This window comes from Mercenaria mercenaria, chromosome 17, assembly GCF_021730395.1.
Source record: "Mercenaria mercenaria strain notata chromosome 17, MADL_Memer_1, whole genome shotgun sequence".
Lineage (NCBI taxonomy): Eukaryota > Metazoa > Mollusca > Bivalvia > Venerida > Veneridae > Mercenaria > Mercenaria mercenaria.
This window is the reverse complement of record NC_069377.1, coordinates 4,426,405-4,684,891: the sequence shown is the minus strand read 5'-3', so window position 1 is coordinate 4,684,891 and position 258,487 is coordinate 4,426,405. Positions and strand designations below refer to the sequence as shown.

The 258,487-nt window shown below is 35.3% G+C and overlaps 8 protein-coding genes, 3 long non-coding RNA genes and 1 pseudogene across 20 annotated transcripts; 7 read left to right on the top strand and 5 right to left on the bottom strand.

The window, feature by feature from the left end:
* Positions 1-3,063: 3,063 nt before the first annotated feature.
* On the top strand, positions 3,064-5,867 carry LOC128550192 (acetylcholine receptor subunit alpha-like). The gene is made up of 2 exons (XM_053528680.1): positions 3,064-4,346; positions 5,822-5,867. The coding sequence occupies exons 1-2, from the start codon at positions 3,064-3,066 to the stop codon at positions 5,865-5,867; spliced, it is 1,329 nt and encodes a 442-aa protein (XP_053384655.1).
* An 8,816-nt stretch (positions 5,868-14,683) lies between these two features.
* Positions 14,684-20,237, top strand: LOC123536134 (uncharacterized). The gene is made up of 3 exons (XR_008368150.1): positions 14,684-14,790; positions 18,847-18,977; positions 20,050-20,237. It is a non-coding gene; the product is annotated as an uncharacterized LOC123536134 (long non-coding RNA).
* A 33,255-nt stretch (positions 20,238-53,492) lies between these two features.
* On the top strand, positions 53,493-61,773 carry LOC123537130 (lim and transglutaminase domain protein ltd-1-like). Of its 2 annotated transcripts, XM_053528850.1 has the most exons (10): positions 53,493-53,639; positions 54,225-54,295; positions 55,427-55,625; positions 56,812-57,096; positions 57,526-57,761; positions 58,187-59,327; positions 59,600-59,789; positions 60,375-60,652; positions 61,013-61,207; positions 61,469-61,773. In XM_053528850.1, the coding sequence occupies exons 3-10, from the start codon at positions 55,485-55,487 to the stop codon at positions 61,502-61,504; spliced, it is 2,502 nt and encodes an 833-aa protein (XP_053384825.1). In that variant the 5' UTR covers positions 53,493-53,639; positions 54,225-54,295; positions 55,427-55,484; the 3' UTR covers positions 61,505-61,773. The 2 variants fall into 2 exon arrangements, with proteins under 2 accessions (XP_053384825.1, XP_053384826.1); XM_053528851.1 differs by lacking the exon at positions 54,225-54,295 and having other exon boundaries at positions 53,524-53,639.
* Positions 61,774-63,603: 1,830 nt separating this feature from the next.
* On the top strand, positions 63,604-75,225 carry LOC123535993 (lim and transglutaminase domain protein ltd-1-like). Of its 2 annotated transcripts, none has more exons than XM_053528849.1 (9): positions 63,604-63,843; positions 65,957-66,069; positions 66,659-66,991; positions 69,155-69,390; positions 69,644-70,787; positions 71,373-71,562; positions 72,376-72,653; positions 73,915-74,109; positions 74,677-75,225. In XM_053528849.1, the coding sequence occupies exons 2-9, from the start codon at positions 66,013-66,015 to the stop codon at positions 74,710-74,712; spliced, it is 2,469 nt and encodes an 822-aa protein (XP_053384824.1). In that variant the 5' UTR covers positions 63,604-63,843; positions 65,957-66,012; the 3' UTR covers positions 74,713-75,225. The 2 variants fall into 2 exon arrangements, with proteins under 2 accessions (XP_053384824.1, XP_053384822.1); XM_053528847.1 differs by having other exon boundaries at positions 63,606-63,832.
* Positions 75,226-79,428: 4,203 nt separating this feature from the next.
* On the top strand, positions 79,429-92,137 carry LOC128550236 (lim and transglutaminase domain protein ltd-1-like). The gene is made up of 9 exons (XM_053528846.1): positions 79,429-79,665; positions 81,116-81,193; positions 81,489-81,836; positions 83,935-84,170; positions 84,435-85,572; positions 87,124-87,313; positions 88,181-88,458; positions 89,361-89,555; positions 90,414-92,137. Exons 2-9 carry the CDS (start codon positions 81,137-81,139, stop codon positions 90,447-90,449), a joined length of 2,478 nt encoding a protein of 825 aa, XP_053384821.1. The 5' UTR covers positions 79,429-79,665; positions 81,116-81,136; the 3' UTR covers positions 90,450-92,137.
* Positions 92,138-93,787: 1,650 nt separating this feature from the next.
* Positions 93,788-113,523, top strand: LOC123536729 (lim and transglutaminase domain protein ltd-1-like). The gene is made up of 9 exons (XM_045320110.2): positions 93,788-93,969; positions 100,475-100,552; positions 101,750-102,037; positions 108,271-108,506; positions 108,787-109,921; positions 110,522-110,711; positions 111,312-111,589; positions 112,146-112,340; positions 112,711-113,523. Exons 2-9 carry the CDS (start codon positions 100,496-100,498, stop codon positions 112,744-112,746), a joined length of 2,415 nt encoding a protein of 804 aa, XP_045176045.2. The 5' UTR covers positions 93,788-93,969; positions 100,475-100,495; the 3' UTR covers positions 112,747-113,523.
* Positions 102,996-107,388, bottom strand: LOC128550235 (uncharacterized). The gene is made up of 4 exons (XR_008368172.1): positions 106,965-107,388; positions 106,379-106,506; positions 105,706-105,775; positions 102,996-105,099 (listed from the first exon to the last, which is right to left on the bottom strand). It is a non-coding gene; the product is annotated as an uncharacterized LOC128550235 (long non-coding RNA).
* Positions 113,524-129,347: 15,824 nt separating the features above from the next.
* Positions 129,348-192,979, bottom strand: LOC123536137 (uncharacterized). 6 transcript variants are annotated; one of them, XM_053528840.1, is made up of 6 exons: positions 192,871-192,979; positions 172,019-172,152; positions 163,823-163,935; positions 162,456-163,233; positions 161,530-161,651; positions 129,348-143,469 (listed from the first exon to the last, which is right to left on the bottom strand). In XM_053528840.1, the coding sequence occupies exon 6, from the start codon at positions 143,451-143,453 to the stop codon at positions 137,490-137,492; it is 5,964 nt and encodes a 1,987-aa protein (XP_053384815.1). In that variant the 5' UTR covers positions 143,454-143,469; positions 161,530-161,651; positions 162,456-163,233; positions 163,823-163,935; positions 172,019-172,152; positions 192,871-192,979; the 3' UTR covers positions 129,348-137,489. The 6 variants fall into 6 exon arrangements, with proteins under 6 accessions (XP_053384815.1, XP_053384816.1, XP_053384817.1 ...); XM_053528841.1 differs by lacking the exon at positions 172,019-172,152 and having other exon boundaries at positions 192,871-192,943; XM_053528842.1 differs by lacking the exons at positions 172,019-172,152; positions 192,871-192,979 and adding an exon at positions 165,302-165,956.
* On the top strand, positions 172,194-175,290 carry LOC128550234 (uncharacterized). Its single transcript, XR_008368171.1, has 4 exons — positions 172,194-172,926; positions 173,616-173,685; positions 174,082-174,186; positions 174,659-175,290. It is a non-coding gene; the product is annotated as an uncharacterized LOC128550234 (long non-coding RNA).
* An 8,454-nt stretch (positions 192,980-201,433) lies between the features above and the next one.
* On the bottom strand, positions 201,434-202,828 carry LOC128550191 (acetylcholine receptor subunit alpha-like; annotated as a pseudogene).
* Positions 202,829-215,588: 12,760 nt separating this feature from the next.
* LOC123536196 (RNA-binding protein 1-like) lies at positions 215,589-250,793 on the bottom strand. 3 transcript variants are annotated; one of them, XM_045319159.2, is made up of 6 exons: positions 250,743-250,793; positions 237,866-238,094; positions 236,833-236,964; positions 227,582-227,662; positions 223,591-223,746; positions 215,589-220,986 (listed from the first exon to the last, which is right to left on the bottom strand). In XM_045319159.2, the coding sequence occupies exons 2-5, from the start codon at positions 238,072-238,074 to the stop codon at positions 223,620-223,622; spliced, it is 549 nt and encodes a 182-aa protein (XP_045175094.1). In that variant the 5' UTR covers positions 238,075-238,094; positions 250,743-250,793; the 3' UTR covers positions 215,589-220,986; positions 223,591-223,619. The 3 variants fall into 3 exon arrangements, with proteins under 3 accessions (XP_045175094.1, XP_045175095.1, XP_045175093.1); XM_045319160.2 differs by having other exon boundaries at positions 250,651-250,743; XM_045319158.2 differs by lacking the exon at positions 250,743-250,793 and having other exon boundaries at positions 237,866-238,090.
* Positions 250,794-255,521: 4,728 nt separating this feature from the next.
* LOC123536856 (uncharacterized) lies at positions 255,522-258,420 on the bottom strand. Its single transcript, XM_045320334.2, has 2 exons — positions 258,123-258,420; positions 255,522-257,526 (listed from the first exon to the last, which is right to left on the bottom strand). The coding sequence occupies exons 1-2, from the start codon at positions 258,389-258,391 to the stop codon at positions 256,653-256,655; spliced, it is 1,143 nt and encodes a 380-aa protein (XP_045176269.2). The 5' UTR covers positions 258,392-258,420; the 3' UTR covers positions 255,522-256,652.
* Between the last annotated feature and the right edge of the window lie 67 nt (positions 258,421-258,487).

Here is a 258,487-nt window from a genome sequence, read left to right as displayed (position 1 = left end):
CTCTATCGGCCCTTTAATATGGCCAAAGACCCCCGTTTAAAACAAATGGGAAAAGATCTAATAATAATGCCACAGACAATGTTTGATGAAGATTTATCAAAAGGAGTCGTTTAAACGTATTTGTATTTAAAACCTTTATGGCTCCTACAAGGGACTGAGTGTCCCTATTTAAACAAAATTGGGAGAAGACGTTATAATGATACTATTATCAAACTTCGATGAAGATCCATAAAACAGTTCGTGAGAAGATGTAGTTCGCAGTTTGAAATTCCAGCTCTAGCGGCCACTAAAAGGACCCGAATTACACAGATAACATGACTCTTTTTACAGTTTCACAATGTTATACCCCTTGCTTCGACTTAGCAATGTTTGGTTAAGTTACTGCAGTAGACCCGATTATTAGAATGAATAGAAACGTCACAGACATAGGCGTAGGAGCAGGGGGGTCTGCCCCCGACCCCAAATTTTGAGAGTGGGGGCCAGATATCCTTTACCCCCACCCCTAACTTTTGAGCCAAAACTGATTTTTTTTCAGAAATAAAATTAGATAAATGAAAAAAAGACAATCTAGGACAGCATTTAGATGTAATGATCAGGATTTGGTGAATAAGAGGAAGAAGATTTCTTTTATTGTAAAAAAAAAATCAGAGAAAATATGGAAAGGTTTAGCTTGCTTTCTATAAAGTTATGCCCCTTCATTCCACTTAGAAGTTTCGTTAGCGCGAATCGTTGCTTCCTCTCACAGCTATTGTTATTCAGTAGATATTATTTTGATTATTTTGCACTTTGCCAATTTGTGGGGATTCCAATAAGTTAACAATATGTTAGATATTGGCCAAACACGCGAGAAATTACATACATTTACTTTCAGAAATATATAAGATATCGCTAGAATATCGGGTGTTCCGTCAGAATATTTGTTAAGCGTAGTTAGCGGTATCCTGCCTTTCGTCCATCGTCTTCTGCATATTTTCCCTGGTCACCGATAGAATGGTCAATCATAACAAGTTTAAAGTATTTTCTTAAAAGATGGTACTAACTATGTATTTATATGATGACGCAGGTAAGTAATTTCAGACTTGTTAACTGATAAGCTATTTTTGGCAAAAATGTCCATAGAATTGCCTCTAGTTGTATGACTTTTGTAAACCAAAGCGTGTCAAAAAATCAATCATTAATGATACTTTACGTGTGCTAAAAATTGACCCTGTCAGAGCACGATTACTGTTTATTCAATATTTCAACGGTGGATTTGTCATACCTAACGCCTACAGGTCTCAAAGACTCATTCCTTTGTTAATTAGAAAATGATAAATCCCATACAGTGATTTGTAGTTGAATTAAATCATAGTTTGGTGTTCAAATGCGACAAAATTAAATCATGAGGGCGTAGCGGAATGAAATAATAATACGTATCTGCACGGGCAACATTCATCATTGCCATTTCCATAATTGAACCCCTGGCTGTTCCGTAAAATTCATGATGTCAAACTTTGTTCTGACCGTTATATTTTGATCAGCTGCATAATTATTTTGTGTCTCCCTCTGAAAACTTAAACATCTCACAATCACTGATCAGTGCAATGCGTCCGGCCCGTCTCGGTATTATAATATGGTTTTGTTTGAAAACAACGAAAAGTGCCGAAGCCTTCGAGTACCATGTTGTTGTTTTTTAACCTTGTTGCCTGTGCAACAAGCAATTTGCAAGCTAAGAATCAGCTTACCTAGTGCAATTAGTCCAAACAGACTCTTCCTTAAAGAAAGGTGTTTGCCATTGATGATATGCCTCGGTTTATGTACTACACTGTGTGTTTCGGCATGGATTACAGTCACAAGTCGTTGAAAGTTAAATTAAAGTCTTAATCAGACTTTATCTGTGAATGAAAATATCTTGAAAGCAAGATTCCTGTCACAATGAATATAACTGTTTTCATTCATTTTGTCCAGGGGTTTATTTTCTTTGAGTGTCTATATGTACCATTTTCTTGTTTTTCAAGTGAATGCGGATACTTTTCAAAATCGTTAGAGTCAAAGATCTCTTAATCACGGTTATGCTGAACAGTAGCTAGCATTATAAACGAACCACTTACTTACTTTCACAAAAAAGTAACATTGTATGTGAAATTAAGCCACAGTCAACAGAAAGGGTAGTTTTAACAGTCTTCAGTGGTATAAGGCATTATATCGAAGTATGAATTATAATCATATGACCGCTTTCGGTCAACCAAATTTATTGTAACAAATAAAGTTAGAATTGTATTTAAATAAACCAAAAGTTTTCCTTATTCTTTTCACTGTATAACAAAATCTGTAAGGATATCCTTCAGAAATACAAAATGCAACAAAGCAAAATAATACACGGTTTGATTGAGTCTGTTCATGAGAGGTAATGGAAAGTGCAACATCTCTCACACCCCTGGCATTGGATTAAGCGGAACTCTATTAGTACACAGGTATTGAATGGACTCCATGATCCCAAAGGACAAGAAAATATACACTGAATCCAAGTACCGGGAGAATTTTTACAGCCACGATACAGCTTTTAAACGAGAATGATATAAATGTCAGAGACAACTTCTACTTTTCATGTGGTTTAGTTACCTTTAGTATGACTGGTGTTAGCGAATAATAGAATACACAATGTTATATACTGCAGAATCGTGTTTAAATTGATTTTAATATGATGAAGTGGTTATACGCTATTTCCTGACCTCGCTACAAGTGAACGTTACTAAAAAGCACTAGTTGTCATATTAGAATTGATTTTGAAATATTGCCAGGAAGATGCGTATCATTTATGCAAATAACCTTAACGGGTAAAAAGGATCGTCGCAAATTAAAGGTAAGATCATCCCGAAAGTTAAACAATTGATGCAAACAATTTGATTAAAGGCTGACGAGGAATCATATGATCAGTGTAATTAAAACAAAATAGAAAAAATCAATGTGGTTTAACTGGGCAAAGCAATAAAAAGCATGCGGACTTTGAGAAATATTCATTTAAATCTGTCGCAGTATCATTCACTGTGATTGAAAAGTATGTATAAATGAGCATTTATGAGAATGGAATTAAATCTTAAAGTAAATGCTTTCTTTGCTATACTGTTTATCTTTTCATATGTTGAACAGAACAATTGTGCGTCAATAAATGACACAAATATTTTACTGCGTGACCTTTTGGAAGTTTACAATAAAAATGTGAGGCCAGTGGCAAATCAGCAAAACGCTGTCCATGTAAATACTACCCTCTTAATTGTTTCTATACAAGAACTTGATGAGATTCGTGGAATATTTTCAGTCATGGGAGTTTTTACGATGGTATGGCACGATGCAAACATGGTTTGGAATCCTGAAACATATGGTGGGGTAGAGAATGTGATGACGTCATATAAAGAAGTTTGGGTACCTGAACTTATTCTCGTAAACCCTGCAGCAGAAGCAGATACTCTTGGCAAGAAATGGCAAAGAGTTTCTTTTCATCACACCGGATATGCGTCATGGTGGCCCGGGAACCTGATTAAAAGTACTTGTGCTTTGGATGTGTCTCGTTACCCATTTGATACCCAAGAATGCATCATATCGTTTTCTGCTTGGGGATACTTTGCTGAGCAGGTAAAAATTAATCCCGCAAGGGATCGAGTCGATTTAAGCTATTACACTGAAAGTTCAACGTGGAAACTTGCTAAATCGGAAGCAAAAGTCTTACCCGGAGGGATGCAAATAAATTTCCATGTCTATCTCGAGAGAAAAGCCGGTTTTGTGGTTGTTAATATAGTTCTTCCCCTTACCTTCCTAAGCTTGCTAAACGCATTCGTGTTTCTACTTTTACCAGAATCTGGAGAGAGAATTTCTTACTGTATCACCGTTTTGTTATCTATAACCGTATTCTTGACAATTGTGAGTGAGACCCTCCCAAAGAGCTCTGAACCAGTACCAATTATCTCGTACAAACTGATGTTTGACATGGTGATCAGCTCCGTTATTACTCTGGTTACAATATTAAACCTGCGATTATACAACAGAAAGGAAAGAGAAAATGTTCCGCACTGGTTGCAATCCATGTATCGATTCCTAGCGCGTAAGCGATCCAAGTCCAAAGTTAGTCCTATCAAAGACAAGGGTAAAGGAAAGAAAAGCGAAATAAATCAGTCCAATGCCGGAAATGGAAATACATGTATGAAACGGAAAGAACTAGAAAAAGAGGATTCAAAACACACATCAGACGTGCATATCTCTAGAAAACAGCCGCTTGCGTTGACTGACTTGGAAGAGGTTCCAAATGAAAGAATTGACAAACAGCTGGTTACAATGACTTCAGAAGCGGACGAAAATGGCGATACCCAGATGTGCGTTAATTGGAAAAATATCAGTAACATGGTAGACGGGATCGCTTTTATATTTTTCATTTTTCTTTCAATTTTCAGTTTTGTATTTTTTAAGATTATAACATTTAAATAATGATATAATAAACAAGATTGAAGCACTTTTGATATAAGTGGTCTCATCTGATACACTGTTATGATCATGCAAGTGGTACACTTTGCATTTATTTATTATTTTCCAACATTTCTTTATTGAATGTGCTCAATGTGGTCATTTTGATAAAACTTTAACAAGTTATTTGAAAACTGCTGAAACATGTATACAATTCAAGACGATAGTGTTATATTGAAATTGCCTATATGCTGATAAACAAGCGCTTTTGGCAAAAATACCAGTACTAGTACTAGTACTAAACGTGATTTAGGGTTTAAGATAAAGACAAAAAACCTTAGCAATGATATTGCTAAAAGGTCATCATACAACGTGTGACTTCTATACGATACAAAAATAGAGACGGTAAATTCATTTGAAAACTTTGGAATCACACTCTATAAAATTGTTACCGGTATAGAACTCCAAAAACATTGCTCAACATGCATCATTTACATTGTGTAATTCAAAAAAAGTATATAGAAGGATAGATTTACTTGTGTTGCAGAAATTAAAGCTATTTGATACACTATATGCATCTATTTTAAATCTTGGAGCAAAAAACACTGGATTTTCATATTGCAAAAGATGTAGAATTCATACATTCATAATTTATTATAGTTATATTTCACTTTAACAATTTCACAAATGCTTTGCGCCGTACATGCATGTGAAACAGGGAGCTTTACATTTGAAATACAAAGGAGGATGAAAATGTTAAGATACTGGATGGAAATAGCTGACAACACCCAGGTCGCCTAGCTCGACAAAAAATGTAAAATTTTACAGGTTTGGGTTGATTGGTGGTGTATTTTATACTCAGACAGGATGCTGATTTTAAACTGAAATTCTAATGACAATAACTTGGCATATCAACTTAAACAGTTCTAAGATTCTCATGGAATCTCTCATGTGTGGATTAGTCAAGATTTCTTAGATATTCCATGGAGAATTCTTAAGCAAATACTTTCTGAGACTTGAAACGAAACTGGTATTCTGTGGCAGAATTATTTTTTAAACTTTAAAACCATTCATAATTACTCTAATTTCTTCAACTTCCAGTAAAAACCATGAAAGGATATAAAGAAATTTTTACATTTTGGAATGAAATATTGAGAAATGCATAGTATGTTTACTGTGGGTTTTAGTATCTCTCTTTAGAAATGCATTAGCAGTATATATTCAGTCATGTAAAGGTTAACTATTGTACAAATTTTGTGAATACTTACAACTCTTCAACTAAAATATTCTTTTATTGACTTCCAACGTACTTTTAACGAGTACATTGTTTCTTTTAAAAATATCCATGTACCCTTTTTGCTCCATAATATGTTTGTATATGTTATAGGCAGTGTACTTACATGTTACATATATTGTACTACTCCTTGCAGTAAATTTTTGAATTGAAAAACAGCTGTACATAGATAACTATTATGATGTGAATTGTATGCTTCTCATACTATGGTGGAATAAAAGATCTATCTATCTATCTATCTATCTATCTATGTTTTTTCACAGAATCCAAGCATGCATTACCGGGAGAGAAAAAAACATGTATTAACAAGGCAATTGGCGTTCTGTAATACATAATTTTTATTTCTTAAATGCTGTGCCAGGGCCGAATTCTTATTCTTGCGCCGCTTACTGTTTAATCTCTTTCGAAGTTGTCGGAAAAGTTCGTCGATAACCGCATGTAACTTATGTGATTGCTTATTTTTAGGAATTATATCAATGATTTTTGAAAATATCAATCGGTATGTTTTATTTAATATCTCATAAAATTCATGTAAATTATTGAAAGCAGGTCAACACTTGACAACAGTTCGTACTCAAAGTAACTCGTATGTTAATTATCATTTTTGACATTTTGTTCTTGTTTACCGTATTTTTTTATTTATATGAAAAACTATTGTTAATGTCATGTTTGTTATAACGAGAAATGAAAGCGATCGTTTCAAAACCTTGAATGCTTGTTTTTTGGTGGTGTTGCTGATTTGTGCGCCCCGTTTATGGATCGATATTTAAAACATTTTGACCATTTCTAAGAACAAAACACTGAACCGGAATCGTACAGTCATCTCCTGTGAAAACAATGCATTCAGTCATCGTGTCATGTTTTATGCAGGAAATAGCGACAACACATTTGCACGTTTGTTTTGTGTAGTACCATCTGCAGAAGTACTTTAGATATGTAACGTTTTTCTGTTATCATCAAATCACGGTTTTACGTAAAATGTAATTCATGCATTTTCATCTTGTTCTCAAACCGCTAAGTTGCATTTCGTTAAGGGGACGCATATTGCTATATTCACAGTTCATACAGAAATGCGGAAGGGGTGCATATTCAAGAAATCGATGGTGGGAAAATAAAAAACATATTCCTAAACTGATATAATACTGATGGACACCTGTAATATTCAGTACTTTGTGGATAAGGATGCAGTACTATGAATGTAATAGGAAAACAGAGGTCTTTTTGAAAGTACATTCAACACAAAATATTAAGCTTTTGTATAAGGAAAAAACAGGTTTTTTACAATAACAGTGTTCCAAATAATGTTGAAGGGATGAAATTTTCTTTCTAACACACCGGGTTTGCTTAAACATGTAAAAATTTAACGCCACGTCATTTCAGCTCGGGATGGACGCCATATTTCTCATTGATAAAAAATGCATATAAACAAAAAAATCTGAGTGGTATTAGCATTGCAAGGGCATAACATGACATTCTACAGAATGAATACCTTAGAACAGTTATCTAAGATGCTACACAGGTCAGGCGGGTTAAATGCATAATGTCGATCACTTGAAATTCATCTTGAAAAGGTGGCTAATTTTAGTTTATTTACATGGTTTTTAATTTTCCCACGACTTCTCGGCGATTCACTGCAAATGTATTACTGCGCCGGACGAAAGGTAACTCTAATAAACAACGGGAGACAACTTAGGTGTCAGCACGTGTACGATTTTTAAAAAAAGCATGTCGCTGATTATAATTTCTTATCAAATAATGAATCCTATTCAGATATTCGTCTTTAATATTAGAACATTATTAATTTGTGTGGACATTTATCAAAAAATATTACTTACAGTGGACTACTTTGCGCATCAAACTGGTTTCCGCTTCAGTTGTGAGGCACTTCCGTTATACTTTTTGACAACAATAACAAAACACAAAATGAATCAATAAAGTCACTTATAAACCGATTGCTACTTAAATCAGTGTAAGTATAGTTGTTGTTACAACATTATACATGTTCGTTACGTTATAAGATATAGTTTATCTTGAACTGCATAATCCATTAATTACGTTTACATGATATTGCATTTACAACTTATTTGACCCCGTTTTTTTACGTGAATGACAGCATTCTCGTGCAACTCGTGCAAACAGAGTTATGAAAAGTATGGTGGAGAATTCAAGGACAAATTATAAATGACATTAAAGTGAGGATAACTGTATATTCGTCAGGTTTTGATCATTGACATTCCTGCTGTGTATTAGTAAGTTTTGTGAACAAGATTAGAATGTTACTTTTGCACATATACACATTGATTGGACCTCTCAACCAAATTCCATACCTTATTTTAGGCATTTTTAAGACAATACATTTTCAAAAGTTTGTTGAATGTGTTTTGATATTTAAGTGCATTGTAGTTCATGAATACCAAGTTAAAAATTAATAATGGCAACATTTCTAGGCCCTTATTGTAAGCCACTAGACTTCTGTAACGATAAATGTTTAATGTATTAAGGGGAATATACTCTTTAAGTTTTGGAATGTGGCATTCCTTGACCACCGTATCTTTTCTTATGCACTACTTTGTAAACAAACTAAATAATGCGTTTTAGCTTACATATGCGAAATGAAAAGCAAGACAGTGAACTTATTTCACATTCTTTCTTTAAATTAGAATCTGTAGGAGATTGATAAATGTTTGGACAAGGTGAAGCACTATTATTTTCGCACAAAAAGTATTAATTGTTGACTTTGAATGTACACAATAAGTGTTATGTAATTCAACAATAACTTTCTTGTTTCAGTTTTTCTCATTTTTGTTTTAGTGAGCAATCCTTTTTGTACTCATAACAGTTGAAACTGTATCCAATTCATAATTTCAAAGTATGCGTCCCCTTAAACAGCTGGGTGAAATATAAAGATATATGTTCTATTCTGCTCTGTTGTTCTTTTTTCCAATGACACAGTTATAAACGTTATGACTTCATATTCCTGGACAGAATTGTCCACTGTTGATATATAAAATGCTGCAAATTAACACCGTGTAAGTTAAAGAGAGCCTTGAGAAATTCAACGCTTTTTTGTTGTTGTTTTTATTAACTATAACCATAAATGGAAGCAAGAAGTCCTTACCTCATTCAATTTAAGTCTAGAATGTGCAGGTAATTTTTTATGTTTCGAAAAACATGATTAATTTGCCCATAAAGCGGCCTCTAAAGGAAGGACATTTTAATTATATTAATGATATTTACTATATGCTCTTTTTAAGTGATGTTGATACTTTCAAATAAGATTGGAAATATGAAGATGTTCAGTAAGAATAAATATTTTAACATCAAATTGATTTAGGAAAATTGATGTATTCTGTTATAACTACTAACATATTAATAACTTAACAGAAATATTTGACATTAACCATTGAAAATAGTTTTCCTACTTGGAATCGGGCTATTTCCAAGAAGGACACTCTTCTATGATATGCCAATTCAAATATGAACTTTAAAAATCTTCCTGTCAGAAATCATTGGACCTGTTTCAAAATAATTTCACAGGTATTTTCCTTGCGTAACCCAATACAAAAACTGTTTAGGCAATCTGTGAAACATAGCTGAGAGATCCATATATTTAATTTAACATTTCTAAATTTTTCGATTCGTTAACTTTGATGGTCAGAAGAATATCATGAATTTAATCTGTTTCAATTGTTTGAACATCTCTGTGACAAGATCAGAATTGTTTGATGGGAAAATGCATTTTTTTACATAGCTTTTCATATATATCTGTCCACAAGTACATGACAGTAACACTGGCTATTAAGGGTGAACCATTCCTAGGGTGATCTTTCAGCAATGGCATAGGTTTAGTAGAATGAATAATGATAGAATAAATTACAAATATTTTAAAGCTTGTGAAAATAAAAGTAGTAATAATTGTAAAACCTGGCAATATGATTTTCACAAACGTTTACATAAGGTAAATTTACTAGGTTTTTATAAGGATTGTGATCATTTGTCTTCTAAATATTTCTGTGATAAGGCTGAAAATGCATTAATGTCAGAATATAAGACTGACTAGTATAATTCTTTGAATAATGATAGAGAAACAAGTGGTAGAGGTGAAGTTTTAACTGGAACCTTATATGGGGATGTTTATACGTAAGAAACATAAAATTGCTTATGCGAAATTTCGATGTGTTGTGGTCCCACTTCGTAATGACACGGGGCGGTACGAAAATCTTCCATTTGAAAATAAATGTCCATTTTGTACATCATCAGTAGAAAATGAAGCACATGTTATGTTGTATTGTGATACTTACTCAACTTTTAATTACGCTGTAGAAGTTGAACCAAATTTTAAACAGATGATGAGAAAATGGTGTTTTTATTCTTCAACAATGATATGGTAAAATGTATCTATAGCCAACACCTGTAACTTGGTGCTATTAGGATAACATAAAGCATGGACCCCGCGAACGAAAAGGAAAATTGTCCTGCGTATAAATGTCGTCATGTGTGTACATTTTTGTACATTTATAAAAAACGGCAACATCACTGTCTTTCTAAAGATAAACAAGAGGCCCAAATAGTCCTCTCCTGAGATGGACCGCAACCTTTAAATTTTGCTTCTGGGCAACTTTTATTGGTAAACACCATTGAAACAATTCATTACAAGTTATTCTTATTATTCTGTTTTTTTTTTCTTTTTACCTAAGGTATAAATTAATTATACGTAGAAAGCCATACCTAAAATAAGTCCATTTTGTAGGGTGCGGTCAGGATAAATTGGACATTTTCAGTTATAAATAAGATAATTTAATATCTTATCAAATTTTAGTGACAAATATGTAGGTTTACCACTCATTTGTCGTATCCATAAAAATACCGAAATTATTTTTTATAAATTCACGATTAAGAAAATAAAAGTCCATTTCGTGAAAATTTGACAGAGCGCAACTGCAATAAATTGTAATACTTGGAATACATTTCAGCTAAATACATTATTAAAAGTGACAAAATGGATGTTTACCTCTAATCTATCGTATCTGTATAAGTAAATACAGATATCTTTGAAATTAAAGTCTCGTCTAAGAAAATAAAAGTCCATTTCGTCGTGAAAGTTTAGTAAAAAATATCCATTTCATAGGGCGCTTATAATTGCATTAAATTGTAACATTTCCATTATAGATTAGTTAGTAAATATATTATAAGAATAAAGTGACCAACATTTAGATTTGTCTCATATTTTTCATATATATTTAAGAAAATACCCATATCATTGAGATTAAAGACACAGCTTAGAAAATAAGAATCCATTTCTAGGAATTTTGGCAAGAAAATATCCATTTCGTGGGTGCGGTTGCAACAAATTTTCATATTCCGGTTATAAATAAGATGAATATATTGCCGAAAGTGACCATCATGTATCTTTATCTCTTGTTTATCATATCTATTTAAGAAATTACCGATATCATTGAAATTAGTACCACAAGTAAGAAAATAAAAGTCCATTTCGAAAACGCAAAGTCCTTTTCGCGAAATGGACTCCATCTATGGAACACTTTGCCAGAAACAGGTCCCGAGGCCCATTCTTTGGCATCGTTTAACAATGGGCTGTCCAACCAGACCCTCTAATGGGACTCCGTCCCAGCTACAAAGTATCTCCAAACGAGGGACATGAGCTATATATGTCGGCGGGGCTCCGCGCCATGGTACCGCCACGAAAGTAGAATTGGTCATGTCCTGATGGTGTGAAAAATAGCCAGGTAAACACTTTTACACTTTTTTCTATTTCTTACTTTTTTCTATTTCTTACTTTTTTCATCAGTTTCTCTTTATGTACATTTTTCTTATTCCTGCGCATCGTCATTGAAGTGTCAAGTCTGACAGTATCATGTAACAATGTAGATGTAGATTTCGCACTCTATCCCTACCCCTGGCCCTGTCATGGGATTGACAGATCGTTCTGCTCTGACACTCAACACACGATAGTTGATAGGAACAAAGAATTGTTTGTCTTTGTCGTCTTTATCATGTGAATGTTTTGTCTGCACAAGGATTTATTTGGAACAGAACGCATATGTTCTAAACATCCCGGAACACTATCCTATTATAACATTCTTTCATTGTCTCAGTAGTCAAAGGAATATTAAGGTATAATAGTACTAAATTAAAGAATGTGTCACTTTATGTACCAGGGGCATGTACCAGACACTTTATGTACCAGCACTTTATGTACCACTTTGGACACCTTATGTACCACATATATGATATATAGTGGATGATCATTTTTGTATTAATTTGATGAAAATGTTACATTTTATGTTACTTGAAATGTTTTTTACTAAATTTAAAAGTTAATTTTCATAATTAATAAGGTAAAATTTAACTCTTTCCCATAGAAATGTTAACAACATTCTATGGACTGTTTGATATTTGTCTTTGTTTTTTTTTGAGCTGATTAAATCAAAGTTGTTTTCACAGGTAATATTCACTTATTCACAGTGCTACACTATGAGATACAATTACTATATAATATATAGGTGGTATACTAAGTGTCAAAGTGGTACATAAATTAAAGTGTCTGGTACATAAAGTGACTGGTACATAATTAAGGTGTCGCACCCAAATTAAATGTGCAATCAAGCAGCACTCCCAGGCTATCAGATAATGGCGGAAAGACAAAAAGCCTCAATTTTGTCCCTGTTAAAGTTGTATTTTCATGTTTTATGTAAGCTAGTTCCTGTTTTTATTAGCCCACCATCATGATGATGGTGGGCTATTAAAATCACTCTGCGTCCGTGGTCCGTCCGTCCGTCATTCCGTCCGTCCGTCCGTCCGTTAACAATTTCTCGTTATCGCATCTCCTCAGAAACTACTGGGGGGATTTTGACCAAACTTTGTCAGAATGATGTATTGGTACCCTAGTTGTGTCCCCCTGAAAATCAGACTGGTTCAACAATTTATGAGTGAGTTATGGCCCTTTGTTTATTTCTATAATTTATATAGATTTATATAGGGAAAAACTTTGAAAACCTTCTTGTCCAAAACCACAGAGCCTAGTGCTTTGATATTTGGTATGAGCATCATCTAGTGGTCCTCTACCAAGATGATTCAAATTATTTCTCTGGGGTCAAATATGGCCCCGCCCTGGGGGTCACATGGTTTATATAGACTTATATAGGGAAAAACTTTGAATAACCTCTTGTTCAAAACCACAGGGCCTAGGGCTTTGATATTTTGTATGTGACATCATCTAGTGGTCTTCAACTAAGATTGTTCAAATTATACCCCTAGGATCAAATATGGCCCGCCCTGGGGGTCATATGGTTTACATAGACTTATATAGGGAAAAACTTTGAAAATCTTCTTGTCCAAACCACAAAGCCTAGGGCTTTGATACTTGTAATGTAGCATCATCTAGTGGTTCTCTACCAAGTTTGTTCAAATTATCCTCCTAGGGTTAAATATGGCCCCGCCCCGGGGGTCACATGGTTCATATAGACTTATATAGGGAAAAGCTTTTAAAATGTTCTTGTCAGTAACTACAACATTCAAACTTGGACCACATGTATATTTTTGAGTGGCAATATGAACCTTGACATGAGTTGACCTTGATTTTGACCTAGTGACCTACTTTCACATTTCTGTAGCTACAGCCTTCAAATTTGGACCACATGCATAATTTTGTGCACTGGAAAAAACTTTGACCTTTATTTTGACCTAGTGACCTACTTTCACATTTTTGAAGGTACAGGCATCAAATTTGGACCATATGCATAGTTTCCTGTTTCAAAATGAAATTTGACATTGATTTTGACCTAGTGACCTACTTTCACATTTCTCAAGCTACAGCCTTCAAATTTGGACTACATGCATAGTTTTGTGTACCGAAAAAAACTTTGACCTTGACATTGACCTAGTGACCTACTTTCACATTTTTGAAGGTACAGGCTTCAAATTTGGACCACATGCATAGTTTTGTATTCTGAAATAAAATTTGACCTTGATTTTGACCTAGTGACCTAGTTTTACATTTCTCAAGCTACAGCCTTCAAATTTGGACCACTTGCATAGTTTTGTGTACTGAAATGACCTTTGACCTTTACATTGACCTAGTGACCTACTTTCACATTTTTGAAGGTACAGGCTTCAAATTTGGACCACATGCATAGCTTTGTATTCCGAAATAAAATTTGACCTTGATTTTGACCTAGTGACCTACTTTTACATTTTTCAAGCTACAGCCTTCAGATTAGGACCACATGCATAGTTTTGTGTACCGAAACAAACTTTGACCTTTACATTGACCTAGTGACCTACTTTCACATTTTTGAAGGTACAGGCTTCAAATTTGGACCACATGCATAGTTTTGTATTCCGAAGTAAAATTTGACCTTGATTTTGACCTAGTGACCTACTTTTACATTTCTCAAGCTACAGCCTTCAAATTTGGACCACTTGCATAGATTTGTGTTGTGTACGGAAATGAAATTTGACCTTAAGCTAGTCAGTAAGTCTTGAAATTTGGAACACTCAAAAATGTCACATTGGTGGGCGCCAAGATCACTCTATGATCTCTTGTTTCATTGTGGACCTATACTTGACGTTTTGGTAGCATTTTCAAGGAGATTTTTTTTCTTTTGCATTTATAGAAATGTAAAAAAAAACTTATTACTCATGTGTTCATACCCACATTTTAGCTGTCAGTTTGGAAGATATTCCATAGTTTTGACCTATACGTCAGACAAAAAATATCTCTTAAAAGATACACAACCCCTACATTTCTTGGTGTGTGTGTGTGTGTGTGTGTGTGTTTTTGTATAGGTCAATTAAAAACAAAAGGCTAGTAATTCTTTTTTTTTTAAATGGACCTGGCTATGTGTTAAGCTCTCAGAAGACGGTTAATTTTATATAGCACAAAACAGCAAATTTATTTACTACTGCATAACCTATCTATCGATTTAACCGGAAGTATAAATCAATATGGATGCCGTCTCGCTGTTTTTTGGACTGTAGATTCGTTACAAACAATTGTAAGCTGGAGCAATGATATAAATATTTATATCTTCTTCCCAGTTGTAAGCAAGCCTATTTATCATATTCCTTATAACCGAGTCAATGTAGATATATGTGTTCATCTATTACACAGTGTTTATTCCAGGAATTTTGATGTTAAGGGTTTCTTTCTTTATGCCCCCGGTGTTGCCGCCCAGTGATAGTCGGAAATCGACGGTTGGGTGAAAGATGTAGATGTAGATGTAGATGTTTTCCCTTGACTTTTGAAAATGAGGGTCAATTTGTGATCCCTAGTGTTTCACATCTGGGGGTCATTTCCAAATTTCAGCTGCCAAACGAAGTGATAAAAATCAGGAACATGTCCGCTATCCAGAATGAAATCGCCGAGGGTAACTGAAATATTTTGCTCGTAGAGACTTGTACTGGTTTCAGACCAGTTTCCGATAAAAAATGAGGGTTTTCATTATATTTATTTTTAAATACAAATTGTTTACAAAAGTAATCTACAAATCATTAAACCCTAGTCTTTACTCTTTGCAAGGATGTAAACAATACCGGCCTTATCTGCGCATGCGTCCAAAACAGGGGCTCCGAAAGGGCAGTCTAATTAACGTTAATTGGTTTATCTACAGTACCAGTTTCCGATAAATGGATTTTTAAGCAGCTTTAAAATTGATTTGACTGAAAACCTTTTATAATTTTGATTTTAAATTATGTAATTAACCTATACTACTTTTTCCCATAAATCGTACAGAGTGTGGCTATCTTCCGTTCCGTTACGTACGGTACCGTACAGCACCTTACAATCATATTATGCAACACTTCAGACAAGCACCTTTCACATCGTGTACTTGTCTAGCTTGTAAACAGTAGTTTATTTGATTACTGTATACATTGTACCCCACTGTATATGGGAGTTTTATATTGATTTTAAGTCCTTAAGCTGTGTTATATAGATTTTAAAAAAGTAATAAAAAAAGATAAAAGTTCAAGTGGAGGCTGGGATTCGAACCCACGACCTCTTACACCTGAAGCGAGCGCTTTACCTTGTAACTAAATACCTATGTGATACATTAGCAATATAATTTCCTTAATATTTTATCTAATTATAAAGGGAGAGTAATTCTACAACGGAGTGCAAATCATAAGCTCAGGATTTACCTCCCTGGAATAGGACAAACATGGGTTTGTCTTCCGCGCATGCGTGTCATGTGAAATCCCTCAGATGTAAACAAAACAGAAAGTTGATTGCTTAATAAAGAAGGTAGAATTTCTCTGTAAACACTTGTCATTGATGAACGAAATTTCGCTCGATGCTTGCTTGTGAAACAGCCTTTCAAATCATATAATATTCCCTTTATGAAGGGTTACATGAAAGGAGAAATTACAAGAATTCGGATACTGGTACTGTTCGGGTACTGATCCGATACCAGTACAGGCTGGTAACATTGCCCGATCGGGCTTTCGACATAAAAACTAATATTTCTTGACAAATAATGAAGATATTTCTTTCAAACTTGGTCCGTTTATTAAGCATAACATATGATGCATATTAAGATAGAAATAATTTTGTTGCCTTCAGTTTTGTTAGAATTACTTCCCTTTTTCAGATTTTTATGATGCATAATTTTTGAAGTCCAAAATAATTATGTTTTAATGCAATTTTTGAAACAGAAAAGGGTTCAATGGCTTTCTATTGCTCCAAACTTGTGCGCCATTCCTTTATTCTATATATTTAAGGTTAATACTTTGTTTCTAGAGCAGATATATATATATGAACAATATTTTTAAAACGAACATTTTTCTATAATGTTGTTAGTGAAAGCACAGTAAAATGCATACATCGAGAAAGCCATTGAACCCTTGTTTTTGTTTTATACTTAGCATTAGAACATTTTTTTTGGACTTCAAAAATTATGCGTCATAAAAATCTGAAAAGAGGAAATAATTCTACTAAAACTGAAGGCAACCAAGTTATTTTTATTTTAATTTGTATCATATGACATGTTTAATAAATGGACCAAAATTGATAGAAATATGTTCATTTATTTTCAAAAAATATTAGTTTTTATGTCGAAAGCCCGATCGGACAATGTTACCAGCCTGTTGTACTGTGTATTTCAAAGCAATTGATGGGGTCAGTTTAGTATTTATGGAAGGCTTTCTGGGCTTTTTTCCCCTATAAATCTACCTCCTGTAAAAGGAGGTAATCCCAATGGAAAAATGTATGTTTTTTTCCCGAAGTTGAATTTAAAATTCCCAAATGATTATACCTGTTAGGGTTTTTGCTGTTTTAAAATAGTTTTGCTAATTTGTATGTATATTTAGGTAAATTATAATACTGTTGAACAATTACTGAAATGCAATTCACTAATATTTCACACAAAAACACATTTATGTAGATTTTGGTAATTTGCAAATTGTCCCAATTAAGACAATTTCCGAGAGCATTTTCCCAATTCCACCGGTGTCGGTGGCATTCCCAAATTGATGAAAAAAAGGCCTGGCTTTAAATGTTTCGAAGGTGCGATCATGCAGGTAGCAGCTGCAAGTGTATAAACTCCAATTTTGGAATGTTCTATAAGTTTGCCGAGTAGCTTCCCATAGCATTACGCTCGCATAGTTCACCTTTTCATGATACTGTGACCAGATTTTTGGTCATCAATTTTTTTTTCATTTGACTAACATATGAAAAGTATATTTGCGTGAAAAAAAGGGATTTTTTATTTTTAATTGAACAAAAAATATACACTGGACCCGTGCCTGTGCTTCGAAGAAGGAGGGTACGCAGTAGAGTGAATGTGGTTAAGCCCGAACAGGGGGATAATTCTGAACACATTTTTCCAACAACATTTTTGTATTCTTGAAAGGCACCAATCTAATCCAAGACGTCAAATGAGTGATATCATCACATTCCGTACCAAATTGCAACAAATGCCAACTTTTGTGGCACATATTTTTGTCAAAATAACTGACCAGACTTTATATGAAAGCTTGCAGGAAAGTTGTTCTTACCTGTTTTTGTATTTCGGTGTAAGTAATATGCAAGGATCTGAAAGTATTGGTTTTTATAGCTGACAATGTTTTGATAGAATGCTTACTTCACGAGTATCCCATGGGAAAGGAGTTAACTGCATTTCTCATTATGGAAAACATTGAAAGATTAAATAGGCCGTTCGGAATTAGACACACTTGTTAATTAATGTGTGGCTAATTCCAAACAATCAATTGAGTAACAGTTTATCCAAAATAAGTATAGCATTATATTATATTTCAAGCATACAACTAGAGCTAGATTATTTATCAATAAATAAATAAATAAGTGTAGAACTACTACTTTGTAAATAAAAACAAGTTCAACTTGCTTTCATTCATGTTGGCATGCTAAATGCTTGTTTTGAACATCTGCAATATGATCCGCTCTGTTAGAGGAGGTGGGGACTCATGTGAGAAGCAATAGTAAGAGCTTGTCAAGAGCTGCAAGAGAATTTTGGTACCCTGCATGATAAGTTCCACATAACTGCTATGCATGTGAAAAAATGAATATGTTCCAATTGTGGGAGCAGATTTCACCCTAAATGTGTGGCAGATGAGTTATTGGATGTTACAGACGAACTTCCATTTGAATGCAACTACACAGACATTTTAAACAGTTATAACACTGCACACTGCATTATGTATAAGAATGTTTACAGAATCAACTTTTCAGACATTTAAACATGTAGGAAGTTGTCAAAATGTTGTGTTGTGCTTCTGCAAATTAGGTTTAGATACAGATACTCTGAAATACGAGTTATATGTTTTGTTTTATGAAGTTCCTTAGTTAAAAATGCAAGTAATACAGTAAAGAATGTCTATCTTTATCATTGTAAACAAACAAACAATCTATTATTAAAAAGTTGGGACTCTGTTGTTCGGAATTACCGCCACTGTTCGGGAATACACGTCCAATTATAGGTAACATCTTGTATACACTATACTGACAATATCTGTATACTTATATAGTTCGGAATTATACACGCTAAATCAGTTGGAATCATTATAACCAAGTTATTTTAAAATGGCAATATAAGTGGGTATTTCCCAACATTAAGCATCCGCTCTATATTATTTTGCAGATGTTGGTTAGCAAGTCGGGTAGTACATCAATCGGTTTTCCGCTGATTACTCAAGAGCGCTTGGGCCTAGAATAATTAAAGTTGATAGGGAGGATGGTCATGACCAGCAGATGACCTCTATTGATTTTGAGGTAGGTAGTCAAAGGTCACGGCCACAGTGACCTGGAACAGTTAAACTGTTTCTGGATGATAACTCAAGAACGTTTTGTCCTAGAATCATGAAACTTAATACTGTAGCCCAGAAAATGACCCCTATTGACTTTGAGGTCTGTAGGTCAAAGGTCAAGGCCACAGTGACCTGGAACAGTTAAACCATTTCCAGACGATAACTTGAGAGAATGCTTGGGCCTAGGATCACAAAACTTAGTAGGGAGGTTGATCATGACCAGCAGATGACCCCTATTGATTTTTAAGATCAGTAGGTCAATTGTCAAGGTCACAATGACCCAGTACAATTAAACCATTTCCAGACGATAACTTGAGAACACTAGAACACTTGGGCCTAGGATCATGAATTTTAATAGGGTTGTTGATTATAACCAGCAGATGGCTCCTATAGATTATAGGTCAGTAGGTCAAAGTTCAAGGTCACTGACCCAGAATGGTAGTTATGGTTAAACAGTGACTGGTAAATGACCCATAATTATTGATTTGAGGTCAGTACTTTAAACATTCAGTGCACAATGACCAAATAATTTCTGTTCCTTGTGCATTTACTGGATGCATCAAGGGGGGCATTTCGTGTTCTATGAGCTCTTGTTAATCTTAAAAAGGAAGTATTAAACATACGATGTTTCTCATTACAGATCTGGTGCACCTTTACTGTGCATGCATGGAATGATTATCGATTGGAGCGCACGGCAAAATTACGCATTTTTTTGCACGCATTTAGTGTATCATATGCATAATATACTGACTAAAGGTTATGGTTAGTATCACCATGGTTACAAAATATATACCGGTACATTTAAGATATTTTTCATTCAAATTGCTTGAATCCGGTATATACCGGAGTCTGTAATATATCACAGGCGCACCAGATCTGTTTTTAGTCACAGCCTTAAACATAAGGTAAATCAAGGGGAACAATCCAGAAAAAGTAGGCTATACTGGTATGACAAAAAAAGAAATTCTTTGTTTCATATAAAATTCAGCTGCTAAAGATCAATTTATATACAGTGTCTGACTTTCACTCTGTTGTAGGCCAAGTTCCCCAAGATAACCATACATTTGCTCCAAGAAAATGAAAAGAAAAAGAGGTGTTCAATAGTATGCACTATGCAATGAAGTGCAAGTCAATAGTTACTGAAGTCAGGTACCCTCATATTGCCGCATTTCAGAAAGTGGTTCGCAATAAACACCCTACTTTCGTTTTCAAGTAAACAGTTTGAAAATAGGTGAATATACAAATATAAGCATGAAAAGTCTCTCATTTTATGTAAAATTCATTCCACAAGTGAAATAATCTCCAAGTCCCCTACCTCAAAGGTCAAAGTCACACTTCAAGTTAATTGAGAGTAAATTGTCTGTGCCGTATATTATTTTTATCAAGCCCGCTTTTGTCCGGACCATAACTTTGACATGCATGAACCAATCTTGTTTATATTTGGCAGGAGTGTTTACCGCAATGAGAAGGCATGTCATGCACAAACCCCATGTTCCTATCTCAAAGGTCAAGGTCACAGTTTGGGGTTAAAGGTCAAATTGAAGCTTGTCCGGAGCACTTCTTCTTCATGCGTGGTGGGATTTTGATGTAACTTTGCCTGTATGTTCACCTTTATGAGACAGTCATGCACAAGAACCAGATCCTTAGGTCTAAGGTCAAGGTCACACTTAGAGGCCAAAGGTCAGATAGAAGAAGTACACCGTCTGGAGAATGTCTTTCATAAGGGGATTTTGATGTAACTTGACACATGTTCAACACCATGAGGCAACCTTGTTTTTAGCTCGACTATACGAAGAATATGGAGAGTTGTTCTACTCAGCCTGGCGTCGCCGTCCATCTGCGTCCCCACCTTGGTTAATATTTTATTACACTTTCTCTTTTTTATACGCCAGTTTGAAAAACTGGACGTATCATGGGAACACCACTGATGGGCAGTTGGGCGAGCTGGTGGTGTCCACAGACTTTGTCCCGAGCATATCTTCTTCATGCATGGAGGGATTTTGATGAAACTTGACACAATTGTTCACCATCATGAGACAGGGTGTCCTGCGCAAGAACCAGGTCCGTAGGTCTAAGATGATCAAGGTCACACTTAAAGGTTAAAGGTCAAATTCAAGAATGACTTTGTCCGGAGCATATCTTCTTCATGCTTGGAGGGATTTTGATGTAACTTGGCAAAATTGTTCACCATCATGAGATGGAGTGTCATGCGAAAGAACCAGGGAGGTCAAAGGATACAAGAATAAAAACTTTGTCCAGAGCATTTCTTCTTCATGCATGGAGGGATTTTGAAATAACTTGGCACAAATGTTCACCACCACAAGATGGAGTGTCATGTGCAAGAACCAGGTCTCTAGGTCTAAGGTCAAGGTCACACTAGGAGGCTAAAGGTCAGATACAAGAATGCCTGGAGGGATTTTTATGTAACATGGCACAATTGTGCACCATCATGAGACAATTGTGCACCATCATGAGACTGAGTGTCATGCGCAGGTCCCTTCTTTAGAATTACTTCCCTTTGTTGTTACTATAAATAGCTTATATTGTAACTTTTTCATTACTAGTCGCAGGGAAAAATCGAGACCACTTTTCTGTAGTAGAACATGCACGTTACAGTTTTGAGGTGTATTTTGACCTACCGTATTTTGGTGTGTATAGGTCGCACTTTTTCTTGTCAAAATAACCCAACTAAAGTTAGTTTTTTTAGAAATCATGCATTACAGTAAGATGTAAGATACATTTAAGAGCAAGATGTGATGAATGTGACGCCTGGCTACACTACTCGTGCCTGTCGAACCATGAAAAGATCGATGTTGATCTTAGTATTTTGACAAAGTCCAAATGGCTCTTTCTGAGATGTAGGGAGGAGTAATTTTACTGCACACAAAAGAAGTGTCGGAAACATTAGTGAGTTATTCACGGCCGTTGTTTGAATCATTAATACTTTAACATTGTGTTTTTAGCTCACCTGTCACAAAGTGACAAGGTGAGCTTTTGTGATCACGCCGTGTCCGTCGTCCGTCCGTGCGTGCGTGCGTCAGTCCGTAAACTTTTGCTTGTGACCACTCTAGAGGTCACATTTTTCATGGGATCTTTATGAAAGTTGGTCAGAATGTTCACCTTGATGATATCTAGGTCAAGTTCGAAAGTGGGTCACGTGCCATCAAAAACTAGGTCAGTAGGTCTAAAAATAGAAAAACCTTGTGACCTCTCTAGAGGCCAAATATTTCATAAGATCTTCATGAAAATTGGTCAGAACGTTCACCTTGATGATATCTAGGTCAAGTTCGAAACTGGGTCACGTGCCTTCAAAAACTAGGTCAGTAGGTCAAATAATAGAAAAACCTTGTGACCTCTCTAAAGGCCATATTTTTCATGGGATCTGTATGAAAGTTGGTCTGAATGTTCATCTTGATGATATCTAGGTCAAGTTCGAAACTGGGTCACGTGCGGTCAAAAACTAGGTCAGTAGGTCTAAAAATAGAAAAACCTTGTGACCTCTCTAGAGGCCATATATTTCATGAGATCTTCATGAAAATTGGTCAGAATTTTCATCTTGATGATATCTAGGTCAAGTTCGAAAGTGGATCACGTGCCTTCAAAAACTAGGTCAGTAGGTCAAATAATAGAAAAACCTTGTGACCTCTCTAGAGGCCATATATTTCATTAGATCTTCATGAAGATTTGTCAGAATGTTCACCTTGATGATATCTAGATCAAGTTCGAAAGTGGGTCACGTGCCTTCAAAAACTAGGTCAGTAGGTCAAATAATAGAAAAACCTTGTGACCTCTCTAAAGGCCATATTTTTCATGGGATCTGTATGAAAGTTGGTCTGAATGTTCATCTTGATGATATCTAGGTCAAGTTCAAAAGTGGGTCACGTGCCTTCAAAAACTAGGTCAGTAGGTCAAATAATAGAAAAACCTTGTGACCTCTCTAAAGGCCATATTTTTCATGGGATCTGTATGAAAGTTGGTCTGAATGTTCACCTTGATGATGTCTAGGTCAAGTTCGAAACAGGGTCATGTGCGGTCAAAAACTAGGTCAGTAGGTCTAAAAATAGAAAAACCTTGAGACCTCTCTAGAGGCCATTCTTGTGAATGGATCTCCATAAAAATTGGTCAGAATTTTCATCTTGATGATATCTAGGTCAAGTTCGAAAGTGGGTCACGTGTATCAAAAAGTAGGTCAGTAGGTCAAATAATGAAAAAATGTTGTGACCTCTCTAGAGGCCATATTTTTCATGGGGTCTGTATGAAAATTGGTCTGAATGTTTATCTTGATGATATATAGGTCAAGTTTGAAACTGGATCAACTGCGATCAAAAACTAGGTCAGTAGGTCTTGAAATAGAAAAACCTTGTGACCTCTCTAGAGGCCATATTTTTCATGAGATCTTCATGAAAATTAGTGAGAATGTTTACCTTGATGATATCTAGGTAAAGTTCAAAACAGGGTCACATACCTTTGAAAACTAGGTCAGTAGGTCAAATAATAGAAAAAGCCTTGTGACCTCTCTAGAGACCATATTTTTCAATGGATCTTCATGAAAATTGGTCAGAATTTTTATCTTGATAATATCTAGGTCAAGTTCAAAACTGGGTCACATGAGCTTAAGAACTAGATCACTATGTCAAATAATAGAAAAAATGACGTCATACTCAAAACTGGGTCATGTGGGAAGAGGTGAGCGATTCAGGACCATCATGGTCCTCTTGTTTATCTTGATGGTATCTAGGTCACATGTGCTGAAAAACTAGGTCACTATGTCAAATAAAAGAAATAACGACGTCATACTCAGTTCAACACTGGCTCATGTGGGGATAGGTGAGCGATTCAGGACCATCATGGTCCTCTTGTTATATAACATTATTATACGTTTTTAAGCTTTGTTCTAATAGTGACTCCATTTTTGTAAGGCAAATATACACATAGAAGCACATACTAAATTTTATCCTCATTTTTTTGTTTTTCACTCAATAAATGAGTAATGTTCTAAATATTATATTCGCATATGCTTGTTTGTTCATTTTTAGCCTGCTGAATTCTTTTTTCGCCCTTAGTTTAATAGATATAACATACCGCCAGCATAGGTTCCCTTCAGGGCGAATTTTCACCTTTTCACGTATGCCGTGTCGATAGCTCACGAGACGACTAAGTCAAGTGATGACGCACATCAACAATATGTTTCGATAATAGGAGGATAACTTTATGTTTTTGTATAGGCAAATCGAAATAATAATTTTTTCTTGTTTCTTAAAAAGATGATATATGTACAAAATACGGCGAGCATAGGTTCCACCACTCTACATTACCGCGACCTATACACACCAAGATACGGTACCTCTATCTAGTAAGGAGTTTTGTGTGAACTTAGATTTTTTTTCTAGATTAACTTCCCTTAGTTGTTATTATAAATAACTTAAATTGTAAGTTTTCTTTAGCTCACCTGAGCAGGAAATGCTCAAAGGTGAGCTTTAGTGATCGCCCTGTGTCCGTCGTCCATCTGTCGTCAACAATTTGACTGTTAACACTCTAGAGGTCACATTTTTCGCCCAGTCTTAATGAAACTTGGTCAGAATGTTACCCTCAATAAAATCTTGGACGAGTTCGATATTGGGTCATCTGGGGTCAAAAACTAGGTCACCAGGTCAAATCAAAGGAAAAGCTTGTTAACACTGTAGAGGTCACAATTTGGCCCAATCTTAATGAAACATGGTCAGAATGTTACCCTCAGTAAAATCTTGGACGAATTTGATATTGGGTCATCTGGGGTTAAAAACTAGGTCACCAGGTCAAATCAAAGGAAAAGCTTGTTAACACTCTAGAGGTCACATTTTTGGCCCAATCTTAATGAAACTTGGTCAGAATATTACCCTTAATAAAATCTTGGACGAGTTCGATATTAGGTCATCTGGGGTCAAAAACTAGGTCACCAGGTCAAATCAAAGGAAAAGCTTGTTAACACTTTAGAGGTCACAATTATGGCCCTATCTTAATGAAACTTGATCAGAGTGTTATCCTCAATAAAGTCTTGGACGAGTTCGATATTGGATCATCTGGGGTCAAAAACTAGGTCACCAGGTCAAATCAAAGGAAAAGCTTGTTAACACTGTAGAGGCCGCATTATGACCATATCTTAATGAAACTTGGTCAAAATGTTAATCTTGATGATCTATAGCTCAAGTTCAAATCTGGGTTAGGTGGGGTCACAAACTAGGTCACCAGGTCAAATCAAAGGGAAAGCTTAACACTCTAGAGGCCATATTTATGACTGTATCTTCATGAAACTTAGTCAGATTGTTAAACTTGATGATCTTTAGGACAAGTTCGCATCTGGGTCATGTCGGGTCAAAAACTAGGTCACCAGGTCAAATCAAAGGAAAAGCTAGTTAACACTATTTATGACCATATCTTAATGAAACTTGGTCAGAATGTTAATCTTGATAATCTTTAGGTCAAGTTTAAATCTGAGTCAGGTGGGGTCAAAAACTAGGTCACAAGGTCATATGAAAGGAAAAGCTTGTTAACACTAGAGGCCACATTTGTGACTGTATCTTCATGAAACTTAGTCAGAATGTTAAACTTGATGATCTTTAGGTCAAGTTCGAATCTGGTTATGTCGGGTCAAAAACTAGGCCACAGGGTCAAATCAAAGGAATGGCTAGTTAATATCTTAATGAAACTTGGTCAGAATGTTTATCTTGATGATCTTTAGGTCAATAGGTCAGGTGAGCGATACAGGGCCTTCATGGCCCTCTTGTTTTTAGCTTACCTGTCACAAAGTGACAAGGTGAGCTTTTGTGATCGCACAGCGTCTGTGCGTAAACTTTTGCTTGTGACCACTCTAGAGGTCACACTTTTCATGGGGTCTTTATGAAAATTGGTCAGAATGTTCACCTTGATGATATCTACGTCAAGTTCGAAACTGGGTCATGTGCCATCAAAAACTAGGACAGCAGGTCAAATAATAGAAAAACCTTGTGACCTCTCTAGAGGCCATATTTTTCATGGGATCTGTATGAAAGTTGGTCTGATTGTTCATCTTGATGATATCTAGGTCGAATGTGAAACTGGGTCACGTGCGGTCAAAAACTAGGTCAGTAGGTCTAAAAATAGAAAAACTTTGTGACCTCTCTAGAGGCCTTACTTGTGAAAGGATCTTCATAAAAATTGGTCAGAATGTTCACCTTAATGATATCTAAGTCAAGTTTGAAAGTGGGTCAAGTGCCATCAATAACTAGGTCAGTAGGTTTAATAATAAAAAAACCTTGTGACCTCTCTAGAGGCCATATTTTTCATGGGATCTGTATGAAAGTTGGTCCGAATGGTCATCTTGATGATATCTAGGTCATGTCAACTGGGTCAACTGCGGTCAAAAACTAGGTCAGTAGGTCTAAAAATAGAAAAACCTTGTGACCTCTCTAGAGGCCATACTTTTGAATGGATCTTCATGAAAATTGGTCAGAATGTTTACCTTGATGATATCTAGGTCAAGTTCGAAACTGGGTCACATGCCTTCAATAACTAGGTCAGTAGGTCAAATAATGAAAAAACCTTGTGACCTCTCTAGAGGCCATATTTTTCAAGGGATCTGTATGAAATTTGGTCTGAATGTTCATCTTGATGATATCTAGGTTAAGTTTGAAACTGTGTCAACTGTGGTCAAAAACTAGGTCGGTAGGTCTAAAAAAGAAAAACCTTGTGACCTCTCTAGAGGCCATACTTTCAAATGGATCGTCATGAAAATTGGTCAGAATGTTCACCTTGATGATATCAAGGTCAAGATTGAAACTGGATCACGTGCCATCAATAACTAGGTCAGTAGATCAAATAATAAAAAAACTTTGTGACCTCTCTAGAGGCCATATTTTTCATGGGATATGTATGAAAGTTGGCCTGATTGTTCATCTTGATGATATCTAGGTCAATTTTGAAACTGGGTCAACTGCGGTCAAAAACAAGGTCAGTAGGTCTAAAAATAAAAAAAACCTTGTGACTTCTCTAGAGGCCATACTTTTGAATGGATCTTCATGAAAATTGGTCAGAATGTTCACCTTGATGATATCTAGGTCAGATTCTAAACTGGGTCATGTGCCATCAATAACTAGGTCAGTAGGTCAAATAATGAAAAACCTTGTGACCTCTCTAGAGGCCATATTTTTCAAGGATTTTCAAAAAAAATTTGGTCAAAAAAATTTTTTATCTTGAATATCTAGGTGGGTTCAAAACTGGGTCATGAGCTAAAAAAACTAGGTCCATGTCAAAAATAGAAAAAAGACGTCTACCGTTTCAAACGGGTCATGGGGGAAGGTGACGTTTCAGGACCATCTGGTCCTCTTTTTTTATAATTTTAAAACCCCAAGCCCATTTCCGGTGTTACAACTAGTTTTACTTTCAAATTTCAGGCGTTTTTTAAGGGTAATTCCCTGTTAAGGTTTTTTTTTGTGGACTTAGAAAAAAAAATTAAAATAATTACTAAGCAACCACAAAATAAAATTTCCCTTTTTGCAAATACGGGTGTGTAAAGAATTTTTGCTGTGACGGGGTTATTGTGAATTCGGCACTCTTGATCTCCTTAACTCAGTAGTTTCTTGATGGATTGTTTTAAAACTTAAAATTTAGTTATTCCTCACCCACCTATATGTGGCACGGGGGCCATCTCTACCCATATTTCATAAATATCTCCCCGTTTACTTAGAATTTAGGTTAAAATTTTGATGCACTTTCTTTTACCAGTTATTCCAAAAAAGGGATTTGACTCAAACTGACTGTAGTTTTCCATATCGTTCATTGAAAAGGCCCATAACTCTGGTCCCAAATATTTAATGATTCCTCCCCCCCACCCCTTTTTACTTAGTTTCAGGTAAAGTTTTTGATGCACTTTCCTATACTCGTTTTACTAGCGGATTTGACAGACTAAAGTGTAGTTCAGCATCATCATCACATCAAAAGACCCCGGGGTCGTAACTCTTGCACCAATTTTTCTGAATAATTCCCCTTTTTTATTTAAAATTTTTCGGGTTTAAATTTTTTGAACCCCTTTCACTCTATCTCTGTTATTACTAAATGGATTTGATTAAAAACTCTTGCCAATTTTTTTGATTATCCCCCTTCTTGCTTAAAAATTTTATTACATATGTTTTGAAACTTTATCTTTACCTTCTTATTTACCTCTTTAAAAAAGGGGACGTTTTGGGAACCCCCCTGGGGGTGGATGGGCTTTCGGGCGGGTTCTCCACAGATTTTTCCGGAGATTTCTACATTGGGGGGAAAAATTTTTGATGAAATTGGGCCCACATTTGTACACATCATGAGGGGTGTCATGCGCAAAACCCGGGTCCCTAGTCTAAGGTCAAGGTCACATTTAGAGTTTAAAGGTAAATTCGAATGATTTGCCCGGAGCATATCTTTTTCATGATGGAGGGTTTTTTTTTGTGAAATTTGGCCCAAATTTGTTCATCATCATAGCGGAGTGTCATGCGAAAAAACCAGGTCCCTGGGTTTAAAGGTCAAGGTCACCTTGAGGGTAAAAGGGAAAAAGAATGAAAAATTCAAGAATGACTTTGTCCGGAGCAACTTCTTCAGCTGGAAATTTTTTGTTAAAAGCTTGGACGTTGTTCCCCATAAAGAGGGAGTTCATGCCAAGAACCAGGTCCCTGGGTCAAGGTCAAGGTACACTTAGAGGTCAAAGGGGTACAAGAATGAAAACTTTGCCCGGAGTTCTTCTTCATGCATGAAAGGCTTTGATGTGTTGGACAGTTGTCACCATCTGGACGGGGGCCATGCGCAAAAACCAGGTCCCTGGGGATAGGTCAAGGTCACACTTGGGTCAAGGATCAAAATGAAAATTTTTTTGTCAAATTTTTCTTCTTCATGATTGGGGTTTTTTGAACAATTTGGCACAAATGTTCCAAGCATGAGACAGATGTCATGGCAAGAACCAGGTCCCTTGGTTAAGGTCAGGGTCCACTTAGGGCAAGGCAGATAAAGATGACTTTGCCCGGACATTTTCTTCATGCATGGGGGATTTTGTGAAAATTGGCACAGTGTCCCAGATGAGACAAGTGTCAGCACGGGTCCCTTCTTTTAAATTTACTCCCCTTACGGGCCGATTCCATGAGAATTGGGTTCCCATGGCAACCAAAGGGAAAAACCCAAAAACCAAAAATTTAAAAAATTTCTTGCCGAACCCCGGTAGAGCCTTGATATTTGGCTTGTATCTCATTAATTTTAAATTTTATAAAAAAATGTTAAATTTTTCCCCCTGGGTAAAAGAGGCCCCGCCCCAGGGGTCCCAATTTTTACATAGATTAAATTTAGGAAACAATTTTTAAAAATCTTTTCGTCTGATATTAAGCCCTAGCCTTTGATATTTGGTATTAGCATTGCCTTGTGTTTCTTACCAAGATTGTTCAATTATTACCCGGGGGTGAAAAGGGGCCCTCGCCCTGGGGGCATTTGTTATACGATTTATTTTGAAAAAATACTTCAAAAATTATCAGATAAAATTTTCTAGACGTTTTTTTAATTTACCTGTTTACCCAAGTGTTACTTGTCACCTTTTGTCCCTTCCCTACTGACCTACTTTTTGTTTTATAAAAAAACACCCTTAAAATTTGGATGACAGACAGTTTTGATATTTTTAAAAACTGACTTTCAATTCCAAATGTGCCCTACTTTTAAAATTTTAGCTCTTTTTCTTTTAAAATTGGGCTCATTTACTTAGGTGAGCGATTTAGTATCACTGACCCTCTTGTTATTATTGGTTTTTGGGAAAAATGAGCAACTTTTCTGTGTACCCCTCAGTTTTCCAAAAGCCATTGGTTGATACTTCCTTTTTTTAGGTGTATTTTGATATTTTGTACCTGGAAAGGATTTTTTTGTGGACTAAAATTTTTTTTTGCCCCACTTTAAGGGTGGGGGGGCATATAGATTTCCCCTTGCCGTCCGTCTTCTCGCCCGAGAATGTTGTTCGCGCCTAGTCCAAAAGTATTTGAGGTAGGTCTCAAAATTACGGGATTTTGGTCAGCATGTGTATTGTGCACCTGGGGTTTGCTTCCCGGGTTTTTTCAGGGCATGTAAGGGTTGGCCCCGACTTTGTAAAATTGGTCATTATGTGTTGTGTTTCACTTACTCCAAAAATATTTGAGTAAGTCACAAAAATTTTCGGGAATGTTTGGTCAGTGTGTATTGGCCCTGGGTTTTGCGTTCGGATTAAAACCCGCCGTAGGAGTTTGGCCCCCCGATTTGTAAAAAATTTTTATTTTAAAAGTTTTTGTCGCGCATAGCTCCAAAAGTATTTGACCCGAGTCACCAAAGTTTTCAGAAATGTTTGGGCAGCATTGCAGTTGTGCACCTGGGGGTTTTGCGTTTCAATTCATTCAGTCAGTAGGAGTTTTGGGGCCTGACAAAAGGTTTTAAAAGCATATTTTATTTAAGTAAGATAGTTATGTTTCCATTTTTAAAAAAAATCCCAGGGATTGCCATTAATGCATAAAACGATTTTCATCTTTGTATACATGATACAGAGTCCAGGCTTAATTCTATGTTATCTTAATTAAATGATGTACCCTAACTTTGGTTTTCAAACGTGCGAATACCTAAAATGCGAGTTTCACTACCCGGTTTTAAATGGTTGCCCTTCTAAAGAAAAAATTTCTTGGGGTTTTTTCAAGCTTAACTGAATTTTTCCCCCTTTTAAAGGGGCTTACCCTTGGGGTGCAGGTGTTCAAAACTGTAAAGCTGAGCGTAAAAATTTCATCCCTACCACATCCTACAAAGTGGTGGGAAATGTGGGTAGGGTGTTGGAAAATTTGTTTGGCTATATTGTAAAAACATTTTTAAGCTAATTGATTCCCGGGCTTTTTTCAGGTCTTTTGCATTTATTTTTTTTGTTGTATTTTTTTTTGTTGCAGAGAAATAGGTTCAACATGTTTGCACCGTGCAAGGAAAGAGGGTTTTGCATATCGATCTAATATGGCTCTGACTTTGTCGTTTTTTCAAGGTGGGGGGCTGCCAGCGTTTTTTCTCTTTGCAAAATATTTTTAAAACACTTAAGGCCTGTGTGAAGCTTTAAAACCCCCACCTGTCCTGTTGTGTCTGTGTTGGGTCTCCAGTTGAACCCGCAGAACCATTAAAAAGGGAAAAACCTCAAAAAGAATATAATTTTAATGAAACAACAACAAAATAAAAGATGCAAACGAACGAAATTTAAAAAGAAAGCCAGTTTTAACAGGAAGGGCCCCTTCCTGGAAAAACTGGTACAGGCAGCAAAAAAAAAACCAGTCCAAATGGGGAAAAAACGTTGGGGAGTAGAATTTAAATCAATTAAAAGCTCTTTTAAAGGAAACCCAAAACCCCCCTTTATGAAAACACAAACACGGTTTAAAAAGTTTTTGCAAAATCAAATGATCAAGAGAAACATTTTTGTAATAAACATGCGATTTAGAAGAAAATTCAGATACCTTTTCAACAAAATATGTGAAGAACAAAAAATTTTCAAACATACATTCTGGGCAGGGTTTAGTGAGAGTTTGACTATGGAAATGTTTTTTGAAAAAGGGTGACAAAGACATAACGGATATTGATGATTAAATGATAAACAGTGCATTTTATAATTCAGATAGTAAAATAAATAGTAAAAAATTTAGATGTGCTTTTTATAAGCATCACCAAACTCATTATTGGGTTGTCTGGGGAAACGAAAGCGGGAAAGGTATTTGGATGAACAAGATGCAGTTACTAGTATTTCACCACCTGTCCGATCGCAGTTCCTGGTTAACACCCAAGTTCTGAAAGTTCCCCAAAAAAGATAACAAAAAAACATTTTAACTGATGTGGAAGAAATGCAACCAAAGGGTTTTTGTGTTAGAACAAGAAATTTGAGAAAAAAAATAACTGACCAAGATCCCTTTTACATCAGATTTTCCCTTTTAGAGAACCTACCATTGAAAATGTTTAAAAAAAAAACAAACAAACGTGTTGAGTGCTTTTTTTGAAGAGATGAAACAAAAGCGATATAAAATGACTACAATAAAGCAGAGTGCTGAAACAGTTTCTAAAAATATTGAAAAAGCCAGTATTGTGTGACCAATGAAATGACAGTAACTCCCTTAAATCTGGGTTGAATGTCTCTGACGCAAAGCAGGGTTTAAGGTTTGTGTGCTGGAATTTAAAATATTACATTTAAGTTCTGGATCCGTCCAGTTCTATCTTGCATATTAAGTGTGAAGAAACGGAAATTGGGCCAAACAGACGACTCTTGTCAAAAAAACACAGGAAAGAAAGTGAGTTTAAAAGTGAGGTTCAGTTTTGATGAAAGGGAAAAAAAAAAACTTTCCCTTTTGAAAGGGTTTGTTGTAAAATTTTTGAGAAAAGTATAAAGAAAGAATTTCAAAAAAGATGAACAACCAAAGAGGCATCAGACTAAAGATGTAACAATGAAAAGAAGTCGAAAAAAAAAATGATGTGGTGGCAGAAAAAGCCTCGAGTATTGTCACTTACAATGAAAAAGAAAAATTAGCCTTTACTGAATGCAGTGTAAGATATTGGCTTTAGAATGTCGTTTCCCACATTTTTGGTTTGATGAAAAACAAGTGTAGAAGAATTTCAGGGGTTTTCTGAAATCAATTAGAGTTAAGAAAAGAAAAAGCAGTCGTTACCACTTAACAAGAGCTTCTGAATATTTCAGTGCAATTAAACGTCTTCTGTTCTGTCGAACGATTATTTGCTTCATTCGTGAAAAAAAGAATAGTGAAAATTTTTCCTTAGCAACAGAAATAAATTTTTTTTGAGTGAAAATTTGACATTCATAAAAGCATTGGTTTGGAAGGGCAAAAAGAACCATATATGGGAATAAGCCAACATGACATTGCCAGTAAAGAAACAATTACACAGTCAATTTCAAATGTTCAAAGAAAAGGTAACAAATTTAAATATCACAGTGCTGAAATACATAATGACAGTTTGAATGATGAAGACCCACGTAGATGTACTAGAGGAAACACCTTTAGTGAAGATGATAAGTCGGATGTATATCGTAGTAATGAAATCAAGATTAAGGTAGATACTACATCTGCAAGTTGTAGTGAAGAAAGTGAAAATGATGAAACATGCTCTCATAAAGGCTCTGTTGTGGAAGATTTATTAAAAGAAAGCACTACAGATGAGACAGCGAATTGATTAAAGACTGTAAATATTGCCAGAAATGTGACACACATTTCAGAACAATGAGTTGTTACATTAATCATTTGATATTATTCCATCATCCTGCTTATACCAGAAAAGACTTGACATGGTGTCCATGCTGTTCTCGCGAATTGTATAGTAGTTACTTTAACAGCCGGCTAAAAAGACACTTAATTTTTGTGCACCAACTTGATGAAATGAAATGCCTTAGATGTGAACTGAAATTTGATACATACATCGAATTGCGCAAACATGTAATGTTTGCGAGCAAAGTTTCGAAAACCTGCACCTGAAAGGGTACAGTGCAAAAATGTAAAGTTTTTCATGTTTACAAACCGTCAAAAAACTCAGGCGATGTGTTCAGAGACATTGTCCAGACACTACCAGATGACGAAGAAGTAGATGTATTAAAGAAAAGAATGAAAAGCTGAAAGAAGTGTAGCAAGACATAATCAGAGTGTTAATATTCAGTGCAAACTCTGTAAGTCTGAGTTTAAAAATAGAAAGTGTGCTTTGAATCATGCAATCAGTGCTCACATGAAAGACACTTTGAAGACCAAATGCAGTCTTTTCAGTAAAAAAATTTCCACACGTCATGTATGCTGTCTATGCAACACAAGGCACAAGATTAAATTGTCACGAACGAAAAGGAATGTGCGAAAAATTTTTGTCGAAAAAAGAAAAAGTTCTTCAGAAGAGTTAAACTCAGTTGATAAGATGGTACTGGCCATGATTCGAAATGGTCTGATTAAGTACTTTGGTTATAAGAATGCAGAACAAGTTCTTTGTAGAAGGCAAGGAAGTCATTTATGTAAGGAATGTACATTCATGTTGGAGCATTCTATGTGCTTTAAATCATATGTTGTTACTCATTTCAGCCGTGTCTGTATTGACAATGCAACAAAAATCTCAATTTTTTTCTAGAAAAGAAATGAAGTGTAAGAAATGTCCCAACAACAATCATTTTTTCACAGTATCTGACTTAGATAGACTTAAGCATTGTTTGGCCTCGGAATCTGATTATAGAACTGAATATGCAGAATATGATGACAGTACTGATTGTGCAGAATCGATGGCAGTATGATTGTGAGACGAATCATCCAAAGAAGATCAGTCATCCCTGCATGTAACGATCTTTGGTCACCAAGAAACTACAAGAAATATTAGTCTGTGACACATGGAAAATTTCATATGAATATGACTGTAAACAAATGTTAATGTTGTTGCTGCAAAAAAAAAAGAAGAAATAACCAAAGACAGGGGAATACCGAGTAGCATATGTAAATGGAAACTTTGTATGTCGCTTATGCCATTCAAAATACAGTCAATATTCTTGCTGTAAAAGCCATGTGTTTACGCAACATTCAATTTTTTTCACTTATCCTCTTGGCTCAGAAGTGTTTACATGCCCAGAATGTATGTTGAATTTTTATTCTTTACATCTCCTTGATATTCATCTTGAACAACATCATAACATTTATAAATTCACATGCATAAAATGTGACAAAAAAATTCAATACAAAACTATGAGTATCGTAGACATGTTAAGCATGGCAAAAGTTATTACAGACAAACTTTAAGAAAAAGTGTCTTGTAAAGAGTGTGACTCATTCACAGTTGTACAGTGCAAATGGGGAGGAGGAAGTGATTACTTCTTTTCATCTGAAAAGGGAAACTGTCCTCAAGAATGTACGAACAGACCCAACAGTATCCGTTGGCGACAGTAAACTTGGCTTTGAAATATCAGGCCTTTCAAAACAAGGAAGAGATAGTTACTCAGACATTGCCTTTGATGGTCAACAGTTTGTTTGTTTAGTATGTCTGAAACAGTTTGAGGAATTAAGATGTTGTTTCACACATGTTGTAATGTCGCACTACCAAATCGCTGAACTAATATGCAATATCTGTCGGGAAAAACCTGCCGTCTAAATTGAACACAATTCTCCCCTTGAAGAAAAATCCGGACTTGACGCTCACTACTGCCGTTTCTGCTACACAGGATTTGAAGATATCGTTTTACGAGTAATCACATGGAACGTTGCCAAGTCAGACAAACAAAGTACAAATGTACCAATAATGTCATTGAGAATCTGTGTCTCAAATGTTACAGTGTCCATATACACATGTCAGAAGGTGATATAACTTCATCATGTGATGAATGCGAATTAGGGTTTTCAGGTATTGAATGTGCTAAGAATCACTTTTATCAGAATCATTTTCCAAAATGGGCCATTCTAGCTTCTACTGTAAATGTATTCAGGTGTCTATGTGGAAAAGAAGTTTTAACAAAATCTGAATTGAATTTGCATATGAAAAATGACCACAGTTTAAAACAAGACGGAATAGATCAAGGTGAAACAGTATTATCAGGTAGTGATGAAAAATCAGGAAAATTTTGTCAGTGATATTTATTTCAAAAAGGGAAAGGAAAACAAATGTATAGAATGTGACAAGTTCATATCATAGCCTGAATATTGGACAAATAAAGAAGAGGAAAAAGAGGAAAGGAATGGCATCATGTAGAACTTGTCAGAAACAATTTTTTAGTCCTACATGTTTGCAGAACCATGTACTTACTGCTCATACAAGTATATTCCAGCCACGACAATGTGTTGGATGTGACCTTCACTTTGCAGGGTCGGAGATTCTTAAACGGCATCAAAATGTAGACCTTACACAACACAAAGGGAATGTGCAAGTAAATGATACGGTTGTTTCCAAAACTTGTCGCAGAAATGCTGCCCTTATAGAATGCAATGAATGTGAGGAAATACATCAACATCAGTTCTTGACAGAAGAAAAGCACATTAAGACAGCAAAATCTCCAAAAGCGATCAGAGAGGAAAGGAATAAAAATGAAGACGATCAGAGGGATTTACATAAATGCCTTTTTAAGTCTTGCCGTTCTGTTTTTACGAGTCGGGAAGACTTGAAAGCGCATCGTACGTCTTTCCATGGAAAGATCAAAGACAAAAAAGGAGCCTTATGTGAGATATGCAATCAGGAAACTGACAAAAGCATGTTTTACTCAGAACATTTAGAGCAAATGCATTGCAACTTTACATTAGTTGAAGGGGAATTGCTGGGTGATTTAAAAGGAAGTTTTCATGTGTTTATTGTGAAAAGACCTTTCATTTGCCCTTTGGGTGTCCAGATTTCCCCTTCGCTCAAAGCATTTTGAAAAACAGCTTGTTGCCCGGAAACATTACAAGCCTGAGCTAGAGGGAACCTTAGTAAAAGGATTCGCACCCTCCATTGTCCAATTTGTTTGAAAATTGATAACAGTCATGTTCCGAGACATATGAAAAGAACCCACTTTGATGGTATTTTAGGAAAAGAAAAGCCAAAGGTAGCCATTTGTGACATTTGCGGTAAGGGTTTTCAGAATACGATGCAGATGAAAGACCATAAAGCTTCCCATGCTGGCATTCGAAAATATAAATGTACAATTTGTGAAAAGTCTTTCGTATTTTTTTTCAATCTAAGAACACATTCTCTCGTGCATAAAGAGAAAAGGGAAAAGTGCTCAGTATGCGGGATGAAATTTACATTACCCCATCATGTTAGAGCTCATATTCAAAGAAAACACCCAAATCATGTATAAATGACGTACTTGTGTATATTTCAATAGATCTCTGTGTTGCATATGAGATTATCAGCCACTATGTAATTGATTGATGATGCATTTATGTCCCTTATTTGTTTTCTCAGCATGCTATACACTACAGGTCCAAGAAATGAATTTTAGAGAAACTATATTTTTAGCTCACCTGTCACATAGTGACAAGGTGAGCTTTTGTGATCACCCTTCGTCCGTCGTCAGTCCGTCCGTCCGTGCGTCAACTATTTCTTGTCTGCACGATAGTTGTTTTATTTATGATTTTATTTTAACCAAACTTGCACACAACTTGTATCACTATAAGTTCACGGTTCCTTTCTTGAACTGGCCAGATCCCATTATGGGTTCCAGAGTTATGGCCCCTGAAAGGGCCAAAATTAGCTATTTTGACCTTGTCTGCACAATAGCAGCTTAATTTATGATTTGATTTTTACCAAACTGGCACACAACTTTTATCACCATAAGATCTTGGTTCCTTTCTTTAACCGGCGAGATTCCTTTATGGGTTCCAGAGTTAAGGCCCCTGAAAGGGCCAGAGTTAGCTATTTTGACCTTGTCTGCACAATAGCAGCTTCATTTATGATTTTATTTTAACCAAACTTGCACACAACTTGTATCACCATAAGATCTTGGTTCCTCTCTTGAACTGGCGAGATTCCGTTATGGGTTCCAGAGTTATGGCCCCTGAAAGGGCCAGAGTTAGCTATTTTGACCTTGTCTGCACAATAGCAGCTTCATTTATGATTTGAATTTAATCAGACTTGCACAAAACTTGTGTCACCATAAGATCTCAGTTCTTTTCTTGAACCGGCCAGATCCCATAATGGGTTCCAGAGTTATGGCCCCTGAAAGGGCCAAAATTAGCTATTTTGACCTTGTCTGCACAATAGCAGCTTCATTTATGAATTGATTTTAACCAAACTTGCACACAACTTGTATCACCACACAATCTTGCTTCCTTTTTTGAGCTGGCCAGATTCCGTCATGGGTTCCAGAGTTATGGACCCTTAAAGGTCCAAAACTGGCTGTTTTGGCTTTTGCAGCCATATAGAGACTTCATTTATGGTTTTATTTGACACAAACTTCCAAAATGTCTTCAACAACAATAAATCTTGGATTCCATGACAAATCAGATCCAATCGTAGGTTCCAGAGTTATTTTATATCTGATTACCTCCCCTGATTGTAATCAGAATGGATTTATATCAGTAAGTACTTATAGGACTTATTTGAAATTTCATTATTGTTATTAGTTTGAATGAGACAATCAGGGCAGATAACTATGGACTGATTTTATGTCAAATTACCTCCCTTTATTTCAAATTAAAATGGTTATATCTCTGTAACTAGTGAAGAAACTGATCTGAAATTTCATTTATGTCAACAGATTTATTTGGCAGATCCTTCTTTTGTTCACTTACAATATTTTTTTTAATTACTTCCCTTTTTTGTTACTATAAATAGCTTATTTTTAGTAACTTTTTGAAAACCTGAGTTATTAGATTGGGGTATGTTGTTGGTCGGGCGGGCGTGCGGGCGGGCGGATGGGCGGGCGGCGTCAAACTGGTGTTTCCGGTCAATAACTTGTTTTGGTAAAGATATTTGAATAAAACTTGGTATGTATGTAGCTTATATCAAGACAAAGGCTGGGATTGATATTGGGGTTTCTGGGGTCAAGGTCAAGGTAACTGTTAATTAAAATAGAAAAACTGTTTCCGGTCAATAACTTAACTTAGGAATGAGCTATCATGATGAAACTTGGTGTATAGAAAACTTATATTAAGTTGTAGCTTGGGATTGATTTTGGGGTTTCAGGGATCAAGGTCAAGGTCATTGTTACTAAAATAGGGTTAGGGTTAGGGTTGTGCTTTAAAGTGGTGTACTGTGATTCAGTATACTTTTTTATTCTTATGAAAAGTGTTGAAAACCTGGTTTCGTGGCATTGCCGCGTTTCTTGTTTATTATTGGCCGTAGGGAAAAACCGAGACCACTTTTCTGTGGTACAACGTGGATGGTACTTCCAATTTTTAGGTGTATTACTTTTTGACATATCTGTATCTTTTAAGAATTTTTTTTTCTTTTTAATTAAATTTCTTCCCATTGTTGTTCCTGTCCTTTGGAGTTAGATATTTTTTCTGAGGACCTTCTTGTCCTCAAGTGCAATGATAACAGGTGAGCGATATAGGGCCATCATGGCCCTGGCATTGCCGCGTTTCTTGTTTATTATTGGCCGTAGGGAAAAACCGAGACCACTTTTCTGTGGTACAACATGGATGGTACTTCCAATTTTTAGGTGTATTAATTTTTGACATATCTATATCTTGTAAGAATTTTTTTTCTTTTTAATTAAATTTCTTCCCTTTGTTGTTCCTGTCCTTTGGATTTAGATATTTTTTCTGAGGACCTTCTTGTCCTCAAGTGCAATGATAACAGGTGAGCGATATAGGGCCATCATGGCCCTCTTGTGTACATTTTTGTTTTTGAAGGTATAGATAAGAATTTTGTTTAATTTCTTCATTAGCACCACTTTGTTTCATGTCTCAGGAGGTCTGTCTTTGCTAGCATGATATTGTTCTACACTCAATTTAGTACTTTGAAACTGACAATAACATCATTGCCACTGAATATTGTTGAGATAAATTATTCTTTAGAAAATATGCATTTTTACCATATCTATACTGAAATGATTTAATAACAAGCCTAGGCAATGGTAAGAACATTTTTTCATGAACCCAGTTTCAGTTTGTTGCACAGAACTAATTGTCATTTTCTGGTAGTGGTCTGCAGCTGTGGCCATATTGAAATTTTCAAATTTGTTTTTAAAAAATCAGTTAAAATTTAAAAGGTTTACCATACCAGTAATGTTGAATGTGTATTCAATGACATCAATATTTTCTAAAATTTAGGACAGATAGATTGCAAATTATTGTGTGCAGTCTGATAGAATCATTTTACCTAATGAAAATAATTGGAATTTCCTGTTCTTAGGTAGCTTTAATGGCTAAGTAAACCTCTATTGTGTGTCCTTGTCAGTACAGTTTTAACACAGTTACCCTCAAAAATGATTACACAATAATATAAAAATAACTAATTTGAGGAAGATAATACTACTTTGTCAGGGACATGTTCAAAGTGTTTTAAAGATAGTGTGGATTAAAGTACTTTAAGATCTTTCAAATTATTAATGTTTATATTTTGACAGCACTTTATTCCTATTAAAGAAAATAAATATACATCAGCTCTTCAGAATTCAACATTAGTCAACCTAATACAAACCTATGAACATTTAAATACTACTTTTGCACTTGAAATTCAGTATCATTAAATATGTTGGTTTCATTGTAAGAGTGAAATTTATTTTATGCTTACTGATGAATCAGTGCCATATATTACCTTAAAATAGAGTTAAGGGAACTTTCTTGGTGATTTTCTGTTTAAGAGGACATTTTCTTCTTGACATTCACAACAGGATATGTTAAAAACATTTATCCAACCATCACTTTACTAAATTTCTAAAATGGACTGGTCTATCATTCAAATTGGGCAATACCATTTATCATTGTAAGGGGTGTTAACAAAAAATTTACTGACTGAATAGCCAGCAGTGCCACTTGCCATCAGCAGTCTAAAGGTTAATAGTTGTTGATAAAAAACAGTTATTACAGCATTATAATTTTGACACAGTGTACTACAGCAAAACATTTGATAAAAAGTTATATTTTTAGCTCGACTATTCATAGAATAGTAGAGCTATTGGACTCGCCCATGCGTCGGCGTCCGCGTCGGCGTCCGCGTAGGCGTCCGCGTCCCGATTTGGTTAAGTTTTTGTATGTAAGCTGGTATCTCAGCAACCACTTGTGGGAATGGATTGAAACTTCACACACTTATTCACTGTGATAAACTGACTTACACTGCACAGGTTCCATAACTCTATTTTGCTTTTTTACAAAATTATGCCCCTTTTTCGACTTAGAATTTTTTGGTTAAGGTTTTGTATGTAAGCTGGTATCTCAGTACTCACTAATTGGAATGGATTGAAACTTCACACACTTGTTCACTGTCATGATCTGACATACACAAAGCAGGTTCCATAACTCTATTTTGCTTTTTTACAAAATTATGCCTCTTTTTCGACTTAGAATTTTTTGGTTAAAGTTTTGTATGTAAGCTGGTATCTCAGTATCCACTAATGGGAAAGGATTGAAACTTCACACACTTGTTCACTGTCATGATATGACATGCAGTGCAAAGGGTCAATAACTCAACTTTGCATTTTACAAAATTATGCCCCTTTTTAAACTTAGGAGTTTGGGTTAAATTCTTATATGTAAGCTGGTATCTCAGTACCCACTATTGGGAATGGATTGAAACTTCACACACTTGTCCACTGTCATGAGCTGATAAGCACTGTGCAGGTTCCATAACCCAATTTTGCTTTTTTTAAATTATGCCCTTTTTCCGACTTTCGTATTCATTCAGTCGACAAGGCTGTTGCATAGTCGAGCGTTGCTGTCCTCCGACAGCTCTTGTTTTGCATTTGGCAATTAAACTAGAGATATTAATAAATACATTTATATCATTTCAGTGTAAAATGCAAACTATAACAGAAGGCAACTGTTACAATAATGATACAGTTACATTATATTTGTTATTCAGCAAGCAGTATACAATACAATACAATTCAGCACAGTACATTTCAGCATCAGTTATTCTATTATACAGTTTATAGGCACATAAGAAATACTGCTGAGCAAATGGAAAGAATAATATTCAGATATATGTAGATATTATCAGAAGCACAATGAAATTTAGTAAATGAAAATGGTTACAATTTGTAAATACAGTATCAGGGTCGCAATGGAACCAAAAAGAGTGGATAATTAGTTACAATTTTTTTCAGTAATATCATTCAATTTTATTTTATCAGAGATACCAGCTAGCTGGAACAAATGTGACAGCAACAAGTTATACAAGTTAGGTAGTTACCAAGTCAAATGTTATTTTCAACAGATATTATCAGAACTAAGAGATTAAGCGGGGAAAAAATAGTTACAATTTGTATAATAATAACTGTTGTTCTTGCAGTACAGAAGGGACTGAAAAAGTGGCAAAGGTTACATAGTTATCAAACCACTAAATTTATATTTGAGCCGTGCCATGAGAAAACCAACATAGTGGGTTTGCGACCAGCATGGATCCAGACCAGCCTGCGCATCCGCGCAGTCTGGTCAGGCTCAATGCTGTTCGCTTTTAAAGCCTATTGAAATTGGAAAAACTGTTAGCGAACAGCATGGATCCTGACCAGACTGCGCGGATGCGCAGGCTGGTCTGGATCCATGCTGGTCGCACACCCACTATGTTGGTTTTCCCATGGCACGGCTCATTTGTTAATTTATATACTGTAATTGCATTTGCTGAATATGTATTGGTCAGGTTAACTTCTATTTTTTATTAGCTCACCTGAGCACGAAGTGCTCAAAGGTGAGCTTTAGTGATCACCCTGTGTCCGGCGTCCGTCGTCGTCCGTCGTCCGTCCGTCCGTCCGTCCGTCCGTCCGTCGTCAACAATTTGACTGTTAACACTCTAGAGGTCACATTTTTGACCCAATCTTAATGAAACTTGGTCAGAATGTTACCCTCAATAAAATCTTGGACGAGTTCGATATTGGGTCATCTGGGATCAAAAACTAGGTCATCAGGTCAAATCAAAGGAAAAGCTTGTTAACACTCTAGAGGTCACATTTTTGGCCCAATCTTAATGAAACTTGGTCAGAATGTTACCCTCAATAAAATCTTGGATGAGTTCGATATTAAGTCATCTGGGGTCAAAAACTAGGTCATCAGGTCAAATCAAAGGAAAAGCTTGTTAACACTCTAGAGGTCACAATTTTGGCCCAATCTTAATGAAACTTGGTCAGGATGTTACCCTCAATAAAATCTTGGACGAGTTCGATATTGGGTCATCTGGGGTCAAAAACTAGGTCACCAGGTCAAATCAAAGAAAAAGCTTGTTAACACTCTAGAGGTCACATTTTTGGCCCAATCTTAATGAAACTTGGTCAGAATGTTACCCTTAATAAAATCTTGGACGATTTCGATATTTGGTTATCTGGGATCATAAACTAGGTCACCAGGTCAAATCAAAGGAAAAGCTTGTTAACACTGTTGAAGCCGCATTTATGACTGTATCTTCATGAAACTTGGTCAGATTGTTAATATTGATGATCTTAAGGTCCAGTTTGAATCTGGGTCATGTAGGCTAAAAAACTAGGTCACCAAGCCAAATCAAATGAAAAGCTAGTTTACACTAGAGGCCACATTTATGACCATACCTTAATGAAACTTGGTCAAATCTTGATGATCTATAGCTCAAGTTCAAATCTGGGTTAGGTGGGGTCAAAAACTAGGTCACTAGGTCATATCAAAGGAAAAGCTTGTTAACACTCTAGAGGCCACATTTATGACTATATCTTCATGAAACTTAGTCAGAATGTTAAACTTGATGATCTTTAGGGCAATTTTGAATCTGGGTCATGTCGGGTCAAAAACTAGGTCACCGGGTCAAATCAAAGGAAAAGCTAATTAACACTGTAGAGGCCACGTTTATGACCATATCTTAATGAAACTTGGTCAGAATGTTAATCTTGATAATCTTTAGGTCAAGTTAAAATCTGGGTCAGATGGAGTCAAAAACTAGGTCACTAGGTCATATCAAAGGAAAAGCTTGTTAACACTCTAGAGGCCACATTTTTGACTATATCTTCATGAAACTTAGTCAGAATGTTAAACTTGATGGTCTTTAGGTCAAGTTCGAATCTGGGTCATGTCGGGTCAAAAAACTAGGTCACGGGGGTCAAATAAAAGGAATAGTTAGTTAACACTTCAGAGGTCACATTTATGACCATATCTTAATGAAACTTGGTCAGAATGTTAATCTTGATGATCTATAGGTCAAGTTTAAATCTGGGTCAGGTGTGTTAAAAAACTAGGTCACTAGGTCAAATCAAAGGAAAAGCTTGTTAAGACTCTAGAGGCCAGATTTATGACTGTATCTTCATGAAACTTAATCAGAATGTTAATCTTGATGATCTTTAGGTCAAGTTCGAATCTGGGTCATGTGGGGGCAAAAACTAGGTCACCGGGTCAAATCAAAGGAAAAGCTAGTTAACACTTTAGAGGCTACATTTATGACCATATCTTAATGAAACTTGGTCAGAATGTTGATCTTGATGATCTTTAGGTCAATAGGTCAGGTGAGCGATACAGGGCCTTCATGGCCCTCTTGTATTATTATATTATATTATAATTATAAACTTTCAGTTGACTCCTAAAAAAATGAACAGTTTCATTTTTTTTTTAAACATCTACAACCAAGGGTGTTGTTACACTATAAAATGTGTTAACTTTACCAAATTTAACTGTATTGTTATTTTCACATATCAAGGGTTGAACAGAAAACTGTAGTAACTCACTTTCTTTTTGAAAAAAATGACTTCCCTCTTTATTGTTTTTTATAAGAACACAAAATTATATTAAAATTAAATTTTATTTAATTTAGAAAATTACTGTTAACACTCTAGAGGTCACATTTATGACCATATCTTAATGAAACTTGATAATGTTTATCTTGGTGATCTTTAAGTAAAGTTCAAATCTGGGTAAGGTGGGGTCAAAAACTAGGTCACTTGGTGAAATCAAAGGAAAACCTTGTTAACACCTAGAGGCTACATTTATGGCTTTATTTTCATGAAACTTAGTCAGAATGTTAATCATGATGATTTTTAGGGCAAGTTCAATTCTGGGTCATGTAGGGTCAAAAACTAGGTCACCGGGTCAAATCAAATTTAGTTAGCACTTTAGAGGCCACATTTATGACCATATCTTCATGAAATTTGGTTGGAATGTTCATCTTGATGATCTTTAGGTGAAGTTTAAATCTGGATCATTTGGGACCAAAAACTAGGTCACCAGGTCAAATCAAAGGAAAAGCTAGTTAACTCTGTATAAGGCTCTTTTAAGACCATATCTTAATGAAACTTGGTCAGAATGTTAATGTTGATGATCTTTAGGTCAGGTTTAAATCTGGGTCAGGTGGGGTAAAAAACTAGGTCACCAGTTCAAATCAAAGGAAAGGCTTGTTAACACTCTAGAGGCCACATTTATGACTGTATCTTCATGAAACTTGGTCAGAATGTTAACCTTGATAATCTTTAGGTCAAAATCGAATCTGGGTCAGATGGGTTCAAAAACTGTATCTTAATGAAACTTGGTCAGAATGTTAATCCTGATAATATTTAGGTCAATAGGTCAGGTGAGCGATACAGGGCCTTCATGGCCCTCTTGTTTATCTTTTTAATATAATGTAGGATATTGCTTGATTTATGAGTTTTTATAATACAGTGTATATAGGATAGAACTTCTTGTCTGAATTTTTATAATATGTAGGTCAGTTGTTTGAATTTTTAGCTCGACTATTCGAATTCACACAAATGTTAAAGTTTGCATACCACCCCAAATATTTTCAAAGTCCATTGAGATATTGCTTTCATATTTTGCATACTTGTTTACCATCATGACCCTCATTCTGTAAACAGGATCAGACAACTCTATCAAGCATTTTGACTAAAGAATGGCCCCTTTTCGACTTAGAATATGCTTATTGTAATGTTAAAGTTTGCGTACCACCCCCAATATTTTCAAAGTCCATTAAGATATTGCTTTCATATTTCGCATACTTGTTTACCATCATGACCACAGTCTGTAAACAGGAGCAGACAACTCTATCAAGCATTTTGTCTGAATTATGGCCCCTTTTCGACTTAGAATATGCTTATTGTAATGTTGAAGTTTTACTCATTGCTTATGTTATACTATCAAGCACTGAGAATAGTCGAGCGCGCTGTCAACTGACAGCTCTTGTTATAAAATACAGGATTGAGCCTACTGTCTGAATTTTTATAATGTATAGGATAGAGCTTACTGTCTGAATTTTTATAGACCTTACTGTCTAAATTTTTTACGCTTGTCTGAACCAAGGGTTCAGGGTTAGCTATTAGTATAGGCACATGGTCCGTTGTAAGTTGTCAGTTTTCAACGTTTTTACTTATATAATAAACATCTTCACTGAAACTACTGGTCAGAATTACATCAAACTGACAAATGGGCAAGATACATCTCAAGTTTGTAAAAATGAGGATACTTGACCCGTTTTAGGGACCGCTGGAGATAAAAATAGAAACACCTTTGTAGGACTTCTTCTTAAGCTTGGTTTGTAACATTGTAAGGTTTTCTCTCCAATTTGTTCAGTAAGGTGCACTTGGCCCATGTAAGAGGCCAGCATAGCTAAAAAAGAAATGCCAAAAATGACTTCTCATGAACCGCATGATTGCTCTTCATCAAACATGTTCTGTAGCATCATATATCATTGTAAGGTCCTCTCCCAATTTTAAGCTCACCTATCACAAAGTGACAAGGTGAGCTTTTGTGATCGCGTGGCATGCGTCCGTCCGTAAACTTTTGCTTGTGACCATTCTAGAGGTCACATTTTTCATGGGATCTTTATGAAAGTTGGTCAGAATGTTTATCTTGATGATATCTAGGTCAAGTTCGAAACTGGGTCACGTGCGGTCGAAAACTAGGTCAGTAGGTCTAAAAATAGAAAAACCTTGTGACCTCTCTTAGAGGCCATACTTTTCAATGGATCTTCATGAAAATTAGTCAGAATATTTACCTTGATGATATCTAGTTCAGGTTCGAAACTGGGTCACGTGCCATCAAAAACTAGGTCAGTAGGTAAAATAATAGGAAAACCTTGTGACCTCTCAAGAGGTCATATTTTTCATGGGATCTGTATGAAAGTTGGTGTAAATGTTCATCTTAATGATATCTAGGTCAAGTTCGAAACTGGGTCAACTGCGGTCAAAAACTAGGATTAGTAGGTCTAAAAGTTGAAAAACCTTGTGACCTCTCTAGAGGCCGTACTTTTCAATGGATCTTCATAAAAATTGGTCAGAATGTTCACCTTGATGATATCTAGGTCAAGTTCGAAACTGGATCACGTGCCGTCAAAAACTAGGTCAGTAGGTCAAATAATAGAAAAACCTTGTGACCTCTCTAGTGGCCATATTTTTCACGGGATCTGTATAAAAGTTGGTCTGAATGTTCATCTTGATGATATCTAGGTCAAGTTCGAAACTGGGCCAACTGCAAAAACTAGGTCAGTAGGTCTAAAAATAGAGAAATCTTTTGACCACTCTAGAGGCCATATTTTTCAATGGATCTTCATGAAAATTTGTCTGAATGTTCACCTTGATGATATCTAGATAAAGTTTGAAACTGGGTCACGTGTGATCAAAACTAGGTCAGTAGGTATAAAAATAGAAAAACCTTGTGACCTCTCTTGAGGCCATACTCTTCATGAGATCTTCATGAAAATTGGTGAGAATGTTCACCTTGATAATATCTAGGTCAAGTTCAAAACTGGGTTATGTGCCTTCAAAAACTAGGTCATTAAGCCAGATAATAGAAAAACCTTGTGACCTCTCTAGAAGCCATATTTATCAATGGATCTTCATGAAAATTGGGTCATGTGGAGACAGGTGAGCGATTCAGGACCATTATGGTCCTCTTGTTTTTTCAAAAGGGGTCTCTTTGTCCCATTTAAGGGCCGCTAGAGCTGAAAATAAAAATACCTGTAAAATAAATGAGTTCTTTCCCTGAACCATATATTGAAATCGCTTCTGCTCATGAACTGATTGATCGATTTTCATCAAATTTGGTCTGTAGCATCATTATAAGATTAAGGTTATAAATTGATTATTAAGGGTAAGGTATATATCATCCCTCAAATTTGTCAACAGCACCTAGAGCAACAATCTACTTTGAAAAATATTGTTTAGAGAAAAAAATCCAAGTTTAGGAATTCTGTAAGAATTTGACTCGTCTCTACATCAAATACAGTTTCATAAGGCCAATGGTCTTGGTTTAATTCTGAGATCGAGGCTGTACTATAGTATAGTTAGCCTCTTGTCAAAGATGCCTGGATTTCGCGACAAGAGAAATCTACTTGCTATGCAGTCACGAAGTCACCGTATTGTATGAAGTCACAGGTTACCTACTGTTTGTATTAACTTTGAAAGTAAATGACGAACTGTTGTACTACTGTTAACTGTAAATCTCATCAACCATTCATAAATGTTTCAGTATCAGTCAATAATACATTTACAAAAAACAAGAGATAATGTTACGAAAGCCAGTTGATGGTTACATCTTCATCCATAGTCCATTCTTGGTTATATCACAGCCCATATTTCACAATTCCGAATTATCCGTGAACGCCCTGGAAAACTGAATTGTGCTTAGACTAAAGCTACTGTTACTTTCAATGATTTTGACTGAATTGTGGCCCATTTTAACTTAAAAATCCTGGTAAAGTTTTTCGTACCAGTTCATATTTTGTGTAAACTGTTTGACATATGGTTTTGAAACTTTTATCACTTTAATCACTAACAGTCTGTGTCTATAGGAATGAGCACATAAATCTATCAGGTATTTTGGCTTAATTATAGCCTTTTTGGACTTGCAAATTGGTTCAGTTTTTGTAAAAGTCAATGTTTTGTAAAAACTATTTGACATGTGGCTTTGAAACTTTGAAAATTTGTTCATCGTCATGCACTCCATCTGCAGCCAAGGGTATGCAACTATAGCAAGGATATTTGGCTGAATTTGGACTTGGAAATCATTTCAGTTTTTCGTACAAGTCCATATTTTGTCTAAAATGTTTTACATATGGCTTTGCAGGGGTCAAATTTAGCAACATTTTCTACTATCTAAAAGTAGCTAGTGTACTTTTGTTCACTAGGTAAAATGAAAAACTACCAGCTAATGTTAAACAATAATATTTAATTGCTTTATTAATATTTTACTGGCCAAAACTTACTGATTAATCTCTGTAAGTAGCCAGTCACAAAAAAATAAATCTATTAGCTTAAAATAGTTAGTGCCATTTTCATCCACTTACAAACTAAAGTCAAAGCCTTCCATGTTAACTTGATGCAAGCTGCAATCATGCATTATATCAGAGTTTTGTTGAACAATAAAATATCATTTATAAACATAAAATGATAGCATTCTTTTCATGAAGAAAAATGTGCACCTGCAGAACAAACTTTATTAAAGCTCTAAAGACATTTGCTTGGTATATTATTGACTAGCGAAAATTAGCTAGTACATTTTAAAGCCACTAGCTATTCTCAAATTTCAGTAGCATTTAGCTTGTATGCCTGTCTAAATTTGAACCCTGCTTTGAGACTGACCACTTGTTTACCATCATTGTCTCCATATGCAGGCAAACTGCATAACTTAGACATACATTTTGGATCAGTAATGGCCCTTTTTCAACATAGAAATTAATTAAGTTTCGTTTAATATTCCATATTTTGTCTAAACTGTTCGATATATGGCTTTGAAACTTTTAACACTTGCTTTCCATCATGGTTTTATGTGTAGGCAAGAGTACACATCTGTTCTACTCGCATTGTTTTTTTAGCTAGACCATTTAAAAGTAACTACGAACCCATACTTACATCAATTCTTCGAATAGTCGAGTGCGCTGTCAACAGACAGCTCTGGTTTTGTTTCTCTTTCCTTCTTTGGTTTGACAGTTTGGTGGTTTTTTGTTGTCATTTCTCTGATAATATTTATTTTACTAAATAGTTATTTGGTCATTTTGATTTGTTATTTAATGTTTATACTATAAATACATGTTATGAAAATAAACACACCTGGCATCCCCAGACATTGTCAATCTACTGTTTGTTTTCTGTTCAGTTCAGTAGAAAGACCTAGACTTGGATCTAGCAACTGACATATTTGGTGTGACACAAATTAACCAAGAAGGAGCTTGAAATGGACTATAGGCAAATACAAAATTATAATTCATATTGCATATAAATTTGTTTATGTTTGAGTGGTGGGTGAGCTTTAACTTAAACACAATGTATATGTATAAGTTTTGTTTGTTTGTTTGTTTTGGGTTTAACGCCGTTTTTCAACAGTATATCAGTTATGTAACGGCGGGCAGTTAACCTAACCAGTGTTCCTGGATTCTGTACCAGTACAAACCTGTTCTCCGCAAGTAATTACCAACTTCCCCACATGAATCAGAGGTGGAGGACTAATGATTTCAGACACAATGTCGTTTATCAAATAGTCACGGAGAACACGCCCCGCCCGAGGATCGAACTCGCGACCCCGCGATATGTATAAGTAGTCGGTCTATCGGCTTCTGTTCTGTCCAGTTGAATTAGATCCAGATGTAAATACTAGTAATAAGAATCTTTCACTGGTTGAAGGTGTAGATGGAAATATCTGGCTCGAGGGTAACTGCGTTAATGAGGCTCTGCTAAGTCGAGATCACACTAGGAAATATAGCTTAAATTTATGTACGCTTCATATCTTCGTAACCACTGGAAAGAGTTTCATAAAACTGGCATTACTTGTTAATCTTATCAAGACGATACGTAGAACCCAGGTTATTATGTCAGAGGTCAGGGTCATACTGCAAAGATCAGCTTATAGCTTGAATTTGTGTCCATCCCATTTCTCTTACAATTTTGTGTACTGGACTTTACAGTTTTTATCCAGTTTAAATAAAACCTTGTATGCATCATCCACATGAAGTGAATATGCACATAATGATTCAGGACTGTTCGTCTTATTTTGGACTTTTAATATCACAACTACATTTGAAGTCTGTATATTCAACTGTGTACCTATAGTTGCTTTTCAGTTCAAATAAAAGCTGATACTAATCATCACCATGTCATATTTGTCTGGAATTGTTATGCCCACCCCTTTTGAATGAAGAAGGAAAGAGGTATATTGTTTTGCATCAGTTTGTCGTCAGTCCGTAGACCAATCGGTTTCTGTATGATAACTCGAGAGCACTTGGGTCTAGGATCATGAAACTGGATAGGGAGGTTGGCGATGACCAGCAGATGATCCATTATGATTTTTAGAACAGTAGATCAAAGGTCAATGTCACAGTGACCTCGAACAATTAAACAGTTTCTGGATGATAACTTAAGAACGCTTGGGCTTAGGATCACAAAAGAAAATAGGTATGTTGATCATGACCAGCAGATGACTCCTATAGATTTTGAGATCAGTAGGTCAAAGGTCAATGTCACAGTGACCTGGAACAGTAAAACAGATTTCGGACGATTACTTGAATTACGGAAACGGAATAGGGAGGTTGATGAAGGGGGTATATTGTTTTGCTGATGTCGTTGGTCTGCCTTCCGGTCAGCCGGCCCGATAACTAAAAAATTTTGGGCCTAATTTTGAGATATGTAGGTCAAAGGTCAAGGTCACAATGACCCGGAACAGTTAAAAGGTTTCTGGACGATAACTTAAGAACGCTTGGGTCTAGGATTACAAAACTTAATGGGGAGGTTGATCATGACCAGCTGATGACCCTATCGATTTTGAGATCGATCAGTAGGGCAGAGGTCATGGTCACAGTGACCCGGAACAGTAGATACCTTTTTTGCCAAATAACTTGGAGAATGCTTTGGTGTTAGATCACATTTGATACGAAGGTCTCTTATGACCGGTAAATGACCCATAATTAGCGATTTCAGGACAGTACGTCAAACGCCCAAGTGCACAGTGACCAAATAATTTCTTTTGCTTGTGCGGTTACTGAATGCATCAAGGGTGGTGGTGGGGGGGGGGGGGGGGGGGGGGGGGGTGAGAAAGAGAGAATTTCGTGTTCTACGAGCTCTCGTTTAGTTATGTGTACCCATCTTTGGATTTTACTGCTACAGTTTCCATCTAATTTAAATGAAACTTGGAAACATATAGACTTAAATGTTTGTTTATTGTTCGATGAGTTATATTCCTTTTTCGCGCACCTGAATCTTATTCAGGGTGAGCTATTAGTATTGCCTTTGTCCATTGTCGTGCGTCAAAACTTTTACTTAACATCTTCTCTGATACTACTTGACAGATTTACACAAAACTTAGTAGCGTCCTGGCAAGGACCTCTATGAAGTTTCTTCAGATGATTCACATTGGCGCCTTTAAGGGGCCGCAAGAGCTGAAAAAATAGAAAAAAAAGAACAACCTTTAAACGACTTTTCTCATGAACCACATGGTAGATCTTCATCAAACTTGGTCTGTATGATCATTATGAGTCATGTTCTAAGTAGTCCCTTTTAGGGCCGCTAGAGCTAAAAATAGACATACTTTTAAACAACTTCCCATGAACCGCTAGATGGATCTTCATCTAACTTGGTCTGTAACTTCATCATACTAGTCTTCTATCAAATGTTTACAATTGGGATTAGTTGGCACATTTCAGTGGCCGTTAGAGCTAGAGAAACAAATACCTTTTAATGATGGATATTTATCAAACTTGGTCAGTAGCATCATCATAAGGTCCTCACTCAGATGTATTCAACTGGGGGCACTTGGCCCCTTTTAGGAGCCGCTAAAGCTATGAAAGGCATAAACCCTATAAATGACTTCTTCTCGGGAACTGCTGGATGGATCATCATCACACCAGGTCTAAGGTCTTAGGACTCTGGACAATAATGTCAAAATTTTGTTAAGCGCAATGCACGCTCTTTTGATACATTTAATTTATGGCTTTTGGTTTTATTTTTGTTAGGTTTTAAAATACACCGATCTAATTGTTTAATTAAGAAATATTTGAATGAGATGGCATCTTTCTAACTTTAAATTGTAGAAAACGACCCCAGGTGACCCATCGTTAATTGTTTCAAACACGGTCGAGCACATGAGTACACAGCAAGCAAGGTGGATTCCTCATATAAAAATTCTGCATCCAAAGCGGTTTCGAACCCATACAGGTGAGGAGCAAATGATGCGGTGTCAGAGACATTTACAACTTGGCCACAGAGGGACCCAATATAGTGGCATTTGGACTTAAATTTTATATAATAAAAATTTATTGAAATAAAACACCTTTATAAGAATACATGACATACGTACTGAATAATGACATGCCGGTCAATAATCAAAACTATCAACCATAGGTCTTTTGGACCTTTGGCATTAGCTTTGACTTCAGGTAGTAAGTGTCTCAGAAATTAAATTTCACAGTTTTATTTTCTTTAACTTATTATAAAACACCACCAAAAACAAACAAAAAAAAAATAGACCGGTCGTATAGCACAATCTATGGACCGGCGATTTACAAACGAACTTCCTCGAACCCGGATAATTCGTACACCACCATTCGCTCGGACCCATCCCTGTATAGGGTATTTTATTCGATGGCCCGAACTACCGATGATTCGGACAAGTTTTGCTGGTCCTGTCGAGTTCGCGCGAACGTGGTTTGACTGTATACAATTTTAAGTTATATGAGCCGCGCCATGAGAAAACCAACGTAGTGGCTTTGCAACCAGCATGGATCCAGACCAGCCTGCGCAAGAACCATGCTGTTCGATTTCAAAGCTTATTGCAATTGGAGAAACCGTTAACGAACAGCATGGATCCTGACCAGACTGCGCGCATGCGCAGGCTGATCTGGATCCATGCTGGTCGCAAACGCACTATGTTGGATTTCTCGTGGTGCGGCTCATATACACTATGTTAAGTGAATCCTTTTACATTAATCAATACGTCAGAAATGATATACCACAAAAGATAAAGCCATGCACAAACAAAATAAATTTGAAGACATTTAATAGCACTTTTGTGTATGTTTTCTTCACGCATAGACACATAAGAATTTTACATTTTTAAACAGCCGTGAAATAGCTATAAATTGGAATTGTTTGTTTTCCAGGGTAAGTTTGTTAAATTTGCCCGCGATAATAAAATCTGAACATTTTGATAACAGTGTTATTATAATAATGATAATGTTAGTTGCTTATATTTCTATGCAAATATTTGTAAATCAAACAAATCAACTGTTTTACAATGATACCTGAGAAAAAAACCTTTTAAAACGTGTTTGATCATACAACATTCATTTAGTACAGTTACATTCAGATGAAAGCACAAGTACAAAGAAACAGTTGGTCTGAAGAAAGCATAGCATGTCTTATTTGTAATTTTAACTGTTTATGGGATTTATTTGATAAATCTTTAAACTGCTTTGGATTTTATATAATAAATAAATCTTAAATAAGGATTGAGTCTCAAAAGAGTAAATGTAAAGTTTAAAATCAGATTGAAAAAAAAATCGTTCCATTCTATTGGACTTAATTCAATACTTCCCTTTTGTGAATTGATATTCAATCCCGGGTATTTTGTTCCAAACGTTTGCCGAAAATCTTTTTACTAGTGCAATTGACAATTTCTAATTTAAGAACAATTCTTTGAAGTAAGCAAATCTTATTTTTTGAAAATGTGCCTTTTAATTTTTGTAGTTTTGAAATGGGTAAATAGCAGAGAAGCAAGTAACAGAAAATGAGAATAATTCTACTGTAGCTGTGTAAACGTAAGCAGTTTATCTCTGTACATAATGTATTTTAGAATATTTTCTATTTGTTTGCAAAATTTTCAAATTTTAAATTTATATGACGCGATGGAATTTCATTGTGTCAAATTAACATTTAGCCCGCTGGCGGCAAGTGATTCTGCCTTTGCGACCAGCGCAGACCAAGATCAGCCTGCACATCCCTTCGAATACTCTAGTAATAAATGGTACTGCCCAATTTGAATGATGGACAAGTTCATTATAGAAATTCAGCAGGCTACATCTTTCTTCTGAGGTCGTAAAAATATTATCAGTTTGTAATGATGTAAATAGAATCAACAGATGAAAAAAAGAAAGATACTTCAGTTATGGAATCAGTAATAAACGAGAGTCTTTTGCGAACAAGAACATTAAATCCTTTGAAACAGTATATTGAATAGAGGATATTTGTTTGTCAATTTAGTTAAAATTCGAAATCTATTTCAGCACCAAGTGCAATAATTTTCAGGAATGAAAGATATTCGAAGTTTGCCCACGTTATCATTTCTTACTACTGAACAAGCAAACTCCCGTTATCATTTCTTACTACTGAACAAGCAAACTCCAACACAGTGTTACTTCCCCTTATCGGTACAGTAGATGATTGACAATATTCCTGCGCGGAGGTTGCTGAACAAGTATATTTCATAGTTTCGCTGTAAAAATATATTTCAATAGGTCGCTCTAAATTTCCAATACTATTCCCATCACCCTCCGTCCCCGCCAACTGTTATCCAATATTTTTCAGCATTAGACTAGGTGACGATCATAATACAGCTAGGTTTTGTTACATTTTCAGCGTGTTTTAAAAAATTTACCTTTTTTACCATCAATCTCTTTCAAATTCAAGATTTAATTTGAAATAAAAGAGATTGATGATAAAAAAGCGCATTTTAAAACTTGGCGGAATTGTGACAAAATTATGATCGTCGCCCACGCTCGGTAAGTGTTATAAGGCTAACAGTTGGCAAGGACGGTGGTGGGGGGTGTCCTGACCCCAAGTGTCTATGTAGTTCACTGCAAAGAATGCAGTACACGTGAAATAACCATTCTCTTTCATGATTCTGTACAAAATATGCAGCATGTTTAGACACATTTTAACTTTCTTCGTAGGAAAGAACAACGCAGATCAAGTCAAGTTCGATTATGAAACGCCGGTGAGCCTTCAAACATGGGATGTTTTAGCTCTAAAATCCCGGTACGGGCATCAACACCCAAACCGCTACCGCCACCTACACCCCCACGTAGAGAAACAACTGAAGATTTCAAGTCTACACATGTAAACATACAGATAGACACACGGACAGATGAGGTAAAAATAAAGAATAACACTGCTTAAAATATAACTATATCAAATTTAAGAGATATTTTCATAAGTTTCGCAATGCAACTACATGTACATGTACTTGTAAAGTATCTTGGAAAACTGTTTTTTTTTTTCAGTTTATTTGAATAACTGACCGTTATTCATAACTATCGAATTTTCTAACATCCCACTTGTTTTTATCTCTACTAAATATTGATATATTTGAATGAAAATTAGACACAATTTGTAATGATAATTTATTAAAATAAAACATAACATCCATAATAATTAGACGTAATTTTATTGAGCTGTATATAACTGTTACAGTAAGGTTGAATTAAAATCAAAAGTCAAATCATAAAATCCAAATGACAGTAGGATCTGTTGAACGTATCAAATTCAATTTGTAATATGTATACACATTTTACAGCTCCGTTTACTTGCAATGGAACATATTTTAAATAATAACATGTAACTTTTATATCCGGTATGTGACGTCATCAGTGACACCATATTACTAAATGATGTGGCGTTAAAAGTGCCTGTACGCTAACGTTTTACTCAGCCTTCATAAGTGAAAATGAATATGCAAGAAAAGATAATAAGCCTTGCTTCGAGATATTTGCGCTTGTGTTTTTGCGGATTAATATTGCGCTACTTAAGTCACGAAAAATATCTCCTGCAGAACCCGTGCATATTTTTGACCTGCAACGTTACTGTACACTTGCAGAATGGTAACCGCTATACGGAAAAGGGTATCTGTTAGCCCTAAGTGTAAAATTGGCCGCAAAACTATTGAATCCCACAAATGGCACTACTTGCCACATAGCAGCAAGAACCAATTTTATTTTAGGGTTGCATTATTTTAATTGTGACGATTAAATAAATTCACGTACATCTGCTATCATAGTTATATATATATACTTGATGGATTGTTACTGCGTTCAATTTTCATGTCAATATTTGACAGAGGTTACGACAGAAATATAATGTAGAGTTAGAAAAGTTGTTTAGGCGAGCATGACACTGTGTCATCAACAGCAATCGATTAAATATACCAATGAATTTAGCTTTTTGTTTGTGGTAAGATACCAAAGGTCCACACAAAGTGAGAATGCTCAAGACTGTAAGTACATCAGCCGAAGAAGAAATGATATATGCTTATTCAGTCTTTGGTACGTTCCCATTTTAGAACAAAATACCAGAGAGGGTTCAAGGCTACCCAAATCCAACGCCCTCGAGCCATTCTAACGGAAATATTCCTCGAAGGCACCATTGGTTTAAAGATGACAAGTTTAACAACGCAAGTGATGACGCGGATTTATTTACGACAGAAATTGCAGTTGATGACGACGATATAGATTTGGATACAATGTCAGATGAGATACCTGAGCCTGTGAAACCAAAACGCATTCGTCCTGCATCAGGTGTTAAACCGGTTCTTTCATATGACGAAATAGACGGTCATGCAAAACAGGTAACAGTATCAGTTTTCGAAACTTCTATTCGTCATGCAATTGTCATTTTGTTTCCAGGCATTATTTTGAATACTGGATCAATACTACAGGTTCATGAGTTCCTAAACCAGCAATTGTCAAAAGTCTGAGTTCGAAATGGGAAATTGTGTTTATTTTTCTCACGTAACCATAGACGGTTTCTGTATGACACTTCGCATGAACATACCTCTTGCAGCATCGAACGACTAATACTTGCAATATTTGTTTTATATTACATTACTTTTATAAATTGTATGTTATTTCTAGGCAGTAGTTTGGCATGTAAAGTATCGCAAATACTATAAACTTTGATTAGGGTACAAAATATACAAATGTACATAAAGTAATATATTAAAGAGAGTATATAGGGAAATCACTGAGCTATATTAAATCAGTATGTAATTTTGAAGGCTGATGCACATTTACTGGACTCATTTCAAGACCTAGTAGAATATCTAACGGAACCTTTGAGCTCAGATAAGTACCCAAAGACCAAAACAGCAAGGGCCATTGTTGTGTGGCTGAGCCAACAGAAACTGGAAGGTGTAAGTTACGGAGAAAAGAATCTTGATACACCACGTGGTCTACTTCAGTACATCAAGGAGGACAGAATGACATATACAACTTGCTATACCATACTATGCAGGTAGGATAAGACATGTCACATAATTAACATGACCTGCTTATAAATATACCATAAGAGGTATCCGCTTTTATCAGATTTTAAGTACATTTCAAAGAAGAAAACTGACCTATTCATTTTATTACACCATGCCATGTAAGCCTTATACAGTTTGTTGATAGTTAAATGTATGACATTAACCCGATTTTTTAAGTCAATACACATTTGGCAATTGCGGACATACTGAATACATAATGTTACTGCATCACTGTTAAAACTTGAAGTGCTTGTTCCAAGGTAACGGGACATGCTAACGAGGAACATGAAAGACTCAAACACATGTTCCGAAGGGTAGTATATATACATATTTAAATATGTGTGCTCCACAATATTTCTAAACACAAAAGTATAAACTTCACATATATTAAAAATTATCAATCGTGTTACAGAAAGGCTGGTTTACAATGTGTGACTATTAAAGGACATGTAAAAGCAGCATCATACGAACCAGGTGATGAATCTGTACCTTCGTCATCTTGGTGTGCTGTTTACGTCGAGTATGGATGGCAAATAGTGCATCCTTTTTGGGTTTGTCGAGCACTTTTTGGTCACAATCTTGGCGGATGGATTAAAGTTGAAAAAGACGGTAAATCAATGAGAAAATCGGAAAAGGCTTCATCCGGTGTTGAAAGAAATACCTTCACGGAACGTTATTTTATGCCGAACCCCGAAGAATTTATCTACGAATGTTGTGCTTCAGAAAAAGAATGGCAGCTTGTACATCCGCGGTCAGTTGTATCTTCAGTACAAGAGTTCGTACAGAAGGCTTATCTTTTCCCGCCATTCTTCGGCGTTGGATTTAAACTAGTCAGTGATCCAAAATGCGTATTGAATAGCAAAGACGGTTTTTGTAAGATTGAAATGAAGGCTAGGACAGCAAATGCGCACATGGTTGTACTAAAATATGAACTGTTCAAGAAGGAGCAGGAAGCTGATTCGTATACCACTCCAAACAAAGACGAAGATGTGGCGAGGATGGTATTCAATTCCAGAGCAGGCGAAATGTTTACATTTGATATTAGGTTTCCTAAAACTGGCATCTATAAATTGGTTATATACGGAGGTCCGCACAAATCTGCATCTCTTCGTCTGTGTGAATTCAAACTGGTCTGTGACAAAGAGATGGTAGGCCGTAACTTATTGCCTCTTGAAGGCGCAGATATCGGATGGGGTCCAGGACCCGTCTCTGTAGAAGCTGGTCTTCTCATGCCCTCAAAACCCAGTGGCCTAATCCCTGTCAACGAGAAGGAAAAGAAAACTGAAGTAAAATTTCAGTTACGTGATATGGGAGATAAATATTCCGCTGTTGTACATGGAGAAGTCGGTGGTCGTAGAAAACAACTTGAAGATGACAATGTAGTAGATATAAAGAAAAACAAACAGTTACATCAGATTATCATTATAGTGAAGATTCCCGATAAAGGTGAATATGGACTCTCCATTCAACACATGGCAGCAAAGTCACGAGACAAGCAAGGAACAAATGTTTGCAATTACCTCATTTCAACAATTGCACACAAACCAGAACACGTAAGTTTGATAAACAATGATTTAGATATTTTAAAGATTCGTATTGGCAAATAAATTTATGAAATTGAAAAATGGCTGAAACGAATCAATAAATGTAAATATTTGGGTTTAACACACTCCAAAACAATATGTAAGTTTTTGTTTGCAAAATCAAACTGTAAACTTCTGTACGAGTAGACATATCAACACATAAACATTGGTTATTAATATAATTATACTAAATGCACACTTAATATCTCGAGCTGTGTCTATAATTATATTTGTACATTAAGGCCAATGTAAGAAATGCAAAGAAGAAACTAAGTGACGCAGTTGCAGAGAATGTTGAACCTAGAAGATGGAAGCAGCAGATAAGTGAAATACAAAGTTGTATAGAGAGATGCAAGAAGGAAAAGGTATCTGATACTGATGATGAAATTATTGCTGCCAATGCCATGGTATGGTTTCTGACATGTAAAGACAGTAAGTAAAGTGATTTCCCGTGATTTAGGAATGCCATTCAGAAAAAATACGTTATTTCTATAACGTGTGTACATTCCTTTTCTTTATTCAAATGTGTCTAGTGGATTGTTATTTACAGTTTTTCATTAAAAAATATTGCTTGTCCTCGTTACTAAAGTTTAAAAGAAATAGCAAAATTGCAATGTTTAAAATTATAAAAAGTCTTCTCTGGCAAGATTACAAAAAACGCAGTGATTCTCAAATTACATAATATCGTATATTTGAAGTTTATAACGACTTGCTTAGTTCTTTTTGCTTCCTCAAAGTCTGTTTGTGACATAGTTACAACTAAACTTTTTTTTGGTTTCCTTATATATGACTTAACTGAGACACACCCAGTAATGCATAGCTTACTAATGCGTTTTAAATGAACATTAAGCATGTGTCCAAATAGCGAATTTCCATTACCAAATGGTCATAAAAGCCTTGTTTTTAATTTTGCACATAGACTTGTATTATAGATAATAGTGGCAATCATCTTATAAAAGATTCTTTATGACCCTTTAAGTGCATCTGTACATCTTTTTCAAAAATGCATTGTTACAGAACTACGTGACTGTGTGCTACGAAGAAATCTACACGTGATTAGAAAGACATTGCAGATAGTTAGTTTGTATAAAAACCAAGACGCATTGACCAAAGAAATAAAGGAAGTCAAAGAATTAGAAGAAGACATTGTGGCATTGAGAGGTTTTGCAAGACAAGTGCCAAAATTAGAAGAAGCAAATAAAGAAATTGTCGCATTAAAACATGCTCCGGATGAAGTTCATAACACGTTCAAAGCACTTTTAGTATTATTAGGCGACTCAGAGAACAGTTTGGGGGTAAACTTATTTGAACTTTAAAAATAATTTCTTTACGTCAATGAAAATGATTTAGTTCCAGGAAAAAATCATGTAAATACAACTTGCACCCACAAAATCTTATAGAACAGGGAATGCGTTTTCCACTTAAGTTTGTAAATAAGACATAAAACTAACTGAATAATGAATATCTAAGTAACTGTAAAACCTTGTAGGTACTATTACTGAGTTAACAAAAGGAAAATTGTCTTCCACTTTAAATGTATGATGTATAAGGTGTTTATGCATAATTTATTAGCTCAAAATTTCATGTATACATTCGAGTGCGGCAAACAAATACATCTCTTTAGAGTATCATTGTCAATAAAATTTTCATTCAAGGAATGGTCTGATATACAAGCCCGTATGAAGTCCTCGACACACACAGTTGAAACGTCTATCCTTGGGAAAATGGGACGTATACAGAGGCAGGAAATAAATCAAGATCGACTGGAAAAAGCGGTTAGAATTCTCCACAGATATACAGAAGACCAAGTTCGAAAAGTGAATGGTGATGCGCATAGTTTTTATTCGTGGGTACGTAGTAATATTACAACGGTAAAATATTTCAAATGAAAAGCCAATTGAGCATAAATAATGAAAGGAATAATTTATTATTAATAATATTATTTGAGTAATGTGTCCCGATAATCATTCGACAGCGTAACGCAAATGACGTGTTATTTATAGTCGGACTTTAAATATTGTCTAAAAACAAAGCTGGGTTCATTGTCTCTCAGAATAAAACAACCAGTTCTTCCTTTACCTTAAAATTACACATATTTAATATATTTTCAGATTGAAAATGTTATAAATGTACATGACGGAAAGTAATGTTGGCCGTGTGCTCAGAGGACAATCTTCCAGATGATTTATTTAAAGAAAAGAAAATGACTTAAATTTCGACAGTGCTTTGACTGAAATGTGCGAGTGGGAAATGATTGACGGCTGAAATCATTTAGCAATATTTGTTTTTTTTATGTTTTTTGAGGCAAGTACTGCCATGTTTCTTCAAACATTATAACCACTATTTACAAATGTCCGTTGAATCGAACGATGAGTTACTTTGATAGATAAAATTAGAAAGGATATTCATATCTGTCTCCAATGAAGAAATGTAATAATAATGAAACTTTACTTACTTTTCTTTGTATGTTTGCATTAAAAAATCTGCATTTTATGTCTCCTCGTTAACGTTGATCTCTTTTAAAAGTTAATACAGTGAATTTACACAATAGTTTAACTCACATACATAATATTTATAACACTATTATCGCAAAATGAACTGCATTTCATTTTTCAAAGGTCTGTATATATTTATTTTTAAATGATGTTTAACATTTATTTGCGCAGCCGACTAAAAAGACAGATGCCATTTCCAAAATATTCAGTAAATAAACTGTCGAGATAAGACGAGAAGAGAGACAGATGTATCCCTTACAAACATATTCAATCAATAAACTGTCATGATAAGACGAGAAGAGAGGCAGATGTATCCCTTACCAAAATATTCAGTCAGTATACTGTCTTGATAAGACGGGAAGAGAGACAGATGTATCCCTTACCAAAATATTCAGTCAGTATACTGTCTTGATAAGACGGGAACAGAGGCAGATGTATCCCTTACAAAAACATTCAGTCAGTATACTGTCTTGATGAGACGGGAACAGAGACAGCTGTATCCCTTACCAAAACATTCAGTCAGTATACTGTCTTGATGAGACGGGAACAGAGACAGATGTATCCCTTACCAAAAGATTCAGTCAGTATACTGTCTTGATAAGACGGGAAGAGAGACAGATGTATCGCTTACCAAAATATTCAGTCAGTATACTGTCTTGATAAGACGGGAACAGAGACAGATGTATCCCTTACCAAAATATTCAATTACTATATCTTCCTGATTGGACGGAATTCAAGAATTTGCTCTTATTGCCCTCAGCCAATATGATGTTTGTGATCATGTGTAACATCCATTTTAAGAACTGAGTTATTTTAAAGTTTATAAAAATACCCGTACAGATCTGAAGTAAACATGACAAAAGTCAGTCAGTTTAAGTGTCTCTAATCTCAAAGATAAAGTAATAGTAAACAGAAAAAGTAACATGATATAGTAAGTAAAGAGGAAATTGTAATACGATATGGTGAAATGGAACAAATGTTTTCATTAAATTTAAAGCAAGCCTTTTAAATAATTTTAAGGCTATTGACAATGTACAAAAGAGAGGTTGTTCATTTAATATTAGTGCTAGAGATATCAACTCTGCCAAGAAATGTACCCAAAATACAAATACTGTTAACTTGATTTAATGGGCCAAAAACGTCACATCAGTTATCAGTCATATGAAGAACCTCAGGTGTATCTCCGGTCACTATATCAAGAACGGGCTGGCACCTGGGTAGAACCACTGGCATTCCGTAAGACAGCTGGATGGCTTCTTCACATGAGTGAATTCTACATCCGATGCGAGGTTTCAAACCTGCTTTTGTGAAGAGCAAGATTGTGATTTCATGTCTACAAGCTTTACTACTCAGTCTCAGAGACCCAGAAGTGCAAAACAAAAACACAAGGTAACAAATACAAATAACAAGACAAGAGAAACACATGAAGGAACGTGGCCTGTGAAAGACAGATGTGTCCCTTACAAAAAGAGATAGCAACAAGACCTAGCTCTGTCAATAAATAATTGCACACTGAAAAGTCTTTTACTTTACGTATGCGGAAGTTTAGTCTTCTTTCTGGCGCAGTAAAGTGATTTTCATTGCGTTTGTGCCAGACTGTTCTAAATGAACTATTATTGTACTTCGTTTATTGAGTGCCGAACAATAGCTTTCGTTCAGCTGGTGCTTTTTTTCAAAGTAGGTGTGAAGAAAGTTTGGGTTCATTTGAACTTAACATTTGCAGGTAAGTGTCGATGAATATGGTTCATTTGTCTTCAAATATATCAGAAAAAATATCTAAACGCATTAATGAATTTCAAACTTCCTCCTAAATAAAGATATCTACCGCCATACTACGTTGTACCTTTGTCAAACCTATTTCATAGATTTTTGCTGAAGTTTTAAATACACTTTTATATTCATTACATTGGAGAATGCATGTAAAAAGTGGATATAGTTTCACAGGAACTGTGTAGAAAGATAACATCTATAAAGGTAGAGGTAGGTAAAAGGTAAGCTTTATTTAAAATCGCATATGATCAACAGACAACATGAGCTACAAAGCTATTGTGCGACCAACAAACATGATACTTGCAACATCCAGGTAAAAATCTTGAAATTGTGTGTGTGTCAAGCAATTGAGCTACCCGGACCACGTCTTTGGTATGGCGCGGCTGAGAATCGAAAAGTCAATGTGAGTTAAGGAAGATGCGAATAGTAGTTACTAGAATTGCGCTTGTCCGTTTTATTTAAGCTACCAGTTTATAAACAAGATGGCGGCATAGTGGCGGTAAACCTGTCTGACTACAGTGATTCTTACCCCGCTCATCCATCTAGAAATAACTAATGATTACTAACATTGGGATAAGAGTTCCATGTACGGATACTTTACATATGACACGTTACAGGGGCATAGCTAGTAAATTACCATGAGGGCTCCGGAGGCATGCTCCCTCCGTGATTATTTTGCTACGTGGAAAGTCTGCGGTGCTTTCTGAAGGAATTTCCACTATATTCTTTTATAATTTGAACTTTTAAATACAAGTAGATTTTAGAAAATGTACTTACAGAAAAAAATATTGCTGTATCATCATTACATATACGAACCTTTCCGAAAGCTGAAAATATAAAGTTCATCCGGATGTTTTCCTTATTTCATTAGTATTCAATCGTGAAACATCGGGTATTTCAGTATTCTCCTGTTAATACAATAATATTAAGTAAAATACAAGTCAACGGGACAGAAGGAAGCTGCCATTTTACAGTCATGTGACTGAAAGTAGTCCAATATGGCGCCTTATTATGTCAGCGGTCTATTGCGTAACGTAAAGGCCGAGGTGATCAGATTGCATTAGTATTGTGACGTAGATATTCATGAATAAAACTACCTTTTTACGTATCCCTGAAAATGTTTATCTTCGAGAAATTTCACTTACACTTGTTAAAGTCGTAAGTGTACTATTCCGTACTGACGTACCGGTATGTTAAGAACATTATTATTTTGCCGTGACAATCAATGTTTTTTTTTTTTTCGATTAGATTCATAGACTTTATGATTTATTAAGAATGCCAGACAACAATGAGCTGAACTATAGGAATTGTTTGAGAAAAATAATTTCATTCGGAATAGGATATATATCAAATGTAATCTATCTTTCGTCCTGGTGGTTTCTAAATGAAAACCGAGTCTGCAATTTTCCTGTTTGCCTTGTTATCGGTGCTTCCGAGGGATCTGCTTTCAAGATTTTTTTGGGGGCATCCTTACATTTAGCTACAACCGATTGGCTGAAAATACTATCGTGGTGTTACTCCAGATGTAAACGAAATTTGTCCAGCGATGTTAAATGTATATTTAAAGCAGTTGGAAAGTAAGAAGGATTAAGAACATTATCAGTCAGAGATTTTAGTCATAGTGATCTTCTGAAAGAAGTTAAAGTTAATGGAAAACATTATACGTAAATGACAAAATGAGGTAAAATTAAATAGCAATCTTAATATTAATGAAATCGTTAAAATAGTACTTTATACTGTACAATATGTCACCTTTGTAAGGATATAAGGTCTGTCATTACTCAGTTAAGATCTGGTACTCTGCCAAATGAAATTGAAATTGGTCGCTAAATTAAGTCGTAGCCCGTGCAAATAGACTTTGCTAGCAATGTAGTGCACAAGCTGTTGAAAAAGGTAGGTACATTTCATTTATCACTGTCAAAGAATTGACGCTCTGTTCATCGGAATAGATACTTCAGATTTACCAGAAAATGATAAAGTTAAATCACTTTCAAACAGACAGAAATGTTGTTAACGTTGGGAAGTTATAATAGACGCTTTGAAGCTTGGAACCATCGAAATCATTTGTCAAAACATGTAATGTTCTCATTTTTTTTTTATTATCATACACCATGTTACTAGTATATTAACTTGCTTTTACTGTCAATTGTATAATGCATGATTTCACTATAATAAAATGCATGTTGAAATCGAATGACTGATAAGCCAAATTAGGCTGGTTATTTATCTGATCTCATTGTTAAATCAAGTTATACCGTATCTGTTTATTTTGTGCATGTCACTATAATAAATAGTAATAATTTAATAAAGCAGCATTAAGTACTCTATTTACAGGTTTGATGGTTAGGGAATATTTTTCACGATTGTGCTGCTTCGGTTAAGCGTTAATTATGGGGATATGCTTGCCTGTGCAGAGAAATTTTGAGACAGAGTCAGATGTTGACGAGGTAGGATATTTTCTACTTTGTATCAGTTATTTCGTTTATTTTTGTTGTTGGTACAGACATATATAATTATAGGTCGTCATCATTCCAGCTTCAGTGGTGGAGGAAAGTCCCAGGTGTCCCTCCGTTCATTATTCCATCAAGTGCGGACACCTGGGTGGAACCACTGACCTTCCGCAAGTCAGCTGGATGGCCTCCTCACATGAAGAATTCAACGCCCCAAGTGAGACACGAACCAACATTGGTGTAGGACAGCGATTTTAACCACTCGGCCAAGGATGCCCCTATTGATGAACGTTTAATTTTGTAAAATTATGAGTCATCTCCCATACGACAGATCTCTGTAAGATGTCTCTTTTTATCTTTTATGAGTTTAAGTAGAAATTTTAACCACGTTTTCTTTATTTTAATATTTATGTAAACATGATAATTACCTCTTATACAAGTTATACAAATTATATTAGAATAACCACATATTTCTGAGTTCGATCACAGGGAAATAGTTCGGTTGTAGGAAAATATGAAAATAGTATATTTTCTGTACGGATTTTGCATATTCCTGTACACATGTATAAATAACATAATATTTCAGGTTGTAATACCGGACACGGAGTTTGGGTACCCGGAGCCCGTGCCTCCTGATCCATTACACGGTAGTTTAGCGCGAACACAGCATTGCTTCACGAACGAAAGGTTTAACAATGCCACCGACGACGTAGACTTATTCAAGAAATTTTTTGTTGATACTGATGACATATCGTTAGATTTGAATACAATGTCGGAGGAATACATAGATGATGCTTATCAAAGTCGCCCTCATACTAATGAAAGTAGAAAATCTTCCAGTAAAAGAAGCCGTCCTCAAACTGCTGCAAGTATGAAATTCGAACTTTCCTTTCATGCAATCGACGATCACGCAAAGAAGGTAACTCTCAATTTTAGATTTGTTATCATTCATAATGTAGAATCAGTTTGACAGGGTTTCAGAAAAGTCAGAGAAGCATTTGGTAGGGAAGGTTAGATACATTTTGGGAGCAGAGCGGTTTCTGGTACCATGTCTTTCTCTTGATTAATGTAATATGTTATATTATTACAACAAATAAGACAATACATGATATTTCGTTTTGTCAATAAATTTCCTAATATTCGGTATGGATAAAGGCTTTAAGCTTTGGCTGAAGAATATGCTGTATCTATTAAGGTGAAATGGACACCATGATTCCAAATTGCCAAAATCTTGTCCTTAAAATAATTTCGTCCGTAGTTTTATTATACTATCCGTCCCTAACAATTTATGTCTCATCCATAAACTTTTGAACTATTGTAGAGTCGCACACTCTTTAAAGCATAATTACTGTAAAAGCAGAATTTTTCGCGAGGGTTTAATTTTCGCGAGGCCCTACATCTCGCGAAAGTTAATCCTAGGTAAGTATTAACCATCAATATAATTCAAATTCATGTAGGGTACTATTTTTACAATTTCGTGAATATTAAAGCTCACGAATGTTCTCAAAATTTCAAATTCGTGAAATTTTGACCCAGCGAAAATATGTCCTTTTTCAGTAATTCAAACAATTATTCTACAAGAATATCCTTCAGAAGAGCAGAACTCAACAAAGTCAATAACAGTTCGTTTTGAGTCTCTCAAACCAAGTACAATGTACCAGCTTTAAGGCCGATAACGACTGCTGTAGCCCTTACATCCAATGAACAATTTTTCTGTATGTGCAAATTGTATTAACAGTGACTTTGAAATTGCTGTTTATAGTATGGTAATTATAGTGGTTTGCACAGCAGGTAGGGTAGTCTCCTCTCCGACAGAATAGTAGGATATATCAAAGGGTTCTTAATTATTATAAGGAAACAAAAGTTTAAGTTTACTCTGTATTGGATATAATTTACATAATTTAATGTCATTGCCAAATGTGTGGTATATTCCTTCAAATGTTGTTTATAACTTGTTTAGTACGAATTAATGTCTTTAACTTGTTTAAGCCTAATAAAACCGAAAGATCGTACAAAAGATGAGATGAAAGGAAATTATAATTTGATAAAAGAAGTGCTGTATTATATTTAAAAAAATATAAAATCAAAACTTCTATTCTTTGATATGTACAAGTGCTGACACAATATCATGATTGTCAGCATTTCCTTGATCATCGGAACAGTGCTGCGATGGTGGCTGACCCTTGCAGCTGCAAAGAAGTCAGAATTTTCTTGATCAACTGTCAAGAACTGTAAATCAAACGCAATTGTTCTAAAACACATACCACACGACGAAATCAATTCCGTTCCGTTTGTTTGAATACGCATGAATCTAATATTTCTCCTTTGAGATAGCGCTTTTAAATAGTTATAGGCTTTGCAAGGAAAACAAATATTAAACAAAGTTTTGTCGCGTACAAGAGTCTTGTGCATACCTCCTAGGATGACGTCATTCGCCTTTTTATTTTTTATAATTCATTCAAGCAGACATATTTCAAAGAGTTTTCAGTCAAATTGTGCCTACATAAGTTTTACTTTTGTCTTGTTGGCGACCTCTGGAGTTTCCACTTGTAAGTTTGGTTGAGTTTGCACTTAGACGGAAGTGGAAATTCTAGTCTGGTCGAGGAGAACTCAACATTTGCACATATAACATACAATTTAGAGGCGCCTTTTAGTATTTGACTATAGCTACTTAATCTTCTTTGCGACGATTTGAAAGTAGTTGTGTTACTGTTCCATAGTAGATCGAATTTGTCAATCATTACTCAACTGAACTACCGTTGAAAAAAAGACAGGTTCCAATTCATAACCATGCTGGTGAATGACGGTCTGAATTGAGATAAACTAAGTACTTTAAGATAAATTTACTAACGTGGCGCAGGTAAGTATTTGTAGATTTGACCTATGATGATAATGGGAGGCCTTAAAGAAGGGCCAATTAGAAACACGGCCCTTCGTTAAATAATTTACCTTGTTGTTGTTTATAATATATCAGTGATTTTTTTTTCACACATGACTATACAATCTATTTTTGTGAAGATTTTTTAAATCAGTTAAGGTACGGCACGCCAAATGGTATAATCATTATTGTTTATTTTTCAAGGCTGACAAACAGTTACTGAACTCCTTCGAAAAGCTTTTTAAGTACCTTATGGAACCTTTAACCTCGGACATATTTCGGAAGACTAAAACGGCGAGGGCCATTGTTGTATGGCTAAGCCAACAGAAACTTGAACAAAACAGCTACGGCAAAAGGAACACTGATGCACCACGTGGTCTTCTTCAGTATGTGAAGGAGGGTAAAATGTCCTACGCAACGTGCTATGCTATACTATGCAGGTTCGGTCGAACATATTTGTACTCTTACATTGACACTGCTATAAACTGAAATTCATTACCCAACTACGATTTGGCTAACTCAGCATTTCGATATTGGCTTTTAATATTGAAGGGTTGGATTCTAATCTTTTTATATATAGACGTAACTGTTAACGTTATATTTCTTGTTGAAATAATGAAAACACACATAATGTTTTATCGCATATCGATGCGTATAGATACTAATACAGTTCTGCTTCCTCACCGCTTTCAGAAAAGCTGGTTTACAGTGTGCAATTGTACGAGGACATGTAAAAGCTGCTGGGTATGAGCCTGGGGACGAGGAGTTGCCGGTCGGGTCTTGGAACGCAGTCTATGTAGAATCTGGATGGCAAATTATTCATGCCCTTTGGATATGTAGGGCGGTGTTTGGCCACAATACCGGTGGATGGATAAAAGTTGAGCAGGATGGCAAGACAATGTCCAAAAAGGAAAAGGCATCTGCCGGCATAGAACAAAATACTTTCCAGGAACAATTCTTCATGCCCAATCCGGAGGAATTTATATACCATTGTTGTGCTTCTAAAGCAGAATGGCAGCTAGTGTCACCTCATTCTGTCGTAAGTACAAAGGAAGAGTTTGTAAATAAGGCTTTCCAGCATCTGCCGTTTTTTGATATTGGCTTTAAACTAACCAGTGAACCGAGATGCTATCTAGAAAGCAAGAATGGATTCTGTAAAATAGAACTGAAAGCAAAACCAGCAAATGCCCATATGATTGTACTTAAATATGAACTATTCAAGAAGGAGTTGGATGACGACTCAAATAAGACTTCAAAAACAGATGAGGAGGTTGATATTGCGAGGATGGTTTTCAATTCGAGGGCAGGTGAAACATTTATTTTTGATATCAGGTTTCCAAAGACTGGGATCTATAAACTGGTCATTAACGGAGGGCCTCATAAATCCGCCTCCCTACGTTTATGTGAATTCAAACTCGTCTGTAACCAAGAGATGGTTGATCGTAACCTATTGCCTCTTGACTGTGGCAAAATTGGATGGGGTCCTGGACCCGTCGCTGTTGAAGCTGGACTTCTGATGCCCTCGAAACCAAGTGGTCTTATACCTGTGAACGAAAAGGAGAAGAAGACTGACGTTAAATTCCAGGTAAGAGACATGAACGAGAGCTACACCGCCGTTGTACACGGAGAAGTTGGCGGTCGCAGAAAACAACTAGATGATACGGCAGTAGATGTACAAAAGAATGAACAGTCACGTCAACTTGTTGTATCTGTCACCATTCCTGATAAAGGGGAATATGGACTTTCTATACAACATCTAACAGGACAGAAGTTAAACAACGAATGGGAAAACGTTTGCCACTACCTTGTGTCAACTCTAGCGTACACACCCGAACGTGTAAGTGTAAAATTGATTGAATGCTTGATCTTTAAAATATGCAGAAAGTACATACTAGTATGTTAATTCGTTTGTTTTTCACGTTATTATCTTAAATTGTGCATGCTAAGCATGTCTATTTTTCGTCTCATTTTGCCTACTTATCACCTGACTCTAGTCATTAAATATTATGTTGAATAGTTTCAGAAATTTCTTTGGATTATAGTAGTTTGTAAAAATGGGATGATGAGGCTAATTCGAATCGAAATCTTGGATTTTTTCGTAAATGACTTCTGTGATATTTGTTTAAAACATTGAGTGGCAGCTAACGACAGGGCAGGTTATTCTTCTGGAAATCATACAAAATTTAAATTGTAACAAAGAAACTGTGTTTGAACTTAGTAATTCCATATAAGAAATCGTGAAAACTGCTTATACTAAGATATTCTGAAAAAAATCAAACCATTCGATATATGTTTGAAAAAGTCTTTTATTTCGCCTCAGACAATTGTAAAATGTACGAGACAGAAATTTCAGTCAAATTTGAAAAATGCGAAACCGAGACCGAAAGAATAGTAGAAGCCTCTGGTCTTCATGTCGTTTCAGGCAAATGTGAAGAATGCAAAACAGAAGTTGAAAGAAGTGACTGAGGCACCTGTCGAACCGCAACGATTAAAGGAACGGATAAAGGATATACAGTTCTGCATTCAGAGATGCAAGAAAGAAAAGGTGCAAGACTCAGATTATGAGATCATCAATGCTAATGAGATGGTCTTGTTTCTAATCTGTAAGGACAGTGAGTATAAAGACTGCGATTCGTAACAAAATTAAAATTCACCAGTGGTGTTTACTGTCTTATCCTATCTTTATTTAGTAATAGTGTATTACAAGGGAAAGAAAACGTCTTAAGACAATCTTATCGATGTCAACGACAAAATCAGTGTACATGTATATAGTTCATGTAATTTTTTATAATGCGGAATATAGTAAAATCATAATTATATTGGAAAACTCTTCTAAAATTTATTATAACAGATAATAGGATTTATTTATCTAATCAATTATAGATTTTAAACACACTTATTTTGCTATGATTTATTTTCATGATAAACTCAAGGGAATTATGGATATCTTTTAATTTTAACATTCACTATAATTTTTGTATTGAAAGAAGAAGGCGTCAATTTTCATATAAACAACACAAAATTCTTTTATAGTTGGACATAAATTTTTTAAAAGGAATAGTTTATCACACCCGAAATATATTTTTTTTTCTCGCGGAAAAGATCAAAATTAAATTGACACCACTATATGGTTATCCATTAGATTTATCAGTTTTATACAATAGAAGGTAGAGTTGTATTTTTGAGTGCTCTGTCTATTTCTTTTAAACAAACTGCAGTGAAATTGTAAACATAAGAATTAAATACTATATTTTCGTGTTTATACGGGTATAAAGCATATTTTGCGATTCTTACAAATAGTCCAATTAGCAAGAAGTTTCAATGTGGTTTATTGCCATATAGACGCACAAAAGTAACTGTTAATTTTTATTAAAGCCATTGCAAAATGACCCTTAGCATACTTTCTAATATTGCATATTTTACAGAATTACGAGATTGCGCTTTACGGAGAAACCTGCATGTGATTCGAAGGACGTTACAGATTGTTAGCCTGTACAAAAATAGAGATGCTTTGACAGTGGAAATCGAAAAGGTCAAAGGAATAGAAGATGAAATCGTAGCACTGAACGGTTTCGCCAGACAAGTGCCAAAGTTAGAGGAAGCAAACAAAGAAATCGTAGCATTAAAAAACGCTCCTGATGAAGTTCATAACACATTAAAAGCACTTCTTGTATTGTTAGGAGAATCAGAGTATTATTTGGAGGTATTGTTTTATTTGATATCATTGGGAACATTTGTTTTCAATAAATACCGCTTAAGCCAGTAATAGAGGGCTTGAGGGGTGTTGTACATTCCATTACCTCTCATAAACAGATTCGGTCAAGCCAATGCTGTTATTGTATTGCTTGGCTGCGACTTATGCTTCCAAAGTATCTTTTCAGAGACTTTATTGTATATCACCACAGGAGCCTTTGAATGCCGTGTGGTGGCTGTAGAAAGTTCCAAGTACTTGGAATCGGCGTTTTACATGTTCTGGTCTTTTGGGAGCATGAAATAATAGAATACCGATTAAGCCCTTTCTTGTGGACTTTTTATTGCCTCTCATGCACAGACTCAATAAAATTGAGTCTACTCTGTGTTGATTGGTTGCGTTCTAAATAATCGTTCCACAGATGTCATTTTTATTTACCTATAATTTTATTAACATCTCCTATTGAAATTTTAAAAACATTTAGACTGCATTATAAATTGTTCTTAACACGACTATTCCCAACGGAATTGCTTTGTGTTTATATTCGTAATGCAATTACATTTGTATATTAATTCCAAAAATCATCTTTCAATCGTTTTTGTTAAATGTTATTTTGAAGTCTGTCGAATATGGTTTTCTTCACAGGTTTTGTTTTCAAGTATTGTTTGGTTTACTCATTTTATTTATTGGGTTAGTTACAATTAATTTGAAATGTTCATTGATTCCAATTAATGCTGTTTTGATGTTTTACATATCTTAAATTTTAAATATTTTTTCTAAATGTTTTAGAGTGTTTTAAATTAAGAAAAGAAGGAAAACTTAAAACGTAGCGTAAAAGGGTTCGATATGTGTACATTAAATTTACGTATGTGTGCAAAGTACGTTTAATTACACATACATCAATGTATTTTTCCAAGTGGCCCAATAGTACTTAATGTCAAAGTAATGTATAATTTTAAACTATACGAAATGCAAGTTTGCATTGCATTTAAAGCCCTGCTCCCGTCCTACCTTTTAACCTTGAATTGTCACTGAAAAAGCATGAAAATCCTGACTATGAACAGTGACGCCTATCAAAATAGAGTCTATTTTACATAAATTCTATATGAAATACTTGTGGTTTTGCATGCTAAAGTGTGGCATGTGGCCGTTAACTGTTACCTATTGTATTCACGGGTTGCATACACACAATAGAATTTGAATAGCAGCGGAGCAGGGCTTTAAATTATTAAATTGATCAATAAAGTCATTCCGACGTATACATTTGTTGAAGGACTGGGCGACTATACAGTCTCGGATGAAAGCTTCAACACATACAAATGAAACGTATGTGCTAGGCATGATGAAACGCATACAAAAACAGGAAATTGATCAAGATCGGCTTCAAAGAGCGCTTGAAATATTGCATGAATATGATGAAAAGCAAGTTAGAACAGTAAATAGTGACGCTCACAGCTTCTACCTTTGGGTAAGTGATGTATACATTGTTTGTCTATAAGCCTGTTTGACATTTTGAACCATATTTTCAACGCTCACAGATTGTATTCCATACATAGTGTGCTCTACTTATTGAACAAAGTTGAAATCCATATTCAAGGGTAAAAGAAAACAAGGATAAATATAAAAAATGCAGCTTGTCCAAATTGCAACCCACAGCAAAGCAATCATTGACATCAACAACTACTCACCGAAGCAAACACACAAACGCCCGCACCCACGTACCATAGTACGTATACGCGCATGCAAACAGAGCAAAATTTACAGACAACTAGTACTAAACGAACAATGTAAGGAACACTGTTGAAATAACCTCTTAGCCGTGGGAAGGCCAGTGGTCAAAACCGTCGAGAAGATATATAAAGCCTATGTACATTGACGATTGAAATAGATAGGTTTAAAAGAATTTTGTTAGAATGTAACGAAACTGTAATGTTTTAGTCAAAGTAAAGCTGACTAATTTATAAGAAAGATATTTAGAATGCAATTTCACTAAAACAATTTTCTGTACTTTATAATATCATGTATACATTTTCAGATTGAAAATATTATAAATGTGCATGAAGGGAATTGACGCCAATCGTAAGGAAACATATCAAGTCCAAGACATATGCGACTCCTGAGCAGACGCAGAAAACCTTGCTTGGTTGCTTTCTATACTTCCAGTAGATCTTCCTACAAATTATATTATCATAACATGTTTCACGAAGTTACTGGAAATTATAGATATGTACACAACTTTGCTGAGCTTGTTACTACTGTAACTTTGATAACATCGTACTTGCAAGGCACTAATTTCAAAACAGTGTTTAAGTAATGTTGACTGAGAGCTTACAAAGAATCACATCAGATGTACTTCTTGATTATTAATCTTGTATGTTGTAATGTGTTATTATATTTTTGAGTCATTGGCATCCATGTTTACTTCAAAGTTCAGAGTTACTTTGCCAATTTTAAAGACATGTTTGGGTTTATGAGAATATTGTAATGTGTGCTTGTTCGAAGATATTCTGCTTTTTGTATGAAAACTGTTTTTAGAAGTTGTTTGCTTTCTTATGATCAGAGAAAAAAAAGACAAGTTGAGATAGATTCTTTTCATTATTTTTGGTATGTGTTTGATGTGTCGAAATATGTAGTTTGATCAGTGTTTGGGATTCCATTCAAATTTACTTTAAAAGTATTATACACTGATTTACGTTAATTGATATGCGAACAATACCTTTACGTTTACCGTTAAGAATTGTCGTAGGGGTCTCCGTGGCCGAGTGGTTAAAGTCGCTGACTTCAAATAACCTGCCCCTAAACGATGTGGGTTCGAGCCTCACTCGGGGCCTTGAATTCTTCATGTAAGGAAGCTATCCAGCTGGCTTACGGAATGTCGTTGGTTCTACCCAGGTGCCCGTTCGTGATGAAATAATGCACGGAGGTTCACCTGGGGTCTTCATCCACCATCAAAGCTGAAAAGTCGCCATATGACCTAAAATTGTGTCGGTGCGACGTTAAACCAAACAAATAAATAAGAATTATCGTCATTGTGCTGTGAATAGTCAAATAACTTGCCAAAAACAAAACACATTTGATGAAATAAAATGCTACACTCTCAGTAAGTGTTCTTTTTTTCATATGCAGATAAATGTTTGCCTCGAACAGAGAATGGATCATTGAATTGATGTTGACAAAGACGTCTGAAAACAATTCCTTACGTTTTAGGAAGTATCTATCTTGAAAATATTATCTTAGTCAATAAGATATGGTAGAAAACTATCAAAGGCGTTAGTCACGCTATCGAAATTTGATATCATATATGAAAAAGAATTTAGCTGTACTTTATATTTAAATTTGCACATTAAGGTATTGATTGGTGTATCAATTTTTATATCTGATATCAATTACTAATGAAGTTTTGATGTTAAAATGGAGCCATGTCCCTTTAAAGAGCTCTCCCACAATTTTTAGGCGTAAAATATTTTCATTCAAAATCCATAACATGTGAGCACTCTGAAAGTAACTAGTGGTACAGACATGTTGACTTATGAGCTTTACAAAATATCCTTATAAATGAACAGATATATTGTGCATAAGGTAGTAAACAGCCGTTGTAACGCTTTTGAAATTTACTTGTGTCTTTCATTTGTTACCAATATCTAGAACTAACTCACCCACCAATCATTATTCTGTGACATGTTTACATTCTATGCCAGACTAAATGAAAATGAACGTGTTGAAAATTTTCACCCTCACTTTTGGCGTGTAGCTTTAAACCGGAAGTCACTAATAACAGTTGTAATATAGACGAAATTTAGCCTCACTTAATATCATAGTCATGACATACTAGTATTATTTTGAATAAATTGCATGTAGATTTTTTATTTTATTTTAAATGTTTGAATACATTACAAGATGTTTTATAAATGTAATTTTGATGTTCTTTTGAAGGCATGCTCCTTAAATGGCTACACTTTACCCTATATGACTTAAACTATTCATGCGTACGTATTAAAAGGTTCTTGAACTAATCAATTACCTGTGAAAGATACTTTCTCCAGTTTTGTAGTACAGATAATGGAGGGAATGTGGACACCGGGACAGCTTTCTTCAAAATCCACAAGTTTACCTCGGATTGCTTTTACAAGTGCGTTGCTAAGATTCAAAAGTACAGATCAGCCTTCTTTCAACCACAAACGAGGTGGTGCATAACTGAGCATGTGTATGTCATTAGAATATTTTGCAACTAACTCTCTTATTTGCCCGGGACCGTCTTTTATAGGCATTCACTATATCATATTTCGAAAATAATATTACACTAGCACCCGAGCCAGGAAGAGCTTTTTCCTAATTTCTTGATGAATGAAACTGTTCCAGGGGACACAGTAACATTGGATACATTGTGGATTGCTTTAATGAAACATTCATTGTCTTGTCTAACGACCTGAAGCAAAACATCTTTGTGTAGCATCAAATTTTCATACAGAGGGCTTGTGAAGCACCTAGTAATCTTTGTTTGGCTCCGGCACCATGACACAATAACCTTGATGTAATCAAACTATTAGGACGGGTTTTTGGTAAAACAAATATCACCTACTTCCTCAAAGAGATATTTGGTCTATTATCAAAATGTCTGCCGATAATATGGCTGCTAGACAACGTTAGTTAGTCAGTGTTTAACAAGTTAGCGTCTTTGAGTTCAAATGTAAGCTATCACAAGCTGTAGACCAGGCAGAATAGGATTGTTTACTATTTTCTAAATGCCCAATGTGTAAACGGCAACATGTTAGCCTGCATTAACACTGAACTCGATATTTTGGTTGCTTAACATCGTGTGCTAGAAAACCTCAATAGTGTTACGGCAACACATGCACCTTTTCAATGTATTAGTATATAGGAAGAAAACTCTTTTCGTTTTAGTATTAAAATAGTGGTTTTTGAGTCGGCTAAAGGCTGAAAGCCTTTTGACGAGTCCTTGCTATCCAACGATTCTCTAAATGGACCAAATAACACAGTGAAGGGATGTAGTTCCATTAGATTTCTCAAACTTCAAACAGTTCACTGCATGAATGAAGTTAAGTTGTGTCAATTCCCTTTGCTATGACCAATATACGATGTAATCTGTCATATTTATGACTTGTAATTGTGCAATTCTCGAATGTAACTCATTAAGCATAAATGTGCATTTTAAGAATTGCGCAGGCTTACAAAGCTTGGGTAACATTGAGCGAAAGACAAAAAATAGTTCCAGCAGGGCTCCAGATAAGATGCGTATTAGCGTAAATTACGTATAGAAATAATGCAAATACGCATGTCTAATAATTTCTAAGCGTATAAAAACGTATATAAAATTACAGAAACGCACACAATGCTTTTTTAAAAACAAAATCTGAATCGTCTGGATGCGTTAGGTAACATAGCCGATCAGCCTTAATTCTCCCACATTGAACGTAAACACGCATCGTATGATTTCTATAAACTTTGCGTTGGTTGAATTTTGCAGTCAGTAAACGGATAAATTATCGGAAGAAGAAGCTCTTACTGGTTTGTTTAGTTACTACTGATATTAAAAATGATTTTAGTTCTTATTTTTCGAGAAATAAACAAATCGGCGAAACATTAAATTGTATTTTCTTGTAGTTTTTGAAATCGAAAGTAGATCGTCTATGTTTGGCGAAACGAAACAACTTTTTTATGAAAAGATTTAAATAAGAGGTAATTTAACCGTAAACTTCAATGTCAGATACTGCCAATTGCTGCTAAATATCTTCGTATCATCACAATTTGTAAAATATATTGTTCAAACTGGAGAAAAGTGTAATCGTATCCGGATATAATATTTTGGGTAAATATCGAGCTGTGTTATGAAATTTTAAGAAAAAAAAACTAAAAACAAACTGAAACTGGTAGACTATACTGTCAGTACATCAATCATTAGCTGACTCAGGCCATTCAGGCCTTTGATTAACTTTTTATGGGGGATCCATATGGGCACCAAAACTGGACAAGCGTCTATCACACAAAAGATATCTGGCCGAGATGTTTATTCTGTGAAAGGAATCAGAACTTTTGATCTGGGCGAAATTTACAAGAAAAAAAAATGTCTTTCTTTTTTATTCAGTAACCATAATTTTCACTTATAAATGCATCTGTGAAAGTTTAACCGAAAGTATGGAAAGCGAAGCATAGATGGTGGACAGACTAGCATACAATAATACCATATTCGACAACTCTTGTTAGTAAACAATAATTTTACCTTTTACATATTTTAGTGGTCCGAATCACTCGGTTAACAATTCTAAATTAATATCTTTAACAGTAAAACAACCATATGTTGTGAGTAAAATGAAAATAAAGCCAGCATTGTAAGAAATATCTTTTTTTTTAAAATCTGCATTAAATTTCATAGCGTGAATGACGCTCAGAATAGTACTAATGGAAGAGAACCTGTGCTATGTGCACTACGTTGATAATCATATTAAATCAAAGTTGTGCATTTGGCAAAGACTATTTTCAAAATATTATTTTGAAAGCAGTCTTTGCCAAATGCACAACTTTGATTTAAATCACAATTGTTACTGACGAAAGAAATCATAGTCCACTAACCTAACTGAAAACACATTTTCGTGACTTTGATCATATTAGTTTGATTAAAAGGTGAACGGAAAGATGTCCCAAAACGATATTTTTGCGGCAGCTTGAAGATTTTCATTGAAATTGTGCCAAACACTATTGAAGTTAGAATAACTGTACTTACCAATGAATAGATCAGGCTTATTTGTCCTCTACACTATCAGAAAGGAGGTCTACAATTTGTTGGTTATCAATTTATGAATTTCAAACAACCTTTTTTTAAATGTAGTACCTTTTTCATAATATGCACTGTCTTCAACAAGCTCAGGTTTAGATGTCCTTCAACAAAGATATCTGCGCTTAAAATGTTTTTATAATTACGCTACTTTAAGAAAGTGTGGAATGCAAAAAAGAAAGAGAAAAAAATGTTTATAGGATTTATCTAATTTTAGAAGAAACTTTTCGAAAGGTAAGGAGTATTTCTTTAACTATAGTTTCGCTTTTTATCATCAATATATATCTCTTCATAACCCTTTAAGATTATGAGCGGAAACTCACATACTAGTAGTACGTGCTTTATGTATAAAAATAGACAACTGTCCGAAATTTCAGTGAAAATGTTCGAGTAGAAAGTAACAACCAACGAGCTATTTACTCAAAACGGACAATTACGTGTCATTACAAGATGTTAAACGAAAACAATGCGAAACATAATTGAAATGGGAAAGGAATGAAACATGGAAAGGACAATTTCGACAAGGAAAGGGTTTGTTTTGCTGAAATATTACGTATCAAGAAAATCAATATTGAGTAATTATTTTTGAAAATGTAGTTTCTCCGAAAAATTTCTATCAATAACGAAGCAAACTTTCTCAACGTTGTTTTATATGGTGGCATATTTTGGCCAACCACATATCCAGTTATTTATCTCGAAATTTTTCATAAAAATGTCACTTACTCAGTTATTACCTGGCAAGTGACAAAACTGCTTGTTATCCACTTAAGTATCTTGACATGACAAAACTGCCTGTTAGTGCCTACTACTGCCATCCACGTATTCACTTACGTTAACTAGGTATCTTGATTTTTGTCAGTCAGTTATGATTGACAATATCCCGTTATCGTCCCCTGTCATTACGGAATAAAGGTGGTAGTAGAGGATAAGGTGGATATACACTTATTTATTCTGGCACAGGGTAAGAAACTGAATGTGAAGCCAGACCGAGACTCGAACCCGGGGCCTCGGAATATTGTTCCGGCAATCTACCGACTGAGCTACCCGACCGCCCACGTGTCTTCTCTCCGTTTCAACATTCAAGTTCTATACAGTGACATATTTCCCACCATTTTGAAATTTGTCCTCTAATTTCAGCGGGTAATTTATAAATCAGTCAAATACAGGCGTCACAGACTAACCAATGTTATGCTGTCACGACCCCACGTTAGGCGCCAAATGTCACAGGATGAGAAAAATGTGCAGCCAGACCGGGACTCAAACCAGTGGCCTCGGAATACCGTTCTCCAATTGCTCTACCGACTGAGCTACTCGGCCGCCTCTACATTTTCTCCCCGTTTCCATTTGATATACCGTGACAATTCCGTATAGGGGACGAAAAGTTTAACTGATAAACGCCAATTTTGGTACGAGTATTAACTGGATACCATGAAAACTTTCACAATAGAACCCTTTATTTATGTGAATATGTGGATGGCAGAAGTGGGCGCTAACAGGCAGTTTTGTCCTGTTAACTTAATTATCTGTATAACACACAATTTTGCCACTTGCCAGATACTAACTGGATATGTGACATTTTTAGAGAAAAATGTCTACATAAATAAGTGGATATGTGGTAGGCAGAGATATGCCACCATAGTTTTACTATATTTGCTAGGCTGGTTATTACGATATATCTTTACAGCATTGTGGTTACACGTTAATTATGGGAATTTTCCATTCTGTCCAAGGCCAAGTGGAGAAAGATGAAAGCGGTGGCGAGGTATAGTATTACCTTTATAATATATATACAGACTATACAGCATGTGTAGAACTAATTTTGCAAGGCTTGTTTAAATTATGCCTTGAACAACATTGGTTTGTAAAATTAATAATTAAATAATGGCTTAACATCCGCATTTTTTCAATTCGTTCCCAGATTTGCTACACATGTGCACATGTACACCTTTCGAATATTTTTCCAAAATCAAAGGAAGAAAGTCCACACGGATAACATTCATGCCTGTATCTGTCGATTCAATATTCCTGTGTAAAATAATTAATAAAAAACATTTCAGACCAAAATACAAGAAATGGAGGAATTTCAGATCGAAATACAAGAAAGGGAGGAATTTCAGATCGAAATACAAGAAAGGGAGGAAGGATATCCGGAACCGAAACCTCCAGGTCCATTACATAGAAGTTTAGCACGTACGCAGTATTGTTTTAAAGATGACAAATTCAACAACGCTAGAGACGAAGATGACTTATTCAAGAACTTTGACGTTGATGATGCTTACATTACATTGGATTTAAACACAATGTCAGATGAATTTACCGACGAGCTAAAACCAGGTCATTCTCAGACTGCTGCAAGTATAGAATCAACTCTATCATTTCATGCGATTGACGATCATGCTAAGAAGGTAATCCTAGCTTTTGTATTTGTTTTATGGCCCAGGTTTCATATAGTAAAAAAGCACTGACAGATAGAAGTAAAACACTGTGTACTGAACATTTATTGAATCTTTTGAGCAATTCAGGGTGTGTAGCTTGTTTCCTTATGTTTATCAGATATGTATGTTCACCTGTAACTTACCAGATACCGACTGGACGACAAAAAGTGTAAAAAGTAACCAGTCTATGAAAGATATATATTGTGGTTTTAAGTAAATGGAAGATTTTCTAGCTCGGATTAATAAAAGCTTATTTATACGACACGTATTTGCAGTTTATGTATGCCCCTATCCGGTGTCAAGAGATAGGGTTCGAAACTCAGATATCAGTGCTAAGTTCCAACTCCTTAGAAAAAGAAAGATTTATCTGAGAAAAAGCCCTTTTAGATCTCCATAGTCCGCCCCCTTAGCTCAGTAGGGAGAGCGTTGGTCTACGAATCGTGGGGTCGTGAGTTCGATCACCGGGCAGGGCGTGTGTTCTCCGTGACGGTTTGATAAAAGACATTGTGTCTGCAATCATTCTGCCTCCATCTCTGATTCATGTGGGGAAATTGGCAGTTACTTGCGGAGAACAGGTTTGTACTGGTACAGAACCAGGAACACAGGTTAGGTTAACTGCCGGCCGTTACATGAATGAAATACTGTTGGAAAACGGCGTTTAACCCAAAACAAACAAAAGCACAGACTAAGCAAGACGCCTTGAATCAAGCTTTAATAAGTTGCAGTATTAAATCTTGATCAGCTTAGGAAAAGTGCTACTGCAATAAGGTTAAATAAATTGGAAGCTCAGATTACTGGAGTAGATATAAACAATACAAAAAACAAGCAAAAAACCCCAAAAAAACACACAAAAAAAAACAACAACAAAAAAAAAAAAACAAAAAAACAAAAAAAAAAAAAAAAAAACACAACATATTCTCTAGATGGAATCGCTGAAGACAGTCGTTATAAACAAAAAATGTTTCACATTTATATCCTATTTAGAAAATGCAATGATAGAGGTGCGAAAGTAAAATTAAAGAAGACATTTTTAACATTCAGTTAATGTTGGTTTTTATTTCGAAGGCACTGTCAATATACCCGCTTAGCTCAAAAGGGACAGCGAAGATCTACATATGGCGGGGCCATGTGTACAATCACTGGGCGGGGCGTATGTTTCACCGTCACAATTTGATAAATGGCGTCATGTCTGAAATCATTCGTCCTCCACCTCTGATTTATTTGGGGAAGTTGGCAGTTACATGCGGTCATGTTTGAACTGGCTCTGAATCCAGGAACACTGGTTAGATTAACTGCCTGCAGTTACATGACTGAAATACTATCGAAAAATGAAATGGAATAAAACCCAAAACAAACAGACAAAACAAACAAGCTCGTACGAAACTATTCCATATTACAATGAAGTTTTTTTTTTAAATCATGAAAGACATATCCGTCCACAAGGCAACCGGCCTTCACATATATATCATGAAAACTACATATACAGTAAGAAGACTATGATTCCATTCGTGCAGTACCTGTGAGCCGTAGCGGCACTAGCACTTACGTTTCAGACCTCGTCATAGGGCTTCAGCAAGTTACCTTCAGCAGTTACTGAGGATTTATCCTCACAGTGTTCAAGAGTGGGAACAAATATATAGCATCTAATTACAGAATATTCCCGTTTACATACAGAATTCTTGAATACGTCAAATATTGTGATGTCATCTCTCATCGACATCGACATGATATGATTTGTGATACACAGCATGGCTTGGGTGAACAGAAATCCTACGATTTTGAATTTAAGGTGGACTGTGAAGAAAACTTCCTGTTATTTCTGGGGAGTTTGCAAAGAACAGACCTATCAAAACCTATGTTAAAGAACTTTTAACATTTCTAAAGATCACTAATTAGGTAAAACACTAGGCGATGAATAGAGAGGTTGCAATTTTGTTCCCTCGGCTAGAACGTCTTTCTTCGTGACGTTTGACATACTGAACTTCCTTCTAAATTATAAATATTTATAGCGCACAAATGATCGGTCATACCATTGTTCGAGTATACTTTTTTATTTTTTATTTTTAAGGCTGACCAACACCTACTGGGTTCCTTTCAAGAGCTTCTTGAGTATCTTACAAAACCTTTAAAGTTAGACATGTTTCGGAAGACTAAAACAGCAAGGGCCATTGTTGTATGGCTGAGCCAACAGGAACTGCAAGGGAAAAACTATGGGAAAAAGAACCTTGATACTCCACAAGGTCTCCTTCAGTATCTTAAGGAGGAAAAAATGTCCTACGCTACATGCTATGCTTTACTATGCAGGTAATTTCGAAAATACTTGTAATCTTGTATATAAATATAAAAGATTCTGTATTCTGAAATTTCATCGTAGATCGAATGCTGAAGTTTTAGATAAGATACTGAACAAGAAGAAATTTGGCAGAACAAAACCTGCTTTAATATAAGGGATTTGTTGCAAAATGAAAATGTAGATTCTTTTTGTGATACACGGTTGTTTCATTTTTTTTCGAGCGAAGTACAGCTTAATCAAGCATGTATGTACCTGAAATTTGTTCTGTGTTTCAGAAAAGCTGGTTTACAGTGTGCAATTGTACGAGGCCATGTAAAAGCTGCTAGTTATAACCCTGGGGACGAGAATTTACCACTATCGTCTTGGAATGCGGTCTATGTAGAATCTGGTTGGCAAATTGTGCATGCCCACTGGGTATGTAGAGCGGTGTTTGGACACAATATTGGTGGATGGATAAAAGTTGAGCAAGATGGCCAGACAATGACTAAAAAGGAAAAGGCATTTTCCGGCATAGAACTAAATGTTTTCCAGGAGCAGTTCTTCATGCCAAATCCTGAGGAATTTATCTACATGTGTTGTGCTTCTAAAACAGAATGGCAGCTAGTGCCCCAAGGTTCTGTCGTGCCTTCACTTGAAGAATTTATAAAGAAGGCGTATTTGCATCTTCCATTCTTTGATATCGGCTTTAAACTGACCAGTGAACAAACATGCGTTCTAAACAGCAAAAATGGTTTCTGTAAGATAGAAATGAAAGCAAGAACTGCAAATGCTGACTTAATTGTTCTTAAATATGAACTGTTTAAAAGGGATATGAATGCCGATTCATATGACACTTCAACAAAAGTGGAGGATGTTGCAAGGATGGTATTCAATTCAAGAGCACGCGAAATATTCATTTTTGATATTAGGTTTCCAGAGACTGGCATCTATAAACTTGTAATTTCTGGTGGTCCCCATAAATCCCAAAGTCTTCGTTTATGTAAATTCAAACTCGTCTGCAATCAAGAGATGGTCGGCCGTAACCTGTTGCCTTTGGACTGTGGCAAAGTAGGGTGGGGTCCTGGGCCGGTCTCTGTAGAAGCTGGTCTTCTGATGCCTTCAAAACCTAGTGGGCTTATACCTGTGAACGAAAAAGAGAAGAAGACTGACGTTAAATTCAAAGTGCGAGACATAAATGAGAACTATACCGCCGTTGTACATGGTGAAGTTGGTGGTCGCAGAAGACAACTAGATGATACGGCAGTAAATGTACAGAAAATTGCACATTCACAACAGCTTGTTGTAGCTGTCTCTATCCCTGATAAAGGTGAATACGGACTGTCAATACAACATATGACTACAATGAAGACAAACAACGAATGGGAAAATGTTTGCAATTACCTTATTTCGACACTGGCGTATACACCCGAACGTGTAAGTTTAATACTTACTTAAACGGTTTTTTGGGGCCCACGTGGCCGAGTGCTTAAGGTCGCTTACTTCAAATTACCCTCACTTGCCCCTTATCGATGTGGGTTCGAGCCTTAATCGGGGCGTTGAATTCTTCATATGAGGAAGCCATCCAGCGGGCTTACGGAAGGTCGGTGGTTCTACCCAGGTGCCCGCTCGTGATGAAATAATACACGGAGGGGCACCTGGGGTCTTCCTCCACCATCAAAGCTGGAAAATCGCCATATGACCTAAAATGTGTCGGTGCGACGTTAAACCCAACCAAAAATAAACAACAAAAAAACAACAAAACAACAACCCCCCCCCCCCACACACACACACAAAAAAACCCCGATTTTTGAATTTGATACAGTAACAGTTGATAATATTCTCCATTAAAATGTTTCCTTTTTTACATACGTCTGTTTATGTCTTATTGCCATCTTACTTCAGTCTCAATGGAATATATTAGGTGTACAATCGTCACGACATTTGTATATTAAACCAGATGGTATTAAGAATTGGAAGATTTGAACTGGTTGAATGGATTGCATTTTAGAACACATTTGTAGTTTTGCTGACTTTTAAAGCTCAAAGCTTATCTGTGCTACACTGCATTATTTAAAACTTTACTATTAGGTTATTTAACATTGTTCTGTACAATAGGGAGATATATTTGGACAAGTACCCAGCTGAGAAAACCATATTGGACGAGCCGCTAGGATGCTGACCGCCCGTCCATTGTCATTCATAATCTTCTCCATTTTGTTTCTTAACCGTTAAATAAAAACTGCTGAGGTAGCTATTCAGACAGTCAGGGCTGATACCAATTTCTAGGTTTCATCCGGAACGGTTTCTTTAAGCGACTTTTCAAATATTCCAACATCTGATGATCCCTTTTACTGTATTTTTAAGTTTTTTGATTACGAACGAACGTTTTAATATCTAAATCAGAAAGCATTGTTATCCCCTGAATCGTTCTTGTGTGTTGTAAACAAAAAAACTCAAATTAAATCCAGATTTCAAGACGCATAATCAAACTCTGTACATAGAGCGCCTTCTTCATCCGATTTACATTCGGAACATTTTCACGCGTTTCGGGCTTTATCGTATGTTTAACATGGGACTGTTGAACCGTCCAAATACAGAAAATACAGGATTTTTTGTACGCACGTGCGTCCAAATACAGAAAATACAGGATTTTTGTACGAACGTGCATCCAAATACCGTAATATATTGTACGGTCACGTGTTGCAAATGAACGTTCGTGATTGGATAGATAAAATAGGTATAGAATAGATATTGATAATAAGATCGCAACCAGACTATCCCTGCATGACCTGAAAATTTGTTACCGTTGTTTTTCATACGACAATATTTAAATTGAGAAAGATTGTGCTTCTTGGAATCATAAAATTTGATCTACACTGTAACAAAAACACTGTTTATACTTCATTCGTTGAGGAAACTTGCGAAAGTTTAAATATTAATATATCTCTGAAATGCACTTAATTTGATCTATACATTTTGATTCAGGCAAATGTAAGAAATGCTAAACAGAAGCTTAAAGAAGTAGTTGAAGCGCCTGTCGAACCAAGACGATGGAAAGAACAGATAAAAGACATACAAAGTTGTATTCAAAAATGCAAGAAAGAAAAGGTGGCCGACTCAGATGATGAGATCATCTCTGCTAATGCAATGGTCTGGTTTCTATTCTGCAAGGACAGTAAGTAATATCAGGCTGAGGATTTTTACAATATTGAAATTATATTTATTTATATTCTAATAAAGTATTCATGCTTAATGGCAGCTCTTATGCAATTTTAATTTTAATTTACGCATAATATTTCTTCCTAAAAAATAATCTCTGTTGAAAAAATACTGGTAAAATTAATATTAAGGAATATTCTAAAATGGCTTTTATTATTACAGATATTTAGATTTGTTCATTCAAATCACTCGAACATTTTTAAACACTTATTTCGCTGTAATTCATGTCATGATAGATTCAAGGGAATTGTGGATTTTTTAGTATTTACATTCACTTTATATTTTGTATTTTAAAACACCGTTTACTTTCATACAAGCGTAGAGATATCAAGGATGGCCCTTTCCATGATATTGCACGCGCAATCTGACGTCATTTACAAACAGCATTTGGACGCCGACCACCCGCCGCCCGCCACATGTGTTCACATAAGACGCCCCGCTCTTACATAGACGGGCGTATAAAAAATAAAATAAAATAAACAAAATGGTGTCGTTCGAAATATTCATTCAAAACTGAACATCAAAATTTTAAAAAGAGTAAATTATATTAATATTTCTCACGCTAAAGATTAAAATTGAATCGACACAAGTATATGGCTTTCCATTAGACTTATCAATATTTTATAAATGAAAGTGGGCGGACTTTTTTGGCTGTGCTGAAATTTAGTTTGATCCTCCTGTACCCATAAAAAACAAACTATAAAAGTTGAAAGTCATGTTTGTGTGTCTACCCGTATAAACGCACACAAATAACTTTTTATTTTTAATTAAATTCATTGCAAAATAATCTTTAGCATACTCTCTAATATTGTATATTTTACAGAATTACGAGATTGCGCTTTACGAAGAAACCTGCACGTGATTCAAAAGACGTTACAGATTGTTAGCCTGTACAAAAACAGAGATGCGTTGACAATGGAAATCAAAAAGGTCAAAGAAATAGCAGATGAAATTGTAGCATTAAATGGTTTCTCCAGACAAGTACCAAAATTAGAGGAAGCAAACAAAGAAATTGTAGCATTGAAACACGCTCCTGATGAAGTTCATAACACATTAAAAGCACTTCTGGTATTATTAGGAGAGTCAGAGCATTATTTGAAGGTATTGTTTTACTTTATATCATTTGGAGCATTCGTTTTCAATTAACTGAATAACATTGCTATTGTATTGCTTTGTTGCTTCAAAATGATCTTTTCAGAGATTTCATTGACTATCACATTCTACAGTCTTTCAATGCCGTATGGCGGCAGTAGAAAGTTTCTCCGTACTTGGATTCAGCATTTGAAATGTTCTGGTCTTTTGATAACATTAAGGACATCCATTTGCAATATATAATAGAATACCGATGAAAAACCCACCGTCCACGCGGTCGTTAGGGGTGTTGCACATTTCATTACATCTCATGCACAGATGCAATAAAACTGAGTCTGCTGCTGTGTTCAATGGATGCGTTCTAAGTAATATTTTCACCGATTGCATTATCAATTTATTCATGATTAAAACGAGATTTAATTTGGAATTTTGAAAGCACTAAAGTTTTTGATTACATAATTGATCGTTTCTTTTGCTTCTATCAAAAGTATTCACAACAGAAGTGCTTTGTATTTATATCTTTGGTATCAATTCACAACTCTTAAGAGACGTTCTTTTCAGGTATTTTTGGTTTTCTTATACTGGGTTTGTTACAACTAGTTTTGAAACGTTTAGTTTTGGATGTTTAACATATTTTTTATTTGAAGTTATATAGCAAGTCAGAGATAAAATATTTAAATGTTTTATTAATGTTTTAGACTATTTTAGATTTAAATGAAGAAGACCAAACTAACATGAAGAATGTCAAGATTTGTTATGTGTACGTACATGAAGTATACATGTATATCTGTGTGTCCTAATTATAATTTATGTAAAGTAATGTATAAATTCAAGTTATACTAAATGCAAGATTGAATTGCAATAAAATATTAAATTGAACAATAACGTTAATTCGTACACATTTGTTGAAGGACTGGGCGACTATACAGTCTCGGATGAAAGCTTCAACACATACAAATGAAACATCTGTGCTAGGCATGATGACACACATTAAAAAGCAGGAAATGGATCAAGAGCGGCTTCAAAGAGCGTTTGAAATTTTGCATAGATATGATGAAAAGCAAGTTAGAAAAGTTAATAGTGACGCTCACTGCTTCTACCTTTGGGTAAGTGATGTATATAATGTCTAAAAGGTTATCGTTTTTTGCTTGTTTGCCACTTTGCCATTTAGCTTGAGCAGTGTTCCGGGTATCAAGTACGGACATAATGGCAACATTCTAACATGAATCAAAGCAACTGAAGGAGTAATGCCTTTATAATACATATGTCTTTTACACTGTCATGAAACATATTCACAGCGTCTGATAATTGTATTCCATTTATTGTGTTCTCTGCGTATTGAACCAAGTTAGAAGATAGATGGAAGTTATGACCAAGTTTGATTACAGGGTAAAGAAAACAGTGATAAATATCAAATAGCACAGCTTCTCTACATCAATGCAGTGACCGACATCCACAGCTACTCACCAAAGCAAACACACAAACACACAAACACACGCACTCACGCAAGAAAGCACGCATGAACGCAGGACAAAATTATTTACAGAAAACGAGTATTGAACGAATAATTCAAGGAACACTGTGGTACACCGCCTTGAAAAAAGCCAGTGGGAGTGACGAAACACCGCCTTTGAAAGGCCAGTTGCAAAACACCGCCTTGAAAAAGCCAATAGCAAAACACCGCCTTGAAGAAGCCAGTGTCAAAACACCGCCTTGGAAAAGCAACTGGCAAAACACCGCCTTAAAATAGCCATGGCAAAACACCATCGAGGAACTATATATCGTCTACATACATTGACGATTGAAATAGATAGGTTTAAAAGTTTTTTGTTAGAATGTAACGAAGCTATAATGTTTTAGACAGAATTAAGCTGACCAATTTATAAGAAAGAAATTTAGAATGCAATTTCACTTTTATTGGAAACAACTTACCTTACTGTATTATATAATGTATATATTTTCAGATTGAAAATATTATAAATGTGCATGAAGGGAACTGACGTCATTCATATGGAAACATACCATATTCAAGACATATATGACTCCTGGACAGACTCGGTCAAATCTGGTCTGCCATTAATTTTCTTGGTAACTTCCAGAGGATCATTCTACAGAAAATATTATCATAAAATCTTTCATGAAGTAACTTGAAATTGTCAATATGTACACAGCTTTACTTAGCTAGTAACCGGTATTACTCAAGTTTGATAACTTCGTATTACCACGGCAGCAATTGAAATAGAGTTTAAGTGTATTTGACTGAGGACTTCCAAAGAATCGCGTCGGGTGTACTTATTGATCATTAATTTTGTAATCTTGTATGTTGTATTGTTGTAATTTGTATGAGTCAATGGCATGAGTCGAGCATAAAACTACTCAGTTCAGAGTTACTTTGCCAATTTTAAAAGAATTATTTGTGTTTGTGAGAATATTGTAACGTATGCTTATTTGAATATTTTCTGCATTCTGCTTTTTGTATGAAAAATATTTTTACTTCGTGGGTTTCTTTATATTATGATAAGAGACAAGACAAGTTGAGATAGAGTCCATTTATTATTTTTCTGTAAATGTTTGAGGCGTCAAAATCTTCATATTTTCGATAAGTGTTTGGGATATCCAAATTACATTCAAAATTTACATTAAAACCTGTGCGAAATTTTACAGCTGTTTACTCTTGTAGATTTATATAACTACAGCTGTAGGTCGAATTATGCAAATGAGATACAGCTGTAAAAATGTTGCAGCTGTAAAAATGAAAATGTTACAGCTGTAAAAATGAAAAAGTGAAGGATGTTAATATGCCTAAAAGTTACAGCCGTAGAAATATAACAGGCGTTGAAAAAGAGAACATTATTTTAAGGGACGAAATCAGATAACAAAAGTTTTAGGATGAATTGCAATTCTCTAGAAAGGGTAGCAATTACTACATAAATGGCAAAATAAATGATCTAGTAAGTAAAGAACAATATGAAATATGTTTCTAGCATAGCAATTGCAAAGGTAAAGGGTAGGATACAAGGTAGAAACTATGCATCATTTATTGTTTATAAAAGTTTCTATGTCATGGAAACATATAACAATTTTTGAATTATTTCCATTTAACTTATCGGTTTCAAATAAAGAGTAAATTGTTAAGGCATGTGCTTACACATGTCCTTTTACAGCTGTATTAGATAACTAAACATTTGCACTGACTCCATTATGGCTAAAATTCCAATATTTTTGATGATGTTGTGTCTCTGTGAATTTCAGTTATATCCCACCAAAACGAATTAAAGATGACTGACAGTACTCGTGTTTCCCTCTAAAAAAGATACAGCTGTAATTTTGAGACATGACCATTTTACAGCTGTAACTTTCAACTAAATTGTTTACTGCTGTATTTTTGAGACCTGCTATTACTTTATTAATTTTACACCTGCAAATTTCAACAGTATTTCTGGTTTTATTCCCCACTTACAGGTCCATTACATCTGTAATTTCTAAAGACAGGTGTTTTACAGACGTTTTACAGCTGTAAAACAGGTCCTATTTCATACAGGAAGTTTTATTTATTAATTTACGTTAAATGAAATTAGAGCAATACCTTTACGTTTGCCGTTAAAGAATTGTTGTTATTGTGCTGCGAATAGTAAAATAACTTGCCTAAAACACAACACATCTGATAAAATAGATTGGTAAACGCTCAGTTGGTGTTCTGTTTTCATATGCAGATTTAACATTTGTCGTCAAGGTTAGCTGCGAAATTCAGCTAACCTTGTTGCAGCGAACATACCGCAAACAAGTCGCCTTCATTTTATTACCATTATGAACAGAGTCAAACCGAGTCTGCCACTATAATTTTTGGTTGCATTCTATGCTTCCAATGAATTTTAACATATTTCATTAACTATCGCTATAGCAATCCTTAAGTGCCGTGTGGCGGCTGTAAAAAGTCTCCCTGCACTTGGATTCAGTGTTGGTATATTTTCTGGTCCTTTGGGATCATGGAGTTCGTTCAGTGGATGGGTAATATCTAGAGTTCCGCTTAAGCCGTTAATAGTGGGCGTGAGAGGTGTTGCTCGTTTCATTACCTCTCATGAACAGACTCAATCAAACCAAGCCTGCTGTTAGTCTTCTTGGTTACATTCTATGCTTCTAAAGGATCTTTTTACAGACTTTATTGAATAGCTTGTGACCATGTTGCTGTGAACATACCGCAAACAACTTAATCCAAATATCCTGCGTTGCTAACACTACTGGAAAAACTCGCCTATCAAGCTTATTCAAGTTACCATTAATTTTGCAACTAAAGAACTGTTTTTATTTCGTTTAAAGCAGTATGCCTCCAGATCGTTCGACAACAAAAAAAAAATATTTTTTAGCTATCTTGAAATAAATGCTATATTTCTTAAGAAGGCTTTAAAACTTAATTACTGACAAACGTTATGTTACGGAAACACTTGAGAATTTGCTGTTTTTACTACTTTTTACGATGAAAATTGAAAAGCGTTTGTCACGCTTTTACTCCAGGTAAACTGTCTCGATTATAAATATCTATATTTTGGACTCATTATTCACTACTTCAGCTATAGCGCTATTGGTTAAGACGACGGGTAAATGTCTTTATTGCCGCGGCGGTTCGGGGTTCGGTTCCCGACGCTGTCATCTTCTTTTCTTGATTTGGAACTTTTAAAATATGTTAGAAACAAAAAATCATATTCTAATGTTCATAATATGATCAAACTTCAATTTGAAAGAAAGATTATTTTTTAGCCAAATCTGGAGGCATGCTGCTTTAAATGTCCCTTGAACAATGTTTATCTTGAAAATCCATACCTGAAATAGCCATCAGACATGCTTGTTATAAGAAGTGAGAGTAAAATAATGCATAGGATTTTTATAATTGAAAATACATACATGTTTTACAAACAATTTATACAATTAAAGACATGTGTTGCTATACAAGGTTAATTAATGGCGGTTGAATGAGGAAATGAGAAAAAGACGTTTAATGAGGAAATTCTCATCAGGAACACTATCTGATGAAAGTACAATGAAATTAATAAAAAGAAGTTGTTAACGTTATAAACTCCTGTACAAACAAAGAAATGATCCTTTACATTTCCAACTTCCGTGATCTGGTTTTTACAGGTATGTCCTGAAGAAACGTCTTTTAACTTTTTGCGGCAGTTTGGGGATTTTCATTGAAACTTTGCCATACACTATCGAATATAGTATAACTGTGCTTAACGATTAATGGATCAGGACTGTTCGTCCTCTAAAATATCAGAAAAGAGATCTACATTATGTTGCATATCCATTTATGAATTTTAAACTACCTTTTTGAACGTATAACCTAATCGATAATATTTGCTGGCTTCAACAAGCCTAGTTTAAACGTCTTTAAACAAAGGTTTTTGCGCCAACAACGTTTTGTTCACTACGATGCTTTCAGAAAGTGTGAAATGCAGGGGAATACAGGGAAAACGAGAAAAAGTTCATAGGATTTATATAATTGTATAAGGAACTTTTCGAAAGGTAAATGATATTTCTTTAAATATAGTTTTGCTTGTCATCACCAATATATACCTCAACATTACATTTTAAACTTATGGATGGATACTCACACACATACTTTAATGTATAAAATAGATAACACAATTTCTAAAAAAAATGTTAGAGTAGAAAGTAATAACCAACAAGATGTTTACTCAAAACAGACAATTAACTTACATTAAATGATGTTTAATACGAAAAAAATGCAAAACATAACTGAAATGGAAAACGAATGAAAAATAGAAAGAAAAGTTTCGACAACGAAATGGTTTGTTTTCAATTGCCGAAATGTTCCATAACTAAAATATCAATATTTAGTTATCATTTTTAGTTTAAACAATATTTATTTTCATTATAAATTATACACAAAGTCAAACAGTTTTATATAGCAATTAATAATAACATGAACATAGCTTTCTAGTCTAAGGATATGTAAACAAGCCTGTAGAGGCTTATATTAATACAGCTCCTTGAAAGTTTGTCTTGCGATGTTTAGTGTACGACTACTTAAGCAAACATATTTTGGAGAGTAGAGAAGAAATAAAATATATATATATCTATATAAAAAAAATAAAATAATAGACCATCAAAGAAGAGGGGACAAAAGAATTGTAGGATCACATTAATACTTCAAAGATATTGAATGCTGAGTGCTACTCGTCTTCAGAAGACAACATACAAGTAAGTTATTGAGTTCGTGGATCAGACTACGATGTGAATCGCCCAGTAGCGAGGATGTATTTCTGTACTGTTGAAAAGACAAGAGCATTTTGATCAGTAGAAAGATTTTCCGACCCATATATCAAGTTTTGGTATGTTACAGGACAAGGCAAAGTTGAAAAGAATCTTTGTCTTTGAGCAGAATATTTTTGACATGCGAGAAGAAAGTGATTTACAGTTTCGATTTCACCACAAGAGCAATAGGGTGATTCAGTAATTGATTTTCGAAAAAGGTCATGATTTAAAGAACTACATCTTAGCCGTAGTCTTGTGTGAAGTACTTGTTCATTTCTTGTACCATGATAATAGTAAGAGTGGGGTTTTTGGCAGTTTGTGTTGAGTTTGTTTTTGAAAGCAGACAGAGATGGGGCTAGTTTTGTTGATTCAGGAAGAGAATTCCAGTCACGTATAACAGAAGGTAAAAAGGAGTCTTTATACAACTGAGTACGTGTATTAATTTGAGGGGTATTATTGATGTTACGGAGATTATATCTTGATTGTGTTTTACCTGGAATGAGTTGAGATAAGTAATCTGGGGCGATATTGTGATTCATTTTGTAAAAGGTTGTCAGTTTATGTTTTTTTCTTCTGTCGGCTAATTTTTCCCATTTGAGTTCAATATAAAGTTTTTCTATATTACATAATTTTGTTGCACCCGTTACAATTCTCGCTGCCTCAATTTGTACGGATTCAATATTTCTTTTTTCTTCTATGGTACAATTGTCCCAGACAGGGTCACTGTATTCTAGGAGAGGTCGGATAAAGGATATGTATAACTGTTCAAGAGACTTTCTGTTTAGTATAAATTTCAAAGATCTTAATATTCCTAATCTTTGTTATGCTTTAGATGTGGTTGCTGTGATATGTGACTGCCATTTCCCGTTATTGTCAAAAGTAATGCCAAGGTGTTTATGATGTTTGACAGCTTTGATTGGAATGTTGTTCATTTTTAAGACTGGGTGATTTACTTTGTTCTTTTTTCTTGAGATTAGGAGCGTTTCAGTTTTGAAAGGATTGAAATCTGCGAGCCATTTGTTCGCCCAGTTGTGAATCCTATCTAAGTCTGTATTTAGAGTATGAGCTGCAGTAAATGGATGGTCTACGATTACATAAAGACTTGTGTCATCTGCAAAGAGTCTGATGTTTGAGTTTACTTCATTGACTATGTCATTGATGTATATAACAAATAAAAGGGGGCCTAAGATAGAACCTTGTGGCACTCCAGCGGGAACTGTTTGCCATTCAGCATAAGCGTTGTTAATGACAACACGTTGTTTTCTGTCAGAGAGATAAGACTTAAACCAAGTAAGAAGTGTACCTCGGATACCAATAGAAGATAGTTTCTGTATGAGCCCCTTATGCCAGACACGGTCAAAAGCCTTAGATATATCGCAAAACACGACCCTTATTTCTTTTCCTTCGTCTAAGGCTTTGCAGAAATCATTGTATATGTAGAGAAGTTGATTTGTGGTAGAATCACCTTTGATGAATCCAGATTGAAGTGGTATCAAAAGCTTGTTTGACATAAGGAAGTTGTATAAATACTTACGGATACATCTTTCCATAATTTTTCCAAGACATGAGAGGAGAGAAATAGGTCTGTAATTACTAGAATTTGATGGATCGGATTTTTTAAATACTGGGGTTACATTAGCCTTTTTCCAACCTGTTGGGACATAGGAATTGGACAGAAGTCGATTAAAATATTCAGATAGTGGAGAACACAACTCGTCCATTGCTTCCTTCAACAGTCGAGGGCTAATCAAGTCTGGGCCGGAGGCTTTAGAAGGATCAGTGTTTGATATGGCATCTGCTTCATCCTGAGGAAGTATATTAATGCGAGTAAGGACGGATTCTGCTGTGAAGTGTAAGTTTGGTAGTTCTGTTTGTATCATTAATGGAGGACTGTTTGCTGAAGAAGACATTCAGAAAGTTTGCTTTTTCTAGGTTAGTATTGGCTATAGTGTCACCATTTATCAATGTTGGAATTGTTTGATTAGATTTTTCAAGTTTGAGAACAGTTTTAGCTAATTTAAACCAATTTTTTGAAGTAAGTGCATTTGTATTTATTTTCTCAATTATAGAATTTTGGTATTGGGCTTTTGCCTTTTTAATTTCTTTTATTACTTCGTTTCTCATTCGGCGGAATTTTTCCCAATGATAGTCGGTATTTCGCGATTTTGCTGTATTGTGAATTCGGTTTCTTCGACGGATAAGTTTTCGAATATTAGAGTTAAACCAGGGAACATCGTTAGGACGAATCGTAACGGTCTTGTTTGGAATTGAAATTTTAGCTGCTTCGTTGATGGTGGTTGTTATTTTAGATGCTACTAAATCAAGATCTTCAAGAGACAGAATTTCTTCCCAATTTGTCGAGCCAAGAGTGGGTGTCATAATCTCCTTGATCGTACTTCCATATGTGTCTTTTATAACACTGCGTTATTGGTTTTCTCATTTTCAAGACAAGGACTATTGGGCAGTGATATCTAGTTAGATCAGGGATAAACGGATCAGTTACAAAACTGGTTAGAACACTGTTTTGGTTTTTAATGATAAAAATGTCAATTAGAGTACTGGAACTTTCTGTAAAATGGGTAAGTTCGTCAATAGTTTGAATAAAGTTGTATGAACTAATCAGGTTGTTCATTTTATTTGAGTTGGGACCTTTCATATTATAATTGAAATCGCCTGCAATTATGATGTTTTGAATATTTGTATTGTGTGCTCTATCGATGCTCTCTTCTATTAAAGACCAATAGTGATTATTTGCATCGGTAGAACCTGCCAAGTAGTAAAGACTTATTTTGGTAGACGTATTCAACCCATAGTGCCTCAAGACCTGGTAAGGAAAGGTCATCTCTTATTTTTCCATGTATATTATCACGAAGATAAATACAAACACCACCGCCAAGTCTTCCAACTCGATCGCATCGGAAAGGCAGGTTGAAATTAGATATCTTGAGAGATTCGTCTTTAACATCATGTGCCAACCAGGTTTCAGAGAAGAAAAGAATGTCATATTGTTGTGCCTCTGCTTCAAGAATATCTAGTTTTGGCCGGAGACTTTGAATGTTCACATGCATAATACTTAGACCACTATACAGGATATTTATAGATTCAGAATCAGTATCACTGCAAACCGATGATTCGTCGGACATTTGAAGGACCTGGGTTAGGATGCACGTCTCCAGATAATAGTAATGAAACAGCAGGGACAAATGAGACAAACCTATAGCAATGTGCAGGAAACAAGTATAATTTGGCTATGCAGCAAGTAGATCCAGTCGGAGAAAGAAGATTCATCCTCGCTACGCACCTCACTGTCTCCAATTTAAGACTTACGTAATATGTTCACTAAGGGTCATAAGGAGAACAGAGACAGAGCGGCACCACGAAACCCATCGCAGACCAGGACACGAACAAGATTTATAGAATTTTCGGGACATGATTCTGAAATCAGCAACAATCAGCATTCTTCTAGTGGTCTTATTAAGGGGAAAGGATAGATGAAAACAAAAACAAAAATGGAGAAAAAAGAATAAAGCGGTAGGATCCATAAAGGACGGATTTAACAATGGTACATATTTCTAGAAGCATAAGTAGGAATTCTAGATATTCCGTATGAAAGATCCGGTTCATTAAAGTATTCAAATAGTTATTGGACAGAGTCATGGTTCTTGGCCTATATTGACAATGAATGATGATAAACAAGTGTACATAGTTTCAAAACTGTACCTCTTGTAGCTTTTGAGAAAAGGATGACCTAAACAAAAACAAAAAAAATAACATAAATCACAGAATTTTCTAATCACTAAAAGGGTCATAATTCTGACAAGATGCATATCAGAATCATGATCCATGGCCCACACAGTCAAATAACGATAATGAATAAGTGTGGAAAGTTTCAAAGCTGTCCTACTAACAGCTTTTCAGAAAAAGTGGACTTAAACAAATTTTTACCTAGCAAATCATATTTTCTAAGTTCAAAAAGGGCCGTAATCTTGAAAAAATGCATGTCATAATTGTGGTTCTTGGCCTAATACAGTCAGCTAACTATACTAAACAAGTGCAAAATTTCAAAGCTATACTTATAGTTTTTGATAAAAGGTGGTCCCAAACAAAAATACCAACCAGTAAACTCAAATTTTCTAAGCACAATGATCAAGTGACAATAATACCTCGTATATTTTTTTCATAAAATCTGATATGCAAAAATTACGATTATATACGAAAAATATTGATACATTAAAAACAGTTTGGGCAATAATTTAGCGACGAGAATGTCCACATACGAGAAGAAGAGAGTTGCAAAACATACTTTAAGGAGCTTCAGACATTTACATATATGTACATATAGTAAGGTAAACATTTGAATTGTTTAACATTTGTTTTAAAAGAACGTTCAAAAAGCAGAGCGGCTGGCGCCGGCGACGCATCGTAAACAGAATGTTTAATTTAGCGGCGAAAATGTCCACAAACGAGAAAAAGAGAGTTGCAAAACATACTGTAAGGAGCTTCAGACATTCACATATAAGTGCAGATAACAAGGTAAACATTTGAATTGTTTAACATCTGCTTTAAGGAATGGTTAAAAAAGCATAGCGAACGGCGCCGGCGACGCATCGTAAATAGAATGTACAACAATCATGCACACACTAGATTGTAATCAATTAACAAAAGCTGTGCGTAAGACAGCGCGCTCCACTCTTCGACAATTTGAAAATAGACTGAATATACGTCATAATAAGAGACCTCTGCTTTCAAAGGAATATACCACAAGGGGCATAATTCTGTCAAGAGCAGATACCAAAAATGCAGATGATGATGGTAAAGAAATATTTTGAATTTCAAGTCATTATCTTATATAGCACCAAAGTTTTGTCCAGAAAACGAAAATTGTCAACAACAAAAAATGTACGAAAGGAGCAAAGGAGTATAATTAAAATTTGGTCAAAAATACAAAATAGTGTTATAAGGATTGTTACCTCTCATGCAGATGGTGATGATAAAGATACATTTCAAGATTCAAGTCTTTATCTTATATTGTAATAAAGTTATATCCAGAAAGCTAAGATTTCCAAAAAAACTTAAAGTATGAAAGGGTTTTAATTCTGTCAATAATACAATAGGAGTTATGGGGATTATAACCACATATGTAGATGACAACTGTAAAGAAATATTTTTATTTTCAAGTCATTATCTTTTAAAATACCAAAGATATGTCTATAAACGAAGGATTCGAAAAAAAAAATTACATGAAAATAATCCCAAGTGTAACAACTTTGTGACCTTGACTTGGGTATAATGGGCCCAGACCCTGCACATACTTTCTCTGTATACTGGACAATGTTTATGTGAACTTACAGTAAGATATAAACAATAGTAACAAAGATATGACAGAAAAACAAAGGTTGCCGGAGAACTTTTACGTTAGAAATAACCAATGTATAACACAGCCCCTGCACATACTTTGTTCGTATGCTGGACAGTGTTTATATGAATTTACAGTAAGATATAAGCAATACTCAAAACAGCAAAGGTTGCTTTAAAATAACTAAGTATACTAGTAACACCTTGATGACCTTGACCGAATAGTGGAGCTTGATATATAAATATATAATTTTATATTTATCATTTTATATTATACAGTTATCATTTTTGAAAATGTTGTAGTTTCTCCGATAAATTTCTAGTGACAACGAAGCAAACTTTCTTAATGATGTTGTACTAAAGTTTCAGGTTTTATTATTATGGTATATTTTTATAGCTTTGTGGTTAGTCGTTAATCATGGGAGGTTCCAATTCTGTGCAAAACACATCAAGGATAAGTGAAAGTGATGACGAGGTACGAAATCATCTTTATCAAAGATTTTGAAATTGTGTAATTTACGGAATCCTATTCGTGCCACTTTAATTCTCAACTCACCAACACGCGACAATACGATAGTTATCGCATTGTCCAAAAAGATATATACATGCAAGATTTAACAACCCTCGCGAGGTTTTTTAGTCGATAATTATCGTCTTGATTTTCGCATGTCTTTCTTAATTCCACTTGAATAATGATATATAGTTGCGAGAATGAGTAAACCCTCGCATTGTCGCATTGTCTCCTGGTGTTAGTGGTTATTTCTCGTTTTAGCACCGTGGATGCATATTTCTGTTACATCGTTAAAAAAGGGAAATAGCATTTGCATGGACAGTCATTAGAAATCTTTTACGGTGTATTGATACATAATACCCTGGAAGAATTATAGCAATCAATTGTCCCGAAATTTTATCTCAACCGACAGTTTTAGTTTAATCATATTTTATTGTAATCATCACACAAGACATTATGGTAATGTACATCAAGACAATATTATACAGATACATATGTAAATATATATACAACAGCAAACTATCATTATACAAGACATATATATTACTACTGTACATTAGGAAGTATTCAGTAACTTTGCGAATGTGTGATAATACAAAAGGGTTGGACCACAAGTTTTGCCAACATTAGAAATCGGTCCGTCCGTCCCGTCAACCGACAGTGCGACAAGCGAGGTTTTACATTCTCGCAACTATGTATCATTAAGTGGAATTTCAACAATTATGAAAGACATGCGAAAATTAAGAACATCGACTCAAAAACCTCGCGAGGATTGTTAAATCTCGAATGTATATAATATTTATGTTTTAGACAAGGCGACACTGCGATAGTTATTGCATTGTCGCGTGTTGGCAAGGTGAGCAGTAAACTGGCACGAACAAGATTCTGTAGAATTTCGATAATTCAGAATGTGAAGAAATAATGCCGCAAGGCTTACTTAAATTGTCTCTCGTTCAACTTTGGCATTTAAGATTTATTAGTCGCTTAACGCCCAAAATGTTTCAACAGGAACTTTGCCAATCGTTTCTAAATTTACACACGTGTGTACCTATTGTATATTGTTTCCAAATCAAAGGAAGAAAGTCCACACAGGCAACTATCATGATGGTCTCTGTCTATTCGATATTCCTTTGTTCATTAATAAATAACAAAATATTTCAGATCGAAATACAAGAAGCGGAGGAAGGATATCTGGAACCGAAGCCTCCTGGTCCATTACATAGAAGTTTAGCACGTACGCAGAATTGTTTTAAAGATGACAAATTCAACAGCGCTAGAGACAACGTTGACTTCTTCAAGAACTTTATCGTTGATGATGTTAACATCAAGTTGGATTTAGACACAATGCCAGGTGAATTTACTGACGGGCTGAAACCAAGTCAGTCTCATACTGCTACAAGTATAGAATCAACTCTTTCATTTCATGCGATTGACGATCATGCAAGGAAGGTAATCCCAGCTTTAATGTTTCTTATAATGACCTGTTGATGGGATTTCAAAAAGTCACTGAACATTTACCGAATCTTTTGACAAATTCGAGTGTTTCCGTATGATATCCAGATATGTACGTTAAGTTGTAACTTACCGAATACTGACTGGAGTGGGGCCTCCGTGGCCGAGTGGTTAAGGTCGCTGACTTCAAATCACTTGCCCCTCATCGATGTGATTCGAGCCTCACTCGGGGCGTTGAATTCTTCATGTGAGAAAGCCATCCAGCTGGCTTACGGAAGGTCGGTGGTTCCACCGAGGTGCCCGCTAGTGATGAAATTATGCATGGAGGGGCACCTGGGGTCTCCCTCCACCATCAAAGCTGGAAAGTTGCTATGTGTCGGTGCGACGTTAAACCCAACAAAATAAAAAATAAGTTAATAAATTGTTAAATCTTCACCACATCTATTCACGGACGGCTGCTCTATCGAATTATCTGAACAAACGCCAGGAAACTTCAAAAATGGGGAAAAGTGAGTGATACCGTTAAACCAAGATAAGAGTGAATATATTCATCAGAAATCCCTAGAAGCTCTAACTGATCATGTTATCATATAATATTTCCTTTAATAAAACTGCAAAATGCTGAGATGTAAACATTTCGTCAGATCTCTCATGGAAGAAATACATGCATATCACTTGTTGCAACGCTGTACATAAAATTTTGGCTATTGTAAGAAGAAACACAAATAGTAGGCATTGTACCTAATTTAAAGAATATTTAAAAAATGGAATAAAAAAGTAAATATTGTCATATATGAAGTCATTGCATTATACAACAACTTTTATTTTCAATGTTCTGTCATCAGGAATGGAATAATGTTTAAAAGATGATCATCAACAAATAGTCCTACTTGTGTAAAGGGAAGGTAACTGTGCAACTAAATATTGGTTACTTAAGACAGTTCTTGTTATCTCCCTTATCAATTTGCATATAAAGTGTCAGAATTGACCCTAAATTGACCTATGGTCTGTTTCATGTAGCAATCAAAGAAAACACTGATGTTCTTAAATATTTATTTAATTCTGTTTATATGAAATATAATGATTTATATAATGTTTTATGAAAATAGTACAAGTATGTTAATGAAAGTGATAAGTATGTGGTATTGCACTTAGCTGACAATAAAAAATATGAATTATATAATAATGGGCATTTTCATGAGATAAAGAATATAGATACAATTCATTAAAAACATAAAATCATCAAAAATAAGCCAACCAATTTCTAGGAAAAGGCAACTTCATAATAACAGAACAAAATCAAAAAATACTGGAAAAGAGGTCATATGTTGCCTTATAGTACTACTTCTTAATGTTTGAATAATGCCAGCTCAAATCAAAATACAACATTTTTGGAAACTTTAATAAAAGTTTTATGAAGGCTGCTAAGACCAGTAGCCTGTAATGTGATATAAAATCTGAAATACAAAACTTTTGACTAGAACAGTGGTGACATCACTTTAGTGTTTCTAAAGTAACCATGCCACTATCAAAGTTGAAAGGGAACTTAAGGAAATTAACCTACAAAGTTTCGTGAAAACTAGTCAATAATATATTGTCCAGACAAACAAATCGGGACAGGCACAGGCACACCATTTGGACATGAACAACAAAGTCTTCATTTCCGTAAACTGGCACAACAAAAAGTAATGACAATTATATAAAATACTGAAAATATACTTATGACAAGTACAAAACGGCCATCATTTCTGAGTCATAGAACTTTCTGATCTTTTGATGCTTAATGAGGTAACATGTTACACAAAATATTGCTATGGTAAGAAAAGGGCAATAATTATGAAAAAGCCAAATACATTTATGGAACTAGTGCATTTAATGTCAAATTATTACAGTTTGTAATTGTAAGAACATTTTTCATTAACAAAGTGGAAGGTGTTTAGGTATTTTTATGACAAAATATGTCTCCCACCTATGTATACCTTTAGCTATAGAATGGCAGCTATTTTGTGCAGCAAAATGGAAAGTGTCGGTGATATGCAAAAATATACTTGGTACTGATCACTCTTGTGCAGTTTCATCAAAATCTGTTAAGTAGTTTTGACCTGTGAAAGCCGACAAGATTTTTCTATTGTTAGCTCTGGCTGTAATTTAGTGCATTGAAACGAAACATGCAAGCGATATGCACAACACTATGATTGGTACTGATCAGTCCTGTGAAGTTTCATCAGAATCTGGCCAGCAGCTTGTCCTCTTAAAGCCAGACAGGCTTAATGCGGACAGACGAGAAGGCATAAACAATACCTCTCCCCACCTTTAGATGAGACATAATTCCGAGATAAAACCTTACATACAACACTTTACAAAATAGGGATGCTATAAAATGGATGTGCAATACCTCTACCTATTCTTCAGTGAAACTAAAAAGGACAAAACACAAGTAATATGGAGGAGTTATGGGCCATCCCACGTACGATAAACGAATGTTTTAAGACTGAAGAAAATGATTTGACTAGTTCAAAAATTTGCATTAGTGTTTTAGTTCAATATTAACTTTGTCATACTAAAATGATATTGCAATTATAATGACAAATCACTTTTTAGATTTATGAAGGAGAAAAACAATCTATGCCAACTTTAAACTTACAACTTTTAAAGTGAAAGTTATCAAACGTTTTACTGTGGTATTGCATGAAATTAAATTTTGTCACCATACAAAATTAATAATTAATAATTTTAATAATACTGATCACTATGATCTTCAGTTTGATTTGTGAACATACTGTGCTATAAACTGAAACTAAACAGTACTGATACACTGCAAGACACAGCATTTTAAAAATTGTAACAGTGTACTGTTTACATATTCTCCAAGTTTCTGAATCACATTTAAATGCACGGCTGGACAGGACTTGTTACTCTCTACATGTGTGTCCTACAATAACAGCAAATATGTAACAAAATTGATTCAGAAGGCTCCTCTATACTAAACTGTGTAAGCTGCAGACACTGATCTTGAACAATAGCTGAGCGGTGACACTGAAGATTTCACAGGTATATATCTGAAGAAAGAAATGCATAATGTACTTACTCTGTATTCGAGGTGTCTGTAGCTCTTTGATATTCAAAATATGTATATTTCTGATTATAAGGTAGAATGAAAGTGTTACTGGATTAATAAAACTTCAACATATTTTATGCATAAAATCCATTTTAGTAGAATATACCAAGAGGCCAATAGTTACCCTAAGTCACTCACTTGACCTTACTATTTGACCTAAAATATATGTATGACACACTTTGTATTTTGGAATATTATGATGGCAGGCTATATTTTATTCTGTATCTTAAATACTTTGAAAATAACACACCTTATACTTGACATTTCATAATTTATATCTTTATTTTTAGGCTTCTAACAACAGAATTGTGTTTACCTATTTTAAATAATTAATTTCAGGAGAAAATTGTAAGATATTTGGAAAGTTACATTCATAAGTCTGTAATTATTTGGTATGTATAATTTCTTTTTGTAAGTGTAAAGTTTATGCATCATACTTGACCCTTGGACTCATGTGAAACAAACTTTACACAAGCCTCTTGAAGTGATATGTACCAAAGCAAGAACTGAATTACATTGTAACGCTTTGAATATTGTAAACAGTTACCTGAAGGTATCAATATCTGTGTTTAATTATGTCGTACAGATCAACACTGACATTCTCATCATATGATACACTGAAATAAATAAACAACCTTCTACAAATTTTGTACTTCCATTACTGAAAAATACAGAGTTTACATTAAATTAGGATTCTAATCCATTGAAAACATCAAGTGACAGATATAAAGAAAACACTGCATTAAAAAGATATTTAAACAAAATGTTTATTGTTATAGTGTGTTTAAAAGCTTTGAAACATGGTTAGTGGCTGACAATAGTAGTTCTTTTATCTCTGTATCATATGAAAAGCTAAGAGTTAAGAAGTCTGAATAGATATCTTTACCTAAGTAAAAATTTCTTGATTCAAAATGGTTGGCTGTACCATCCTTCATGAAACTTCATAAAATCATTTTAATTACATTTACAATGTGTATCTGTTAAATGTTAAGGGGAATGTAATTCTAATAACAGGCATTATATTACCCTTGACATGGTAAACTTGTTAAAGACTATCATTTGTACATCATTCGAATGTATATATATATCAACTGTCAATTGTTTATAATTGTTAATTAGATGTCACTGACTTGTTTACTCTCAATATCATAAAGAGAGATAAAACTACATGTAAATTGCAAAACTTTGTATGAGATATCCTTCCATCCTGTATAAATTACCTTTAAAAAGAAATTACATAGAAGTATCATCCCACTGTTTTGACTGCCCTTGCTCTATCTAACTTTTAACTTTTCGGCAGCCACTTTAACAACTGTTTAATGTGTCATCTGTTCACTTGTACTTCTGTCTGAAATGAGGTAATTATAATATTTCAATAATTTATAATGAAATACTATGTTATTCGTTTCCTACAATTTACAACAGTTTATTTTGAAAATTCATTTGATCTCAATTACATTCTGTTCCGACTACAGCTTAAGTACATAGAACAGACTATAAGCTATTATAAGGTCAAAGGTCACTCTAAAAAGAAAAATCGGTAAACATAACCTCAGTTAATCACAGATGCTTTAAATAAGCTGTCATTTCACACAATAATTTGCTATACGATTATGTATCTACAAACAAAAAACAAGAAAAAACAAATTAATAGAAAGAACATTTTTGGGCAATTTAAAAAGCGACAATGAAAGTGAAAGTAGAAAGTCAATATTTTCTTATCGGGTTTTCTTTCACAATTTCCATTTAAAGCGTAACAGTTTACTTTCATACTGTATTTGAATAATCCATAAATATTATAATTACCGTTTAAATGCATGAAAAATCCTCATGGTACCCGTAAACTTATAATTTGTTGATAACCTGGTTAGCTCTATATGCAGTACTGATGTTATTGGTGGTAGTACAGTATCATATACCTATGTTAAACCTAACCCTAACCTCTAGTCAGTGTATTGTACGCTCAGTGTACTACCTATAGTCATATTCGATACTGCATATATGATTAACGTGATAACCTCTCAGTTTTCGGCCGTTTTCACGTGAAAATACGAAACCGGTGTTGACATAAATGTTCTACTTCCGGCGGTATTCGATTGCGTAAATCGGCTCTAGTACTATGTCTACAAATAGGCCACCAAAAGTTAAGGAGATGTTTTACAAGCCGCCGATTCGATCATTTCTACTATTTGCGATCAAAGCACTGGTCTGTATGCTTAGATCAATAAGGAAATTGCAGACCTACGGATTGCGGAGTCAAAAGTTTTCTTTTAACACGAGCGTATGTTCTCTTTGACGATGATATCATTCGTCCTAAGTCTCTAGTTAACGTGGAGGGGTTGAAAGGTACTTGTGGAACACAGGTTAGTACTGCTATAGAATCCAGAAACACGTTACATACTGTTGCAAACAGCGATTTAACCCAAATAAACTAGCTTCACACAAACTACCATCACAGAAACAAGACAAAAAATACTACAAAATAAGTTACTGACGAAAACAACCCGACTGGCTATGACATATACGCTGAAAATTATCATAGGAATCTTTGCAACAGCGTCGTCAAAATGACAATGTCATTATGTTACACTGCATGATTCACCATTACAGTACCTGCCGAGCCATTGCAGTATCTGTCGAGGTTTACTTCGCCAAACCAACATCTGTCTATCGAGGACCACAAAATGAGAAACCTCATTCCACTCGCCTGGATCATGTTACATAGTGTATCCTGTCCTATCAGTGTCATGATATTGTTGCGCATTATTTTTAATCATTTATGAAAATTGAATTTCAATTAAAGGTGGTCTGTGAAGAAATCATCTTGTAATTTCTGGTAAGTTGGCAAATTAGCAAAAGCAGACCCGTCAAAACCTATGTAAAAGAAATTACAACATTTCGAAAGCCCACGAATTAGGTAAATACAAGGAGATGAAAATACAAATTTGATCCTTCAGCTATAACAGCTTTCTCCGTGACGATTTGACGAACTGAACTACCTTCGAAACAATAAGTATTTATAGCTCACAAACTTTCCCTTATACCATTTTTTACATAGCATATTTAACATGTTTGCTTACGAATGCATACATGGGATTATATTAATTTCAAGGCTGACGAACACCTATTGGATTCCTTTCAAGAGCTTATTGGGTATCTTACAGAACCTTTACACTTAGACATGTTTCGGAAAACTAAAACAGCAAGGGCCATTGTTGTCTGGCTGAGCCAACAAGAACTGGAATGGAACAGCTATGGAGAAAAAAACCTTGATACACCACGTGGTCTGCTTCAGTACCTAAAGGAGGAAAAGATGTCCTACACAACGTGCTACACTATACTATGCAGGCAAGTTTTAATTTTTTGATTTTGTTTCAAATTATATTATAAACTAATATTTCAGTACAAATCGAAAGCTGGAGTATTGGACAAGATGTTTTAATATTGGAGGCCAATAAAATTCAGCGGACAGAAACCTGCCTAAATATTAATGGAATTAGTGCAAATCAATATGTAGATTTCCTTTTTTCTTTTTGAAAACTGTTGCAATATTTTTGCTTCATTCAATTTTACCATAAAGATAGATTAATCAAGTAAACAGATAGGTGTTCTTTTTTGTTTGTCATAGAAAAGCTGGTTTACAGTGTGCGATTGTACGAGGACATGTAAAAGCTGCTGCCTATGAGCCTGGTGACGAGGAGTTGCCGTTTGGGTCTTGGAACGCAGTTTATGTAGAATCTGGCTGGCAAATTGTTCATGCCCTTTGGGTATGTCAGGCGGTGTATGGCCACAATACTGGTAGATGGATTAAAGTTGAACAAGATGGCAAGACAATAAATAAAATGGAAAAGGCATCTTTCGGCATAAAACACAAACTTTTCCAGGAGCTGTTCTTCATGCCCAATCCGGAGAAATTTATATACTTGTGTTGTGCTTCTAAACCAGAATGGCAGCTAGTGTCCCCAGGTTCTGTCGTACCTTCTTTGGAAGAATTTATAAAGAAGGCGAATTTATCTTTTCCATTCTTTGATATTGGGTTTCAACTGACCAGTGAACAAGCTTGCACTCTAAATAGCAAGAATGGCTTTTGTAAAGTAGAAATGAAAGCAAAGAAAACAAAAGCCCACATGATTGTACTTCAATATGAACTGTTTAAGAGGATGGATGCCGATTCACATAAAGCTTTAACGAAAGACGAGGATGTGGCTAGGATGGTATTCAATTCAAGGGCAGGAGAAATATTTATTTTTGACATAAGGTTTCCAGAGACTGGCATCTATAAACTGGTGATTTATGGTGGTCCCCATACATCCCAAAGTCTTCGTTTATGTAAATTCAAACTCGTCTGTAACCAAGAAATGGTCGGTCGTAACCTATTGCCTCTGGACTGTGGTAAAGTTGGATGGGGCCCTGGGCCAGTCTCGCTAGAAGCTGGTCTTATGATGCCCTCGAAACCCAGTGGGCTTATAACTGTGAACGAAAAAGAGAAGAAGATAGACGTTAAATTCAAAGTAAGGGACATAAATGAGAACTATACCGCCGTTGTATATGGTGAAGTTGATGGTCGCAGAAGACAACTAGATGATACGGCGGTAAATGTACAGAAAATTGCACATTCACAACAGCTTGTTATATCTGTCACGATACCTGATAAAGGGGAATATGGACTGTCAATACAACACATGAATGAAATGGAGTCAAACGACGAATGGGAAAATGTTTGCAATTACCTTATTTCGACACTGGCGTATACACCCGAACGTGTAAGTTTAATTCTTAATTGCAAGATTTTTCAAATTACGCCCCGTCTTTTTCTTACATATCAAAATGTTGTTTTTTTTTGTTTTCAGCATATGTCTTCTTATGTCTTATTGTCAACTCACTTCAGTCTCAAAATTTTAACTCGAATAGATTAGATTTACAATCGTCACGACATTATGTATATATTTAACATTGGGGGTTTAGAACTGGCGCACGTAACTGTATAAAATGTTGCGTTTTGTAACAAAGTGCGTTTTTACTGTCTGTACTTCACTGCATTGCTGAGAACAGGACAGCTTTACATATTGAATATAAAATCTGTGAAAAGATCCTTTTGAAGCACAGAACGCAACCAAACAACAAAAGCAGATGAGCAACATGTATAATACACCTGTTATTTTTAATTTTATCTCTGTCTGACTTAAAAATTTGATATCGTTGTTAATTGTATAAATAAAGTTTTAGATCGATCATGTTTCCTGACATCATACAATTTAATACACACTAATAAAGAAACTGTTTATACTTCACGGCGAAAGGCGAAATTTTAATATATTTTCTGAAATGCACACCATTTATTTTACCAATACATTTCTATTCAGGCAAATGTGAGAAATACTAAGCGGAAGCTTAAAGAAGTGGTTGAAGCGCCTGTTGAACCAAGACGATGGAAAGAAAAGTTAAAGAACATACAAAGTTGTATTCAGAAATGCAAGAAAGAAAAGGTGCCCGACTCAGATGATGAAATCATCACTGCTAATGCAATGGTTTGGTTTCTGTTCTTAAAAGGAAGTGAGTAACATAAGGTTGAGATTCTAAACAATATTAAAAGTACATTAATTTATACTTTAATAAGGTATGCATGCTTGATGGCAACTCTTTTGTAATTTTGATTAACGCATAATTATTAAGTGAAATAAAAATGCGTCAACCTAAAATTTTAAATTTTTATGTTAAACCAATAATAAGATAATTGATATAAAGGGATATTTTATAAAAAAAAATAGCTTTTATTTAATTGTTCTAACACGACCAGCACATATCCTACATACATGTAGAGTGAAATCTATCTCGGGTTATTCTGCAATAAACCACTCGCGTGCAATGACGTCATCCTATTCAGGTGCGTAGCGTGGTCGTCAAAAGTAGTTACCATTTTTTTTCTATCACTGTTGATACTAGTATGTCGTGTTAGGATCGAAATAATAAGTTCCCAAGTGTAATTTATCGTAGAATAACCCGAGTTTATCGTTCTTATGCGAAACAATATATCACTCAGGCCTACGGCCTTTGTAATATATTCTTATGCATAAGAACTCAAAACTCGGGTTATTCTACGATAAACCACGTTTGGGAACTTATTATTTCTTAAATATAAACGTTTTCTTTCAGTGTTACGTGACTGTGTGTTACGAAGAAATCCGCACGTTATCAGAAAGACACTAGATATTGTAAGTTTGTATAGAAATAGGGACGCTTTGACCAAGGAAATACATGAAGTCAAAGAGATTGAAAATGACATTGTTTCTTTGAATGGTTACACAAGACAAGTCCCGAAGTTAGAGGAAGCAAATAAAGAAATCGTGGCATTGAAAAACGCTCCTGAGGAAGTTCACAATACATTAAAAGCCCTTCTGGTATTATTAGGAGAATCAGAATATTATCTGGAGGTATTAGTTTTATGTTACTTTAAACCCTATATAATTTGTATTGAAAACTTTTGATATGTCTCTACGTACGTTACTCAGTTAATAATTGGCAGAGTTCACAATATAACGGTCTCTCTTGTATCATAGAACATTTGAATCATATCAGAATTGAAATAACAACGAAAGATATATAGTTGCCCAATTTATATACTTATATTCCTTTGCTCCGAATGAAATTTTAGAAAGAGGAAAGTTTAAACAGCTCAGGCACTACATAAACAATGTTCTTTTATGACCTTCGTTTTTGAGATGCTTTGAATCGTGACACGAAGTATCTCCAAAAGCATTGCTAACATCAGTTCTCTCATTAAGTGTTTATGTTGCATAAGGGTATATCATCTATTATATTTATATACATATTCGTATTAATGTTTTGTATAACATTACGTATGATGACGTATGACGTGGTACTGCAATATAAATTGTTATAATTGTCAGCGAAGGACACATTTTGAAGCAATGGACTGTTATAAATTACCAAACTAATCAATGAGTTCATTTCGTACTTTTGTTGAAGGACTGGGCGTATATACAGTCTCGGATGAAAGCTTCCATCCATACAAATGAAACGTCTGTCCTAGGCAAGATGGCACACATACAGAGGCAGGATATTGGTCAAGACCTTCTCAAAAAAGCCTTATCAATTTTGCATAGATATGATGAGCATCAAGTTAGGAAAGTAAACAGTGACGCCCACAGCTTCTACCTCTGGGTAATTTATATCAATATAGTCTGATTTGGGTTTATAGTAGTTCAACTAATTGCCACTTAGTCTGACTAATGCTCCTAGATACCTAATAACCGTATTACTACAGATTTACTGGCGACATCCTCATGTGAATAAGAAGTAACAGACTTACTGTCATATGTAAAGTTGTCTTTAAAGGACTTTCTTCGAGCCCATGAACTGAACACTAACTTGTTAAGTATCAGTTATATTATAGGATAACCTTTGAATGAGTGTGGCCAGTGTGACAAAAAATATGCTTTTAGTCAGAATGAAAAATAGCAAACTGAAAATATTACTTATATGTGCAATATCATTTATTTGCAAACTCAGATGTATGTTTCTATATTTTCAGATTGAACATTTCACAAATGTACAGGAAGGGAATTGACTCAATCCGTATCAATACGTGTCTGTCTTAAGACATAAAGGACTCGTGATTATTATTCAAAGGAATCAATAGTTGTTATAAGATGTCAACATAGTTTTTCTTAGACAGTATAGACACATATTGTCCTACTAAGAAGGCAGCAAGTCCTAACAGACAAAAACAAATTATATATCTGATAGATTTCTGATTGTGACAATATTACTAAGTTATTTCAGTTCAATTTAGTTTCAGTGTTATATTTATTATAACAGACTGTTTGTACAAGTTGGAAAACTATATCATTTAAAACCATTTCATTGATTCTGCCTTTGTGGCCAGTGTAGACATCACTGATTCAAGATCTGCACTGTCAGTATCGTTTTGATAAACACCCCTTTTTACAGCTTAGGTACTGTCGAAATTGAAAGATGGACACGTCCATGATAGAAATCTAAGTGAGTAAGGGTTAAAATCATTTCTAACAGAATACAGAATCACATTTACAGTGCAATTCATTCTTATTGCAAAATTTGTATAACTTAACTTGTATTGATAGTTTGTGTCTCTTACTATTGGAATACATACTCCTCTTGTGTTGTGTCGGCGCCTGCGTTCCTTAAATGTGGCTTACTTTCGACTAGTCCCTGTTTTTGCAGTATTCTCATCTATTAACTTTACCCAGAATTAAGCAATTAAATTGTCCTTGACCTTGAACAACGCGCTCACGAAGAACTCATTGAATTCAAACGTTTGGACATGTTGCCAGTTTCGTATTGCGGCCCCGGGTATGTTTTTTTTTTAATAAAATAAGTAAATGTATTTGAAAGGCATTTATATTCAATTGGTTATTTGATTATTTATGGCGTTTATAAAACTATGGATTCCTGTGTTGTGTACAATAAATGCATGCATGAATTGATTTTCCTAGCTCCGTGTGGTAACAGAAGCCAGACGAAATGAAAACGGTCATCCATGCTCAAATTTGCGAAAAGGTAAATGATTATGAGACACTTTTCTTACTACAGTTATCTTCGTCTGGCCACACGCTTTAAATATATACATATTATTTTGTAATTACAGCTCACTTTTACTTTTTTTCTAAAACGTGCCGAAACACCAACTATTTAAACTTAATTATATCATCAAAGAGACCAAAAGTAATAAAAGCGATACATGGTTAAATGCATCGGACCAAGAACGAGTCATAGACAATAAATCAACCTCGAAGTATGCATTTAAAAAAAGATGTTAAATGTAAAGCTGCACGCCGAAATTCTGAAAATGCCTTTTCACTTAGCAATTGCAATAGAAATAAATATTAATCTTTAGCCTGCTGACGGCAAGTGATTCTGCCTTTACGCCCAGTGCAAAAACCTCTTTGAAAAATGAATGGTACTGCCATAATTGATTTTTTTAGAAATTTAGCATGGGAAATGCTTATTTGCACACAGTTACTAAATACATCTCTAGTCAATAGAGTGTAGAACACTCGCAAAAGCTTAAATTTAGTTATGTTATTGAAGTTATATATAAAATAGAAGGAATTCAGGTGTACTTTGTATCATATACAATGTATATACATTAAAATATATGTATAAACAATACTGGATATCTAATTTCTGTTGCTATATTTTTAAACTTTGACGTTGATCCGAGGACACGTCCCTTCAACACGATAATTTAGACTATAAACACTTTACAATGAACTGATTTAATCAACAATATTGACACGTTTATATATTTAACGTTTTAATCTTAAACTGCTTTTAAACTCTTTTGTGTTACTGCATTTATTGTATTGATAGTTCGGCGGCAACGTCACTAAGTTTATATAACTAAAACATTTATGTGACATGCTGATCTATTTATTGGCATCAAGTTATTATTCTGTCATATATCTGATATACATTGTTTAAAATGACACACTATCAACAGAATATATCTTTGCCCACGAGGAGAATTAATCATTTTTGAATACTACAAAGTATGTACTAATACAGTTTTTGATAACAAAAGCAAACAAATTATTATTTAGACCTAACAAAATATTTTTTCGTTAGATCGGATGAATACCTAAATTTTTTATATATTCTTAATCATTATTTTTCAATACACGACTCTGCCGGCCTATCGGGTCACAACGCTACCAGACCGCTAGGCCGCCAAATTCTGCAAGATAACTTGTTAATGGAATTTCAGTAATCTGATCGAATTACCACTGGTACGTAAATATATGAGACGAAGTGCAAGTGCCTTAAAAACAAAACTCGCTCGTAGTTTATATTCACTTTGTGCACATTATTCAGGATTTTTGTGAAGTGGTCAATAATGAATATATTTTTTATTCAACTTCATATGCTTGCCACATAACTGTCTTAAATTATCAATTATATTGTAATCACCCCCTTTTCACTGTTTTTGCACAGTAGGTTTGTTCAATAGTTGATATGAAGCTGGGAATTAGATAACTGGATAAGTTGATAAATGTTTAAAAGTTTGCAGTAATTTCTGATATACTTACCCATTTATTGTTTCTGCAACGTATTTTATGTCCGATATATGCATATATTGGCACATACCTCCTACGTCTTAAGATATATTCGGGGAGCAAACATCAGTTTACTGATAGCTCTTGGTTTGTTTTGGTTGCGTTAAATATGCTTCTAAAGAATCTTCATATAGATTTTATTCCTACTATTTATACTTACTAAATTATTTCATTATGAGTTTGTCCTTATTTTATTCGACCGTTGTTGCCATATGTCTGTGCAACCTGACTTAAGTTCTCGATCTTCGTAAAAGGTAGATCTGAAGACAGCCCATTCAAATTCATCGTCTGTATAATCGGATTTCCGAAGGTACAGATATTTAGCTACTTTAAATACTGGAGATTTTCCTTTTAAATTCCAGATTGGTCCCAGTCGAGTATTTTAATGAAATCAACTAACTTTACATGGATCAAAAGACAAGCATGAAACTTTCAGGGAGAATTGCTCAAACCTTTGCAACTTCAAAAGTAAAGTTGGCTGAAAAATATCTCCTCTCATTAAAGATGGCCGCCATTTTCAAATTTGCCGCCGGAAATTAGACTCAGTCTGGACATATTCAATTTAATTTGATAAAGTAAACCTTTGTTTGTTTATTTATTCCTTCATTTTTCCGCCTAGAATATTTCAGTATTAATTGAAATATGTCAAAGTATTGATGGAATACACAGCCTTGTTTTACGGATCTTTATTCAAGATGGTCAGCGTGTGGCATTGGTCTGCTGATGCGTCAAGTGTGGTGTGCTGTGTGTTGTGTGCTTGTCACCTTCCGCTTTCAGCCTCCACCGCTGGCTAGCCTTCTGGTGAAAAAGGAGCCGAGTGCGTAAGTCTTCCCTGCCAGTACATAGCCTCTGCAGACAAGCCCTTTTGCAGTGCCTCCCAGATGGCGCCACACTGTAACTGAGCACCTTGCGGCCTCAGACAGAATTGCAGGGGACTCGGAGGAGGTCTGCCCCCAGACATGTGGCATGCCAGGCCCACCGGTGTGTGGACACGCCCTGATGCCTATGAACCGACCCCCAGCTATGGGACAAATAGCTCCTGTGTTCTCAGGATAGGGTTTTAAGTCGGAACTAAGGGTGAGGTAACCCCGAAAAAAACCTAGAGAGTTGAAGACAGAGGTGCTGGGCCATTGGCACTCTCTTAACGGACCACAACACCATGCAATATCGCTATGACTACACAGCCATCCGGTATTCAACAATGTGGTGCTAAATCTCTGAGGTCCCTGCAGGGGGATTCAGTGCCGGGCTCTGAGCCTCAACAGAGTCCACCCACAGCTACTGGGGGTCCCTCCTGCAATCCACAACATGCAAAGAGAAGAAGGAGGAACATACCAAGGAGAAGAACCAATCCGCATCAACCTTTCAGACTGATGCATTGGAATGCGGAGGGTGTCTTCAACAAGAAAGCTGAACTTGAGCATATCCTCCATGAGAAAGACATCAATGTCTGTTGAATTCAGGAAACACACCTACAGCCAGAGAAATCCTTCAAAGTCAGAGGATACCAGTGTTTTCGCTGTGACAGAATTGGCAGACGAAAAGGACCAACACGCATACGGATGACTCCGAGTTCCAAGTTCTGAGCCTCAGAAAGAACGAGTTCAACTTGAAACTTGTGAATATATACTCTCCAAGTGACAAAGCTCTGTCCCTTGACAAAGTTACAACTGATGAAACCAGGTTCATCATTGTAAGAGACTTTAACAGTCACTCACAGAGCTGGGGATATGACCACCTCGATAAACGCGGAGAGGAAGTGGAGACCTGGCAAGATGATGAAAAGCTAAACCTCATTAACAAGTCAGATGATCCCCTAACTTTTTACTCCAGAAGCTGGAGAACAACATCAACCCCTGATCTTGCTTTATGTACTGATGACATACATGGACATGTCGAGCGGGAAGTCAATGAAAAACTAGGAGGTAGCGACCATCGCCCAGTCCAACTTACTATGGACCGTATAGCCTCTACTTCACCTAGCATCCCCAGATGGAACTACAAGAAGGCCTGGTGGACCTTTTACCAAAGTCTGAGTGATGAGCTCTGTAAAGACACCAGAGTGGAAGGTAGAAACATCAACAGGGTTGTCAAAGACTTCAACACCAGTATACTTAAGGCTGCTTACAGCGCCATTCCAAGGGGAGCAAGAAAGGACTATAAGCCCTACTGGAGTGATGAGTTGGAGAATCTACAGGCAACGTTATCAGAAGCCAGGGAGGAAGCACAAAACAATCCCTCACAAGAAAGTAACCTCTCTCTACAGCAAGCCAAGGCCAAATTCCTCAGGCACAAACGGGAAACACAGAGGAAGAGCTGGAGAAACAAAACAGTCTCGCTCAACCTAGAGTGAGATGGCCAAAGCTGTGGAGATTGACGAGACAGCTGAACGATGAAGACACAGGAAAAGGCTCAGTAATTTTGGCAGACAATGGTGAACTGTTGACGGGTAAACAAGCAGCAAACACTTCTGCCTCTAACTACAAAGATGTATCCAATATCCCCATCAACAGGGAACGGCAACAGAAAGCCGAAAGAGAAAAGATTTTGTTTCTTTGTTTTGGGTTTAACGTCGTTTTTCAACAGTATTTCAGTCATGTAACGGCGGGCAGTTAACCTAACCAGTGTTCCTGGATTCTGTACCAGTACAAACCTGTTCTCCGCTAGTAACTGCGAGGAGGAGGACTAATGATTTCAGACATAATGTCATTTATCAAATAGTCACGGAGAACATACGCCCCGCCCGAGGATCGAACTCACGACCCCGCGATCCGTAGACCAACGCTCTTACCTACTGAGCTAAGCGGGCGGGAAAGGCAGACGAGCCAAGTGACACCAGAATGCATGAAGCAGTCTTAAACTACATGAGCTACAGACACAGACAGCTCTTAGGCAGTTGAAGACAAAGAAGTCCCCTGGACCAGATGGAGTTACAGCCTAACCAGCTGTGTTGGAAAGACCATGGAGAGGATTGTGAATGCACGCCTGAAGTGGTACATGGAGGCTAACAACCTATTCGCAATGCAACAAACTGGCTTCAGACAGTTCCACTCCACTGAGGACTAGACCACTTATCTATCGCAAGAGATAGAGGACGCCTTCCAAGAGCAGAAAGTCGTGCTTACAGCATGGATTGATCTGCAGAGGGCGTTTGACAAAGTCTGGACTGATGGACTCCTCGTAAAGCTGATGAGGACTGGAGTAGGAGGTCACATGCTGAGGTGGATTAAGTCATACCTCCAAAACAGGAGAGCAAGAGTCAGTTTAGAACATCCAGCAGTAGAAAGTTCCTGTTGCGTCACTGCGTCCCAAAAGGTGGAATCTTATCCCCTACACTTCTTGCTTTTCATCAATGATCTGGTGTCTGAACTACTGAAAGGAGTTAAGTCTGCTCTCTACGCTGACGATCTGGTGTTACAGTGTAAGGAAGAACATGCCACTACAGCCTAATACAGGATGCAAGAAGCCATCAACAAGCTTTCAGCTTGGGCTGAAGATTGGTGTGTATCGATCAATACAGAGAAATCGTCCACCACTATATTCTCCCTGTCGTCAAAACAAAGGGCGGGAAAAATCAAGATGGGAAATACTTCGCTGATTGAAGTGGACGAGGCAAAATACCTTGGAGTGACCTTTGACAAACGGCTAACCTGGAAGCCCCACATTAGTCAGGCAGAAGGGAAGGCCCGTAGGAAGCTTGCCATGATGCGCAAACTTGCTAGAACAACGTGGGGAGCAAATGAGCAAATACTCAAGACAGTATATCAGGGAACAGTGAGACTTCTTTTAGAGTATAGCTCAACTGCCTGGTCCCCTACTGCCAAAACTAACAAACAGGCTTTAGACAAGGTTCAGAACCAAGCATTGCGGATCATGACCAGTGCTACAAAGTCTACACAAATCTTCATGGAGAAGCTAACAGGCACACAGCCGTTACATGACAGAAGACATGCAAAGGTTTTGCTTCAAGCAGAGAAGTTCAGGTCTTTTCAAGACCATCCCATGACAGCCAAGCTAGATGGCTACACAAAAATCGGCTCAAACGTAACGGCTTCGTACATGAGGCAAAGAGACTCAATCGGGAGTTCAAAACTGAGCGGAGCATACCAACGACTCCCCTAGGTAGTGAAGACATTATAAACCCACTAGCGAATGGTCTGTCCTCAGTGACTGAAAGACTTGCTGTTCCTCGTCTTGACCGCGGGAAGCAAGAGAATGAAGGCATTCGGAAGAGCCTCACACTTGCTATGATCAATGAAGACTATCCTCCGGAATCATGGACTCATGTCTATACAGACGGATCAGCCACATGCGCCTTCAAAGATGGAGGAGCAGGAGTTTTCATTCAATACCCATCCGGCAAGAGAGAAACACTACATGCAGTCACAGGAAAACACTGCTGCAATTACAAGGCAGAGACTGAAGCTCTCATGAAGGCCGTCTCAATGGTTGAAGACTCGGCAGAAAAAAACTCCTCAGTCTTTCTCACAGATGCACTGTCTGTCATGGAAGCTCTGATCAACAATAAAGCTCCGCAGCTAGCCAGGAGAATGCAGAGCATGAGTATAACCTGCAAAGTAGCACTTCAGTGGATTCCATCCCATTTATTGTGGACTTGCAGGCAATGAAGAGGCATATACTTCAAACATGTAAAAGGCATGACCAGGAGCGAGCTGCGACTTGGCCGATAGATACCTCAATCCACCAGAAACTGTATGGAGGCATTGAGGATCTGTGGCAAACCACAAGTTTCATCGAGGCTACTGGTGCAGTCTGATTATGATCTGACTGTTCGCCTTTCAGTCAGTATCTTTTTAGTATGCACCCCTTTTAAAAGATAATGGTACTGTCCAAATTGAAAGATGGACAAGTTCATTATAGAAATTTAGCAGGGTAAGGGTTAAATCTAGGATACATTTTAACTGGGTCATCTTAAGTCTGAACCTAGGTCAGTAGGTTAAAATATTCCTTTTTATACTCTAAATGCCACGTTTCTACCTGTTCTTCATAACACCTTATCAAAATGTTTAAATGAATTAATCTAAATAATCTTTGGTTAAAAAACTGGGTCTCTATGTCAAATCATAGAAAAACCAAGTTAATACATAGAAAAAGAACCGAACATTTGTAATAATTGAAATCGATTCCTAAACCCTTCAAATGATCAAAACTGATGTCTCAAATGTGAAATTTACGAAAGTTTTGTTTATACCAATAACTGAAGATTTAATACTTAATATAAAGCTATGACCACAAAGAATGACAACTACTGCTTTAGCCCAGTTCTTACAAGTATAATATCTATTAGTTTATTTCCCTTGCAATTACACAACTGAAAGGAAAGTAAAAGATTTGAGACACAGTATAAAAATATTTTTTTTCAGGCTACAATGTATATTAATATATGTTTACTTTACCCTTAAATAACTGCCTCAAATGTTTTTGTCGGCTTATTTATGGTAAATGAAATAACTTTTCATAAACCGACAATAAAATGAAATATCACCCAGTATATAATACTGAAGATAATTGACCTTTATTTCATATAACTATAATATAATGACTTATATAAGGCCAAGACAATGTGTTTAATGTCTTAACATGTTATTGATATAATGTAGCAATATGTACATAAATTAATGAATTTGATTAAAGGATCAAAAACATTTTGTTTCTACAGTGTAAGGTAGTTATTCCTCTATATTCTTAAAACTATCCTGAAAAAGATATTGACTGAATAAGTTTGCAGATGAAGTTGTCGAAACACATTTATTCAGGAAGGGTCTAGTTGGCAACTTGAACCCTTGAAATATAGCTGTATATTACCTGTATTAGGAGAATGATTTTCATGAAGTTTCTGAGGGTGAAAAAGTAGGTCACTAGGTCGTGGTGGGTCTTTAAAGACCTGCTCCAGTCCTACCTTTTAAACTTTAACTGTCTCTGAAAAAGCATGAAAATCCTGACTATGAACAGAGACGCCTGTCAAAAGAGAGTCTATTTTTTTTATAAAAATCTATATTAAATATCTGTTCTTTTGCGTGCTTAAGTGTGGCGCGTGGTCGTTAACTGTTACCTACTGTAATCATGGGCTGCATTTGTATAGCCATGGAGCAGGGCTTTAAGTTCAAACCTGTATGACTAAGTAAATTCATTGAAAAATATTGCTTGCATACTAGAAGCCGCAATCTATACTTGAACTTTTTTTAAATTTTGTCAGAATGTCTGTCTTTAAAAGATCAAGAGTTCAAAACTCGGTAAACTAGCCGAAAACAAGAACACTGGTAAACCAAGAGGGCCAATAGTCTGCCAATATCTGAGAAAAATGTGACTTCTGATGGCATTTTTTGTTAATGCTCGGATATTATTATAAAAGTGTTCCTTAGGATCAAACATGAAATTTAAAAGGGGCTGTCGCCTTCTAGGGTTCCTCCTTACAGTATAATTGGGTCAAAGGTCAAATGAGTGCATTTACGAATAAACTACACCGCTGTGCACTCGTTTTGTTTTCATATAGGCATCTAAATTGGTTTAAATATTGTTTTTCAACGTCCTTTAGTATTTTTGTAAAGAAAACTGATGATAATATTAAAAATATATATATTACATATATTATATTATATAGAATGACATATATCTGGGAAAAGTGGCATACGATGGCAAAGTGTGTTATACTTGACATATTTGCCAATCTATGTATTTGGATCAACTGCAAAAATATTTTTGGTATTGTCGTATCCAAGGGTTATTTTAATGTAATTTCAAGGTCAAAGACATGTCAAGGTAAAAAATGAACTTTTGAAAATGACTTTCTAAGGCACCTCAGGAATCAAAATGGTGCGTTTATTAATAATATGCTCAACAACTTTTTTTTTCTTTTATCACCAAATTTTGACAGATTTGGATGAATGTTCTACACACTGTTTAATGATTATTTTATTATAATAAAACATAAAAAACGATCATAGCCTGAATTATATTCATTTAACCGTAAGGGTAACAATAAGGTAACCCTTAATTTAAATGTCACATAATTAGTAAATTCATCACAGCAGAAATTCTGAATGTTCAGCTATGTTTAGTGGAAATGGAACATACTTCAATATTTTCAATATGAACATGCTAATTTTGTATCAGGTTTTCGACGTCATTAATGACACCAATTAATGACAAAATTGTTTAATACTGCAGATGGCAGTACTTGCCACATAGAGACCAGCACCAAGTTGCATTCATTCTGTGACGTTTAATTTTTAGGTTACCCTATTTGAACTGTCATAGCTCAATAAATGCACCCACACATTATATATATCGCTGTTATGTTTATCTTATTGAACTGGTCATTTAGTAATGTGTCTAATTTTCATTAAAATCTGTCCAACTTTGGCAGAGATAAAAACAAAAGTGAGGTAGCAATAAAATATGAATTTAAGCTTTGAACTGACTATCAAAGATTATTTACATATTGTACACCTTTTGATAAATGTGTGCGAAAGAGAAAATATGGTTGGTTTTGAGGAGGGAGACTACAACGAAAATGAATTACATATAAATATATAAAAATTCTCACATAAACAGTTAAAATCACTTTACTATAATGTATGCAACCAAGTATTTCAGCTCAATAAGGAGAGTGCAGATCTAAAGATCGCGGGATCGTGGGTTTGATCCCCGGGAGAGGTGTATGTTCTCCATGATGATTTGATAATAGACATTGTCAGGAGTAATTTCGTCCTCCACTTCCGAATCCTTAAGAGAAGTTGGCAGTTACTTGCGGAAAAAGGCTAATACTTGTAGAGACTCTAGAAACACTGATTAGGTTAATTGACCGCCGTTACATGACTGTTGAAAGGAACATTTACATATATGGATTCTTCTCCAGCTCCTAAAGAAATGATTTCAATACTGGTGATAATTCATTATATTATATAGATTTATGTTAATTTGTCCACGAGATGATGGTTAAATAGGACCATTTTAGAGGAATAACTGAAATATCGGTCACATTATAGGTGTACACAGTACATGTACGGTAACAAACAAAACAGAACAGATCTGTAGGAATTCAACTAAGTACTCTATACAACATGTCTTTGATTTGCTGTAATTTCTTTCCTGTTTTTGCTATTATCGGTCAGATATTTATCATCATATTTTATGTTTTTGTAATTAAGTAGAACATTTCAAAAACTATCACTAAATCTCTTAATGCGATATTTGCATTATTTTATTTGGTTTGAGACAGGATGTCCTTGGTAACATTGTGAAAAGAAAGCTAGTATCTTGGAACTGAAACATTAGTCATTCAGGTATTTTACAAATTAAAATGTAGAAAAAAAGATATAAAAACATCAGAAAGGTTGCTTTAGATATTTTATAATAGTAACATTAAATCACATTCAGTAAATTATTCAAATATACCTTTCAATATCTTCATGATTACTAACAGATGATGGTTCAGCTAATCAAAATGATGAAATATGGTGTTTCGATAGTAACTAAGAGATATACAATGTGTAAAAATAACTTCCTACATGATGAGACGAGCATGAAGAAGAGATTCGAAATTCAAAACGATGGATTTATAATAAACAAATACTGTCGATTGAATATGTCAGGCTAAGACGTCTATAGCTTTTGAAGTGCTACTATTATTCCATTATATGGAGTTTAATCATTTTTTATACAAGGGTAAGACCTTATATTTATATAAGCGTAACACATTCTAGCATTCCGCACTCAATTTAATTAACAATATATCTAATTTTACACATTTAAAGCTAAAATAACATTAGCTCACATTTGTTTCTTTTTATAACATTAGATTCCTTCGTGATACATTGGTACGTTTGCTCTACCCGGTCCTATCACCAGCCAAGTACTCGGAAATCTAAAAGCGTTGTAACAGGAAAACAAACATGCTTTCCCCTATATTCAAAGTCATAAAGATAATATATACTAATAATATTCGATATACTTTCAAATTCACTGACAATTATTAAGCCTTTTTAAAGTTATGACATTTATAGAACCAGTATAAACAAATACCGGTAGTTACAAAATTGTAGATATTGAAAACACTTGAAGAACAGTTACCAGTTCTTGTAACAGCCTAACGTTAATGTGCAAAGTATTTAAAAAATATGAAGAGTTCCATTTTCATGCTAATGGAATGCAAATAAAAACAACATAACATTTGCGGTTATCTAATATCTATATTTAATCTTTGATATCGCTTAATTTTTGTACATAGATGGTATTTCTCAACACCCACACATTCCTGAAATTAATACAACACATGCATAAACCACTGGAATAGATTTTTAATTGACAGCATAGACCATTTTAGATAATGCTTAAGAGAATTTGCATATTTCATACTATCTCACAAACAGTCTTAATCGAAGTATTGAATTAAGTCCAATAGAATGGAACGATTTTTTTTTCAATCTGATTTTAAACTTTACCTTTACTCTTTTGAGACTCAATCTTTATTTAAGTTTTTTTTCTATTATATAAAAACCAAAGCAGTTTTAAGATTTATCCACTAAATCCCATAAACAGGTAAAATACAAATAAGACATGTTATGCTTTCTTCAGACCAGCTGTTTCTTTGTACTTGTGATTTCATCAGAATGCAACTGTACTAAATGAATGTTGTATGATCAAACATTTTTTAAGACTTTTTTCTCAGGTATCATTGTAAAACAGATTTGCAAGTGTAGTTTATTTGTTTGATTTACAAATATTTGCATAGAAATATAAGCAACTAACATTATCATTATTATAATAACATTGTATTAAAATGTTCAGACTTTATTATCGCGGGCAAATTTAACAAACTTGCTCAGGAAAATAAATAATTCCAATTTATAGCTATTTCACGGCTGTTTAAAATGTAAAATTCTTATGTGTGTCTATGCGTGAAGTAAACATACACAAAAGTGCTTTTAAATGTCTTCAAATTTATTTTGTTTGTGCATGGCTTTATCTTTTTTGGTAAAGCATTTCTGACGTATTAATTAATGTAAAAGGATTCTCTTAACATGCTATATGTGAGCCGCACCACGAGAAAACCAGCGTAGTGTGTTTGCGACCCGCATGGACGCATGTTTGTTTGTTTTTGGTGTTTTTACAATAACTTAAAGAAAACAAAAACTGTGAAATTTAATTTCTGAGACACTTGCTAAGTCAAAGCTAATGCCAAAGTCCAAAAGACCTATGGTTGATAGTATTTTATTATTGACGGGCATGTATTATTTAGCACGTATGTCATGTATTCTTATAAAGGTGTTTTATTTCAATAGATTTTATTATATAAAATTTAAGTCCAAATGCCACTATACTGGCGCCCTCTGTGGCCAAGTGGTAAATGTCTCTGACACCGCATCATTTGCTCCTCACCTGTATGGGTTCAAAACCGCTTTAGATGCAGAAATTTTATATGAGGAATCCACCTTGCTTGCTGTGTACTCATGTGCTCGACCGTGTTTGAAACAATTAACGATGGGTCACCTGGGGTCGTTTTCTACAATTTAAAGTTAGAAAGGTGCCATCTCATTCAAATATTTCTTAAACAATTAGATCGGTATATTTTAAAACCTAACAAAAATAAAACCAAAAGCCATGAATTAAATGTATCAAAAGTGCGTGCATTGCGCTTAACAAAATTTTGACATTATTGTCCAGAGTCCTAAGACCTTAGACCTGGTGTGATGATGATCCATCCAGCAGTTCCCGAGAAGAAGTCATTTATAGGGTTTATGCCTTTCATAGCTTTAGCGGCTCCTAAAAGGGGCCAAGTGCCCCCAGTTGAATAAATCTGAGTGAGGACCTTATGATGATGCTACTGACCAAGTTTGATGCATATCCATCATTAAAAGGTATTTGTTTATCCAGCTCTAACGGCCACTAAAATGTGCCAACTAATCCCAGTTGTAAACATTTGATAGAAGACTAGTATGATGAAGTTACAGACCAAGTAAGATGAAGGTCCATCAAGCGGTTCATGAGAAGTTGTTTAAAAGTATGTCTATTCTTGGCTCTAGCGGCCCTAAAAGGGACTACTTAGAACATGACTCATAATGATCATACAGACCAAGTTTGATGAAGATCTACCAAGTGATTCATGAGAATAGTCGTTAAAGGTTGTTCTTTTTTTCTATTTTTTCAGCTCTTGTGGCCCCTTAAAGGCGCCAATGTGAATCATCTGAACAAACTTCATAGAGGTCCTTGCCAGGACGCTACTAAGTTTTGTGTAAATCTGACTAGTAGTTAGGTAAAAGTTTTGACGCACGACAATGGACAAAAACACTGGACAATGAACCATCCACCTATACTAATAGCTCACCCTGAATAAGATTCAGGTGCGCCAAAAAGGAATATAACTCATCTAACAATAAACAAACATTTAAGCCTATACGTTTCCAAGTTTCATTTGAATTGGATGGAAACTGTAGCAGTAAAGTCCAAAGATGGGTACACATAACTAAACGAGAGCTCGTAGAACACGAAATGCTCCCCCCCACCCTGATGCATTGAGTAACCGCACAAGGAAAAGAAATTATTTGGTCACTGTGCACTTGACGTTTGACGTACTGTCCTCAAATCGCTAATTACGGGTCATTTACCGGTCATAAACGACTTTCGTATCAAATGTGATCTACCACCAAAGCATTCTCTAGTTATTTGGCAACTAGAAATGTGTCCATGGGACACAGATGCCCCCACTACATGACATTAGTCAGGGGCCAGAACTCCTACAATACTGAATGAATCCGGATGCGAAACCCCAGGTGCACAACTACACATGCTGACCAACATTCCTGTAAACTTTGGTGATTCTAGGTCAAATACTTTTGGGGCTATGCGCGACACAACATTGAAATGACCAATTTTTTACTAAGTCAGGGGCCATAACTCCTACATGACTGGATGAATCCGGACGCGAAACCCCAGGTGCACAACTACACATGCTGACCAACATGCCTGTAAAGTTTTGTGACTCTAGGTCATATACTTTTGGAGCTAGGCACGACACAACATTAAAATGACCAATTTTTACAAAGTCAGGGGCCATAACTTCTACATGACTGCATGAATCCGGACGTGAAACCCCAGGTGCACAACTACACATGATGACCAACATTCCTGTAAACTTTGGTGATTCTAGGTCAAATACTTTTGGAGCTATGCGCGACACAACATTAAAATAACCAATTTTTTACTAAGTCAGGGGCCATAACTCCTACATGTCTGGATGAATCCGGACGCGAAACCCCAGGTGCACAACTACACATGCTGACCAACATGCCTGTAAAGTTTTGTGACTCTAGGTCATATACTTTTGGAGCTAGGCACGACACAACATTAAAATGACCAATTTTTACAAAGTCAGGGGCCATAACTTCTACATGACTGAATGAATCCGGACGCGAAACCCCAGGTGCACAACTACACATGCTGACCAACATTCCTGTAAAGTTTTGTGACTCTACGTCAAATACTTTCAGAGCTACGCGCGACACAACATTTTCGGAAGGACGGACGGACGGACGGACGGACGGACAAGAGCAAATCTATATGCCCCCCCCCCAAAGTGGGGGCATAAAAAAGGGTTCTACTGTTCCGGGTCACTGTGACCATGACCTTTGACCTACTGATCGATCTCAAAATCGATAGGGTCATCAACTGGTCATGATCAACCTCCCTATACCTTTTAACTGTTCCGGGTCATTGTGACCTTGACCTTTGACTTACATATCTCAAAATTAGGCCCGAAAGTTTTTGAGTTATCGGGCCGGCCGACCGGAAGGCTGACCAACCGACATCAGCAAAACAATATACCCCCTTCATCAACCTCCCTATTCAGTTTCCGTAATTCAAGTAATCGTCCGGAAACTGTTTTACTGTTCCAGGTCAGTGACATTGACCTCTGACCTACTGATCTCAAAATCTATAGGAGTCATCTGCTGGTCATGATCAACATACCTATTTTCTTTTGTGATACTAAGCCTAAGCGTTCTTAAGTTATCATCCAGAAACTGTTTAATTGTTCCAGGTCACTGTGACATTGACCTTTGATCTACTGTTCTAAAGATCATAATGGATCATCTGCTGGTCATCACCAACCTCCCTATCCAGTTTCATGATCCTAGACCCAAGTGCTCTCGAGTTATCATACAGAAACCGATTGGTCTACGGACTGACGACAAACTGATCGACCGGCATCAGCAAAACAATATACCTCTTTCCTTCTTCATTCAAAAGGGGTGGGCATAAAAATTCCAGACATGAAAGACACAGGAATATGACATGGTGATGATTAATACCAGCTTTTATTTGAACTGAAAAGCAACTATAGGTACACAGTTGAATATACAGACTTCAAATGTAGTTGTGATATTAAAAGTCCAAAATAAGGCAAACAGTCCTGAATCATTATGTGCATATTCACTTCCTGTGGATGATGCATACAAGGTTTTATTTAAACTGGATAAAAACTGTATAAGTCCAGTACACAAAATTTTAAGAGAAATGGGATGGACACAAATTAAAGCTATAAGCTGATCTTTGCAGTATGACCCTGACCTCTGACATAATGACCTGGGTTCTACGTATCGTCTTGATAAGATTAACAAGTAATGCCAGTTTTATGAAAATCTTTCCAGTGGTTACGAAGATATGAAGCGTACACAAATTTAAACTATATTTCCTAGTGTGATCTCGACTTAGCAAAGCCTCATTACCGCAGTTACCCTCGAGCCAGATATTTCCATCTACACCTTCAACCAGTGAAAGACTCTTATTACTAGTATTTACATCTGGATCTAATTCAACTGGACAGAACAGAAGTAGATAGACCAACCACTTATACATATACATTGTGTATAAGCTCAAAGGTCACCCAACAGTCAAACATAAACAAATTTATATACAATATGAATTATAATTTTGTATTTGCCAATAGTCCATTTCAAGTTCCTTCTTGGTTAATTTGTGTCACACCCAGTATGTCAGTTGCTAGATCTAAGTCTAGGTCTTTCTATTGAACTGAACAGAAAACAAACAGTAGATAGACAATGTCTGGGGATGCCAGGTGTGTTTATTTTCATAACATGCATTTATAGTATAAACATTAAGTAACAAATCAGAAAGACCAAATTACTATTAAAAATTAAAATTATATTAAAATTAATGTTATCAGGAAATGACAACAGAAAACCACCATACTGTCAAACCAAAGAAGGAAAGAGAAACAAAACTAGAGCTGTCTGTTGACAGCGCACTCGAATATTGGAAGAATTGATGTAAGTATTGATTCGTAGTTATTTTTAAATGGTCTAGCTAAAAAAGAATGCGAGTAGAAAAGTTGTGTACTCTGGCCTACACATAACAAGAGCTGTCGGAGGACAGCAATGCTCGACTATTCAACAGCCTTGTCGACTGAATGAATACGAAAGTCGAAAAAGGGACATAATTTGGTAAAAAAGCAAAATAGGGTTATGGGACCTGCATAGTGCTTATCAGCTCATGACAGTAGACAAGTGTGTGAAGTTTCAATCCATTCCCATTAGTGGGTACTAAGATACCAGCTTACATAATAGGAATTTAACCAAAAACTCCTAAGTCGAAAAAGGGGCATAATTTTGTAAAATGCGAAGTTGAGTTATTGACCCTTTGCATTGCTCGTCATATCATGACAGTGAATAAGTGTGTGCAATTTCAATCCTTTCCTATTAGTGGATACTGAGATACCAGCTTAACCAAAAATTTCTATGTTGAAAAAGGGGCATAATTTTGAAAAAAGGCAAAATAAAGTTATGGGACCTGCTTTGTGCATGTCAGATCATGACAGTGAACAAGTGTGTGAAGTTTCAATCCATTCCAATTAGTGAATACTGAGATACCAGCTTACACACAAAACCTTAGTCAAAAAATTCTAAGTCGAAAAAGGGGCATAATTTTGTAAAAAAGCAAAACAAAGTTACGGAACCTCTGCAATGTAAGTCAGTTTATCACAGTAAATAAGTGTGTGAAGTTTCAATCCATTCCCACAAGTGGTTACTGAGATACCAGCTTACATACAAAACCTTAACCAAAAATTTCTAAGTCGAAAAATGGGCATAATTTTGTAAAAAAGCAAAATAGAGTTATGAAACCTGTGCAATGTAGGTCAGTTTATCACAGTGAATAAGTGTGTGAAGTTTCAATCCATTCCCACAAGTGGTTGCTGGGATACCAGCTTACATACAAAAACTTAACCAAATCGGGACGCCGACGCCGACGCATTGGCGAGTCCAATAGCTCTACTACTCTATGAACAGTCGAGCTAAAAACCATGATGGAAAGCAAGTGTTAAAAGCTTCAAAGCCATATATCGAACAATTGAGACAAAATATGGAATGTTAAACGAAACTTAATTAATTTCTATACTGAAAAAGGGCCATTACTGATCCAAAATATATGTCTAAGTTATGCAGTTTGCCTGCATATGGAGACAATGATGGTAAACAAGTGGTCAGTCTCAAAGCAGTGTTCAAATTTAGACAAGCATACAAGCTAAATGGTACTGTAATTTGAGAATAGCCAGTGGCTTTAAAATGTACTAGCTAATTTTCGCTAGTCAATAATATACCAAGCAAATGTCTTTAGAACTTTAATAAAGTTTGTTCTGCAGGTGCACATTTTTCTTCATGAAAAGAATGCTATCATTTTATGTTTATAAATGATATTATATTGTTCAACAAAACTCTAATATAATGCATGATTGCAGCTTGCATCAAGTTAACATGGAAGGCTTTGACTTTAGTTTGTAAGTGGATGAAAATGGCACTTACTATTTTAAGCTAATAGATTTATTTTTTTTGTGACTGGCTGCTTACAGTAAGTTTTGGCCAGTAAAATATTAATAAAGCAATTAAATATTATTGTTTAACATTAGCTGGTAGTTTTTCATTTTACCTAGTGAACAAAAAGTGCACTAGCTACTTTTAGATAGTAGAAAATGTTGCTAAATTTGACCCCTGCAAAGCCATATGTAAAACATTTTAGACAAGTGGACTTGTACGAAAAACTGAAATGATTTTCAAGTCCAAATTCAGCCAAATATCTTTGCTATAGTTGCAGATGGAGTGCATGACGATTAACAAATTTTCAAAGTTTCAAAGCCACATGTCAGATAGTTTTTACAAAACATTGACTTTTACAAAAACTGAACCAATTTGCAAGTCCAAAAAGGCTATAATTAAGCCAAAATACCTGATAGATTTATGTGCTCATTCCTATAGACACAGACTGTTTAAAGTGATTAAAGTGATAAAAGTTTCAAAAACCATATGTTAAACAGTTTACACAAAATATGAACTGGTACGAAAAACTTAACCAGGATTTTTAAGTTAAAATTGGGCCACACTTCAGTCAAAATCATTGAAAGTAACAGTAGCTGTAGTCTAAGCACAATTCAGTTTTCTAGGGCATTCATGGATAATTCGGAATTGTGAAATATGGGCTGTGATAAACCAAGAATGGACTATGGATGAAGGTGTAACCATCCACTGGCTTTCGTAACATTATCTCTTATTTTTTTGTAAATGTATTATGTGACTGATACTAAAACATTTATGAATGGTTGACGAGATTTACAGTTAACAGTAGTACAACAGTTCGTCATTTACCTTCAAAGTTAATACAAACAGTAGGTAACCTGTGACTTCATACAATACGGTGACTTCGTGACTGCATAGCAAGTAGATCTCTCTTGTCGCGAAATCCAGGCATCTTTGACAAGAGGCTAACTATACTATAGTACAGCCTCGATCTCAGAATTAAAACCAAGACCATTGGCCTTATGAAACTGTATTTGATGTAGAGACGAGTCAAATTCTTACAGAATTCCTAAACTTGGATTTTTTTCTCTAAACAATATTTTTCAAAGTAGATTGTTGCTCTAGAAAGGTGTTGTTGACAAATTTGAGGGATGATGTTATACCTTACCCTTAATAATCAATTTATAACCTTAACCTTATAATGATGCTACAGACCAAATTTCATGAACATCGATTAATCAGTTCATCAGAAGAAGTAATTTCAATATATGGTTCATGGAAAGAAGTCATTTACAGGTATTTTTATTTTCAGCTCTAGCGGCTCTTAAATGGGACAAAGAGACTACTTTTTGATAACAAGAGGACCATGATGGTCCTGAATCGCTCACCTTCTCCACATGACCCAATTTTCATGAAGATCCATTGAAAAATATGGCTTCTAGGGAAGTCACAAGGTTTTTCTATTATTTGACCTAATCACCTAGTTTTTGAAGGCACATGACCCAGTTTTGAACCTGACCTAGATATTATCAAGATGAACATTCTCACCAATTTTCATGAAGATCTTATGAAGAGTATGGCCTCTAGAGAGGTCACAATGTTTTTCTATTTTTATACCAACTGATCTAGTTTTGACCACACGTGACCCAGTTTCAAATATTATCTAGATATTATCATGGTGAACATTCAGACAAATTTTCATGAACATCCATTGAAAAATATGGCCTCTAAAGTGGTCAAAAGGTGTTTCTATTTTTAGACCTACTGACCTAGTTTTTGACCGCAGTTGACCCAGTTTCGAACTTGACCTAGATATCATCAAGATGAATATTCAGACAAACTTTCATACAGATCCCATGAAAAATGTGACCTCTCTAGAGGTCACAAGGTTTTTCTATTATTTGACCTACTGACCTAGTTTTTGATGGCACGTAACCCAGTTTCGAACCTGACTTAGATATCATCAAGGTGAACATTCTGACAAATTTTCATGAAGATCTTGTGAAATATATGGACTCTAGAGAGGTCACAAGGTTTTTCTATTTTTAGACCTACTGACCTAGTTTTTGGCCGAACGTGACCTAGTTTCTAACTTGACCTAGATATCATCAAGGTGAACATTCTGACCAACTTTCATAAAGATCCCATGAAAACTGTGACCTCTAGAGATGTCACAAGGAAAAGTTTGCGCATTTACACATTTGCCAGTTTGGTGTAATTCTGACCAGTAGTTTCAGTGAAGATGTTTAAGTAACATTTGTAAACACTAAGTAAATTTGACAACTTACAACGGACCATGTGTCTATACTAATAGCTAACCCTGAACCCTTGGTTCAGACAAGCGTAAAATTTAGACAGTAAGGTCTATAAAAATTCAGACAGTAAGCTCTATCCTATAATTATAAAAATTCAGACAGTAGGCTCAATCCTGTATTTGATAACAAGAGTTGTCAGTGGACAGCGCGCTCGACTATTCTCAGTGCTTGATAGTATAATATAAGCAATGAGAAAAACTTCAATATTACAATAAGCATATTCTAAGTCGAAAAAGGGCCTTAATTCAGAACAAGAGGACCATGATGGTCCTGAATCGCTCACCTCTTCCCACCTGACCCAGTTTTGAGTATGACGTCGTTTTTTTCTATTATTTGACACAGTGACCTAGTTTTTGAGCTCATGTGACCCACTTTCGAACTTGACCTAGACATTATCAAGATAAAAATTCTGACCAATTTTCATGAAGATCCATTGAAAAATATGGTCTCTAGAGAGGTCAAAAGATTTTAATAATTTTAGACCTACTGACCTAGTTTCAAACTTGACCTAGATATCATCAAGATGAACATTCAGACCAACTTTCATACAGATCCCATGAAAAGTATGGCCTCTAGAGAGGTCACAAGGTTTTTTTATTATTTGACCTACTGACCTAGTTTTTTAAGGCACGTGACCCAGTTTCAAACTTGACCTAGATATCATCAAGGTGAACATTCTGACCAATTTTTATGGAGATCCATTCACAAGTATGGTCTCTAGAGAGGTCACAAGGTTTTTCTATTTTTAGACCTAATGACCTAGTTTTTGACCGTACATGAACCTCTTTCGAACTTGACCTAGATATCATCAAGATGAACATTCAGACCAATTTTCATACAGATCCCATGAAAAATATGGCCTTTAGAGAGGTCACAATGTTTTTCTATTATTTGACCTTCTGACCTAGTTTTTGATGGCACGTGACCCACTTTCGAACTTGACCTAGATATCATCAAGATGAACATTCAGACCAATTTTCATACAGATCCCATGAAAAATATGGCCTCTAGAGAGGTCACAAGGTTTTTCTATTATTTGACCTACTGACCTAGTTTTTGAAGGCACGTGACCCACTTTCGAACTTGACCTAGATATCATCAAGGTGAACATTCTGACCAATTTTCATGAAGATCTCATGAAATATATGGCCTCTCTAGAGGTCATAAGGTTTTTCTATTATTTGACCTACTGACCTAGTTTTTGATGGCACGTAACCCAGTTTCGAACCTGACTTACATATCATCAAGGTGAACGTTCTGACCAATTTTCTTGAAGATCTTGTGAAATATATGGCCTCTAGAGAGGTCACAAGGTTTTTCTATTTTTAGCCCTACTGACCTAGTTTTTGAAGGCACGTGACCCAGTTTCGAACTTGACCTAGATACCATCAAGGTGAACATTCTGACCAACTTTCATAAAGATCCCGTGAAAAATGTGACCTCTAGAGTGGTCACAAGCAAAAGTTTACGGACGGACGCACGCACGCACGGTCAGACGGACGACGGACACCGCGCGATCACAAAAGCTCACCTTGTCACTTTGTGACAGGTGAGCTAAAAAGTGCTTGATAGAGTTGTCTGCTCATGTTTACAAACTGGGGTCATGATGGTAAACAAGTAGGCAAAATATGAAAGCAATATCTCAATGGACTTTGAAAATATCTGGGGTGGTACGCAAATTTAACATTACAATAAGCATATTCTAAGTCGAAAAGGGGCCATACTTTAGTCAAAATGCTTGACAGAGCTGTCTGCTCCTGTTTACAGAATGGGGTCATGATGGTAAACAAGTATGCAAAATATGAAAGCAATATCTCAATGGACTTTGAAAATATTTGGGGTGGTACACAAACTTTAACATTTGTGTGAATTCGAATAGTCGAGCTAAAAATTCAAACAATTGACCTACATATTATAACAAGAGGACCATGATGGTCCTGAATCGCTCACCTCTTCCCATATGACCAGTTTTGAGTATGACGTCATTTTTTCTATTATCTGACACAGTGACCTAGTTTTTGAGCTCATGTGACCCAGTCTTGAACTTGACCTAGATATTATCAAGATAAAAATTCTGACCAATTTTCATAAAGATCCACTGAAAAATATGGTCTCTAGAGAGGTCACAAGGTTTTTCTATTATTTGACCTATTGACCTTGTTTTCAAAGGTACGTGTTCCTGTTTTAAACTTTACCTAGATACCATCAAGGTGAACATTCTCACTAATTTTCATGAAGATCTCATGAAAAATATGGCCTCTAGAGAGGTCACAAGGTTTTTCTATTTTTATACCTACTGGCCTAGTTTTTGACTGCACATAACCCAGTTTCAAAACTGACCTAGATATCATCAAGGTGAACATTCAGATCAATTTTCATGAAGATCCATTGAAAAATATGGCCTCCAGAGAGGTCAAAAGATTTTAATAATTTTAGACCTACTGACCTAGTTTTTGATCGCAGTTGACCCAGTTTCAAAACTGAACTAGATATCATCAAGATGAACATTCAGACCAACTTTCATACAGATCCCATGAACGGTATGGCCTCTAGAGAGGTCACAAGGTTTTTTTATTATTTGACCTACTGACCTAGTTTTTTAAGGCACGTGACCCAGTTTCAAATTTGACCTAGTTATCATCAAGGTGAACATTCTGACCAATTTTTATAGAGATCCATTCACAAGTATGGCCTCTAGAGAGGTCACACGGTTTTTCTATTTTTAGACCTACTGACCTAGTTTTTGACCGCACATGACCCTGTTTCGAACTTGAACTAGATATCATCAAGATGAACATTCAGACCAATTTTCATACAGATCCCATGCAAAATATGGCCTTTAGAGAGGTCACAAGGTTTTTCTATTATTTGACCTACTGACCTAGTTTTTGACGGCATATGACCCACTTTCAAACTTGACCTAGATATCATCAAGATGAACATTCAGACCAACTTTCATACAGATCCCATGAAAAATATGGCCTCTAGAGAGGTCACAAGGTTTTTCTGTTATTTGACCTACTGATCTAGATTTGGAAGGCACGTGACCCACTTTCGAACCTGACCTAGATATCATCAAGGTGAACATTCTGACCAATTTTCATGAAGATCTCACGAAATATATGGCCTCTAGAGAGGTCACAAGGTTTTTCTATTTTTAGACCTACTGACCTAGTTGTTTATCGCACGTAACCCAGTTTCGAACTTGACCTATATATCATCAAGATGAACATTCAGACCAACTTTCATACAGATCCCATGAAAAATATGGCCTTTAGAGAGGTCACAAGGTTTTTCTATTATTTGACCTACTGACCTAGTTTTTGAGGGCACGTGACCCAGTTTCGAACTTGACCTAGATATCATCAAGGTGAACATTCTGACCAATTTTCATGAAGATCTTGTGAAATATATGGCCTCTAGAGAGGTCACAAGGTTTTTCTATTTTTAGACCTACTGACCTAGTTTTTGATGGCACGTGACCCAGTTTCGAACTTGACCTAGATATCACCAAGGTGAACATTCTGACCAATTTTCATGAAGATCTTGTAAAATATATGGCCTCTAGAGAGGTCACAAGGTTTTTCTATTTTTAGACCTACTGACCTAGTTTTTGATGGCACGTGACCCAGTTTCGAACTTGACCTAGATATCATCAAGATGAACATTCTGACCAACTTTCATAAAGATCCCATGAAAAATGTGACATCTAGAGTGGTCACAAGCAAAAGTTTACGGACGCACGCACGCACGGACACGGACGGACGGACGGACGACGGACACCGCACGATCACAAAAGCTCACCTTGTCACTTTGTGACAGGTGAGCTAAAAATTCAGACAAGAAGTTGTATCCTATATACACTGTATTATAAAAATTCATAAATCAAGCAATATCCCACATTATATTAAAAAGATAAAAAATACAGTTTCTCTAAAATTCATTTCTTGGACCTGTATAGCATACTGAGAAAACAAAGAAGGGACATAAATGCATCATCAATCAATATCATATTACATAGTGGCTGATAATCTCATATGCAACACAGATCCATTGAAATATACACAAGTACGTCATTTATACATGATTTGGGTGTTTTCTTTGAATATGAGCTCTAACATGATGGGGTAATGTAAATTTCATCCCGCATACTGAGCACTTTTCCCTTTTCTCTTTATGCACGAGAGAATGTGTCTTTAGATTGAACAAAAATGTGAAAGACTTTTCACAAATTGTACATTTATGTTTTCGAATGCCAGCATGGGAAGCTTTATGGTCGTTCAAATGCAGCTTAGTCTGAAAAACCTTACCGCAAATGTCACAAATGGCTTCTTTTGACTTTTCTTTTCCTAAAATACCATCAAAGTGGATTCTTTTCATATGTTCTGGAACATAACTGTTATCAATTTTCAAACAAATTGGACAATGGAGGGTGCGAACTCCTCTTACTAAGGTTCCCTCCAGCTCAGGCTTGTAATGTTTCCTGGCAACAAGCTGTTTTTCAAAATGCTTTGAGCGAAGGTGCATCTGTACATCCAAGGCAAATGAAAAGGTCTTTTCACAATAAACACATGAAAAATTCCTTTTAAAATCATCCAGCATTTCCCCTTCAACTAATGTAAAGTTGCAATGCATTTGCTTCAAATGTTCGGAGTAAAACATGCTTTTGTCAGTTTCCTTATTGCAAATCTTACATAATACTCCTTTTTTGTCTTTCATCTTTCCGTGGAAAGACGCACGATGCACTTTCGCGTCTTCGCGACTTGTAAAAACAGAACGGCAAGACTTAATGGGACATTTATATAAATTCCTCTGATCATCTTCATATTTATGCCTTTCCTCTCTGATTGCTTTTGGAGATTTTGCTGTCTTAATGTGCTTTTCTTCTGTCAAGAACTGATGCTGATGTATTTCTTCACATTCACTGCATTCTTTAAGGGCAGCATTTCTGCGACAAGTTTCGGAAACAACCATATCATTTACTTGCACATTCCCTTTGTGTTGTGTAAGGTCTACATTTTGATGCCGTTTAAGTATCTCCGACCCTGCAAAGTGAAAGTCACATCCGACACATTGTCGTGGCTGGAATATACTTGTATGAGCAGTAAGTACATGGTTCTGCAAACATGTAGGACTAAAAAATTGTTTCTGACAAGTTCTACACGATGCCATTCCTTTCCTCTTTTTCCTCTTCTTTATTTGTCCAATATTCGAGGCTATGATATGAACTTGTTCACATTCTATACATTTGTTTTCCTTCCTTTTGAAATAAATATCACTGACAGAATTTCCTGATTTTTCATCACTACCTGATAATACTGTTTCACCTTGATCTATTCCGTCTTGTTTTAAACTGTGGTCATTTTTCATATGCAAATTCAATTCAGATTTTGTTAAAACTTCTTTTCCACAGGGACACCTGAATACATTTACAGTAGAAGCTAGAATGGCCCATTTTGGAAAATGATTTTGATAAAAGTGATTCTTAGCACATTCAATACCTGAAAACCCTAATTCGCATTCATCACATGAAGATTTTATATCACCTTCTGACATGTGTATATGGACACTGTAACATTTGAGACACAGATTCTCATTGACATTATCTGGTACATTTTGTACTTTGTTTGTCTGACTTTGGCAACGTTCCATGTGATTATCTCGTAAAACGATATCTTCAAATCCTGTGTAGCAGAAACGGCAGTAGTGAGCGTCAAGTCCGTGATTATTCTTCAAGTGAGAAATGTGTTTCAATTTTTGACGGCTGGTTTCCTGACATATATTGCATATTAGTTCAGCGATTTTGTAGTGCAACATTACAACATGTGTGAAACAACATCTTAATTCCTCAAACTGTTTCAGACATACTAAACAAACAAACTGTTGACCATCAAAGGCAATGTCTGAGTAACTATCTCTTCCTTGTTTTGAAAGGCCTGATATTTCAAAGCCAAGTTTACTGTCGCCCACAGATACTGTTGGGTCTGTTCGTACATTCTTGAGGACAGTTTCGTTTTCAGATGATAAAGAAGTAATCACTTCCTCCTCCCCATTTTGCACTGTACAACTGTGAATGAGTCTACACTCTTTACAAGACACTTTTTCATTAAAGTTTGTCTGTATATAACTTTTGCCATGCTTAACATGTCTACGATACTCATAGTATGTATTGAATCTTTTGTCACATTTTATGCATGTGAATTTATAAATGTTGTGGTGTTGTTCAAGATGAACATCAATGAGATGTAAAGAATAAAAATTCAACATACATTCTGGGCATGTAAACACTTCTGAGCCAAGAGGATAAGTGAAAAAAATTGAATGTTGCGTAAACACATGGCTTTTACAGCAAGAATATTGACTGTATTTTGAATGGCATAAGCGACATACAAAGTTTCCATTTACATATGCTACTCGGTATTCCATGTCTTTGGTTATTTCTTCTTTTGTTTTTGCAGCAACAACATTAACATTTGTTTTACAGTCATATTCATATGAAATTTTCCATGTGTCACAGACTAATATTTCTTGTAGTTTCTTGGTGACCAAAGAATCGTTACATGCAGGGGATGACCGATCTTCTTTGGATGATTCGTCCTCACAATCAGTACTGCCATCAGATTCTGCACAACCAGTACTGTCATCATATTCTGCATATTCAGTTCTATAATCAGATTCCGAGGCCAAACAATGCTTAAGTCTATCTAAGTCAGATACTGTGAAAAAATGATTGTTGTTGGGACATTTCGTACACTTCATTTCTTTTCTATGAAAAAATTGAGATTTTGTTGCATTGTCAATACAGACACGGCTGAAATGAGTAACAATCATATGATTTAAAGCACATAGAAATGCTCCAACATGAATGTTACATTCCTTACATAAATGACTTCCTTGCCTTCTACAAAGAACTTGTTCTGCATTCTTATAACCAAAGTACTTAATCAGACCATTTCGAATCATGGCCAGTACCATCTTATCAACTGAGTTTAACTCTTCTGAAGAACTTTTTCTTTTTTCGACAAAAAATTTTCGCAATTTCCTCTTCGTTCGTGACAATTTAATCTTGTGCTTTGTATTGCATAGACAGCATACATGACGTGTGGAAATTTTTTTACTGAAAAGACTGCATTTGGTCTTCAAAGTGTCTTTCATGTGAGCACTGATTGCATGATTCAAAGCACATTTTCTATTTTTAAACTCAGTCTTACAGAGTCTGCACTGAATATTAACACTCTGATTATGTCTTGCTACACTTCTTTCAAGCTTTTCATTCTTTTTCTTTAATACATCTACTTCTTCGTCATCTGGTAGTGTCTGGACAATGTCTCTGAACACATCGCCTGAGTTTTTTGACGGTTTGTAAACATGAAAAACTTTACATTTTTTGCACTGTACCCTTTCAGGTGCAGGTTTTCGAAACTTTGCTCGGCAAACATTTACATGTTTGCGCAATTCGATGTATGTATCAAATTTCAGTTCACATCTAAGGCATTTCATTTCATCAAGTTGGTGCACAAAAATTAAGTGTCTTTTTAGCCGGCTGTTAAAGTAACTACTATACAATTCGCGAGAACAGCATGGACACCATGTCAAGTCTTTTCTGGTATAAGCAGGATGATGGAATAATATCAAATGATTAATGTAACAACTCATTGTTCTGAAATGTGTGTCACATTTCTGGCAATATTTACAGTCTTTAATCAATTTGCTGTCTTCATCTGTAGTGCTTTCTTTTAATAAATCTTCCACAACAGAGCCTTTATGAGAGCATGTTTCATCATTTTCACTTTCTTCACTACAACTTGCAGGTGTAGTATCTACCTTAATCTTGATTTCATTACTACGATATACATCCGACTTATCATCTTCACTAAAGGTGTTTCCTCTAGTACATCTACGTGGGTCTTCATCATTCAAACTGTCATTATGTATTTCAGCACTGTGATATTTAAATTTGTTACCTTTTCTTTGAACATCTGAAATTGACTGTGTAATTGTTTCTTTACTGGCAATGACATGTTGGCTTATTCCCATATATGGTTCATTTTGTTCTTCCAAACCAATGCATTTATGAAACTGATCAATATTTTCACTCAAACAAAATTTATTTTCTGTTGCATAAGGAGACTCTTCACTATTCTGTTTCACGAATGAAGCTAAATCATGTCGTTCGACAGATACAGAGAGACGCTTTAACTTGCACTGAAATGTATCAGAAGCATCTTTGTTAAGTGGATAACGACTGCTATTTCTTTTTCTTAACTCTAATTGACTTCCAGAAGTTATCCCTGTACATTCTTCTACACTATGTTGTTCATCAGAAACCTCAAATGTTGTAGGTAACTGATCATTCTCAAGCCAAGTATCATTATCACTGCATTCTAGATTAAGGTCTATACTTTCTTTGTCATTGTAAGTGATCAATACTCGAGGCTTGTTCTGCCTTACCACATCAGTTTTGTTTTTCGACTTCTTTTCATTGTTACATGCTTTAGTCTGATGCCTCATTGGTTGTTCATCTGTTTTGACATTCATTTCTTTAGTACTTTTCTCAGAAAATGTTACAACAAACCTTTCTAAAGGAAGTTTTTTCTTTCCTTCATCACAACTGAACTCACTGTTTGAAATCACTTTCTTTCCTGTGTTTGTTGACAAGATGTCGTCTGATGCTGCCCAATTTCCTGTTTCTTCACACTTAATATGCAAGATAGAACTGGACGGATCCAGAACTTCAATGCCAATATTTTCAATTCCAGCACTACTAACTCTTAAATCCCTGCCATTGCAGTCAGAGACATTCAAGCCAGATTTTAAGGGAGTTACTGTCATTTCATTGGTCACACAAGTACTGGCATTTTCAATATTTTTAGAAACTGTTTCAGCACTCTGCTTTATTGGTATGTCATTTATATCTGCTTTTGTTTCATCTTCTTCAAAAAAGCACTCAACACAGTTTGTTTGATTTTTATTAACGTTTTCAATGGTAGACTGTCTGAATGGCAAATCTGATGTACAAGGATCTTGGTCAGTTATTTCTTTTCTCAATAATTCTTGTTCTAACACAATAACCTTGGTTGCATTCTCTTCCACATCACGTTCAAAATCGATTTTTTTGTTATCTTTTTTGGGGAACTTTTCAGAACTTTGGGTGTTAACCATGGTAACTGCGATCGGGACAGGTGGTGAAAAGCTAGTACTGCATCTCTGTTCATCCAAATACTTCCGCTTTCGATTCCCAGACAACCCTAATAATGAGTTATTAGGTGATGCATATGAAAACTGCACATCTGAATTTTTACTATTTAGTCTACTATCTGAATTATAAAATGCACTGACTTCATCATTTGAATCATCAATATCCATTATGTCTTTGTCGTCTTCTTCAGAAACAGTTCCATAGTCAAACTCTCCACTGAAACCTGTACCAGAGATGTACTGATTGTCAAATTGTTTATTCTTCACATCATTTATGCTTGTAAAGGTATCTGAATTTTCTTCTGAATCTGCATGTTTATTTACTAAAATGTCTTCTTCTTGATCATTCTGATCTCTGCAAAAACTTTTTAAACCTGTGATTGTGATTTCATCAGAAGGGCTGTCTGGGTTTCCGTTAAGAGCACTAATTGATTTAAATTCTACTTCCGCAGACGAATTTTCCAGTTGGAGCTGGTTTCCCTTTGACTGTCCTGTACCAGTTGTTTCCATGGAAGGGTCTTCCTGTTGACACTGGCTTTCATTTGAATGCGTTCGATTTGCATCTATTGATTTTGTTGTTGTTTCATTAGAATTATATTCTGTCAGAGGTATGTTTACCTTTAATGGTTCTGCTGTGGTTTCAACTGCAGAATCTTGTAACACAGACTGAACTGGGCATGCTGGAGGATTTAAAGCTTCATCGCAGGCCTTAAAGTGTGTGTGAATAGTTTGCAAAGATGGAAAAAAGCGCTGGCAGTTCCCACACTTGTAAATAACGACAAAGTCAGCGCCATATTTAGATCGGTACGCTATAACCCTTCTTTCCTTGCACGGTGCAAACATGTTGAACTCTATTTCTCTGCAACAAGAAAAAAATACAATGAATAAAATACAATGCAAAGATATACTGCTTTATAGGCCCGTTTACACTATGTTGTTAACCCACTACATGTTGACACAATACATGTTCAAATGTACTGACAGCGAGAAAAGGGATAAAACCTAACTTTGAGTTGATAAAAACCGAACTCAGTTTACATGAGGAATGGATAAAAACCTAACTTACACGAAATTGCGTGACGGATAAACACCTAACTGACTAGTATTCTATAGAAATGAATGAGTTGACATGTACATGGTGTGATTATTGTAAACATTACTTTATAAGCGGTATTGTGGGTTTAAGTTCCGTGGACAAGTGAAAAATGTAAGGATAAAAATCTTCATTAATTAATTTGTCATTAATTTTACAAGATGTTATATGTATGCCCACTACAGTCAAATATTTTTTCATAATTTAATATTATGCACGCACGCACGCACGCACACGCGCACACACACACACGCACACACACACAAACACACTGTTTCAGAAGAATTGTTTGTTTCAAATCTTGTATATCGTATAGTGTAAGAGATTTTTATAGAGGTGCTAATGGAATATTTTTGAAATTGTTTAAATGGGATTAGATTTATGATTAATTATTAAATATGATATTTCTCAGACGGTAAATAGGGAAGAAAAGTGTGTGTGTGTGGTGTGGTGTGGTGGGGTGGGGGAGTGATGCATGGACTGACGGGACAGGGGTGTGGGTATCCTTACATTTTTCACTTGTCCACGGAACTTATAAATCCACTTGTCCATAGTCAAATTTCACTTGCTCTGATTTGTAATATCAAACCTTCATGAAAGCGCAAATAGACTGGAGATCGAGTTCTTTATTTAGGACAATGAAAAAAAAGCATATCACAGTAACTGTGGTGAAAAATAAGCTGTTGAAATATTTGCCTTTTAACGTTTATAAAAGTCTGAAATCGCGTTAGCAATGTTCGGGATCTTTTGAGGTCATGCCTGAAACACTGCCCACGCAATGGGGCAAAGCCAGATGAATTCAGCGAAAGACTCTTAAAACGTTCCGACTTGTGTTAGTCATACTTGCGATCTCTGTGTGCTTTTGATTTTAATTTGGCTGACTACTGGCTCAAATATTTCCTTTGACAGTGACTTATTGTCTCAGCAGTTGGAATTCTACTTACAAACTTGTCATAATACTTTTTTTTAAGTCGTTTACGTTTCTAATGTCTTTAAATGTCCTTTTAGTTCTCTGTGTGTAACCCTTGTTTTCCTTTTTTAGTTTTAGTTACAGAATGCTATATGCTGATGATGCAAATATTTTTCTTCAGCTACTTTAAGTAGTTCTTATGTTCCCTTTAGCATGTATATGATTTCTTCTTTTATGTTTTTTTTTCAATGCATGTTGTAAAATGTGACTCTTCTTATTTTTGTGTAGTGTCAGCTAATCTTTTTTTATGTTGCTTTAAATGTGTTAAATCTGTATGTGGTAAATTACCTTTTCCTTTTATTTGCTAGTACCTATGTGCTATTTTGTTTTAATGCGCTGTAACATGTATGTGATAATTTGTGATTTGTTTCTTATATACTTAGAGCCAGATGCTTTATTTGCTTTAATGTTCTTTAACATATTTGCATTTTATTACAGCTGATTTACTTATGTCGAGCTTATTTACACGTGTTTGCCGGAAAATAGCTTTAAGCTAGTGTTATATGTTTATACTTATCCGACGTTAAATAAATCTTCTTGTATCTAAATCTTCTCTGATATTTTATCATAGTCACCGAGTTACAGTGTGCGCGAGACCTAGTCAAAGAACCCATTATCTTTATCACCTCCATACACTTGAAGCAACACACAATCTAAATGATATTTTATGTTTTCTCATTTTATATCTGAAAAAGAATGCTTGTCCGCGGACACACAGAATGAAAAATGCACTTGTCCGCCGGCAAAAAAAAATCACGAGTCGGATAAGTTGGACAAAGGAATCCCACATCCCTGCAGGGAAAGAACTTCGAGCATCAACAGTCCATAAAAAAGCACAGACGAAGAGCCGTTTTCGTTTGGTTAGGTGTTTATCCATTCTAAGTTCGTATTTATCCAGCACTGTTTCCTATACCAGTTAGGAATTATCCGCAAATTTAAACCCGCCTCATAATCAATACAATTTTTAAGCTATAATAATCAATTTCAAACTTTGATACTGTCAAACATTGTCAAAGAGATATTTATGGAACTAATACATTTAATAAGTAAGGTCTTACTGCAATTTCTGGTACTTTAAAACAGTTAGAAACATAAAACATGTTCATTTTGAAGACTTTTTGAGTACATTTTAATGAATTCCAGCCACATAATTGACATTTCGATTGAAATATTTAGTACACAAACCATGTTATCAATACAGGATATTATGACTATCAAAAGTTTTAAGGTAACATTGCATACTCACATAAAAACATGAAAAAAGACAAGGAAATTAACTACATACATCGTCTTTCTGTCAGCCATGTTGGCACTGAGTTAGGGTCGCTGAACAGAGTTAGGATTATCCGGGTATATGGCGTGCATTTAGCTCTATCACACTATGTTAAACTTGGGACCCCTGCGGCAGGGCCTCTTTTCATCCCAGGGGCATAATTTCAACATTTTTTTTATAGAGAACCATTAGATGATGTCACGGCTCTATGCCTTGGGGTTCTGGACAAGAAGATTTTTAATTTTTGGTTTTGGTTTTTCCATTTGGTTGCCATGGCAACCAGAGTTCTACATGGAATTCAATTCTTTAAATAATTTTGAAAGGGGAGCACCCAAGGATCATTCCTGTTAAGTTTGGGGTAATTCTGCCCAGTGGTTTTCAAGAAGAAGACTTTTTTAGAAAATGTTAACGGACACACGACACAAGACGGACGACGACATTGAGCGGTCACAAAAGCTCACCATTAGCCATTGGCTCAGGTGAGTTAAAAATTGGATGTAACATGTATGTTGTACTACAGAAAAGTGGTCTCAATTTTTCAAGACGGCCAGTAATAAAATAGTTACAATATAAGCCATTTATAGTAACAACAAAAGGAAGTAATTCTAAACAAGAGCTGTCACAGGAGACAGCGCGCTCGGCTATTTTGATGCTGGATAGTGAAACTGGGCAGATCTGAAGAAACTGGAGTTTTCATTGGAGTGTTTAATGTCTCCAGTAGTGGATGAAGATATTGCACAACAGCTTGAGTCTGTGTCAAAAATATTAAGTAATAAGAGAGGTAAAGATAAAGTCTATCAAAACACTATGTAAGTATAATTCTAAGCAAAAAGGGGGCATAATTCATAAAATATTGGTGCAAGAGTTTGAATCAAATCCATTTAGTAATAACCGAGATAGAGTGAAGGTGTATCAAAACTTTAACCTGAAATTCTAAGTAAAAAGGAGAATTATTCATGAAATATTGGTGCAAGAGTTACGACCCTTGTGTCATATGATGTGAGTGATGCTGAACTACTACTTTTAGTCTGAATCAAATCCAGCTAGTAGTAACTGAGATATAGGGAAAGTGCATCAAAACTTTAACCTGAAATTCTAAGTAAAAGGGGTGGGGGGGAGGAATTCATTAAATATTGGTACCAGAGTTATGGGCCTTATCATATGAGACGATATGGAACAACTACAGTCAGTTTGAGTCAAATCCATTTAGGAACAAGCAAATTCGATGAATTGGTATCCCCCGCCGAAAGGGTTTGTGGTGAGGAATGGCAAAAAAATATATCCATCAAAAAGTTAAGGATGTTAATAAGAAGCAAATAATTTCATTAGTCAAAATCAATTTAACAGAAAACAAATGTTTAATTAAAGAGTACACAATAAATGTATGATACTTTGATCCTGACTAAAGAATTTATTTTGAATGGGATATGCTTATTGTAATAAGCTTAGCTTTTAAAATTAAATGCAGTTAATTGAAATGTGAGCTTGAAGTTTAACTGGAACGAAATATTGTCTTTGAGTGGTTTGGCACCAGTTGTTGCTGATTAACATGTACATTTGAACTTAAAAGAACAGATGTCCTTAAGAGAACACAGGTAAGATATCTTGAACATGGCTGAGGGCTACGCTTTTGGTGCGTGGCGTTCCCTGTTTGATATTTTTCTTTGTTTTTGTGCAGTCACAACTTAACATGTTGAAGGTTTGAACATTTAAAAAAAAAAAAAATAAAAAAAATAAAAAAAAAATGGAAATATAATTATATATGTTTATATTTCTTTTTTTAGGGGTGGGGATGCGGGGGAACGGGAGAGGAAACAAAATTTCACATGTTGATTATAAATATTGATGGAAAATAAAAAATGAAAAAAAAAAAAAAAAAAAGGGTAAAAGGGTGAAGTTGGGGGTGGGGGGGGGGGGGGTGCAGAGGATGCATGTTTAGTGGTGGGCATGACTGTATGGAGGAATGAGGTGGGGGAACTTGCATGTTCATAAATAATCATGGAAGGTTTTAAAAAAAACTTTAATAAGAAATGAAAAAAAAAAAATCATTGTTTTTTTGGGGGAAAGTGGGGTTGGGAGGGGGAGGGAGTGTGACCAAGGCAAGTGGGTGACCAGGTGTAGGTGCGCAACTTCACATGTTTCTAATAAATGTTCACAGAAAAGAATGAAAGAAATTTAATGAAATTCTGCTGAATGGTAAGTTTGTTATGTACAAATATGTGGATTTTTTTTGTGGGGGGGGGGGGGGGGGGGGGGCATGATCAGTGGTGGGCATGACTGTATGGAGGAGTGAGGTGGGGAAATGGTACAACCTGCATGTTGATAAATAATCATGGAAGGTTTGAAAAAAATCTAAAATAAATGAAAAAAAATTTTTTTTTTGTGGGGGGGGGGGGGGGGGGGGGGGGGACAGGGGTTGGGATGGGGAGGGAGTGTGACCAAGGCAAGTAGGTGACGAGGTGTGGGTGCGTAACTTCACATGTTTATAATAAATGTTCACAGAAAAGAATGAAAGAAATTTAATGAAATTCTGCCAAATGGTAAGTTTGTTATGTACAAATATGTGGATTTTTAGACAGTTAAAGGGCAATAACTCTGAAATCCGTACACAACTGTGTGTGCACAACCACATTATAGTGCTCTAAATTCTGTTAAAGTTTCATAGTTTAAGGTCAAATATATCAAAAATTATGATGCAGAAATTGTCATATCTATAGATCTATAGTACCATATATTATAGTTAACACTAGAAACTTCTAACGGCCATAACTCTGGAACTCTGGTGTTACTTGGGCAATCTATCTGAAACTTGATGGGCCCCATAACCTCATAGTGGTGAACACGTTTATGAAGTTTTTCTGAAAAAAAATGTAAAATAATGAATTTTTTCTATTTTTTTTTTTTTTTTTTTTTGGGGGGGGGGGGGGGGGGGGGGGGGGGGGAGGGGTGTGATCAAGGTAAGGGGGTGACCAGGTGTGGGTACACAACTTCACATGTTTACAAAAAATGTTCATGGAAAAGAATGAAAGAAATTTAATGAAATTCTACCATATGGTAAGTTTGTTATGTACAAATATGTGGATTTTTATACAATTAAAGGGCAATAACTCTAAATTTACAAATAAATCCAAACGAAATTATGTGTACACAACCACATTATGGTGATCTAAATTCTGTTTAAGTTTCATAGTTCTAGGTGAAATATATCAAAAGTTATTATGCAGAAATTGCCATATTTATAGTACCCTATATAGTTAACACTAGAAACTTCTAAGGGCCATAACTCTGGTGTTACTTGGGCAATCTGACTGAAACTTTACGGGCCGCAAGAACTCATAGTGGTGAACATGTATATGAAGTTTAAATTAATATTCCCAACCATTTCCTAGATATGGCTCCGGACGGACGGACGGACAACGCCAAAACTATATCCCTCCGACTTTCGTCGGGGGAAAGTAACTGGATAGAATGAAAGTGCATCAAAATTTTAACCTGAAATTCTAAGTAAAACGGGGAGATAATTCATGAAATATTGGTCTGAGAGTTATGGCCCTTGTGCCATATTATATGTGTGATGATGAGGAATAACTCGAGGGTTCAAAGGTAAAAGGTGATAACTGCCATTTTCAACATTTTGAGAAAAACGCAAAAAACATAAGGGGGGGGGGGGGGGGGGTCCCAGTTAGGTATCTGCGCAAAATGTTTTTTGATTTTATTTATATTTTGTGGTAATATACCCACATGTATAAAGTTTCATTAACAAGTGTTACTGTTACCAGTTTTGACTTACTTTTATAGATATTCACATTTAAAGTGGGTGGGGTAATCTGACATGTGACCAGCCAGGAACACAATTTCTGTTATTTTTTCAAAAATGGTTCTAACTGTTTCCCTGAAACTTTCATGATAAAATAACTATACAATGGACATTCACACAACATGTTGCATTTTAAATTGTACTGAATACTTTTTTCAGCATAGAGCCACAAAGTGGTCTAATCAAATTTACTGATTTTCAATTGACGAACTTAAACAAAAAGCTAAAACATTTTTCATTAGTTGAGATATTAAGGTGTTATTTACAGCAGATATTGCAAACTAAATAAACATTAAAATGACAGTATATCAGTACACTCTGATCAATATTGGAAGAGTGGTACCCTCTCAAACTGGGAAAAAGTGGGTGGGGTAACTGGGACCCCCCCTTTTAGTAAAACTTTTATTTCCGAAAAATATACATACAAATTTTGATTTTTCATACCTTGTAAATCTTCCTGCAGGGTATGATTTGCAAACGAGAATAAGTGTTTGTTTGGAAATTATAAAATGAAATAGAGGCATTTTACGGTGGTAAAAGGTTCTATGTGTACTTAGATCCTGACTAACCACAATTTCGGAAAGGTAAAAGGTGATAACTGCACTTAGCACCTTTTACCTTTGAAGTGGTATCAATGAAAGTTCTAGATAAATTGTGGTAAAAGGTGTTAAGTGCACTTACTGCCTTTTACCTCTGTGAATTATTAAGATGTTGTTATAATTGTTGCGATATAATTATGTCACTGCTTGTTACAATGTTTCGTTATGTCATTAAGAACACAAAACATATTAATAAACTAAAACTTGTACACAACCTAATATTCTCATTCACAGAAATATTTCCCAAGTATTACTTTCTAACTACATGATTATTAGCTTATTAGAAAAAATACTCACAAAAACCTCACACACATTAAAGTTTTACATGGTTTTAATTGTACAGTGTAACTGAAATGTATATTATCAAACTTTTGAGGTCAAACAAACACCAGTACTGTTGTACACCAGTAATGATTGACAAAGTCAATTACTCAAAAACACCTCATTCAAATAAAGTTTTATAATGTTTTAAAAAATTAATTTTACACCGTTCAATAATATCATCAGACAGAACTTCTTATCAATTCCAAGGGCATGCTATTCACACAAATCTCTGATAGAATGGTTGCCGAATTGATAATATCAGTCGTCCAACTGGAAGGGGGAACTATTGTTTCTAAATTTCATGAACCTCACACATCGTCTTCACTCTCACTAACAGACGGTAACGGAAGTTTGTCCTTCACAGATTTGCTGCAGGGCAATGACAGATAGTATGATTCATATTCTTTTGGAATCGTCCCGGAAGCAACAAGTGACAACAGATCTGCCTTCTTTGCAGTGGATATTGGAAGTTTTTCTCTGTAAGCCTTTTGTGGCGCCTTGAGAGATTTCTCTTTGCTTCTGCTCTTTTTCTGGATCAACTTTATTTCTTTGAAATCACTTGGATCAAATCCACAGTTCACAAAAATACTTTGTCCACTGTCTTTGCAAACTTGTATCCATTTTATATTCAGCCAATTTACACGTTCCCCATAAACGTCGGTTTTCATGGAGCCAAAGTTCTGGTCTTTGTACCACTTGTAGTCTGTGACGTCAGGTGTACTTTATGGGAACGACAATATACGGTTGCTTGCGCCACGCTAATGTTATAACTGTTTCCCATTGAGATGGAACATGTACTTTTGTTAGGCTTTTTGCATGCTCGATAGAAGCATGTATGGAATAGCATTCCATTTCAGAATGTCCGCTTTCGAGAAACTTTTGATTTATAATTTTGAGATGGGGAATTTCTTGAAGACAGTTAACTAAGCAGCTTGCTACAAACTGATTGCGATTTTGTCCCCAACACATATCACTGTATAGTGTCACTTCTTCAATACCAGACGTCTTACTTGCAACAGAATTCACACCCATGAACACACACGTTCCTACTTCGCATGAGCCTCGTTTCCCTTGCATCTCATCCCACACATAACATGACCCATTTCCATTCCCAAGATCATAGAATGACAAATTATAACAACACAGTTTTCTCTTGTAATAAAATTCTGCAATTAAACTGCACGGTGTTGTGAGTACAACCTGGAGGTCAAATGCTGACGCAGGAAATTTTGGATCTTTCTTTGGTCTTTCTTTCTCTTTTCTGGCCTTTCTTTTTCTTTCTTGGTGTGCGTGATATTTTTTTGTTGTATCATCTAGTTTATCTTCCATCTTCAAAGTTATTACAGACCGGACATTAATCTTTCTTTGGGTGAAAAAAAGACAAGTTGTACTCGTACAAAAATATTTCTGTACACAGCCTCTGAAACACAGCTTTTGTTTTGTTCTTTACACTTTTCTACATAAAGTAAGTACATTCGCCTTATACTTAAATCCTGTGCTAAATACTTCCTGTTGGAGTCTTTTCTTGTGTAGTGAGAATCAACAGTTGGAAAGCTTTCGATATGCTTTTTTACAAATGATCTGTGATATTCTTAGGTTTTATTTCCAGGTACTGCTTTCCCTCTCTTGTCATTTCCAACAGATAGCCTCGATGCTTTCTGTTTTACTGCGTTTGCAACTGTTTTTGTGCCGATATCTAGTGCCTTTAGGAAAAAGTCTTTGCGCACACTCACCCTTTTGTCATCAACAGTGAAGAAAAAAGAATTTGAAAGAGTCCTTTGTTTTGTTCTCCTTTTTGAAATCTTTCCTGGTCAACAAATAAATTGCCTTTTTACTTGTATAATCACCCATTCATCAATATATTCTGAATATTGACTTTCTTTCATTTTCGGTTATATTCTCGTTGCACTTGAATCTGCACTTAGAGGAATCTTTTGTCTTAACGCTTCTCGCTTTGATTGTCTTCCCAGTTTTACTTGTGTACTCCTGTCCTTTCGACCGCTGCTCTTTTCTAATATTTGCTTTCCGCAAATGTCTGTTAACACTAAGTTTACGACTCAAACATTTACGTTTAGGACTTATAATAGCCGAGAAATTTCATGGGAAAAAGAGATAGCAGATAGTGCACTGTGGATTGTATGAATATAATATTCTGTCAGTGGTAAAAGGTAATAAAATCAGTTATGACCTTTTTCCACTACAGATTCTTCAGCAACTGTCAAATGGAGGGTAATAAGTACACTTACAACCTTTTACCTCTACAAAACCTGTCGAAAAGAAGTTATCACAAAACACCTCTTTGATTTTTGCCCAAATAAGGACTGGATTTTACTTTAAAATTTTTGCCAGATATAAGAGACACTAAGTACATTTGAAAAATCACAAAATGTCATTTTCGGCCAAAATGGCATTTATTACCTTTTACCTTTGAACCCTCGAACTATAATTTTAAGTTTAAAGCAAATCCATCAAGTAACTACTGAGTTTAGGAGATCAAAAGTGCCAGAATGTCACAATATACGCCCGTCACAGCAAAATTCTTTACACTAGCACCTGTATTTGCAAATGGAAATTTAATTTTGTGGTTGCTTAGTAATTATTGTAATTCTTTTGTTTTTCTAAGTCCACAAAATAAATTCCTTACCAGGTAATAATACCTTAACAAGAGGACCATGATGGCCCTATATCGCTCACCTGTTATCACTGCACTTAAGGACAAGTCTTCAAGGTCAAAAGATCATAATAAAAATCAATCAAAAGAATTATGAGAAAATATAGTTGAAATTTTCTTAAAGTAACTTTAAAAACAAGATTTGAAAACTTTTTGTAGATGTCCACTAGGCAATGCTACATGTCAAATATCTAAGCTCTAGGCCTTCTGGTTTATTTTTAGAAAATTTTGAAGATTTTTCTATGTACAATCAAGTAACCCCATGGGGCAGGGTCAATTTGACCCCAGGGCTAATGATTTGAATAAATTTTGTAAAAGTCTACTAGGCAATGCTACATGTCAAATATCTAAGATCTATGCCTTCTGGTTTATTTTTAGAATTTTTTTTAAAAATTTTCCTGTGTAAAATCAAGTGACCCCTACGGCAGAGTCAATTTTGACCCCGGGGGACAAAATTTGAACAAATTTTGTAGAGGTCCACTAGGCAATGCTACAAGTGAAATATCTAGGCTCTAGGCCTTCTGGTTTATTTTTAGAAATTTTTTGAAGATTTTCATATGTAAAATCAAGTGACCCCTGGGAGGGGTCAATTTTGACCCTGAGGGTCATGATATGAAGAAATTTTGTAGAGGTCCACTAGGTAATGCAACATGTGAAATATCTAAGCTCTAGGCCTTCTGGTTAATTTTTAGAATTTTTTTGAAGATTTTCCTATGTAAAATCAAGTGACCCCTAGGGCGGGGTCAATTTTGACCCCCGGGTCATAATTCGAACAATTTTAGTAGAGGTCCACTAGGCAATGCTACATGCGAAATATCTAAGCTCTAGGGCTTCTGGTTTTTAAAAAGAAGATTTTTTAATATTTTCCTATGTAAAATCAAGTGACCCCTGGGGCGGTGTCAATTTTGACCACGGGGGGTCACGTTTGAACAAATTTTGTAGAGGTCCACTAGGCAATGCTACATGTAAAATATCTAAGCTCTAGGCCTTCTGGTTTATTTTTAGAAATTTTTTGAAGATTTTCCTATGTAAAATCAAGTGACCCCTGGGGCGGGGTCAATTTTGATCCAGGGGTCATGATTTGAACAATTTTAGTAGAGGTCCACTAGGCAATGCTACATGTCAAATATCTAAGCTCTAGGGCTTCTGGTTTTTGAGAAGAAGATTTTTTAAGATTTTCCTATGTAAAATCAAGTGACCCCTGGGGCGGGGTCAATTTTGACCCTGGGGTCATGATTTGAACAAATTAGGTAGAGGTACACTAGGCAATGCTTCACACCAAATATCTACGCTCTAGGGCTTCTGGTTTTTGAGAAGAAGATTTTTAAAGTTTTTCCTTTCGGTTGCCATGGCAAACAGTGTTCTCCATGGAATTCAATTCTTTGAAAAATTTTGAAAAGGGGGCACCCAAGGATCATTCCTGTGAAGTTTGGTGTAATTCTGCCCAGTGGTTTTCAAGAAGAAGATTTTTATACAAATTGTTGACTCACGACGGACAAAGCACAACGGACATCAAGCGGACAGGTGAGCTAAAACACACCTAAAATTTGAAAGTAACATCTATGTTGTAACATAGGAAAGTGGTCTTGGTTTCAATTATAAAAAACAAGAGGGCCATGAAGGCCCTGTATCGCTCACCTGACCTATTGACCTAAAGATCATCAAGATAAACATTCTGACCAAGTTTCATTAAGATATGGTCATAAATGTGGCCTCTAAAGTGTTAACTAGCTTTTCCTTTGATTTGACCTGGTGACCTAGTTTTTGACCCGACATGACCCTGATCTGAACTTGTCCTAAAGATCATCAAGTTTAACACTCTAAGTTTCATGAAGATACAGTCATAAATATGGCCTCTAAAGTGTTAAGCTTTTCCTTTGATTTGACCTGGTGACCTAGTTTCTGACCCCACCTAACCCAGATTTGAACTTGAGCTATAGATCATCAAGATTAACATTTTGACCAAGTTTCATTAAGATATGGACATAAATGTGGCCGCTACAGTGTAAACTAGCTTTTCCTTTTATTTGACCGGTGACCTAGTTTTTGATCCTACATGACCCAGATTCAAACTGAACCTTAAGACCATCAATATTAACATTCTGACCAAGTTTCATGAAGATGCAGTCATAAATGCGGCCTCTACAGTGTTAACAAGATTTTCCTTTGATTTGACCTGGTGACCTAGTTTTTGACCCCCGATGACCCAATATCGAACTTGTCCAAGATTTTATGAGGATAACATTCTGACCAAGTTTCATTAAGATTGGGCCAAAATTGTGACCTATAGAGTGTTAACAAGCTTTTCCTTTGATTTGACCTGGTGACCTAGTTTTTGACCCCAGATGACCCAAAATCGAACTCGTCCAAGATTTTATTGAGGGTAACATTCTGACTAAGTTTCATTGAGATTGGGCCAAAAATGTGACCCCTAGAGTGTTAACAGTCAAATTGTTGACGACAGACCAACGGACACAGGGCGATCACTAAAGCTCACCTTAGTTTTGAGGATAACATTCTGACCAAGTTTCATTAAGATTGGGCCAAAATTGTAAGCTCTAGAGTGTTAACAAGCTTTTCCTTTGATTTGATCTGGTGACTTAGTTTTTGACCCCAGATGACCCAATGTCGAACTCGTCCAAGATTTTATTGAAGGTTACATTCTGACCAAGTTTCATTAAGATTGGGCCAAAAATGTGACCTCTAGAGTGTTAACAAGCTTTTCCTTTGATCTGACCTGGTGACCTAGTTTTTATTCCCAGATGACCCAATATCGACCTCGTCCAAGATTTTATTGAGGGTAACATTCTGACCAAGTTTCATTAAGATTGGCTCAAAATTGTGACCTCTAGAGTGTTAAAAGTCAAATTGTTGACGCCGACGCTGGCGAAGACGGACACAGGGCGATCACAAAAGCTCACCTTTGAGCACTTCGTGCTCAGGTAGCTAAAAAAGCAAAGTAGAGTTATAGGACCTACACAGTGCATGTCAGATCATGACAGTGAACAAGCGTGTTCAATCCATTCCCATTAGTGGGTATTGAGATACCAGCTAACATACAAAACCTTAACCAAGAATTTAGTCGAAAAAGGGCATAATTCTTTAAAAAAAAAAACAAAAAACAGAGTTATGGAACCTGTGCAATGTAGATCAGTCTATCACAGTGAATAAGTGTGTGAAGTTTCAATCTATTCCCTCAAGTGGTTACTGAGATACCAGCTTACATACAAAACCTTAACCAAGAATTTCTAAGTCGAAAAAGGGGCATAATTTTGAAAAAAAGCAAAATAGAGTTATGGAACCTGTGCAATGTAGATCAGTTTATCACAGTGAATAAGTGTGTGAAGTTTCAATCCATTCCCACAAGTGGTTACTGAGATACCAGCTTACATACAAAACCTTAACCAAATTAGGACGCCGACGCGGATGCCAACGCATGGGTGAGTCCAATAGCTCTACTATTCTTTGAATAGTCAAGCTAAAAATCCCTCCATGCATGAAGAAGAAATGTTCCGGACAAAGTAATTCTTGTATCTGTCCTTTAGCCTCGAAGTGTGACCTTGACCTTAGATCTAGAGACCTGGTTCTTGCGCACGACACTCCGTCTTGTGGTGGTGAACATTTGTGCCAAGTTATATCAAAATCCCTCCATGCCTGAAGAAGAAATGCTCTGGACAAAGTTTTTATTCTTGTATCCTTTGACCTACCTGGTTCCTGCGCATGACACTCCATCTCATGACGGAGAACAATTGTGCCAAGTTACATCAAAATCCCTCCAAGCATGAAGAAGATATGCTCCGGACAAAGTTATTCTTGAATCTGACCTTTGACCTCTTAAGTGTGACCTTGATCATCTTAGACCTACGGACCTGGTTCTTGCGCAGGACACTCTGTCTCATGATGGTGAACAATTGTGTCAAGTTTCATCAAAATCCCTCCATGCAAGAAGAAGATATGCTCGGGACAAAGTCTGTGGATGCCACCAGCCCGCCCAACTGCCTGTCAGGGGTGTTCCCATGATACGTCCAGTTTTTCAAAAGGGCGTATAAAAGTGCAAAAAAACTTTTACCAAGGTGGAGACACGGAAGGACGGCGACACCGGGCTGAGTAGGACAGCTCTCCATATTCTTCGTACAGTCGAGCTAAAAACAAGGTTGCCTCATGGTGTTGAACATATGAGTCAAGTTACATCAAAATCCCCTTATGCAAGACATTCTCCAGACGATGTCATTCTTGTATCTGACCTTGGCCTCTAAGTGTGACCTTGACCTTAGACCTCGGGATCTGGTTCTTGCGCATGACACTCTGTCTCATAAAGGTGAATATACAGGCAAACTTTGAGAAAATATTTTTATTTCTTTGCCAAAATAGCAGGTTACTTTTCAGTAAAAATTTAAAAAATAAATTTGCATAGGTAGGTCTCCTCTGAATGACCAAAATTAATCGGAAATTGGGGTCTCGAAAATGTGTGACAAACGAAAAAAAAAGGCAATCAAGACTAGCATTATTTATAAAAGAGCTGTCCATAAGACAGCCAAGCTCGACTATTCGAAATATTGTCCCAGAAGCAGGAAAATATTACCCAAAATGTTAAATATCAAAAGAGTTTTAAGTTCAAAAGGGGACATAATTTGACCAAAATGCATATCAGAGTTATGAGACTTGCTGCTATCAACTAGTTTTATAACCCTGAAGACAAATGTGGAGTTTCAATTCAATATTTGCATTAGTTTTGGAGATAGTAACTCGCCTGTAAAACCTTAACCAGAATTTTCTAAGTCCAAAAGGGGGCATAATTTGCTCAAAATACATGTCAGAGTTATGGAACTTGACCCAGTGAGGTTGGTAATTGACCTAGAAAAAGAATAAATATGTTTCAAATCTATTATTCCTTTTAGTAATAGCTGTATGTACTTGCACGCAAAACTTTAACCAAAATTTTCTAAGTCCAAAAGGGGGCATAATTTGGCCAAAATGAAGGTCAGAGTTATGGGACTTGCTGATATCAACTAGTTTTATAACCCCGAAGACACATGTGAAGTTTCAATTCAATATCTGCATTAGTTTTGGAGATAGTAACTTGCATATAAAACTTTAACCAGAATTTTCGAAGTCCAAAAGGGGGCATAATTTGCTCAAAATACATGTCAGAGTTTTGGAACTTGACCAAGTGAGGTTGGTAATTGACCTATAAAAAGAATAAGTAAGTTTCAAAGCTATATGCCTTTAAATGATGGCTGTATGTACTTGCATGCAAAACTTAACCAAGGTGTGACGCCGACGCCGACACCGACGCCAGGGTGAGTAGAATAGCTAGACTATTCTTCGAATAGTCGAGCTAAAAATGAAAATTTATAACTTATTTTCTATGGCCAGGGTTAATTTTTACCATTGATTTCTGCTTGTTTATCACTGTTTTTCATTGGAATTTGCCAAAATCAATCTACGATCATGATTATTAACAAGAGCTGTCACAGGAGACAGCGCGCTCGACTATTTCGATGCTGGATAGTGAAACTGGGCACATCTGAGGAAACTAGAGCTGTCACTGGAGTGTTTAATGACTCCAATTGTGGATGAAGATATTGCACAATAGCCTGAGTCTATGTCAAAAATATCAACTTAAAGTAATAAGAGAGGTAAAGATAAAATGTATCAGAACACTATATATAAGTATATCCTAAGCAAAAAGGGGCATAATTCATTAAATATTGATGCCAGAGTTATGTAGCTTGTGTCATATCGTGTGGGTGATGATGTTGAACAACTATTTTAAGTCTGAATCAAATCCATTCAGTAATAACAGAGACAGAGTGAAATTGCATCAAACCTTTAACCTAAAATAAAATTCTAAGTAAAAAGGGGGAATAATTAATGAAAAATTGGTGCCAGAGTTATGCACCTTGTGTCATATGGTGTGGGTGATGATGTTGAACAACTATTTTAAGTTTGAATCAAATCCATTCAGTAAAAACAGAGACAGAGTGAAAGTGCATCAAAACTTTAACCTGAAATTCTAAGTAAAAAGGGGAAATAATTCATGAAAATTGGTCCCAGAGTTATGCACCTTGTGTCATATGATAAGGGCAATGATGTTGAACAATTGTTTAAGTTTGAATCAGATCCATTTAGTTATAACAGAGATAGAGTGAAAGTGCATAAAACTTTAACCTGAAATTTTAAGTAAAAAGGGGAATAATTCAAGAAAAATTGTGCCAGAGTTAAGCATCTTGTGTCATATGATGTGGGTGATGATGCTGAACAACTATTTTAAGTTTGAATCAAATCCATTCAGTAATAACACTTAAACATAGGTACAGTGAAAGTGCACCAAAACTTTAACCTGTAATTCTAAGTAAAAAGGGGCCATAATTCATGAAAAAAAGGTGCCAGAGTTATGCACCTTGTGTCATATGATGTGGGTGATGATGTTGAACAACTATTTTAAGTTTGAATCAAATCCATTCAGTAATAACAGAGACAGAGTGAAAGTGCATCAAAACTTTAACCTGAAAATCTAAGTAAAAAAGGGGGGATAATTCATGAAATATTGGGGCCAGAGTTATGGCCCTTATGTCAGATGATGTGGATGATGATGAGGAATAATTATTTCAAGTTTGAATCAAATCCATCAAGTAATTACAGAGATAAGTTGAAAACAGAGAAAGTGCACCAAAACTTTAACCAAGGAGGGGACACGGAAAGACGCCGACGCTGACGCTGGGGCGAGTAGGATAGCTCTCCTTATACTTCGTATAGTCGAGCTAAAAATTACTGGAATTTATCGCGGATGTCCCGTCAGTCGTTTATTCCGAAGTTTTGCTACAAAATATAACGTAGAAATTGCTACTTTGACACTACTTTCGTGATTCCGCTTGTTAAACATGTATAAATCAGCTATCAGTGTCTTTCAATTCAGTCCATGAAACATCGATGACTTTCATTTGTTTACTACCACGCCATATTACTTCAATCAACGATGACATATGTAAAGGAAGGCGGAGCTTAATAATTTTGCTGATAAAATACATCACGTGGTCTACATCCAAAGCTGTCATTGGTTTATAGCATGTTTAAATTAAAGTCAAAGATCGAGATGCACGTGGCAGCTTGTGTAATTGATGCCGAATCGCTAATCCCTCGTTTGGAGACACGCTATGTATTGTGTATCATGAACGGAAACGCCGCGGGTAATACTGATTCTTTAGGCAAGACAGAGAGTAATTAGACAGAGAAATACACATTATAAAAAAAAATTTACAGGAAAAACTTTTTTCGCCAATTTTTTATTTTTTTCGCCTTTGGCGAATTGCAGCGGAAACCCTGGACAAAATATCAAAATCCCACCATGCACGAAGAAGAAGTGCTCTGGACAAGCTTCAGTTTGACCTTTGACCCCCAACTGTGACCTTGACCTTTGAGATAGGAACATGGGGTTTGCGCATGCCTTCTCATGCCTTCCACTGACATGCCTTCTCATTGAGGTAAACACTCATGCCAAATATAAACAAGACTGATTCATGCATGTCAAAGTTATGGTCCGGACAAAAGCAGGCTTAATAAAAATAATATATGGCACAGACAAACTCTCAATTAATTTTAAGTGTGACTTTGACCTTTGAGATAGGGGACATGGAGATTATTTCACTTGTGGAATGAATTTTACATAAAATGAGAGACTTTTCATGCTTACATTTGTATATTCACCTATTTTCAAGTTGTTTACTTGAAAACGAAAGTAGGGTGTTTATTGCGGACCGCTTTCTGAAATGCGGCAATATGAGGGTACCTGACTTCAGTAACTATTGACTTGCACTTCATTGCATAGTGCATACTATTGAACACCTCTTTTTCTTTTCATTTTCTTGGAGCAAATGTATGGTTATCTTGGGGAACTTGGTCTTCAACAGAGTGAAAGTCTAGACACTGTATCAAAATTGATCTTTAGCAGCTGAATTTTATATGAAACAAAGAATTTCTTTTTTTGTCATCCCAGTATAGCCTACTTTTTCTGGATTGTTCGCCTTGATTTACCATATGTTTAAGGCTGTGACTAAAACAGATCTGGTGCGCCTGTGATATATTACAGACTCCGGTATATACCGGATTCAAGCAATTTGAACAAAAAATATCTTAAATGTATATATATTTTGTAACCATGGTGATACTAACCATAACCTTTAGTCAGTATATTATGCATATGATACACTAAATGCGTGCAAAAAAATGCGTAATTTTGCCGTGCGCTCCAATTGATAATCATTCCGGGCATGCACAGAACAGCTGCACCAGATCTGTAATGAGAAATATCGTATGTTTAATACTTCCTTTTTAAGATTAACAAGAGCTCATAGAACACGAAATGCCCCCCTTCATGCATCCAGTAATTGCACAAGGAACAGAAATTATTTGGTCATTGTGCACTGGATGTTTGAAGTACATGTACTGACCTTAAATCAATAATTATGGGTCATTTACCAGTCACGGTTTAATCATCACTACCATTCTGGGTCAGTGACCTTGAACTACCTACTGACCTGAAAATCTATAGGAGCCATCTGCTGGTTATAATCAACATCCGTATTAAAATTCATGATCCTAGGCCCAAGTGTTCTAGCCCGTCTCTAGATTTGCCATAGAATTCTATGGAAATCCATGGAAAATATTCCATGGAGTATTCGGACTGCCAATTTACATCATCTTTTTATGAAAAAAAAAACGAAAAAAAAATCCATGCAGTTCCATGCATTTCAATGGAATGCCACAGGGTTCTTTGGAAATCCATGGCTTTCCATGGAAATCCATGGCTATCCATGGTACACCACAGATAACCGTGGAAACCAGCGAAATGCCATGGCAATCCGTGGAGTATTCAGACGGCTTGCCATGGCAAGTAACTGCGGAAATCCGTGGAAATACCATGGAAACTTGTTGGTGACAGAACTGGACTGAAATGAAAATCAGAAACACTTATGCATGTCAGATCTTAATTTATAATTTCATAATAGTCTGTAGTATAACAAAACTGCTTATGAATTTTGACATTTCTTAACTAGGTGACAGAAAATAGAACAAACAATATGGAGCTAAAATGTCACCAGTTTCTATAGAGATCCACTGTCATTGTAGTATATCAATGTTTTCCACTGTTTGTTATAATTCAGTATAGTCGGTATAAGATTATACCATCACTTTCAACTAAATGTAACTATTGGTTGAGAAATTTTCTGTCACTCTTCGCCACCATCAGTTTAAAATACCATGTAGTTTTCATTAACCGCCACAAAGCCATCATTTGCCTCACTGCATTAATTCAATGGAATGCCACAGGGTTCTTTGGAAATCCATGGCTTTCCATGGAAATCCATGGCTATCCATGGTACACCACAGATAACCGTGGAAACCAGCGAAATGCCATGGCAATCCGTGGAGTATTCAGACGGCTTGCCATGGCAAGTAACTGCGGAAATCCGTGGAAATACCATGGAAACTTGTTGGTGACAGAACTGGACTGAAATGAAAATCAGAAACACTTATGCATGTCAGATCTTAATTTATAATTTCATAATAGTCTGTAGTATAACAAAACTGCTTATGAATTTTGACATTTCTTAACTAGGTGACAGAAAATAGAACAAACAATATGGAGCTAAAATGTCACCAGTTTCTATAGAGATCCACTGTCATTGTAGTATATCAATGTTTTCCACTGTTTGTTATAATTCAGTATAGTCGGTATAAGATTATACCATCACTTTCAACTAAATGTAACTATTGGTTGAGAAATTTTCTGTCACTCTTCGCCACCATCAGTTTAAAATACCATGTAGTTTTCATTAACCGCCACAAAGCCATCATTTGCCTCACTGCATTAACCTGTTAAAATAATAAACCAAGAGATATTAAACTAATTAAACCATAAAAGCATTTACTTCATTAGTTTTGTCCTTAATTTCAAAATTTAAAATGGTATTCAAAGTAGTGCATCTTTATCATACAGGCAGCACTGCAGATTTAAGCAAGTAATAACATTACTTATTATAGTTTCAAGAAAATGCATTTTTCAATTTGATTTCAAATGTTGGTAGAATAAGGTTCCAAAAAAAGGCATGCAGACAGATATTCAATGTTTTGGGGTAGTGATCAGTAGGTTCAACTTATGCATTGCTATTATTGTATAAATGGTGACCTAATTTAAATTCTACCAGTTACCTGCACTAACACCGAAAGTTGTGTTGAATGCCAAGTGATAACTTAATTTGGTACTTTTTTAATCATTTCATAAAATATTAGTCTGGACTTGATATAAGGGAGATAATTATAAAACCTGTCGTGGGTTCTGCTTGAAATTATAAAGTTGATCCATTCAGTAGTGTTCGGGAAAATTGTCAGTTGCCCACTTTCAATCAAACATAGAACAATGGTAGTGTGTACATGTATTTATAATACTATAGTAATTACGTACATATCTTTGAATTGTTGGAACTTGGATGGAGCCTTCTCTGAACACAATACATTGGGTCACTAAACTGAATTATCTCCATTCATTCATTCATACTGTATGCTGTTTATATACTCCTGAAAAACAGATATAGTTTAAAACCTAGGTGTCCATAAAAAATTTGATTTATTATTTATTAGGTATGTCAATGACCTGAAATTAAAACTGTACATCATGATGAATAAATGGGACCAAAAATATCTTATAAGCCGCTTTTATTCAGATGTGGCAAATTGAGGGTTACATATTAATCAGCATAAATACCTGCACATTTAACAAAATTTCTAACTTTACCCTTGGATAAGATTATATAAAAATTTTGTTTTTGAATTTTGGCACACATTTTAAACATACAAATTTTGTAATACAATTTAAGTGTATAATATTAACTTTTTTTTTTTTTATTTCATGGAAAGTTTGATATTACATTAACAAAACTATCTTTTTCTGAAAGAATCTCCCTAAACATCATATATATATATATAACTATGTACTAGTATTCTGTAAGACTCCTCTAAATGAATACATACATCTGTACATTATAACCAATTTTCATTTACTAGTACATTCCAGTTTATATAGTGTTGAAAAGGGTAAATGTTAGACTTAGATTTTCATTTTAGTAGGCTCTTTAATAATTTAATGTTGGAGCCAAGGGACTAGACATCAACTTCACTGAAAGATTCTTTTTTTTTTTGTAAATTTAAAAATCATATTAATATTGGAAACAACTAGGGAGTTGAATATATCAGAATTCAAAAGAAAAATGTAATAGTACCTAAATAACAAATAGCTGCTTAATATGTGTATTATTGCTAAATTTTCGAAACAGTGCTAAACACTTTCAATAAAAAGCATAATCATCGATTAATAACAACAGGAAGGTCTCTAATACAGGAAGGTCTAATACGTATCAGTTGTTCCTGATAACAAGTAAATAATCCATAAACATTTCTTTCTACTAAAAACATAATTCTCATTAAATCAATTAACATAAATGTGTGCAACACCAATAAACCAATTTAATAACAGGTTAAAAACACGTATTATAATTCCCTGAATTTACTTAGTAAACAGTGGTCAGCTGACTGGTAGCATTGCTTACCCTGTAATACAGCAGTGCCACCTGTGGAGATAACTCTTCTGGCTTAAATTTTATTGACCCCATTGAATAATTTCATTTAAAAAGTATCCAATTTTCCTTTTAGTAAATTAAAAGCACTATAAACTAGAAATTGCAGCTGCTTAATATAACTTTGCAAAACAAAAGCTGTTAAATAAATGAACAAAAATATATATGAAGCAAAATCATTTGTTGCATAACACAATGAAATCTAAGCCACCTGCTTCCAGTTTGAATCCATTTACTAGTTTTGTTACATTGCTATTATTAGGTATTCTACATTGCTGTTGGAAAATCATGAATAAATTTTATGAACTCACCTGGTGTATTCTTTTAGTTATTGATAACTTCCAAGCTGCATGTAAACACAGTAAAATAACTCCATCCTGCTCTCAAACAAAGAACTTCCTATGTAGATTTGAAATTTAGATATATTCTTGGGCAAATGTGTCATTTACAGTCAGCTATTGGAGGATACATCTGGGATGTTAAAAATATTTTTGTACCACAGGTTGATTTTATTCCACTTACATACTTATTATTTTTGAAGTTAACCCTGATATTAAACAGAAAAAAGTCCAGGATTACTTTTTGGGGTACAATTACAGCCCCCAGAAGTAGTTCACAGACTTTATTTTCATTGGTTGATCTCTTGTTATGAGTTTCTAAATATAAAGCAGACAAGATCTTATCATGCAGTCTGGGATAATCTCCTGTTGTGAGACAAGCAATAGGTACACTACAGAAGATTAAAAGAACCAAATAATTTATTACTTGATTAACTAAGAATCCCTTGGGCAGGTAACTTTTATTGAATGTTGGTATAAAGAATTGTAAAATTTAGTGCTGTTCTTTTTTGGTGTTATCCTAGGAGAAAAAGTCATGATATTTCAATTTTTTTTTTAAAGATTAGTTCAAAATGAATCTATCTGCAAGGTGAGTTTATATGATACGTTGCATTACAATAAATGTTTTACAGTAAAACCTACTTTAGCAGTCACCTCTATTAAGCAGCCAACCTGTCTTAAGCAGCCAGTGTCTCATTTTCCAAAATGGTTATTCATGCTATAAATTACCTGCATTAAGCAGCCATCTGCCATAAGCAGCCACTTTTTCCTACTGCCTTGGCTGGCTTCTTAAGACAGGTTTTACTGTAATTCCATTAGTTGTTTTACCTATTTAATTAAGTTAGTTGTAGTTATTGGTCATAAAACATACTAATCCATTAAAATATTCTATGTTCACAAGAAATACCTCCAAAAAATTCTAAGACCACAGTTTCCATCAATTTCTATCGCAAAAATTTTCTAAGTTATTTTCTGTGCTATTTTCCATCCCAAAATTTTACTAAGTCCAACTTTCCATGGCAAAAGCTCCTGTTTCCATGGAAATTGATCAATATTTTGGCTGTAATCCATGGAAATCCATGGCAAACTTACTGTTCCATTCAATGTCCATGGAGAATTTCAATATTCCACGGATTTCCAGGCTTTTTCCATGGAACTCCATGGAATTCCATGGCAAAAGCCTTATTACTATGGCAAATCTAGAGACGGGAGTGTTCTCAAGTTATCGTCTGGAAATGGTTTAATTGTATTGGGTCATCTGCTGGTCATGATCAACCTCCATATTAAGTTTTGTGATCCTAGGCCCAAGCATTCTCTCAAGTTATCATCTGGAAATGGTTTAACTGTTCCAGGTCACTGTGACCTTGACCGTTGACCTACAGACCTCAAAGTCAATAGGGGTCATTTTCTGGACTACAGTATTAAGTTTCATGATCCTAGGACCAAACGTTCTTGAGTTATCATCCAGAAGCAGTTTAACTGTTCCGGGTCACTGACCGCAAGGGGGGTATTCGATCTACTCCTTACCACCGAAACAAAATGGCGGCCAAAACTGAAAATGTGAGTTTTTCTTACTTTTTATCTTTTTCAAAGATTTCTAGACCATGACACATGGCTATCAACCTGCTCCACTGTTTTTTCTATCTATCGGTACCTTTAACTTTGGAAACAGTGCTGTAATTTGTCTGGAATGCTGGTCATGGGATTTGAATCGATAGAAAATCCTCCTGAAAACACTGGATAAGGAATAGTGCGATTAGCAAAAATGGTCTTTTTTCCCTAATTATTCAAATAGTTGTGAGCTATTTTTTCTGATAAGAAGTGAAATTTCATATATTTCAATCATGGTTAGTCTGGAGCTGATTAAAAGTCGTAATTTTAAATTACACAGTTTTTTGTCTGATGGTAAGGAACAGTGTACGAAAATAAGAGGATAAGGTGCAGTCCACTTCTTCAAGCGACTTTTTTCTTCGCTCTTTTCAGAGTCAATCAAGTAAAATTCTGTTACAATAATATTTTGGTGATCATTTATAACTATCTCTTGCTCAATGTAGGAAGATTTAACCGCCTGTCTATCAGACACGTGATGTACTGAAAGCCTAAAGTTTAGCAAGTACTTAATATAGTATCCCTCGCCAACATTTAAGTATCTATAAATTTAAATTTGGTATAGCGCCCAAAGTCGTTAATAACAAGCAATTGCCTTATAAAAATGTTGAAATATTTTTGTCTTAAAAAGTTAAACCGACTTAAAATACAATGTGTTCTACTAAAGATAGTGAAAAATCAGCAACACCACTTAACTTGTTTAGGCGTTATGCATTGTTGAAATATACCGCTCTTCTTTGTAATTTTGCTTTAAGATACATACGTTATGCGACATTAAGGCGCACTAATTCACGATTTCATGGATACATACAGACAAGAAATTAGTCGTGGCTGAAGCTTTAACTATGTATACGACTTTTCATAATTATGGTTAACTCTTACATTATAACGTTGGCTTAAAGTTATTAAGGGAAATATACCTCGGAAGTTTCGCTAGCAGATTATTGAACGAACATTTAACAGTTACAATACATATTTAAAAACATTGACAAAAGGCAAATCGCAAACATAATTAGCTCATAAAATCATATATATACTTTATGATGCCATTAACGTATACATTTGGAAGAGGAATTTGAATATTTTTTGTGTCCTGCTTGTATCTTAAGCTGCACTACCAAAGTAACGTATCATTACACTGATTTACATGGGTATGACAAAAAATACATTGAAGTAAGGCTTAAAGGCACTCGCTACAGTTTTCCCGGACGGGTCGATATTTACCCCAACGCCGTGCCAATTTGGTTTCGATGTAACTCACTACAGTGTTGGTGCAGTCTTCTGCGCATGCCCGGAAGTGATTATCTAATGTTGCGTACGGCAAAAATTCGCAAATTATTGTATGTTCGCATGCATTTGATGTACAAAATGTATAATATACTGACTAAAGGTTAGGGTAAGTATCACCATGGTTACAAAATATATACATTTAAAGTACTTTTAGTTCAAATTGCTTCAATCCGACATATACTGGAGTCTGTTATTTATACCAAAGCTCCAACTCTGCATTGAGTCACAGCTGTTTCTAATCCCATACCGTACCCGTACCGTACATTCGTAAACTATAGGTTTTGTTAAAAAAACCGGGGGAAACTGTCATCGTTCTGTGCCATTAAAATGCTTCAGAAACACCTTAAATCCGATTATTAAGAAACCTGCCGTTTGATAATTTTATATATACATTTCTAAGTCATTTGCTCAAACACTGAAAGAGTATTTCGTGCCAACCTGCGTTGTATAAATGCCCGCCACACCCCACCTCGTTGTAATTTGATTTAAGCGAAATCTAATATGGTGACCTATCAATTTTCTTTTTGTTTTAGATTAGGTAGACATAACCAAAGGTATGCGCAGAGTTTGATTAAATTCTATTATGTGAAACTAGATAAAATAGCAGAAGTACCAACTTAAAATTGACAAAAATATGCAAAAATAGTCCTTGGGTCTGCTTAACAAGTATTCCTTCCTTTACAAAATCATGTTCTTTTGATTTCTCTGAGCATGTTTCAAATAGATATATTGTTTTCCATTATAAAAATGCTTAGATAATGAAATTTATGCTGATCATTGTACTTTACTGAAATATATTTTAGGATTACAGAAATTTTGAAAAATGTTTAAAATAGCACCATATCTAGGGACAAATTAAATTGAAACAAAGCTCGTGACCTAGTATTTTTATTTCATTTTTCAATATATCATAACATGATCTTTTAATACAAAACATTTCATCAAAATCTATTATTGAGAAAAAAATACGAAACTGTAGCGAGCGTCTTTAGTATGTGGCAAATATGATTGTTATTTACCAACATTATGCATCTTATACCACGAATTTAAGTTCATTTGATTATCAAGCTTTTCTTGTAAACATTTATGTCAATCAATTATAACATGTAATAAACTTGTCAAAAAATAAAACATGCAACTTTACAATAATACTTTTAAACAACAAATATTGTGGTTATTCCCTTGTAGTAAAACCGTTGACATATAATCAGCATAATCTTATGTACAATATGACTGTACAATCTTGGTAACCATCTGATCAGAAATATGCTTATGGTAACGTATGTATCCCAAATTAAGAATAACGAATCAATTCATTTTGGGGCACCAAAATTCGTGTTCAAGATTGCCACCAAACTGAAGCCGACCATTGTAAATGAAAAGCACAAATACTTAATTATTCAAATTAATTATTCCTTACGATTGTCAAATTAATTATTCGTAATTTCAAAGGCGGCGCTGATAATCTCGTTCTATTGTATATTTGTAAGGTGTCAGCCCTTATAACAAGTGCTTTTGTCATTGGATCCATGAATCACACAACATTAAACTGTATATAAGAAGAATAACTGCATATTCAAATATTAAAAATTAAATTTAATCAAAAGTCACCATGTCAGAACTTTTCCAAAGAATGAAGAAAAGATCATTTTATTTGAGTACAACCACATTCATGAACCAAGCATCAACACAAACCGACAATTCTACATATAAAGTCATTCAGAATTAACAGTTCTGTTAAGTCTGTCTTTACTGTAAAGACTTTTTCAAATATATTTACAATCTTGTAAAAAATATTTCAAGCCATATCACGGTTGGAACAAAATTGTATGCCCTTTTACTGTAGGAATTTTACCTTAACAGTAACCCCAAGTCAACAGTGAGTTATTATTACTAATACACGCACACATACACCAATAACCTATGTAATCTATGTATTGATACATACGTTTCCGATCACTGTGCTATGGGCACCACGGGTATGCCGTTTCCACTGATTCATTTTGTATTCAAAAAAATGTCAAACATCTATCTTTACGATAAAAATGCCATGACATACGACCAATTCTGTAAACAAAACCTTTTTAACAAGAAATTAATATTAAAGCATATATTATCAGATTTTAAAAATAGAATTTGCATGACGTTTTGAACAAAAATAGTGATAAAAACAACTTTTCAGCAAATTAAAACGCCCGAGCGTTTTATCTTGGAACCTTGACTTCAAAAAATAAAAGAAGCCTCATGTTGTATAAAATGGTTTGTCAGTAAGATATCAAGTATATAAGGATACATACGTTACCATACGTAACGTATGTATCAACAGCTTGTACTTTATTTATGGCGTACTCAATATAATCATAAATAGTTTTTACTTTAAGGAATATTAAATTAGCTTCCTATATAAACCGAACATTACCAGCGGAGCCCGTTGAACATTTTCAGAAAAAGAAAACACGTCTTCAAGGTCAAATGTGCGACTTTACATGTGTGAAATCTGCATCTTATGGCGTAGATGATACAAACTGATGACACTGTCAATTAAAACTGAGTGACACTTTCTTGTTTATGTTATTTTAAATAAGACTGGTAACGCTTGTATCGATCATGTATCATTTTGCCATTTCTTATACCATTTAAATTAAGATGGACCTCTGTTTCAAAATAGATTTACTGAAAATGCATGCACTGTTTTGGCGTGAAAAAACTACTCTACTTGCGAGGTATATTTCCCTTAATAACTCTAAGCCAACGTTAACTTATAATGTAAGAGTTAACCATAATTATGAAAAGTCGTATACATAGTTAAAGCTTCAACCACGAATAATTTCCTGTCTGCATGTATCCATAAAATCGTGAATTAGTGCGCCTAAATGTCGCATTTTAACGTATGTATCTTAAAGCAAAATTACAAAGAAGAGCGGTATATTTCAACAATGCATAACGCCTAAACGAGTTAAGTGATTTTGCTGATTTTTCACTATCTTTAGTAGAACACATTGTATTTTAAGTAGGTTTAACTTTTTAAGACAAAAATATTTCAACATTTTTGTAAGGCAATTGCTTGTTATTAACGACTTTGGGCGCTATACCAAATTTAAATTTATAGATACTTAAATGTTGGCGAGGGATACTATATTAAGTACTTGCTAAACTTTAGGCTTTCAGTACATCACGTGTCTGATAGACAGGCGGGTACCTTTTAGATCTTCCTACATTGAGCAAGAGATAGTTATAAATGATCACCAAAATATTATTGTAACAGAATTTTACCCGATTGTCTCTGAAAAGAGCGAAGAAAAAAGTCGCTTGAAGAAGTGAACTGCACCTTATCCTCTTATTTTCGTACACTGTTCCTTACCGTCAGACAAAAAACTGTGTAATTTAAAATTACGACTTTTAATCGGCTCCAGACAAATCATGATAGAAATATATATTGAAATTTTACTTCTTATCCGACAAATAGCTCACAACTATTTGAATATTAGGAAAAAAGACCATTTTTGCTCATCGCACTATTCCTTATCCCGTGTTTTCAGGAGGATTTTCTATCGATTCAAATCCCATGTCCAGCATTCCAGACAAATTATAGCACTGTTTCTAAAGTTAAAGGTACCGATAGATAGAAAAAACAGTGGAGCAGGTTGATAGCCATGTGTCATGGTCTAGAAATCTTTGAAAAAGATAAAAAGTAAGAAAAACTCACATTTTCAGTTTTGGCCGCCATTTTGTTTCGGTGGTAAGGAGTAGATCGAATACCCCCCTTGTGACCGTGACCTTTGACCTACCTACCTCACAATCAATAGGGGTCATCTGCTGGTCATGACCATCCTCCCTATCAACTTTGATTATTCTAGGCCCAAGCGTTCTTGAGTAATAATCATCGGAAAACCGATTGATGTACTACCCGACTTGCCAACCAACATCTGTAAAATAATAGTGTATTAAAGATATTACCTATAATATTGGACGTGTATTCTCGAACAGTGGCGGTAATTCCGAACAACAGAGTCCCAACTTTTTAATAATAGATCGTTTGTTTGTTTACAATGATAAACATAGACATTCTTTACGGTATTACTTGCATTTTTAACTAAGGAATTTCATAAAACAAAATATATAACTCGTATTTCAGAGTATCTCTATCTAACCCTAATTTGCAGAAGCACAACACAACATCTTGACAACTTCTACATGTTTAAATGTCTGAAAAGTTGATTCGGTAAACATTCTTATACAAAATGCAGTGTGCAGTGTTATAAGTAATATAACTGTTTAAAATGTCGCATTCAAACGGAAGTTCGTCTGTATTATCCAATAACTCATCTGCCACACATTTAGGGTGAAATCTGCTCCCACAATTGCAACATATACAGTTTTTCACATGCATAGCAGTTATGTGGAACGTATCATGCAGGGTACCAAAATTCTCTTGTAGCTCTTGATAAGCTCTTACTATTGCTTCTCACATGAGTCGCCGCCTCCTCTAACAGAGTCAGATCATATTCCAGATGTTCAAAACAAGCATTTAGCATGCCAAATGTAGGCATTACCTAGAGCATTTTATTTTCAAGGGAAATAATTGTGGTCTGACAGTATTATTTTGAAAATCACAGTTGAGATTTTTTTATGTGTGCACCAGTACAGTTTTGCGGGGAAGTGAAAGCTGCCATGGAATTTTGTCTTCTTCTAAAAACAAGGTAAGTTGACAGTTTTTGTTGAAATATATATCTGATAGCTGACACATAGGAGAATGTTTTGGTTTATATCTATCTTACAGATTTTTTTGAAAATGAAGAGAAACAGGGGGAATTCTGTAAATTTCTTCTTATATGCAAAATGAGCTGAAAATGTATTGAAATGACTAGATCAGAAGTTTATGCCTTTCCAGCAAGTTTTTCCCTACCTTTGCGATAGTTATTAAAAAGTATAGATATCAACCTCTTTGCTGATATTAGTACCTAAAATTTTCAGCCTGTGAACAGCTGTGGAAATTTGGGACTTCCTTTTTTTGAAGATATAAATAGATCTAAGCTATATTTAGACTAAAGTTTTTTTCAGTATAACAGCATGTAGAGAACCCTTACATACAGTCAAATATTCTTGATATTGTAAGGAAATATAATGCATTTTTCAAGTGCTTCTGTTTCTTATGTTGTGCATACTTGATACAGGTCATTGTCAATGTCAACTATCATTATACTGACATTTGAAGTTGTTGTTTTTTTCTAAATTACCTCCCTTATATATGCATTTTTCTTCATTCATTTTATTGATAATTACTTCCCTTTATGTTTAGCAAAAATTCTCAGATTGCATTTAATTAACTCCCTTTATTTAACATGAAAAATTCTCTTGTATAATGATTATTTGTACATTTTACTTACAGTGTCTGATACATGTAGTTGCAGTCTGTCTTTGGAAGCTGTAGAAATAACAAGAAAGAGGCTGACATAGTGGTATAGTTTGTTATATATGAAGTTTACTGATGGCATTCATGTCATGATGATATCATTAAAGTACAACATACATTGATTTCTGACAGTCATGTGTTATTACATTTGAACTGAGACTGTTTTATAATCAGGTTCATGATACTTTTTTTAATATACATTGTATACAATAGTTGCATTTCTTTCAATATTAATTGCAGCTTTATAAATTAGAACACTTCAGGTTCATGTTTGATATAGTTTATTAATGATTATAATTTTAATCATACAATGAGTTATGAGATATTTTATTAATTTTAATAAATTTAGATTAATAAATGTAAAAAGTCTGAATTAAATGCTTAGGTCATCTTTTGTACAAAAATCAAGGGAAAAAAAATGTTGTATAATTTTCATTTTCAGTTTTGGTAGGGAAAAGTTTGAGTATGTACATGTACAGTTGTTTGACCTGTCTTACCCTGTGGTAGTCCAAGAAGATGTTAATTACCATTATGAAAAATGCAGGAGGTATTATGCTTTTGTATGTTAAACAAAGGTCTCAAAGCATTAATATGTTGTATGCTTACATTCTTGCTCCTGAAATAACTGTACAAGACAGCTATAAGACTGACATTCCTGACAGGATGTGAACCTTCTGGACTTTATGTCAGCCTGGCATGAACATTTCTTTCCTGTAGCTTTGTGTATCCCTCAATTTACTAAGTACATATCTCCATTAAAAATAATGATAATAGATATGGTTTAGTAATAAATGTGTGATAGCTTTGTAATGTCAACATTTCAAAAATAGAATGAACATATACTTTGATAATAAATATTGAAATACAAATTTCAGTATATTGTATCAGTCAGCAAAAACATGAAGTACATTTGTATCTTTGTATTAAGATAATTAAAACAATTATATTCAAATGCTTTGACACTGATTTTATGTCGATTTCCTAGAATGTGTGTGAATTAATGTTTTACAATATTTCAGAACTTGAAGACAATGGTTAGTGCAGAAGGGACATAAAAGTTATGACAAAAGTAACACATATAAATAAGGTAAACTACTGTGATAAAAAGACATGGCCAGTGCTGCACATCACAAAGGCAATATTTGAATTTAATTTTTTGTCATGAGTTCTGTAAAGCTGATTTTGCAATATATATAAAATGATTAGGATTAATGTTTTTTACTGTGATCTTTTTTTCACATGATTTTGTCAAGACTGACAATTTGTTCATTGGAATAAGATAGTTAAAGGCGGCATTGTGTCACATAAAAATATGTCTGCATAGTTGCCTAACATTAAATGTCAAATTGTAAACAAGGAAATCTAAATTTGGAAAACCCTTTATTGTTTTTCTTCATTTAGCTCAGTTGAAGGAGATGAAGTTTGAAGCAATTTTCACAGTACAACCTCTCCAGAGTAGCTCACTCTGAAGCAAACACCTCTCTATAACAACATCATGAGAATTTCCCTAAGCTGAAATATAACTAGAAAATGCTTTTGTAAAAAAGCAAATGTCTCCCCCAATGCGAAGTCCTATAGGCAAGAAGTCATAAGGGGTCAGGAGCGAAAGTCAAAGAGACACTGATGGTTGGCTGCAATAGGGATCATCTACTTCGCATGTCCAGTCATCTCGCTAAATTTCAACACTCGTGGCCTAGTGGTTCTCAAGTCACTGTTCAGGCTCCTGTGACCCTGACCTTTGATCAAGTGACCTCAAAATAAATAGGGGTAATGTACTCTGCATGTCCAATCATCCTATTAAGTTTCAACATTGTAGGTCAAGTGGTTCTCAAGTTATTTCCAAAAAATGATTTTACATGAACAAGCCACTGTGACCTTGACCTTTAATAGACTGACCCCAAAATCAATAGGGGTCATCTACTCTGCATGTTCAATCATCCTATGAAGTTTCAACATTCTGGGTCAAGTGGTTCTCAAGTTATTGATCGGAACTGGTTATCAATGTTCAGGCCCCTGTGACCCTGACCTTTAACGGAGTGACCCCAAAAACAATAAGGGTCATTTACTCTGCATGAACAATCATCCTATGAAGTTTCAACATTCTGGGTCGAGAGGTTCTCAAGTTATTGATTGGAAATGGTTTTCCATGTTCAGGCCCCTGTGGCCTTGACCTTTAACAGAGTGACCGTAAAATCGTTAGGGTTCATCTACTCTGCATGACCAATCATCCTACGAAGTTTCATCATTCTGGGTCAAGTGGTTCTCAAGTTACTGACCGGAAATGGTTTTCAATGTGCGGGCCCCTGTGACCTTGACCTTTCACAGAGTGACCCTAAAATCGTTAGGGGTCATCTACTCTTTATGACCAATCATCCTATTAAGTTTCAACATTCTGGGTCCAGTGGTTCTCAAGTTACTGACCGGAAATGGTTTTCAATGTTCAGGCCCCTGTGACCTTGACCTTTAATGGAGTGACCCCAAAATCGATAGGGGTCATCTAATTTGCATGTACAATCATCCTATGAAGTTTCAACATTCTGGGTCAAGTGGTTCTCTAGTTATTGATCAGAAATGGTTTTCAATGTTCAGGTCCCTGTGTCCTTGACCTGTGACGGAGTGATCCCATAATCAATAAGGGTCATCTACTCTTTATGACCAATCATCCTATTAAGTTTCAACATTCTGGGTCAGGTGGTTCTCTAGTTATTGATTGGAAATGGTTTTCAAAGTTCAGGCCCCTGTGACCTTGACCTTTGACGGAGTGACCCCAAAATCAATAGGGGTCATCTACTCTTCATGACCAATCATCCTATGAAGTTTCAACATTCTGGGTCAAGTGGTTCTCTAGTTATTGATCGGAAATGGTTTTCAATGTTCAGGCCCCTGTGACCTTGACCTTTGATGGAGTGACCCTAAAATCAATAGGGGTCATCTACTCTTCATGAACAATCATCCTATGAAGTTTCAACATTCTGGGTCAAGCAGTTCTCTAGTTATTGATCGGAAATGGTTTTCCATGTTCAGGCCCCTGTGACCTTGACCTTTGAAGGAGTGACCCAAAAAACAATAGGGGTCGTCTACTCCAGCAGCCCTACAACCCTATGAAGTTTGACGGTTCTAGGTCAAATGGTTCTCCAGTTATTGCTCGGAAATGAAGTGTGATGTACGGACGGGCGGACAGACGGACGAACGGACAGGGCAAAAACAATATGTCTCCTGGGGGAGACATAACTATCAAATTTACTTTTCTCCAGAACAACAACCTCAAAATAACTAAAATATTTGTATATCCCACAGGGTATTGCTCTACAAAGGTTGCATTGTACTTATAATATCTATGATTTCAAATGCTTTAAGAAAAACAAGAGGGCCATGATGGCTCTATATCGCTCACCTGTTATCATTGCACTTGAGGACAAGAAGGTCCTCAGAAAAAATATCTAAATCCAAAGGACAGGAACAACTAAGGGAAGAAATTTAACCAAAAAGAAAAAACAATTCTTACAAGGTACAGATATGTCAAAATACACCTAAAAATTGGAGGTACCATCCATGTTGTACCACAGAAAAGTGGTCTCAGTTTTTCCCTATGGCCAATAATAAAGAAGTTACTAAAATAAGCTATTTATAGTAACGTAAAAGGGAAGTAATTAAAAAAAAAAATTGTAAGTGAGCAAAAGAAGGATCTGCCAAATATATCTGTTGGCATAAATGAAATTTCAGATCAGTATCTTCATTAGTTACGGAGATATACCCATTTTAATTTGAAATAAAGGGAGGTAATTTGACATAAAATCAGTCCATAGTTATCTACCCTGATTGTCTCAGTCCAACTAATAACAATAATGAAATTTAAAATAAGTCCTTAGAGGTAATCAGATATAAAATAACTCTGGAACCTACGACTGGATCTGATTTGTCATGGAATCCAAGATTTATTGTTGTTGAAGATATTTTGGAAGTTTGTATCAAATAAAACCATAAATGAAGTCTCTATCAGTGTGCGACATTAACTTTTTAACACCGTAGCCAATGGGCTGTAAAAGCCAAAATAGCCGATTTTGGACCTTAAAGCGGCCATAACTCTGGAACCCATGATGGAATCTCGCCAGTTGAAGAAAGGAAGCAAGATCTTGTGGTGGTACAAGTTGTGTGCAAGTTTGGTTAAAATCAAATCATAAATGAAGCTGCTATTGTGCAGACAAGGTCAAAATAGCTAATTCTGGCCCTTTCAGGGGCCATCACTCTGGAACCCATAACGGATTCTCGCCAGGTCAAGAAAGGAACCGAGATCTTATGGTGATACAAGTTGTGTGCAAGTCTGGTTAAAATAAAATCATAAATGAAGCTGCTATTGTGCAGACAAGGTCAAAATAGCTAATTTTGGCCCTTTCAGGGGCCATAACTCTAAAACCCATAATGGAATCTAGCCAGTTCAAGAAAGGAACTAAGATCTTATGGTGATACAAGTTGTGTGTCAGTTTGGTAAAAATCAAATCATAAATAAAGCTGCTATTGTGCAGACAAGGTCAAAATAGCTAATTTTGGCCCTTTCAGGGGCCATAACTCTGGAACCCATAAAGGGATCTGGCCAGTTCAAGAAAGGAACCGTGATCTTATGGTGATACAAGTTGTGTGCAAGTTTGGTTAAAATAAAATCATAAATGAAACCACTATCGTGCAGACAAGAAATTGTTGCAGACGGACGGACTGACCCACCACAGACGAAGGGTGATCACAAAAGCTCACCTTGTCACTATGTGACAGGTGAGCTAACAACACTTTCAACAAGGGGAAAAGTGAACATATATTACTCATAAGGTGAAGTTTTGGCAGTTCTCAAGTTCATTGTTTTTGCATGCTATATAAAAACACTTTAGGTAGTTTATCGTTATTACATCATATACTGATCAGAGGTTGAAGGTTGTTGTTGGAGCTTTTAGGTGAGATCATAGGTGAACATCATCAGATTTATCTGTTTATTTTTTTCACCATTTTATTGAATATGTACATTGAATGTTATAAAATATGCAATATTTTCAGACAGTCCTATTAAATAACTTGTCATTTAGTGGATCTAAGTATATGTAAAATTTAAATAAAGCAGCAAGCCAAGTAGCAACACAATCTTGTTGCTTAAAACAGGTAATTCCTTAGACAAGTTGAAATTAGACAAAATGTCAATTTGTAGAGTTACCTGACTTGCTGCTTGATAATATATTTCTAAGATTAGAATATCTGCACATGTCTAAAATGATGTTATAATTGTTTTAAAAACTATCATGTTTTATTCTCTTTACATAATAAAGTTTTACATTTGTTTTTCCAGAAGTGCTATAAGTGTGTTGTCATGTGAAATGGAATTTACCCCAACTGTGCTGCAAGATGTATATTCAAGTGCAAGACAGCCATGCACCAGCTGTAAACTGAGATGGACCCATATAATAAATATGTTGACTTTTCTATGTATTACCATCTGTACAGAATGTGTTCATGACAAGACTGTATACATATATTGTTAAATCATTTTTTATTTCCATTATTGCATGCATGTAAGAAGCAAGCATTTAACAATTGCATTCATAGAAGTGTTAAAATGTGATCAATCTAATTTAAAGCAACACATTTATGATTTAATTGGACTTTTTAAGTTTCATAGTATTTGTGGTGGAGACTGACCCAGTCATTCAGCAACTTATACTGTCTGTGTGTCATTTCTTGTATGTTATAGTTTTCTTAATAATACATTAAATGTCAAAGTTATGGTAAGTTGAACTCATTCATCACTTGTAGATTAATGTTAAAGCAGTTCAACATTTTACCATAAGTAAACTAATATTCTATTTAACCAGAGTTGTCACATATTTTCATATAAATATTTGTATAATACAGTCTAATCTAATCTACATATGATGTTCCACAATTTTTTAGTTATATTTTATGTTGATATTTTATGTTGTTTTCATGTCTCAACATATAATTACTAACATCAAAGAAACTTAGGTATTTTACAATTTGGTTGGTATAAATGGTTGTTTTGTTTATATATTTTATTTTTTTCCATCCAGGAGAATAAAGAAATATACATTTCAAAATATCTCATCATTCCAGATAAGTACACTACATAATCAAGATAAAAGAAATAAGAACAAAATATGTTGGTGGAATTTTATTTTCAAAAATTTGATATACAGTCTTTGTAGTATTTACTTCTTTAGATATGTTGGACTGAAATTGGAATAACAACATACTTTAAATTTTTGTAGTCATAAGTTAATATGGGAATTATTAACTTAACTTAAAAAGATTTTATCTCACTGTTATGCCATCTGAGCTTTAATATTTTTCAACATTGTCATTGGCAACAAGGCTCAAAATTATTTGTTGTGTATACCTTGCATTCATGTGTGATAAATGCTTTTATGGTATTCTTTAATATAATTTATGCTTTTCATCTTACCATGGATTAAAAAAATATAAATTTATTTGTCTGAAAATTAAGGTAAAAATACTGACTGATTAAATTGCAATACAAGAAAGCTTATTTGAGATAAAGGGAGGTAATTCCATAAAAATATGTAGAATGTAGATGATAAATGTAATGAAGGGAGGTAATAAAATATTGTGAAGTTATTAGTCTTCATTTCTTTGATGAGCTAAGTAACAGAAAGAGCATTGAAACTCGAGGGTAAACGATTTGTACGAGGGGGCGTAAATTAGGCCAGGTCGTAAATATTCGCCAATCGGCCACCCACTTTAAAGCTTTTTCTCGAGCCAGCTGCTTGAGAATGCATCTGTGTCATCACAAACACTTGCGTAAGCAACAAAGTCGGCAAAAAACAACAAGTTTAGGTGAGTAGAAAAAAGTTGTCCTTCCCTTAAGTTGTGTACTCTAAATAGCAAATATTTTGTATCGCAGGTTGCGTGACCTCATCCTACGCTCTTGTTTATGCTGAGGCCCGGCAAGGGCTAATTCAGATCTAAACTTTATAACATGAAAAGAACATGGGCTATTAACTAGCATAAAAGGCGTTAAAACCAAGTAAATGAATATATTTTGTCCCTCAACTTCATTGAATTTCCATGTCTATGTTGTTGTTTTTTTTTTTTTGATGTTGATGTCATTTCCTTTTGAATTATCCGTTTTAGGGCCTAAAGCAAATAAGGGTACATTTTATTGAAGCAAAAAATAAGGTTAGTATGAAAGAACAGTCTTTGCACAAATATAGATTAACAGTTGACTTTTTTGATAAGGCAGTCTTAAACCATCTATGTTTCAAATTTCAGGCAAATCGGTTGATCGGTTAAAAATTTATGAACATTTGAAGTTACAGAATTTCTCCAAAAATAGCTATTTTCGTGTGACATAACTTTTTTTGTTTTATTGTTTCATTTAGAAAATATTCTGTATCAACTGTTTTATACATTTACCATGTTTATACAATGTGCTGACCACAAATCTATAAATTTTAACTACTGAAATATTCAGATTTAGTTTCAAAAATTTTTTTGAACGTATTTTGAAAAGTACCCAAATGAAGCCAAACACTTTAATTTATACCTTTCTCATATATACATATGTTAAAACAAAATAAGTTAACATATTAGAAAATAAAATGTTCTTTTTGATAGCTAATACAGTATACTTTAATACAAACATTTCAGTTTTTACATTACATTTGCATGTCATCACACATTAAGTATCCTTTTATGCTTGTTTTTTGTCCCAACCCTAACGGTTTTACAGTTAGCTTGTTCCTTTGTATGCATAATGTTGTTTTAATGAGTCTTGCATACCTGTCTTGTCTCATCATGTTCCTTAAGGCTTATTGTTTGCACTAATATTTCAGTTATGGCTGTGTTTCTACTATACCCACTATCAGGGCATCCTTAATTTTGTCCCAACCCTAACGCTTTTTTGTCCCAACCCTAACATGCTTTTTTTAACTTGTTTACTGTAACAGGATTAATGATAAAAGGTTTTAGAGACATTATTTACAACAACATATTCAAGCTTTTTCATATAAAATTTCACTTCAATGTTCTTGTACAAGTCCTTCTACTTTTCTGCATCATATAAGCTGAAAATTTCAGGAAAGGAAAAGTCAGGTACATGGAATGACAAAAATAAGGAAAGTGTTTCTGATATTAAACTAAATCTAGTTAATCCTAACTGTAACTTGTTGAAACAGTGCATTTCAATACATTTATTTAAGAATATAGCCTTCAGTAAGTCACTTTCAGCCTTACAGTCAGTACCGTTAGGGTTGGGACACTTTTTTGGCTTTAATGACAGCTGCTGAATTAATGGTGTGTTTTCAAAGCCAGAAAGGAGTATTAAGTATTAAACTGAAATTAACAAAGTTAACATGGAAAAAGAAATCATTTAGCAAAGAAAGTAAAAGTAAAAGCAAATCAAAAGCTGTGACATACGTAAAATTTAAAGACAATGAAATTGAAATGAGCCGAAAATAATGTACAGTAAACTCTTCTTATTACAAACTCCTTGGGGACCTTTCAAATGTGATCCTTACATCCAGATTTTTTTATATCCACATAACAAATGATTTCCTATAAATGTATGATATATGTATACTGTAAAAAAGGAATACATCAAACAAGAATTATCAAGTCAGATATGATAAAATTGGTGACCACCAATTTCAAACTTATTTTCCAATGTTGTAGTTTTATATTTCCCCTCCATATTCTGTTTTTTATTTATAAATGAGCAAGTAACTGAACACAGTGACTGTCTTTATTATTTCAATTCAAGAAAATTTGATTTTATCTTACATATCTTAGCTAGAAAAAAACATCTTGTAAACTCAAACCATTTTACCTTCACAATAAATCTGTTTTCTGGTTACATGGTAAGGCAGTTATATCCTTGAAAAGAGTTTATCTACATACATTATATAATTGCTCACTTTTATTAAGAATCAAATTTTAATCACACAAGTATTGCAGAATGTTATACATGTATGTATTTTTGGTGTTTTTTATTTGTCATAAAAATATAAGTGCAGGCAATTTTCATTTATGCAAGACTGGCAGAGAAAAATATGATGCAGATGACAAAAGAAAAATCCAAAAACAATTAACATAATCTTTTCAAACATTGATACTAAAGAGTATCATACAGATCTTTATAAACAGGTACAATATTGTCCAGTCTTCATTTTCTGACAGAAATATACTGTTCCTTATATCTAAAGATTTGTTATAACTGGTTACATGTACATTAAATAAAAAAAGTATTAGGACCAGGCCAACAAATATATTAGTTACCGGTATATCCGAAGCTGTATAACCAGTGTTTACTGTAAAATCTAAGAGTGCTAAGAAAGTACATTGTATTGTTTACATTTTGGAATTGACAATACCTTTGAGATCAGTGAATAAGTCAAGACATTGTTACAGTTTGCAAGTTTTTAGTTCTCATTTGTTGAACATAAAACACTATGTCCCAACCCTAACGCTATAAAGGCTATATCTTCATAAAAAAGTGTGAAAAATGAATACTGGTGGTACTAATAACTATACTAAAGTATGTTTTAAATTTTGCATTGTTATGTTCGTAAGTTATGTTGGTACTTTTGTTCATTCTTGTGACATTTCTTAAAACTAATGAAAACGGTTCATTTTAAAACTTCCTTATAGTGTAAGATTTCTGACAAGAAAGATCATATTTGGCAACTTACTTTGAATTAGATTTATGAAGGATCGTTTATCAGTGAGTTGTGAAACAATATTACTGTACAGTGAATGCTTCAGACAAATCCAACCACTTAAAAGCAGCATTTTTACCTTACTGAAAAATGTCCCAACCCTAACATTTTTTGAGGAATCCCTCATTTTGTGATTTTTTTCTTAGAAAGGTAAAGTGGAGAATATATTTTGACTGCTGTATTGATTGACTGTTCCCCCAAAGTTATGTTAGAGACACTAAAATGTGAACAACAGTGTTTTAAGCCTTTTGTTATTAGTAAACTTAAAACATTAGATATTTTCTTGATAAATACATGTAGCAGTAATAAATTAAAATCGGGTCCAAGACTGTAATATTCTTTGTGTTTGTTGATTTAAGTTTCCCTGTATTATGTGAGTACTTTTAGTTCTGATGAAATCTAATTACTTATAACACTAGTCATTTCATAAATTCACATGCACATAATTTGTCCCAACCCTAACAGTTAAATTGAAAATACTGGCTAATTTCAGAAACTAATATCTTTTGGGTGGTTCATATTAGAATAATGAAACTCGACACATACCTAGATGTTGCATTGTTATATGTGTTAAGCTGTTAGTTTTTATTTTACATGTTCATAGTTACTCAAAATAAAATTTCTATTTCTCATTACTGACTTTCTCCTATTCATTTTCTGAAATATTCTGAAAAAAAAATACTGGAGAGCAAATATGGCACATGTAAAACACAGAAATCCATTTGTTCAAATCATATGCACCCCAGAATAAGTGTATTTGCTGTCAATCATCACTCACTTTGTGAGCTTTTTCAATGTAACTTTACCAATTATTCTTTAATTTTTGTATTATTTTGACAATATCCTTGTTGTTTTTTTTCAAAACGGTCAATTACTTTTCTAAAACCTAACATTTTTTATAAACTTTGATGGTTTTGCTATAAAATGTAACTGAAAAAAGTTAATTTAAAGACAATAATTTTTTTGACAAAATGTCACACTTTATTTGCTCTAGGCCTTAGGGGCTCAATACGTTTATGCTTTGCCACGGAATGCGCAAATATAAAAAAGGTGTTAAAGTAGCACATAAGCACGAGAATCTCTTTACTCTCCTGTTAAAACACCCCCGAAAAGTGACAAAAACAGCAGTTTTATGCTAGAATGTGTGATAAACAGTGACGTAAAAAATAAACTACGTCATGCTGGTGTGAGGATGACAGGCGCTTTTTAAATCCCTGTTGGCAAATATTTCCCACAAGGTATGCTATTGAAAATTTATTGCAGTTTGTTGAAAAAAAGAACAATTTTTGCTGTAGCATCGATTTATTTCCGAGAAAATGTTGAAAATATAGCCAACTTTATGTTTAGAAAGTGGCCAAATATTTACAACCTCTAGAAGGTAAAATGTGGAGGCAAAACCTGCTGTTATTTTAAGCGCAGTTTATTGTTTACCATACTGTAAACGGCCGTTAATGATAACAATCAAAGTTGCTTGTATTAAAGTACATATGGTAGAAATTTTGTACAAATCAATTATATAAAAAAAGAAATGTTTATGAAAAACCGCAAAAAGTGGCCGAATTTATATTCGAACCAGTAGTAGTTCTACACTATTTTATTTATAAATAATCTAGCTCTAGTTATATGCTTGAAATATAATATAATGCTATACTTATTTTGGATTTATAAACTGTTACTCAACTGTCTGTTTGGAATTAGCCACACATTAATTGACAAGTGTGTCTAATTCCGAACGGCCTATTTATTCTTTCAATGTTTTCCATAATGAGAAATGCAGAACTTTAACTCCTTTCCCATGGGACACTCGTGAAGTAAGCATTCTATCAAATGGGACACTCGTGAAGTAAGCATTCTATCAAAACATTGTCAGAGATAAAAACCAAAACTTTCAGATCCTTACATATTACTTACATCGAAATACAAAAACAGGTAAGAACAACTTTCCTGCAAGCTTTCATATCAAGTCTGGTCAGTTATTTTGACAAAAATATGCGCCACAAAAGTTCGCATTTGTTGCAATATGGTAAGGAATGTGATGATATCACTCATTTGACGTCTTGGATTAGATTGGTGCCTTTCAAGAATACAAAAATGTTGTTGGAAAAATGTGTTCAGAATTATCCCCCTGTTCGGGATTACCCACATCCGCTCTACTGTGTACCCTCCTTCGAAGCACAGGCACGGGTCCAGTGTATATTTTTTGTTTAATATAAAAAATCCCTTTTTTTCACATAAATATACTTTTCATATGTTAGTCAAATGAAAAAAAAATTGATGACCAAAAATCCGGTCACAGTATCATGAAAAGGGGAACTATGTGAGCGTAACGCTATGGGAAGCTACTTGGCTAACTGGTAGAACATTCCAAAATTGGAGTTTATACACTTACAGCCACTACCTGCATGACTGCAACTTCGAAACATTTAAAACCTTCCATAAATACTAACAGATCCCATAAATAATGATAAATTGCTTTGAAATACGCAGTACAAGTCTCTACAAGGTATATTTTACAGTAACAGTGTGTGATTTGAATGCAGTTTATGGTAAAACTTGATAAAATATGGCAAAAATAAGCCCAAGCAAGGAAAAATGGTCAAAAATGATGTCGCGACAGCTTTTTTCCAGGAAATTTGGGGCGCTAGCATACGTTACTGAAAAAGCCATAAAACCTTGAAAATTGATTGTATCAAACTGAAACTGGTATTTTTTTCCATGCATTTAGGTTACTGGTACAATTTAAGTGAAAATAACACATTTTGAGTATGAAAAATTTTCCTTCAAGGACGGATTACACCAAACCGGAAGTGACTACTCAGTGTTACATGTGAAGTAGTCCAAAATGTAGTTCCATGCTATGGATGAAATCTGGTATAATGAGTGACATGAGGAGGTGATAGTTAAATTTTTGGCTTATGTTTACTGCTTATTGTATTGAGAATAGATCTAGACCATTTTGCATTGTAAATTTCCTGGAATAAGTTTTATTCTTTGCGAAAAATGTCTACCTATGCGTAACTGCTAAAGGGCTGTTTTCATGGGGGCATTTTTTGAGGGTGATGTTTCTCAGAACAGATTATTTTTCTTATATACAACATAACATGTCAATATTTTTCTATTTTTGATAAGAAGACATGTTATACTAAATGACCATTATATGGTTTTCATATCACTGAAATGCTCAAAAGTGCTGAAAATGAGGTCTGAATGTTTTGTTATTAATATGAAATAAATAAGGAATTGAATTGGTAGAATGTAACCTTTAGAAGGGGTAATTATGCCTCTGGGCAAATACGCTACCTGCTACCAACTTCACACGTTTTTGTCGATAAAACTACATATGTTCCAACAGTATAAGGACATTTTTTTGCAATATTTTTTTGTAGCATTTTATAAATTAATCGCCATTTTCTATCGCCGAAAATTGCATTTTAATCGACACTTTAATAAAATAATCGCCATTTGGCGATATGTCGATTGGCAGCGAGAGCACTGGTTTATTTATTTATTTATTTCAGTCTCATCAGCATACATAAATACCATTACAGTACATACATATGTATTACATATAATAACATTAAACATATCGAATGTTGCCACTAAATCCGGAGTTACCTGAGACTATATATATCATGCTAAATATATAAAAAATATATCATAAAAATAAATTCCACTTCATATTGCACTTTATAAATACCCATATTACATGTTATCACAAGTGGGCTGTCATTATTATACTAAAGGATAAACACATACCCTCTAATTCTATCCCCTAGACTAGTTAATATTTACATCTTCTATTGTAATCTAAATCTACTCATACTGTATATTTTGTAATAATATTACATAATTAAAACTTTAATCCATTTTAATAACATAGAAAAACAAGAGCTGTCACTAATGGTGACAAATGGCCCCCCCCCCCTCCGCAGCACCTTGACCTTTGACCTGGTGACCCCAAAGTCAGTAGGGGTGGTGTACTCAATAAATACTATCAGCATGTGAAGTTTGAAGGTCCTGAATGAAGTGGTTTGCATGTAAAAAGCCTTCATGCAAAAAGTTAACGTTGGCCCCTGTGACCTTGACCTTTGACCTGGTGACCCCCAAAGTCAGTAGGGTTGGTGTATTCATAAAGTACTATCAGCATGTAAAGTTTGAAGGTCCTGGGTGCAGTGGTTCGCGAGTAAAGTGCCTTCATGCAAAAAGTTAACGTTGGCCCCTGTGACCTTGACCTTTGACCTGGTGACCCAAATTTAGTAGGAGTGGTGTACTCAATAAGTATTATCAGCATGTGAAGTTTGAAGGTCCTGGGTGCAGTGGTTCGCGAGTAAAGTGCCTTCATGCAAAAAGTTAACGTTGGCCCCTGTGATCTTGACCCTTTGACCTGGTGACCCCAAAGTCAGTAGGGGTGGTGTATTCAATAAGTACTATCAGCATGTGAAGTTTAAAGGTCCTGGGTGCAGTGGTTCGCGAGTAAAGGGCCTTCATGCAAAAAGTTAACGTTGTGACTAACGAACGAACTAATGGACGGACAGTTGAAAACTAATATGCCTCCCTTCGGGGGCATAAAAATAATAATTAAGGTTTAGGAGTATATCACCAAAACACAGAAATATTTGATAAACGAATAACGTCGTTACCAATATTTTACTTAATCATTACATGTTCTGCCGTACTGTCCCGTACTGAAAATATTCTGAAAAAGTTGTCCCCCTTTGAAAATGAATGCCATTTGTAAAGAAATAAAAATAAAAATTGCTGAAAACTGTGTTCCACTTAATTATGTAAAATTTCAACACTCGCATGCGATTGCAAATGAATCAAAACTAACATGTGTAACAGTTCTTTGAAAATGGTGTGTTTTTGAAGGCGTTTGACTGCCCGGAAGTGGGTCCCATTTAGGAAGTCTTTTTTTCGGAATTCAATGTTTATTTTAGTATACTGACACTTGTTGCGTTTTTTTTTGTAATGATAGCTTGTATATTACTTATATTACTCTACAAAACAAGTGTCAATATACTGATATAAGCATTGAATTCCGAAAAAAGAACTGTTTAAACAGGCCCCACTTCCAGACAGTCAACACTTTTAAAAACTCACCATTTTCAAGGAACTGTTACACATGTTTGTTTTGATGCATTTGTAATAGCGTGCGAGTGTTGAAATTTCACATAACTATGTGGAACACAGTTTTCAGCGATTGTTTATTTTTATTTCTTTACAAATGGCATTCATTTTCAAAGGGGGACAACCTTTCAGAATATTTTCAGTACGGGACAGTACGGCAGAACATGTTATGGTCAGGTAAAATATTGGTAACGATGTTGTTCGTTTATAAAATATTTCTGTGTTTTGGTGATATACTCCTAAACCTTAAGAAGTCTCGACAAATTGACATTTAAGGTACTTCCGCCATCTTGAATTTAGAGTGACCTTCATTTGAGGTGTGAAAATATAGTGAACCAAAGCTTTCAAATGCAGCTGTTCCGCAGCACAAAAACAGCTCAGTTTGCAAGACCTGAACTAAAAGTAGCTGTATAAAAAGTGATACTAAAATTTGGAAATAAACAAAGCAGATATTTTACCTGTATTTTTCCAAATTTTTGGTTACATTTATAAATCCTTTCAAAATACTTTATTAAAAATTCATGAATGGCAAAAGTTAGTTCAAAGTTTCAATTAGTGCATAGGAGAATTGTCTTACTGAATAGAACTTAACTTATTACAAAATCTGTTTTCAAATCTGACCACTTCATGTATTAAAACGAAAATACATTTGTACATATTGCTATTTTCAACATACATAAAAGTAGTGCAATGTGCACACACTGATTTTTCTATGTATGGTGTACCAAACTGCCTAAAATTGTAAGAAAAGTCTCCGACTTAATGCGACCAAGATTTGGCAATGATCAAAAATTCGTTTAAAGGATTGTGCACGTATAAGAAAGGTTTAATTTATTACAGTAGAATTTACGACTTACACGCTGCTTATCTCAAGGAAACTTTGGAGCAAATGGAATTTTCGAAACTTCTTGCGGTAACTACCGAAATTACTTAACGTAACTTTCTCACATATACGTGATTTTATATTTATTAATTATAAAAACAATCGAAATATTTGCTTTATCACGATATATGCAAACATTTAAGACAATCTTGAAACATTGGGCCACAGTATTTCCGCATACTGGTCCGGGACAAGTTCGATGTGTAGGCCTATAGAGATTCCTTATTAGATGTTTCATGCGTCGTAAACTAACCAGTTTTGATCTATCGACTTTTTATACACTATTACCGTGTTCACACTAGCAGAACGGTTTTATTTTATTAGGCACTAATTGGCTATAATTGGTATTTGACATTCAAAACCCATCAAAAAATAATCTAGTTTGCATCCACACTAGGCAAAGAAATGTGGTTTAAATACAGACATGCAATTTTGGATGTTGGAAGTCACCAAATATCTTTCAATAAGCAAAAAAGGTTACAAAGAATTGAGGCTAACAGAAACAAGAAGGGGTCATCAATATTTAAACTTCTTTGTTCATCTAAGAATTTCTGTTCATTCCATCTATTATCCATTTTGAGCGTCAGCATGACTCCATATCGCAATTTAACGTTTTTGTTTCAACAACAGTCCAATAACTTTTGCCAGCCACAGCATCAATTGTTTGATACAAAAGAGAAACACATGGTATTCGTCCTCCAAAAGGTAAGATCTGTAGATTTGGGATTGTAAAACCAGTTGTAACCCACATTTGCGTTCACATTTGTAAAATAATGTAGCATTATTTTTTAATGTAGTATTAAAACCACCTCCCGAGGTAGTTTTAATGCTACATTACAGAAACCACTTGACCTTTACAAAATTCACGTTTTACACCACATATAGTGTGGACGCAAACGAGTTTAAAAAATAAACCCAAGTTAATGTAGGATTAAAAACGTAGTCTGAACACGGTATTAGAGAATTTATGCAGCATGTTTTTAAAAACGCAGTGAGAATAAATCGCAGACAAAAATGTACAGCCAAATATGTTAGGAGGTAATACAATTTGTATACAATTGTAGATAACTACAAAACAAACAAAATGCAATCAGTTGAACTTTTCAGGCGAAAACCTGATGATTAAAATCAGAAAGATCTCAAAAGTTACTGTTCTTTGTTAAACAATAATATTTTTTCACACTTTCATAGATGTAAACCGATAATAAATGTGTATTGAAATTCCGGCATAGAAATGGACACTGACTTTATATTACTGCGGTGTTGACAGCGGAAGCAGCGGTCCAGTACTAAGACTGTCTACGAAACCAAGGATAACGAGTACAAACATAAGGATCAGTGTTCAGTATACACCTGAAAATAATAGACTTGCTATTTGCCGAGTGCACACTTGTTTTCTATAGTCGTTAATATAAAGTAGACTTTGAAATATGCGCACACATGCATAATCTCATAAGCACTTCTTTAATGTATGAACCGCCTCGGTAGCCTAGTGGTATCTAGCGTCCGCTTCGAGAGCGGGAGGTCGTGGGTTCGATCCCCGGCCGCGTCATGCCAAAGACGTAAAAAATGGTACTAGTAGCTTCCTCGCTTGGCGCTCAGCATTGAGAGGATAGTGCTAGGACAGTCTGGTGTCAGTATAATGTGACTAGGTAGGGTATCATGTCACGTGTCTACGGCGTGATATTCCAGTGAGGCAGCACTATAAAGTTGAGCATTGTGCTCACTGCTACAAGTAGACACCGTCGTTTATATGACTGAAAAATTGTTGAAAAAGACGTTAAACCCAAACACACACACAACACACACACACACACACACACACACACACACACACACACTTTAATGTATGTTCTCTGAAATTAACAAATAACTGGCTCAACTGAGACACCATACTTTAAAGTAAATTCAGTTTATTCACCACGAGGTTCAAAATGCATGGGAGTCTCGTGATAGTCAAGCCTTTAATTTCACATGGTTAAAGTGTAAACAAATAGTTAAATTTGCTTCGTTTTATTTCTCACGGAAAAGATCGGACGGTTTTTGATATTGGAATAATTTTAGAACATATATGCATTTAAAGTTGAAAGTTTATCGTTTTCTACAGGATGTAAAACTGAAACAAGTAAGCACTTTTACTTTTTCAGCAATGTCCCTCAGGTGAACTTTGACACTGTTTACAAAGAGAAACCAGTTTTGTGTCATCCTGAAATGCGTTGTTCGGCTGAAACTTATAGTTCCCGGAAAAGTTCTAAAATGGTTTATTTTGGGGATTTTTGTTTTATTTATGTATTCAACACAATGTGCAATATTTCCAGTTTTTGAAAATGATTGAAATTGAACTTTATTTTAGAAAAAGTTCCGATCTTTCAATAATATTTTGCCAGCGGATGCTTACAAATTTTAAGTGAAATGCCTTTCTTGTCCAAAGGTGGTGTGTAAAGCGAAAAGCTATCATTACACATTGCGTTTATTCTTTAAATGTAAAGGATCGGTAACAGATTAAGGAGATCGGGCAGTGCTAAACTATACTAAATGGATATCTCTAGCCGTGAATAAGGAGGCATATAAATTTCAGTAAGGAAATCTGAGGTAAAAGAACAATCATATATTTAATTCCTTGAAATAAACATGGCGGCGAAATATTTTAGAAAAACTGTGCACGTGTTTTGCGCATTAGAATGTTTAACGACATTTTCTTGAAAAAGTAACGCTCGTATGCACTATTTTGGCATTTCTTTGATTTGAAAATAAATATTTTATAGCAATTTAGGTTACATACGATACCGAAATTTTGCACCAAAAATCTTCACTCATTTTCTTCCAAAGCACTGTGGAGATAGGGTTCAGCGTAGCTTTCATGCTCGCAAGTTTACCTACAGATATATCTTTTCAACTTTTATCATATATTTTTTGTGTCCTTGCATTTTGAAAGCTGTTTCGAGGATTCTGATTTTTCACATGAATTTCTAATTTCAATTTGCGGAAGAACCTTAAACAGATCAATTGATTAAGTTGAATACATGTATGTTACCCTAAATTCAGTGTATCCAGGATACATTTTTTTAGAATTATGGTCCGTAAAGTAACAAATTACAAAATGTATCTTCATAAATGCCGTAACAACCTATACAAAATATATATATAAAAAGATTTCAAACATCAAATTACAAAATATTTCACGATATTTTCAGTATATTAAAAATTGTGGGTGAAAAGTCTAGGGTTTGTAAAATTGGGGGTGAAAAGTCTTGGGAGGAAATGTCTTGGGAGTGAAATGTCTAGGGGAGGAAAAGTCTTGGGGTGAAACGTCTGGAATTCACAAATTATGACCCTCATTTTCAGAAGTCAAGGGAAAACACTGGGGGCATAAAGAAAGAAACCCTTAACATCAAAATTCCTGGAATAAACACTGTGTAATAGATGATCACATAGATCTCCATTGACTCGGTTATAAGGAATATGAATTATGATAAATAGGCTTGCTCACAATCGTTTGTAACGTATCTACAGTCCAACCAACATAAAACAGCGAGACGGCGTCCATATTGATTTATACTTCCGGTTAAATCGATAGATTATAGGTCATGCAGTAGTAAATAAATTTGCTGTTTGTTCTATATAAAATTAGGCAGTGGCTAGTGAACCGTCACCGGTGCAGCAGACCCGAGGTCTAGTGCACCGTCACCGGTGCAGCAGACCTGAGGTCTAGTGCACCGTCATTTCTGTTATATATAAAATATAGCCTTTATGTAAAGTTTAATCAAAAGATACTTTCACCAGTAAATTGCAAGAACATAACTAAAAGAATGAAGTAAGATAAACCTCGACTTACCTGTTAATTTACCCTTTTACCTTAAAGCGCTGATCTCCGTTCTTCGGCAACAGTGGTATCCATCATTTACTAAGCTATTTCCGAATGACATAATGAATTTCATTGATCCCTTTTTTTTTTTTTTTTTGATTTTTATGAATACCGTATATCGTTATTTTTGTCAATTAATTTCATTCAAGTTGAATAAATAAGATTAATTATTGTCTGCATTTGGATATATATGTATGTATATCAAAACTGAAATTCGATCTTAATTTCAGATTTATTATGTCAGTGACAATTGACAATTAACTCTTCGTGAAACCTGAAACTCGGAAATGTTGACATCTTGCAAGCACATATTTTATAATGTACATTTACGGTGAAAACTGTTATGATTTCAATATTTGTTATATTCATTTCATTTCATTCATATTATTAATGAAAAAAGCTACATCTTACGAAATCTATGATAAAAACTGTGAAAAACAATAAAGATTAAATAAAAACAATAAATGGAGGTCTACAAATGTAGGCTTTGTTGGTAGCTTGTTAAAGTTATTTAGTAATTAGCTTGGGCGTGTTTGTCTTTTGTATCGGCAGCTATGATCACGAGATAGTGAATCTAAAATTAAGTTCGGATTTCAATTTTGATGTATCCAGATACAGACAATAACTAATCTTAAATGGACATAAATATACTAGTATGCTATTTATGAAAATTAAAAAATAATTATTTCTTTCAATGAAACTCATTCTGTCATAACTGAACGTTCTTCTTAAGAATAATTCCGCCATAATAAACTTTCTATTAATAGACCATATCTGATAGCGGCACAATGTTTTTAATCGGTATATCGGTAAATTGAAAGGTAATGTCAAGTTTTATTTAAATTAGAATCATCTTACTTCATTCTTTTAATAATGATCATACATATAACTGGTGACAATAAGTTATAATTCAAAGAAAAGCTATATTTTATATATAACAAAAATAGCTGTATTTTATATATAACAAAAATGACGGTGCACTAGACCTCAGGTCTGCTGCACCGGTGACGGTGCACTAGACCTCGTGTCTGCTGCACCGGTGACGGTTCACTAGCCACTGCCGCAAAATTAACCGTCTTCTGAGAGCTTAACACATAGCCAGGTCCATTTTAAAAAAAAGAATTACTAGCGTTTTGTTTTTAATTGACTTACTGGTATACAAAAAAAAGAAAAAAAAACACATAAACATCAAAAAATGTAGGGGTTGTGTATCTTTTAATGAAAAAAAAATTCCGGTAAGATGGCGACCATAGTACGCTGATTTTTATTTCGTTGTGGAAAACATGAACTTTAATTTAGATAATATGATTTGAAAATTCTTAAAAGCGGATAAGCTTGGAAAGTAAAGTGCTATGTGTGATTTAATGTAACATTTCAGTCGATATTTTGACATAATATAATGTAATAGCGGAATTTATTTCATAACCGGACTAAACAAAGACCAAACAAAGGAAGCCGCCATCTTGAAAATATCTGTGTTTTCTTACTAAAAAGTTTTTATACTAAGCGAGAACAGATCAGAATTCTTCATAATGGGTGACAAAAGTGACAATAATGGTTTTAGCACACCCGAAACCAGTAAAAAGCGGACAATTGACGAAACAGTAAGTCCTACTGATTGTCCTGCCGGTGAACATGTCAATGCCCCAGAGGCCGTCAGGCGGAAGGAATCGTTTCCTCCTTTGGCAGCGAATTCAGAAATGCAATGCATAAATCATGACCTCACAGATTTTGTTAAATCTGCAATATGTAGCCCTGAAGTCATGGAAGCTATCTGTGCTGCTGTAGTACCAAACTTATCTGTTATGTTCATAACTATGTTAAAACCTCTTAACGATAAAATGGATGCACAAAAAAGCCTATCCACTATGAGTGATAAACTTCTATCACAGAATAATGAAATCAAGCAGTTGAAAGCTCAAAACAGTAAATTACGTTCAGCTCTTGCGGATGCTGACCAAGACATTGATGCTTTAGAGTGCAGATTTGATGATATGGAACAGTACAGCAGGAGAACGTCATTAAGGTTCCACAATGTAAGTGTTAAATATAAACCTATACGTGATTCTAATATACAGACAATATCTGAATCCACAAGCAATGCCACTGGTAGTATTCAGACCTCTGATTCCATCCAACAAAAGGACGATCCTAGCAATTCCATCAATCATTTAGATTATGACAAAATTGTTGTTGATTTATGCAACAACGTGATGAATGTTAATCCTCCTATAACAGAAGCTGATATAGAAAGGTCACATCCAATAGGCGCTGCTCGAAATGGCCTTTCCTCTTGGGAGGAAATGTCTTGGGAGTGAAATGTCTAGGGGAGGAAAAGTCTTGGGGTGAAACGTCTGGAATTCACAAATTATGACCCTCATTTTCAGAAGTCAAGGGAAAACACTGAGGACATGACCAATCCTACTTTCGTGGCGGTACCATGGCGCGGAGCCCCGCCGACATATATCTCATGTCCCTCGTTCATACTTTGTAGCTGGGACGGAGTCCCATTAGAGGGTCTGGTTGGACAGCCCATTGTTAAACGATGCCAAAGAATGGGCCTCGGGGACTGTTTCTGGCAAAGTGTTCCATAGATGGAGTCCATTTCGCGAAAAGTACTTTACGTTTTCGAAATGGACTTTTATTTTCTTACTTGTGGTGGTATTAATTTCAATGATATCGGTAATTTCTGAAATAAATATGATAAACAAGAGATAAAGATACATGATGGTCACTTTCGACAATATATTCATCTTAATTATAACCGGAATATGAAAATTTGTTGCAACTGCACCCACGAAATGGATATTTTCTTGCAAAAATTCCGAGAAATGGACTCTTTATTTTCTTAGTTGTGTCTTTAATTTCAATGATATGGGTATTTTCTTAAATAAATATGAAAAATATGCGACAAACCTAAATGTTGGTCACTTTATTCTTATAATATATTTACTAACTAATCTATAATGGAAATGTTACAATTTAATGAAATAGCGCCTTATGAAATGGATATTTTTACTAAACTTTCACGAAATGGACTTTTATTTTCTTAGACGAGACTTTAATTTCAAATTTTAAGAAATCTGTATTTACTTATACAGATATGATAGATTTTATTTTCTTAGTCGTGACTTTATTAAGATGATTTCGGTATTTTATGGATACAATAGATGAGTGGTAAACCTACATATTTGTCACTTTTGATAAGACATCATCATGTTTGTCTTATTTATAGATGAAAATTTCCAGTTTATCCTGACCGCACCCTACGAAATGGATTTATTTTAGGTATGGCTTTTTACGTACGTATAATTAATTTATACCTTAAGTAAAAAAAAATACAGAATAATAAGAATAACTTGTAATGAATTGTTTCAAGGGTGTTTACCAATAAAAGATGCCCATATCAGGCCTAAGACCACAGTTATTTTTACTATATGTTCTATATAGGCACTGGACACTATAGCAATTTTGCATGCATTCCAACCCCTATAAAAATACCTGAACTCAACAGAACTATCCAAGAGAAAAAATTCCAGCCACAGTAAACATTGGGTTGACCGGCTCTTTTTTCCACCATTTTGAACCAAATCACATGCGTATGAAGAATACTCTCTAGATGGCCGCAAACAGGCAAAACAGGCCCTATCAAAAAGTCATGTTATGCATATTCTGACATTTTCATTCTGTCAAATTGTACATGTACCTACTATTTCATATCTCCTCTATTAAATCATGCCATTTATTGCAGGTCTTTCACTCAAAAATTCACCAATATTCACCATCAAACAGAGGAACTATTTTCCGCGTAACCACTTCCGTATTGTGGTCAACCAAGGGCAAATAACTGTGGTCTTGTGCCTATTTGCAAACTTTAAAGGTTGCGGTCCATCTCAGGAGAGGACTATTTGGGCCTCTTGTTTATCTTTAGAAAGACAGTGATGTTGCCGTTTTTTATAAATGTACAAAAATGTACACACATGATGACATTTATACGCAGGACAATTTTTCTTTTCGTTCGCGGGCAAATAACTGTGGTCTTGTGCCTATTTGCAAACTTTAAAGGTTGCGGTCCATCTCAGGAGAGGACTATTTAGGCCTCTTGTTTATCTTTAGAAAGACAGTGATGTTGCCGTTTTTTATAAATGTACAAAAATGTACACACATGATGACATTTATACGCAGGACAATTTTTCTTTTCGTTCGCGGGGTCCATGCTTTGTTCGTTTCGTCTTATGTGTTGGCTTTGTGTGCGTGTGTGTTGTTCGTTTTGTCCTTATGTGTTGGCTTTGTGTGTGTGTGTGTGTGTGTGTGGTGCACGCGTCTGTGCGCTGGGGGTTTCGTTTTGAGGAGTGTGGCATTCCCTGTTTGATATTTTTCTTTGTTTTTTTTATGTTATCTTAATAGCACCAAGTAACAGGTGTTGACTATAGATACATTTTACTATATCATTGTTGCAGAATAAAAACACTATTTTCCCATCATCTGTCAGGGTTTTAAAATTTGGTTCAACTTCTACAGCGTAATTAAAAGCTGAGTAAGTATCACAATACAACATAACATGTGCTTCATTTTCTACTGATGATGTACAAAATGGACATTTATTTTCAAATGGAAGATTTTCGTACAGCCCCGTGTCATTACGAAGTGGGGCCACAACACATCGAAATTTCGCATAAGCAATTTTATGTTTCTTAGTTATAAACATCCCTATATAAAGTTCATATTTGAATTGGCATATCATAGAAGAGTGTCCCTCTTGGAAATAGCCCTATTCCAAGTAGGGAAACTATTTTGAATGGTTAATGTCAAATATTTCTGTTAAGTTATGAATATGTGAGTAGTTATAACAGAATACATCAATTTTCCTAAATCAATTTGATGTTAAAATATTTATTCTTACTGAACTTCCTCTTATTTCCAATTTTATTTGAAAGTATCACTATCACTTAAAAAGAGCATATAGTGAATATCACTAATTTCATTTCCTTCCTTTAGAGGCCGCTTTAGGGGCAAATTAATATGTTTTCCAAAACATAAAAAATACCTGCACATTTTGGACTTAAATTGAATGAGGTAAGGACTTCTTGCTTCCATTTATGGTCATAGTTAATAAAAACAACAACAAAAAAGCATTGGATTTCTCAAGGCTCTCTTTAACTTACACGGTGTTAATTTGCAGGATTTTATATATCAACAGTGGACAATTCTGTCCAGGAATATGAAGTCATAACGTTTATAACTGTGTCATTGGAAAAAAGAACAACAGAGCAGAATAGAACATATAGCTTTATATTTCACCCAGCTGTTTAACGAAATGCAACTTAGCGGTATGAGAACAAGATGAAAGTGCATGAATTACATTTTACTTAAAACCGTGATTTGATGATAACAGACGCAACATTACGTATCTAAAGTACTTCTGCAGATGATACTACACAAAACAAACGTGCAAATGTGTTGTCGCTATTCTTGCATAAAACATGACACGATGCAGTGACTGAATGCATTGTTTTCACAAGAGATGACTGTACGATTCCGGTACAGTGTTTTGTTCTTAGAAATGGTCAAAATGTTTTAAATATCCATAACCGAGGCGCACAAATCAGCAACACCACAAAAAACAAGCATTGAAGGATTTGAAACGATCGTTTTCATTTCTCGTTATACCAAACATGACCATAGTTTTTCATATAAATAAAATATACGGTAAACAAGAACAAAATGTCAAAAATGATAATTAGCATACGAGATACTTTGAGTACGAACTGTTTTCAAGTGTTAACCTGCTTTCAATAATTTACATGGATTTTATGAGATTTTAAATAAAACATACCGATTGATATTTTCAAAAGTCATTGATATAATTGCTAAAAATAAGCAATCACATAAGTTACGTGCAATTATCGACGAACTTTTCCGACAAATTCGAAAGAGATTAAACAGTAAGCGGCGCAAGAATAAGAATTCGGCCCTGGCACAGCATTTAAGAAATAAAAATTATGTATTACAGCACGCCAACTGCCTTGTTAATACATGTTGTTTTTTTTTTCTCCCGGTAATACATGCCTGGATTCTGTGAAAAAACATAGATAGATAGATATATCTTTTATTCCACCATAGTATGAGAAGCATACAATTCACATCATAATAGTTATCTATAGATGTACAGCTGTTTTTCAATTAAAAAATTTACTGCAAGGTGTAGTACAATGTATGTAACATGTAAGTACACTGTCTATAATACGGTGTTCCGTGGTGCGATGGTACGATGGTGAAATGTCGATGTAATATCGCGTTTTCATCATCGTACCATCGCGTTTTCACCATCGTACCATCGTTGTTTCACCATCGTGCCATCGCGCCATCGCGTTTTCGTCATCGTACCATCGTGCATCGCGGCTTAGTATTAAAAAAAAAGTCACGATTGTCCAAACGGAACACCGTGCTATAACATATACAAACATATTATGGAGCAAAAAGGGTACATGAATAATTTTAAAAGAGACAATGTACTCGTTAAAGTTACGTTGGAAGTCAATAAAAGAATATTTTAGTTGAAGAGTTGTAAGTATTCACAAAATTTATTCAATAGTAAACCTTTACATCTATACTGCTAATGCATTTCTTAAAGGGAGATTCAAAAACCCACAGTAAACATACTATGCATTTCTCAATATTCCATTCCAAAATGTAAGAATTTCTTTATATCCTTTCATGGTTTTTACTGGAAGTTGAAGAAATTAGAGTAATTATTAATGGTTTTAAAGTTTAAAAAATAATTCTGCCACAGAATACCTGTTTCGTTTCAAGTCTCAGAAAGTATTTGCTTAAGAATTCCCCATGGAATATCTAAGAAATCTTGACTAATCCACACATGAGAGATTCCATGGGAATCTTAGAACTATTTAAGTTGATATGCCAAGTTATTGTTATTAGAATAGCATCCTGTCCGAGTATAAAATACACCATCAATCAATCCAAACCTGTAAAATTTTACATTTGTTGTCGAGCTAGGCGACCTGGGTGTTGTCAGCTATTTCCATCCAGTATCTTAACATTTTCATCCTCCTTGGTATTTCAAATGTAAAGCTCCCTGTTTCACATGCATGTAAATGATGTATGTTGAGCAATGTTTTTGGAGTTCTATACCAGTAACAATTTTATAGAGTGTGATTCCAATGTTTTCAAATGAATTTACCGTCTCTATTTTTGTATTGTATATATAGAAGTCGCACGTTGTATGATGACCTTTTAGAAATATCATTGCTAAGGTTTTTTGTCCTTATCTTAAACCCCCAAATCACGTTTAGTACTAGTACTGGTATTTTTGCCAAAAGTGCTTGTTAATCAGCACATAGGAAATTTCAATATAACACTATCGTCTTGAATTGTATATACATGTTTCAGCAGTTTTCAAATAACTTGTTAAAGTTTTATCAAAATGATCACATTGAGCACATTCAATAAAGAAATATTGGAAAATAATAAATAAATGCAAAGTGTACCACTTGCATGATCATACCAGTGTATCAGATGAGACCACTCATATCAAAAGTGCTTCAATATGTTCATTATTTAAATGTTATAATCATAAAAAATACAAAACTGAAAATTGTTAGAAAAATGAACAATATAAAAGCGATTCCGTCTACCATGTTACTGATATTTTTCCAGTTAACGCACATCTGGGTATCGCCATTTCCGTCCGCTTCTGAAGTCATTGTAACCAGCTGTTTGCCAATTCTTTCATTTGGAACCTCTTCCAAGTCAGTCAACGCAAACGACTGTTTTCTAGAGATAAGCACGTCTGATGTGTGTTTTGAGTCCTTTTTTTCTGGTTCTTTCCGGCATTGGACTGATTTATTTCGCTTTTCTTTCCTTTACCTTTGTCTTTGATAGGAGTAACTTTGGACTTGGACCGCTTACGCGCTAGGAATCGATACATGGATTGCAACCAGTGCGGAACATTTTCTCAAGTTTGACTGTACATGTTTAGTAGTTTACAGCACTTTTTAAAAAAACTTGTTAAAGTTTTCTTATAATGCTCACAACCTTGGGTACATTCAATAAAAAGTGCTGCAAAATAATAAACAAATGCAACAGTACCATTTACATGACCTAAACAGTGTATCAAATGAAACCACTTATAGATATCGAAAGTGCTTCAGTCTTCTTAATTATATCATTATTTAAATGTTATAATCATAAAAAATCCAAAGCTGAAAACTGAAAGCAAAATGAACAATACAAAAGCGATTCCGTCTACCATGTTACTGATATTTTTCCAATTAACGCACATCTGGAAATCGCCATTTTCTTCCGCCTCTGAAATCATTCTAACCAGTTGTTTTTCAATTCGTTCATTTGGAACCGCTTCCAAGTCAATTAGCGCGACTGATGGTTTTCTAGAGATATGCATATCTGTCAGGTATCTTGAATCCCTCCGTTCTGATCCTTTCCGGTTCATACATGTATTTCCATTTTCGGCCTTGGACTGATTTACTTCGTTTTTCTTTCCTTTAGCATTGTCTTTGATAGGGCGAATTTTGGACATTGATCGCTTACGCGCTAGGAGTAGATACATAGATTGCAGCCAGTGCGGAACATTTTCTGTTTCATTTCTATTGTATAATCGCAGGTTCAATATTGTAACCAGAGTAATAACGGAGCTGATCACAATGTCAAACATCAGTTTGTACGAGATAACTGGTACCGGTTCAGAGCTCTTTGGGAGGGTCTCACTCACAATTGTCATAAATACGGCTATAGATAACAAAACGGTGATACAGTAAGAAATTCTCTCTCCAGATTCTGGTAAAAGCAGAAACACGAATGCGTTTAGCAAACTAAGAAAAGTTAGGGGAAGAACTATTCTAACGATCACAAATCCGGCTTTTCTCTCCAGACAGACATGGAAATTTATTTGCATCCCTCCGGGTAAGACGTTTGCTTCCGATTTAGCAATTTTCCACGTTGAACTTTCAGTGTAATAGCTTAAATCGACTCGATCCCTTGCGGGATTAATTTTTACCTGCTCAGCAAAGTATCACCAAGCAGCAAACGATATGATGCATTCTTGGGTATCAAAGGGGTATCGAGATACATCCAAAGCGCAAGTACTTTTAATCAGGTCCCCGGGCCACCATGACGCATATCCGGTGTGATGAAAGGAAATTCTTTGCCATTTCTTGCCAAGGGTATCCGCTTCTTCCGCAGGGTTGATAAGAATCAGTTCAGGTACCCAAACGTCTTGATATGACGTCATCACAGTCTCTACCCCACCATATATTTCAGGATTCCAAACCATGTTTGCATCGTGCCATACCATCGTAAAAACTCCCATGACTGAAAATATTCCACGAATCTCATCAAGTTCTTGTATAGAAACAATTAAGAGGGTAGTATTTACATGGACAGCGTTTTGCTGATTTTCCACTGGTCTCACATTTTTATTGTAAACTTCCAAAAGGTAACGAAATAAAATGTTTGTGTCATTTATTGACGCACAATTGTTCTGTTCAAAATATGAAAACATAATCAGTATAGTGAAGAAATAATTTACTTTAAGATTTAATTCCATTCTCATAAATGAGCATTTAAAGATATGTTTCATTCACAGTGAATGATACTGCGGCAGATTTAAATGAATATTTCTCAAAGTCTGCACGCTTTATATTGCTTTACCCAGTTATACCACATTGATTTTTCTGTTTTATTTTAATTACACTGATCATGCGGTTCCTCGTCAGCTTTAATCAAATTGCTTGCATCCATTGTTTAATTTTCAGGATGATCTTACCTTTTATTCGCGCCGATCCTTTTTACTCGTAATGTTTATTTGTATAAATGATACGCATCTTCCTGACAATAATTTAATGATTCTTACTTTATTTGTTACATAAATTTGGTTGATCGAAAGCGGTCATATGACTATAATTTATACTGCGATAAAATGCCTTATACCACTGATGGACATTTATAAACAATTATTAAAACTACCCTTTCTGTTGGATGTGGCTTAATTTAACATACAAGGTTAGTTTTTTTGTGAACTATAACGATTTTTGGGACTATAACGATTTTGAAAAGAAACCGCATTCACTTCAAAGACAAGAAAATGGCACATACATTGAACGTAAATAAACCCCTGGCAAAATTAATGAAAACAATTATACTCATTGTGACATGAATCTTGTTTTTGATTAAAATTAAGATATTTTTTCTTTACAATCGAATTTCTTTCACGTTTGACAGATCAAGCCTGATTACGATTTGAATTTAACTTTCAATGACTTGTGTCGAAACACACAGTGAAGTGCATATACCGAGACATACTATTAATTGCAAACACCTTTCATTTAGGAAGAGGTCTCTTTGGACTAACTGCGATAGGTAAGCTGATTCTTAGCTTGCCAATTGCTTGTTGTACAGGCAACAAGGTTAAAAAACAACAACATGGTATTCGAAGGCTTCGGTACTTTTCGTTCTTTTCAAACAAAATGAAACAATACAAAATCATTACACCGTCGAGACGGGCCGGAACACATTGCACTGATTGCGAGATGTTTTAGTTTTTAGAGTGGAAGCACAAAGTAATTACGTAGGACTTATCAAAATGTAACGGTCAAAACAAAGTTAGTCGTCTTGAATTTTATGGAACATCCAGGAGTTCAATTATGGAAATTGCAATAATAAATGTTTCTCTTATTTTCTCATTCCGCTGTCATTCAACTACAAATCACTGTTTGGGATTTATCATTTTCTAAATAACAATGGAATGAGTCTGTGAGACCTGTGGGCGTTATAGGTAATTTCAAACTCCAATGACAAATCGGCCTTGAAATATTGAATAAAGAGTAGGCGTACTCTGACAGGGTCAATTTTTAGCACACGCAAAGTACCATTAATGGCTTTGATTTATTGACTTGCTTTGATTTTTTTTTACAAAAGTCATACAACTAGAGGCAATTCTATGCACCTTTTTGTCAAATAAGGCTGATCAATTAACAAGTCTGGAGTTCATTACGAATGGCATCATATAAGCACATGTGTTATTTTCATCTTTTAAGAAAATACTTTAAACTTGTTATGATTGGTCATTCCATCGGTGACCTGGGAAAATATGCAGAAGACGATGGGCGAAAGGCAGGATCCCACTAACTACACTTAACAAATATTCTGATGGAATACCCGATGTTCTGGCGATATCTTTTATATTTCTGAAAGTAAATGTATGTACTTTCTCGCGTGTTAGAACAATATCGAAGACATTGTTAACTTATCGAAATACATGTACATGTATACCAAAATCGAGATACGCATTGAAATAATTATCATGTTCCAATCATTTCTAAATAAATAACAAATATATCCATAAATTGTTTACTTTTATTAAACGCGCCGGGAACTTTCATTAACGTATACTCAAATTTCACAGAAAGTTTAATTTGTTTCCATGCTAGAGAAGATAAAAGGTATGGGCAGATTTCCCGGAAGCACAGATCACCACTAGCAATTGAAAGAAACCACTTTTGCAAATTTTACATATTCATGTAATGCCCTCTTTACTGATTTTTGTGTAAATGTTGGAAGAAAACCAAGTTCTACCACCTTCTTGTTGCTGGCCATACATTTCATGTGCATTTAATGACAAATAACCGAGCATGATTCTTGCAAGCTCTAATTACAATTTTGAAATTTTATGGCCAGTCGAATTTCAAAACAAAACAAAAACAATTTCACACAGCACGACAAAATTTGACAGACGTGTGGCCCCCTTTCCCTGAATCCCCACAAATTGGCAAAGTGCAAAATAATCTCTATAATTTCATCCTATCTGCTTTTAAATTTTTAACATTACTAACTATTAGTTTCTTCCTGCACAAAAACCATACTTGTACATGTTGTCGAATCTTATGCATTTAAGGTTTTTAAGGTGTTAGGTTTTTGCACCTATTTTTTTATCACATTGCTATGGTTCTCCTGGGTGGATTGAGTAGTTTGGGAGGCCTAGCACTCTATCACTTTTACTAACCCCCACGCATGGCCATTATATTCTGTCAGGAATGTTTGCCATTCCTATAAAAGAAGAAAAAGAAGAAGAAGCGCAGACCTGTGGAGTGATGTTATATTTGGTATACCACAAGGCTCTATCTAATTACCAATGCTGTTTATACTGTGCATTCCTGTACGAAAATTAAAATCTACGTTTTTTTTTTGTTTTTATTTCGTAGGAGACACATTTATATGTCATATAGCGACTTTCCAGCTTTTCATGGTAGCTCCTCCTAGCATAAGTCCAGGCACGGGCAGACACCTGGGTAGAACCATCGACCTTCCGCAAGTCAGCTGGATGTCTTCATTACATGAATGAATTGCATACGCCAAGCGAGGTTTTGAGCCCGCATCTACGAAGGGCAAGTGATTCGTAGTCAGCGACCTTAACTCGGCTACGGAGGCTCCCTGTTCATAAATGATTGGCCAGTTGAAGTGGGTCCGATATATCAGTTATTCACTATAAATTTTACAAATATACCGAGATACTGATACAGACCAGCAGGGTCATTTAAACTGCCAAAGGCGCAAAGAACTAGTTTTAAAAAATGTAAAGTTGGTTTCTGTAATGGAAGAGTCACCATCACTGGATTACAGTTTTAAGGGATTTGAGAGAAACAAAATATTTAAAATTCTGCAAAACATTGACGACGTGGACATTAACATGTTATTCACGTTCCCTAAGCAAAATGATCCTAGAAATCGCAATATAAATCCGTAAAACTTCGTGAGAGAAAATCTAAATAGATTGATCTCATTTTCACACAGAACAATCACGGTATGGCATAATCTCTTAGAATATATCGTGCATGCGTATCTAAAAACAAACTAGAATAATTTAGGACATAAGCGTTTTATTGTATCAGAAGCTGTCTTAGTCTTGTAAATACAAGAAACAGAATGTGAAAAAAGGCATCCAGATGCTAAAAAGTCCGCAAAAACAACAGGTAGACAACAGTTAAGTTAATTGTGATGCACAAATCAAATCAATCTAGATTAATTTCTAAGTATAATCACATGTATCTGCAAAAGTAGGGTATTGATGTTGTGTAGCGTAACACAAACACAAACACGACACAAAACGAGTCTATACATTTTTGATGTTTATTTACACGGTGGAATATTTCGTACATACTTTCATAATTTATTTTGTAACTTCTTAAGTCTTAACAAATGTCATATCTAAAGCCTAACTTAATCTTAGTATCTATGAGACCCATTTCCTAGGTCTCATGCACCTGGTCTCTTCTAGACCCTTCTGACTTCGTCTCCCAGAGATATCTAAAACAGCCAAATATATAGCATTCTCTAACATCATATATATGTACTATCTGACAATTTGACGTATAAAACGTGAGGGTTTGAATATAATAAACAATTACATTAATGCATCAACAATATATCAACTTGACAGGTGTGTAGCTGGTTTACAAACAATTATTTTACACTCGTTACCCAACGAAAGAAAAAAAATGAATTGCAAATTTATTTTTTTCAGACTTGAAGTACTATCTATCGCCTTACAATATGACATGTAGAATGATATTTAATATGATCAAGAACATTAGAATACAATCTGGAGTAAGAATATTAAAAAAACAGTGTTAAAGAAAAAATCTTAAGTCATTTATGCAATTAATGTAAACAAGAACAAAGGAGAATAGAATTTTAAACTAAACAACTTTCACAATTCATAGAAAGTCTTTTTTATTTTATATCGGCCTTTGTAGTGGCACTTCTCCTTTCTTCCTCCAAGACTTTTTCTTTAACCCGTGTTACATCCATATTTCACAAAACCAATATCTGAAAAAAATAAAGCAAAACACATGTGAGCATCATTTAGAATATATGCTATATAAGAGTTAGGAAAAAGATAACAATTTCGTTTAATAACATTGCTAAATTGCAAGTAATTATTGTCGCGTGTAAAAACATTTATCATGATATTTAAATTTCACATATTTATACAAAGATTTTATTCAGCATATTAATCTTACTTTTGAATATTTTGATATTTGACTACAAATCTTAAATAAATAGTAAAATCGATATGTAATGACCAAAATGTATGAATTATGTATTGATAAGTAGAAAGAGAGAGAAGATAATTAGTTTTTTAGTGTTCTGTAATTTTCCAGCTGGACCATTTTCTTCGCCAAACTCCACAGGCTCACAGCTTGCAGTCCACTCCGCCATTGTCGCTTGGTTTCGCCATCGATCCTTCTACACATTTGTCCCTTGGTTCCAACATTCTTCTACAGCGTAGCGCATCATCATCAATCTCTGTAGCTAAGAATCTCCTGTCATAGGCCGTAACGTTGTACCGCACTCTCCAAGTTTATGATGTTCATCCATCTAATTTCATTTGCTAACTTCTGAAATGTTCTAGAGTTCTCCAAGTTATAATATTACTGTTTCATTAACGTTATGTCCAATATTTCAGATGACCACCGAAAATACACTTCATGTTATTATATTGTTCCCATTTGTCATAAATGACAGATGAAATCAAAACTGCATGTTTACAAATTGTCATAATACACAATACAATGTCATCATTTTGCTTTGACAGGTACTTCCCAATATGTACCGTTACACGTTATTAGTCTCCCTTTGGCTATTATATAATGACAGTCCACAATATGACAAGACTTATAATGTTGACTTGAAATACACTTTTTCCCAGGTTAATTTGACAGTTTAATGGTATTTTCCCAGCCTGTTCGTAGTCTCCTTTTTAAGTGATCTGTACTTCACATAAACCGTTATGTTACCGAAAACCTTACTTCTTTGTACTTTTTAGCAAGCTATGTCCTACGTTTTACATTATTCAAAAAATTAAAGATATCAGCCAAGATATGTTCCAAACAAAAAGAAAAATATGTTCTAATATAAAAAATACTAATATATTGCATTTATATATTTAAGAATGCATGTGAAAGCTATAATAACTTTACAAAATAAAGCGCCTAGTAATACCTAAATACAAACAGAAATACATACAAAACCAACACCAATATATAACAGAATAACTGGTCATGATTTCTTGCCTTCTATTTACAAAAAAATGTGACCTTTCTCGATGATCCTACAGAAATATTATGTCGTCCGCGAGAAAATATAAATTTTCCTACAGAATACCCTGCTTAAAAACCATGAAAGGTAACCTAAAAGTAACAGCACGTTCGACTGTTTTTGCAACTCTTTGGCAAAAATACTACATCAGGTCTCATAAAACAAAAAGCTATTGCGCTTAAAATATCCGGTACACACACGTACCTCATAATGCAATATATGCATCGATTTCACGCTATGATAGTAAGACTCCGATTTAAGATTTCGGAAGACAATATCTGTGTCTGTATAATAGTATACATCTTACAAACAACTGGGATCACAACTTCGAGTCTCACAAACACAATATCAAGTAACTCTTAGTATCTCACAATATATATATATATATATATATATATATATTCGACCTTACTGGAATCCACATGTTCCAGCGACAATATCAAGTCATTTTTACGTAATAAACATATTCTTGTGTCATATCAGGCTTCAAAATATTTCCAGCACAACAGACCAGACCAACCTTTTAATTTACTGAGACCCGAAGTAACCAAAAATAACCATGTAAACATAACCCAGCCATGCATTTTCACGCATGAATCATCTTAAACATGAATTTCGCATATATAACTAGTTTTCAGCCATTACGAGTGTGGGATAATGGGGTTTTCTACCAAATAATTTGGGATTAAATTATGATTAAATACGATTTTCTCTGTTCTAACTAAAATTATTAACATTGTGTATTGTACAAAAGAAAAATATAATTTGATGTTGTTACCCTATTGACAGGTGAAATATCCCTGGGCCTTTTGTCTATCATAATTAAGTTGTAGATATGTCGGAGATAGGGAATGGACAAAGTTATGACTTCAAGTTATATGTTACCTTGACAGATTAATGTCAGAAAGCGACTAGCTACATGGGCCTGGTATCACGGACCTGTCATTAGAGTAGCCATTGACATATACCCTAATTAGTTTTCCCTCTATATAAGAAACGTCAAAATGTTTGTAAGTTAGTTAGCCTTAGACTGCCACTGTGGTACTAAATAAACTATACTTAAAACGTTAAACTTGTGTTGTTACGTGTCACATCTTTTTGTGGAGCCGAGGACAAGGATCAGAACCGAAGTACTTCAGAAGATTGGTGAGTGTTGATTTTATTCCTTTGTACTAAGTATTGTTAAAGATGGCAGATCAAGAAATTGCTCAAATCTTTCAAAACCTAGGGGAACAGTTACGAAATGTCTCTTCAATATTGGGAACACAGGGTACGGCACAGGTTGTACATACTTTTGATGGGGATCCAAAAAAATTTAGATATTGGATGAAAAGCATAGAAAAATACGGGGTTTTGACTAGGCTAGATGGGGAAAAACTAAAGTTAGTTGCGTATCAATCCAGCAGTGGCGCTGTTAGTGATTATATTCAAAGATATCTTCGCGAAAATCCTGGGGAAACATGGGCAGATCTTAAACAAGAATTAACCACCCGTTTTGCAGATATTCAGGATTCACAACATGCTTTTAGTCTCCTTAGAAATATAAAACAATCTCCTGGCGAAAGTGTTCAAATTTTTGCAGAAAGACTACTCTCGCTGGCCGAAGAAGCATTTACTGATCATCAGGGTGACAATGCTATTTTAGAAAGACAGTTAGTGGGATTTTTTATTGACGGGTAACTACATGATTTTTTAAAAATGAAAGGTAACCTAAAAGTAGCAGCACGTTCGACTGTTTTTGCAACTCTTTGACAAAAATACTACATCAGGTCTCATAAAACAAAAAGCTATTGCGCTTAAAATATCCGGTACACACACGTACCTCATAATGCAATATATGCATCGATTTCACGCTATGATAGTAAGACTCCGATTTAAGATTTCGGAAGACAGTATCTGTGTCTGTATAATAGTATACATCTTACAAACAACTGGGATCACAACTTCCAGTCTCACAAACACAATATCAAGTAACTCTTAGTATCTCACAATATATATATATTCGACCTTACTGGAATCCACATGTTCCAGCGACAATATCAAGTCATTTTACGTAATAAACATATTCTTGTGTCATATCAGGCTTCAAAATATTTCCAGCACAACAGACCAGACCAACCTTTTAATTTACTGAGACCCGAAGTAACCAAAAATAACCATGTAAACATAACCCAGCCATGCATTTTCACGCATGAATCATCTTGAACATGAATTTCGCATATCTAACTAGTTTTCAGCCATTCCTTGTATTTTCACATATATTCGTGATGAAATATTACCCATAACCTCAACAGAAACTATTTACAAGTCATTTTGCGCATATCTATGACTACAGACAAGTTTCATAGGACAATCCATCTTCCTTCATTTAAACAATTTGTCAATGCGGGAATGCTTAAAACTGTTTAAATGTGGCCATAAGGGAAACAAATATCATATGGAACGAGTAAAATAAACATAATATGACAAGTACAATTTTTGAAAAACAAATATTTTCACATTTGTATTTCTTAATTCAGTCTCTTGAGTATTTTCCTCAATGCATTGTTCCTTATTGTTTTTACGTTGTTTTTTTTTTCTATTATTTTACTTTTTTTAAGAATTTTGTATATTATGAGTTAGGTTTTATCATTTTATAAATTAACATTTCTTTTCGTGTCCAACAACTAATCTTAAAATGAATTTATCTTGAAATTTTGTTCAAAAATAGAAACAAAAATTTAACTAAAAAAAAAAAGACTAGCTTGCAAAATTGCACTAGAAGATAGGTAAAATGGCAACTCACAGTTTCTCTCCTTCCGGCTTGGCAGCGTGTCGTCGTCGTCGGAGTACTTCGCTTGGCAATGTCGCAACAACCCATCTTGAAATTCGACATCCTGGTCACGGCACCAAAAATTGATAGAGGTTGTGTAGCGTAACACAAACACAAACACGACACAAAACGAGTCTATACATTTTTGATGTTTATTTACACGGTGGAATATTTCGTACATACTTTCATAATTTATTTTGTAACTTCTTAAGTCTTAACAAATGTCATATCTAAAGCCTAACTTAATCTTAGTATCTATGAGACCCATTTCCTAGGTCTCATGCACCTGGTCTCTTCTAGACCCTTCTGACTTCGTCTCCCAGAGATATCTAAAACAGCCAAATATATAGCATTCTCTAACATCATATATAAGTACTATCTGACAATTTGACGTATAAAACGTGAGGGTTGAATATAATAAACAATTACATTAATGCATCAACAATATATCAACTTGACAGGTGTGTAGCTGGTTTACAAACAATTATTTTACACTTGGCCCCCTGGGCAATTCGAGAGTCATGGAAATAGTTTCATATTATAGAGGATATTTGTTTGCTTTAGTGTAATATCAAAATATATTTCACCGAGTGAACACTATAATGCAATATGTAAATTATGGTGTTACTGAAGAGAGACCGGTTGGTGAGCCGCCGCTAGTTAAATAATGGTTGCCAATTAACTACCTGCCTGGAGCCTGGCATTAACAAATAGGAATTGGGAAGTATATGTGTATGTAGGTGTCTCATTACTCAACTTGGCTGGCCCTTTAAATATATGTCAGCTGGTTAATGTGAAGAAGTTTTTTTTAAGTGTTTTCTTTTTGTTTTTCTTTTAGCTCTGTTAATCGGTAAAAAGGACCAAGCTAAACCACATGTTTAAGTTTGGTGAAGATCCATCACTTTGTTTATGAGCAGAAGTTGTTTAAAGGTTTTTTATTCTTATATATTTCAGTCCCAGAAGAACCATTTGAATGCTCTTGACAGAGTCTTAACAAGGATGTAACAGCGCAAGTTTGGTGAAGACCCACCCTTTTGTTAGGGATTTAGGTGTGAAACCATTTGAAACTAGAGCTATCACTGAAGGTGATGAATGTACCCCCCCCCCCCCCACTGACACAGTACATTGCAATATGACGAACACAAGATTGCATAAGTATGTGGACTGTATGTATATAGACTCTATTTATATAGTATAGTAACAAAAAACAAAGCCCCATAACTCTGCAGAATATTTTTCTGAAAGCACCTAACATGCACCATGCACAAGTAAGGCTGGTACTGATCACTTGTGTGAAGTTTCATTAAATTGTGTGCAATGGTTCGGGAGATATATAGGCGCGCACAACATTGCATATACATACTGTATGTATATAGCATAGTAACAAAAAAAGAAAAGTCCCATAACTCTGCAAAATATTTTTCTGAAAGCACCTTACATGCACCATGCACAAGTGAGGTTGGTACTGATCACGTGTGTGAAGTTTCATTAAATCGTGTGCATGGGTTCAGAAGATTATGCGAGCACAAGATTGCATATGCAGACTGTATGTATATAGTATAGTAACAAAAAACAAAGTCCCGTAACTCTGCAAACTTTTTTTTCTGAAAGAACCTAACATGCACCATGCACAACTACTGTTGTTACTGATCACTTGTGTGAAGTTTTATTAAATTGTGTCAAGGGGATGAGGAGAGTTGGTGCGCACAAGATTGTGTCTATGGACGGACGGACAGACAGACGAACAGACTAGTATACACCCTTAAATTACAACTTCGTTGTTTGGGGTACAAAAATATGAGAGGACATTACAAGAATGCTACAGACAACTTGCAGTTCAGATCAATCAAATGTTTCATGAGAAGCAGTCGTTTAAAGTTTTTTTTCTATTTCTGGCTCTGGCAGCATCCAAATGGGGTTAGGATAAACCACATGAATAAATTTGAGGGAGGCCCATACAAAGATGCCACAGAGCAAGTTTGTTGAAGATCCATGGAGTGGTTCGTGAGAAGTCATTTATAGGTTGTTTTCTTTAAGCTATGAAGAGTCCTACAAGGGACCAACTACATTTTTGAGTGATGTTTCAGACAAAAGTCGATGAATATCCTTCAGGTGTTTTTACTTCTGGCGACCCCTATAAAGGGTTAAGCAGAACCATTTGAACACATCTGAGCCAGAGTCTTAGATGGATTCTTGAGATGATGATCCATCCCGAGGTTCTCAAATCGTCTGGCACGTGTTGACACGGTGAGCTTTTGTGATTACCCTTCGTCCACAATTTCTTGTGAAAACGATAGAGGCCACATTTTGCAATCAACTTTAATCAAACTTGCACACAACTTGTATTGGCATAATATCTCGGTTCCTTTCGAAAACTGGCCAGATACCATCATTGGTTCCAGAGTTGTGGCCCATCAAAGGGCCAAAATTTATTTTGGCTTGTGAGCACGATAGAGGCCACATTTTGCAATTGATTTGAATTAAATCAAACTTGCAAACAACTTGTATTGGCGTAATATCTCAGTTCCTTTCGAAAACTGGCCAGATCCCATCATTGGTTCCAAAGTTATGGCCCCTTAAAGGGTCAAAATTTGCTATTTTGGCTTTTGCAGCCATATAGAGACTTCATTTATGGTTTGATTTCACACAAACTTGCAAAATATCTTTAATCCATGATGAATCCGTCAGATCAAATCATAGGTTTTGTAGTTACGGTCCCTGAATGATCCCTGAAAAAAAAAAAAAGAGTCAAAAATATGTTAACTTTTACCTTGTGAACAGGATAGTAGTGACATTTTACATTCGATTTTAATCACACTTATACAAAACTTGTCACAATAAGATCTCGGTTCCTGTCGAAATCCGGCTAGATTCCGTCATAGGTTCTAGAGTTACTGGGCAAGATTTTCTATTTCGGCCCTTTCAGCCATATAGAGGTTTCATTTATGCTTTGATATGACACAGACTTGCACAGAATGTTTATCTCAATGATCTCTAGACCCAGATAGAAACTAGGTCATGTGGGGTCAAAAACTGGGTCAACAGGTCAAATCAAAGGAAAAACTTGTTAACACCCTAGAGGCCACATTTATGATCCTATCTTCATGAAACTTTTCTGAATGTTTATCTTAATGGTTCTTATGCAAAGTTCAAAAGTGTGTCATATAGGGTCGAAAACTAGGTCATCTGGTCAAATCAAAGGAAAAACTTGTTAGCGCTGTAGAGGCCATACAACACTGTCGAGGCCACATTTATGACCCTATCTTCATGAAACTTGGTCAGAATGTTTATCTTGACGACTCCTAGGCCAGGTTTGAAACTGGATTATCTTGGGTCATAAACTAGGTCAGCTTCTCAAGTCAAGGGAAAAGCTTGTTAACACTCTGGGGGCCATATTTTTTACCCTATCTTCATGCAGCTTGGTCGGAGTGTTTATCTAGATGATTCCTAGGCCAAGTTCGAAACTGGGTCATGTGGGGTTAAAAACTAAGTTACCACTCAAATCAGAGGAAAAGCTTATTAACACTGTAGAGGCCATATTTATGACCCTATCTTCATGAAACTTGGTAAGAATGTTTATATTGATGATTCCAATGCTAAGTTACAGGAAAGCGATATAGGGTAATCATGACCCTCTTGTTTCTATTTTAAGCTTTGGCGACCCCTAAAAGGGACAGGGCTGATCCACTTGAGCAAATATGATAAAGTACCAGGATGCTACTCATAAAGTTTGGTGAAGATCCAGCAAGTGGTTGATGAGTTGTTTGAAGTTTTTAAGCTCTGGTGGCCTTTTAGGTTAGATACCATCTGCACAAAATTGAAACCAAATTTGGCGAATACCCATTAAGTGGTTCCAGAGTGGTTTCCTGAGGAGTCGTTTAAATAAGAGGAAGTCACAATGACTAGTCTCATTCAAATCAACAGGAGATAACATCCTTAAATCAAAATCTATATAATTTTTTGTTGGGTTTAACATCACACCAACACAATTATTGGTCATACGGCGACTTCCAATATTTTGATGGCAGAGGATATTTATTTCTTTGGGTTTTACGGCGCACCGACACAGTATAGGTTATATGGCGCCAAACAGGACTACAAATTTTGGTTCCACATCTCATTTACATCGAAATGATGGCACAGGAAGATCCCAAGTGTCCCATCGGGTATTATTTCATCAAAGGCGGGCTACTGGGTAGAACTATTGACCTTACTTAAACCAGCCTGATGGCTTCCCTCCAAAAATCTATAAACTGGCTTATTAATTATAAACCTCAAATCTACCATATGTTCAGAAGATAAAACTCAATTATGGCTAATGACACGTATTTCACTATTGGTTTAAGTAATCCACCTCAAAACTAAAACGTTAACATTTTAAATAAAAACAAGCAATAACTTTCTTTTAAAATTTTATGACAAAATCAAGTTTTACATCACTAATAAAAGGTACAGCATTGTTATACTATAATCACAACTTTGTAAAAGTAATATTTACAATTGCAATATTTTGTTTTAAAACGCGAGATAAGAACAAGAAACAACATGCATTTAATTTTTAAGTGTACCTTTTCCACTATCCTATTTAGTGCCTACCTTGGCCTACACACACATTATTTGTTTTGTGGAATGGAAGGTTTTTTTTCTTCGTTTTCATTACTCTAAGGCTGTGAACTCAAGATATATATCAGGCTCAACCTTCAATAAAATATTTTATCATCAGATAGTGAATAACTGTAGAAAATCCTTATCAAGTGTATTCAACTAGACTAAATATAAGAACAGACTATGTAGAACTGCTTTCACAGTTTTACATTTAGCAACAGAAGTAATTTGTTTAAAAAACTGCCAGTTTTTTTTTTGTGGTTGTACAAATTCATTGTCATACTCTGGCTATGTAAACACTATTGTGTACTATTTTTAATCCAACACCCAATACTGCTTATACACACAAGCATGTTATTTCTTGTTTACATACATGTATGTTTTGTAATAAATGTTTTTGTTGTTTTTGTTTTCTAAAATAAAATTTGGGCAATTTGGACCCCTATAATTTGACATCGTTTTCCACTTTCCTTTTGGTCAATCTCTTGGTCAATTTAACTTTCAGTCTGGCTTGTGGCTTACTTATTTCATCCAATCTCTTTCACAATGTTTTCATCCCTTATCCCTTACACTCACTTTCATGTTTCCGATAACAACAACTCTGCATGGCACACAAAGTAATGGATGTCAAATGCTGAAAATTTAAACTTTAAAGGCACTGACCTCAAAATGAACTGTCTTTAAAATTGAAGTTTGGTCAGAATATGAGTTTTTGCTATTGAACTACCTTAAAAATAGCAAATCAAGAAAAAAAACAGATGCCCGAGTTGGAAATCGAACCAGGTCCATCGCGGCAATCAAAACTTTCCCAGGTTCTGGACCAATACATCAAGGAGCAGTATGTATTTAACAGTCGTTAAATATAAAAATATAAATATTTATAATCAAGGCAGTTTACCTCGAGTAACCCGTTTTTCAATTTTGAATGTTTAATATAGTAAAAACAACTAATTCTCATGTGTTTCCATTACATATAATCTGTAAGTAATTAAGTTTCTAAGCTATCTTAAGAAATAAAGCATTAATTTCCCAATACCTAGAAACTTTTGTTGTTGTACCCTCTGAAGGTCAGTGCCTTTAAAGTGGAACTTTGCTTATAATAACCTTCCTGTCAATCAGATGTGATTGTAAACCACATTTTGGAAACATTTACTATAGTTTATAAAATTTTTCATTACATGAAAACTCAAAATAATATAAACAAGATAATATTAAGATTTTAAAAGAGTTGTCTTCTAAAATAAAGTAAAACGTATTGCCATTTTTTCTTTAAAAAAGAACTATCATGAAATTTGTAACATGGTTAAGACTTTTATCTCTGTGACATATTTCAATACCACATAATTAAAACACTAGCAACACATATTCATACTAGTACATAAACATCAGACACTGACATACGAGTTAACATTTTTAATTTTCAAAGCATATATTGCATATTAAAAAGACAAACATACATATATCTAGTATTATATCTGAACACAATTTTGCATTTGTAATAATATCGATTAACATTTTAATGCTAGGAAAGGAACACTTTGAGCCGCTCCATGAGAAAACCAACATAGTGCATTTGCGACCAGCATGGATCCAGACTAACCTGGGCATCCACACAGTCTGCTCAGGATCCATGCTGTTCACTATATGGTTTCTCTAATTGCAATAGGCTTTGAAAGCGAACAGCATGGATCCTGACCAGACTGTGTGGATGCTCAGGCTGGTTTGGATCCATGCTGGTCGCAAATGCACTATGTTGGTTTTCTCATTGTGCAGCTCATTTATTAAAGTTTAGAGCAACAATGTTTTAAAATTGGAGAGATCCTAAGCAAATGATAAAGTTAAGTAGCATATAATAGCTCACTAAACTTTATATGCCTAACTCTATGACAAGACAGATGTCTTCTATAAACAAGTAAAATAAAACATAACATTTGAATTTCGTAACTGAATGCCGCTCAGCAAAAAATTAGTGCTTTGCAAACAGGCAAGGATCCAGAGAAATGCACATCTATGAAGTTCATTTATCAATTTCAACAACTGATAAGTTAACAGTATGGATCCAGATCAGACCAAACAATGAATCTGGATCCATACTAGATACAAAGCCCTAACATTGGTTTTTGCACAGGAACACTCAACTGCTTTACACATTTCAATTTGTCTGATGTGAAAAATTCAAAATACAAATGTACAGCAATTTTATTAAAATTCCTGTGTAAACGATTGTAAAACACTTGCAAAATCTATTTTTGAAGCTAAAACCACCATTCCAAGATTCTAAATTGGATAATGTTGAGCAAAAGCGAAGTATACTAAAGACTGTCTTTCCAAATTAAGAAATTTAACAAGACTTTCCAATAAAAGTAAAACTAAGGTATGAATGGTTTTTGTGGTGAAGATGAATCCGATAAATTTCCTGCTGATAAATGAATGAGGCATATCAGGTAAATACACTAGTACACTGAATTTTAATGACAGATCATCACCAAAGCAATAAAAATGTAGTAAACTTCTCCTTAATCACTATGCACTTTACTAATTTTCATACTGATGTGACAAGAGAAATGTAAGTTGATGACAAATGATATACAAGAGGGTCATGATGACCCTGAATCACTCACCTGAGTAATACAAGCCACATGTTTAAAATGGCACACTGATGCTAAACTATTAGAAAGTAGGTCAGTAGGTCACATTCATGGTCACTGAAAGTCAGTTTTATGATCGGTGTGTAAAACTGTACATGCCATCCAAATTTCAAGGCTGTCATCTTAAAAAACAAGAAAGTAGGTCAGTAGGTAAAGGTCACAGTCAAGTGACCCTTAATCGATTGGGGTCATCAGGTAATTATAATTAAGTCTAGGAAATATGATCTGATAATTTTTGAAGTATATGCACATGTATTCCTATGTAACTCATATAACAAGTGACCCCTGGGGAAGGCCTCTTTCTACCCAAGGGGCATAATTTGAACAATCTTGTTAGAGATCCACTAGGCAATGCTACATACAAAATATCAAAGGTCTAGGCCTTGAACTTAAAGACAAGAAGATTTGTATTTTTCCTCTATATAATTCTATGTTAAATTTGGGACCCCGAGGGCAGGGCCTCTATTCATCCCAGGGGCATAATTTGAACAATTCTGGTAGAGGACCACAAGGCAATGCAACATACCAAATATCAAAAGCCAAGGCCTTCCAGTTTCAGGCAAGAAGATTTTTAAAGTTTTCCCTATGTAAGTCTATGTAAAACTTGAGACCCTCCAGGGCAGGGCCTCTTTTTACCCCAGGGTTATAATTTGAACAATTCTGGTAAAGGACCACAATGCAATGCTACATACCAAATATCAAAGGCCTAGGTCTTGTGATTTTAGACAAGAAGATTTTGTGGTTTTAGACAAGAAGTTTTTTTTCCTATATATATATCTATGTAAAACTTGCGACTCCCAGGGCAGGGACTCTTTTCACCCCAGGGGCACAATTTGAACAAATTTCATAGAGGACCATTAGATGATGTCACAAGCCAAATATCAAAGCTCTACGCCTTGCGGTTTTGAACAAAAAGATTTTTAAAGTTTTTCCTTTCGGTTGTCATGGCAACCAGAATTCTGCATGGAATTCAATTCTTTGAATATTTTGGAAGGGGGCCACCCAAGGATCATTCCTGTGAAGTTTGGTGTAATTTTGCCCAGTGATTTTCAAGAAGATTTTTTTAGAAATTGTTGACGGACGCACACCGCACGACAGACATTGGGCAGTCACAAAAGCTCACCATGAGCCTTTGGCTCAGGTGAGATAAAAAATGTAATATAGCAACAAAAGGAATGTATCATTTGGCAAAGAATCTATTAACTGTGGTGACATAACTAGAAACAGAATTGCTTCTCACTTTAAGTCTTACTAATGCAACTGAGGGCAGCCTACTTCCATATGCAGACTAAAGCGTAAGTTGTTAAATACATATTCTTTGATTAGCTATTCATGTACAAGTATCATGAAATATTTATTGAATTTTAAATAAAAAATTGTATTTTTCTATGGTGCATTGTTAGCAGGTCTGATGTAATTGTTATACCCTGGACAATAAGCAATTACCTGATTATGCAATTAAAAGATTAAAACATCTAAGAATAATAAAAACTTGCACTCTTCCATTTTCTTATAAATGCATTTTTTAAAGCAAATCATATAATTTTTTTTCATGAAAACCATAAATTAAAACTTCTGAATCGTAACATAGAATTGTCTCTGCAAATACATACATATATACAGTGCCTTAAATTTCAAGATTGCTCTATCCGTGTACAAAAGATAAAGAGTAAATACCTTGTATTCACCTTTTCTACTACATGTATCTAACAGGCAACCCACAATATGATTACAATACCATAAAGGTCTGACGAAGATAAAAAGACTAGAAAGACCCTTAAGTTTTGCACAACTGCTATCGATATGTTTTAGATAGATGTATCATAAATACACACTGCAGATGAAATGGCATATAACACAGTAAAATAATAAAATCAGTCTTTTCTTATAAAAGGTTTCTTGATATTCTGCATACATTGTATATGTATTCACTCAATGTGTAAAGTTACTTTGCATGTAACAACAAAATTCATATCTAAAATCCTGACCTTGATTTTTATGAGAAAAAAAAAATTAAATTAAGTAAATCATCATCATAACCCCAAACACTCGATAAATGTTATGAAAATAACACAACACAGACTAAAACAACTTAAAAGCATCCACTATGACATTAAATTAACACATACATATAAACAATACATGTACATTGTGATAAATTAAAACTGTAATTTCATCTGTCCCATGTATAGATGAAAGAAGAAAAACTAAGTGCCTTTAAAATGCTTATACCATACCATGAAAAAGCCAAATGGTTTAATATAAGCAACATTATACGAAAAAATTTCAGAGGTGTAATTACAGCTTGATAAAAGAACTGTGAACTAACAGCAGGATGATGTAGACTGACTTTGCTCTGCAAAGGCTTTATGAAAAATTTCTGTGTCTAATGTTATGAGATGTTGATATCTTGCTAAACCACATATATCTTCTTGGAGGATTAAAACAATTATACATCTTTAAACATTGTGGGTCCATCAAATGTCCACATATTTCTTGAAGCACTAGAATCATGCATTTCCGTAGAAGTCTCTTCTAGTTTTCCTGAAACAACAACAACAAAGGAATATAGAATTAGAATATCATATAGTACTACTTAAACCGCCTCGACAGCCTAGTGGAACAGCGTCCGCTTCCAGTGCGGGAGGTCGTGGGTTCGATCCCTGGTCGTGTCAAACCAAAGACATGAAAAATGGTACCAGTAGCTCTATTGCTTGGCACTCAGCATTAAAGGGGAAACTGGCCTCTTCTCTCATACCCTCATGGCAATGGATTCCATCAGGAATGAGGTGTCAAGAGTGAATTGGTATAAAATAGTACTACTTGGTAGGTCATGCTGGCTCAAAAAATAGTTTACATCAGTGATGGGGACAAAAACATAGTTACCAAATGCAATGGTATCACTGTATCCAGTTTCTAGAAGATAATTTCTTTTTTTTCTGTTAAAATGATAAGAGCACCACAATGCAGAGCAATATACGCCCGAAGGTAGAACCTTTGACCCCTAAATTGGCCTTGATGCGAGCCATCCGAAACATGCGCTCTGCATGTCGTCTTGATGTGGTGAACATTTGTGCCAAGTTTCTTTAAAATCCTTCAAGCAGTTCACCAGTTAAAGAGCAGACACGAAACAAACTCATATGACCACACAGCTACTATCCCAACCCAGTGTTATGATCAGCAGAATAAGAAACGTTAGACAACTGTAATGTATGTTCTGTTGTGTTCAACACTATTTTTTCAAACATTAATGGCAGTCATATTTAACCAGCAACTGGTTCTGCCTTTGCGACCAGTGCAGACCAAGATCATGATCTACATTGTTTGCTATTCAGTCAGTAAATTTTCAGTGAACACCCCTTCAAATAATAAATGGTACTACCCAAATTGAATGATGGCCCAGTCCATTTTAGAAATTTAGCAGGCTAATGGTTAACACAGTGCTAGCTCTGGCCACTTTAAGTTATAGCCATCAGATTTTCAGGAACAAAAATAAATAGCCAAAGCCTACTTGTGAAAGCGCTGGAAAAAAATTTAAGTCAGATTCCCAACACTATTTTAATTATAGTTCTAAAAACCATTATTACTGACATCAGACTCAGTGGTCATGTCATATCTACTGCACAGACAAAGGTTGTTTTAGTAAATAAGTCAAGGGGAAATCATATTTAATATTTTTTACTTTATTTTCTTTGAAGTTGAGTTTAAAAGAAAATATGCATTGTGATCTTTTTCTTGCATTAATTAAGTTTTTACAGAAACATATCAGTTTTGTGAGGAAATAATGTTGATCCTTCAGTGTCAAGCACAACGTATCTTTTAAACCTACCAATAATTCTGTGTTTCATGTTTTAGTTGAATCTGCAGCTGATTTATTGAAAGAACATTTAAACTAAAAGTAATTTAATCAAATTTTTTATGCTTTCTACCTTCTCTGACACTGTGTATTGACTTATCCGAATTTGTGTCGTCCTAAATACCCTGCAGTTTCGGGTAAGAATTTTCCTGATTTTCGAAAAAAGCAGTTGCAATTTTTGCGAGTATTTTTTATTAAAATAGCCTAGCTACTACCTGCTGGATATGGCAAATACAATTTATCAATTGTTCGACATGTTCTACCAGGGTCCGTTTTATTTGGTTGCAACTGAACAGATTGGTTTATTTCTGCAACCAGTTTCGGTTTAAATTAGTGTATGCCAAGATTCATGCAATTACAAATCTTTTATAGTAAATGTCCGCGATTATAGTGATCAGAGAAATAATAATTACAGTGTGAAAAATCAATGCTCCAGGTAGGACACCTGGTAGATTGGACTATCGATCAATAGCGATGACACGGGCAGTCAATTAACGAGGTAATTAACATGTTTTTATTGTGTAATGTCAATAATCGCCTAGAGGCATGCGCTTCCTGTCTTGGATCTCGCACGTCTTTGTCAATGAACAAACACATGTTTTACGACAGGTAAAGGTAAATTTTTGATGAGATATTTTGTGGCTTCAGTATAAAATAATCGCCAATTTCTCTCAACATTTTTTTCCACCACCATTTTCGTAACATAAGCGCCATCTGGCGATAATGTTGATTGGCAGCGTGAGCACTGGTTAACCTGTTAATCACTGCTGGAGAACCTCTTCACAGAAAGTAACTGACAACTTTCCAACATGAATCAGAACTGAAGGATAAATAACCTAACACATGTTGACATTATGCATCAGACCAATTCAAAAAGTTGGTTTAAAACTAATGACATGGATGAAACAGTGGTGCAGACACTGTAATTTCTTATTTCTACCATTCACAGATCTCCAAGTTAAAAAATTAAATTCAATTAATTGCTGTATCTAATGTGTGTGATAAAAGACTTTCGAAAGCCATCAAAACATTGGCATATATAAATCCCACACAATAACCTAAACAATAACATGTTTGATAATCATGATTTTTCTTCATTAAAACGTTTCAATACAAAAAATGTTTTTGTAAAACATTACAGCATGCACTGAACTTCTATCATTGACAACCTTTTTGAGTTCAACGATGCATGAGAACCATAACAATCAAGCGATAATATAAACATGCTGTTGTTTAAATTATCGTGCAGGAGTAGTAAGTCTGTGGAATGAATCTGAAAAAGAATTGCTTACCAACAAACAATGTAGTGACTTTTAACAGTTTATTTTCCATCATCTTCATATGGTGACCTGGCTCTATCATCTGAATTTCTTCTGGGAGGTGGGGATCTGTCACGTGAAACACGGCCACGTGGCGAGCGGCCTCGGGGAGATCTGTCCCTTGGGGATCTGAAAAGATATTATCATACTTTATATATATAAACATTCATTTTCTGTTAAATAATGAACACAATTATCCTCCCACTAAATATTCTAAAATTTATTATCTAGACTAAATAATTCCATGACATATTTATTTCAATTTTCACAAACAGGAAACAGACATTCTTGGAACAAGAGCTCGTCAAACACGAAATGCCCCCCATTGATGCATTCAGTAATTGCACAAGGAACAGAAATTATATGCTCACTGTAAACAAAAGTTCTACCATTCTTCCCTATATAAGTCTATATGATCCATTTGACCTCTGAGGCAGGGCCATATTTGACCCGAGAGGGATAACTTGAACAAACTTGGTAGAGAACACTAAATGATGCTACATTACAAAATACCAAAGCCATAGACTTTGTGGTTTGGACAAGAAGATTTTCAAAGTTTTTCCCTATATAAGTATATGTAAACCATGTGACCCCCAGGGCGGAGCCATATTTGACCCTAGGAGAATAATTTGAATAATCTTAGTAGAGGATCACTAGATGATGTCATATACAAAATATCAAAGCCCTAGGCCATGTGGTTTTGGACAAGAGGTTTTTCAAAGTTTTTTCCTATATAGTCTATATAAACCATGTGACCCTAGGGGTCGGGCCATATTTGACCCCAGGGAAATAATCTGAACAATCTTGGTAGAGGACCACTAGATTTTGCTACATACCAAATATCAAAGCCCTAGGCCCTATGGTTTTGGACAAGATCAGAAACCATTTAACTGTCCCTGGCCAATGTGACCTTGACCTTTGACCTAATGACCTCAATATCAATAAGGGTCATCTGCTGGTCATGGCCAACCTAACTATCAATTTTCCTGACACTAGGCCCAAGCGTTCTTGAGTTATTGCCTGGAAACCATTTTACTGTTCCTGGTCACTGTGACCTTGACCTTTGACATACTGACCTCAAAATCAATAGGGGTCACCTGCTGGTCATGACCAACCTCCCTATCAACTTTCGTTACCATAGGCCTTAGCGTTCTTGAGTTACCATCCAGAAACTGTTTTACTGTTCTGGGTCACTGTGACCTTGACCTTTAACATACTGACCTCAAAATCAATAGGGGTTATCTGCTGTCATTACCAACCTCCCTATCAACTTTCATGATCCTAGGCCCAAATGTTCTTGAGTTATCATCCGGAAACCGTTTTACTATTCAGGGTCAATGTGACCTTGACCTTTGACATACAGACCTCAAAATCAATAGGGGTCATCTGCTGGTGATGATCAACCTCCCTATCAACTTTCATGATCCTAGGTCAAAGTGTTCTTGAGTTATCATCCGGAAACGGATAGGTCTACATTCCGACTGACCGACCTACCGACCGACATCTGCAAAACAATATACCCCTCCTTTTTCAAAGGGGGGGCATAATAAAAACTGTCATTTGACAATATTTATTGTGGAGTCTTGTATGTAACAAATTGTCAAAAAAAAGTTTGTCAACCACAATCTAATGACCATTTTGTTGATGGCAAAACTGAAGAAAGCTAAACAAGGAACAAACAACACATAAGAGTTAATTAGAATAATTCTATGTGCTCCATTTCGAGAGATCCATATATCATAGACATGAATTTGTACTATCTGTAGCACTCATAATGTTATCATGGCTTTGACCAATTGGAATTTTTTACACTGACTTACAGTGCAGCAACAAGTCATTTTTACAGTAACTTGAAATCAAACATTTCTTTCCCACAAATGAAATATATCAAGAGTGTTGGGTTAGCCTTTAATCATAAAAGATTTATTTATTTATTTATTTTGTTGGGTTTAACGTCGCACCGACACAATTTTAGGTCATATGGCGACTTTCCAGCTTTAATGGTGGAGGAAGACCCCAGGTGCCCCTCCGTGCACTATTTCATCACGAGCGGGCACCTGGGTAGAACCACCGACCTTCCGTAAGCCAGCTGGATGGCTTCCTCACATGAAGAATTCTACGCCCCAAATGAGGTTTCGAACCCACATCGTTAATCATAAAAGAATCAAATTAAAAACCTTAACAAAGGACCAAGATGGCCCTAGGTCGCTCACCTGAGAAACACACCATAACAGTGTAAACATGTTTGAACTAGAGTGATTTCATGGAAACAAATATTTTGGCCAATTTTCATTAAGATTGGACAAAAAAGAAGTCTCTTGAGTTTAAACAAGTATTTTCTTAGATATGACCTAGTTTTTGACCCCAGATGACCCATATTCGAACTTGACCTAGATTTTATCAAGGCAACCATTCTGACAAAATTTCATGAAGATCAACTGAAAAATACAGCCTCTATCGCATAGGCAAGGTTTTTCTTTGATTTGACCTAGTGACCTAGTTTTTGACCCCAGATGACCCTTATTCAAATTCGACCTAGATTTCATCAAGGCAATCATTCTAACCAAATTTCATGAAAATCAATTGAAAAATACAGTCTTTATCGCATACACAAGGTTTTTCTATAATTTGACCTTGTGACCTACTTTTTGACCCCAGATGACCAATATTCAAACTCGACCTAGATTTCATTAAGCAAATCATTCAGATCAAATTTCATGAAGATCAGTTGAAAAATACAACCTCTATCGCAAACAGGAGGTTTTTCTTTGCTTTGACCTAGTTTTTGACCCCAGATGAACCATTTTAGAACTTGGCCTAGATTTCATCAAGATAATCATTCTGACAAAATTTCAGGAAGATCAGTAATAAAATACAGTCTCTATTGCATACACAAAGATTTTCTTTGATTTGACCTAGTGACCTAGTTTTTGACCCCACATGAACCATTTTCGAAATTGGCCTAGATTTCATCAAGGCAATCATTCTGACCAAAATTCATGAAGATCAATTGAAAAATACAGCCTCTATCGCATAACAATGTTTTTCTTTGATTTGATCTAGTGACCTAGTTTTTGATCCCAGATGACCCATTTTTGAACTCGGCCTAGATTTTATCAAGGTAATCATTCTGACCAAATTTCAGGAAGATCAGTTGAAAAAAACAGCCTCTATCACATACACAAGCTAAATGTTGACAGATGACAGACAGACAGACAACGGACACCGGACTCTTGGCAAAATACTTTGTGAGATATATGCAACACAAATTGACAAGACCTTTAGGCATATTTTTACTAAGTCAAGGGCCACAACCTGGTCTGACTGGGCAAAATCTCAAAACCCTGGGTGCATAATCAACATTCTGAAAAACAACCCTACAATGTTTATTGGTGAAATACTTTTTAAAATAAGCGGGACATAAAACAAAGGGCCACAATTTTAGTCTTACTGGCGGACAGATTGAATGTTCAGGGCCATAATTCTGGTCTTACTGAGCAAAATCCCAAAGAAATCACTCAGTGCATATTTTAGCATGCTGAATAGCAATCCTGTGGTGTTAGATGACTCTAAGTACAATCCTTTTTGATATATGCACAATACAAATTCGGACAGAGAGACATACATACTAATAAGGGTAAAGTCTCCATTTTTGGGGGCAAACAATTCATCAACTAGTGAGAAAAGACAGTTTTAAAATTATTCTGTTTTGTTTGTTTTGGCAGTTAATCCAACCAGTGTTCCTGGAATCTGTACAAGTACAAACCTGTTCTCCGCAAATAACTGCCAACTCCCCCACTTGAATCAGAGGTGGAGGACAATGATATCAGAACCAATGTCATTTATCAAATCATCACGGAGAACATACACCCCACCCGGGGATCAAACTCAAGACGCCACGAAACCATAGACCTGCACTCTCCCTATTGAGCTAAGTGGGAGGTCTATTGTGCAAAACACAAACCTGCTTCGTGAGTAACGTGGTGACCGTCTTCTAACTGAAGGTGAAGGTGATCTTCTTCCTCCTCTATATGGCGACCTTGACCTGTAATAATATAGCTTTCCCAAATAAATAATTTTTTTTTCACGAAAGCTGTAAGTTTTTGTTAACCATTTCATATTCTGTGGTACAAGTTTATTCTATTCTTAAGACAAATATCATGAATTTTGGAACACCTGTCTAAAAAATACAATAAGAAGCAGTCATAAATTGATTTCTAGGTTTAATCCCAAACTTAAGTAAACAGTACAAAATTGTTTAAATGTAGTTTTTTTCTTCTTTGTATGAATTCAGTGGTTTTTCCACTTATGGATAAGTTTTACAAAACAACTTGTTCCAAGTTGCAACAAGAGCACCCCCTTGCGGGTGCTGACGCTCATCTGATTTTTTTATATATTAGAACAAGAGCTGTCACTAATGGTGACAAATGCCCCTGCAGCGCCTTGACCTTTGACCTGGTGACCTCAAAGTCAATAGGGGTCGTGTACTCAATAAGTACTATCAGCATGTGAAGTTTGAAGGTCCTGGGTGCAGTGGTTCACGAGTAAAGTGTCTTCATGAAAAAAGTTAACATTGGCCCCTGTGACCTTGACCTTTGACCTGGTGACCCCAAAGTCAGTAGGGGTCGTGTACTCAATAAGTACTATCAGCACGTGAAGTTTGAAGGTCCTGGGTGCAGTGGTTCACGAGTAAAGTGCCTTCATGCAAAAAGTTAACATTGGCCCCTGTGACCTTGACCTTTGACCTGGTGACCCCATAGTCAGTAGGGGTCGTGTACTCAATAAGTACTATCAGCATGTGAAGTTTGAAGGTCCTGGGTGCAGTGGTGCGCGAGTAAAGTGTCTTCATGCAAAAAGTTAACGTTGCGACAAAAGAACGAACAAACAAACTAACAAACGGATGGACAGTTGAAAACTTATAAGCCTCCCTTCGGGGGCATAAAAATTGTCCTACCCATGATTTTCTAAGTCCAAAAAGGGCCATAATTCTTGCAAAAAGCAGGATGGAGTTATGTTTCTTGATGCACAGAGTCAGCTTATGATGGGAACAACTGTTGCAAGTTTCAAAGCAATAGCTTTGATAGTTTAGGAGAAAAGTTTATCTAAACACAGAACTTAACCAATAAATCTGATATTTTCTAAGTCCAAAAGGAGCCATAATTCTTGCAAAAAGCAGGACAGAGTTATGTTTCTTGCTGTACAGGGTCAGCTTATGATGGTGAACAAGTGTTGCAAGTTTTAAAGCAATAGCTTTGATAGTTTATGAGAAAAGCTGACCTAAACATAAAACTTAACCAAGAAATCTGATTTTCTAAGTCCAAAAGGGGCAATAATTCTTGCAAAAAGCAGGATGGAGTTATGTTTCTTAATGTACAGGGTCAGCTTATGATGGTGAACAACTGTTGCAAGTTTCAAAGCAATAGCTTGATAGTTTAGGAGAAAAGTTGACCTAACATAAACTTAACCAAGATATGAGCACTAGATACTTTTTGAAGTTCCCATACGCTCAAATAGGATTTTTGTTTCAAGAGAGTATATTATTGTAGTAGTTTGTCACAGGTGGATTATTGTTTGAGTTCAGATTGCGAGAGTTTATCACGAGGGCGCACTTACCAAGACTTTAAAGTATCCTTTACGGCATTCATTCATATCTGCCCGTTTTCAATGTTTCTTTCCAGCGCGCACTTAATAATTGCTGTTGATGCTATGACGTAATAACTGTGACGTCAGAACAGTGAATTGTTGTATAACAATTCATTGTTTTCAGCCGTCTTTGTTTAATAGGAAAATGAATCAGATCGTGTTGGAATTCTTGTTTTAATCTGCCTACCTTCAATTTAAAATGCTTGGTATCTTATTACCGTAATGTAATTTTAAGTTCTTCTATAATAGTTCAATTACCATTTTTTATTGAACATTATATAAATGATTTTATGTAAAGCACTTTTGAATGTATTTTTATATGAAAAGAGTGCTATATAAATGTGGTATATAATAATAATAATAATTCTTGCAAAAAGCAGGATGGAGTTATGTTTCTTGCTGTACAGGGTCAGCTTATAATGGTGATTATAATGGTTACTAACGAACGGATGGACAGTTGGAAACTAATATGCCTCCCTTCGGGGGCATAAAAATTGTCCTACCCATGATTTTTTAAGTCCAAAAAGGGCCATAATTCTTGCAAAAAGCAGGATGGAGATATGTTTCTTGATGTACACAGTCAGCTTATAATGGTGAACAACTGTTGCAAGTTTCAAAGCAATACCTTTGATAGTTAAGGAGAAAAGCTGACCTAAACATAAAACTCAATTAGGCAACGCTGACGCCGACACCGATTAAGTGATAACAATAACTCATCATTTTTTTCTCAAAAAATCAGATGAGCTAAAAATTAAAAAATTCCCAATCGGTATGTTTATGTGATTTTTTTCTCAAACTAAATTTTTTTTGAAACCTATTCTTACCCAACTTTTCTTTTTAACTTTCCCGCAGTCAAGATGGCATCTACCAGTTTCCATTCTTAGCTAGGAAACCGTTTAATCTTTAATATAAATTTAAAATAAATATAAATTTTACACTTTTCAGTCTATCTGCACAATCAGCAAACCTAGAAATCAATTTACAATGCCACTTGAAATGAATGATGCATTCCGTTAAATTCTAGAAAAACTTGTTCACGATTTTAAGCAGTGAAATATCAATGCATGTATGTCGAACCAAATGGAAATTGACACAAACTACTGTAAAATCAGAAATATTTGAAAGGGTCAAATTTTAACAACAGATCATGAAAAGATGGGAAACAGATCGTATAACAGCCATGTTTATAACAAATGGATACAACTAGCTTTTACCATGACCAGGAGAATTGTTGTTATGTATAGGAAATGAATAGTCTAATTAAAATAAGAAAATTTTATTTAAAGTTTTCTTTATTACAGAAACTAGAAACTTCGCAAATGTATTGTAATAGTGAACTGTTGTGAAACATTGCCCCAGTGCAAATATCTGATTTTACAGTATGCAAAATGTTCATGATCTAAAAACATAAGTAAGAAATTAATGTAATTTTTACAAAACATGAAAGAAATGCTTTCAAACTACTTTATCACTACAAGTTACCATGTTTAAAGTTGATTTAGAGTCGATATATTGCTGAAATTTCTATAGTTGTAAAGTTGAAAATGTAGTGATGGCAACGCTGATCAAAAAGGTCAAGGTCGTTGTTAAGATGACAAGGTACGTTGCTAAGCGCAGATTTGCCGACCTTTTCGGGTGATATATTAAAGTTGAATGGTTGAACGTTGATTATTTGATGGGTTGAATCAAAGGGAGGTAATTGTTGCCAAGTTGATACTTGAGGTGATCGGGGTGACTGACCCTGGCATACAGAATAAATCATTAAACATTTACAATAACAAATTCTATGAAAAAGCTAAAGAATAAATCATTACTGAGTTAACACAATACATATACATGTATACACAAATTTAAGGAAAACAGATTTTAGTGAAAGTAACTTAAGTAGTGCCAAACCACCTTCAAGTTTTAATGGCATTCTGTTTAAACAATAACTTCTCCTGTATAACATGCAAATACGTAATACATGAACAAACTCTGTTTAAAACATGCCACGATAACCCTTTCAAAAATTTCTTTCATATTTCAGCTGCCATGCAAGCCTTTCATGACACTTCCTGTGCTATACAGCTCTGTCTGGCAAGATCATGGTATGAGCACATTGAAAACTGAACTATCACGATTTCAAGATCCAACGGGTTTAAATTAATTCAATGTTTGTTTAGTAAATATCAACATTTATTACTATTGCAGGGTTCGACTTACAGAACATTTTGCTTTTCATGAATTCATAATCTGTCTACATTTCAATCATAATGGTAATTTTCAGTTGGCACAGTTTGTAAAAACAATATGTTTTTCTTCGTCTGTGTTATACACTAGTCCAGTTACTATGCTAAAGCTGTATTTCAACACTGCCTAAATGACTGACATGCTGATGGACAACTAACTTTTGGACTGATTCAACATTAAATATGCAAGATTTATGGACTGAAATATAACCTTTATATAACCAGATTTAAAGTTTTCAAAACAGAGAAACAAGAGCTGTCACTATCAGTGACACATGCCCCCCGAGCACATATGCAAAGTAATTTAAAAATCTCTTCATCGATGGCAGAGTTATGGACCACACAAGTAACAAACCATGTTAACTTTTAACCTCTGTGTGACCTTGACCTTAGAGCTAGGGGTCTGGATCTTTAGCATGACATGTCGTCTCATTATGGGGAACATTTATGTCAAGTTATTTCAAAATCCCTTCATGAATAGAAGTTATGAAACAGACACGAAACAGACAATTGACTTCTAAAGTCTGACCTTGACCTTGAAGCTAGGGGTCTGAGTCTTGCACAAGAAACATCATTTCATTATGGTTAACATGTATGCAAAGTTATTTCAAAATCCCTTCATGAATGGCAGAGTTATGGACCTGACACAAAACAGATCCTGTTAAAATTTGTCCTCTGTGACCTTGACCTTGGAGCTAGGGGTCTGTGTCTTGAGCATGACAAGTTGTCTTATTATAGTAAACATTTATGCAAAGTTATTTCAAAATCCCTTGGATGATAAAGTTATGGACCAGACACGAAACAGACCCTGTTTTAACCTTTGACCTCTAACTATGACCTTGACCTTGGAGCTAGAGGTCTGGGTCTTGCACATGACATGTTGTCTCATTATGGTAAACATTTATGCCAAGTTATTTCAAAATCCCTTCATGGATGGCAGAATTACGGCCCAGACAATAATTTACATGGACACACGCACGCATGCATGGACAGTGCGATTTTAATATGCTCAACTTCGGAGGCATAAAAATAGAAAAAGCTAGGCAAGTTCAATTTGAAATAATCAGTTTTTTAACAGCTATAGAATATCATACAGGAGAATTATTCTAATTTTTCAAACATGCTCAACATACAGATTCATCCACTTTAAAAGTTTTCTTATGTCATATGGCAGCTTTCCAGCTTTTAATGATAAAGGAAGAACCAAAACGCCCTTCTTGGAATTGTTTCAAGAGGGTAGAACCAACCAACCATCAACACAGGAATGAATTCTACATCAATGTAGGGTACCAAAAACCTAAGGTTGGGTGCAAGTGATAAACCAGCAAACTTAACCACTCAAGGACACGAAAACCCCTTAACACTGCTCTGTACATCTGAAAATTCTAAAATTCAAAGTGTAAGAACTGGAGGGATTTACAATAGCATGCAATTATTTCCTCCACAAAGAACAACATTTAACCAGACATTTTACTGCTGAAAGTGAAACATATATTAATTTTTTCACCGAGGCAATACCCAAGCTTCTACAGAAAAGGATTTTATAGCATGCAGTTCCTATTAAAGCTGAGGGACCATTCAATAATACTTGTTCACTGTAACTGTACCAAAAATGTGAACTATGACATTTTTTGTTACTTTTTTGGTTTAGCACTATTTTTCAACAATATTTCAGTTATGTTACTGTGGGCAACAATAAAATCTAACTCAATATTCCTGAATTAAGAAATTATAAATCTGTTCCTATATTTTATCAGTTAATAAAACATGGGCATGAGTTTGGATGCGTAATAATTAAATCACGAGTGTGTATATATGGGCAGGTGTTTGGATGCGTAATAATTAAATCCGAGGGTAGCACGAGTGTTTTAATCATTCGCATCCAAACAACTGCCCATGTTTTATTAATTGATAAAATTATTGGAACAGATTTATTATTTCGATTCTAACAATGCAAATAATACGTGTTTTACAGTACTACATTTTCAGCGTAATACGTCATTTGGGTCATATGCTGTTACAATTTACCCCCTATGGTTAGAAAGAGTTGCATAGCCAATGGAACGTATAGATATTTGTTTCTTTTTATCAGAATTTTGAGAAGTATTTACGAGCTTAACTTTATATGACGTCACATCATTATGACGTCATACTTTATGTCATATATTTATGACGTCACCGCTGAATCTTAAGCTAATTGAATTTGCTCATAGAGATCGAAACGTGTTTTACGGTCCTACACATAAGTCAGTATGACTTTTTATCATATTTAAGTTTTTGAACTGCTGTTTTCAACCGTTTGGCCCTGAAATAATTTGTATGTAATGGAACTGAAGTAGAATCTCTTATGCCACAATCATAGGGGGTGAAATGTAACAGCCAACCATATTTTATCGTAGATACATGTATAGGCGATTTCGCTATACGTTTATATAGCAATTGCTGCAGATCGTGTTAGAATATTCTGTACATGCACTGAAACCCTTTTTTCCTGCAAGTAACTGCCCACTTCTCCACATGAATCAGAGGTGGAGAACAAGAATAGAGGATACAAACAATAGGACCATGATGGTCCTGAATCGCTCACCTCTTCCCACATGACCCAGTTTTGAGTATGATGTCGTTTTTTTTATTATTTGACATAGTGAAAAGATGAACATTCTGACCAATTTTCATGAAGATCCCTTCACAAGTATGGCCTCAAGCGAGGTCAGAAGGTTTTTCTATTTTTACACATACTGACCTAGTTTTTGACCGCAGTTGACCTAGTTTCGAACTTTACCTAGATATCATCAAGATGAACATTCAGACCAATTTTCATACAGATCCCATGAAAAATATGGCCTTTAGAGAGGTCACAAGGTTTTTCTATTATTTGATCTACTGACCTAGTTTTTGAAGGCACGTGACCCATTTCCGAACTTGACCTAGATATCATCAAGATGAACATTCAGACCAACTTTCATACAGATCCCATGAAAAATATGGCCTTTAGAGAGGTCACAAGGTTTTTCTATTATTTGACCTACTGACCTAGTTTTTGATGGCACGTGACCCACTTTCAAACTTGACCTAGATATCATCATGATGAACATTCTGACCAATTTTCATGAAGATCTCATGAAATATATGGCCTCTAGAGAGGTCACAAGGTTTTTCTATTTTTAGACCTACTGACCTAGTTTTTGACCGCACGTGACCCAGTTTCAAACTTGATCTAGATATCATCAAGATGAACACTCAGACCAACTTTCATACAGATCCCATGAAAAATATGGCCTTTAGAGAGGTCACAAGGTTTTTCTATTATTTGACCTACTGACCTAGTTTTTGATGGCACGTGACCCAGTTTCGAACTTGACCTAGATATCATCAAGATGAACGTTCTGACCAATTTTCATGAAGATCTTATGAAATATATGGCCTCTAGAGAGGTCACAAGGTTTTTCTATTTTTAGACCTACTGACCTAGTTTTTGAGTGGCCCACTTTCGAACTTTACCTAGATATCATCAAGGTGAACATTCTGACCAATTTTCATGAAGATCTTGTGAAATATATGGCCTCTAGAGAGGTCACAAGGTTTTTCTATTTTTAGACCTACTGACCTAGTTTTTGATAGCACTTGACCCAGTTTCGAACTTGACCTAGATATCATCAAGATGAACATTCTGACCAACTTTCATAAAGATCCCATGAAAATTGTGACCTCTAGAGTGGTCACAAGCAAAAGTTTACGGACGGACGCACGCACGCATGGACGCACGCACAGACGACGGACGACGGACACCGCACGATCACAAAAGCTCACCTTGTCACTTTGTGACAGGTGAGCTAAAAAAGCAAAATAATAGCTGACCAATTGAATCAGTCTGTTCACCAGAGGTAATGAAATATTTGCAACATCCCTAATGTCCCCCTAGAACTAACCAAAGCTGAACTCTGCTATTAATGACCATTGAATGGACTCTGTTATTCATAATAACTATATACTGTTAAAGACTGCTGTTGCAATAGTCATGAAGTAATTTTTAAAGCCTTGTGCAACTCCTCTTATCAAAAAAATATAAACTAAGACCATTTTTTCCAAATTCATTTACCCTAAAACATAGTGATGGAGTAGTACTTCCTTACATGTATGTACCTAATTTCATAGTTTAAAATTCTTCATTTTCTTTTTAACCAATACCCACAAGGAAAAGTTTTAAATACTGTACTGCCACTAATTAGTGCCTCATCTGTTGTTAGATCAATAAATATTCCATAAATTTATGCTTTAAAAAGACCAATAAAATATGTTTATTTACTGCTCCCTGGCTACAATTTAGAGATTTTCTGACTGATCTGAATTCATTTATGTAGAAATGAGAAAAGCTTTTTGGAATTTTAACTTCTAGCTCTGTTATTCTACTTAACAAATCTTTAAAACAGTCTGCAACCAGCAGTTAATACATATATAATTTATTGTAATGAAAACATAAGATTTTTCACACAGACAAGCCAATTGGAGACAATACAATGCAGCAAATCAACTTCTGAATCATGTTAAATATGTATAAGAAAGGCATTAAATGTCTGCAGATATTTTATTTCTAAAAACTGGTATTAAATATATCTTACAACTTCAGCAAATTATAAAATAATGCGAAATTCCTTCTATTTCACATCAAGTTTCTGTTGTATGACCAACACTATTTTTTATATTTTCTACATATTTCTCAGAGTACAATGTACACAACTGATTTTATAAATTTATATACTTTACTTACTATTCAATACTGAAGCATTTTCAATATTTTCATTTTTTTTTAAAATAAATCTTGAGGGGTGTCCTTTTTAATCTAAAATTTAGAAAAAGCTGAAATGTTATCTTTACTTGAAAAGAAATTCGGTTAGCAGTTTACTCAGGCCTAAAAAAAGTTTTTTTTTCTGGTATCCTGACCTACGCTAAATTTTTGGCCTTACCCTATTTTCACGGCATTGGAGAATTTTTTTCAACTTTTTAACAAAAAAATGCAGAACTGCACTTTTTATGCCGTAAACGTGGTCAGAGATGTTAGAAATCAATTTACTTGTGCTCTATAGGCATAAACCCCTTATTTGCATTCATTTCTTGACACAATAATAATTTCCGAAATGTCAAACTTAATAGTAAAGAAAAAATTCCCCAAAATTTTTTACCAGCCTATCAGTATCTACCCTATTTTTTTTAGCATGATACCGGAAACAATTTTTTTTGGCCGTAGCAAACAGCTTGGGGGAAACATATTCCTTGGGTAAAAAAGATGAAGCAGGTACATTTAGCTTGTTTTGATAGGAGAATGTTACCTATTGTATCTTACCTAGATCTACGTGGCCTATAGTTGTCTCTTCCACCTCGGAATCCCCCACCACCTCTACGAGGAGGTCCACGACTTCCCCAACGGGACTTGCCACTAGACATTTCCACACGTGCCCTCCTTCCATTAATTCTCCTATGAACAAAAACAAAACGACAAACTTAATTATACTGAATATGCATATTAGAATGAAAATTTTTTAAATACCTATAAGCAAAATTTCCAAAAGAGGCAACCATATACTAAAATCCATTAACACTGATAACCAAGGCCCAAACACTAACGCTAATATAAACATGGCTCAACAAATTCTGTGAAAGCAAGTCGTCCTACAAAACAAGCTGTCTAGAAATTAGAAGAATTTTAACTAGTCCTTAGACAATTTGTGCTTGTCCTGCAATTCATTATTAAAGACCTGCTCCAGTCCTACCTTTTAACCTTAAATTGTCACTGAAAAAGCATGAAAATCCTGACTATGAACAGTAATCATAATTCAGTACTACATTGTATAACTGAATGGGATGGACTGTAGCACTGCAAACAATAAATTTAACTTCCATTTTTGGCTGTTCTGGTATTAGACTTCTGCCTGGCTCAATTCTCATTGGATTTTGGTCAAACATTACACTCAGACAAGTATCATTGCGTGCTCCATACGTGCCCTGAGCCAATTCCTACTCTTTTATTAATTTCTTTGATGGTGAAGGAAGACCCCTCTGTGCATTATTCCATAATGAGCGAGCACCTGGGTAGAACCACCGAACTTCCATAAGCCGGCTGGATGGCTTCCTCACATGTATGTAGATTTCAACGCCCAGAATGAGCTTCGAATCCACATCAGTGAGGGTAAGAGATTTGAAGTCAGCGACCTTAACCACTCAGCCACCAAGGCCCCTTTTCTTTTTACTAAGAAATATTAGTTTGTAGCAAGTTAGCAACTTAAGTTTGATTGGCTAAATTTAATTTCTGAAGCATATAAAAGGCCTCCCATAATATTATAAATTCACTGAAAAAAAAACATGGCTGAACATCTTACGTTCCGTCCAAAGCACTACAAGCATCCCTAGCATCACGATGGTCTTCAAACTCGACAAAGGCGAATCCTGGTGGATTTCTGGCCACCCAAACATTTTTTAATGGACCATATTCTGAGAAGATGTCTTCAAGTTCTTGTTTGGCTGCACCATACCCGATCTCACCCACGTACACCTTGCAGTCTAAACTCCAGTCTCTTGGGGCTGACATCTCTGAGGTCAATTTAAGATCTGAAAATGTTTGACACACTTCAGTTTAAAATTAACATAAAATACAGTAGTGTTCCCATTCAAGCTATACAACTCATCTGAAGATATCAACTGAGAAAGAGCTGCTTGTATAACTTTAAAGATCTGCATTTTATGCCGACCTAGATGAGTAGTGGTGTTAAATGCATTGTCTTCAATTGTGGTGTTAACCTGTGAAATTCTTACATGATAGTAAATACTCAACACCGGTTTTATACACGGAGATGAAACAGGTAATATATAATATCGCTTTGTACATCTGCAAATAATCTGCGATTGTAGGCTAGCAGGTTGGTAAAAGTTAAGAGGAAGACAAGCAGGAAAATGGTAACTTTGTTACGGAGATATTCGAGGAAACCGGCTTCAACATAAGCTTTCTGAGAATTTTAACGGTGAAGTAACAGTAGAAAATATAAATTACATTGTACTCTAATGTACTCAACATCAAGGAAATATGACATTATTTGTTTCAGGTTAAAACCACATTTAAGGTCAATGAAATAACACTGCCACAGTTAGAATTTCAAAACATTTTTATTGTCAACATGGTCAATAAAAAGAGGTAAATAAAACTTACACAATGTAAGAAAGTGATTCTTATTACTTTATTGCATTATAAACAAAGAGTTATTATAGAGACACTGCATCCTTTTCACACATAGCAGATAAAGCCCTCTTCATTTAAACCATAATTGAGCCACGCCATAAGAAAACCAACATACCGTATTTTGGTGTGTATAGGTCGCACTTTTTCTACCCATTTTGCTGCCTGAAAAAGTTCCTGCGACCTGTACGACAGAACATTGCCAGCAGTTTTTTTTTTCGGGCCAATTTTCTGACCGTAGCTCTCGCAAAATTACTTGCATCTGTTACGAACGAACAAAATGGATAAAAAATATCAATATTGGCGGCTTTTCAGCCAATAGCGGTTAAATATATCGTAAATAACCCATACAGACTATTAAAATTATGAATGACTTTAATTCAAAGATGTTTTTGCAGCCTGAATTACGTTTGTTTCTACTTTCGTTTTACTGGACGCCATTGACATGTACTCCGGGTTGGATAAAATCCGGACAGATCCGTCCTCCATATACTAATTCTTAGCGTATTAAAAAATTTGAAAGATAATTTTTTACTTTTGATTTTTAAATAAAAGAAAAAAATCCAAACAGAGATATTTTGTTAATCTTTTTACTCAGAATCAAAAGAACGCGGTTAATTACATGACAAGGAAAGGTGTTATAATTGCCGTGCAAACAATTCACACTTAAACTTGCATGATAACAGAATGTAAACGCAAACCGTCTGCTGCCAATTAGTGCCAAAAAGTGGCTTTTCTTTGATGTAGTCTGTTACCAATACTACTGTTGGTACGAAACAGTTGGGAACGAAAATAACACTGTTTGATTTCCACCAATCAGGTTCTGATAATAATTCAGTCCGCGGCATCAATATGGCCGCCGCCATAACTTTTTTGCCGGTAAATATTAAATATTGCTGGGGAAAAAATCCGAAATTTAACTGCGACTTATACGCTGGAAGTTAAATTTTCCGACCATTTCCAGAGCAAAAATTAGATGCGGACTATACATTACCGCGACCTATACACACCAAAATACGGTAGTGGCTTTGCGACCAGCATGGATCCAGACCAGCCTGCGCATCCGTGCAGTCTGGTCAGGATCCATGCTATTCGCTTTCAAAGCCTATTGCAATTAGAGAAACCGTTAGCGAACAGCATGGATCCTGACCAGATTGTGCGGATGTGCAGGCTGGTCTAAATCCATGCTGGCCGCAAAGCCACTATGTTGATTTTCTCATGGAGTGGCTCATATTTTCATGATTTTCTGATTTAATAACATATTTGCAAGTGACAACAGCTCCATCTCCCATGACATGTCATACATATAGGCCATGGATAACAGTTATGGCATGGTTCTCATACCAACTTTATCACTGACAGATCTTAGTCTAACTGCCCCCCAACAACCATTGTATTTTTGATATTAAAATTTCCTATTAACATGGCAAATAGGCTGTTACTAAAATTTTAAAACCCTGTTAAGAGTCTTCAACTTTGCCATCAATGCAAGCTTGGTGGAAGCTCTTCAATAGCTAGGATCCATACCAGGTCATCATTATATTCATGCACATAAAATTGTATGTTCAAGATCTACCTTTAAAAAAAAAGTGTTCATTGATGGTTAAATCTTGGTGTATATCCTTTTAATACAGAATGTTTTATTTTAATCTCAAACATTTTTTCCACTATTTTCCAGTGTGTCATCTTTTACCAGTGGCTTCAAATATTTTTTACATGTATTGTACTTAAATTTGCATAAATTTTACACTGTATGAGCACTCCAGAATGTCAAGCCATTTTTAATGTTCTAAAGATTTCCTCTGTCAGAGGTGTCCCCTTATTTATTAGATTTTAATTACCACAGAGGTATGAAAAAAATGCAAGAAGTGCATTACAACTGAATATTTGTTGCACTGACTGCAAGTAAACAGAGCTGTTCTTTCAGATGACTTATGATTTATGAATTTCACATGTACTAAATAATTATTGGGCTTTGAACTATTTCTATCAAGATGCATTATAAGTAATACAAATTATGGTGCAAATTCAACTGACATTATTGTCCTCCATAGCTTTGGCGCACTGTACATAGCTGCATGTGTAGTTCCACTTATCAGTACGGCTTTATTAATCTAATATTTTATTGTTGCCATCAAAAAGTCATAACCCTTTTCTAAATGCCCGAGTACTGCGTAAGTTACACTAGGTACAAATATCGAGACTTAAGTGAAGTGATTCCATACTTTCAAGTAACCAGAAGCCAGGTTATCTCATGTTAGTCCTATACTAGACGTTTTTTTTTACTAAAAATACAACATTGGTGAGATTAATTCTCCCGCTTCAAGTGTATTTCAATTTTGGGGTTTAATGCCGTTTTTCAACAGTATTTCAGTCATGTAACGACAGGCAGTTAACCTAACCAGTGTTCCTGATTTTGTACAAGTATAAACCTGTTCTCCGCAAGTAACTGCCAACTTCCCCATATGTATCAGTTGTGGAGGACTAATGATTTAAGACACAATGTCGTTTATCAAATAGTCACGGGAACATACGCCCCGCCAGAGGACTGAACTCATGACCCCGCGATCCGTAGACCAACGCTCTTCCTACAGAGCTTTAGGGCGGGCAGCCGCATCGAGTGTAAGCATGCATTGAATGAACACAACTACACCATTGTTAACCCTTACCCTACTTTATATCTAAAATGGACTGATCCATTATTCAATTTGGGTAGTACCACTTATTATTCACAGGGGTTTTTACTGAAAATTTACTGACTGAATGGCAAACAGTGCAGACCATGATCAGACTGCATGGATGTGCAGGCTGATCTTGGTCTGCACTGGTCACAAAGGCAGCATCATTTGCCGGCAGCAGGCTAAAGGTTAAACATTACCCTAACCTTTAGTCAGTATATTGTACTCTCAATACGTGTGTACATCCAATAGAAAAATAGGAAAGATCGTTGTGTTGTCATGCATTAACATCTACTTATCTGATGGTGGACAAAACAATCTGTGTTTACATCGTTTGTGTATAGGATCGGAATTTTTAATAACTTTTTCGCTCATTTATAGATTTTCAAAATTTAAAAAGTTTTGACATAGTAACAATTTCATATTTTCGTATTCAATTTCAAATATCGTTTTTCTTAAGTAAATAACCATTTAAAATGACTTAAAATTTTGACAGCGGCATAGTGATGTTTCAAAACTTAAGAAAAACAATAAATGTTAAGAGTTCATAATTAATCTGTTTTATTTGAAATAATAGTTAAAAGTAATTAATAAATTGCTTGTTTTATAACCTTTTCATCAAATAAACAGGGTCAGTTAAGTAGCAACCCTGATAAGCCACATATCTACTGCTTATCAGTCTGGAATTTTATCAATTTTCAATACCTAGTGTACTTTTTTCCCTGTAAAAATTTTATTTGTTAATTTATCTCATAATCAAAAAACAGGTTTAGAAAGCTGATAAAATTCTCTAGTTTGGTGTATAATTAAGTTGATTGAGATATATACAATTAGAACATGTGGACCCTATAAAAGCAGACACCATGTAGTTTTTATGACCCTTTGTTTACTGAAGATGCAGATTGCTTCTTTTGACACCTACTTGTTTATTTCTAATTGCCGAGTACAGCCTACCTCATAAATATTCATGAATCATACATATTCTGAAAGCTGATTGGATAACCTTTATTTTAGTGTGCGAATCACTGTTGTAACCCATTCCCACGCAAAGAAATAATTCCTCGAAGTTGATCATGCTTGGTGGTCTTAATATTCATCAGACAAAAATGATTCGCATACCAAAAAAATCTGAAAAGTCTAAACTTTAATTTGATATATGATTCATATTTCGGAACTAACTTTAAAGCATTCGCATCCCTGTTCAAACACAACGAGTACTGCGCTCCAGTCCGCATACAGTAAATTCAACATGGCGACCGTAAATCGCCAGTGATTTTTTTGCGCCGATTTGACTCCGAAATTCGGCGTCTTCCCAACTGACAAAAATGGTCAAAATTCCCAAAAAATGCTTAAAAATTCCCCAAAACGAGATGATTTTTCCCAATGAGATTGATTTCTTGTGAAAGTTGAACTAAAATGATGCAAATAATCATAAAAATTCCGACTCTAATTATGGTTTATTCGCAGAATTTTGTTGCAGACTCGAAGCGCGTTGTTTACATAAAACGGGTAACGGCATATTACGGCATTTAGTATGACTTTCATCACGGTGGCTTAACGCTTTTTCAAGCGTCAAAATGAGTCGGAAAAAAATGGTCAGAAACTTACCTAAATTATCGAAAAATGTCGCATAATTCCAAATATTATAATAAGAAAATGAAACTTAAACACACCATCGGTACTCCGGACATGCGAACATCTTTTGGAAAAGTTAAAGAGAAATTGAATTCAAATCAAACGTCAGAAAAGCGAAGTGATCTGCCCAAAAAATCTGAGTCCCCACAAAATGACCCTCAGAAATCAACAGAAGCTCATGGTCACCCTAAGCTATCTGAGCCATCAGATCCTGTGACATCAGAAAATAACCTGTCTGTCCTGTCTGTTCAACCTCAGTGCATATTTGAATGAAATAAATTTACCTTAAAATAAAACTTTTCAAAACGATTTCTTTATTAAGGTTTGTTAATTTTTCCCAATTTTGAAGTTTATCGCGCTAAAAATTCCCAATTGAAAAGGCATGGGCTGTTGCCAAAAAAGTAAAAAAATCACTGATCGCTAATAGACTGAAGCTGATGCCATATTGAAAATCAGCAATCGCTATTGCTAATTATAAAATTATGAACAATTTACAATAGAAACGAAGTGGTAAGTCATTATTAAACCATTTTGTTAATGATTTTTTTTCTATTTATTGCTTAAAGCTAGCTGATACAAAATGTAGGTCACATTTCACTTCGGCCGTATTGCCTTCAATTTTGAGTGAATATATAAAAACTGCACAGGAGATGTTCTAATGTACAACTCCAAAGAAAAGAAACCGATTTTCATGCGTCAAAACGCCTAGTTAATTTGAAAATTCAAGGAAAAATAGCTGTTAAGTTATGGTAGCCAGAACTACTATGGGGGCAATCTCTGCAACAAGACCTCATTAGCTTAGAAACCTGGGAGAAGACATGGTCCATGGAGTTCAACCCGGACAAGTGTGAAGTCCTTAGAATCTTTAGAAAGAAAAATCATGTGGTCTACGGTACCCCTACGAACTTCACAACATATAAGAGTTAAAAACTTGTGAGGCAGTTGGCATAACCATTTCCAAAGATCTAAAATGGTCCAAACATATTGACAATATTACTTCCAAAGCAACCTCCACTCTTTGCTTCATACAACGAAATGTCAAAACTGACAATAAAAAGGTCGAAATTGCTGCCTATAACACCTATGTCCGCCCTCAACTGGAGTACTGTTCAAGCATCTGGCATCCTTGGCAAAAAAACAAAATGTTCAAATGTCAGCTGCTGGGTACGTCATGTAAGACTACAGTTACACCAATAGTGTTACATAAATGTTGAAAACATTAGAATGGAATACACTCCCATACAGAAGGTTACACAATTCATTAGTAATGTTTTATAAAATAAGCACCCAGACAGTTTTCCAACTAGAAACCTAAATTCAGCCCTTTTTTTGTTAATTTGGGGAAGGGTACCAGGTCCCTTTTGGAGGGGAAATTTACGTCGCGAAATCATTGTTTGGAGGAATATATTTGCTGAAAAGTTGTTAGAATCAGGACTGAAAATCAAAACTAATTTCATTTTCTTTTGCATGGGGAATTTTTGGCCAAGGTGGGGAAAAAAGTATACTTTTTAGATTGGGGAATGGGGCCGAATTTCGGCCCTAAAATCAGCATAAAAAAGGCCTGCCTAAATTACTTAATCCCCATGTCTCACACTCAGTACTTCTCAAACTCTTACTTCCAAAGGACCATCTGACTCTGGAACTCCCTACCAACTTATCTTGCTTATGTCAAATCTAGCCCCAGTCTCAGTATCTTTAAAGACTGGCGGTGGTCAATCTGTAATTCTAAGGCGTAAAAAAAAAAAATTGTTTGTTTCAGGTATCCCGACCTACCCTAAATTTTTGGCCCGACTCTAAATGTTTTTATGGCCTTGGAGAACATTTTTTTCAACTTTTTGACAAAAAGTTGCAAAACTGTAGTTTTTATCCTTTAAACATGGACAGTGATGTTATAAATCAACTTAATGATGCTCTAGAGGCATAATCCCCCTATTTGTATTCATTTTTTGACACAAAAGTAATTTCCGAAAAGTCTCCCTTAATAAAACAAGAGCTGTCGGAGGACAGCAACGCTCGACTATTCAACAGCCTTGTCGATTAAATGAATACGAAAGTCGAAAAAGGGGCATAATTTAAAAAAAGCAAAATAGGGTTATGGAACCTGCGTAGTGCTTATCAGCTCATGACAGTGGACAAGTGTGTGAAGTTTCAATCCATTCCCATTAGTTGGTACTGAGATACCAGCTTACATATAAGAATTTAAGCAACAAGAGCTGTCCGTAAGACAGCCAAGCTCGACTATTCGAAATATTGTCACAGAAGCAGGAAATTATTACCCAAAATGTTAAATATCAAAAGAGTTTTAAGTTCGAAAGGGGACATAATTTGACCAAAATACATATCAGAGTTATGGGACTTGATGTTATCAACTAGTTTTATAACCCCAAAGAAACATGTTAAGTTTCAATTCAAAATCTGCATTAGTTTTGGGGATAGTAACTTGCATGTTAAACTTTAACCAGAATTTTCTAAGTCCAAAAGGGGGCATAATTTGCTCAAAATACATGTTAAGAGTTATGGAACTTGACCCAGTGAGGTTGGTAATTGACCTTGAAAAAGAATAAATAAGTTTCAAAGCTATATGCCTTTTGGTAATAGCCGTATGTACTTGCACGCAAAACTTTAACCAGGATTTTCTAAGTCCAAAAGGGGGCATAATTTGCCCAAAATACATGTCAGAGTTATGGGACTTGGTGCTATCAACTAGTTTTATAACCCCGAAGACACATGTGAAGTTTCAATTTAATATCTGTAGTAGTTTTGGAGATAGTTACTTGCATGTAAAACTTTAACCAGAATTTTCTAAGTCCAAAAGGGGGTATAATTTGCCCAAAATACGTGTCAGAGTTATGGAACTTGACCCAGTGAGGTAGGTAATTGACCTAGAAAAAGAAAAAATAAGTTTCAAATCTATATGCCTTTTAGTAATAGCTGTATGTACTTGCACGCAAAACTTTAACCAGAATTTTCTAAGTCCAAAAGGGGGCATAATTTGGCCAAAATACATGTCAGAGTTATGGGGCTTGACCCAGTGAGGTAGGTAATTGATCTAGAAAAAGAAAAAATAAGTTTCAAATCTATATGCCTTTTAGTAATAGCTGTATGTACTTGCACGCAAAACTTTAACCAGAATTTTCTAAGTCCAAAAGGGGGCATAATTTGGCCAAAATGAAGGTCAGAGTTATGGGACTTGGTGCTATCAACTAGTTTTATAACCCCGAAGACACATGTGAAGTTTCAATTCAATATCTGCATTAGTTTTGGAGATAGTAACTTGCATGTAAAACTTTAACCAGAATTTTCTAAGTCCAAAAGGGGGCATAATTTGCTCAAAATACATGTCAGAGTTAAGGGACTTGACCCAGTGAGGTAGGTAATTGATCTAGAAAAAGAAAAAATAAGTTTCAAATCTATATGCCTTTTAGTAATAGCTGTATGTACTTGCACGCAAAACTTTAACCAGAATTTTCTAAGTCCAAAAGGGGGCATAATTTGGCCAAAATACATGTCAGAGTTATGGGCTTGACCCAGTGAGGTAGGTAATTGATCTAGAAAAAGAAAAAATAAGTTTCAAATCTATATGCCTTTAGTAATAGCTGTATGTACTTGCACGCAAAACTTTAACCAGAATTTTCTAAGTCCAAAAGGGGGCATAATTTGGCCAAAATGAAGGTCAGAGTTATGGGACTTGGTGCTATCAACTAGTTTTATAACCCCGAAGACACATGTAAAGTTTCAATTCAATATCTGCATTAGTTTTGGAGATAGTAACTTGCATGTAAAACTTTAACCAAAATTTTCTAAGTCCAAAAGGGGGCATAATTTGCTCAAAATACATGTCAGAGTTATGGGACTTGACCCAGAGAGGTTGGTAATTGACCTAGAAAAAGAATAAATAAGTTTCAAAGCTATATGCCTTTAAATGATAGCTGTATGTACTTGCATGCAAAAACTTAACCAAGGTGTGACGCCGACGCCGACGCCGACGCCAGGGTGAGTAGAATAGCTAGACTATTCTTCGAATAGTCGAGCTAAAAACTCCTAAGTTTAAAAAAGGGGCATAATTTTGTAAAATGCAAAGTTGAGTTATTGACCCTTTGCAATGCATGTCATATCATGACAGTGAACAAGTGTGTGAAGTTTCACTCCTTTCCCATTAGTGGATACTGAGATACCAGCTTACATACAAAAACTTAACCAAAAAATTCTATGTTGCAAAAGGGGCATAATTTTGTAAAAAAAGCAAAATAAAGTTATGGGACCTGCTTTATGCATGTCAGATCATGACAGTGAACAAGTGTGTGAAGTTTCAATCCATTCCAATTAGTGAGTACTGAGATACCAGCTTACATGCAAAACCTTAACCAAAAAATTCTAAGTCGAAAAAGGGGCATAATTTTGTAAAAAAACAAAATAGAGTTATGGAACCTGTGCAATGTAAGTCAGTTTATCACAGTAAACAAGTGTGTGAAATTTCAATCCATTCCCACAAGTGGTTACTGAGATACCAGCTTACATACAAAACCTTAACCAAAAATTTCTAAGTCAAACAAGAGGGCCAAGATGGCCCTAGGTCGCTCACCTAAGAAACACTCCATAACAGTGTAAAACATGTTTGACCTAGTGATTTCATGGAAACAAATATTCTGACCAATTTTCATTAAGATTGGACCAAAAAATTGGTCTCTTGCGATAAAACAAGCATTTTCTTAGATATGACCTAGTTTTTGACCCTAGATGACCCATGTTCAAACTCGACCTAGATTTTATCAAGGCAATCATTTGACCAATTCATGAAGATCAACTGAAAAATACAGCCTCTATCACATACAGAAGTATTTTCTTTCATTTGACCAACTGACCTAGTTTTTGACCTCAGATGACCCATATTCAAATGCGACCTAGATTTCATTAAAGCAATCAACCTGACCAAATTTCATAAAAATCAATTGAAAAAAACAGTCTCTATCGCATACACAAGATTTTTCTTTAATTTGACCTAGTGACCTAGTTTTTGACCTCAGATAACCCATATTCAAAATCGACCTAGATTTCATCAAGGCAATCACTCTGACCAAATTTCATGAAGATCAATTGAAAAATACATCCTCTATTGCATACACAATGTTTTTCTTCGATTTGACCTAATGACCTAGTTTTTGACCCCAGATGACCCATTTTCGAACTCGGCCTAGATTTTATCAAGGTAATCATTCTGGCTAAATTTCATGAAGATCAGTTGAAAAATACAGCCTCTATTGCATACACAAGGTTTTTCTTTGATTTGACCTAGTGACCTAGTTTTTGACCCCAGATGACCCATTTTCGAATTTGGTCTAAATTTCATCAAGGTAATCATTCTGACCAAAATTCATGAAGATTAAATGAAAAATACAGCCTCTATCGCATACACAAGGTTTTTACGTGATATGACCTAGTGGCCTAGTTTTTGACCCGAGATGACCCATTTTCGAACTCGGCCTAGATTTTATCAAGGTTATCATTTTGACCAAAATTCATGAAGATCAATTGAAAAATACCGCCTCTATCGCATACACAAGGTTTTTCTTTGATTTGACCAAGTGACCTAGTTTTTGACCCGAGATGACCCATTTTCGAACTCGGCCTAGATTTCATCAAGTCTATCATTCTGACCAATATTCATGAAGATTAATTGAAAAATACAGCCTCTATTGCATACACAAGGTTTTTCTTTGATTTGACCTAGTGACCTAGTTTTTGACCCAAGATGACCCATTTTCGAACTCGGCCTAGATTTCATCAAGGTTATCATTCTGACCAATATTCATGAAGATTAATTGAAAAATACCGCCTCTATCGCATACACAAGGTTTTTCTTTGATTTGACCTAGTGACCTAGTTTTTGACCCGAGATGACCCATTTTCGAACTCGGCCTAGATTTCATCAAAGTTATCATTCTGACCAATATTCATGAAGATTAAATGAAAAATACAGCCTCTATCGCATACACAAGGTTTTTCTTTGATTTGACCTAGTGACCTAGTTTTTGACCCGAGATGACCCATTTTCGAACTCGGCCTAGATTTCATCAAGGTTATCATTCTGACCAATATTCATGAAGATTAATTGAAAAATACAGCCTCTATCGCATACACAAGCTAAATGTTGACAGACGACGGACGACAGACGACAGACGACGGACGCCGGACATCGAGCGATCAGAAAAACTCACCTGAGCATTGCTCAGGTGAGCTAAAAAGGGGCATAATTTTGTAAAAAAGCAAAATAGAGTTATGGAACCTGTGCAATGTAAGTCAGTTTATCACAGTGAATAAGTGTGTGAAGTTTCAATGCATTCCCACAAGTAGTTGCTGAGATACCAGCTTACATACAAAAACTTAACCAAATCGGGACGCGGACGCAGATGCGGACGCCGACGCATGGGCGAGTCCAATAGCTCTACTATTCTATGAATAGTCGAGCTAAAAAAATGAAAAAAAAACCAGTTTTTCCGACCTACCTCAGGGCTTTTCATCAGGAAATTGGGAAGAGGCCCAGGCCTTTCAAATTGGGAAATTTATGCGCGATAATTGTCTATTTTGGGAAAAAAGCTATTCGTGGAAATATAGGTACTAGGGTATAAATTTGAACAGCAATAAGTATTTTTCAACTGAAATTTAACTTTTACTGTAATACAGCACTTTATTTTGAATTTTGATTTCACATTTCACAAAACCAATGATCACAATCCATGTCTCTTTGTTTTGTATTTTTGAAATTATCAACCAACATATTCAGTTCTGTGTCACTTGGGGCAAGCAGAAACAGTGGAAATAGTAGTATCGATACTAGTTGGGACCGCCTCGGTGATATTATCACTGGTACCCTCCTCTAACTTACGTTGTTTCACCCCGCAGTCGAATAGTGACCTCTGATTTTCTGATATTGCCGCACGTTTGATTGTTTTGTTGTAATACTTTCCGTTATGTGACATGTTTTTTAGAAAACGATAAACCGGAAGTAAACACCGAAATACGAATTAATTTATCTCCCCTGAAACACGGACTAAAATCTAAAATCCGGGACACGGAACATAACGGATTAGACTGGTTATGCGTAACACGTGGTCAATGTGCTATAGGAAAACAAAAAAATCGATACCAGACAAACGCTTCCTCCGGAAATAATGAATGTAAACAAAATCATAATCATCTGCTAGCCTAATTTTGGGAAATTTTACCTTGCATTTTGGGAAGTGTCTCTGCCACAGTTGGGAAAAATTACTATATTTTTGGATTGGGAAGTAGCCGAATATCGGCCTCTGTTATATAAGGATGAAAAGCCCTGTACCTACCCTAATTTTTTTGGATGAAGGCGATGTTGGTGACAAGGATGCAACTGTTAAGAATTGTTCAAAATAAAAGTGTAAAAAATCTTAGGGCGATGGGGTATGAATTTAGTCGAAAAACATATTTTTAGTGAAGGAAATTTGGCCGAATATATCACAAAAACTCTCGAGTCGAAATGAGGTTCAAATGATATTAGGGACGAACAGTCGATAAAATATCACTTAAGTTTTCAGTACATTCTTAACATTGCTACAGCTAATTTCAGCAGTTATGGAAAATAAAACGCAACTGATTATGTTCTTTATCACTGTGGCAATGAAAATAGCACTTAAGCTCTGCTGAAAACATGCTTTTCACAATAAATTTGGAACTTTATTTTACCACGTTCGTCCTTTCTTTCCGGCAGGTGTAAACGAACTCAAAGTTTCTAAACCACCGCCAAGAAAAGTTCAGAAAAGAAAGGACAAGACTAGTAGTACTCTCGGAGCACACGGCGTTTTGTGTATAATATGCATAATATACTGACTAAAGGTTAGGGTTAGGATTACAAAGGTTACAAAATACATACACATTAAAAATAAAAAAAAATCAAATCGCTTGATTCCGGTATACATTCCGGAGTCTATAAAATAGCATACCAGATCTGTTAACAGTCACAGTTCACGTGCATGAAAGTGTAAAATTTAAGAGTTCTACCGTAATAAGTGATCGTATGACTCGAGTATGTAATTCTACATAGTATATAATTTTATTTAAGTACATGAACGATCGTACAAACTCAACTCAAAGTTAATGGGGAAAAAGCAGTGCCGAAAAAGACATAGGCGTGGTGATAGATGATAATTTATCATTTAGCCAACACCTCGTGGAAAAGGTCAATATAGCAAATTCAGTACTTGGAGCTATGCGACGGTCCTTTGAATACCTAGATTTACAAACTTTCATGAAACTGTACACAGCCTTAGTCCGTCCGCATGTCAAATATGCACACCCTATCTGGAGCCCTTACCAAAAAAAAAAGACATTTTAACAGGGGCGTAGGGACGATTTGAGCATTGGGGCGGCGGAGGGAGTGGGTTTGGGAAGGGGTATTCAGGCCCGGATCCAGAAATATTTGACTGGGTGGCCGAGGCGCGTAGCGTCAAGAGCGGGTAGGTACTGGAGGGGGTCCTCTGTCCATGTTAATAGGTTCAGAGTCTCCCCACTGGAAATTTTTGAAATACAGGCATGAAATGGCGGCCTCTGATGCGTTTTTAGGTCTAAATTTAGGTACTCCCCTCTTGATGGTTGGGGAGTGGGTCAGGGGGGCTCTCCTTCTTGAAATTTTTGAAAAATGTGTGAAATGGTGGTCTCTGGTGCGTTTCTGAGTCTAAATTTAGAGAATATATTATTCCTTTGCCAAAATAGTATGGTGCATCTTTGATGAGTTTAGGCCACTTCTCATCCGACTGGAGTGGGGTGGGGGTGGAGGGGGAGGGACACGCCCCCGCCCCTCGAGTCGGCCGTGGATCTGGGCCTGGTATTAACCCTAGCATCAACAGGATCCGGGGTGGCACCGGGGAAAATTACATAAAGCTAGAGTAAATGGTGCAATCTGGCGACTTCTTGGGCTAAACATACTCGTTTTTTTTTTCAAGTTTTCACACTTATTTACAGTTTACTGTATTTAAACACTGTAATGGTGGTACGATGTTAGATACGGACAACGTCTTGCCAGGGTAGAACCAGTAATGTTTAAGCAGGGGATCAAGCACAAGACCCTGATTAAAGGCGTAATCCAATCCTTATGGCATTTTAGTCATTAAATGGCATTATAAAGGTAATTTCCATGTTTATGTGGAAACTACATTTTTCGGCAGAATTTGAGACACGTTGCGGTTTATCGATTTTGCACAATACCCTGTCATCAAGGTGATCCAGCAAGGTGTCAACGATATGACAAGATTCGTGTAAATATCAGTCTCCCATGCACTTCATGATAAATTGACAATTGGCAAGAGAAGACCGCCGTTTTTATTCTCAATTATATTTCCTAGCCTTTTCAAAAATTTACGAGTTCGGCATTTCGCCGCTCCTCGAAATATTGGGGCGGTGTGCGCCGCCCCTCCGCCCCAGCTCCTACGCCATTGTTTAATGGTTGAAAACCTGCAGACACGAGCCATCAAAATGATCCCTGGATTATCCCATCTCAGCTACGAAGAACGACTCCGCAAACTCGAATTACCAACACTTAGCTACAAAAGAGCAAGAGGGATATGATAGAAGCTAGTGTACAAATTAATGTGCTTAGCAACAAATACTATTTCAACGAAAAGGAACTTTTAACACTGAATGAAAATTTTACTACCATAGGTAATCCCATGAAACTGTATAAATCTAGACCCCGCTTAGACATCCGAAAGTATTCATTCAGTCATCGTGTGGTGGACATGTGGAACTCGCTGATTAAATCGGCGTCTGATCAGGTTCCAAGCTGTTTGCTACTCTGACAATATTTCTTCCAATTTTGGAGCAAATTGAATGAACTTTACAATTTTAGCAGACGACATTTCCAGCAGACGACAATTTATCTAGAATGCTAAAGGTTAAGATTAATTTAAGTAATTGAGGATTTATATAGTGTGCTACTGTCCATTCAGGATTCCCGTGATACCATAGATCACTGTGGAAGTGTACATAGATTTTTTAATCCATTCCCAAGGAGACAGATTTTGTTTGTCTGTTTAGATGTATTACTAGATGCGATGCGTTGATGAACCATCAAATATTATGCAAACTCTTCTAGAAAAAAATACAGGCAAAGTTTGTTTATAAATGATGGCGACATAAAACTGCAACCACTTAGCTATTAGTTTTCATGAAAACTTCCGCGAAAATGAAGGAAGTTTTCACGTTAATAATGGAGGATTTCATGAAACAGAAACATTTCATGAAGACTAGTTAAATATCTTAACACGACATTATGTAAGTTGGTGCTCTGAACTTACACCACTTAAAGAATGTTTTCATGATTATTTTTAACGAAAATAATAGTGGTTTTCATGACAGCAGATAAATTTTCATGAAAGCAAAATTATATTTACTCTGAACTGACACCCATAAATATCATGAAAAGTTTGCTTTCATGAAAAGTTAGCTGGTATTATGAAACTTTATCTGGTATGTTGTGGCAGTTTAAAGCACTAACTAGCAAATTTTCATGTTAAGACATTTATCTTGCATTCATGAAAAATTTATCTGTTTTCACGATATTTTTTTAGTTTTCATGTAAACCTTCTTTACTTTCGCGGAAGTTTTCATGAAAACTAATAGTTAAGCGGTGGCAGTGTTATGCCATAATAAATTGTACCAAAAGGATAAAATTTTATTAAAACTTTTTGTATATAGCATATAGAACTCATTTTAATTCATTTGATGATAATTCGAATTACAGTATTTTATAGAAGCGACACCCCATCGTCAGCAATTACTCTTGCAGCGAAAGAATCAAGCACAACAATGATCAGAGTCTCGTGATTATTGCTATCTTTTCTAATATAGCACAACCACCTATACCTAAATGAACATAGACTCATCAGCAATAATAAGGTTTTGCAATGTCCAGTAGCATCCTTTCTCATACTGTTTCTAGAAACTTGTCATTATTTGTTGATTTTTTTTTACAGTTTTGTACTGATGAATCATGCATTGTTTTTAACTCTGCGTCCTAATTTACAGTTGTAGGTGGATATACTTTTGGAGAGAACCTCCTAACTCGGCTGAATTCTGTCTTTAAATCGATAAACTTACCTTTGAGACCATACGAGAAATTGAATAAATAACAATATACATTGCTACAATAGCTACTGACTATTATAAAAACCGTTCTTCCCTAGGTCTGTAGCCATTAGTTAGTGGAATAGACCTCCGCTTGAGATGCCCTCTTTATAAACAACCGAGAAAATCAATGTTCTTGTTCCTGTTAGCAAATATGTTAGTAAATATGCTTCGCCATAATATGGCCATAGGCCCTAATTTTATCTTTAAACACTGATACATTTTGCATTATATTTTATTTGGCCTAAATTCTTTTTTTTTTTCTGCTGACAATCTTTGTGGTTTGGAGCGCTCGAAACGTCAAATTCATTCGAAGGGTTTAACAACATCGTGAGACAGAGGAATTATTCCTTATATATTTATTGTCACTTTGTTTTAAATCGATCCTTCGGGCTCGTTATTCATTCTTATTTTGGTCAATAATTGTCATAATTTTTAGACCAAAATGATATGTTTTGAATCAGACGACGGGAACCAAAATGAGCGAAAATATTTTACAATGTCATTTATCAAAATAAATAAATTCTAATAATGATCATAAGGGAATAATTATTCATTGAAAACTTGAAATTCTCTAGATTAATCTGCATCAAAAATACCATTTACCATACATATGTACCTGGTCACCAGCATAAAAAAAGAGGGTCATAATGGCCATAGAACTGTCACCAGATTTTCACAACTACGTGTTATGATCAAAACAATCCTGGCGCAGGTTCGATGTTATATTTTATTTGGTTCAAACTCATTTTATTATAATATGCACATTTTAGACAATAAAATACATAGACGAATGCTGGATTGGACCGGAAGCCAGTAGGCTCTTTTAAGTCCACTTTATGATGCTGCATGGTGACCAGGTACATATATATGGTAAATGGTGTCCATGTTTTATTTCTGCTAACAATCATTGAGGCTCAAAACGTCCAGTTCATGTGAAGGCTTTAACAGCATCGTCAGACAGATAAGGTTTTCCTTATACATTTATTTCACGTTGTTTTTAAATTAATCCTTTGGGCTGGCTTTTCATTCTTATATTGATCATTAAATTTTATGTCACAATTTTCAGATCAAAGTAACATGTACTACATCAGACGATGGGAACCCAAAAGAGCGAAATTAACTTAAATCAGTAATGGCAAAGAATGATTACTAATAATGACCACAGGGCGATAATATTTCATTGTAAACTTTAAATTCTCCCACTTCAGCAGTATCAAAGATACCTTATGCATGTACCTGGTCACCAGCAAAAACAAAGTGTCACAATAACCCTAGATCAGTCACTTGAGTTTCACAGCTCGATCAGGTGTAACATGATGTAATTATTTAACTAGCCAAGCGGAGATTCCATGTTTTTTATTCATAATCAATTTGCCTAAAAGTACATATTAACATAATAATTAAAAATACATAAACATTATATTAGATAGTCATAAAAAGAGATAAAACATGACAATATTGCAAATAGATATTCAATTAACGAAGATCAAATACAAAACACACTCCTATACGAGCAAAGATTCATTCACGTTCACGCCACATTTATAATGATGACGAAACAAACATTGAAAGCACGTTTTAGAACAGGGAGTTTAAGCGTGAAAGCGTCAAACTTGATAAGTTGTTATACTTTGGGCGATTCAGATGTCACGGTTTCCGTACACATCTCTAACACAGAGAAGTTGAGATATACTTTGGGCGATTCAGATGTCACGGTTTCCGTACACAGCTCTAACACAGAGAAGTTGAGATATTTTTTCAGTTTCCGGTATACTCAAAATACAAATTTATGTTAGAATGTTGAAATCATTGAACATACCCAACACAGAGATACATACCTATAAACCAAGCAAGTCGTAATTTATCTCTAATGTGAAGATACAGTGAATAGACTGATTTGCATATTCGTCGACAAGATGCAACACGGGATGAGCAAGCAAAACCACTAATACATGTATAAAATAAAACCACATGAACAGAATGTAAACAGAATTACGGAAACCATCTTGGATCGACCAGAAGGAGTGCCGGACCGTGAGGCCATCATAACTGGCGTCACCCCGACACACACTTAATTCACATCTTAATTTGTATATTTGAAAGAGGGAACAAATTGCCAAGGAATGAGTATTTCGAAATGTTGACCAGTGAGCGGTGGTCAGTGAGACCAAATAAGAGTTCAATGGGTTTGGTGGTGTTTTAATGGTTGTCAGGGTGCTACCTTATCTAGTTTGGAGGGTTGTTTGAGTTAAGAGTACCGTTATCCAGTCATCAACAAACAATGTAACTACTAACATTCGTTGTTTCAGAGGTTATTTCAAGAACGTCTTGTGTATATTAATAAAAATCATGCAAGATGCTTTTCCATTTGCCTTGCACTACTTTTTGTCAGCATTGTCAACATTGAGCTTACTTTCTGAGTCTGATATTACATTTTGCAAGAAAATGTAGAATGGCCAATTAAAGAAACACTTAGGCAGCTACAGAGTTGACAGATATCACTAGGATCGCGTTACTTTTCTGCTGGCAAACCACTAACGTAGAATCTATACCGCTAAAGGAAAGTGATAAAGGATTCGACACGCCGTCTGACCTTGTAAGCACCCCAAGCTTTTTTGTACCATCGCCGTCTACATGAATAACTGAGCTGGATTTTACACCACAAACAAACACACTTCCATCATTCCCAACACAGATACCTGCTGGATTCTTTAGATACGGATCCTCAAATGTAGCAAGCGTCTTGCCGTGTATATCGATGGTCCTCAAAACACTGGTATCATAACTAGCAACATATATCTTGTTCCCGTCTTCACTAATTGCGAACGAATTAACCGATTTCTTTCCCATAGACATATTTGAATATAGCAAACTTGTTTGCTTTCCTTCTCTTGAATATACATAGATGCGTTGGAAATCACCTATATAGAACTGGTTGTTGTTGAAAGCAATACCTACACACTCATGCTCAAATGTCATCACACTTTTCTCTTCTATTACGTGATTGGTAATCATAAAAGTCTTCACCATATTTCCAGCCATCGTTACTGCAACTTCGTTTCCATCTACGTAACAGACCTCGTGCGGTTCTTCTGGTAGTTCATATAGTGCCATGACGTATTTGTCCTCGGAAAGAAGCTTTAAACGTCGATTGCTGCTGTCTGTCAGAACGATTCTTGTGTCTGGCAAGAGACAGCAGCTGGAAATATTGCAAGAAAGTAGACGCCTGTCCCCTTCAACTTTAACATTGCGTACTTTTGTGTTCATAACTCGCAAGTTGTTAGCAGCAGTTTTATCATCAGTCTGGTCTTTTATGTCGTCCAGATGTAATGAAAGTGTGCCCGACCTGAAGAATAATTTGACTTTATTTTAGAAAATCCTTCTTTTTATGAATGTCTCTCTATCTAAAATACAGATGTGCCCACTGTCTGATTAAACATACTTTGAGGAAAATGCATTAGCTTCTTTGATATAAACATTGAAAAATATATTAATATTTCTTTAATTGTAAAATATCTTGTTATTGTTCTAAGTTGTTGCATTGCCACCGGTTGTTACCTGCTTAGTTTCAGAGCTCAGTGCCTGCACCAAGTATTTGTAAAAAGTAAAATACTGGGCCGATTCAAAATAAAAGTACAATAGTGAACTTGTTGATATATAGGGATATGCAAAAGATTATAGCAAAAACTAAAATTTTGAAATTGATCTGTACATTGTCTTTAGAAACGGTATTTTATATCCAATATTTGCTGCATATCCCTTTATTTTCCCTCATGGCTATTACCATAATGAACGGAATTGCATAGATCTACCATGTACGAAATTATTTACCGTTTTAATATAAAGTCATGAGCTTTCCCAAAGAAAATTAAAATTACATAGTGTTGATGAAAAATAAAATATTATTATGAAATTTATAAGAAGTTATTTTTAGAATTATACCTTTCAATGTTCTGTTCACCGTCAGTGTCCCAGGTTATCCAGTCGTTTTTATAGTCTTCACCAAGCACATCTTTCTCATGCTCTTTAAACAAGTACATATGCTTACTACGACATTCCAGGCAAAACTGCTTCTTACAAATTCCACAGAAATAAAAAGCTTTTTTATTGACAAAGTTTTGGTTACATGGCATACACGCGTAGTCGTGGAATTCTAAATTGTCGGATGAAACCGACACGACAGCGTAAAATGCTTCATCGTTGTCCGCCATTACTTTCTTTAATATGATAGAAGCATCATTGAATTATGAATCATGTTTTACAACTTTATGAATCTAGGCTTCGAAATTTATATTTTCAACGAACCG

Excerpts from the sequence above, each read along its gene's own strand:
- LOC128550192 (XM_053528680.1), top strand. The coding sequence starts at position 3,064 with ATGGAATTAAATCTTAAAGTAAATGCTTTCTTTGCTATACTGTTTATC. Across the intron at positions 4,347-5,821 it reads GAAAATGGCGATACCCAGAT|GCAGTGTACTTACATGTTAC; the intron begins GTGCGTTAATTG and ends TATATGTTATAG.
- LOC123537130 (XM_053528850.1), top strand. The coding sequence starts at position 55,485 with ATGGGATGTTTTAGCTCTAAAATCCCGGTACGGGCATCAACACCCAAA. Across the intron at positions 57,762-58,186 it reads TGCTATACCATACTATGCAG|AAAGGCTGGTTTACAATGTG; the intron begins GTAGGATAAGAC and ends ATCGTGTTACAG. Across the intron at positions 60,653-61,012 it reads ACTCAGAGAACAGTTTGGGG|GAATGGTCTGATATACAAGC; the intron begins GTAAACTTATTT and ends TTTTCATTCAAG.
- LOC123535993 (XM_053528849.1), top strand. The coding sequence starts at position 66,013 with ATGGGGATATGCTTGCCTGTGCAGAGAAATTTTGAGACAGAGTCAGAT. Across the intron at positions 70,788-71,372 it reads TAGCGTACACACCCGAACGT|GCAAATGTGAAGAATGCAAA; the intron begins GTAAGTGTAAAA and ends ATGTCGTTTCAG. Across the intron at positions 72,654-73,914 it reads AATCAGAGTATTATTTGGAG|GACTGGGCGACTATACAGTC; the intron begins GTATTGTTTTAT and ends CATTTGTTGAAG.
- LOC128550236 (XM_053528846.1), top strand. The coding sequence starts at position 81,137 with ATGGGAATTTTCCATTCTGTCCAAGGCCAAGTGGAGAAAGATGAAAGC. Across the intron at positions 81,837-83,934 it reads TTGACGATCATGCTAAGAAG|GCTGACCAACACCTACTGGG; the intron begins GTAATCCTAGCT and ends TTTATTTTTAAG. Across the intron at positions 84,171-84,434 it reads TGCTATGCTTTACTATGCAG|AAAAGCTGGTTTACAGTGTG; the intron begins GTAATTTCGAAA and ends TCTGTGTTTCAG.
- LOC123536729 (XM_045320110.2), top strand. The coding sequence starts at position 100,496 with ATGGGAGGTTCCAATTCTGTGCAAAACACATCAAGGATAAGTGAAAGT. Across the intron at positions 111,590-112,145 it reads AATCAGAATATTATCTGGAG|GACTGGGCGTATATACAGTC; the intron begins GTATTAGTTTTA and ends CTTTTGTTGAAG. Across the intron at positions 112,341-112,710 it reads CCCACAGCTTCTACCTCTGG|ATTGAACATTTCACAAATGT; the intron begins GTAATTTATATC and ends CTATATTTTCAG.
- LOC123536137 (XM_053528840.1), bottom strand. The coding sequence starts at position 143,453 with ATGTTTGCACCGTGCAAGGAAAGAAGGGTTATAGCGTACCGATCTAAA.
- LOC123536196 (XM_045319158.2), bottom strand. The coding sequence starts at position 237,959 with ATGTTTGGGTGGCCAGAAATCCACCAGGATTCGCCTTTGTCGAGTTTG. Across the intron at positions 236,965-237,865 it reads TGTAGTGCTTTGGACGGAAC|GAGAATTAATGGAAGGAGGG; the intron begins GTAAGATGTTCA and ends TTTTGTTCATAG. Across the intron at positions 227,663-236,832 it reads TATAGGCCACGTAGATCTAG|GTCAAGGTCGCCATATAGAG; the intron begins GTAAGATACAAT and ends ATATTATTACAG.
- LOC123536856 (XM_045320334.2), bottom strand. The coding sequence starts at position 258,391 with ATGGCGGACAACGATGAAGCATTTTACGCTGTCGTGTCGGTTTCATCC. Across the intron at positions 257,527-258,122 it reads GGTGAACAGAACATTGAAAG|GTCGGGCACACTTTCATTAC; the intron begins GTATAATTCTAA and ends ATTATTCTTCAG.